The sequence below is a fragment of the Bactrocera dorsalis genome, chromosome 3, assembly GCF_023373825.1.
Source record: "Bactrocera dorsalis isolate Fly_Bdor chromosome 3, ASM2337382v1, whole genome shotgun sequence".
In the NCBI taxonomy this organism is placed as follows: domain Eukaryota; kingdom Metazoa; phylum Arthropoda; class Insecta; order Diptera; family Tephritidae; genus Bactrocera; species Bactrocera dorsalis.
In genome coordinates this window covers 10,012,614-10,253,956 of record NC_064305.1, presented here as the reverse complement: position 1 = coordinate 10,253,956, position 241,343 = coordinate 10,012,614, and the positions used below count along the sequence as shown (strand labels likewise).

At 35.1% G+C, this 241,343-nt stretch overlaps 18 protein-coding genes, 2 long non-coding RNA genes and 2 pseudogenes across 29 annotated transcripts; 5 read left to right on the top strand and 17 right to left on the bottom strand.

Moving 5' to 3' along the window:
• Window positions 1-1,982: 1,982 nt before the first annotated feature.
• LOC105233810 (probable cytochrome P450 6g2) lies at window positions 1,983-77,541 on the top strand. Of its 3 annotated transcripts, none has more exons than XM_049450648.1 (3): window positions 1,983-2,615; window positions 4,965-5,777; window positions 5,840-6,236. In XM_049450648.1, the coding sequence occupies exons 1-3, from the start codon at window positions 2,106-2,108 to the stop codon at window positions 6,122-6,124; spliced, it is 1,608 nt and encodes a 535-aa protein (XP_049306605.1). In that variant the 5' UTR covers window positions 1,983-2,105; the 3' UTR covers window positions 6,125-6,236.
• LOC125777724 (uncharacterized) lies at window positions 3,845-76,263 on the bottom strand. The gene is made up of 2 exons (XR_007422372.1): window positions 75,076-76,263; window positions 3,845-4,507 (listed from the first exon to the last, which is right to left on the bottom strand). It is a non-coding gene; the product is annotated as an uncharacterized LOC125777724 (long non-coding RNA).
• Window positions 8,040-10,483, bottom strand: LOC125777716 (probable cytochrome P450 6t3). Its single transcript, XM_049453026.1, has 3 exons — window positions 10,263-10,483; window positions 8,582-9,901; window positions 8,040-8,351 (listed from the first exon to the last, which is right to left on the bottom strand). Exons 2-3 carry the CDS (start codon window positions 9,884-9,886, stop codon window positions 8,073-8,075), a joined length of 1,584 nt encoding a protein of 527 aa, XP_049308983.1. The 5' UTR covers window positions 9,887-9,901; window positions 10,263-10,483; the 3' UTR covers window positions 8,040-8,072.
• Window positions 11,560-34,902, bottom strand: LOC105233823 (cytochrome P450 6g1-like). Of its 3 annotated transcripts, none has more exons than XM_049453007.1 (4): window positions 33,930-34,902; window positions 12,932-13,404; window positions 12,054-12,845; window positions 11,560-11,961 (listed from the first exon to the last, which is right to left on the bottom strand). In XM_049453007.1, the coding sequence occupies exons 1-4, from the start codon at window positions 34,153-34,155 to the stop codon at window positions 11,659-11,661; spliced, it is 1,794 nt and encodes a 597-aa protein (XP_049308964.1). In that variant the 5' UTR covers window positions 34,156-34,902; the 3' UTR covers window positions 11,560-11,658. The 3 variants fall into 3 exon arrangements, with proteins under 3 accessions (XP_049308964.1, XP_049308965.1, XP_049308966.1); XM_049453008.1 differs by lacking the exon at window positions 33,930-34,902 and adding an exon at window positions 17,141-17,267; XM_049453009.1 differs by lacking the exon at window positions 33,930-34,902 and adding an exon at window positions 17,141-17,259 and having other exon boundaries at window positions 12,932-13,407.
• Window positions 48,474-65,881, bottom strand: LOC125777722 (calmodulin-like). The gene is made up of 3 exons (XM_049453046.1): window positions 65,687-65,881; window positions 55,172-55,414; window positions 48,474-49,951 (listed from the first exon to the last, which is right to left on the bottom strand). Exons 1-3 carry the CDS (start codon window positions 65,754-65,756, stop codon window positions 49,923-49,925), a joined length of 342 nt encoding a protein of 113 aa, XP_049309003.1. The 5' UTR covers window positions 65,757-65,881; the 3' UTR covers window positions 48,474-49,922.
• A 1,453-nt stretch (window positions 77,542-78,994) lies between the features above and the next one.
• Window positions 78,995-81,514, bottom strand: LOC125777714 (probable cytochrome P450 6t3). The gene is made up of 3 exons (XM_049453025.1): window positions 81,231-81,514; window positions 79,621-80,949; window positions 78,995-79,394 (listed from the first exon to the last, which is right to left on the bottom strand). Exons 2-3 carry the CDS (start codon window positions 80,932-80,934, stop codon window positions 79,116-79,118), a joined length of 1,593 nt encoding a protein of 530 aa, XP_049308982.1. The 5' UTR covers window positions 80,935-80,949; window positions 81,231-81,514; the 3' UTR covers window positions 78,995-79,115.
• A 1,019-nt stretch (window positions 81,515-82,533) lies between these two features.
• LOC125777245 (uncharacterized) lies at window positions 82,534-95,406 on the bottom strand. The gene is made up of 7 exons (XM_049451523.1): window positions 95,289-95,406; window positions 92,282-92,772; window positions 91,409-92,200; window positions 91,017-91,316; window positions 83,906-84,373; window positions 83,028-83,819; window positions 82,534-82,935 (listed from the first exon to the last, which is right to left on the bottom strand). The coding sequence occupies exons 2-7, from the start codon at window positions 92,744-92,746 to the stop codon at window positions 82,633-82,635; spliced, it is 3,120 nt and encodes a 1,039-aa protein (XP_049307480.1). The 5' UTR covers window positions 92,747-92,772; window positions 95,289-95,406; the 3' UTR covers window positions 82,534-82,632.
• Window positions 95,407-101,531: 6,125 nt separating this feature from the next.
• On the bottom strand, window positions 101,532-119,533 carry LOC105231537 (cytochrome P450 6g1). 2 transcript variants are annotated; one of them, XM_049453032.1, is made up of 4 exons: window positions 119,416-119,533; window positions 102,864-103,330; window positions 102,002-102,793; window positions 101,532-101,909 (listed from the first exon to the last, which is right to left on the bottom strand). In XM_049453032.1, exons 2-4 carry the CDS (start codon window positions 103,320-103,322, stop codon window positions 101,607-101,609), a joined length of 1,554 nt encoding a protein of 517 aa, XP_049308989.1. In that variant the 5' UTR covers window positions 103,323-103,330; window positions 119,416-119,533; the 3' UTR covers window positions 101,532-101,606. The 2 variants fall into 2 exon arrangements, with proteins under 2 accessions (XP_049308989.1, XP_049308988.1); XM_049453031.1 differs by lacking the exon at window positions 119,416-119,533 and adding an exon at window positions 105,287-105,445.
• Window positions 105,013-119,496, top strand: LOC125777723 (uncharacterized). The gene is made up of 2 exons (XR_007422371.1): window positions 105,013-105,154; window positions 119,287-119,496. It is a non-coding gene; the product is annotated as an uncharacterized LOC125777723 (long non-coding RNA).
• LOC125777718 (cytochrome P450 6g1-like) lies at window positions 116,066-119,566 on the bottom strand. The gene is made up of 4 exons (XM_049453030.1): window positions 119,426-119,566; window positions 117,398-117,878; window positions 116,536-117,327; window positions 116,066-116,443 (listed from the first exon to the last, which is right to left on the bottom strand). The coding sequence occupies exons 2-4, from the start codon at window positions 117,854-117,856 to the stop codon at window positions 116,141-116,143; spliced, it is 1,554 nt and encodes a 517-aa protein (XP_049308987.1). The 5' UTR covers window positions 117,857-117,878; window positions 119,426-119,566; the 3' UTR covers window positions 116,066-116,140.
• A 3,193-nt stretch (window positions 119,567-122,759) lies between these two features.
• Window positions 122,760-138,385, bottom strand: LOC105222599 (uncharacterized). The gene is made up of 8 exons (XM_049451522.1): window positions 138,199-138,385; window positions 131,906-132,381; window positions 131,039-131,830; window positions 130,683-130,981; window positions 130,051-130,136; window positions 124,147-124,700; window positions 123,270-124,061; window positions 122,760-123,177 (listed from the first exon to the last, which is right to left on the bottom strand). Exons 1-8 carry the CDS (start codon window positions 138,368-138,370, stop codon window positions 122,866-122,868), a joined length of 3,483 nt encoding a protein of 1,160 aa, XP_049307479.1. The 5' UTR covers window positions 138,371-138,385; the 3' UTR covers window positions 122,760-122,865.
• A 49-nt stretch (window positions 138,386-138,434) lies between these two features.
• Window positions 138,435-146,390, bottom strand: LOC125777717 (cytochrome P450 6g1-like). The gene is made up of 4 exons (XM_049453027.1): window positions 146,199-146,390; window positions 139,762-140,234; window positions 138,899-139,690; window positions 138,435-138,835 (listed from the first exon to the last, which is right to left on the bottom strand). The coding sequence occupies exons 2-4, from the start codon at window positions 140,224-140,226 to the stop codon at window positions 138,533-138,535; spliced, it is 1,560 nt and encodes a 519-aa protein (XP_049308984.1). The 5' UTR covers window positions 140,227-140,234; window positions 146,199-146,390; the 3' UTR covers window positions 138,435-138,532.
• LOC125777720 (probable cytochrome P450 6t3) lies at window positions 140,955-143,402 on the bottom strand (annotated as a pseudogene).
• On the top strand, window positions 143,529-146,340 carry LOC105222597 (probable cytochrome P450 6g2). Its single transcript, XM_011199988.4, has 4 exons — window positions 143,529-144,677; window positions 144,742-144,889; window positions 145,179-145,985; window positions 146,047-146,340. Exons 1-4 carry the CDS (start codon window positions 144,364-144,366, stop codon window positions 146,338-146,340), a joined length of 1,563 nt encoding a protein of 520 aa, XP_011198290.2. The 5' UTR covers window positions 143,529-144,363.
• A 4,347-nt stretch (window positions 146,391-150,737) lies between the features above and the next one.
• LOC125777244 (cytochrome P450 6g1-like) lies at window positions 150,738-152,299 on the bottom strand (annotated as a pseudogene).
• Window positions 152,300-159,898: 7,599 nt separating this feature from the next.
• On the bottom strand, window positions 159,899-166,728 carry LOC105222603 (cytochrome P450 6g1-like). Its single transcript, XM_049453029.1, has 4 exons — window positions 166,369-166,728; window positions 161,298-161,770; window positions 160,428-161,219; window positions 159,899-160,334 (listed from the first exon to the last, which is right to left on the bottom strand). Exons 2-4 carry the CDS (start codon window positions 161,760-161,762, stop codon window positions 160,032-160,034), a joined length of 1,560 nt encoding a protein of 519 aa, XP_049308986.1. The 5' UTR covers window positions 161,763-161,770; window positions 166,369-166,728; the 3' UTR covers window positions 159,899-160,031.
• Window positions 166,729-166,874: 146 nt separating this feature from the next.
• On the bottom strand, window positions 166,875-168,696 carry LOC105222596 (probable methyltransferase-like protein 25). The gene is made up of 3 exons (XM_029548814.2): window positions 168,313-168,696; window positions 168,049-168,255; window positions 166,875-167,982 (listed from the first exon to the last, which is right to left on the bottom strand). The coding sequence occupies exons 1-3, from the start codon at window positions 168,694-168,696 to the stop codon at window positions 167,056-167,058; spliced, it is 1,518 nt and encodes a 505-aa protein (XP_029404674.2). The 3' UTR covers window positions 166,875-167,055.
• Window positions 168,697-168,716: 20 nt separating this feature from the next.
• Window positions 168,717-169,229, bottom strand: LOC125775266 (protein LTO1 homolog). The gene has a single exon (XM_049453045.1). It carries the CDS (start codon window positions 169,158-169,160, stop codon window positions 168,717-168,719), a length of 444 nt encoding a protein of 147 aa, XP_049309002.1. The 5' UTR covers window positions 169,161-169,229.
• Window positions 169,230-170,819: 1,590 nt separating this feature from the next.
• On the bottom strand, window positions 170,820-171,779 carry LOC105222595 (protein LTO1 homolog). The gene has a single exon (XM_011199986.4). It carries the CDS (start codon window positions 171,690-171,692, stop codon window positions 171,255-171,257), a length of 438 nt encoding a protein of 145 aa, XP_011198288.1. The 5' UTR covers window positions 171,693-171,779; the 3' UTR covers window positions 170,820-171,254.
• A 12,143-nt stretch (window positions 171,780-183,922) lies between these two features.
• On the top strand, window positions 183,923-219,323 carry LOC105222594 (glycine receptor subunit alpha-2). 5 transcript variants are annotated; one of them, XM_049451679.1, is made up of 10 exons: window positions 183,923-184,456; window positions 208,489-208,637; window positions 210,130-210,206; window positions 210,274-210,373; window positions 210,455-210,609; window positions 216,864-217,019; window positions 217,259-217,629; window positions 217,691-217,819; window positions 218,689-218,793; window positions 218,853-219,323. In XM_049451679.1, the coding sequence occupies exons 2-10, from the start codon at window positions 208,579-208,581 to the stop codon at window positions 219,051-219,053; spliced, it is 1,353 nt and encodes a 450-aa protein (XP_049307636.1). In that variant the 5' UTR covers window positions 183,923-184,456; window positions 208,489-208,578; the 3' UTR covers window positions 219,054-219,323. The 5 variants fall into 5 exon arrangements, with proteins under 5 accessions (XP_049307636.1, XP_049307632.1, XP_049307633.1 ...); XM_049451675.1 differs by lacking the exon at window positions 183,923-184,456 and adding an exon at window positions 206,199-206,371; XM_049451676.1 differs by lacking the exon at window positions 183,923-184,456 and adding an exon at window positions 206,199-206,371 and having other exon boundaries at window positions 208,345-208,637.
• Window positions 219,324-222,340: 3,017 nt separating this feature from the next.
• On the bottom strand, window positions 222,341-226,442 carry LOC105222593 (periodic tryptophan protein 2 homolog). The gene is made up of 11 exons (XM_011199984.2): window positions 226,285-226,442; window positions 226,114-226,226; window positions 225,036-226,054; window positions 224,726-224,978; window positions 224,320-224,659; window positions 223,756-223,901; window positions 223,548-223,695; window positions 223,253-223,487; window positions 223,022-223,183; window positions 222,747-222,963; window positions 222,341-222,667 (listed from the first exon to the last, which is right to left on the bottom strand). The coding sequence occupies exons 1-11, from the start codon at window positions 226,300-226,302 to the stop codon at window positions 222,445-222,447; spliced, it is 2,874 nt and encodes a 957-aa protein (XP_011198286.2). The 5' UTR covers window positions 226,303-226,442; the 3' UTR covers window positions 222,341-222,444.
• Window positions 226,443-231,713: 5,271 nt separating this feature from the next.
• Window positions 231,714-233,523, top strand: LOC125777328 (uncharacterized). The gene has a single exon (XM_049451878.1). The coding sequence runs from the start codon at window positions 231,841-231,843 to the stop codon at window positions 233,356-233,358; it is 1,518 nt and encodes a 505-aa protein (XP_049307835.1). The 5' UTR covers window positions 231,714-231,840; the 3' UTR covers window positions 233,359-233,523.
• Window positions 233,524-241,343: the final 7,820 nt, after the last annotated feature.

Here is a 241,343-nt window from a genome sequence, read left to right as displayed (position 1 = left end):
GTTTTATAGATTTTGTAGGGAATTGAATGTTCTGCAGGAATGAAAAAATCGTATATTGCCCTAAATTTTCAAATTGAACCGAGTAATAGTTTCGGAGATACAGCCTTGAGGACTTGTATGTTCGTTAGCTACATACATATGTATGTAGGCTAAGTCCACCGTCTTTCAAGGCGTTTTTCTCGCAACAGTGTTTTTGAAAGCGGTTGGCAAGATTTCTGGAAAACTACTCAAACGATCTTCATGAAATTTTACACAGGTCTACGAGATGCAATTTTTAAAGAATTTCATTCATTCATTCAAACTTCGTTTAACTAAAAAATTAAGTTTAGGGAAGTTGAAAAAAAGTTACAGCTGTTCAAAAATGAAGAAATTCGCTACATTTTGAAATTTTTGTATAAAAGAGAGAAGAATGTCATGCAAGCCTTGGTGGCTTTCTGAAATTTCTGAAGTTTACGGAGACGATGATGTATCAGTTCGTATAGCACAACAATGGTTCGTTCACTTCCGTTCTGGAAATATCGATGTGAAAGATGCAGCTCGCTCTGGTCGACCTATTTGCTGAAAAAGTCGATGAAAATATGGAAAAGGTTGACCAGAATCGTCACATAAGTAGCCATGACATCGCTAAGAAACTTAACATACATCATCAAACGGCTTGGAATCATTTAAAAAAGGCTGGCTACAAAAAGAAGCTCGATGTTCGGGTACCACATGAATTGTCTGTGAAAAATTTAATGGACCGAATTCACAACTGCGATTCTTTGCTGAAATGAAATAAAATCGAACCATTTTAGAAGCGAATGGAAGCAGGAGCCGAAAAGTGGATCAAATAGGAGAATAACATGCGAGATCATGATCATGGTCCAAGCCTGGTGAAGCTCAACAAATGGTCGCAAAGCAGGATTGACACCTCGAAAGGTTATGCTGAGTGTTTGGTCGGATTGGAAAGGAACATCCACTATGACTTGCTCCAGTCTGATCCAACGATTGATTCTACATTTTACTAACAGCAACCGATGAGATTGAAGCAAGCAATCGAAAAAAATGGCCAGAACTGATCAACAGAAACGGCTTCGTCCTTCTTCAGGACAACGCTAGACCTCACAAATCTTTGATGACTCTGCAAAAACTGGGAGACCTTGGCTGGGAAGTTTTGGTGCAACCACCATATAGTCCTGACCTTGTAACATCGGACTACTATTTGTTTCGGTGAATGCAGAACTCCACTATTGGGATGAAGTTGGCTTCAATAGAAGCCTGGGAACTAGAAAATTTTTACATTGATGGAATAATGGCTCTAGCGGAAAATAGCAAAAAGTGGTCTACCAAAATTGTACATATTCGGTTCATTAAAGTTCATTATTGGTATAAAAAAAATAAGTTAAAATCTGATTAGAAATACGAAAAAACTTTTTCGACTACCCAATATTTAACACCTGGACCGATATACAGCTCTTAAAGTTGTGACCACTGCCTCCGAATTTCGCTAGTAAATTTTAATAATTTCAACTCGTGGAAGGGAAATATCAAAAAAGCTAAAAAAATATGAAGTCGTTTGCTGTCCCTATCGGTTTACTTTTGCAGTGCCCTAGTGAAAAACTCTAACATAAATAATTATGTGAAGTTATCTAAGAAATCAAGCGATAATTTTTTGACCATGACCCTTACTATCTTGAGAACTTAAATACATATGTACGAAATTATTTGCAGAAGGCACATATAAAGGCGTTTTGTCAACATCCATCTACAGTTAATCATTAAGTAGAACAAATGATTTTACAAAGGGGGAAGACATAAGGCACCTATAATATACGTATAAATACTATGCATCAAAATAGAATGGCTTCCACAATTATAATAATACATATAATACATATAATAAGCGCAGTATTTGCATGGCTAACAAAATGGAAAGTAAGCGATAGATGTTTCGTTATCTACCATATGCGCGAAGTTGATGGTATAAAAGCGCTAAAGCAAGCGCCGCGACAACTCAGTCGGACAAATACGCCAATGCTGCGGGCAAATATTAATTTGTATACGAAATTGTTGTGTTGAAAAAAATTTATTGTAAATAGATAGAAAAAAAATCGGTGCGTTTCAAAATGTTTGTAACAAATGTGTTAATCGGCCTTGGCAGCGTGCTAATCGGCAATCTAACCGGGATCCTGGCCACATTGGCCTTCGTCTGCTTCGCGCTCTACATTTGGTTACAATATCAATATACATATTGGCGTCGTCACAGTATACCTTATATTGAACCGTCTATGTTTTTTGGCAATCTCAAAGGTATTATCAACTCCGAGACTGATCCTTGCACCTGGTTTCAGTATTTGTACAATCATGAGAAGGCCAAAAATCTCGCAGCTGTCGGTATCTATATATTTAATAAACCTTCACTGCTGATACGCGATCTGGAGTTGATCAAAGCTATTTTGATTAAGGATTTTAATTATTTCTCAAATCGCCATTCGTCTTCGGATCCACATTCCGATTCGTTGGGTTCGGATAATTTGTTCTTCGCTAAGAATCCGCGTTGGAAGGAGATACGCGTCAAGTTGACACCAGTTTTTACTAGTGGGAAAATGAAGCAAATGTTTCCACTCATTGAGGAGGTTAGTAAGAAAAATAAAAAACAAAATATAGAAATGTTTCAGAAATAAAAATAATTGAAATTGGAAAATATTATGAAAAAGCGAAGATTAAAAAAAAATATAAAAGTGATTTAATAAAAAAAAAATTAAAATATATAAAATAAAATAAATTAAAATAAAATAAAATAAAATAAAATAAAATAAAATAAAATAAAATAAAATAAAATAAAATTAAAATAAAATAAAATAAAATAAAATAAAATAAAATAAAATAAAATAAAATAAATTAAAACAAAATAAAATAAAATAAAATAAAATAAAATAAAATAAAATAAAATAAAATAAAATAAAATAAAATAAAATAAAATAAAATAAAATAAAATAAAATAAAATAAAATAAAATAAAATAAAATAAAATAAAATAAAATAAAATAAAATAAAATAAAATAAAATAAAATAAAATTAAATAAAATAAAATAAAGGAAAATAAAATAAAACAAAATAAAATAAAATTAAAATAAAATAAAGAAAAATAAAATTAAAACAAAATAAAATAAAATAAAATTAAAATAAAATAAAGAAAAATAAAATTAAAACAAAATAAAATAAAATAAATTAAAATAAAATAAAATAAAATTAAAACAAAATAAAATAAAATAAAATAAAGAAAAATTAAAAAATATTAAATAAAAAATTTAAAATAAAATTTTATTTTAAAATATTAAAAAACCCAAAATAAAAAAATTAAAAATTATAAAAAGCTGTTATTATAAAAACTCAGCAACAATAAAATAAATGTTAAAATTGTTTAAAGTGTAACTAAGTCAACAGTGTTGGAACTTAAATACGGTTTGAGAATATGATGTGGTGCGCAACTTGGATATTTGCCGTAAAAGTGGGTGTGTCATATACATACGTTTCTTTGCTGCTAATAATGGATTTTATTAAACATCACATCAAAGTGTTTGATAAAAAAAATATTATTGATAACTTATTATGTAAACATGAAATAATAATTCTAAAATATATTAGTGACTAAGTGATCAAAGAACTACACTTAAGGAGAGAATTTACTAATAAAGTGGTGAGAACACAATGAAAAGTCGCTGATTGTCCTCAACTTCTCTGAACACATTTAATCAAAACAAAGTATAAGTGTGACTACAACTCTTCTACAAAAAAAATTATAAAAAAATTATATTTATATTTTTAATAAAAAAAAAATTAAAAAAAAAGTCATATTTATATTAAAAAAAAAAAAATAAACGAGTAAAAAAGTAAACTTATAATAAAATAAATCAAATATAGAATACACTACTCAACAAATCTGAAAGAAAAATTTGCGACTGATGTGCTTAGTGGTCTGTGAAGTATTTGAGGTGTGCCGATTACGAATTTGAGTTCAAAAAATGTTTATCACTTAAGAGGTTACGTGGGTTTCCTCGGGTAAAAAAGAGCGTTTTTTCAACAATTTTTTTCTCATATAAAAAATGAAATATTTTATTAGAATTTTTTATTGTTACAAACATATACTATTAACAAAGAAATTCTGAAAATTTGAAAAAAAAAAAAATTTTAACTCGATCATTGCGACACCATTTCCGATGATCCCTCGAAAAAAACATGCACCCACGTTGGCAGGATAACTCCTTACAGTATCATCTAAAGTGAAAAAATACGTGTTTTAGTTAAAACCTTAACTTAGAAGTTGGACCTACGAAAAAAATTTAAAATTGGATTTTTGGCAGACATTTTTACAAAAAAATTAAAATTTCAGTGAAAATTTGCTACATTTTTTTTAACAGTTGTGGTCGAAAAAAATCCTTCGTCCAAGTGTTTAAGAATTGTATGTCAAAGAACTGCGTAAAATTTCATGAAGATCGGTTGAGTAGTTCTCGAGAAATCTTGGCAACCTACTGCAAAAACACAGTGTCGAGAAAAACGCTTTAAGGGGCTGTACCAGTGTGTTCTTGCTCGACTCTTCATGATAAAGCTGAGATTTTTTCAAAAAGTTCTAATGCCGCCTTTATGGAGAGCATTATAACTGCCGGTGAGACATGGGTCTATGACTTTGACATGCAAACAAGTCAATAATCATCGGAATGGAAAGAAAAAACGAGTCGAAGCTAAAAAAAAACACGCCGAAGTCGTTCCAAATTTAAAATCCCTTATACACCTGAAGTACTTTCCTGGCTTCAAAACTTTAAAGTTAAAAGAGTATGAAATGTGTGGTTATACCCGAACTTAGATCTTTCTAACTTGTTTTAATATTTTTTACTTTCATAAACAATCTTATTAATTACGAAATTTCTTCCAAAAACCATTTTCGAAAGAAAATATAATAACATAATTATCTAAACCTACCCACAGGTCGCACGTGAATACGACAAATATCTCTGCGCATTGAAGATGGATGCGAAAACCAACTCCACAATACTAGAAGTAAAGGAACCGAATGCGCTCTACACAACCGATGTGATATCGATCACGGCCTATGGCATACAAGCAAATAGTCTCAACGATCCGAACGGTATTTTCCGTAAAAGTGGCAAGAAAATCTTCACATTTACTTGGTTGCGTTCCATGGAGTTCAAGGCATTCTTTTTCATACCCATAATGGTTAAGCTTTTCGGCTTCAAAGTATTTTCCAAGCAGGCCACAATCTTTCTGCGCGACACAATCAATCATGTGATGGAGGAACGCATCAAAAGGGGTAATGTGCGCAATGATCTAATCGATATTTTGATTAAATTCAAACAGGAGGCCGAAGAAGAACTGAAAGAAGGTAAGAAACCGTTCATTTTGGAGAGAGACGCTTTGGCGGCGCAAGCGGCCATTTTCTTTTCGGCTGGCTTCGAAACGTCATCGGCCACAATGTCATTCGCTATGTTCGAAATGGCGCAAAATCCGGAAGTGCAACGACGTTTGCGTGAAGAATTACGCGTGGCATATAAGAGTAATGATGGCAAAATCACCTATGAGTTGATAATGGGTCTGAAGTATATGGATAATGTAGTGAAGGAGGTGTTACGTCACTATCCACCATTACCATTTCTCGATCGCGTATGCACACCGAAAGCTGATGAAAAAGGTTATTCCCTGCAAGCCTTTGGTTTGGACTTTACAGTACCAGACAATATGCCTGTCTACATACCGAGTCAGGCTTTACACATGGATCCTAAGGTTAGTTTATGCAACACACTTTGTTAACTTTGGTGTTCATTATTTCTTTTTCATTGCTGTAGTACTTTAAAGATCCCGAAACATTTAATCCTGATCGTTTTCTACCCGAAAATAAACACGAAAATAATATGAATGCCTATATGCCCTTCGGCATCGGACCTCATAACTGTATTGGTGAGCGCTTCGCGATGATCCAAACAAAGTTGGGGCTACTCTACTTTTATCGGAATCATTATGTAACGCCATGTGAAAAGACACCGAGGAAACTGCATTTGAATCCTCGTGCCATCATAATACAGTCTCTGGGTGGTATACAACTGAAAGTCGTGCGTGATCCATTGTTTTAGAGATTAAGTGGTCGATGAGAATGTTAATATAGCATTGTTTTTATTTTTTTAAGTACTTGTTTTATTTGTAGATCATATATATAATCAAAATAAAAAAATTATTATGTTGTTATTGTGATGGTTATCTAGTCACCGTTAGGGTGGTAAGGTACAGATAAGTTGTCATCGAGGTCATCCAACGGTTGGTCCAGGAAACGTGCTATTTCGACGGGATCGGACCATAGGGAGAAGGGTTTCAGATGTGCAGGGTTAGCAGGAACTCGTTGCAAGCTGAACATATGGTATTTCGTATTAGAACGAAGCTACGCAAGGGCCACCCGATTCTCGCGGCAACTTGAACTCGTCGTCTGCAATGGATGGTGGTTTAACTCAAGTACGACATTCACTGAGAGGGAGTCGGTGAAGGTGTTTATGCGCTACTGTGAATGGCGGTAAGTGCTTGTCTCAAGTTAGTTGCGTCCGAAGTCTGGTCGGCGTTTTGTCTTATATCGTCGACATAGTTAAGAAAGGACCTCTTGATGTTCCTAGGAGGCGGCTCCGCTCAAGCAGGTGACTGCAGGGATGATTGCTACGAAAACATGCCAGTAGAAACTTCTTAGCGAGGAGTTTCTCAACTGGGAGTCCGGAGTACTATGTTCTGAATTGTCTGAAGCTTCCTCGTTTGCATTTCACTATACCAAGCAACCATATTGTTGCGGCCGATTGCCTCGTATGTTGCCAACAACGTTGCTCCTCTTTTCCTCAGCCGGCTGGCGACTTGGGGGTTTCGTTGCGGCTCTGGACTTTGGCAATAATCGCGATCGTGTGAGGATTGAAGGAGCACACGCTTTCGAATGTCACAACTAAAATCTTAGGGTTATTGACGGGATAACAAGGATCACTTGGTGTAAAGTTTTGGTATTTAGAAAGGCAAGGTGTGTGATGGAACGGTTTTGTGGGGTGCTAGACTTCGAAATATTCCATTTATTGAGAAGAACTGAAGACATCTTCTTCAACTTTTTCTGCCAACCAAGTACTGAATTATTTGATAAATGGAGAGTAGATTCATGGCTTAACTAAGCTGAAAAAATATTAGAGCTCACCTTTTTCAGTCTAAAACACGGATGGACGTCTTCTAAATACCATGGATATATTTAGAGCACGATGAAGAAACTTCCAGTAGATAGTTTTTAAGCCTACCTTACAGTATGTTACTTCTCGTGATCTGGTTTGATTCTTACAAGTAAATTTTGAACTTTAAGTCTGACAGTAATGACGGGTGATCCAAGTAGAGGTACTTTTTTTAATAGCTGTGCCAAGCTGTTGTTATGTTTGTTCCGTTATGGTCAACATAATCGGCCTACTGAGCATACTATTCTCAACACCATTACCTATCTTGAGACTCATTCATTATTGGACAATATTCGACCGAATAGATCACGTCCAACATGCAGTGAAGAAAATATAGCAGCAGTAGCTGACAGCGTACACGAAGACCGTAGAGAATCGCCGTTTGCAACAACTCGTACTGACGTATGGAACGACTTGACACATTTTACCTCGAGATCTTAAATTGAAAGTGTACGAAATACAACTTGTGTAGCAACTAGAGCCGCTCGACCCGCCCAAGCCATATAGCTTCGTTCTATGGGCTCTTGAAAAGTTCCAAGAAGATGTGATATTTTGAAGCTAAGTTTTGTTCAGCGATGAGGTTCATTCATTTCTGGCTTAATGGGTATGTAAATAAGCAACATTTCCGCATTTGGAACGAAGAACAACCTGAAAAGATTCAAGAGCTGCCATTTCATCCAGAAAAAGCAACGGTTTGGTGTGATTTAAGGACCAGTGGAACCGTCAAAAACATTTTATCGATTTATTAAAATAATAGTAAATAGGACACAATCTCACCAATAAGCCTTTATAAATTTGCTTAGTCTTAAGATATTAAAAAAAGCATTTGCTATTTTATTTATTTATCTTGAACAAATGTCAAGTACAGTCCACCTTTAGCTTCTAGCATAAATCTTTTCGGATCAAATCGAATTTCCTTCGTTGTTTTCTCACACAATTCTACACGATGCCGCTTTAAGATATAGAGTAAACCGAGCTTGACTTGTAGCATACCAAGCCGGCTGCCAATACAACCATGTGGACCGGCGCCGAATGGTAAATAAGTCATCGGTTTAATGGTGTGCAGTTTCTCTTGCGAAAATCTTTGTGGATCGTAAAGTTGTGGATTGGGCCAGAACTGGAAAAAATATGAGAAGAATTATTGCGACTTCAATCCATCGTGTAAATCGGGTTTCTGGAGCAAAATATTCTTTAAGATATGCGAATGTACGGTACTATGTAGTTTCAAATTCTAATATGGGTACGGAAACGGGTACACATTCTTATATGTATATGTTATAGAAAAAGTTTCTTTACCGTATTTTGAGTTTTTGCGAACTTTTATAGTTTAATTTATACAATTCTTACCTTTGGATCACTATGTAAGCCCAAAATGGAGATATACGCCGGCACATTTCTGGGTATACTCAAATACTTCTTTCCCTTGTCAAACCACAACGTTTGCTGATCGCCATTCGGCAAACACTCACGATTGATGAAGGGTGCTGTTGGATAGAGACGCAATCCTTCGGCGACTACCATATGCATGTAAGACATATGCAATAACTGTTTGTAACTTACACTGCCATTGGGTGGATCTCGAAAACTAGCAGCTATTTCGGCTTTTAATTTTCGCTGAATTTCCGGTTGCTTTGCCAATTCGTATAAGATGAGCGCGATCAATGAAGAGGACGTCTCAAAGCCCGCCAATAGAAAAATACCTACTTGTGCGGCGATAAAGTCCGGATGGCGCAACCAAGCACCGTAAGTTTCTGAGTCACTCAAATGCTGTTGCATGCTGAACAACAAGTCGATAAGATCGCCGCCGTCAGGCTTACGCTCGGTCCCTTTCAAGCGTTCCTCCACCAAACGCCGTAAGTAGTCGGCGTATTTGCGTGTGAAAACTTTCGATTTAAGCTTACGCACCCATCGTGGTAGAAAGAATATTGCAAAGAAATCAATAATCTTACGCAGACTGGGTTGGAAGAGATCTTCACACTGTGTGCGCATCTCGCAGCCGTCATTGCGTAGACCTGCCACATCGATGCTATACAATAGCGCAGCTGTGACGTCAGTTGTGTAGAGCGCACACATTTCTTTCACCTCAATGACGGCAGCGACTCCAACACTGTGTTCGGACGCGTCTTGTTTTATCTTACGTGTGATATACTCTTCCAGTAGTTCGGCGTAGGTAATGAGTTTCGGATACATTACACTTTTGATATGTCCACTAGTGAAAAGTTTCGAAATCTCTCGTCGACTCTTACGCCATATCGCATATTTGGCTAAAGGTAGCGTTAAAGCGCCCATGGGATCACTATGTAGATCAGCAGCCTCATAGCGGTTGGGAAAACTAGTAAACTGTTTCGTGAGTAACTGTTCGATCAATTGCGGTTCGCGTATAAGCAGCGCGGGCGTTTGTAGTATAAAGAAACCAAAAAATGGCGCCGATTGGAAGTTTGGCTCTTGGTAGAGCCTGCGAAAGTAGTCACCGAAAGAAGTACGTAACAACAGTAGTGATTTTAAATTTCCCAAAAGCGGTGTGGGCTCGAGATATGGTATTTTACGACGATGCCAATAACTGTAACGGCATTGAAACCAAAGTTGTATTAAGGTCATTGTGACAAAGATGAGCGCTATTGTGATCAACAGTTGGTAGCCGTAGACCGACATGACTTTTGTTGAGCTCTGAAAAATCAATTAAAGCAGAATGTTAAATATTCCATGCGGTGATGCTAAACGCGTTGGTAGCTATGTTCAAATAACTACGATAAGTCTTAAATCTTGTTCAAAGTCCTGTTGACTGCTGGACTAGCCTAGTACTTAAAGTTTATAAGTCTTGTATATTAAATATTAAGAAATCTCATTTCAAATCTCTCACACTGACTTTGCTAACTCTCCTCACAGCACTACACTGAGTCGGCCAAATTCGATCCAGATCGTTTCGCACCACACGACAAAAAACAGTTGACACCTTAAACTTCGGACTGGATCCGCACGCTTGTATTGGGTAACGCTTCGCTATGCTACAAATAAAAATCGGACTTACCTATTTTCTATTACACCACAAAGTGACGACTTGTGCGCGCACCAAAACTCCCATGCAGCTGGATCGCAGGAACGGACTCGTAGTGATCCAGGTCGAAAGCTGTATTTATCTGAATATTGTGCACAGTTTACAGTATAATCAGATATAGTTTGTTGTTAGTTGCCGTCCAGTGATCTGCGTAGATCAGCGCGGACCGTGCGAAACGCACGAATGAGTGAAAGTTGTTTGGTGTCATATGATTTTAAGGGCACGTATCACTGCACAAGCTCGAATATCGATTAGTAAACTACACACATTTGCTTCTAAGAAAATATTTTTATTTTTTGCAATTTTAGACTTGGGTCAACAGCACTTTTGCGTGTTTTGGGTAATTTATAAGATTTTCTAATTTTCATTTTTATTGTGACGCATGACCTCAAGTTGTAGTATTGTCATACTAAATAAGCATGTTCACGAATTTGTAATTTAGTACATTGACACTCCGCATGCCACACGCGATCACGAAGGGATCTTATGCCAGCTACAATGAATATTAAAAACTTCAAAATCTGTCGTATGACGTTTAATTCAAAGATTTTGGGAATGTAGATTGGTACGAGGATAGTTTAAGAGTTCTGGCGAAAGAAATCTCTTTCGAGCTCTTCTCAACTTCAAACTCCCATATCGATAGAGACAATGCTATGATTACACATAGGATTAGTTATGCCAAGTTTTGAGTCTTATTTAATCCTAATTTATTCACATCAGACAAAATCATGCTTACATTGCAGAGAAAGTTTCCCGAACTTTCAAAGCTATTAGGATTTCGAACTGAAAGCCGAATTTTTTTTAAGTAGCTGTATCAAGCTTTCGTTCAAGTGATTCATATTAAGACCTCACAATCTTTGCCAACTAGTGTATCTTTACGCCTGGAAAATCAACAACTGACGAGATATTCACCACCACCTCTTCAACGATTTCAAAGCAGCCTTTATGCCGTGATGGCTGAATTTGGTATCTCCGAAAAACTAATGCTAATAATAATAAAACACCGTCAGGAACGCGTAGTATCTCCTTTCCGAGCCAAACGAGGTTTCAGAGCCTCGAAATCCAACGCAGAATAACTCTTGCCAACAGATGTCAGTTTGAACTTGAGAAGTAAAGTCCTCTTTCGACGTTCGGATGAGATACTGAAACTCATCTTTGCCTATATCGGTTCTCCAAAAATAAATTAAAGCATTTTCGAGAGTTACCAAAGGTCCAAAAAGACTGAGAATTGTGTTGGTCATAAACCTACCTTCAAAGGATCATTAATAAATTTCTTTTTCATTTTCCTAATAATTTTTATTAAAAAAAAGAGTTCTATAAATATTTAATTGTAGCGATACCTTTCGAAATTAGTTTGGATTTTGAACATTCACAGCCTTGCATTGCGCTCATAGCGTTTGTCATTGACAAATTTCAAGTAAATGCCTTCCTTATGGCCTAAGCCTAGGAACAGTGGATCAAAAGAAATTTCCGACGGTGTCTTCTCACATGTAGTGACATAATGATTCTTCAGTATATGCACCAAACCAAGTTTAGACTGCAGCAAACCGATGCGAGAACCAATACAGTTACGTGGTCCAGTACCGAAGGGAAGGTAGGACATAGGCTTATGGGTTTTCTTATTCTCGGCGTTGAAGCGTTCAGGATCGAAGGTGTTCGGGTTGGGCCAAAACTAGAATAAAAAAATTGTGATGGACATTAAAATTGCTTGAAACTTCAATTGATTCAGTAAGTACTCAGTTAACCGAAGCTAAACTAACTCACCTCTGGGTCACGTTGTATGCCGAAGATTGGTATATAAACAGGCATATCTACTGGCACTGTGTAATCGTAATATGGTTTAAGGTCGAATGGCTTTTCCCCCTCTTTCGGCAGATGCTCCCGACCGAGAAAAGGTAGTGATGGGTATAAACGCAATACTTCGTCAACTACCATACCTAAATATGGTAGATTATTGATAGTCTCATAAGACAATCTACCTTGCTCAGCTACGAAAGCTTCACAGATCTCCTTGCGCAGACGTTCTTGTAAATCAAGCCTTTTGGATAATTCGTATAGCGCAAATGTCATTGTCGAAGATGACGTCTCAAAACCAGCTACCATAAATACCACTGCTTGTGCTGTTAAGATATCCTGTAGCTGAGCATTATACTCGCCCTTCGCAACTGCCTCTTGTTTAAGGCTCACCAACACATCGATCAGATCGTTACGCGGCGCTTTGCTCTCTTCTCTTAACGCCATAACATGTTCGATGGTGCCACGTATAAAAGTTTCGAACTCCGGTACCAAAATTTTCACACGCAATGTTGTGGTCCATTTCGGATAGAAGAATGCGATAAGGAATTGAATAGCGCGACGGAATGTAATGGTTAGCTGTTTTCGGCCTAGCGCACGAAACTCGGCATTCGGATCTACAAGACTATTGGCTTTAATGCCAAAGGCGGTGGTGGCAATCACATCGGTGGTGAAGTTTGCACAAAGCTCTTTAACTTCAGTTACGAAAGCGTCGTCTGTTTTCGCAAACGAATTCAAATGGGCTTCCAACTCCGTGCCGATCTATTTGCGTGAAACGAGGGATACACATAGCAAAAAATATATAATATATTAATATTAAAGTTAGGTACAATTATTCGTGCACTTACCTCAGTCATTAGTGAATACATTTGTTTGATCTTTCCTGTTGTGAAAACCGGCGTTATTTTCGTTCTCAAATCCTTCCATTGTGGATTTCGTATGAAAAATAGATTATTCCAACCCAAAGCATCATTATGTGGATCACAGGTGGCTGACCGATTGGCGAATTTTGAGAATTCCTTGATGAGCACAGATTTTATAAGTTCCGGTTCACGTAACACTAACGCTGGCTTGTTGAGTATATAGATGCCGACTGCTGCAGCCTTTGACATTTTAGCATCCTTATAGACGTCAGATAGATACAGATAAAAACTATTGCTCATTTTAAACAAAACTTCCATATTGCCAATTAGTGGCAGCGGCGTCATATAGGGAATCTTATTGCGTTTCCAGTAGCCATATGTGTAGCGACACCAAACATAGACCAACCCCAAGAGAGCCGCCAAGAGGCAAGCAGTATTTACCGACAGCATTATGCGCACTGCTTTCGAAGAGCGTAGATGGTAAGAAGAGTAAAGAAAAATATTAATTATAAGTTGTTTTGCCGATTTGTGTGGTGGCCCTGAAAGCCACTTAAAATTATACAAAAAATATAAAAAAAATAAAAACAAGGGCCGTCTAAAAATATTAGCGGAAATAAAATTTGCACACTGTTTTTTTTTTTAAATAATTCTGAAGAATTTGTAACAGGCTTCAAATGTGTGTTTTATTGACGTAGAGTTCTACCTGCTCTTATTTCATTTTAACTAGTCCTTAAGAGAGTTCTTGAAGCTAAAGGAGGGATTTATTGGATTTTTTTGGGCTGGTTCAGTGGGTCTAAGGCATTTCACTTTCATCAACGGAGTATTTCGATGTTGTTTTCAGAATGTAATATCATATCGGTGGTCAGAAATATGAGTTGATAGAGTATAGAAAAGCGAAGCAAATTTTGTTGTTGTATCCAGAAGTACTTAAAGGGGTTCATGAGTTTGAAAAAATCAAGTTTTTTATTTTCTTCTTAAATTAATTACAACACCTCTAGCATATTTTCGTAAATTTTCAAGTTGTTCCGACAAAAGTTTCGGAGATACAGCCTTGCGAAATTGTGCGCTCGAGGCTAAGCAGGCCATCTTTAAGCCCATTTTTATCGAAACTATGTTTTTGAGGTCTGTTGGCAAGACTTCTCGAGAGCTATCGAATTGATCTTCATGAAATTTTACACAGGTATTTGAGATACAATTCTTAAAGACTTGGACGAAGAATTTTTTTTCGATTACAACTATTTGAAACAAAAATTCGAGAAATTTTCAGTAAAATTTTAATTTTTTTATAAAAATGTCTGCCGAAAATCCAATTTTCAGTTTTCTTTTCATTCGTCCAAGTTCCATGTTAAGGTTTCAACTAAAGGACGTATTTTTTCACTTTAGATGATCCTGTAGGGAGTTATCCTGTCAATGCGTGGGCAACTTTTTCCGAGGGGTCTCCGGAAATGGCGCCACAAAGACCGCATTTAAAATATTTTGATCCAAAAATTTCAGAATTTATTTGTTAATAGTGTATGTATGTTTCTAACAATAAAAATTCTAATAAAATATTTAATTTTTTCTGTGAGAAATTGTTGAAAAAGTGCTATTTGTTATTCGAGGAAACCCATAACCCCTTAATAACAGAGAAATAATTCGTGTTCCGTTGCTAAATTATTACCCCTACCCTTTAATAGAATAGTACTTGTAACCGAAGTAAGTTATTGAAGTTAAGAAAACCATCTACATTTCACTCTAGGATTTTCTATATAGCATTAAGGTTTATAAATTAGGGTCATAAATAATCTTCATTAAGTATTTTATTGCATAAGGCACTCGCCGATAATATTTATATAAACTTTTCTATTATTTATAAGCCTTTATGTAAGTTTGATTAAAAAGTGCAAGTCATCTCTCTAAAATCGTTTCATCTTCATGATAAGCAGTTGTCGACCAATGCAAAGCTCGTTAGGGTATGTTAGTACGAGTATGGGGTAGCGCAAGCTCTTCAAGTGTGCTGATAAGTATGCTTTGTTTGCCTAGGTGTCGCTAGTTTAATTAGTAATTATTAACTAATTTCTGCAAGTCATTCAATAAACAACAGTTACTATTGTCCTATTATATACACTATAAAACAAAAACAGGCAAGATAACACGCTTTCAAATATTTATTTTGGTAGAGGCACAACAAAAATGAAAAATGTACATATAAAAAGTACTTGTCACGTTGTTTGTCCGCGATGGACTCCTCAACTACTGAACCGATTTTAGTAAAATTTAGCACACTGTGTCCAGTTTGAACCAACTTAGAAGATAGGATAGTAAAAATATTTCAAAAATATAAAATACAGTGAAAGCTCTATTAAATTAAATTAACTGGACAGAAAAAAGGGTTTCACCTTTATTTGTAAATTTTACTGTATTGAATGGTGTTTGAACAAGTGTTAGGAGGGACAGACTTTCAATAAGGAGTTCTATTTGGCCGTACTGAGGCGTTTGCGTGAGAACATCCGTCGAAAGCGGCCGGAATTGTGGATGAACAATTCATGGATTTTACACGATGATAATGAACCATCACATTGAGACACGATTGTGACCAAATTTCAAGCGAAAAACGCATTGAATATCATCGTTCAACCACCATATTCACCAGATGTGGCTCCTTGTGTTTTTTTCTTGTTCCCCAAATTGAAATTGTCTCTTCGTATAACCCATTTTCAATCGATCGAAGAGATAAAACAAAATTCGCTGTAGGGGTGAAGGCCATCACAAAAAGTGCTTATAAAAAGTGTTTCGAGGACTCTGAATGGGAATCGCTACCGCTCAATGATAATTGAATATTTTTGACCTAAATTGGATGAAACGGATTTGGACAATATGTCGTTCTAACAGGATGGCGCTACAAGCAAATGTCACAATCGATTTATTGAAAACCACGTTTGATGAATGTGTTATCTCACAAAATGGCCCAGTCAATTGGACTATTTTCTGTGGGACTACGTCAACTCTATGGTCTATGCCAACAAGCCCGCGACGATTGATGAGCTTTGTACGAATATCAAACGTGAAATTGCTGAAGTATCGGCCGACTTATGCTCGAAAACCGTCGAAAACTGAGTTCAGCTTGCGTACGTCTGCAAGTGTGCCCGTGATGGCCATACAAAGAAATTGAATTCCATACATTGCAATGTAGTTTCACATGAATAAAGAATTTCATTGATATCCTAAACCGTTTTTTTACCTATAAAGTATTTATATAAATGATCAGTACGACGAGCTGAGTTGATTTAGCCATGTCCGTTTGTCTCTCTGTCCGTCTGTCTGTTTATATACGAACTAGTTCCTCAGTTTTTAAGATATCGTTTTGAAATTTTGAAAACGTCATTTTCTCTTCAAGAAGCTGCTCATCTGTCGGAACTGCCGATATCAGACCACTTTAACATATAGCTGCCATACAAACTGAACGATCGGAATCAAGTTCTTGTAAGGAAAACTTTCACATTTGACAAGATATATTCACGAAATTTGGTACAGATTATTTTTTAAGGAAACAATGTAATCTCCGAAGAAATTGTTCAGATCGGCTCACTATAGCATATAGCTGCCATACAAACTGAACACATAGTTACTAATAGAAATGCACCTGTGAAGGGTATTTAGCTTCGATGCAACCGAAGTTAACATTTTCTCTTATTTTTTTATTTGTTTTTACTAAAAATATATTTTTAAAGTTTTAAAATTTCTTTTTTTTTTAATTTTCCAATAGTTTTCAATTTATTTTATGGCTTTTGCACTAATAATTTTGATTAAAAAAACATTATTATTTTTATGTATTTTTATTATTATTTTTGTTTTTTTATTTATTTTTTTTTTTTATTTATTTTTTTTTTATTTATTTTATTTTTTGCTTTAAAATATCTCAGTTTGAGATTTATACCATTTTTAAGCACGTTAAAATAATTTAATAATTATATAATTTTTAATAGTACATCGACATTCCTTCTATTATTTCAAAAAAATGTTGTTATAATTTAATATAAATATTTTATTCTAATTTTTGTCAAGATTTAAAAATTTTTTATTTTTCTAAAATTTTAAATACAATAAATTAAAATTGTTTCTTTTCTTGTTGCAAAAGTTTATATAATTTATATAACACATCAACTTTTTTAAACTGAATATAAGTTGCTTAACTTATATGTATATGTAGTATACCTCAAGAAAAATATTATTTATAAAAGAAGTCTTAGTTTGTGCCGAACTTCTGTAACGCACTTCCAAAATAACACTAAGTATGCTAGTCCTACAAGCTGGATCTTTTATTTTCTATCTAAAACATACATACATAAGTACTTCTTAAAAGATTGTTAAATGTACATGAAGATGTTTATATGTGTATGTATGTTTATGTAAATATGTATCAGCCATACATATGTATAATTGTGTTATCAAAAACTTGGACATTCCGAAAATATAATTCAGAATTGCCAAATTCTTTATCTACGCACACATATATACATACATAAATAAGCCGCTATATATATTATTTATAAATAATCAAGTATAAGCGTGTTGTTACAAAAACACGAGTGAGCGCCTAATTTTACCGGTGCGCAATTGCGAAAACGTCAAGTCATGCGCCGGTAATGACTGCTAAGACGCGCATAAGCGTGTGCGGGCGTGAGTGTATGGGTGTTTCTTAAACAACTTATTTAAATGCTTTGCCACTTGCATGCTACTTAAAGTCGTAATGAATAAAACATTGCGAAGTTTTTTAACTATCAATCAAATTAGACGTAGAAATAAATAATAACAATTATTTGCATTCTATAATTGTGCACAGTAATGCAATAAAATTTTAAATAACTGTTAATAAGCGGATTTACTGCCGGCTTGGTGTTAATTACATAAACACATGCGTGTATGTGTGTGTGTGCCTCTAATAAAAGTCGTCGTCAAGCTCCGTTCCTCTTCTCTATCTCAGCGATAATGCCAAAACGTCTCACTGACATGACTCAGCGAATACTTTCCCCAAATAGCTCTCTCCATAACCTAACTCCTGCACAACAAACGATCCAGCTATATGGGAATTTCTGCAAATTAATTTAGATTACCTACCTTCATGTTCTTGATAAATGCATTGCGGTTAAGCGTTACCGACAGACGACGTTAGCCAACTTAAATTTTCCACTTACCTTTACAAACAACGGGTTTTTCAATAGGGACGTTACAAAAGTAGACCGATAGGACGCCATTATTTTCCCCACCTTTTTGACATATCTCTTCAGTAAGGTTTGCCTTTTTATCATAAAAAGATATACGATCCAACAACAAGTCGAAATTTTTAAACTTTGCTACCGAACCACTACGAAATTCGAAGTCAGTGGCTTCACCTTTAAGAGCGTTACGTCCAATTTATGGTCGCCATAATCGTCCTGTCAGATCAACAATTGAACGTCTAGTGGAAAAAATTAAAACCACAAGCACAGTAAAAAATGTTCCCGTGTCAGTGAGACAAAAAAGTGTACGAAGTGTCGAGAATATTGCTGCCGTTAGCGCATCAGTTAAGGAGAATACAGATTAGACTCTCACACGTCGTTTTCAAGTGGTGGGCATCTCCCTGACGGCGTTGTGATGAATTTTGCGAAAAGATCTTGGCCTACAACCTTACCAGATCAAATTGACACAAGCACTGAAGCCGCTTGACCACTTGAATGGGCTGAGCAACAACTTGATTATCTAGATTTTCATCGAAAAATCATCTTCAGCGAAGAGGCTCATTTCTGGCTGAATAACAAAAAAAAAAAAAACAATAAGTGCTCCATTGTTTCCTTGGTGACTTGCTCTAGTTATTTTCTTGTAGTCTGCTCGAGCTGTCAGCCGCATTCTGCAGGCGTGTGACGCCACCAGACTGCGGACAGTGAATACTTTAATCTCGTTCAAACAATCTCTTCTAACGAGCGCCAGTAAGTACCGTGTATATTTTCGATCTACCATTTCAGACATGACTTTTGTCGCTTTGCAACGAAATATATCGATCCATTACGTTCCGATTTTTCTTGTCATGCTCCTGTCCTGTTCGTGCATGAGTTTTTCAATGTTGATCACAATTTCGGATGGCAGCCGTACACTACTTATAGCAATCAAGTCCACTATCTTATTGCCCTCGTTGCCTTTGTGATGTGGCACTCAGTAGAGGGGTGTCGCCTGAATCAAATGCTTCGCTGCTTTCCAGGACTTTTCTCGCCGATATGCAAAACGAGATTAAGACCTTGAATGGTACTTGGAGCTGTATGGTTAAACTCCAAGGTAAGCCATATACTAGTATATACATTTATCGAATGAAGTTCTCGATAGGTCATGATATTTCGCATAACCTTATTATATGGAGAGAAAAAATTCTAAAATTCTAATAACAGATCTTAGGAATTTACCAAAACGGATTCCTTTCTTCAGAGAAAGTGTTTGTTAAATGTGTTTCGAATTTGAAAAACCTTTGGATCCCTCAAAATGAAGATATATGGCATCACATCTCCGGGTATGCTTAATAACTTTTTTCTCTTCTTATACCACAATAAGATGAGCGCGATCAGTGTAGAGGTCATAGTAAAGCCCGCCAATAGAAAACTACACACTTGGACGGTAGTCAAGTTCAGATGACGGAACTTCACACTGTGCGCGCATCTCACAGCCATCACTATGTAGGCATTCTTTCGCATTACTTTAAGGTTTCAGTAACAAATTTCCATTTTAAGTTATTTTAAATACTTTGTTTGATTTGTATCATCGAATATTGACCTCAAAAAAGAATTTGCAATTCCTGACCACTGGTGGGGGGAAATGAAACGTCTTTGTTTGAGTGAGAACTTTTTCATTCTAACTTTATTTTGATATTTGCCTTGCTTATATATAATTGTTAAAGCTAACTTAAATAATTAAATATATGAGTATGTGTATATGTTTGTATGTATTGCACACCACATGAGGTTTTTTTTAACTATGCAATTTAATACATGTGTGTGTGTGTGTGTCTTTAATGTTATCTGATCTATAACTTTATGACTTGTCTTTACCCATGCATTTTTACGATTATTTGATGCGCAATACATGTAAATGCATGAGTATATATATGTATGTATGTATATATTATATGTACATACATATGTATATTAATATATAAATAGATAATGATATTTGAACATATGTATTTTTTATTAAAAAAAATGTTAAGCCGTTTTTCACTGTACCGATTATTTTTCGAAATTAGTTCGAATTTCGAACATTCACTACTTAACATTGCGTTCATAGCGTTTGTCATTGATAAATTTCAAGTAAATGCCTCCTTTATAATGTAAAAATATGGACAATGGATCGAAAGTGATTTCGGACGGTGTCTTCTCACATGTGGTCACATAATGATTCTTCAAAATATGCACCAAACCGACTTTCGACTGCAGCAAACCGATACGGCCACCAATACAGTTACGTGGTCCAGTACCGAAGGGAAGGTACGACATAGGCTTATGGGTTTTCTTATTTTCAGCGTTGAAGCGTTCAGGATCGAAGGTGTTCGGGTTGGGCCAAAACTAGAAATGAGAGATTGTGATAGCGTTTGAAATTGTTTAAATCTTATATTCACTCACCTCGGGGTCACGTTGTATGCCAAAGATTGGTATGTAAACAGGCATACCTATTGGCATTGTGTAATCGTAAAACGGTTTAAGATCGAATGGCTTTTCCCCCTCTTTCGGCAGATGCTCGCGATCGAGATAGGGTAGTACTGGGTATAAACGCAACACTTCGTCCATTACCATACTCAGATATGGTAGATTATTGATAGTCTCATATGACATTTTACCCTGTTCAGCTACGAAAGCTTCACAGATCTCATTGCGCAGACGTTCTTGTAAATCAGGACGTTTGGATAATTCATATAGCGTAAATGTCATCGTCGAAGAAGGCCCCTCAAAACCAGCTGATAGAAATACGGCAGCTTGTGCTGTCAACATATCCTGCAACTGCGCATTATATTCGCCCTTCGCAACTGCCTCTTGTTTAAGGCTCAACAACACATCGATCAAATCGTTACGCGTTGCTTTGCTCTTCTCTCTTAAAGCCATAACATGTTCAATGGTGTCACGTAAAAAGGAACTGAACTCGGTTGTAAAAATTTTAACACGCAGTGTAGTGACCCACTTGGGAACGAAAAAGGCGATGAAGAAGTCAATGGCACGACGGAGTGTAAATGTTAACAGTTTTCGTCCTTGCGTGCGAAATTCGCCGTTTGGATTTACAAGACTATTGGCTTTCACACCAAAAGCGATGGTGGCAATCATGTCGGTGGTGAAGAGTGCACAAACCTCTTTAATTTCAGTTACGAAAGCATCACCATTCTTCGCATACGATTTCAAATGGTCTTCCAACTCCATGCCGATCTACGTTACGAGGTATACAAATAGTAAAAAATATATATCATGCAAAAGTTAGGTACTTTGATGCGTGTACTAAACTCAGTCATTAGTGGATACATTTGTTTGATCTTTCCCGTTGTGAAAACCGGCGTTATTTTCGTTCTCAAATCCTTCCATTGTGGATTGTTTACAAAAAATAGATTATTCGAACCCAAGGGATCATTGTGTGGATCACAGCCGGCTGACCGATTGGCGAACTTCAGAAACTCCTTTACTAGCACGGATTTTATAAGTTCCGGTTCACGTAACAGTAACGCTGGCCGATTGAGTATATAGATGCCGACTGCCGCAGCTTTTGACATTCTAGCGTCTTTATAAATGTCCGTTAGATATAGATAGAAACTATTGCTCATTGTAAACAAAACTTGCATATTGCCAATCAGTGGGAATGGCGTCATATAGGGAATCTTATTGCGTTTCCAGTAGCCATATGTGTAGCGACACCAAACGTAGGCGAGCGCCAAAAGAGCCGCCAAGAGGCAAGCAGTATTTATCGACAGCATTATGCGCGTTGCTTTCGAAGAGCGTAGATGGTAAGATGAGTAAAGAAAAATATTATTTATAAGTTATTTTGATGGAATATATAATGTTTTGATTAATTTCAGGATATATACATATATAGTATGCGCTACCGTCTATTTGTAGAACCAAAATGTATGTGCTGTACTTCCTTTATTATTTTAAAATCAATAAATTTATATAATATATAAGTTTGGTGAGAGCATTCTTATGTGGGCTGTAGTATCCTCCCAGCAGCTTTCACTAATTGAACCGCAGCTAGAACGACCTCTAAAGCTTATAAGTACCAAGTTTAGCCTTAAAATCTTTAAGGTAACCCTTTTCGCTGTTCGTGAAAAATGTTAAAGCTCACCAGTTCGAGAGCGATATCCGAGATAAGTGCGACTATATCGGATTGCAACCGTTTAAAATACATAAATAATTTTCATTAAATATTCAATTGCCTAAGGCGTTCGCCGATAATATTTATATAAACATTTTTAATGACTTATTTAAAAGCCTTCATGTATGTTTGATTAAAATGTGCAAGCGATCTCCCTAAAATCGTTTCAGCTTAGTGATAAGCAACTATCGCATAATGCTATGTTTATAAGGGTGTGTTAGTACGAGTATGGTGTAGCGCAAGCTCTTCAAGTGTGCTGATAACTGTGTTTATGCTTTGTTTGCCTAGGTGCCGGTTCATTAATTAGTAATTATTAACTGATTTCTGCAAGCCATTCAATAAACAACAGTGACTACTGTCCTAATATATGTATGTATATTCTATAAAATAAAAAAAGCCAAGATAACCCGGCTTCAAATATTTAATTTGGTAGAGACAAAACAAACATGCAAAAGATACATACACATAGAGATGTATATTTATGTATATATGTATGTATTTATGTATTTATATCAGGAACTTTGTACTTTAAAATTTTATAGTCAATAGTGATTTGGTTGCCATAGCTATAAGATCGGTTTTGGACACTTTTGTGCTCACCTTTCATGACACTATCAGGAATTTTGTAAGATTTGCTCTCGTTTATTTCAAAATCTTTATTTTTATTCATAAACTGGAAGGGTTTGGTGCTGGAAAATCGTCCGGTAAGTGTTAGAAAGATGGCAAGAGAGTTCGACATCTCTCGCGAATCCGTTCGAATGATTTTAGTGGGTATTTTAGATATGAAACGCGTTCTTGCTCGACTCGTCCTCATAAAGTCGATTGTTTTTTTTTTTTTTTCAAAAAGAGTACTGTAAACAGGTTTCCATCCCAAAAGAGCTTATGAAAAGTGTTTCGTGGACTGTATTACATCTAGTGGGGATAACTTAAAAGGCGACAAAATAAATACAAATTGATGAATAATTAAATATTTTGCATTTTATTTTCAATTTCCGGGGACTTTCTTGTCACTATAAACTGATAGCTTTCTTCCATCGCTTTTTTGCTTTGTAAAATGTTCCTGCTAATTTTTCGTACATTTTCGGTAAAACGAAGCCCTGTTAATGACTGGAAAACTAAATTTGTGGTACTAAGAAGTCGATAACCATCAAAATATTAAATATGCAATTATCTGTAAAAGGCAAAAGAACAGCTGGCACGATGAGATGTGCCCTGTCGCAGTGGAGGGAAAACAGACTGCCTACCTCGCAACGTTAGAATCGACCACTGCACGTTCAAGATCGGATAGGTACCGAAAAGAAAGAGGTACCGATAATAAGCATGCTTGAGTACGAAGAGCTGGATAAGTTGGCAGACAGGAGTATGGTTTGAAAATTGTGCGAAAAGATGCGGCGACTAACAAAAGGTTTCAAGACCGACGCGTGCTCTTGCATGTTGAAGACAGTGAAAGCATAACCTGGACCGGGCTACACTTGACGCCAAACAGTGCAAAGTAAAAACAACTGACGCGCTTGTAGCGAGGTTGCTACAGCTAAACCTTAATCACTGCGCTGCAGCACAAGATCTGCTAAAGCAAACAGTTCAAGAAGAGAATATAGATGTCGCCTTACTAAGCGAGCCATATAGACTGCGTTCGGAGAGCACTTGGTGTAAAGATAGAAGTGGAAAGGCAGCAATATGGGCCTGCAAAGGACAAGCTTTCTCATCCCGCTCCAAAGACATCCATAACGGCTTTACATGGGCGAAGATGCAAGGCATATATTTTGTAAGCTGCTATGCTCGTCCTAGCGCAACAATTAGAGAATTTGAAGATTTTCTCCTGGAGCTGTCTCTAGAGGCCAGAAACAAATCGCCAATAATAATAGCGGGTGACTTTAACGCATGGTCTACTGCTTGGGGTAGCAGAATGACAAATCACCGTCGTCGCCTCATTCTAGAATTTTTGAGTCAAACAAACCTCACGATTCTAAACAATGGCACAAAAAATACGTTTCAAAAGGGTAGTAAAGGTTCTATAATAGACCTAATGTTTGCTAACGACACGCTTAGCAGACATATCAAGTGGGAGGTATCAGATATTTACACAAATAGCGACCATATGGCTATACTCGCTGAAGTGTCGTTCTCCCAAGAAAGGGAACTGTCTCGCAGAAATCCCTCTCGAAAACGTAGTTGGCGTGAAAAGGAATTCGATACCGACGTCTTTGAGAGCGTCTGGAGTGCGGCAAAGGCAACAGGCGAAGACGCCACCCACTTAGTATCCGCTGTGCAGAAGGAACTAGTTGCAGCATGCGACGCAACTATGCGCAGGACGAGATACAATAACAACCGAAAGCCGGTATACTGGTGGAGCGACGAAATTGCCAAGCTGAGGAAGCTCTGTCACTCAGCTAGACGTCGCGCACAGCGAAACCAGGGGGGAGAAAACGAAATCCGCCTCAGAGAAGCATTTAAATGCCAAAAAAAGCTCCTGAAGTCAGCCATTATCCGTAGTAAGAGATCCTGTTTCGAAAAGCTATGTGAAGAAGCGAACATAGACCCCTGGGGATCGGCATACAAAATTTGTATGTCGAAATTTAAAAATAAGTCGCAGCAACCTAAGAACGCATCATTTATGAAAAAGGTTGTCGAAGCGTTATTCCCTACACATGCATCCATTTCCTATATTAAAAGAAACGAAGCTACGGAGCCACCCCTATTAGTCACAGAAGACGAACTATTGGCTATTGCGAAAAAAATCAAAAACTCTAAAGCGCCCGGAATAGATGGTATACCAAATAGAGCCCTTAAAGAAGCCATAACTCTTAGACCCAGTTTATTTATTAACATGTACAATGCGTGCATATTAGAAGAGGTGTTCCCCGATCCATGGAAGATTCAGCGCCTGGTTCTACTCCCAAAGCCAAAAAAGCCACCAGAAGAACCTTCATCATATCGACCCCTTTGCATGCTCGACACGATTGGGAAAGTGTACGAAAGCATTGTAAGAAACCGCTTGGAACTAGCAATCCAAAAAGCCGGCGGATTATCAGAGAGACAATACGGCTTCATAAAAAAGAGATCCACTATTGACGCACTACGAGAAGTCGTCGATATTGCGAAATGTGCAGTAAGTGGCAAAAGATGGAAAGGGGGCACAAAAAAGTATTGTGCGCTGATAACCCTGGATGTCAAAAATGCGTTCAACTCAGCAAAATGGGCAGAAATAATTAAAGCCCTGGATGGAATACGGGCCCCTGAATACCTCATAAACATAATAGCGAGCTATTTTAAAAACAGAAAGCTGATTTTTGAGACGGACGAAGGCACCAAGAGCTACTCTATCTCGAGTGGAGTACCACAAGGCTCAGTATTAGGCCCACTATTATGGAACCTTATGTATGACGGGGTGCTAAGAATACAGCAACCAACAGACGTGAAACTAGTAGCTTATGCGGACGACCTCATGGTGGTAGCAGTCGCCAAACAATTAGCCGACCTGAGAAATAAATGTAACGAGTGCTTAAATAGTCTACGTCAATGGTTCTCTGCTATGAGTCTGAAACTGGCGGAGGAAAAAACAGAAGTTTTACTGATAAGCACTAGGAAGATAGAAGACGAATAGAGCTCACCATTGGGGAATGCAAGATTACTTCGCAGCCGCAATTGAAGTATCTGGGAGTAATATTAGATTCTAAATTAAAGTTTAAAGAGCACTTGGAGTATTCTTCCGCCAAGGCAAACAAAATTTATAATGCCCTATCGAGAATGATGACCAATAGAGGCTGTGTGCGTTCCAGCCGGCGATTCTTAATAGCGAAGGCAATGAGCTCCGTAATACTGTATGCGGCACCAGTATGGATACAGGCAATGGATGTAAAAGCGTATGCTAAACAACTAATTGCAGTGCATAGACTTTCTGCAATCCGGGTAATAAGTGCTTTCCGGACTATATCAACCGATGCTGCTGAAGTGTTAGCCAGCATGCCGCCCATTGACATCCAGGGAGATGAACTCGAGCGTCTATATCAGCTATCAACGCCCAAAACAGAATCGGCAAGGATCGAGGAGAGAAACAAGAGCACTAAAATGTGGCAGGAGCGGTGGAATTCCTCATCCAAAGGGCGATGGACCCACCGACTCATACCAGATATCCACTCATGGATAGACAGACGACATGGGGACCTAGACTTTCATATGACCCAAATGCTTAGTGGACATGGATGCTTTAGAAGCTACCTTTTCAGATTCCACAACGACATCAGTCCGAATTGTCCGACATGCGCAGGGTATATAGAAGACTCTGAGCACGTATTATTTTATTGCCCTCGATTCACGAATACAAGGGAAAAGCTAAAAACCACACTTGGTGGTAGTTTCACGGTCGATAATTTAACGACACTCATGTGTCAGTCGACGGATAAATGGAAAGCTGTCAGCGAAGCGTCAGCATTCATAATGACCAAACTGAGATCTTTTCAACAGAATAGGCGTCCGTCAGTCCGCGCAATAGAGGAGACTTAAATGTCTTGTCCCTCCCACGAAGTAATACTTAATCGGTGGTTCCGTGGGAGAGTCTTGAGTTGGGAGTAGGTTAGGTTTAGCGGATTAAAGTTCCGCACTCCGGCTTTCGATGCTTCCCCCTACTATAAAAAAAAAAAAAAAAAAAAAAAAAAAAAAAAAAAAAAAAAAAATGTGTTTATATTGTGCTTAAATTATTGACAATACATTTTTTGTTTGTGACAGATAACAGTTTAATACAAAATAACATAAATAAACGCTTTTGTTGATATAATGTGTTTATGCATTTGTTGGTAAATATGCGTAGCGCATATATTTATAACTCTTCGAAACAATTGTTGTTGTTTTTCTATGAAAAAAATTTGAACAAATTGAAACAAATCTTTATGCCTGTGCACTTCGTTTTTTGTATTTTACGGCAATAAGATTGCATTTTTAACGCTGCTAAACAGTTGACCATAAATGTACGTACATATATGTACATTATGAGTAAATAAAAGTGTATACATATATAAGTATACACGCACATATGTATGTGCATATTTCTATGTGTGTAAGTACAATTTCATAAATCTTGTCAAATTTCGGTATATCGGAAGTAATATATTTCTTCCACAACTATAATTTTCTACCATATTGTTGTTTCATAAGGTTACTCATACGCCCCGTGAGACCCTTAATAACGCGTCTATGGTAATTTCTATGCAATATATTTATTGCTTTGAGAAATAAATAAAAAATTGGCTTTACAATTTTATAAGCTCTTTAGAAGTTAGTTTCAAAGACATACAATAATTTTTACTTTAAAATTTTGTGGCTAAATTGCTTTGCTATCTCAAAATTTGTAGTGTTAATTGCGAAAATTTCTTTATTGCGCAAATACTGACGGTTTTTGGATATGTGGATTTGTGATAAATATAAACATACTAAACATATAAACTCTTTTCAACTGTAACTAAATAAAATTTGAGAAAAGTTATAAATTATGAGTGTTTTACTTCTACAGGGTGGGTGAAAAGATCAAGTTTTTCTATTAAAAATCATGTTTTAAGGAAAAAACAAATCAATTAAGGATAAAAGTAAACGACTTTGTTTAAAATTATTTTTAATAGAGAATTATGAATTAAGAAAGTTTTACTTCAACAAATAATTTTGTTTTAGTATTATGTAAGATTTAGTTTAATAGAGTGGTTCAAAAAACATAACTTTTTTTTACAAAATATATATATTTTACACATATTTGCTCATGAAGAAAACATTAATAAAAATGCAGAAAAATATTATAAAATTAAATACTAAATAGTATCAAAAACTTCTTTTTAAATAACCAATTTTAAAATTATATTGTTTTCAGTATATACTAGATTTTAGTATTGTGAAAGTTTAAATTTTGGAGGGTGGTTCAAAAAAATTTTTTTTTCTAAAGCAAATAAAAGAAAAATCACATCGCTATTTTTACATCAAAAACCCTATTCTAAAAAAACAAAAAAAAAAAATTAGTAAAACAAGATTTAAAATTATAAAAATAATAATATAAATAATCATATTGAAAAAAATAATTTTTTCTAAAAAAAATAAAAAAAAACCACAGAGTTATTTTAAAATCAAAAAAAATATAAAAAAAAACTAATATAAAAAAACTAATTTTTTTATTCGAAGAATTTTAAAATCATTATTTTTTGACTATATATGTATTTTAGTACTATAAAAGTTTTACTTTTGTAGGGTGGTTCAAAAATTGTATTTCTTTCTACAAAAGATAAGAATTCAAATAATAATTTTTATAAAAAACATATTTTTAAATCTCAAAAATATTTTTTAATAAAAAATATAATAAAAAAAAATATTTTAAATTATTATTTTTATGCATATTATGTAATAATTAAAATTATGTAATAATATGTTTTCTAAAAAAAAAACTAAAAATGACAGAATTATTTTCAAATCAAGAAATATGGAAAAAAAACTCAAAAATTATTTTTTTTATAATTCGTGCTTAAATTTTATATTTTTCTAAAATACACGTAAACATAATTATTTGTATGACAAACACTTTATATTTTCAAAAAAAAAATTTTAATAAAAAAAGAATCAAGAATATTATTATTTCCAAAAAAAAAAACAAAAAATAAAAATCTTAAAATTTTTTTTCAAATGAAAAAGTATGAAAAAACGCAAAAATTGTTTGTTTTTTTAAATAATAATTTATTTGACTATACATATATTTTAATACTATGAAAGTTTTCTTTTAAAGCATGGCTTAAAAACATATTTTTTTTTTTTAAATAAAAAAAAACAAATCACATAATTATTTTTATTTTTATATCCAAAACCCAATTTTTAAAATATCGAAAATATTTTTTGTATATATTTTTAAAATTATTTTCAAATCAAAAAATGTTTAAAAATGTCTGAAACATAATTATTTAAAAAAAACAATTTAAATCAATATTTTTTCGAATTTTTGATGGTTTAGTGAAGTGACTATTCATCAATTATAGTTTTTTTTTTCTAAAAAAATAAAAAAAAACAAATCACATAATTAGTTTTACATCAAAAACCAATTTTTAAATATCGAAAATATTTTTTGTATATATTTTTGAAATTATTTTCAAATCAAAAGATATTTAAAAATGTCTCAAACATAGTTATTTAACAAAAAAAATTTAAATCAATGTTTCTTTCGGATTTTTGTTGGTTTAGTTAAGAAACTATTCATCAATACCATTCTTCTATTTTTATATTTTATATATATTTTTAGTAAGAATTTTACTCTTTTAGCGTGGTACAAAAATATTTTTTTTCTTCCATAAAACAAAATCAAAAATAACACAATTACATTCAAATCAATAAAAAAAAAAATAAAATTATATTTAATTTCTTTTCATAAAAATATGTAAAATTATCATTCATTTGTTTTTTTTTTAATATATTGGCTAGTTTAAAGCACTTCCCTGATTTCATTATTCTAACTATATAGCCTGGTTTAAAAAAGTAAATAATCACAGAATTATTTTCAAATCAAACAGTTTTTAAAAACCTCTCAAAATATATACTTTTTTTACGATTTTTTGTTGGTTTAGTGATGAAACACCTCACTAATTCCATTCTTATGACTTTATATTCTAACTCACAATTAGCTTACCCAATAAACTTTCTAAATAGCTGAATTTTTAATAAATATCAAACCGATTCTTTAGATCGCCGCCATAAAAAATTGTTGGAAATATAAAATATTTACTCTCATCAAGTCATTGTACAACCGAATCGACTAATGAACACTTTGAAAAATTATGACAGCTTTCAAAGTGCCCAGATCCCATTACTATATACCTGTATAACTATATTGTAGTACTACTTGGAAGAGCTGAAATTTTTAAGTTGAGAAACTTTTTAGGCGTTTCCATGCATAAATCACAATATCAGCGTTTGTTCTTTACAAATCGAACCTTAAGAAATCTTTTTTTAAACTGCCACCCGCTCTCATAAATCGAATTTATTGAATTTGCTACATTCCTCTTTCTTTAAAAGGCTTAACATTCGACTTTATATAAGACTAGCGTTGCACAAACCATAAGCATTTGAACACAGAATTCAACTTGCACTATTTCCTAGATATAAACTTGGTCAGAATCATGGACTTACGAGTTTTAAGGACGGTGTACGATATCAATAACTACAAGCTATGAGAGCTTCAACGATCACATCTAAATGATTTAGAGGAAATAGCAAATAAGTATATGTACATACCAGGAAAGTTTTATCCATGAATAAGGTTATGTTACTCTGAAATACAGCTCATGATTGTATGTCAGTTTAACCTTTTACTTAAATAAGTAATTTTCACTTTCCATAATATTTCATTATTTTTTTCTTTATCTCGTAAAGGCAGCTGAAACACTTAACTACGCATGGCGGCTAGCTAACCTAACTTGAAGGAAAAAGTTATGGCCATTATACGCTCGATTCGTGTGGCTTATGTGCTGCTAGAACGAATAAAACATAAATTTCATATGTTGCCTTATGGATTTTAATAACTTTCTGTAGCCTACAGCTTATGTTTTCAAAATTCCTTCACTACAGAAGACTATAAAACCTGGGCAGCAATACATACATACCAACAACTTAAAAAGTAAACATTTAACCCACATACGCGTATATGTGTAACCACAATTTTATCGTAAGCATTATATTTTTGTCTATCTAACCACGAACGCAAGGCTAAATACCTGTTGGCTCTTATGGCAAGGCACAGAAGAAAAAAAAGCCACACACACACACAAAAGGCGCATTTAAGTCTTTGGCCAAGATGCAACCTTTCCTGTGACCGCGTCGTAAACAATGGAAAATATGGCAAAACAAATCGCAGCACTGCCGCACTCCCCTCTGCACCGCCCAGCACATGCTACTTGAGGAAAATGTATGCACAGTTGCCAAATGAAGGGTAGCGAGTCGATGAGAATGCTGGTAAATGGGCACTTCATGGAGCTTTGACTTAATGCCTAGTGGTTTTGCTTTCTTTTATTTTCATTTTTATTTCAATTGTTTTTGTTTATTTTTTCTTTGCTGGCGCTTGCAATTTATTCGAACACTTTTTTTTTACTTTCACTTAGTTTGTTTTTATTTTCAACCATTTTATTGTGCGACATTGGAATTCATCTGTAAATGCAGCATTTTACCGCAATATGTGGCGTCAATGGTTTAGGCAAATGCGAAAAGGTTGAGTGGAAATCGTTGAAAGTAAATAATATAGAATGCCATTATTTATGTATAGAGAAAAAAATACATATAATATTATTTGAAGGCTTTAGGTCGGTAGGTTTTCCGCTTAAAACATATTTTTTTGTTGGTGAATAAAAGTTTAATTAAGCCGAAATAAGAAGAAGCATGAAAACTGAATTAGTCTAGAATTAGAAAAGTATGTTAACAAATCTTTAGTATGTTTCTATTCTATACCCTTAACTCTGAAACCACAACATACTAAGTGATGCCTGTATGAAGTCTAGAAATCCATTAATAGCTGATGCTATAAGAGGGTGGTCCATTTCGAGGTTCCCTACTTTTTTAAAGAATAACCACAGAAACTTCAAATTTAATGTGGAATGTGTTTATTATCATTCGAAAGATTATTCCTTAACAATTATTTTTTGAAGATTATATCTTTCAAATGTTGCCCACGGCTACGTCTATGGTCAATCCCTTGAGGCCTATTTTCAATGACTCGTTCGAGCATTTCGACTGGTAAGTGGCGAATGACACACGTGATGTTTCGCTCCAAAGCCTGAATCGAAGCGGGATTGTCCGCATAGTCTTTAGACTTAACATATTCTCACAGGAAAAAGTTTAACGTTGTGATATCAGACGATCTTGGTGGCCAATCGACAGACCCAAAACGTCAAATTATCTCTCACCAAAGAGTTCTCGAATGTACAATTCAATCAGAAATAGGCCTCATCGCTGAAAAAAATTGTCTCGAAAACATCAGATCTTCTTGGAACTTTTGAAGGCTGCACTTCTAACACAAGCTGTATTTCTCCACGGTCTTCGTGTACACTCTCAGCTACGACGTAACTTCTAAGTTGGCTTCTGATTGTTGGCTTGCTTCAAAATTAACTTTCGAAAGGATCGAAGCTCGGATGGAAGATTGGAGGCGGAGTTTTCTGTAAGAACCTTTTCTTACAAACTTAGGTTAGGCTACCGGATAACTCCGTTTATATTTCAGGCAGAAGCTGCTGGCATTAAGAAAGCTATAAATATATTGCTTCGAAGTACAGGCTCTTCCAAGAAGGGCAGCATTTATTCCGTCAGTAGACTGGAAATACTGGATCTGATTCCAATTCTGACAAGGTGAAGGTCATCAATATAAAAAATTATAATTGTGCAACCTTCGAGTCACCGTGAAGCAACCATCGAATAAAAGTTGCAATTATTTTACTACACAATAGTCTGTTCTTCTTCTATTTTTTGTCAGCTTATACAATAAGTAGTCATTGTATGGTGTTCCAAGTCTAATGACATGTCTGCCAATTAAACAGTGATCTGTTAGCACTTCTCTAAAGTGCTTGTATCATTACTTTTGAATTTTAATAGTCGGCTTTGACCAAGAAGAGAATATGTGTTCCATCGAGTCCACACGAGACCGCCAAACTCTTAATTCGGACCTGTATTGTGAACAATTGGACTGTCAGAAAGAAGAAATCGCTCTGAGGCGATCAGAAGCTTTGGCCAATCGGAGAGGAAATGTTTTCCATCGGGACTTAAAGGGGCCACACACACCTTCAGATAAGTCCGAAAGGGGACTACGATGGCTGAAAAGTTAGAACCTCCTACTTTATTATTATTATTATTAGTAAATATATCAACATCATCATTCTACTTCATTGTCTCACTCATTTGGGTGCCTGGCCGAAATCGCTGGAAACTGTAAAGCTGAATAGCTCGCAAGAGACGGAACCCTTCCCATCTTACTTCGGAGTGGAAACAAGTTGGATTTCTGTTGTCGACTAAAATGCCAACAATAAACCTATGTATGGAATTTGCGTGAGCCAGGTGACCAGCTGCTGTGCGAATGGGAAATACTTCTGGCCTGAGTAGATTGCCGGATTTCCAAAGAACTACTTGACCTTGATCTAGAAAAGTTTTAGGTATCATAACCTACGAAAGAGCAACATATATTTTTAATATCTAAAACTTTTCCACGGTAGCTTATCAAGGGTCTCAGTGTCTTATATATTTCAGAGATGATCGCAAGCGAGTTAAGTTTTGGATCAAGGATCGTTAAATTTTGGTATAAAATTTAAAGGAATATTATTAACTCAGAAAGAAAACTTCAAAATACGAAGTACTGTCATTCAAGTTTAATTCAATTCCAATAACCAGATGATGAAGCCTTAGCTACCTAAAGTATGTAGTAATACCTCTCCTAGCGCCATCTATAGTATCAGTAACTTCATTGGAACTTTAGATCACTAAAATACGTTCTGTTAAATATGGAACTCACAGTTCAGTTTATTCTTCACAAAAGCAATTAAATTTTACTATTCTACGATCTACTATGTTGCTACAAGTCCACACATTTGAAGTTAATATTCATTAACAACAACATTTCATTTGAGATGCCCTGGGTACTCACCTTTTGTGTTAGTCTGTATGGATGACATCGGTATGGCCACACAATTTGGCGGCCCCTTCGCTGCCGAGGTGCGCCGCTGCACCTGCAACGCTGCCTTCTCATCCGGCGGCTCCATGCGCGGGCACAGCGTATAGGCGACCTTACTGCCACGGCCCGGTGTTGGACTGATGCGCGAATGCCGTGCACCGACGGCCGTCGCCGCTGCTGCTGCTATGCGTTCACCCATCGCGATATACACACGCACACGCTCAAAACCTAACGCGCGTCTATTTTGGTCGACTCACAGTGGCGAATGAATTTATTTGTGTCCCGTATGCAATCGCGCGGATGCTGCGTGCTGCCCTAGCCATCGCAACACATGCGCGTACATCGATTTACTTATGCAGTTTACACTTTTCTATACACACTATATTACAGCACATTTTTAGGTGCATTCGCCCATAGCTTTGCAGTTAGTTAGACAGCGTTCTTTAATTACTAGGCTCAGGCCTCATTAACAAGTGTTCTCCGCAGCATTATGCGTTCAAATGTCCAGCTGGCATAATTGCAAAAATGAAATGTGTAGAGGGGAATGAGGGGTGCATGAAATGCAAATGGAAATGCCAGCAAGTTATTATTTAATGATTGTGTTAAATGCCAGCCAAGTCGCAGTGGCTGATTGCCTGTTGGCTGCTTGCCCAACGAGTCGCTAAAGTGATATCCGTTTTTATCGCGGTTGGCTTACAGTCTCTCTGCGCCTCCTTGGTTAGCAAAAAGAGGGCACAAGTTCAAAAAGAAATTGTTTTAAATGACTCTGCATAATTGGCTTAGTCAATTTTTTTTGACTACTTTAAACTTTGGGGGGCCATGAATGCTATTATAACTTGGTGGCTATTAGAACGCGAACTTATTGGCATAAATCTCGTCTGAAACTACGCTAAGTTTATGTAAGTTTGTTCAGAAAAATACTATAAAATGAGTAGAGAGGTAAGAGATCTGCTTGAGGTACTCTAACTTAAGTTTTCTGAGATAGCGGACCATAGCAGGGATGCATCTGGCCGTAAGATTAAGTTTAGTTTGATTAGTCTGGTCTGAGCCACGCATAGATCAGTGTTGGTTATTTGCAATACCAGAGGGAGTTCAGTTACTACGTCCATGACGAGTAGTTATCCTTTAGGATGACTGCACTTGAAGCAAATTTCAACAGAATCTGTGACCTCATTATCGATACCTTTTCCAGTGTACCAATGCGGGACAAGATGTTATATTGTTTCCCTGGTGTCATACTCTAAACACTTCCTGCAGTCTCTTCGATCTGTCAGTCCCATTCTGCGGGCCTGTGCTGCCACAAGATTAGTCTGCAAACTTATTATACAACACCTTTGAATCCCAAATTTATATTAAGTCCATTATCAGTGCCAAGAAATAAGGGTCTCAATGGAGCTTTCAGTGACTGTAACTGAGGGGATTGCACTCTATATTATAGCGTTTCTGAAGCAGAAAGTGCATAGATAAATCAGAATCCAACTTGTATAATCCGAAAGCTCTAGAAAGCACATAATTTTACACCCAGCTCCACTGCGAATCAATGGTAACACGACGAGTAGTTGTCCTTTATAAAACTTTGAGTAAGAAATGTGTAGGAAAATCGGGTTTTAACTTTTATAAACCGAATAGATAGCATATAATTTTAAACGACTTTGGCCAAGTATACTCCTGAGCTACACTGCGCGAAAGGTATTGGTTTTAGGGATATTTGAGGTCTAGTTTTTGAACATAAGTTCGAGCCGATGGCACTACAGTTGAATTTGATAGCTATCCCTCTAGGAAAGATATGATATATAGCCTCGACACTAGAACATATTAAGATTATGTCATAATTTGACATATGAACATCTCCGACAGTTTTGTAATTGATTGGTGAGTATATTGTAAGCACGAGTCAAAGATGGACACCTCTACACATTTCAGTAAATAGAAAATACTGAGAAACTGTATAATAGTTTATCTTCAATAAAGTCCAAATCTCCAAGGCAGGATTGACGGTCAGAAAAGCCTTAGTGAGATAAGCAGGAAATTTTCAACTATGAGCTGCTTCCCTGTGACTAAACTCTGAATACAGACCTTTATGGTGAACAACTGGACTGACAGAAAGAAGCATTCGCGAAAAAGTGGTCAGTTTTTACTAAAATTAGAGGAAATGTGTTTCTTCGTGACAACACCAGCCCATGCGCATCGATAACGCCTCGCCAGAAGCTCCAAGGGCAGGAAATTATCTGCTGTGAGCCGCTCTCCTTGATTCGAACTCTTATTTCCGACCTATACTGTGGAGAATATAACAGTCAGAGAGAAGCATTCGCCCAGAAGCGGCCAGCTTTGGCTAATAGGAGAGGAAGCGTATTATATAGGGACAACTCCAGCCCACACACATCGATAATGACTCGCTAGAAGCTGTGGAGCCAAGAAATTTTCCACTATGTGCTGCTCCACAACAGCCAAACTCTTGATTTACACTAGTATAGTGAACAATTAGACTGTCAGAAAGCAGCAATCCCCCAGAAGCAGCCAGGGTTAGCCGATATGAGAATAAATGTGTGCCATTGGGACAATGTTAGGCCAAGCATCCCGACAATGTTTCGCCAGAAGCTTGCTGGGAGGTTCCAGCGCTTCAAACTTCGAGTCCAAAATGGGACCATGTGATCACTAGCTGTTCCTTTCAATGGCGAATGATTTTGCTGGTGGAAAAATCGCTTCAAGATAAGTTGGTTTTGAAAGTTTTATGCATCCATCTTATATCTGATTCGGTCCTGATTTGGCACCAAGTGATTACTACTCGTTCTTTTCTATGGGGAATGATTTTGCTGCTGAAAAAATCGTCTGAAATGAAGCTTTTTGTGACAGTTTAGTTAACATTAGAGACTACTGTTTCTAGGTGAGTTGCATTGGAAATCCCTGAGCTAACTTGGCTTGGCTTATTTCAGCTTAACCAGGAACTAAGACATTTTAATTTGAAGCTTCAGTTGGATTCGTAATAAAAAGTTTCTATATTGTGTATTCATTTTAAGTTAGTTGGTCAAAACCCCAAAATTTGTCTCCCTTGAGACAGAATGAGATAGTTCTTAGGAAGGTGGCAAAAATTTTAAAAATTATCTGCCAGAGCCAGAGCCAGCGGTGTTTTGGAAATAATTCTGCAAAGCCAGATCAATCCATCATTACTATTACACTATTCTGCATAATCGGGTCAATCTATCTTTCTTTAATTCATATTTCAAATCTCGCTCTTTTTTCAAAAACTCCTGAACTTCACTCTTCAGCGAAATGGTAGTTCTGTGTCACTCGACTAGTTTTGATTGCAATTCATTTATCATTTTTCTCAGTCAATTTCGTTTATCTGCCTGACGCCTGACGACTACTTTAAGCCTGCATTAAATCGCGTGCAACTTTTTTCCACTGCGCCATATAACGGTTTCATATTTTTTCTACACAAAACGTGTCACATTTCCACTTCCCGACGATTTTTATACTTTTATTACAAATGTTTCTATTGTGACACGCACACTCGGGTACAAATCCGTATGCACGCGTTGTGTCTGTGGTGCGAAAACAGATGCGAGTGAAGCGTCAGCGTCAGCGTCGCAAGGACACACGTGCAAATTTGAAACACGTTTCACACGACCGACGAATGCGGCGTACATTTGTTGGCAATGCCAAGGCACGACACGACGTACGAACAGGCATTCAAACGGTAAACTACACACGAACACAATGTAATGGATTCGACGCGTCTGATTGTTTTATTAAAACACCATGAAAGGACTCGCCTATAGTCGCATAGTGATTTGCATCCTTTTGGCCGTGAAGCTTAAAATACACTAACACCATTAACTGCCGACACTTCACTTGGCCTTCCACAATGCAGCCATCTCGCAAAGCAAACACAAAAAAACAAAACCGAAAAAAATGTCGAAAGAAAGCGAGAGTTGTGAAAAAACAACACACACACAAATACTATAAATATTATATGACCCTTTATACTCGACGCTGCAGTTGTTGCCACTAGTATCCTCCGGTCGTACGTACGAACAAACAAACACACGCGTACAACGCGCCGTTACAACACGTAGAGCCACTTAACTGAACACACACGAAGCACTCAAAGCACACAGCTGCCCTCGGTGTCCTGTCACCAACTGCCGACAGCAGCCTCGCGAAATTTGCATTGAGTCCTGGTCGCTGAAGCGGCAGCGGCACTCGGCGTTTGGCGACACGAGCGCCAAAGCGGTAACGAACAGAGTAGCGTACACGTGCAAAGCCAAACGAGCGAAAAAAGTGCGCTTTAAAGTCAACGTAGAAGAGGAAGAACAAAGCAGCTAAGTCGTACCGCCTATATCCACCGAACTGCGAGGTGGGCTGTCTACGCGACAGCCGCCTGCAACTGCTTGATGCACTCAAAGCTCACTACGCTGCATGCCACAGAGCTTTCGTTGCCTGCAGTCATAGTTGTGTGCACTTACACATGCGCATACTATACACATATGTAAATAAACAAAAAAAACCGAGCAGGAGCAACAGCGTTCGGCTGCGGCTAGCACGTTGCACAGCCGAGCGGCAAGTTCATTGAGAAATTGCGGTTTATTGTGACAAGTGCTAGTACTAGTTTTTGTTGTAGTTATTTTCGGCGCAATACCGGCAAACTTAACGGTGCTTTCGCTATAAGTGCTTTACTTTGACTTGTCACTTAACAACACTGGCGGAGAGCTTTTAGTAACTTTTGTGGTTTCGACAGTTAAACTTAGAGCTTTGAAACTGACAAAGCACTACGGATGTTATAATTTCAGTTATCATCTCAATAAACAGTTATAAACGAAATAAACTTTTTCAAAGTATTTTAACGACAGAACAAACATTGATAAGTCCACTTTTCTGAATGTCCATGTCATCCTAGAACGGAAAAATGTGCAAGAAAACACAGTCCACAGTTCCACAGTCAGTGAGATTATGGAAAGAGCCTTGCGGCGATTACACCTATGTAACCTATGGAATTTTGCTAAACAACTGCGGGAGGATACAGAAAACGGCCATTTACCTAGACAGCCAGAGGGCACTACTAACTCTGTCGCAAAGATCAACTGCGTCTTAGTAAACAAAGGTGACGAAGGCTTAAAGCTCACTGGCAGGTTAACTCAACTTGCCCATAATTTGGGTTCTCGGCCACAGGAACATTTTTGGTTACGAAAAACGATCGTCTTTGACGATTCTCACAGGGCGAACATGAGCAGTGCCGCTCGCAAGTGGTACTTGAGGCACCTCCAGGACGTAGAGTCGCCAGAGGCAGCAGAAAGGCTGTCACTAAGTAGGAGCAAGGCAACCCTTCTCATGCCACTTAAAGACGCGCAGAGGCAAATCCGTGCCCGCTGCGGGACGCGGGAATCGAAGACGCGCCTGCTCAACGCAACCCCGTCGGGGAGGCGTGGTAGTGAAATTGGCTGCACATCCAGAGGCAGCGAAGCAGACCGCGGAGCGATAGAGCAGGCAGGTAACGCCTCAAGAACCTACGAGTTCCAAAAAGCTAAAGGGCTACCAGCCACAGGCGGTCGGAGGAGAACGCTCCGGTCCAAATCCGTCTTCGGTGGTGACAGACAGCACAAATACTCGGAGATCTGAAAAGGCATTAGGATGGCGGAGCTACCCTGCAACTACCCAACGGAGATTTTGGGGTCAGAAGACCTAACAACAACAAGTGTGCATCATGAATGAGATTTTCAGGGGGTGTGGATACACTGGCTCATTCCAAGGAGTCTATTTTAGGTTACGTCGGCACCTAGTCGACTGTAAGGGCGAGAAGACGGTCATCTGGCTAGCAGAGATTACTCCGAAGCAGGAAGGCAAAGTCCTATGCGCGAAGAGGGGTGAAGAGCAAAGCATAACCATATTTCTTTCCTGGAGCGTACGCAAACCCTATGATTTCGCGCTTGGTTTGATCAAAAACTAAAACAAAGGCATCAGTATCTTGGCTTAGATGGTAGTCGAGAGCAGCGTTGAGGACGCCGGATGGAGGCTCAACATCACCGTCGATAACGAGTCCTATAAATTCATCCGGTAGGAGTTCCGGCTGAGCTATCGATTCTATGCGGCCCTGGAAGCCCATAGCGGCGCAGAAGGTCAGCCAAAGGAAGCAATTGGACGAGGAACTGGCTCATCACAGCTGAGTAGGATGCGACTGCCCCCTTTGTGATTTTGTTAGCTACTACAGAAGTCTTTTTCAAAACCATCAGTCGATATTGCGCCGTCTTTATTGAGATCACACATAATAGTCAATGGAACAGAGGGAGAGAGAGGGGTTCTTCAAAATGTTGAACTGAGTAAGGAGTTAACTCTACATTCCATTCCATACTTAAATTTCCCTAAAAATCAACTAGCCATCCTCAATTTTCTAGTTCGCGTCTAAAGTACCCGCTCCGAAGCGCAGACGTCCGACTCACATATTTGTTTATCTATTATTGCTTATTGAAATCAATTTGCTACAAATTGTTGCTACTGTTGTTGTTGTTGTTTTACAACCACTCGTAGGTCTTCCCATCGACGCTTTCATCACATCATTTAAATTGTTGATTACACACATTAATCATCGATTATTGTAGCGAAAGCAATTAAATACAATTTTTTTCGACTGAACGCTTCATAAATTGCTTTCCGATGCCAACAAAGCTATCTCGGTATCGGCATACATATATACATATAGCTATATGTACGTACATGTGAACTAGTTTCTAGTGGCGCATTTGTCTGCCGCCACCCACGTGCCTCGGTCACCCGCCCACCAGATAATTTGCATTCTAGTTTCGCCAATTTGGTTTTGTAGTTGAGTTACATACATACATACAGATATATATACTCTAATGGGTGGCAGCAGATGTAATACATATATACATATATATTTATATTTATTTTGTATATATAATAATCTATTTAAGTGTACCTCACACCGTATAAAGCAAAGAAAAACAAATTACCATTTCATTGCTTTATTTTGTTTATTTTGGATTTGATTTCTGTACGCTCGTTCTTTGACACGCGAATCGCATTGAACTGAAGGTCTCGACGTCATCAGTTTATTTTTGAATTCGATAGACCGATGTGTACACTTAGCCTCTGTTGTGGTGTGGATGGACTTAAGTGACTTTGGAAATTGTGCAATAAAGTCGCAACTCACCCATTTCAGTCACTTTGTAAGTTAAGCAAAGTAGATTGTCGAAATTTTGCAGTTTTTAAAAATTGTAGCATACATTTCAGCGCAGAAGCGAAATTTGCATAATATTGCGCTACATAAAGTACTTTTATTTCATATTTTAGTACTTGTTTACGATATACACAGGTCTGTAATTATGTAGATCTAAAAATTTCGAACATGTAGGCCATTAAAACGTTGTTTGTGGAAATTTGAAGGTCACATTTCCCAAAATAAGCTAGTTTTGTGAGCTTAATATAGAAGTATGAGCTATAAAGGCAATGATAACAATATAAAAATCAATTTCGAAAATTCGAACATCAGTTTCGAACATGAAATATGACATCTTCAATTGCTAACATAATGTTTTTCAAAAACGTTGCATACATTTCGGCGCAAAAATGCATTCTGAAAAAATCCTACTTGGTACAAAGTGTTTTATTTGAGCTTTCCTTCTTTTTCTTTATTGGTCCAGCGGCTATAGCCGAGTTAATAACAGCGCGCCAGTCGTTTCTTCTTTTCGCAATGTGGCGCCAATTGGAGATTCCAAGCGAAGCCACGTCCTTCTCCACCTGATCTTTCCAACAAAGTGGAGGTCTTCCTCTTCCTTTGCTTACAGAGTGTTTCTGTTGAGCTTTTAGACTCGGTTAAAGACGTATGTACATAGTACATATGTACATATGTATACAATCTTAGTAGATGTTACATCCTTGTTTTACTGGTATGAAGGCCACATTTCATAGAATATGACAGTTTAGTGAGCTGAAAATCGTTTTTATGATGTAAACTCAATAATAAAAATTAAAAAGTTAAGTTCGAAAATTCGAAGATAAGTTTCGAACATCGATTTTTTTAACGAAAAAGTTAATTACACATCTTCAAGCATCAACAAATTTTTGGGCAAAAAACAAAAGTTTTGAACTTGAAATAAAAATGTTTCAAACACTCAACACTCACTGTTTTCAAAATTTTATAGTTGCTAAAAACATGTACATATAAACATTTACAAATTTCGAAGTTTCCTGTTAAGGTCTTAAAACTTTAGAAATTTATTTTCAAAAATTATATCGTTTATAAAAACTCATTTACACATTTCGAACATTCATGTTGAGGACTCAATATTCTTTTATAGAGTTCGAAAATTGGTTGTAAAATACCTATTTTTAACTAAAAATTTGGAAATATATTTTCAAAAACGCGATTTATAATTTCAAAAACTTTTTCGTTTCTAAAAACTAGAATAAACATTTACTAATTTCGTAATTTTATGTCGGCTGCAAAAATTATATTTTTATTCAGATACATTTTGATTCGAAATTAATTTTCAAAAATGCGAATTTTATTTTTAAAAATTTTATCGTTTCCAAAATCTCTTTTACAAATTTCGAAATTTTATATCAAAGACTCAATATTCTTTCAAAAAGTTCGAAAATTTATTGAAAACAGTAATTTTCATTTATAAACTCCAAAATTTTTTTCAAAGACGAGAATTTTCGAAATCAAAAATTTTATTACTTGTAAAAACTAAAAAAAAAAGTTTAAAAATTTTGAAATTTCAGGCCAAGGTTATTTTAAAAATCGAAAATTTTTTGAAAAAAGGAATTGGTTTCAAAAATTTTGAAATTTATGTTCAAAAAAAGTTTATTTAAAAATTCCAAAATGTATCGAAAAAAGGAATTTTCCGAAATTTTGAAATTAATTTTCAAAAACGCAAGTTTTTAATTAAAAAATTGTTTCATTTATAAAACGTAGGTGTTATATATAGAAATAATGAAAAAAAGTTTTACACAAAACTCCACATCACCTTTTAAAACCCTAAATAATAACAAATAGTTGTTGTTTTTTTTTCAGTTTTTAAATAACTGTTGGTGTATTTTAAAGAAAGTTTTGTTTTTTGCAAATTTTACAATATTTTTAATTATATATAAACTGTAATATGTGTTTTTGTGAGTGTAACTTGAAATTTTTGTCTCGAAATATTTTCTCTTTTGGTTTTACTTTAGGCGCCAACACAATATGCTCGAGTCGGTTGAAGAAATCCAGCTAAACGGAAGCCAGTATTGAGGAATTGAAGTATGTAAGTACATATAAGGTTTTGCATTATTTGCTTCTTCTTCTTCTTCTTATGCTTTTTGCGCTGTCACAGAGAGACACGCTTCATTACGCTTCAGCGCATCGTAAAATAGTTACAAAAACGAAATTTTACGGTACATATGTACATTTATGTATATAATTTTATATTTATGTACATAAATCGATTAAGAAGCAGCAGCAAGCCGAATGAAGCTCAATCTTAATTGTGCAATAAAATAAATAGCAACAGTGCGTTGTTACCAAACAAAAATAGAGATAGTTTATAATTTACGGTTTAATTTCGTGTAGTTTATTAAAATTTTGCAGCGCTATTTTGAAAGTGCAGCGTGATTTCGAAGATTTTGGTGAGTTTTTGAAATTTTGTTAGAATTTTTTTTTAATTTTTTTTATTTGGAATTGTTTTTTGAATTTTTTCCAAAAATTCAATTCGAACATTTTGAAATTTTTTCAAAAATATTTTTTGGAATTTTTTTTCAAAACTTTTTCTGTTTGGATTTTTTTTTTGAAATTTTTGAATTCTTTTTCCAAAAATTCAATTGTCGGACATTTTGAAATTTTTTCAAAAATATTTTTTGGAGTTTTTTTTCAAAAATTTTTTGTTTTGAATTTTTTTGAAATTTTTTAATTCTCTTTTGAAAAATTCAATTATCCAATTACCGATAATTTTTGAATTTGTTTTTGGAATTTTAAAATTTTTTTCGAATTTTTTTTCAATATTTAGGATTCCTTTTCTTGAAATTTTTTTTTTTCAAAACATTTTCTGATTGGATTTTTTTGAAATTTTTGAATTCTTTTACGAAAAATACAATTATCGAACATTTTGAAATTTTATCAAAAATATTTTTTTTTTTCAAACATTTTTTGTTTGGAATTTTTTTTGAAATTTTTGAATTCTTTTTCGAAAAATTCAATTATCAAATTATCGATGATTTTTGAATTTGTTTTTGGAATTTACAAATTTTTTTTCCATTTTTTTTAATTTTTTTTTTAATTTTTTTTTTTGGAATTTGTATTTTTCGAATTTTATTTCAATATTTAGCATTCCTTTTCTTGGAAATAATGTTTAGCTGCAGTTTCAGTCTACAACAAACAAAATTTTCGAACTACTTCAACTTAATATGTAATTTCGAATTTCGAAAACTGCTTATATGTGTTCGGTTGTCGTTATTGGCGAAATTCTTAAAGCTTTTAGGCATATTAGATTTATTTTCCACATGAAAAACCAGCGGAAAACCACAGCACGGCAATTATTTTGCTGCTTGCAACTTCAGTACACACTTAAGCGCTGCTGCCACAGCTGCATTTTTGAAAGTAGCAACTACAATGATTTTTTCTACAAACCTTTGACTACATTTAGTCACCTCTGCGACACTAACAAGCCATCATGTCATTCTAGTTTATTATTTCAAAGCAATCATTGTGATTCACTAAGCTGTCAGCAGCGCTTAAGTAGTAGCTGTGGTCGCTAGCAACAACTGCGTGTTTTTGTTGTATGCTGCAACTTCGTATGCACAAGCATAATTGCTCTAAGCGACTTAAGTTGCCTGCTAAGCGTTTAAGTCCGCTCAAAAACACACAACGGTTGCCGCTGCCTCACAAAAAATTGCGCTTAAAGTTGTTGTTGTTGTTTTATTAAAGCTATAGTTATGCATCAGCATTCTAGACGACATACGAGCGCTTACCGTTACGCGTGTAAGTGCCTCGGTTGTCTTGCTTAGCAAATTAAATTCCATTTTTTTCGCTGTCGAGGAAAAACTCAGCATTACAGAGTTGCTTAATAAATTTAATTGAATTTTATATATGTATATATGTGTTATTTATGCATGTATATGTATATACATATATATACGACTTTAAGTTAGCTTTACATCACATAGCACACTTTACTTCAAATGCATAATTAATTAATTTTTTATGTATGTATGTATGCATGTAGCAATTAAGTACAAATAGTCTTGACTTTCATCGATTTGAAATAATTTATCGTTTATCTAAAGAAACTATGCATTTTAATTTTAAGTATTATTAATGTATGTATATAAATAATAATAATAATAAAACGCTTAAGGACAATATATGCAATTAGACGCAAAGACAGACAGCTGTTGCTTGAGACTTTGTTTTTGTTGATTTTTTTTTTTAATTTATATATGTATATATATTTATAATTTTTACTTATAATTTTTTCATTTTTAATTTTTTGTAATTTTTTTATTTTTAATTTTTTATAATTTTTTTATTTTTAATTTTTGGTAATTTTTCTTTTAATTTTTTGTAATTTTTTATAATTTTTTATATTTTTTTCTTTTCATTTTTCATAATTTTTTCCATATTTTTGTTTCCGTTTCTGTCGACAGACTAAGACTGTAGTACTGAGACTGGCTGTCTAAAGCACACATTTGATTAAACTTTCTTGCATTTTCTTTTAATTTTTTTGTTTGGTTTTTTGTTGTTGTTTACTTTTTGCTGCTTTTATAATACATGCATAAGTGTTTCTTTGTATGTATGTATATATTACTTATTATATAGTGTAATTATTTGTTGTTGCTTTTTATAATATATGTAGGTACAATGGGAAATGTACATATTTTTTGTAGTTGTTGCTTTTTTTTAAATATGTTGTTGCACACGTCGTCGTCCAAGTCCGAGTCCGCGTCCAAAACATGCCACACGCACACAAACACACGCCGTCTAGGCTGTATGCAGAGCGCTGCGCAGACGCACGCGTTTGTTGATTGTGAATGCTTGGCGGTAATACTTTTCTTATTTTGCAGTTGTTCCAATGACAAAAAAATCAACGCCTTCACTTTGAAAGTTTGCCGGATTCGCTATAAATGAAAACAAAAATTATAATTTTTTAATGCAATTTCAATTTGAAAATAATACTTAAGTGCGTGGTCTACTTTTAGGCGCTACAACCGACAATCGTGCCGCTTTCGTTGACGCTGAAAATTTTGTGCCTGCAAAATAATTGAAACAGAACCAATTTTAATGCGCTGCACGCATGCGCAGCGATGAGTACGCCTTAAGTTATGCAACAGATTTAGCAACTTTCTACTAAATTGCTAAAGGTACACGCATTCACAGTCAAAAAAACATGCGCATGCGCTTTTCTATGAACGTGACTGCCTAGTGTCGTTTGCGAATGCAGTTCGTGTTGCGTCGACGTGTGCTTGTAAGTGTGAACTTACAAAAAAAAAACTGCTGTTGCTGCTATATTTCAGTCGCATAAATTCATGTTTTTATTAAAAATTTGAAAAATAAAAAAAATCGAAATTCAAAAAAAATTAAAAAAAAAAAATTTAAAAAAAAATTAAAAAAAAATTCAAAAAAATTCAAAAAATATTTAAAAAAAAAAAAAAATAATAAAAAAAAAAATAAAAAAAAATAAAAAAAATATAAAAAAAAAATAAAAAAAAAAATATAAAAAAAAAAATAAAAAAAAAATATAAAAAAAAAAAATAAAAAAAAAATATAAAAAAAAAAATATAAAAAAAAAATAAAAATAAAATAAAAATATAAAAAAATAAAAAAAAATAAAAATATAAAAAAATAAAAAAATAAAAATAAAAAAAAATAAAAAAAAATAAAAATATAAAAAAAATAAAAAGATGAAAAAAATAAAAACAAAATTATAAAAAAAAATTAAAAATTAATTAAAAAAAACAAAAAAAATATATTTGAAAATTTAAAAGAAAAATTAAAAAGTTAAAAAATATGAAAAAAATTTGTTTTAAATAAAAAAATTAATAGAATTAAAAAGAAATAATTAATTTAAAAAAATTTCAAATAAAAAAGTTAATTTATGGAAAAAATATTTTTAAATTAAAATCAAAATAAAGTAAAATTTTAAATAAAAATGAATTGCAAATGAAACAAATAAAAAATAGTTTTACATAAAATCCAGAGAATTTTAAATGAAAAATTCTAAATTAAACAAAAAAATTAGTTTTTAATTAAAAAAATAATAATTTTAAAATATAAAAAAGTCAAAATAATTTAATTTTAGAAAAAAATTAACTTTAAATGAAAAAAATATTTATGAATACAAATAAATTGATTTTATATAAGAAATAATAATTTTAAATTAAAAAATTAATTTAAATAAAAAAGCAAGTTAATTTCGAATTTAAAAAATTAAACTTGATTTTATATTACAAAAACAAAAATAATTTAACTTTAAGAAATAAAAATCACTTTTAAATAAATAATAATAATTTTAAACTAAACAAAAAATTAATTATGTATTAAAAAAATAAAATTTATCATTACATAGTATTATTTTTTTCTTTTATTTTAATTTTCATTCAATTAAAAAAGTTTAATTTAAATTTAAAAAAAAATTAACCAAAAATTAAATTAAGAAAAATATTTAAGTAAAAAAAAAAATCTTAAAAAAAGAATTTCATAAAATTTTTTGAAAAATAATTTTCTAAACAACTTCAATTAAAAGTTGTTCATTTTTTTTTAAAGAATTTTCTTCAAAAAAAAAAAAAATAAAAGAATTTTCTAAAAAAAGAATTAAAAGAATTTTCTAAAAAATAAATTAAAAAAATGTTCTAAAAAAATTAAAAAAATTTTCTAAAAAAAAATTAAAAAGAATTTTGTAAAAAAAATTAAAAAGAATTTTCTAAAAAAAATTAAAAAGAATTTTCTAAAAAATTAAAAAGAAATTTCCTAAAAAAAAGAAATTAAAAGAATTTTCTACAAAAAAATCAATCACTAAAACTTTATTGCAACCCTTGCAGTTGCTCTGTCCAAAACACCGCCTTAACGCAGCCTCACTGCTCACGGCCAATCAAATTGCTTTTGGTTTCACTTCTAGCTACTCAAATCCTTCTTTACCCACCCTAACGTCACACACTTTCACCCCACCTGCCACCCGCTCTATACATATGCTTACAGCTCGAATACTTAAAACGCTTTGTTTTTTGTTTTGTTTCGTTTTTTTACATATTTTATTAATATTTTTTCGATTTTAAATTTTCTGCTAGCCGCCGCTCTTCTTTAACTTGCATAGAAATGCCATTTTATAGCTACAATCTATAATTTGTGTGTTTGTGTTCATTTGCTTGCTTTTCAATTTTTTTACAACACGCTTTTTGCACTTTTTCTGCATCAAAGCGGCGCTTCTATTTCTGCTTTGCCGCTTTTTTGTTTGCCATGTTTTATTTTTTTTTTTAATTTTTATGTGTTTTTTGCTGTTGTTGTTTACACTTTATGCAGTTGGAAAGTTGGTATGCTTTTGTTTTTTTTTTTTTGTAATTGCTGTTGTTGTTATTTTTGCTCACAGTGTTTGCCTATATTTATGCCTATCTGCTCTGCGCTCACATACTTTAATGTTACCTAAACTGTCCTCCTGTCCTGTCCTCTCCTCTTTTCTGTCACAAACACCACGCAAAACTGTACTGCATTGCCTATTTGTTGTTTTTTTTTCATTTTTGCGTTTTTATTGGCTTGCCGTTTCTTCTCGCTTTCATTTAACTGCTTTTAATACAATTTAATAAGACTCTTTTGTTCAGGTGTGTGTGTGTGTTTATTATTGTTTTGTTTGTCTGTTTGTTGTTGTAAATTGATTTGTTTTTGTTGTTCTGCCTGTCATTGTTGCGGTTGATTGATCGATTTTACTGTTATTACTCTAGTCATCCATAGCGAATGTTAGTTTTTTTGTTGTAGTTTTTTTTGTTTTTGTAATTTAAATATGTACGTAACTGTCGCTTTGTTGCGTTTGTTGCTTACATACGCTTTCTAACTTACTTATACCTTTCGTTTTCGCCATAAATGTCTGTATGTATGCAAGTCAAAACGCTTTCCATTCGATTTACACGCTTTACAATCACTCAATGTGTGTCTATGTGTGGGTGTGTGTGTGTGTTTTCACAGCTAGTTGTTATGCTTGCCATTATTTGACTAATTAAATATTTCATAATATGTGTGTGTGGGTGTGTGTGTGTGGGTGTGTGTATGTGTAGAGTAAACATCAGCAAAAAGTTGTTTATTTTTCATTCAAATTTTATTTATTTCTTTATTCTTTTTTATTTGAATTTCTTCTAAACACAAGTTCATCAATTAGTACACGATTGCGGCATTGCTCTACGCGCATATTAAGAGGAGGACCCATTTGTTACAAATGGACCTTGCGCTTGATGCACACAATAAATATAGCTAATATATGTATGGTAAGTACTAAGTTGTTGTTTTTTGTTTTGTTTTGTTGTTGTTGTTGCTGTTGGTGTTATGTGTTCGTAATGCTTGTTAATATATAGGAAATGTACTGTTGCTTTTGCCAGAGCTTTTAGCATGTTTGCATGTGATTGTTGTTGTTGTTGTTGTGTAAGAGAATGTGAATAAATGGTTAAATGTTATGGTTGTGTGTATGTGTTGTGTGTGTGTGTATAGTATGTCTTTATCATCATTATTACATTGAGTTGTAAGTTTTATTTTTTATCTTTATTTTAAATATTAAAGTGTAATTTATTATAATGTATTCTGTTTTTTCTTCTTCTTCTTTTTCTTTTAATATTTATTTATATATTTAATTCTCCCTTTTGCTCAAGATTTATATATTTTTTTTATATTTCTTTTTCATGGTTTCCATAGCAACAGCGTCGCGCGATGTTGTTGCGCCCAGCTACAGTCTTCGTCAACATCTTAAAAACATAGAAAGGCTTAAAAACAAGTAATTTATCTGCTCACTTCGATGTCATCATAGTCACGAATTCTGCATGAGAGTAAAGAGAAAGAACGGGAATTAGTTTAATGATAACAAAAAATTTATTATAAAAACAATATTTTTGTCTAAAACATAAAATAACACATTTCATTTGGTGTGAGTCAATAAATTCTATAGAAAAAATATGGTTTCGGTACCGCTTCAATGAAGAAAAAATATTCGAGAGTAAATACACGAATGCGAGCCGGGCAACTAAAGCTTCGATACCAAAAAAAAAATATTTTAAAACCTTGGGGAGTAGCGAATCAAACAAACTGATATGTATATGTACATATGTATGTAAATTGCAAACTCGAATACATTGTTTACTGGTATAAACAAAAATGCGATAAGTGGCAAACTGGAATAAATTGTAAACTGGTATAAATTACAAAAATGCTATAAACGACTAATTTGTAAAAATGACAAAACTGGTATAAATGAAAAACTCGTATAAATGAAAAACTGGTATAAATTTTAAGCTAGCATAAACGACAACTTATAAATGAAAAAGTGGTACTAATAAAAAATTATAAATTATGACCAAACTGGTATAAACGGCAAACCAGTATAAATTGCGAACTGATATAAACTACAAAACAGATATAAATGTCAAACCGACATAAATTGTAAACTGGTATAAATTTTAAAACTGGCATAAATGCCAAACCGACAATTTATGTAAACTGGTATAAATTCAAAAACTGGTATAAAATACAAAACTGGTAGAAATGATAAACTAGTCTAACTACATAAATGACAAAACTTGTAAATGGAAAAAATTCGTAATAAAAAAGTAGAAATTAAGAACTGACGTAAATGAAAAAAACTGGTATACACGGCAAAACTTGTGTAAATGACAAAATTTTATGGAGGAAAATCTAGTACAAATTTTAGTTTCAGGCAACAAAATTTACATACTATACAATACACACATTTAACTATTAATATAGATTATAAGCCACAATACGCCTAAAAGTTTGCTTTAAATATACTTTAAATGCGTTAAAACGGGTTTTGTGGAAAAGTATTAAATTTCAACTGATATTCATATAGAGAATAAAGCTTCAAACTATAAAATAATGCATTATTCAAAATACAGTTGAACTTCCCGGACACGAATCACCATAATCTACGAAAAAAGTACGAGTTGGAGACTTCCGGGCTATGGCAGGTAATTTGTATAAAATTTGATTTATGGCCAATTCAAGAGTTCGAGTTATGAAAGTGCAAATGTAATCACTGCTACAAATTTTTTTTTTACTTATGACGAAAAAATCCCACAAAATGTTAGGTCAAACGAATACTCATAACATGAAGACTACATTTTTTTTGAAAACTTAACACTAAACCAAACAATTTGCAGTAAAGCCTTGAAGGACAACTCCATAAAATTCACTTAAATGCCTAGTAAAAGTCTAAGCGAAGCTCAATACTTAAGTATAAACGAAATAACTTCACTCTACACTTAATTGCCTTTCATAAAAATCAAAGCTACCACAACACACCCACTTATAATTTATATTCACCACAGTATTGTGTAACACTACTTAAAGCTTATTTAAAGTAGCACCCACCTCGAAACACGTTAAGGAAACGTAAAAAAATATAAATGGCATAAAAGGTATAAACATATGGAGAGAAATAGGTGCCACCTACACTGAAATATACAAAGGCAACTCATTCATAATAATATTTACAATTTGAAGAAAATATAAACTGACATTTCACGTGAGTCACAACGAGTAACAATTGGAAAGGAAAGGCAGAGAATATTGTGTTAATTGCAGTTTATTTTTTGAAGCAAAAATGGAGAAAACAATAATCGATTGTGCTTACGTAACACTGTGCCAAGTTATGAACGACAAGAAAATGACGAGTAGAAAATTGATGATATCATTATAAGTAGTTATTAAAGGCTGATGCATTTCTCGCATTAGAAATAAACTATTTTTAGCACCGAAAACGTGACTTAATTAGTTCGAAAAGCTGTGGTATAGAAATTTTGAAATGAGTCTTACTTTTGAATTTAGAATTTGATTGACAAAGCTGTTTAGCTCTTACGAAAATATAACAAATGTGGGAGAAATAGTAAGAAATAGTAAAAAAAAATAGGAAGAAACCCTTACAATTGAGGTTCGAAATAGAAAATTTGAAGTGAAAAACTTTTAATCAAATCTAGTACAATACTTAATAAATTCTTAAATAATGTTGAAATATTGAAAAAATTTGAATTTCGAATTTTCGAACTCACTTTGATTTTATATTTAAGTAAAAAAAATATGTCTCAAACACAGCATTGATTTGCAGAAAAAATATGAGTTAAATTTTAATTTCGAATTTTCGAACTTACTTTGAATTTCTATTCAAAACAAAATAAAATGATTTTTGTTCAATTTGGATTTGATTTCCAGCAAGATATGGAATAAATGTTAATTTCGAATTTTCGAATTTACTTCGAAAATCCTTTTATATAAAGTTAACAATTCTTGTTAAATATAGCTTCAATTTATGGCAAAATATGAAGTAACTTTTATTCTCGAACTTTCGAACATGCTTTGAATTTCTATTCAAAACAAAATAAAATGATTTATGTGCAATACATCATTTATCATACAATAAAAATCGCTCATTGAACGAAAATTATTGGAAAATACAAATGAAACGGCTACAAATCAACATTTTAAGGTTATGAGCAGTTAATAATTCCAAAGTGATAGATATTTTTTGCCGCTGTATTTTCCCGCAGTAATTTTTTAGTGTTTATGTGGCTATTTCCTGAACTAATTTACATTGAAATGCTATTAGAAAAAATCAAAACAATATAGTTACACATCAACCACACAACATGCCTCACTCAACACTATGACTCGTTAATTACAAGAAACCCATCAGCTGATTAAGTCGCTACTAATACCGCATGACGTGTGATCGCGCTAAAAAGGCATGTATGCAGCAGTGACTAAGAGCACAGAAGCGGAGATAAAGAAAACATGTGGAATGTACAAATGTATGTATGTGAAAGACACTAAGCAGAGACCGGCCGCAACAATCAGCTAAACAAACCGCAAAAAATTAGAGGGCAAATAAAAAGGCGAAATCAACTATTGGCGAAAGTGACCAATTAACATTGAATTTGTTTGCGTTCCTTGTGCAACTCCCCCCAACAACGGGAGCCGATAAGTAAATTAAGTGGAATTTTTTCGCAAATTCGCCAAAAAAACACACACTACACATACAACAATAAAATAGCACAAATTAAGCGACGCACAAGAAAAACCAAACAAACGATAAACATAAAAAAACAAGAAGTATTTGAAAGAAGGAACAAAGCAGAAACCTTCCACAGTTGGCGCAAAGCCAAAAAAAATACACTGAGGACCTAATAAAATGTGAAAACAAAGTGCAAACTCTGCATTTGTTTGTGCGTGTGTATACATTAATGTTTTTTTCATGCGAAACGGGATAATCTTTAGTCTTCTAACTTCTAAGTCAATTGAATTTATGGCAGCTAATAACCTACTACCCACAAGCTACCCACAACCACCCACCAACAATGCGGTTCACTCACTCGACGGCAGCTCTACGACTAACAACTAAGCACACGGCGTTAAATAAACATCTATATACATATTTATATTAAATTGATAGTATTTACAAACACATACATACATACACACAGATGTATATACATATAAATATATATTTTTTTGTGGTTATGTATATGCCTACTGCCTTCCGTGCCTTCAAATGACAACCATCAATTCTGCACTGCCAATACTCGTGGCGCACACTGCTACACAAACAAACAAAAACGCAGAAAATGAAGATGAAGGTTGATGGACGGACAGTGCTAATACAAACTAATCACTGCGCTGTGTGTTAATGCCGGCCAGCAGAGCTTGGGAGCCGCGCGCGGTTTGTGTTCTGTTTGCCCACACACCTGGTGAATGTAAATAAAAGTGTTGTGCACACACCCACAACAACAGCCAAAACAACTAGCACACATAAAAGGTCAACTAATATATCAAAAAAATGGCAGGTAGGTAACAGCAGGCGACTACCGGCCCATTAGTGCGGGCGGCAGGGTGTTGATAGATGGTGTTTGCGAAATGATTAGCTGGCGCACACGCAGTTGTATGTGTGTGTGGTGTGTTTGCTTAGCAAACCATTTATAAGTGATTTTTGTTTTGTTAGCAGCAAGGGATGGCGTGCGCATGCTGTTGGCAGCTGGTTGCGTGTCCGTGGCAGCATGATGTCCGTGCGCCTATTGGCGAAAGAGGCAAATAAATTGGCTAATAGACTGAAGAAGCGCCACTACAACGCTGTAATGTTGCGGCAAATAGTGGTAATGTTTACAAAGGCTTTATGCTGTGTACATACACGTGCGCCTAAATAAATAAGCGTGCGTTATGCAATGTGGCAGTAAGATGAATTGAGCGCAACTTGCTCCTACACAGGTGTGGTAACACGCACAAGTGCTTTTGTGTGGTAATTTTAGGAGAAAATATTTGTCTACGCCTTTCACTCATATTGACACTAGGCTAAATTTAGTTTTTTTTCTTATATGTAAGTTTATTAAATGCAAATCGTGTATGGTTTCGAGTTACGGTCTCGATACACTACTTCCCTACGCGTCATGAGCAAGATCTGCGCTCTCTTGTAACAAACAAATTTAATGTGTGAGCGAGAAAAACGTTCCTTGTGGGTTCTGGTTAGTATGTACCATTATAGTGCTATACTGTATCTGTATTTTCATTATACCAGTTTACTTAATCTTACGTTCCTTGTCATTTCCGGTAATTGGATAAGCATTAAAGGGATATAACCGTAATAATTTATCAGTATTATCATTATACCAGTTTTTTTAATTTATACCAGTTTTGTTTTTAATGGTTTATACCTATTGGTTTCTCGATTAACCACACTTACTTGCATTATACCAGTTTACCGAATTTATACCAGTTTAACTTTTAATGATTTATACCAATTGATTATACGATTCACCACACATTCTACTTTACTCTCATTTCACTTCTCTCTCTTCCAACAAACTAGTTGCTCTATACCAATTTCAATGATTTATACCAATTATTTCTGCTTTTCAGCACAAGCTCTACTTAAAAAAATCAGCACAAATAAGTTACACTCTTGGGGACTCTTCGCTCACCAAGTAAAATGTTTTATTTTTTAATAAATATTGTAATAAATATGTCAATGAACACTTACCTTCATAATTGACCTGACCGTCACCATCGATATCAGCCTCCCGGATCATTTCATCCACTTCTTCGTCTGTTAACTTTTCACCCAAGTTTGTCATGACGTGACGCAATTCAGCCGCTGAAATGAAGCCATTGCCGTCCTTGTCGAATACTCTAAAGGCTTCTCGGATCTCCTCTTCACTATCGGTATCCTTCATTTTACGTGCCATCATTGTCAAGAACTCGGGGAAGTCAATGGTGCCATTACCTTATTAAAGGAAAAGAAAAATGGGAATATTAATGATAAAATTTTTAGAAAAAAAAAATTAAAAATATTATTATTTTTAATATTTTTAATATTTTTCAATAGTTTATTGTTTTTTCTTATATATTATTACAACTTTATTAACTCGTTTTTAATTATTTTTATTTTTTTTAATAATTTATTTTTTTATAGCTATTTTATTAATTCTTTTTTTGTTTTTATATTATTTTTATTAATTTATTTTTGTTTTTATTTTTTTTACATATTTTATTTCTTTTGTTTACTTATTTTATTCACTTTTTTATTCTTTTTTGTTTTTTATATTTTTTTTTTTTCGTATTTTTTCTTTTTTTTATTTATTTAATTTTTTTATTTATCCTTCTCCTCCTCCTCTCCATTTACCGAGAAAAAATATTGTAAAAACTTTTTCTTTCTTAAAAAAATATTTTTATAAATCTCACTAAATATTTTACTTAAAAAAAATAATTAAAAAACATAAGTACATTTTTTGAATTTTTGTTTTTTTTTTATTTTCGCTTTTTTAATTTATTTTTATCGGTAAAAACAACTGTCTCTGCTGCAGCAGCAGTCATCACTTGTTTATAAATAAACTCAATCGCATTTTTGCTAATGTTAAATTTAGCGCCTTTTCATTTACAAAACTGCCATACTAATTTACAAAATAACAACAAAACAAATACCACAATTGGATGCTTGAATGACAGAAAATTAATAGAAGCGGTGGGGAACAAGGAAGTCTTGTGATCATAGTGGCGGCTTTCCCCAAAAGACATGCGACCTGCCACTTGACGACGCCAACTACAACATTTGCACATCAACACCAATAACAAAAAACCAAAAAACAACAAAAACAACAAAAACCAAAAACAGCAAACAAACAACAGCAATAAAACGGTCACACTGCACAGATATGCAATTCCAACACAGTGCAATTTTTCAAAACAACAACACTGCACTATGGTTTCATTTATATGTTTAATGCAATTGTGTGGAAAATATTTGATTTTGGAAATAAAAACAAGAAAAATTAGTAATACACCCACGCTTTATGCAGACGCAAAATTTTGTTGTCAATTATTGTTAAAAATTATTAAAATAATTTGTTGCTCAAATTACCGAAAAATAAAATGTTTTGTTGCGCGCAGCTTTTTGTCGTTCATTCCGCAACTTTGGCGCAAAATAATTTCTTTTATGAGTGAAATGCTATTTTCGCGGGTCATTGCCCCACTGTGCGGCAAAGCAGCGTGAAGCGCAACGCTGTGCCTGCAATTGCCAGCGTTGTTTTTGAATTAGCGAAATGTGTATATACATACATAAATGTGTATATAAATATGTATTATAGCACATAGAATGGCACACACAAATTTCGCTGGCGTGAGAATTGCAGTTGTTTGAAGTGAGTACGTCGCACGGCTATAAATAACACAAGAATAATGTGTGTTAAAATTAGACGGCAACACGGCGAATGCCGAATATTTAGGTAAAAATGCAAAAAGTAAAAAACGCGAAATATTATAAAAGCAATATTGAAGAGAAATGGCAAAATTAAAGGCGAATAAAAAATAATTAAAATTGAAATTTCGTAAAGCAATAACGGGCAAATGGAAAATAAAGCATGAAATTTAATAAGACAAGAATAAAAAATAAAAATTGTTTAAAATCTCAAAATGTAAAAAAAAAAACATATAAAAGTAAACTGGTAATAGAAAAAAAAATAAAAAAATTTGAAAAATATAAAAAAAAATTAAAAATAAAAATAAAAAAACCTAAAAAAATTTAAAAAATTAAAAATAAAAAACTAAAAATAAAAATAAAAAAATAAATATTAAAAAAATAAAATAAAATAAAAAATATAAAAAAAAATAAAATAAAAAATATTAAATAAAATAAAATAAGATTAAAAAAAATAAAATAAAAAAAAAAAATAAAAAATATTAAATAAAATAAAATAAGATAAAAAAAAAAATAAAAAAAAAATATTTAAAAAAATCGGCGGTTCTGACAAATGAAAAGCTTCTTGAAAAGAAAAGAACGTGTACAAAATTTCAGGCCGATATCGCACAAAATGAGGGACTTAGTTCGAGTATATACAGACGAAGAAACCGACATGGCTAAATCGATTCAGCTTTGTCATGCTGATCACTTACATACATATATGTATGTATATGGATACACATATATTTTAGAGGGTCTTCGATGTTTCCTTCTACGTGTTGCAAACTTCCTGCCAAACTTATACCCTGTTCAGGGTATTCAAAAAAGTTAAAAATTAAAAATATTAAAAAAAAATTTCAAAAAAATACAAAATATAAAAAAAATACAAAATATAAAAAAAATACAAATTTACACTACTTCTAAATAAAAAAAAAAATACAAAAACTATGTAGTACTAAACGTATATTTAGCAGCCACGTAGTAATTTTGCTTTGCTTGTCAAGCTATATTGGTCCACCGACAGCAACAGTCTAACGGCCGTCTGTGCTGCAAAATTTTGGCAATCGTCAACACCCCTCGTGCACGCCTACACACACACACATGCACGTCTCTAGAGCGGTTGCGGCAGCTAAAGCTTAGCATTAACAAATGTAGTGTGCAAAAAGGCGCCGCCATTAGCGCCACAATGAGCACGTAGCCGCCAACTATATACACATATCGACAAAATATGTGTACAAATTAGTGAAAAATCGATTTGCTGTCTATACAGCGGGAGCATGTATACATAACTGTACATAATTATGGTAAAAATCGAATTTTTTGTTGTGGGAAATCCTCATTTGCGCCGCCTGTCTGTCGATTTCAGCTAGCTTTCTCTGGCTTTTCTTGTGCTATAACGATTTTTTTTACATATAAGTTTAATATATAAGTACATATTTATGTTAGACAGACATAGCTACACTATATACCTATTTTGTTTAGAGAACATTCTTATATAAATACATAAATATGTACAAAAACATATTTTTGCATAAGAGTAAAATTATACCCTGATCAGGGGAGTATATTAAGTTTGTCACGATATAACTTTAAGGTATATGTATATTTGAAGATCAGTGGGATAAACTGAATTGATTTAGTCATACCCGTCTAACTCTCCGTCTGTATTTACGTGCACTAGTCTCTCAGCTTTTGAGATATAGACCTGAAATTTTGCACACGTCTTTTTCTCACCAAGAAACTGCTTATTTGTCGGAATCGCCGGAATCGGACAGCTATAGCATATAGCTGCCATACAAACTGAACGCTCGAAATCAAGTCCTAGTATGGAAAACTTTTTTATTGCACAAGGTAGCTTTACGAAATTTGGCATAAATCATTATCCAAAGCGAGGCTACAATCTGCGAAGAAATTGTTAAGATCGGACCGCTATAGCATATAGCTGCCATACAAACTGAACGCTCGAAATCAAGTCTTTGTATGGAAAACTTTTTTATTGCACAAGGTAGCTTTACGATATTTGGCATAAATTATTATCCAAAGCGAGGCTACAATCTCCGAAGAAATTATTACGATCGGACCACTATAGCATATAGCTGCCATACAAACTGTACGCTCGAAATCAAGTCCTTGTATGGAAAGAAAACATATTTACGAAATTTGGCATAAATTATTATCCAAAGCACGGCTACAATCTCCGAAGAAATTATTACGATCGGACCGCTATAGCATATAGCTGCCATACAAACTGAACGATAGAAATCAAGTCCTTGTATGGAAAACTTTTTTATTGCACAAGGTAGCTTTACGAAATTTGGCATAAATTATTATCCAAAGCGAGGCTACAATCTGCGAAAAAATTGTTAAGATCGGACCGCTGTAGCATTTAGCTGTCATACAAACTAACCGATCAAAATCAAGAAAAAATCTTTTTATATAGGGTATAATAGCTTCAGTGCAGCCGAACTTTGCATTTTTTTCTTCTTCCACATTTCTGCTACTCGTTTGTGCGTTTATGTGCGCAAAGAATGTGTAAATGCGCTCAGGTAAAAATTCAAAAATTAAATTGAATCAGCAAAGAAAATATTTAACAATCATTATTTTTGTACTAAACGTTTTATGAACTGCTTTAGCGAGCAATGTGCAAACAAACAGCTGCTCCATACACATTTACATGAGATATAATGCGTTAGCTTAGAATACCAACAAGTATATAGGAGCGCTATGTGCCTGTATCTACACTAATTTGCCCAAATCCGCCGCGCAGCGGTCACTCACTCTCCCACAACGCTCATTTACAGGTGGTCTGTAAGCATTTCAGCCGGCTTTTATTGAATTTGAGGCAATTGCTTTGCCATTCCACAACAGCATATGGAGGCAGTTTGCTACATGCCTTGTACATATTTACAGGCTATAAATATACTTACACGCATAGCTACATATGTTTGTAGGAGAGCTGTATAATTACTTTTCGCCGAAACAAAGCACAACACAACACATTAACGCACGTCTCATCACCTTTAAGGCCAGCGTACACGCCTTCAGCCTCTCCTCCACATACGCAGCTAGCTGCTAGCGGCTCCCGTACTCCTATTTTATTTTATTGTATTTGCTTTAGCTATTCCACGCTGTTGGGCAAATATTTATTTTGTTTCGAGCAAAAAAAAAAAAAACGTAAGCAAAAGTAGCAAAAGCGGCAGCAGCCATAAAAAGAAAAGTGAGCAGAACAGCAGGCAGATAGCGGCATGAGGTCATGGCCAATTTAATAGCCACCCGCAGGGCGTGTAATAACGGGTCGCGCGCTGCGACTAAAATGCCAATTTCCTTGGCGAAATTACATGCATATTTAAAAGTGTTGTAATGTCATTAAATAAAATGCGCGAATAAAACGAAATTAGCCAATTAAGAGTAAACGCCAATGGATATTACGTCTGGTGGCGCTGTGATCGCTGCTTAATTCAGCTGAAAGCGTTTTATGTTTATATTGATTTAAGTATATTATAGACATTGACATATGGTTGAAATATTAGAAGTGGCGGTAAAAATATAAACGGCTGTTCAGTTCAATTAATATAATTATAAAAACAAAAAAAAAATTAATTTTGTTTTTCGTCGTTTGGAGTGTATAAATATGCTAATATCAGGGAAATTAAATTAATTTAATTAATTAAAATTGTAACCAACGGAAAAAGTTTGTAAATTTTTCTATTTATGTTGTTTGGCATAAACTTCAAGTCTATCAGCTATATGCCATATATTGGTCCGATCTAAAAAAGAAAATGTTCAGAGATTGTAGCTTAGCCCTTAAACAATAATCCTCACCAAATTTTCTGAAGAAATCTCGTCAAATGAACAAGTTTTCCGTACAAGAACTTGATTTTGAGCTTTCAGTTTGTATGATAGCTATATGCTATAGTGATCAGATCTGAACAATTTATTCAGAGATTGTACCTTTGCTTTGGACAATAATCTGTACCAAATTTTGTGCAGATATCTTGTCAAATGAACAAGTTTTTCATACAAGAACTTGATTTTGAGCGTTCAGTTTGTATGGCAGCTATATGCTATAGTGGTGCGATTTGAAAAATTTGCTCGAAGATTGTAACGTTGCCTTAGAAAGTTATCCTTACCAAATTTGGTGAAGATATCTTGTAAAATAAAAAAGTTTCTCATACAATAACTTTATTCTGATCGTTCAGTTTGTATGGCAGCTATATACTATAGTGGTCCGATCGAAACAAATTTTTCGGAGATTATAGCGTGGCTTTGGATAATAATAAGTGCCAAATATTGTGAAGAAATTTTGTGAAATAAAAAAGTTTTCCATACAAGAACTTGATTTCGAGCGTACAGTTTGTATGGCAGCTATATGCTATAGTGGTCCGATCTGAACAATTTATTCGGAGATCGTACCTTTGCCTTGGACAATAATCTGTACCAAATTTTGTGCAGATATCTTGTCAAATGAACAAGTTTTCCATACAAGAACTTGATTTTGAGCGTTCAGTTTGTATGGCAGCTATATGCTATAGTGGTCCGATCGAAACAAATTTTTCGGAGATTATAGCGTTGCTTTGAAAAATAATAAGTGCTAAATTTCGTAAAGATATTGAGCTCTCTTCAAACCATTTTTGTTAAAGTGCCTAATTATATGCTACATTTTTAAGGTAATTGGCATATCCAACTTCAAACGTTGCCTACATTTAGGATTTCAATTAAAAAAGTAAGATGAAGAGATGCAAGAAACATGCTTAATTCAAGTAAAGGATTAAAATATAGACCAATACATTTTTTTGTTTTCAGACAAATTTCGAAAATATTATTAGGAATAGCAAAAAAGGTTATAGTCTTGGACCCTGATTGAAGTTGTCAACTCTTAACCTTTTAGTAATAAACTCTCAAAGCTTTTATGAATAATTGGGTTTAAAATTAAGTAATTTTTTATTAAAAGCGTATTCATGTCTGGGGTTCTAATGTGAAAATATTGAACAATTAAGATCGAAAATGTACTTCCTAAAATTTCAATTCCTCATACTATTAAAACAAATGTACATAAGTTCCCACAACTCTAAAAGCTGCCACCGTCACGAAGAATAACATCTTTTTCTGTGGCACTTAGAGCGAAAACCAACCAAGACCTGCCACTACCACAAGGACACATACATTGAAGGCAGCAAACAGCTTCTACTGACTAACTGCAGCAACACACAGACTCAAAAGGACTTTTATAACTTGTTCTACACAATTTTCGCCTTGTCATGCTGATGTTGCGACATCGCCGACGACAAGGTAATTTGGAGGAGCACGTCGCTGCGAATTTAATGAGCATGTAACAAGCAGAGCACATGGAATATGACTGCAGCGCTACTGCGCATGTGCTACTTCTGCACAACGCAGCAAAATCCCGGGTAATCCGACGACATGAAAGCGAGTGTAAAGAAGTGCAATTGACGAACAAATGTGTACAAGGTGGGAAGAAGAACGCGGCGCTAACTAAAAGAGACGACAATGAAAAACGAAAACGAATATGGAATAGAAAATGCGACAGTGGAAAGATTTATAAGCCACTGGGATGCTGTTGGGTACTAGCGTAGCAGGTGAAAAGCAAACGCTGCACAGGCACTGGTGCGACAAGCTGCAATGCGTCGCCGCCCAGCATAAAGCAATGTCGCAATGACCAGTGCAGGTGCGGCGACACAGTAACACAGGCACACACATATACACACAAGTGCAGCGTTAGTTGGCCGTGAGGTGTTGCTAAAGGGGCGCGGCTCTGCAGTGCAATTGTGAAATTCCCTTGGTCAAAAGGACACTCGGCATCGATCGCAACGCACACAAACACACACACGCACGTGCAGGGAGAATGGCAGTAACGGAGGAAAGCGGTAAAGTGGCGAGATAGCGGTAAAGTGGCGAGATAGCGGCAAAGTGGTGAGATAGCGGTAAAGTGCCGAGATAGCGGCAAAGTGGCGAGAAATTGCAAAATGGCAAAATTAAGTTGCTTAGCTGTATGGGATTTACTAGCTGCAGTTTGGATTACAAGCAGTTTGCTGCGCTCATTCGTCATTACATGCTCTTTGCGTGGCACGACACAGCTTCGTAATACGCCAAGTAAACATTTTATGGTTGAACTTGCGAATAATCTGGTGATTTTCCTCGACGTTTTTATCGCATTTTCAATGGGCCACTCTATATATTCATCGCTTGTTGCCACGTTCTATGCGCTCGTCGCCTTGCTTGTTTGCTCTCCCACTTCAGTTGCACGTATGTGTGTATTTTTATATTATATACATATGTATGTACGTGTGAGATATAACGTTAAGTTAAATTACCAGACATTTAGACAACTTGACAAACAACAAACACAACACAAAATATGTATAAGGGATAAAACAACAGGCAGCCAGGCAACGAAAGGCATGCCAAGCATGCGGCCAAGAGTAGCAATGGAGTGATATTTTATTTCATGATTAAAATTCTTATTAATATGCTATTCTTATCTTGGCTGTACGCCATACGAAAAATTCGTACACACACATACATACATACATACATAAACATATAGACACACATGCCTGCGCGCCTAGATCAGTGCAAAGCAAAGGTGCTGTGCTATGGCGCACTAATTCCAATGGCAAGCAAAATAGCAAAACAACACCGCCGCGCAGTAATGAATTGCCGGTGGACCGAAACAACGACGACGCCGCCACCGCCGCCCCGTGAGTGTGGTGGCAAACGGCTGGTTCTAAGGCCCGCTACCAGCGCTCGCTCGCTATATTGCCGTGTTGTGTATGGCAAAAGCCGGCAGACAAGTGTGAATTTTAGCGTTTTTCACTACAACACTACAAACATACACATAAACATCACTACACACATTTGTTTTATTTGAGTTTCTTAGTAATTCCTACTTTTTTTTGCTTTCTTTGTTATAGTTTTATCACTTTTTATTTTCTATATCTATATATTTTCGGATTATTTCGTTTTTTCTGTTAGCGTTCGCCTATATATTCCTTTTCATGTTTTATGTTCCGAATAATTTATAAAAGCGCGTGCTGTTTGTTACCTCCTCCGCAATTAATTTGCACACACTATCTTTCACTAGAATCCTTATTTATGCGCCATGAAGCCATAGGCATGTATTGATATTGTTGTTGTTGTTTTTTGTGAAATTGAAAAATATTCGTTAACATTGTGTGTATGGATGTCGGGTAAATTGGACCAATAATCGAGAAAATGTGGATTCGATTTAGGCTTAATAATGTGATTGCATATTTTATGAGTTTTTTGGCGTTGCCAAGTGTTTGATAGAAACATATGTGCACATTTCCATCACATTTTTTTGCCGCTTTTCTATTTTTGTTCGTTTGATTTAAATTGGTAATTCAATTAATTTTAAGCATTAATGGTTTAAAATAAATTGAATACAATTCAAAAACAAATTTTTTTGATTCAATTATTATTACTTTTCATTAGTGTTCATTAATATTCATCATTGCTTATTCATATTATTTTTTTTAACAGTAATTTCTGAATTTTTATTATTTTTAAATTTTTAGGCAGAATTTTGTGTATGTACTTTATTTGTAAAGTTTAATTATTTTTTTTTAAGTTTTTTTTTCAAATACATCTCAGTTGATTAAATAAAATTTTATTGATTTCATTTGCTTTTATTTTACCTTTTTTTCAGCATATAGTATTATTTCAGTGAATAATAGTGAATTCGGTTTTATTTATAATGCACTCATTTTTATGTTGATTTATAAATAACTTAATTTAATTTTTTTACTATTTTTGAAAATTTTTGAAATGTATTATTTTTTACATTTTTTAATTCTTTTTTACAATTTCACTTACATTATTTTATTATTATTATTAATTTTCTTATTTATTTTTTTAATAATTTATATATTTTTTAAGTAATATTTTAATTATCACGTTTTTTTAATTTTATTGAAGTTTATATTTCCCTAGATTTTATAAAAAATAATATACATACATATATAAATATGAAATATTTAAAAGTCTATACGAAATGTACTATTATTTCTTTTAATTTTTAGTTAACACGTTAGTTAATTATTTATTTATTTTTAAATTTTGTTTTATTATTTTTTTCACTTTTATTTTAAATTTGAAATATAGTACTTTCTTTATCTATCTATCTTTTTTGGTTATTCTTATGTTTTGCTTAATTTTATTGTTTTTACTATTTTTATTATTATTATTTTATATTATTTTTTATTTTTGTATTATTATTATTATTATACTTTTCTTTATTTTATTTTTATTGCTTTTATTTGTTTATGTTTCTTATTTTAATTTTTTATTAATTTTTATTTTATTCTTTTATAATTTTTTTTTATTTTTATTTTTTGATTTTATTTTTATTTTTTTTATTACTTTTTTATTTTTTATTATATTTATTTTTTATTTTATTTATTTATTTTTTTATTTAATATTTATTGTTTATATTTGCATTTTTTGTTTTTACTACTTTTTATTTTATAATTTTGTCTGCATTTATTTTTATTTTTTGATTTTAATTTTTTTTTTATTACTTTTTTATTTTTTTTATTACTTTTTATTTTTTTTATTTATTTTTTATTTTATTTTTTTTTTAATTTTTATTTTTTATTTTATTTTTTTTTTTAATTTTTATTTATTTTTTTTTATTTTTTTTTTGTTTTTTTTATTTTTTTTTATTTTTTTTTATTTATTTTTTTATTTTATATTTATTGCTTATATTTACATTTTTTATTTTTACTACTTTTTATTTAATAATTTTGTCTGCATTTCATTATATTTTCATTTATCACTTACCGTCAGCATCGACTTCATTTATCATGTCTTGCAGTTCGGCTTCTGTTGGATTTTGTCCCAGTGATCGCATCACTGTGCCCAATTCTTTTGTCGTGATGGTGCCATCACCATCTTTATCGAAGAGCGAGAATGCCTCTTTGAATTCAGCGATTTGTTCTTCTGTAAGTTGGTCAGCCTGAAAAGATGAAAGGAAAAATAATGATTAGCAAAAGAAAATAATGAAAATAATAATGCAAATGAATAACATTAGAAAACTAAAATTATTAAACACGAAGTTTCCCCAAAAATGGTATTTAAAACAGAAAAAACTATATAATTTTTAATATACATACATATATAAAAGGAAGCATGCACATTTTAAAATTAGCGGAAAATATGATTAATTCAAACAAAATAATTATGAAATTCCAATAATAGAAAATATATGTATATGTATAATAAAATATAACAATTGATTATAATTTTCTTCAAATTATTTCATCAATTTAAGTTACTATTCTATTTAAAACCACATTCATAGCAATAAAACGAGTTTGATGCACACGTAAACCCAGATTAGATGCATACTATATGAATAAATCATATATAATATAAATAACCTATAAATCACATTTCCAACCACATGACTTATAGATTAGAACTAAACTGGGAAACGTGTCAACTTTCACATACAAAAATTCGATTGAAACTAAAACATGTGATTACACAGCGCAGCCCCTATTTCATATACAATATATAGTATATTTAATCCAGGCCTAGAATACTGACCAAACAAGCATATTGTTTAAAAAACAGATGTACGTGTTGCGCTTTAACGTCAGCAAACGCTGGGCAGCATAATAAAATAGAGGTCAGCAACTTAATTCCTATGGCATAAACTACAAATTCAGAAAAACATTGCTGATAAGCATTAAGGAGCGTACTTGAGAAGTGACGAATTTCTTTAGTCATTAAAAAACACAACCACATGACTGACGCAACACTTAAATTGTATTTATTTCGTTTTATTGCCAGTTGATAGTGAATTTATTGTACCATGTAGTACCCTTGATGTTTAATTTGATTACAATAAAAACACGAAATAAAAACTCACCATTTTGTATTAAATAAAAAAATATATATTAATGTATTCCCACACTCAATAATATGTTTTCGAAATATAGAATTGTTGATTATTATTTTGTTGTTTTTTTATACGTATTTTAATCAAAATTATAATTATTTGTTCCGTTTTGCTGAAGTGCGGTTGAAACGGTACAAAAATGCCGCAATTAAATATAAATATATTTAGGCAATTATGCTCTAAGCAAATGGCAAATTGAAATTTTCGCGAAGCCTGATAATGTTAATGTAAATTGCTCTTAACTTGCTGCACTCTACAAGACACATGCAAAGAGTTCAAAGGGCTCTGCGGGGGCAAATTGTTATCTTGGAAGCACAATCTATATTTTATTTTGCAATAAATTGTTTATTTATTATTTTATCTTTCTTTCTGGCGCAGTTGTAGGTGGCTTTGCTTTTGTTTCTCTTTTATAATGCAATTTTTTTCGATTTAAAAAGTGCACTTGTATATATTTTTTTGCTGCTTTTCACGATTTTTTTAATGCCGTCTGACAACTGTGAAAAACTTTAGAAGTCGTCAAATTGTATGTTTGGCTCAAAGTGAACTGTGTTTGGCACTTTACTGGGAAAAATTAATATTACATATGGGAAAGGAATGCATGGAAAAATGAACAGAAATGGGCTGCGCACAAAAAATGAAGCTCTACAATAAAATAATTCTTAAGTTTATTAAAAAAAAATATTTTATGACACTGCAGATTAGATTTGCAGAATCGAATTTGAAAACAGCCAGCTTAATGCGCCGAGTAACGTCAAATAGCAAAGCAAGTGGAACGTCAAAAGTGTAAATAAATGCAGGTAAACAAATAAAAATAACTAATTAGAAAACAAAACAGTGTAAAAGATGTCAGCGGGCGAATAAATAAAACATGGATACGAAAAACTTAAATTCAATTTGAAACAGATATGTATCATTTGCTAAATATATGCGCAAAACCGTGTTGGATTTCCGCTTAATGCCTTTTAAAGCAACAACTCGAAATGGCAACTGACGTCAGCGGATGAGCCAACGGCGGTGGAGTTGTGCATACAAATGCGAAGCACACATACATATTTATGAACGCGCAAATGCATACATACATATGGTTATGTATATACATTTATATTATATACATTTGTATATTTGTATGTAGATGTGCAGAGCGAGTAACGAGTTGATTTTGCATGCCAACGAAATAACTTCTTTTTTGTACATATTTGAAAATAAAAAAACTGTCTTTCCGAATCGCGTGGGAAGTGCGAATGCACTAATCAATAAAAGAATTCAAAAAAAAATGTATCTATATTTATTTGTTGGTATTATTTAATAAAATTGTTTGAAATTTACTTTGTATTTACTAAACAAAATATCAAAAAAGACGTTAATCGAGAAGAAGTTATCGATTTTGTCATCGCTAAAACTTTACTTTAAATGAGTTCATATTTTCAAAGAGTATTTGCCAATTGGAAGGCTAAGTAACAATTGTGTCAAAATATAGTGAACACACTCTTAAAATACAGAAATTCTAACCTAAATACTAAAGTATATCCTCCTAACCTAAAACTTAATTAACAACCTTTTTTTCCATGAACCACGTTGTCTAAATTTTGCACTAAAGAAAAATTTGCAAATGTATGCGTGTATATAGTTTCCTGCTTTACCTGGAAATATACATTCAAAATTGGTTTATAAAAGCTTAAGCATATAAGCGTATTCATATAAACACACGCGCTAGTTTCTTAAATGTTGTCAAACAAGTAGATCTACAAAAAGCGCAAAATAAACTAGATAACAACAAAAGCAACCGGCAAAAATAAATGCTGCTGACTTCGCTGCCGCAAGTGATCGCGACATCGGAAGCCGACATTCATTCATGACTCATAAATATGTATGTAGTATATATTTACATTTGTAAGAAGCATTTGCTAGTTCATAAAACATACAAAAGCATGCATATATTGTACGTTAATGTGTGTATGCGCATACGTATGTTTTAGTAAATGGATAAAAGATTATTCATCAATTACATATGTACATATATTGTAAATATTTTGTGTTTAAGAATTGTATTACAGTATTTTTCAAATATTTGTTTTAGATGTATTAAAAAGTATATAAAAAATATTCAAAAATATATGTATATTAAAACAAATATATTAATTTTTTTTCTAAATTTTTTGATATATAAAAAAATGAATATAGTCAAAACAAAAATTATTAAAAATTATACTATATAAAATAAAAATATATATTAAGAACAAAAAAATAAAAAAAAATAAATTAAAAATTGCTTATAAAATTCTTAAAGCAACTGCCATCGTAATGTGCGTAAAATACATTTATGTGAGTCTGTAAATACATAAATGCATTTAGAAACTACCTAAAATACTTCTGTGGTTCAAATAACGCAGCTGTTGTTTTTTACAACAGCCCGATCATAGGCAGCAGCTGATTCTTGCTTGCACAATGCATTACATATTCATATGTACTAATGTAAGTATGTATGCACTATATACAGATAAACATACACACATGTAAGTATAAATAAAGGCGCAGACGACATGGCAACGCATACAATAACTTTGTGGCGGCTGCCTGTTGTGGCCGAATTTAGTTCTTCCAACAGTACATATTACGAAATTATAATTTATGAATATATAAAGTAATACATAATACTTTCATGTTATAATTGATAACGATTTACTGCCACAAATGGCAAAACACAATGCTTTTAAAATGTGTTCAATACTTCGATAACAGATAAAAAGATTATCAGTTAACAGCTGCCAAAAAATAGAGAAAAAAAAGCAAATTCGATTACGCCAATTAATACATGTAGGGACGTACTTTATTATTTTATTTTATCAGCACGTAAAATTAAAATAACCAACTTTCTTATCAGCAAAGAGCTATCAACTGATTTCGATTTGGGGCTTTTTGTTGTCCAAGCTTATGGCGTGTTTAGATAATTATAGGCAGGATTTACAAATTAGTGCTTGATAAATAATAACTAGAAGCTATAAGCATTTTTCTCTTTAATTTTTCGTTTAAACTAACATTTCTACCATCTATTAAATTGAATTGTAAGTACTTCCAGGAGCAATTACATGCTTAATTACAAACAGATAGAACTAATTGCAGCTTGCGAGAATAAAATACAGGTAAGTTAAAGCGCACGCAAGCTACCAACAACTATTTATTCAGTTAAAATGTAGATCGCCACGCCAACGAAATAGGCAATCAGCTGGTGACTTACATGCGCTTTCACCAGAAATGCACACACACATTAGCCAAGCCCCACGCCTTACTGTGGGTGTTTTGGCCACGTTCGTATGCATGCACAAATACGGTTAGGTATTTAGACAGGTTTGTGATTTCACATAACCAAATTTCTAGTAATATTGTAAATACATTTATCCATAATTCAACTTCGTACAAATTTCAAGAAAACCCCGAAATAAGCATGAGGAAACAACCAATGTTCTGATTCTTTAATTATTAGTAGCTAAATAATCGTATGCAAGGTAAATAGACAGGCCTTTAGTTGAAATCTATTTTATGAATGTTTCTAATTCTGGCTAATATTAACAACACGTGTGCGTAGAATTAATATGTTTACAAAAATTATCTATTCAAGGAAAATTTGAATTTCTATTGGAAATGTGTCAATAAAAATAATATGGCGTTAGCACTTATCAAATAAATTTGTTTCTTACTTAATTTTGAATTATTTAAAATATAGTTGAATAAAAATTATGTTTTAAGCAAGTTAATTTAAATATATAATGAAAACAATTAACTAATAATTAAGTGTTAAATAATTATAATTTTTTTATTAATATAAATTTTGGGTTTGCCAAAAATTTGCGTTTCAAGTGGTTGGCAATTCTAGAAAAATATTTATAAACAATGTGGCACAATATCGGCGCATTTAATTTTATTTACACACAAATGCTTGCAAATATGCGATTACATTTTCTATAAACTAATCGGAGATTAAAAAGTCTAGATTTACTGAATGCACACATATGTACATACATAAGTATTCTTTACAGTACTTGTATAATTTTCAGACGTAAAACGTTAAGATAACATTACCAGCTCAAAGCGGCTACCAAAGTGCAAAATATTATCAAGAGCAAACAGAACATAAACTTTAAATATTTATCATTGTACGTACACCCCTTATGTATAAAGGCATTTGTATAAACATATGCATGTGCGTGTGTATATAAAAAAAAAAGGTTCATGGGTTTTTCTACTGGCTTGTCGCTTTCAATTTGCCTATCGCTAATTTTGTAGCATACTTATCAAAACTCGTCATCTTTACCTTTTGTATGTATGTATGTACATATATTTTCTCCCAACATTTTCCCGTCACATTTTGAACTTAACCGTCGTTCGCCCATATCTGTTGACCCCCTTGCTTTGCTAGAACGCTTCTGGCATTTTTAGTGTTTTTTCGCTATTATTTCAGCAGTGAAAACAAACGACAAATCAACTACCCCTGCCCGCCGACGGTTTTGCGAACAATATACCGCACCCTTCCACTAACTGCTAACATTTCAGAAACCCCTCTCTCTCTCCTCTTTCTTTTCTCCTAATTTAGCTGATGATGAATAGCAACTACCTTGTGAAGTACAAAAACAACAGAAGAGGCGCAATGAAATTTGCTCGCCGGTACCAGTTTTCGACATAAAGCGAAAAACACTGAAATAGCCGCAGACGGCGATAACCGCAATGCGGCAAAATAGCGGTACGGAACGGTTCAAAAACGAACGAGGCGAATAAAACGAGACGAAAATACAGAACATGCGCATGGTTGGAAAGAAAATAAGAGAAAAAGTTTGGCGGGTGTAAAAACAGTTTATATAAAGGGTGATTTTTTAAGAGCTTGATAACTTTTTTTTAAAAAAAAACGCATAAAATTTGCAAAATCTCATCGGTTCTTTATTTGAAACGTTAGATTGGTTCATGACATTTACTTTTTGAAGATAATTTCATTTAAATGTTGACCGCGGCTGCGTCTTAGGTGGTCCATTAGGAAAGTCCAATTTTGGGCAACTTTTTCGAGCATTTCGGCCGGAATAGCCCGAATTTCTTCGGAAATGTTGTCTTCCAAAGCTGGAATAGTTGCTGGCTTATTTCTGTAGACTTTAGACTTGACGTAGCCCCACAAAAAATAGTCTAAAGGCGTTAAATCGCATGATCTTGGTGGCCAACTTACGGGTCCATTTCTTGAGATGAATTGTTGTCCGAAGTTTTCCCTCAAAATGGCCATAGAATCGCGAGCTGTGTGGCATGTAGCGCCATCTTGTTGAAACCACATGTCAACCAAGTTCAGTTCTTCCATTTTTGGCAACAAAAAGTTTGTTAGCATCGAACGATAGCGATCGCCATTCACCGTAACGTTGCGTCCAACAGCATCTTTGAAAAAATACGGTCCAATGATTCCACCAGCGTACAAACCACACCAAACAGTGCATTTTTCGGGATGCATGGGCAGTTCTTGAACGGCTTCTGGTTGCTCTTCACCCCAAATGCGGCAATTTTGCTTATTTACGTAGCCATTCAACCAGAAATGAGCCTCATCGCTGAACAAAATTTGTCGATAAAAAAGCGGATTACGGAACACTGATTTTGGTAATAAAATTCAATGATTTGCAAGCGTTGCTCGTTAGTAAGTCTATTCATGATGAAATGTCAAAGCATACTGAGCATCTTTCTCTTTGACACCATGTCTGAAATCCCACGTGATCTGTCAAATACTAATGCATGAAAATCCTAACCTCAAAAAAATCACCCGTTAGAATGGCTTCCACAATTATAATAATACATATAATATATAATAAGCGCAGTATTTGCATGGCTAACAAAATGGAAAGTAAGCGATAGATGTTTCGTTATCTACCATATGCGCGAAGTTGATGGTATAAAAGCGCTAAAGCAAGCGCCGCGACAACTCAGTCGGACAAATACGCCAATGCTGCGGGCAAATATTAATTTGTATACGAAATTGTTGAGTTGAAAAAAATTTATTGTAAATAGATAGAAAAAAAATCGGTGCGTTTCAAAATGTTTGTAACAAATGTGTTAATCGGCCTTGGCAGCGTGCTAATCGGCAATCTAACCGAGATCCTGGCCACATTGGCCTTCGTCTGCTTCGCGCTCTACATTTGGTTACAATATCAATACACATATTGGCGTCGTCACAGTATACCTTATATTGAACCGTCTATGTTTTTTGGCAATCTCAAAGGTATTATCAACTCCGAGACTGATCCTTGCACCTGGTTTCAGCATTTGTACAATCATGAGAAAGCCAAAAATCTCGCAGCTGTCGGTATCTATATATTTAATAAGCCTTCACTGCTGATACGCGATCTGGAGTTGATCAAAGCTATTTTGATTAAGGATTTTAATTATTTCTCAAATCGTCATTCGTCTTCGGATCCACATTCCGATTCGTTGGGTTCGGATAATTTGTTCTTCGCTAAGAATCCGCGTTGGAAGGAGATACGCGTCAAGTTGACGCCAGTTTTTACTAGTGGGAAAATGAAGCAAATGTTTCCACTCATTGAGGAGGTTAGTAAGAAACAAAAAAAAAAATATAGAAATGTTTCAGAAATAAAAATAATTGAAATTGGAAAATATTATGAAAAAGCGAAGATTAAAAAAAATATAAAAGTGATTTAATAAAAAAAAATATAAAAAAAATTAAAATATATAAAATAAAATAAAATAAAAGAAAATAAAATAAAGAAAAATAAAATAAAATAAAATAAAATAAAATAAAATAAAATAAAAATAAAATAAAATAAAATTAAATAAAATAAATTAAAATAAAATAAAATAAAATAAAATAAAATAAAATAAAATAAAATAAAATAAAATAAAATAAAATAAAAAAAAATAAAATAAAATAAATTAAAATAAAATAAAATAAAATAAATTAAAATAAAATAAAATAAAATAAAATAAAATAAAATAAAACAAAATAAATTAAAATAAAATAAAACAAAGAAAAATTAAAAAATATTAAATAAAAAATTTAAAATAAAATTTTATTTTAACATATTTAAAGACCCAAAATAAAAAAAAAATTAAAAATTATAAAAAGCTGTTATTATAAAAACTCAGCAACAATAAAATAAATGTTAAAATTGTTTAAAGTGTAACTAAGTCGGAAGCGGAACTTAAATACGGTTTGAGAATATGCTGTGGTGCGCAACTTGGATATTTGCCGTAAAAGTGGGTGTGTCATATACGTTTCGTTGCTGCTAATAATGGATTTTATTAAACATCACATCAAAGTGTTTGATAAAAAAAATAATATTGATAACTTATTATGTAAACATGAAATAATAATTCTAAAATATATTAGTGACTAAGTAACTGAAGAATTGCACAAATTTTCATTCTTAAAGAGAGCATTTACTAATAAAGTGGTGAGAACAGCATGAAAAGACGCCGTATGTCCTCAACTTCTCTGGACACATTTAATCAAAACAAAAGCCATAAGTGTAACTACAACTCTTCTACAAAAAAAAAAAATTATAAAAAAAGTCATATTTATATTTTTTACACAAAAAAAAAATTAAAAAAAAAAAATCACATTCATATTTTTTACAAAAAAAAATAAATGAGTAAAAAAAGTAAACTTATAATAAAATAAATCAAATATAGAATACACTACTCAACAAATTTGAAGGAAAAATTTGCGACTGATGTGCTTAGTGGTCTGTGAAGTATTTGAGATGTGCCGATTACGAATTTGAGTTCAAAAAAATGTTTATCACTTAAGAGGTTACATGGGTTTCCTCGGGTAAAAAAGAGCGTTTTTTTCAACAATTTTTTTCTCCTATAAAAAGTGAAATATTTTATTAGAATTTTTTATTGTTACAAACATATACTATTAACAAAGAAATTCTGAAAGTTTGAAAAAAAAAATATTTTAAACTCGACCATTGCGACACTATTTCCGATGATCCCTCGAAAAAAATCGTTGAGCGGATAACTCCTTACAGTATCATCTAAAGTGAAAAAATACGTGTTTTAGTTAAAACCTTAACTTAGAAGTTGGACCTAGGAAAAAAATTGAAATCTGGATTTTTGGCAAACATTTTTACAAAAAAATTAAAATTTCAGTGAAAATTTGCTACATTTTTTTTTTAAATAGTTGTGGTCGAAAAAAATCCTTCGTCCAAGTGTTTAAGAATTGTATGTCAAAGACCTGCGTAAAATTTCATGAAGATCGGTTGAGCAGGTCTCGAGAAGTCTTGCCAACCGGCTTTAAAAACACAGTGTCGAGAAACGCTTTAAGGGGCTATACCAGTGTGACACTTTAAAAAAAAAAAAAAAAAAAAAAAAAAAACATTTTTTTTTAAGAGGCGGCGCACTTAGCCTAGCTAGGTTGTATCTCCGAAAATATTACTCGTACTCGGTTCAACTGAAAATTTAAGACAATATTCTAGAGGTGTTGTAGAATTTAATAAGATAATAAAAAAATCGATTTTTTGAAATCCGTAAACCCATAAAAATAGAAAGGAAGGCCTCTCATTAAAGGCTAGTGATATTAATATTAACAAGTAAGGAATGGTTTAGTTTAGTGGATTAAAGCCGAGGTAATACCGTCAGATACATAAAGCTTGTTAGTTATAAGGGGTCTAGAGCTAGTTTTCAGCCGATTTTATTTAATCTCAGCACAAAGGTGCTCTTTTATTAGAAAAACACGCTCTCTCAATTTATAATATAATACGATTTCTATTTATAATATATATATAATAATTATAAATCAAATATTAACCGATTTATGCGGTATAGTCACCCGCAAGTTAGAAAATGTTTATATTAAGTGTATGAGGGCTAAGGGATGTTCCAAAGCTTTCAAACACGGTCGAGAGATCGTTGAAAACATCACGTTCTGGACGACCTTCGACCTTTTCAAAAGATAAAATATTAAAAAAGTGAAGAATGTGGTGCTTAAGAATCGTCAGTCAAGTGCTAGAAAGATGGCAAGAGCGCTCGACAACTCCCGCGAGTCTGTTTGAATAATTTTGATGGATATTTGAGTATGAAACGTGTTCTTGCTCAACTCTTCATGATAAAGCTGAAATTTTTTCAAAAGGTTCTAATGCCACCTTTATGGAGAGCATTATAACTACCGCTGAGACATGGGTCTATGACTTTGACATGCAAACAAGTCAACAATCGTCGGAATGCAAAGTAAAAACGAGTCGAAGCTAAAAAAACGACGCCGAAGTCGTTCCAAATTTAAAATTCCTTATATACCTTAAGTACTTTCCTGTCTTCAAAACTTTAAAGTTAAAAGAGTATGAAATGTGTGGTTATACCCGAACTTAGATCTTCCTTTTTTTAATATTTTTTACTTTCATAAACAATCATATTAATTACGAAATTTCTTCCAAAAACCATTTTCGAAAGAAAATATAATAACATCATTATCTAAACCTACCCACAGGTCGCACGTGAATACGACAAATATCTCTGCGCATTGAAGATGGATGCGAAAACCAACTCCACAATACTAGAAGTAAAGGAACCGAATGCGCTCTACACAACCGATGTGATATCGATCACGGCCTACGGCATACAAGCAAATAGTCTCAACGATCCGAATGGTATTTTCCGTAAAAGTGGCAAGAAAATCTTCACATTTACTTGGTTGCGTTCCATGGAGTTCAAGGCATTCTTTTTCATACCCATGATGGTTAAGCTTTTCGGGTTCAAAGTATTTTCCAAGCAGGCCACAATCTTTCTGCGCGACACAATCAATCATGTGATGGAGGAACGCATCAAAAGGGGTAATGTGCGCAACGATCTAATCGACATTTTGATTAAATTCAAACAGGAGGCTGAAGAAGAACTGAAAGAAGGTAAGAAACCGTTCATTTTGGAGAGAGACGCTTTGGCGGCGCAAGCGGCCATTTTCTTTTCGGCTGGCTTCGAAACGTCATCGGCCACAATGTCATTCGCTATGTTCGAAATGGCGCAAAATCCGGAAGTGCAACGACGTTTGCGTGAAGAATTACGCGAGGCATATAAGAGTAATGATGGCAAAATAACCTATGAGTTGATAATGGGTCTGAAGTATATGGATAATGTAGTGAAGGAGGTGTTACGTCATTATCCACCACTACCATTCCTCGATCGCGTATGCACACCGAAACCTGATGAAAAAGGTTATTCCTTGCAAGCCTTTGGTTTGGACTTTACAGTACCAGACAATATGCCTGTCTATATACCGAGTCAGGCTTTACACATGGATCCTAAGGTTAGTTTATGCAACACACTTTGTTAACTTTGGTGTTCATTATTCCTTTTTCATTGCTGTAGTACTTCAAAGATCCCGAAACATTTAATCCTGATCGTTTTCTACCCGAAAATAAACACGAAAATAATATGAATGCCTATATGCCCTTCGGCATCGGACCTCATAACTGTATTGGTGAGCGCTTCGCGATGATTCAAACAAAGTTGGGGCTACTCTACTTCTATCGGAATCATTATGTAACGCCATGTGAAAAGACTCCGAGGAAACTGCATTTGAATCCTCGTGCCATCATAATACAGTCTCTGGGTGGTATACAACTGAAAGTCGTGCGTGATCCATTGTTTTAGAGATTAAGTGGTCGATGAGAATGTTAATATAGCATTGTTTTTATTTTTTTAAGTACTTGTTTTATTTGTAGATCATATATATAATCAAAATAAAAAAATTATTACGTTGTTATTGTAATGGTTATCCAGTCACCGTTAGGGTGGTAAGGTACAGATAAGTTGTCATCGAGGTCATCCAACGGTTGGTCCAGGAAACGTGCTATTTCGACGGGATCGGACCATAGGGAGAAGGGTTTCAGATGTGCAGGGTTAGCAGGAACTCGTTGCAAGCTGAACATATGGTATTTCGTATTGGAACGAAGCTACGCAAGGGCCACCCGATTCTCGCGGCAACTTGAACTCATCGTCTGTAATGGGTGGTGGTTTGACTTCAGGTACGACATTCACTGAGAGGGAGTCGGTGAAGGTGTTTATGCGCTACTGTGAATGGCGGTAAGTGCTTGTCTCAATCATATTGTTGCGGCCGATTGCCTCGTATGTTGCCAACAACGTTGCTCCTCTTTTCCCCAGCCGGCTGGCGACTTGGGGGTTTCGTTGCGGCTCTGGACTTTGGCAATAATCGCGATCGTGTAAGGATTGAAGGAGCACACGCTTTCGAATGTCACAACTAAAATCTTAGGGTTATTGACGGGATAACAAGGATCACTTGGTGTAAGGATTTGGTATTCAGAAAGACAAGGAGTATGATGGAACGTTTTTGTGGGGTGCTAGACTTCGAAATATTCCATTTATTGAGGAGAACTGAACTTAGCAGATATCTTCTTCAACTTTTTCTGCCAACCAAGTACTGAATTCTTTGATAAATGGAGAGTAGTTTCATGGCTTAACTAAGCCGGAAAAAATATCACGCCTCAGCTTTTTCAGTCCAAAAACACGGATGGACATCTTCTAAGCACGATGAAGAAGCTTCCAGTAGATAGTTTTTAAGCCTACCTTACAGTATGTTACTTCTCGTGATCTGGTTTGATTCTTACAAGTAAATTTTGAACTTTAAGTCTGACAGTAATAACGGGTGATCCAAGTAGAGATACTTTTTTCAATAGCTGTGTCAAGCTGATGTTATGTTTGATCCGTTGTGGTCAACATAATAGGCATACTGAGCATTATATTCTCAACACCATCACCCATCTTGAGACTCATTCATTATTGGATAATATTCGACCGAATAGACCACGTCCAGCATGCAGTGAAGAAAATATAGCAGCAGTAGCTGACAGTGTACACGAAGACCGTAGAGAATCGATTCGGCGCCGTTTGCAGCAACTCGTACTGACGTTTGGAACGACTTGGCACATTTTACCTTGAGATCTTAAATTGAAAGTGTACGAAATACAACTTGTGTAGCAACTAGAGTCGCTCGACCCGCTCAAGGGACATAGCTTCATTCTATGGGTTCTTGAAAAGTTCCAAGAAGATGTGATATTTTGAAGCTAAATTTTGTTCAGCGATGAGGTTCATTCATTTTTGTCTTAATGGGTATGCAAACAAGTAACATTTCCGCATTTGGAACGAAGAGCAACCTGAAAAGATTCAAGAGCTACCATTTCATACAGAAAAAGCAACAGTTTGGTGTGATTTGTGGACCGGTGGAACCATCAATAACATTTTATCGATTTATTAAAATAATAGTAGCCTTTATAAATTTGCTTAGTCTGAAGATATTAAAAAAATCATTTGCTATTTTATTTATTTATCTTGAACAAATTTCAAGTACAGTCCACCTTTAGCTTCTAGCATAAATCTTTTCGAATCAAATCGAATTTTCTTCGTTGTTTTCTCACACAATTCCACACGATGCCGCTTTAAGATATAGAGTAAACCGAGCTTGACTTGTAGCATACCAAGCCGACTGCCAATACAACCATGTGGACCGGCGCCGAATGGTAAATAAGTCATCGGTTTAATGGTGGGCAGTTTCTCTTGCGAAAATCTTTGTGGATCGTAAAGTTGTGGATTGGGCCAGAACTGGAAAAAACATGAGAAGAATTATTGCGACTGGAATCCATCGTGCAAATCGAGTTTCTGGAGCAACATATTCTTTAAGATATGCGAATATTCGGTACTATGTAGTTTCAAATTCTAATATAGGTACGGAAACGGGTACACATTCTTATATATGTTATAGAAAAAGTTTCTTTACCGTATTTTGAGTTTTTGCTAACTTTTATAGTTTAATTTATACAATTCTTACCTTTGGATCACTATGTAAGCCCAAAATGGAGATATACGCCGGCACATTTCTAGGTATACTCAAATACTTCTTTCCCTTGTCAAACCACAACGTCTGCTGATCGCCATTCGGCAAACACTCACGATTGATGAAGGGTGCTGTTGGATAGAGACGCAGTCCTTCGGCGACTACCATATGCATGTACGGCATATGCATTAACTGTTTGTAACTTACACCGTCATTGGGTGCGCTCGGTGGATCTCGAAAACTAGCAGCTATTTCGGCTTTTAATTTTCGCTGAATTTCCGGTTGCTTTGCCAATTCGTATAAGATGAGCGCGATCAATGAAGAGGACGTCTCAAAGCCCGCCAATAGAAAAATACCTACTTGTGCGGCGATAAAGTCCGGATGACGCAGCCAAGCGCTGCAAGGTTCTGAGTCACTCAAATGCTGTTGCATGCTCAACAACAAGTCGATAAGATCGCCGCCGTCAGGCTTACGCTCGGTCCCTTTCAAGCGTTCCTCCACCAAACGCCGTAAGTAGTCGGCGTATTTGCGTGTGAAAACTTTCGATTTAAGCTTACGCACCCATCGTGGTAGAAAGAATATTGCAAAGAAATCAATAATCTTACGCAGACTGGGTTGGAAGAGATCTTCACATTGTGTGCGCATCTCGCAGCCATCATTGCGTAGACCTGCCACATCGATGCTATACAATAGCGCAGCAGTGACGTCAGTTGTGTAGAGCGCACACATTTCTTTCACCTCAATGATGGCAGCGACTCCAACATTGTGTTCGGACGCGTCTTGTTTTATCTTACGTGTGATATACTCTTCCAGTAGTTCGGCGTAGGTAATGAGTTTCGGATACATTACACTTTTGATATGTCCACTAGTGAAAAGTTTCGAAATCTCTCGTCGACTCTTGCGCCATATCGCATATTTGGCTAAAGGTAGCGTTAAAGCGCCCATGGGATCACTATGTAGATCAGCAGCCTCATAGCGGTTGGGAAAACTAGTAAACTGTTTCGTGAGTAACTGTTCGATCAATTGCGGTTCGCGTATAAGCAGCGCGGGCGTTTGTAGTATAAAGAAACCAAAAAATGGCGCCGATTGGAAGTTTGGCTCGTCGTAGAGCCTGCGAAAGTAGTCACCGAAAGAAGTACGTAACAACAGTAGTGATTTTAAATTTCCCAAAAGCGGTGTGGGCTTGAGATATGGTATTTTACGACGATGCCAATAACTGTAACGGCGTTGAAGCCAAAGTTGTATTAAGGTCATTGTGACAAGGATGAGCGCTATTGTGATCAACAGTTGGTAGCCGTAGACCGACATGACTTTTGTTGAGCTCTGAAAAATCAATTAAAGCAGAACGTTAAATATTCCATGCGGTGATGCCAAACTATGCTATGTTCGAGTAACTAAGATAAACCTTAAATTTTGTTCAAAGTCCTGTCGACTGCTGGACTAGCTCAACACTTAAAGGTTATAAGTCTTGTATATTAAATATTAAGAAATCTCATTTCAAAGCGCTCACACTGATTTTGCTAACTCTCCTCACAACACTACACTGAGTTGACCAAATTCGATCCAGAACGCTTCGCTATGCTACAAATAAAAATCGGACTTACCTATTTTCTACTTAACCACGAAGTGAGGACTTGTGCGCGCACCAAAATTCCCATGCAGCTGGATCGCAGGAACGGACTCGTGACGTGATCCAGGTCGAAGGCTGTATTTATCTGAATATTGTGCACAGTTCACAGTATAATCAGATATAGTGTGTTGTTAGTTGCCGTCCAGTGATCTGCGTAGATCAGCGCGGACCGTGCGAAACGCACGAATGAGTGAAAGTTGTTTGGTGTCATACGATTTTAAGGGCACGTATCACTGCACAAGCTCGAATATCGATTAGTAAACTACACACATTTGCTTCTAAAAAAATATTTTTATTTTTTGCAATTTTAGACTTGGGTCAACAGCACTTTTGCGTGTTTTGGGTAATTTATAAGATTTTCTAATTTTCATTTTCATTTTTATTGTGACGCATGACCTCAAGTTGTAGTACTATCATACTAAATAAGCATGTTCACGAATTTATAATTTACATTGACACTCCGCATGCCACACGCGATCACGAAGGGATCTTATGCCAGCTACAATGAATATTAAAAACTTCAAAATCTGTCGTATGACGTTTAATTCAAAAAAGATTTTGGGAATGTAGATTGGTACGAGTATGGTTTGAGAGTTCTGGCGAAGGAAATCTCTTTCGAGCTCTTCTCAACTTCAAACTCCCTTATTGATAGGGACAATGCTATGATTACACATATGATTAGTTATGAGAAGTTTTGAGTCTTATTTAATCCTAATTTATTCACATCAGAAAAAAACATGCTTACATTGCAGAGAAAGTTTCCCGAACTTTCAAAGCTATTAGGATTTCGAACTGAAAGCCGAATTTTTTTTAAGTAGCTGTATAAAGCTTTCGTTCAAGTGATTCATGTCAAGACCTCACAATCTTCGCCAACTAGTGGCTTTACGCCTGGAAAATCAACAACTGACGAGATATTCACCACCACCTCTTCAACGATTTCAAAGCTGCCTTTATGCCGCGATGTCTGAATTTGGTATCTCCGAAAAACTAATACTAATAATAATAAAACACCGTCAGGATCGCGAAGTATCTCCTTTCCGAGCCAAACGAGGTTTCAGAGCCTCGAAATCCAACGCAGAATAACTCTTGCCAACAGATGTCAGTTTGAACTTGAGAAGTAAAGTCCTCTTTCGACGTTCGGATGAGATACTGAAACTCATCTTTGCCTATATCGGTTCTCCAAAAATAAATTAAAGCATTTTCGAGAGTTACCAAAGGTCCAAAAAGACTGAGAATTGTGTTGGTCATAAACCTACCTTCAAAGGATCATTAATAAATTTCTTTTTCATTTTCCTAATAATTTTTATTAAAAAAAAGAGTTCTATAAATATTTAATTGTAGCGATACCTTTCGAAATTAGTTTGGATTTTGAACATTCACAGCCTTGCATTGCGCTCATAGCGTTTGTCATTGACAAATTTCAAGTAAATGCCTTCCTTATGGCCTAAGCCTAGGAACAGTGGATCAAAAGAAATTTCCGACGGTGTCTTCTCACATGTAGTGACATAATGATTCTTCAGTATATGCACCAAACCAAGTTTAGACTGCAGCAAACCGATGCGAGAACCAATACAGTTACGTGGTCCAGTACCGAAGGGAAGGTAGGACATAGGCTTATGGGTTTTCTTATTCTCGGCGTTGAAGCGTTCAGGATCGAAGGTGTTCGGGTTGGGCCAAAACTAGAATAAAAAAATTGTGATGGACATTAAAATTGCTTGAAACTTCAATTGATTCAGTAAGTACTCAGTTAACCGAAGCTAAACTAACTCACCTCTGGGTCACGTTGTATGCCGAAGATTGGTATATAAACAGGCATATCTACTGGCACTGTGTAATCGTAATATGGTTTAAGGTCGAATGGCTTTTCCCCCTCTTTCGGCAGATGCTCCCGACCGAGAAAAGGTAGTGATGGGTATAAACGCAATACTTCGTCAACTACCATACCTAAATATGGTAGATTATTGATAGTCTCATAAGACAATCTACCTTGCTCAGCTACGAAAGCTTCACAGATCTCCTTGCGCAGACGTTCTTGTAAATCAAGCCTTTTGGATAATTCGTATAGCGCAAATGTCATTGTCGAAGATGACGTCTCAAAACCAGCTACCATAAATACCACTGCTTGTGCTGTTAAGATATCCTGTAGCTGAGCATTATACTCGCCCTTCGCAACTGCCTCTTGTTTAAGGCTCACCAACACATCGATCAGATCGTTACGCGGCGCTTTGCTCTCTTCTCTTAACGCCATAACATGTTCGATGGTGCCACGTATAAAAGTTTCGAACTCCGGTACCAAAATTTTCACACGCAATGTTGTGGTCCATTTCGGATAGAAGAATGCGATAAGGAATTGAATAGCGCGACGGAATGTAATGGTTAGCTGTTTTCGGCCTAGCGCACGAAACTCGGCATTCGGATCTACAAGACTATTGGCTTTAATGCCAAAGGCGGTGGTGGCAATCACATCGGTGGTGAAGTTTGCACAAAGCTCTTTAACTTCAGTTACGAAAGCGTCGTCTGTTTTCGCAAACGAATTCAAATGGGCTTCCAACTCCGTGCCGATCTATTTGCGTGAAACGAGGGATACACATAGCAAAAAATATATAATATATTAATATTAAAGTTAGGTACAATTATTCGTGCACTTACCTCAGTCATTAGTGAATACATTTGTTTGATCTTTCCTGTTGTGAAAACCGGCGTTATTTTCGTTCTCAAATCCTTCCATTGTGGATTGCGTATAAAAAATAGATTGTACGCGCCCAAGGGATCATTGTGTGGATCAGAACCGCCTGCCCGATTGGCGAATTTTGAGAATTCCTTGATGAGCACAGATTTTATAAGTTCCGGTTCACGTAGCACTAATGCTGGTTTGAGGAGCATGTAAATGCCGACTGCAGCAGCCTTTGACATTTTAGCATCATTATAAATGTCAGATAGATATAGAGAGAAACTATTGGTCCTTTTAAACAAAACTTCCATATTGCCAATTAGTGGCAATGGCGTCATAAAGGGAATCTTATTGCGTTTCCAGTAGCCATATGTGTAGCGACACCAAACGTAGGCGAGCGCCAAAAGAGCCGCCAAGAGGCATACAGTACCTGCCGTCAGCATTACGAGTTAAACACTGTATTCGAGTGTGTGGAAAAGAAAGAGTGATAAGTGATTTTAAAAGCATGAGTTTTTACAAAAGTCGCTAATTGTGTTAGTAAGTTCATCGATTTTTGGGGTGGCTAGTTAGTAACCCTAAAATTCGTTTAAAATTACATACAGTAGAATTCCGATTATCCGGATCATATAAAACCAGGGGTATTCCGGATAATTGATTTCAAAACAAATCAAACAATATTTAAATTACATGTAATAAAGTTTTATTTTGTAATAAGTTTTACAAGTGTAGTTTAGATAATATGTACGATGTATAAAAACCGAGCTATAACGATAAATAATGTATTACATAATGCCTATGTAATTTAAAATTTTGGTTAGAAATAACTTGTTATTGGTCTTTGACGTAAAGAATCACATCGTTTCATTGCGGCCAAACCCCTCATGCGTTTCAGTTGTAACAGCTGAATGGGATCCGATTGACAATTAGAGCCGATACGAATGAGTCCGGATAATCGGATATTGGGATAATCGATGTTCGGATAATCGGGATTCTACTGTATGTATAATTTGGACTTTTGTTTCGTTTCTTTGCTTAGCTTAACTAAATTCAAAGTTACTGTATAATCTTTCTTGTAGCATACAAGATCAAATTGACACAAGAACCGTAGGCAATTGAACACCAGAATCGTTGTATGTTCGTGAATTGGGCTGAGCAACAACTTGAAATTGATCCGGATTTTCATCGAAAAATCATCTTCAGCGATGAGGCTCATTTCTGGTTGAATGGCTTCGTCTATAAGCAAAATATGCGTTATTGGTCAGGCAGCAATCCACACGTACTCCATGAGTTACCATTGTATGCTGAAAAAATAGCAGTTTGATGCGGGAGGACGGTGCCACAGATCACACAGCGAATGTCACAATCGATTTATTGAAAACCAAGGTCACCTCGGTCATGCGATTGGACGCCGTTAGACTATTCCCTGTGGGGCTACGACAGGTCTATGGTCTATGCCAATAAGCCAGCAACCGATTGATGAATTTCGTACGATTATTGAACGTGATATTGTAGCAGCATCGGCCGGTTTATGCTTGAAAACCGTCGAAAATTGGGTTCAGCGTCTGGACTACTGCAAGCATGGCCACCACACAAAAGAAATCGAGATCCATACATAAAGGCATCGAAAGTACTTTCACAGGAATAAAGAATTTCAGTGATATCTCCAACTGTGCAAGTCATCTCTCTTAAAAAGTTTCAGCTTTAACATAAGAAATTGTTGAGTAATGCCAAACCGGCATGTTTGTATGGTGTAGTCCAAGTTATTTAAGTGTGCTGATAAACTGTGTTTATGCTTTGTTTCTCTATTTCCCGGGAGTTTAATAAGTTATTAGCTAATTTCTGCAAGTCATTCAATAAACTCCAGTTCTAACTGATTTTGGAAGACCTTTTTGTTTTTTTAGGAAAGATTGGGAAATTCCACAATACGAGGTTTGACAATTAAGTAATGAGACTGATTTTATTGCCGCGCTTGTGGTAAACTTGTGACTTTGAAATTCCCTTTGTCTTTTTCCGGCATCTCTCCCTTCTTCATTGATATATGTACTATCGCTCTAGGTTGTTTAGTTCGCTTGCTGCGTCAAGTTGAGTAGACGTGTGTTTGTAGGGCTCGTCACGAAAATGGAAAAACGAAATCAAGAGCAACGCGTCGCGATAAAAAGCTCACAATGGTTGTCTCCGTTTTATAATTTATGCAATGCATAAAAGTTTATTATTTGTTAAAAAAAAATTTGCGAATTATCTCACATAATTTTGTGAATCACATCAAATATTTGATCTATTTCCAACCAAAAATTGATATTTCATTTAAAACTTCAAAGATTGTCCTATAGATTTTCATATAAAATTTCGAAGATTGTTCTATAGATCTTAATTTTACGATTTTTCATGATTTTTGTTTCAAAAATTTATCCGAATCATAAGTCATTTATTATCAAGTTTATTATTTACATTTTTTTATATTTTATTTAGAAAAATTTAGTTAATTACATAATTATTTATCATTTTTTGTTAGGTTTTTTTTTCTGTTGCAAAGGTCTACTTAATTTGCACAAATTAATTTATTCCCAAAAAGGAAAGCAGAAACTATTCACATACTTCACATCACCTTCCATTATTTTTATACATTTTTATTAAGAAAAAACACAGTTTCCAATTTATGATGTTTAACATTTTAAACTTTTTATAAAGGAGAAAACACACTCCTGCTTTTGGTTGATAAATGTACCTTACGACAAATTTCACTTATAAACAAGTTTTTAATTTCAGTCGACGTTTTGTAACGCGCCTCCAAAATAACACTAAGTATGCTAGTCTTAGCGATTTTGGCTTTTATTTTCAATCCAAAACTTATGCATGTATGTATGTGTGCGTGGATGTATCATTTATAGAATTTTGTTATCAATATAAAGGGTGTGCCAATATGCAAGATTTAAATTAACAACCAGGCTGTTTCAAAGTTAATCCAAGATTTCAATTTTCCGTCATTTTTATCTTGTAACCCCTAAAAAAATCGATAGCTGACAGTTTTGGCTTGGCTTACTAAAAATTACGCGTTACATGATACAACAACATGTCTTTCTTATTGAACTATATTTCAAGAAAAATGTAAGCTTGGCGGGCGCTGTTCGAAAATTCCATACAGAATATGGTCGGAGTAGTGTTTTAACTTCCCCAACTGTGAGGAATAACTGAAGTGGCAGCAAATTTAAATCTGGGGTTAATTTTGGCACACCCTGTAAAATTCAAATTGTCCATTGACGAAGACATATAAAAAGAAATAAACTTGTATACACAAAGTCTGTCAAGTAAGAGCGAGGGCCTAATACATATTGCGCAAAATTGAAAACACCAAGTCATGCTTGCGAGCTAAATTTACGCTGGTAGCGCTGTCTTTGTACACTAACTTAAGACCTTATCTTGATGTCACGTTTTACTGAGGTGTTTAAATAATTTGCTGTCTTCAATGCAACTGCTTACCTCCGTTATGCTTTTTGTAGATATACATTTAAGGTTTGGTATCTGATGGATTCCAAATGTGCGATGTTTGATTTGTTATAAAGCTGCGTAAGTAATTACAGAGAAAGTGAAAAACTGTTTACTTGCTTCCTTTGAGTTCACAGCTGCGGTACGTGCTATTGTGAGGGTTCCCATTTTAAATGCATGTTTTCCAAATGGCTCCAAATATACTTCCAAATGTACTGCTTTCCTGATCCTATGTAGTAAGTCCTTGGTTTTTGTTTTGTCGTAGTTTGGTCATATCTGTTTCGTTATTATATCCTTGGTTTTAGATCGCCATTTGTTCTGCGTTGTTTGTACAAATTGCGTATTGAGCTCCCTCTTCTTCGCTCCTAGCGGACACGCTATTGTCTCTGCCTCGGTTTGGTCTAGATCAGTGGTTCCCAAACTTATTTTGTCTACCGCCCACTTTGAGAATAAATATTTTTTTAGCGCCCCCATTTTTTCACCTATTTAAAAACCACTATAACTTCAAATTAATTATTGTGACCTATATATGTATGTACATATATTAACATAGAATTCTAAACGAAACTTTTACTATAACCAGCAACTTGAAACCTGGGCGCAGTAGGTAACATACAACGGCGCTTGGGTCTCAAGTTAACTCTTACGGGCTCCACCTGTCAATAAGATTGATTATTGAAACACAACTTTATAGTATTAAAACAGAGAATCTTTTATTAAAAATAAAACTAAAATAATCGATCCATATATAAAAACTAATGTGAAGGATGAATCTGATGCTGTTTAATAAGTTCGTTAATATCAGGTTCCAATTTACTCAAGAACAGTCGCAAGTCGCCACGTTCGGTAACAAGCAAACGATTTCTATTTTTAGTAAGCAGTGTTGTCACAGCACTAAATCCGCGTTCACACAAATATGACGATGGGAATGCTATCAAGAATCGTTGAACGATTGACCACAATCCAGGGTACAATTGCGAGATCGGTTTTTGTAGCCAAAATTCTTGGTAACCATTTTTGAACTTGATTTTTATTTTCTCATTTGTTGTCAATTCTATAAGTTCTTCTTCCAGCTAAGGTGACGTTGCTGTGTTGACATTTGAAAACGGATCCAATACCCAGTCTGGTATTTCCAAGTTCAAAATGTCCTGGTATCGTTCGGTGAAGTCAATGTGGAGGTTTTCCAAATGTTGGCAGTAGGAAAACAATTCGTCGTTACTACATGATACTGATAAATTCGGAAAATTGTGTAACTCACACCTGCCCAGATTCTTTTTGTGTATAAGCAGTTTGGCTGCGAAAGCAGCAACGACGTTTTTTGTTTTAATTAAATTTAGTTTATCGCCTTGCAGCTGGAGCTTCATGTCGTTGAACAATCTATACAGGTCTGTCATGTAAGCTATATCATTCTTTGATGTTATGAGCTTGTCTTGATATTCTGTATCTTTAGTTTCCAAGAGCTCTAGAACAGAGTCAAACAGGTTGTAGAATCGAGTCAGACAATTGCCTCTTGATAGCCAACGAACTTCAGTATGAAACAACAAACGACTGAAATCCTCGTCATTAGTAATACAAAGCTGATGAAATAAACTATCATTCAGAGAGCTGTTGCGGATTTTATTGACTGCTTTGATGACATATTGCAGTGATTGAAATAGTTTTTCACTTAAGTTTCTAGCAACTAAATGTTTTGCTACACTTGGCTGAGTATTATGCTTCTTCTCTAGGTCTTGAAAATATGCAACATTCTTGTCTCTCTTATCTGGATGCATTTTATTCAAATGATCTTGCAGTCTTGAAGGCTTCATTGCTTCATTCCAAAATATTTTTAGACATAGAAAACACAAAGGCGAGGATGTGGTATATGTATGAGCTACGCGGAGAGAAATATAGAACCGAGTTTGAGCAATCTTTTAATTCATATTAGTTGATGTTCACAAGTTGTTGTTGAGAGTCGAGAGCTCATGTAGTCGTTGTCTAAGAGGCCTCCTACCTAAATAAAATTACAAACAACCCTCCAGGCCTCTACACAACGCCCATATTTTCTTTCTGGGTCTCTTACCGCCCCCTTGACACCTGCAGCGCCCACAAGGGGGCGTTATCGCCCACTTTGGGAAACACTGGTCTAGATAAACTTCAGACTTAGCGTTGTCTCTCGTCGTTACCGAAAATGTTTCTATAACCCGGAATTCAAATTATGGTTAAGTCGAGTTGACCTACCAGTCATTTGCCATTGTCGTAGATGACGTCTCAAAACCAGCTGACAGCTGCATCTTGTGCTGTCAACATATTTTGCAACTGTTCATTAAATACGCCTTTCGCAACAGTCTCTTCTTTAAGACTCACCAACACATCGATGACGTTGTGCACGACGCTTTGCTATCACTCTATTGAAAAATAATCAGTTTTATCGGGGCGAGTCGAGCAAGAACGCGTTTCATACCCAAAATATCCACCAAAATAATGAGAGAGATGTCGAGCTCTCTTGCCATCTCTGTAAAATTAGCTTGAAGATGTTTCAGCTCCATATCCCTCACTTTTATAATATTTTCTTCAGTTGAAGAGGTCGAATGTCGTCCAGAATGAGGCAATGCTCCAACCATCTCTCGACTGTCTTTGAAGACTTTGTACAACTCGTAGTATTATGTTTTAGAATCACCGAAAAACCCTTTCCAACATTCGCAATGATTCCGCACACGAAATTTGGTAAGAAATACAAAATTTGAGACAAATTTTTTGGGGGATATTTTTACCCATTGTAAAACCCGCAAGCGGTGTCTACGCCAATTAAGAAGAAGAAAACCCGCAACATATTACGGATGTGTACCGACTTAAGCATTTCTGTAAGCAAACTGATTGACAGCAATCTTCAAAAAGCTCTCACATATCGAAAACGACAATTGTTCCGTAACCCTTATCGCAGCTCTTGAAAAAAGTGTTACAGCTGATCAGTTCAAGAGCTATATGTTTGAAATACATAAATTATTTTAATTAATTATTTAATTGCTTAAGGCACTCGCCGATAATGTGAGTATGCTATGGTGTGTCACAAGTAGTTCAAGTCTGCTGATAAACTCTAAGTTCCACTGTTACTGCTTTGTTTGTGGAGAACAGCGAAGTATAGCATGAAGGCTAGGTAATGTCGTCCGAATGGAAAAAAAACGATCCAGCTCTGAAAATATTCAACGCAATACCCGTCGGTGGAAATAGAGGAATAGGAAGACCTTCACTTCGTTGGAAAATCCAAGTAGAGAAGGTCTCTGGCTTCGCTTGGAATCTCCAATTGGCGCCAAGCAGAGAAATAGAAGAATAACTGGCGCTGTTGTAAACTCGGCTATAACCGCGAAGGCGATGTCAACGCCAATAAAGAAGAGTAATTTTAGTGTCTACAACTTTGAAGTGATATCCATTTTAATAATAATTTTCTTTTGTTTTTGAACATCCAGATGACATACTTAAAAGACATCTTTGTCATAAACCTACCTTTAAAGGATCATTAACAAATTTCTTTTTAATTTTCTTAATAATTTTTATTAAAAAAAGGAGTTCTATAAATATTTAATTGTAGCGATACCTTTCGAAATTAGTTTGGATTTTGAACATTCACAGCCTTGCATTGCGCTCATAGCGTTTGTCATTGACAAAGTTCAAGTAAATGCCTTCCTTATGGCTTAACACTAGGGACAGTGGATCAAAAGTCATTTCCGACGGTGTCTTCTCACATGTAGTGACATAATGATTCTTCAATATATGCACCAAACCAAGTTTAGACTGCAGCAAACCGATGCGAGAACCAATACAGTTACGTGGTCCAGTACCGAAGGGAAGGTAGGACATAGGCTTATGGGTTTTCTTATTCTCGGCGTTGAAGCGTTCAGGATCGAAGGTGTTCGGGTTGGGCCAAAACTAGAATAAAAAAATTGTGATTGTCATTAAAATTGCTTGAAACTTCAGTTGATTCAGTAAGTACTCAGTTAACCGAAGCTAAACTAACTCACCTCTGGGTCACGTTGTATGCCGAAGATTGGTATATAAACAGGCATATCTACTGGCACTGTGTAATCGTAATATGGTTTAAGGTCGAATGGCTTTTCCCCCTCTTTCGGCAGATGCTCCCGACCGAGAAAAGGTAGTGATGGGTATAAACGCAATACTTCGTCAACTACCATACCTAAATATGGTAGATTATTGATAGTCTCATAAGACAATCTACCTTGCTCAGCTACGAAAGCTTCACAGATCTCATTGCGCAGACGTTCTTGTAAATCGAGCCTTTTGGATAATTCGTATAGCGCAAATGTCATTGTCGAAGATGACGTCTCAAAACCAGCTACCATAAATACCGCTGCTTGTGCTGCTAAGATATCCTGTAACTGAGCATTATACTCGCCCTTCGCAACTGCCTCTTGTTTAAGGCTCACCAACACATCGATCAGATCGTTACGTGTCGCTTTGCTCTCTTCTCTTAACGCCATAACATGTTCGATGGTGCCACGTATAAAAGTATCGTACTCCGGTACCAAAATTTTCACACGCAATGCTGTGGTCCATTTCGGATAGAAGAATGCGATAAGGAATTGAATAGCGCGACCTAATGTAAAGTCTAGCTGTTTTCGGCCTAGCGCACGAAACTCGGCATTCGGATCTATAAGACTATTGGCTTTAATGCCAAAGGCGGTGGTGGCAATCACATCGGTGGTGAAGTTTGCACAAATCTCTTTAACTTCAGTTACGAAAGCGTCGTCTGTTTTCGCAAACGAATTCAAATGGGCTTCCAACTCCGTGCCGATCTATTTGCGTGAAACGAGGGATACACATGGTAAAAAATATATATTAATACAAAAGTTAGGTACAATTATTCGTGTACTAACCTCAGTCATTAATGAATACATTTGTTTGATCTTTCCTGATGTGAAAATCGGCGTTATTTTCGTTCTCAAATCCTTCCATTGTGGATTGCGTATAAAAAATAGATTGTACGCGCCCAAAGGATCATTGTGTGGATCAGAGCCGCCTGACCGATTGGCGAATTTCGGAAACTCCTTGATGAGCACAGATTTTATAAGTTCCGGTTCACGTAGCACTAACGCTGGTTTGTTGAGTATGTAAATGCCGACTGCAGCAGCATTTGACATTCTAGCATCCTTATATATGTCAGATAGATATAGAAAGAAACTATTGGTCCTTTTAAACAAAACTTCCATATTGCCAATTAGTGGCAATGGCGTCATAAAGGGAATCTTATGGCGTTTCCAGTAGCCATATGTGTAGCGACACCAAACGTAGGCGAGCGCCAAAAGAGCCGCCAAGAGGCAGACAGTACCTGCCGTCAGCATTACGAGTATAAACACTGTATTCAAGACTGTGGAAAAGAAAGAGTGATAAGTGATTTTAAAAGCAAGAGGTTTTACAAAAGTCGCTTTATTATGTTAGTCAGTTCATCGATTTGTGGGGTGGCTAGTTAGTAACCCTAAAAGTCGTTTGAAATTACATATGTATCAGCTGGACTTTTGTTTCGTTTCTTTGCATAGCTTAACTAAACTCAAAGATACTGTATTATCCTTCTTGTAGCTTCTAATGATCGAACCATAGCGAAAAACCCCTTCAAATCATATATCTATAAAGATTAGCCTAAAAATCTGTTAGCCATTAAGTATTTAATAATATATAAATATATTTACTGACATATTTAATAGCGCTACGTCCAATTTATGGTCGTCATAATCGTCCTGTCAGATCAACAATTGAGCGTTTATTTTAACGCAGTACATAAATATTTCCTTAGAAGTTCACTAAGTATTTTGTAAACACAATTTTAGCGAAATAAGTTTTAACTTTAAATAGGTAAATTATTATTAATTTTATTAAATACTAACAATTTTTTTTTTTTGTTTGTTATTTTTATTTTATGTAATAAACATTTTTCTAAGGAATACATTTTGCTTTTTTTTTTAACAATAAATGTTATTAATTTTTTCTTAATTTTTACATATTTATATGTATATATAAATCTTCAGTAGTTGTGTTTGTAATTGAACTGCTCCTAAACGGCTGGACCGATTTTGATGAAATGTTTTGTGTGTATTCAAGGGGGTTTGAGGATGGTTTAGATTCACAATTGGATTTGTTTTAACAATATTTTAACAATGAATTTATTTATTTATAAATTGTTGCTGATGTTAGAACATTTTACACATAATTCCGGCAGGCTGCGCTATAGCCGTGTCAGATATTGGAGTTTCAGTTGCACCTGGTAGATGGCGTTACTCATAAGTATAGTCTAAGCCATGAAGACTATAGACCATGTATATGGTGTATAGTTTCTAAACATTCATACTCTTATATGCTCTATATGATTCATACCTGGGTGAAGATTCATAACGGACAGTTCGGCTGGACACATTTGTTACTTTTTTACTTTCTTCTCAAAACTATTTATTTTGGAATTTGTTACTGTTAGGAAGTACATATTTACGTAATCCTTCATAAAGTTTTCCTAACCTACAAATATTTTTTTTTATTTATAGATTCATTGTAAATATTATTTCTACAAAAAAATACCACATCTTCGTGGAAGAGCAAAAAACATTGGTTGACTGTAAGTGACATCTGTCAACTATTAAAATACACAAGTTGTTAAGGGCACAGTTATTGAGGCAGCTGCACAACTACAGACACGCAGTCTGTCGCGTTCTATGTGTTCCGGACGTCAGTCGTCTGTACAACTGTGCACGCTCTAAATAGTAAACACCTCGATATAACGAATACCCAAGTTTTTACATTTTAACAATATGAATATAGTGCACAAGTTTTACAATAATAAAATCACTATATTCATGCACGACTGTATTATACATAAATCTATACATACCAGTATGTATAAAAGAAAGTTGTGTTAGTTAGTAGTGCAATATTTAAACGGGAACGATGAAGTATATGCGTACAAATAAAATGCTTAATATGAGAACCGTCTCATAATATGCAATTCCACTAGGCTGACTATCGATTGAACTCGGTTGATTTCACTGGGCTCAGCCCAAATTCAACAGTATTTTTCTCTCAAAAACCAATGCTTTATTAACACACGAAATGCTTTTTGATTAATTTTTTTTGTAAACTAACACAAGTTCACCAAAAATGCTATATCTCCTTAACTAATGGTTATAATCTAAATAATAGAAATCATATAAATGATATTAGTAGTACTGCCTATGTAACAGCCACAGTAAAACGTGAACGGGTCCTCTAGTTTTTTTATATTTTGTTTCAAATATATATTTTTATTAACATTTTTTTTTAATTTTTATAATTTTTTTATATTCTGTTTCGAATATTTATGCAATGCATAAAAGTTTATTATTTGTTAAAAAAAAATTGCGAATTATCTCACATAATTTTGTTAATCACATCAAATATTTGATCTATTTCCAACCAAAAATGGATATTTCATTTAAAACTTCAAAGATTGTTCTATAGATTTCCATATAAAATTTCGAAGATTGTTCTATAGATCTTAATTTTACGATTTTTCATGACTTTTTGTTTCAAAAATTTATCCGAATCATAAGTGCTTTATTATCAAGTTTATTATTTAAATTTTTTTTATATTTTATTTAGAAAAATTTTAGTTAATTACATAATTATTTATCATTTTTTGTTTAGGTTTTTCTTTCTGTTGCAAAGGTCTACTTAATTTGCACAAATTAATTTATTCCCAAAAATGAAAGCAGAAACCATTCACATACTTCACATCACCTTCCATTATTTTTATACATTTTTATTAAGAAAAAAAGACACAGTTTCCAATTTATTATGTTTAACATTTTAAACTTTTTATAGAGGAGAAAACACACGCCTGCTTTTGGTTGATAAATGTACCTTCGACAAATTTCACTTATAAAGAAGTTTTTAATTTCAGTCGACGTTTTGTAACGCGCCTCCAAAATAACACTAAGTATGCTAGTCTTAGCGATTTGGGCTTTTATTTTCAATCCAAAACTTATGGATGTATGTAAGTGTGCGTAGATGTATCATTTATGGAATTTTGTTATCAATATAAAGGGTGAGCCAATATGTAAGATTTAAATTAACAACAGGATGTTTCAAAATTAATCCAAGATTTAAATTTTCCGTCATTTATCTAGTAACCCCTAAAAAATCGACAGCTGACAGTTTCGGCTTGGCTTACTAAAAATGGCGCGTTACATGATACAACAAGAGACCAAGATTTAAATTTTCCGTCATTTATCTAGTAACCCCTAAAAAATCGACAGCTGACAGTTTCGGCTTGGCTTACTAAAAATGGCGCGTTACATGATACAACAACATGTCTTTTTTATTGAACTATATTTCAAGAAATATGTAAGCTTGGCGGGCGCTGTACGAAAATTCCATACAGAATATGGTCGGAGTAGTGTTCTAACTTCCCCAACTGTGTGGAATAACTGAAGTGGCAGCAAATTTAAATCTGGGGTTAATTTTGGCACACCCTGTAAAATTCAAATTGTCAATTGACGAAGACATATAAAAAGAAATAAACTTGTATACACACAGTCTGTCAAGTAAGAGCGAGGGCCTAATACATATTGCGCAAAACTGAAAACGCCAAGTCATGCTTGCGGGCTAAATTAACGCTGGTAGCGCTGTCTTTGTACACTAACTTAAGACTTTATCTTGATATCACGTTCTACTGAGGTGTTTAAGTAATTTGGTGTCTTCAATGCAACTGCTTACCTCCGTTATGCTTTTTGTAGATATACATTAAAGGTTTGGTATCTGATGGATTCCAAATGTGCGATGTTTGATTTATTATAAAGCTGCGTAAGTAATTACAGAGAAAGTGAAAAACTGTTTACTTGCTTCCTTTCAGTTCACTATTGTCAGGCTTTCCCATTTTAAACGCATGTTTTCCAAATGGCTCCAAATGTACTTCCAAATGTACTGTTTTCCTGATCATATGTAGTAAGCCCTTGGTTTTTGTTTTGTCATAGTTTGGCTCATATCTGTCTAATTATCCTGAGTTTGGTTGTAGATCGCCATTTATTCTGCGCTGTTTGTTCAAAATTGCGCTTTGAGCTTCATTTTGATCACTCCTGACGTACGCAGTATTGTCTCTGCCTCGGATTCGTCTAGAGAGGTTCGTGACTTAGCGTTATCTCTCGTCTACTTTTTTGTTGCCGAAAATGTTTCTACTCGTATAACCCGGAATCCAAAGTCGAGTTGACCTACCAGTCAGTTAAGCCAGTCAATGCCATTGTCGACGATGACGTCTCAAAACCAGCTGACAGAAATACGGCAGCTTGTGCTGCAACATATCCTGTAACTGAGCATTATACTCGCCTTTCGCAACAGCCTCTTCCTTAAGGCTCACCAACACATCGATCAGATCGTTACGCGTTGCTTTGCTCTCCTCTGTTAAAGCCATTACATGTTAGATGCGGAATGTAGAGGCCCACTTGGGGACGAAAAAGGCGATGAAGAAGTCAATGGCGCGTCGGAATGTAAAGGTGAACAATTTTCGTCCTTGCGTGCGAAATTCGCCGTTTGAATTTATAAGACATAGACAAGCCCCAAGAGAGCCGCCAGGAGGAAAGTAGTATTTATCGACAGCATTATGCGCACTGCTTTCGAAGAGCGTAGATGGTAAAGAGAGTAAAGAAAAATATTATTTATAAGATATTTTGATGGATAACATAATATTTAGGTTAATTTCTGGATTGAACTCGAGTCCTATGTACATATATAGTATGCGCTACCGTCTATTAGTAGAAGCAAAGTATCTGTGCTGTACATTACTGCAGTTTCTTTATTAATCTAAAATCAATAAATTTATATATAAGTTTAGTAAGAGCATTCTTATCAGGGCCGTATTATCCATCCAGTAGCTTTCACTGATCGAACCGTAGCTAGAACGACCTCTACTTATAGGGTACCAAGTTTCGCCCTAAATTCTTTAAGCCACGCGATATTCAAAAAGCGCCCTCATAACGGAAACGACGATTGTACGGTAACGGTTTTCGCTTTTCGTGAACATTTTCTACGGCTGAACAATTGTAGAACTAGATAAGTTCGCCTGTACCATTTGCAATACATAAATTTTATTAATTAAGTATTTAAAGACCTAAGGCTCTCTCCGCTAATATATCAATATACATATTTACTGACTTATTTATAAGCTTGTATGTATGTTTGACTAAAATAAGCAAGTCATCTCTCTAATATCGTTTCAGCTTAAAGATAAGCAATTGTCGAGTAATACTAAACTCGTCTATGCCCTAATGTGGTAGCGCAAGTTTTTCAAGTGTGCTGATAAACTGTGTTTATGCTTTGTTTCTCTATTTCCAGTAGTTTAGTAAGTCGTTATTAGTTTCTGCAAGTCATGCAATAAACAACAGGTTCTAACTGTTCTAATAGATATACTATACTATAAAAAAAGCCAAGATAACACAGCTCGAAATATTTAATTTAGTAGATACAAAACAAGTTATTCAATAAAGCCGAAATCTAACTGGTTTTTGAAGAACTTGCTTGTTTTTGCAAGAAAGGGAAATTCCGCATAAAAGTTCACTAAGGTCTTTGTAAACATAATTTCATTTCAATAAATTTTGATTTTAATATAATTGACATATTTAATTATATTTATTTTCATTATAAATTATGATGATTTCAAAGTCGGTGACCAACATCAATCTAAAAATGCTAAAACGTCTCAAATTTTAACACCAGCGTCTTAAATATATTTTGTTTTAGTAATAAATCGAATATTTTTCCTCACCGATAAAACTTTTTTTTTAAATAATTTAAGGCCGAAATTTTGGTCAAAAATTGATTTTTTTGAGATACCGCCATTATGTCAAACAATTTCATTTTACTTATTCCTTCGATTAATTAATAGACTTAACATTACTTAACGAAATCTGTTTTTAATTTCACAGGATCCAATTCAGCGATATATTATTGTCGATATATTGTCGCCGTAAAACAGCTTTTCTGAGAGAAGCTTCCGAAGATCAGCTGTAGTTCCTTTCCAAATAAATGTTTTTACAAAAACTAAGTTACAAAATACAGTTAAAAAATACCGCAATTTGTGTACAAATATTTACATCAATAAATTTAAAAGTTTTCGCAGAAAATAATCAGGATTTCATGGGTTTATTGTCTCATTAAAACCATAACATCTCTAAAATATTGTTCTAAATTTTCAAGTTGATCCGAGAATAGTTTCGGAGATACAGCCTTGCGAAATTGTGCGCTCGAGGCTAAGCGGGCCATCTTTCGATTCATTTTTATCGAAATTATGTTTTTGAGGTCGGTTGGCAAGAGTTCTCGAGAACTACTCAATTGATCTTCATGAATTTTTACAAAGGTCAAATTTGAGATACAATTCTTAAAGACTTCGACGAAGGATTTTTTTTCTTGTTGTGTAGACTTTAGTTTTACGATTTTTTCATGACTTTTTGTTTCAAAATTTTGTCCAAATCCTATCGCGCTTGTGATTTAAATTTTTTTTATTTTTTAAATTTTTTAAAAATATTTTTTCAATATTCTATTTAGAAAATTTTTAACTAATTTAAAATTCAATTCTCTCTCCTTTAAGTTTTCATTACACTTTATCATTTCTTTATTTCAGTTTTTTTGTAGCAAAAGTTTAATTGAAACGCACAAATTTTTTTCGGAAAAAATAAAGCTAGAATTCAATATATTCACATCCTTCACATCACCTTCCACACACTAAATCTGTTAGTCCTAGCGATTTGAGCTTTTATTTTCAATTCCAACAAACATAAGGATGCATGTGTGTGTGTATGTGTGAGCACGTAGATGTAGTAACATTTATAGAATTGTGTTATCAATGAATTCGAATTAAATACAGGATGACTCAAAATCAACGCATGATCTTAATTTGGCGCCATTTATGTAGTAAAGTGTTGATAATCCCCAAAAAACCGATAGCTGAGAATTTAGGCTTGGCTTACTTGTAGTAAAAGTGGCGCGTTACCCGATAGAACAACGTGTCTTCATTATTGAAGTATATGTATGTTCAAAAATAATGAAAGCTTGGCGGACGCAGTTCCGAAATTTCATACAAAATATGGTCGGCGTAATTGAAATGACGACAAATTTAAATCTTGCGTTAATTTTGAGACACCTTGTATACTTCAATTCTAATGTCAGTTGACAAAGGCATATAATTAATAAATAAACTTGTATACAAGTACATATATAACAACTATAAATAATCGTGTTGTTAACAATTGTTACAAAAAACGATCAAGGGCTTAATATTGCGCAAAACTGAAAATAACAACAAGTCATGTTCACTTAGGTAGGTAAGAGGGCTGCCTTTCGAGGTCAATTAGCGCTGGTAGCGACATTTTTATATACAAACGTGACCCCTTATCTTGATATCACGTTTCATTGGGGTGTGTAAACCCCATTTGGTACCCTCAATGCAACTACTTATCTCCGTTATGCTTTTTGTATATATATAGTACATTCAAGGTTTTGTATCCGATGGATTCTGAAAGTTCGATGTTTGATTTGTCATAAAGGACTTTCCCGCGTTGACCTACCAGTGAGCTTTGTTTACTACGCTTGAGTTGATCTTTGGCGATGACAATGCTTGTAGTGCCTTCTGTTGATTGTTGAACAATCGAACTTTACAGGACTTCTCTATGCCCAGTAAGATAAAGAGATATCAAGCCCTTCGGAGTATTTCCCTGTCCTTATACTGCATTTCATTTTGGACCAATCACCTCAATACTTATAGCAGAAAGTGTTGCCACTTTACGTATGAAAATGCCTAAAGGCATTTGGTATAGGAGCTTATTTAGCAGTCATTCGTGCATGACTTAGACGCGCCGGTAACACCACACAAGCTGCTCTTTGAACTCAATTTAAGTTCCTGGGGAACATTCGCGATCAGCTATTCAATTTCCGCCCGTTGAGCGTTCAGCCATTTCTCACATTGAGTAAATTATGAGGTATCCCTTTTGGCACGACTTGCAGTGGTATATATTTTATATATGCAAGCCGGTGCTTAACTTTTAAGATCGAAGGCATCGTCCACCATGAATTTCCAACTCCTGGACAAACCCTCAACGCCAAGTATTACATGGAAGACCTTAAGATACTCAAACGAAGCGTCAATCGGGTCCGACAAGACATGGCAGCCGATTGGAAGTTGCACCACGACAACGTCCCGTCTTTCTTGTGAACAGTTACCTAATCAAGACCGGCATCCCAACGCTTCCGCAGCCGCCCTACAGCCCAGATGTGACCCCACGTACTTTTTTTCGTTTCCTTGGACCAAAGTATCTACAGTTGACTTTTGATCGAATATATCGGTCTATACGTGAGTTATATAATTGAAATTCAGGGATAGTCTTTCTCTGATAATGGTATGTCTATATGTCAAAAAAGGTTTAAATCGGGCAAATACTTCTCCGAGTCGCCATATACCAAACATAAAGATTTTCGAACTTCCTGGTGACTTTGTGCCGCATATTATGGCCAATATTTGAGTTATCTTTGCGTCTAAAATAGATAAATTTGAGCGAAAACTTAATTTACCTTCAATATAACTAGGAACAGGATTTTCGAACATCCGCCTGACTTTACTGTATATGATTGGTTTACACCTTAAAGTATTTCCCTGGCTTTGATTCTTTTTCATTCTTAAAACGGTCCAAAAACGCTTCGGCGGTTGGTTTTCCTGACTTCTCAGAATTTACTGTTCTGCAATGTTACAGTGGTATGATTGCGATATGTCCAGTTATTCCAAAAAATCAAGCAACCAGACTGATGTTAACTTTAGGACTTAAACTCCTAAATCCACAAATTATCACCTGTCAATAGTTTCCGGAACATCAACTGGCTTTGGACGGCCTTCCCGAAATTCGTTTTGGAGTGATGTATGACTTCGATTGAATTAACTTTGCCATCACTAAACACTGGTACTTGATCGAGCTTCATCGTCAAAAATTTAATTAAGGTCATCTATGCACTCTTGATGAGTTAATACGTCAAAAATTGTAAAACGTAATCGCTCGAAAAAATTCCATTTTTGGTTGTTCCTGCACATCACCAATCAACGAAAGCGTGCAAAAAGTGAAACAATGGTTATGACAAGAAGTTTGGTTTTTATTTCAAAAAAATTAAAATTGATATTTCAAAATTCATTCGAATTTCGAACATTCACTGCTTGGCATTGCGTTCATAGCGTTTGTCATTGACAAGGCTCAAGTAAATTCCATTCTTATAACCTAGCGACATTAAAAATGGATCAAAAGTAATTTCCTTCGGTGTCTTCTCACATGTGGTCACATAATGATTCTTAAAAATATGCACCAAACCGACCTTCGCCTGCAACAAACCGATGCGAGAACCAATACAGCTACGTGGTCCACTGCCGAAAGGAAAATAGGTCATAGGCTTATGGGTTTTCTTATTCTCGGCGTTGAAGCGTTCAGGATCGAAAGTTTCCGGGTTGGGCCAAAACTAGAATTAAAATATTGTGATGATTATTAAAATTGCTTGAAACTTCAATTAATTGTCCAAGTACTGAGCTAGCCGTAGCTAAACTAACTCACCTTGGGGTCACGATGTACGCCTAGGATTGATATAAAAACAGGCATACCTACTGGCACTGTGTAATCGTAATATGGTTTAAGGTCGAATGGCTTTTCCCCCTCTTTCGGCAGATGTTCGCGATCAAGATAAGGTAGTAATGGGTATAAACGCAATACTTCGTCAAGTACTATACTCAGATATGGTAGATTATTGATAGTCTCATATGACAATGTACCCTGTTCAGCTACAAGAGCTTCACAAATCTCATTGCGCAGACGTTCTTGTAAATCGGGTCGTTTGGATAATTCGTATAGCGCAAATTGCATCAACGAAGATGACGACTCAAAACCAGCTGAGAAAAACACAGCAGCTTGTGCTGTCAAAACATCCTGTAGATGGGCATTATACTCGCCTTTCGCAACAGCCTCTCCTTTGAGGCTCACCAACATATCGATCAGATCGTTACGCGTTGCTTTGCTCTCCTCTCTTGACGCCATAACATGACTGATGGTGCCACGTAAAAAGGAACTGAACTCTGGTGTAAAAAGTTTAACACGCAATGTAGAGACCCACTTGGAAAAGAAAAAACCGATGAAGAAGTCATAGGCACGATGGAGTGTAGAGGTGAACAATTTTCGTCCTTGAGTGCGAAATTCGCCGTTTGGATTACTAAGACTGTTGGCTTTCACACCAAAAGCGATGGTGGCAATCATGTCGGTGGCGAAGAGTCCAGAAAGCTCTTTAACTTCAGTTACGAAAGCGTCGTTAGTCTTCGCAAACGAATTCAAATGGGCTTCCAACTCCGTACCGATCTGTTGGGTCGAAACGATGGATACACATAGTAAAAATATATATTCATGCAAAAGTAGGTATTTTACTAACCTCAGTCATTAGTGGATACATTTGTTTGATCTTTCCTGATGTGAAAACCGGCGATATTTTCGTTCTCAAATCCTTCCATAGTGGATTGTTTACGAAAAATAGATTATTCGAACCCAAGGGATCATTGTGTGGATCACAGGCGGCTGACCGATTTTCGAACTTTGCGAATTCCTTGACTAGCACAGTTTTAATAAGTTCCGGATCACGCAACACTAACGCTGGCTTGTTGAGTATGTAAATACCAACTGCCGCAGCTGTTGACATTTTAGCATCCTTATAAACATCAGCTAGATATAGGAAGAAACTATTGGTCCTTTTAATAAAAACTTCCATATTGCCAATCAGTGGCGACATATAGGGAATATTATTTCGTTTCCAATAACCAAAACTGTAGCGACACCAAACATAGACAAGCCCCAAGAGAGCCGCCAAGAGGAATGTAGTATTTATCGACAGCATTATGCGCGCTGCTTTCGAAGAGCGTAGATGATAAGTGGAGTAAAGAAAAATATATATTATTTATAAGTTAATTTGATGAATAACATAATATTTAGGTTAATTTCTGGATTGAACTCGAGTCCTATGTATATAGTATGCGCTACTGTCTATTAGTAGAAGCAAAGTGTCTGTGCTGTACATACTGGTTTCTTTATTAATCTAAAATCAATAAATTTATATGTAAGTTCGGTAAGAGCATTCTTATGAGGGCCGTATTATCCATCCAGTAGCTTTCACTGATCGAACCGTACTTATAGGGTACCAAGTTTCGCCCTAAATTCTTTAAGCCACGCGATATTCAAAAAGCTCCCTCATATCGGAAACGACGATTGTACGGTAACGGTTTTCGCTTTTCGTGAACATTTTCTACGGCTGAACAGTTGTAGAACTAGAAAAGTTCGCCTGTACCGTTTGAAATACATAAATTTTACTAATTAAGTATTTAATTGCCTAGGGCTCTCTCCGATAATATATAAATATATTTACTGACTTGTTTATAAGCTTGTATGTATGTTTGACTAAAATATGCAAGTCATCTCTCTAATATCGTTTCAGCTTAAAGATAAACAATTGTCGAGTAATACTAAACTCGTCTATGCCCTAATGTGGTAGCGTAAGGTCTTCAAGTGGGCTGATAAACTGTGTTTATGCTTTGCTTGTCTATTTCTCAGTAGTTTAATAAGCCATGATTCGCTATAAAGTCTAGATAACACGGTTTCAGTTACTTAATTTACTAAACTTGTTTTATTTTTCTATGAAAGATTGGGAGATTCCACAATAAATAAGTATATTTCTTTTAAATCATAACATCAATATTTTTCTAAATGTTTAAGACCTTTTTTAGCCAAATTTCAATGTTCGTTGAAGTTCAGAGATTGTTTTTACGGCGATACCAACGAATAATTGCCGGAAAAACCATAAAAACAAAGCTTTTCTTGAATGTTTGTTTCATAGTAACGCTTAGGCTAGAGAACGGCTGCACCAATCTTGATGAAATTTTCAGAGGTTGTTCGTTGTGGTTCGGGAAAGGTTTAGAAATAAAAAAACCTTTTACTTTTCATAAGGAAAAGTCGGAAAATTGGACAATTTCAAAAATTAACTTTTTTCCGCACACATTTTTTTTTAATTTGTTTTGTTTTGTTGAATATTTTTTTTTTGTAAATTATTTCGCGCCATCAACGTATGTTGTCACCTAAACCAGACGACAATGGCAGAGCATTTAACATTCAACTGTCCGAAGACGTTTTACATCGTATTCGCTAAGAATTGGAAATGGGCAAAATTCGCTTGATGCTTCCAGTCGTTTGATATCAATTCAATTCAACGAAAGATGAACTCATCACGAATGCTTATCCGAACATTGGCCAAATTATGGTAACTACGATTGCTTGAGTTCACGCGCAATTTTAGCTGCCAAAAATACCGATCTTAATGACTTAAACTGGAAGATTCAAAGCTAAATTCGGGGTGATTTGCGCGCATACAAATCGATCGATCGCCTTGACAAAGAAGACGAAGCCGTGAATTATCCAGTGAAATTTCTAAATTCTTTGGAAAGCCTTAATATGCCGCAGTATCATTTGCGTCTCAAAGTTGGTTTTGACACTATTATGTTTCGCAATCTTCATGCGCCGAAACTGTGTAATCGAACCCGAGTGATTGTGACCGAACTATCGAATATAAACTTGCAGAATAGTTGATTCTACGAATTCCTTTCAGTTCCAACGTTTTGCCATTTCAGTTCAAACTTTTTAATTAATACACACAAATTTATTTTTCCACAATAAAGGAAGGTAGAAGTTATTCACATTCCGTGCACATCCTTCACATCACTTTCCATTATTTCCATACAATTTTATAAAAAAATAAAAAAACACTTTTTATAAAGGATTAAGAGGTCTCAGGCTTTTAGTTGATATATGTACCTTAAGAAAAAATCTAGTATGAAAGGTATTAAATTCTGTCGACCTTTTGTAACGCGCTTTCACAATAACACTAAGTACACTAGCCCTAGCGGCTTGAGCTTTTATTTTCAAACCAAAACTTAAGGATGCATGTATGTGCATGTGAGTGTAGGTAAATATGTCACTTACACAATTGTCTTATCAATATAAAGAGTATGCAAATATGCAAGATTTGAATTAAATATAGGGTGAAACAAAATTAATGCAAGCTCTTAATTTGACGCCATTTATTTAGTAAAGTGTTGATAATTCCCAAAAAAATCGATAGCTGACAATTTAGGCTTGGCTTACTTATAGTAAAAGTGCCGCGTTACACGATAGAACAACGTGTCTTCATTATTGAACTATATGTTCAAAAGTAATGAAAGCTTGGCGGACGCAGTTCCGAAATTTCATACAAAATATGGTCGGAGTAGTTTTACTTTTTAACTTCCTCAACTGTGAGGATTAATTGAAATGACGACAAATTTAAATCTTGCGTTAATTTTGAGACACCTTGTATACTTCAATTCTAATTGTCAGTTGATGACGGCATATAATTAATAAATAAACTTGTATACAAGTACATATATAACATATATCTATAACAACTATAAATAAACGTGTTGTTGATAATTGTTACACAAAACGATCAAGGGCTTATGTAATTATTGCGCAAAACTGAAAATAACAACAAGTCATGTTCACTTAGGTAGGTAAGAGGGCTGCCTTTCGAGGTCAATTAGCGCTGGTAGCGACATTTTTATATACAAACGTGAGCCCTTATCTTGATATCACGTTTCATTGGGGTGTGTAAACCGCATTTGGTGCCCTCAATGCAACTACTTATCTCCGTTATGCTCTTTGTAGATATATTTGGTGGTGATGCGGTACTAGGAGGAATTGTTGTTCACACTTTGATCAGAGATAAAGTGATCCCCAACTCTCCTGTCACTGGAAATGTGAGAGCCGCTCACCTACCGAACTTTGACAGTTGACTGGATTGGGTAGGTGTTGACGTTTTGTAATTGGAATGACTGGAACGGCCAGATTGAAATTATACCAAAAATATATGTGAACGGAGGAATTTGTTGCCGCCATTCAAGATCGCTAATAAAAATTTAAAACAATGAAAATCAAAGAAAATGCGAAATCTATATGTATAAGTAAAAATGTTTGTTTATTAGTAACGCTGAGAGAATGACTGAACCAATCTTGATGAAATTTTCAGAGAATGTTCTGTGGGGAGGTCGGGGAAGGTTTAGAAATAAAAAAAACCTGTATGCTTTTTGTGAGGAAAAGTCATTGGACAATTCCAAAAAGTGAATTTTTTTTATACAAATTTTTTTTTCAATTTTTTTGTTTGTTTTTCAATTATTTGTAATTATCACCATTATTTTCAATTATTTGAAAAGAGTGTATTTCAACCCAGAGAACACATTACAGCCAGCGGAAACACAGCCAGCAACAAAATTGACTTTGACGATTATACATGGAATGCATCGTCGAAGACATTTTAAATGTGTCAACTCTGGTTCATACTTCCGTTGGTTTGATATCAATTCCATCTGCCGTTTATCGATTCACAAAAGATGAACTCATCTCGAATGTTTATCCGAACATTAGCCAAATTATCGTAACTACGACTCCTTGAGTGCACGCGCAATTTTAGCTGCTAAAAATACCGATATTGTTGACTTAAACTGGAAGATTCAAAGTCAAATTCCGGGAGACTTGCGCTCATACAAATCGATCGATCGTCTTGACAATGAAGACGATGCCGTGAATTATCCAGAGGAATTTCTAAATTATTTGGAGAGGCTTGGTATGCCACCGCATCATTTGCGTTTCAAAGTTGGAACTGTCCTTATTATGTTTCGCAATCTGCAAGCGCCGAAACTGTGTAATGGAACCCGATTGATTGTGACGCACCTATCGAATACAAGGGGGAAGAATGCTTGATTCTACGAATTCCTTTGAGTTCTATCGATTTGCATTTCAGTTCAAACGAATTCCGTTTCCAGTAAAAATTGCATTTGAGATGCCAATCATCAGGACACAAGGATAGTCGCTAGAAATGTGTGGCATAAATTTGGAACGGCTATGTTTTTCACATGGCCAAAAATACGTGGCGTGCTCAGGAGTTGGAAAACTATCTTCTCTGTATATTTACGCACCGGAACAAAAACCAAAAAATTTTGTTTATTAAGCTGCGTTACATTGAAAAAAAAGAAATGATAAATTTAGCATTCTCTTCATTTCAAAACACATAATTTCGCGCAGGACAACGGCTGCGGGGTCAGCTAGTTTAAATATATTTCATGAAACGTTTTGTAATTTCATGCATAATAGAATTAATTTTCTATTACAATTGATTAAAAACATTTATTAATTAGGAACTAACAGGCTTAATTAACCTTATTAAGTATTGAAAGATCGAAAGTCAATTGTTTTAAAATACCATAAAATCATAAAAAAGGAATTAAGTAGTTTCGCCATATATTAAAAGTCCAATATATAATAATTTGCAATCGTAAATAATGTTGGGTATTTTAATTTAAAATGCCCAAAAATTCTTATTTCGTTCAATCTGGCCATAATGGAAATTGTTATAAAAAACGCTTATTTTGAGGCGCTCTCACACTGGAATAAGTTGGGCATCCCATTATCCCTGATCCCTGCTTTGATGGTCGCTGACGAACTATATTTCAATTTAGTGCTTTTGATCTCACATTCTTACATTCGTTAAGTTTAAGGATAAATTACATAAAATGGCAAACTTAAGAAGTATAGTACGAATAAATATTATGTACAGTACAAATCAAAATTAGGAGTAATTATTATAACTAGTGTAGAGTGGTGATCTCCACATTACCCCCCTTCTAGATTTTTGTGAATTGACTTGCAATACATCTAGAGGGTCTGATGTTTGGTTAGAATTAACAGCTGGTTCTTCATCTGCTATATTGTAACTTGGCTTGAGGCGGTCGATTGAAATAACGATGTTTTTGCCTTTTGTTTCGATTGTAAAATTTTTGTCGTTTTTTGAAATAACTTTGTAGGGTCCATAGAAGGAGTTACTCGATCGTTGCGTACATATACGTGTGGTGATTGAAATAAATTCTTATTTACGAATGGTGTACTTGGAGAATGCCATGAAGTTTCGACGGGACGAATTTTTTGAAGATGATGTCGTAATTTTTCAACAAAAATTGAGTTCGGCTGCATATTTGGTTTTGTAGTGAAAAACTCGCCAGGTAATCGTGTTGCGGTTCCGAATAACATTTCGGCTGCGGAAGCCTTTAAGTCTCCCTTAATGGCATTTCGTAGTCCTAAAAGAGTAAGTCCTAAATTATCTACCCAAGATTCTTTTCCGGTGGCTAGTATGGCGTTTTTGAATGAACGGTGCCACCTTTCTATCAATCCATTCGTTTGTGGATGATACGGTGATGTACGTTCACGCTGAGTACCTAATGTTAGTAACATCTATTGAAACATTTTGGATTCAAATTGAGTTCCTTGGTCTGTGATTATCTTCTGAGTTGAGCCGTATCGTCCAACCCACTCGTTCAAGTAGGCTCTACATACTGTTTCTGCTTGAACGTCGACAAGAGGTATCGCTACAGGCCATCTCGTAAAGCGATCGATGAGTGTAAGACAATATTTGAATCCATGATTAAGAGGTAATGGTCCAATTATATCAACGTGAACAACTTGAAAGCGTTGGTCTGGCATTTCTAAACGTTGTAATGGAGACTTGATGTGGCGTAAAACTTTGCTGCGACTGCAACGGATGCAGGCACGAACAAATGCTTTGCAGTCCTTTCGCATATTTACCCAAACAAAATGTTGAGAAATCATCTTTAGAGTTGCGTTGGCTCCAACGTAAGCGAGGTCGTGAACATTGTGTAGAATCTGCTTACAAATCGTTTGCGGTACGATGGGTCTAACTTGGCTCATTGAGACATCGCAAAGTAATGTAGCGTTGCTGCCTTCCAATCTGAAATGTTTAAGTTGTAAGGACTGTTTTATCTTACCATTAACAAGTGCTTGAATGTTTGAGTCAGATTTTTGTTCGTTGGCCATATCAGTGTAGTTGATTGATGTTATTGTGTTGATACGCGACAATATATCTGCGGTTTGGTTTTTTGAACCCGGAATGTGACGGATGTCTGTTGTAAACTGACTAATATAGTCAAGTTGTCTAATCTGACGAGGTGAACATTCACATTTCGATGGATTAATTGTTAGACCAGTTGCGCGGAGTCGTTGGAATATCATGCGTATATGTTTCGCATGTTTGCTGAAGCTATGCATATGTCATCAACATAAGGAAAGGCGAAGTCAAGTCCTCGTAAGGCTTCATGCATGAGGCGTTGAAAAGTTTGTGCTGCATTTCGTAGACCAAACGTCATATGAGTAAACTTATATAGACCGAATGGTGTTATTATGGCTGTTTTCTTTATGTCTTCCGGTCGAACGGGTATTTGATGGAATGCTCTTTGTAGATCGATCTTGCCAAAAACTGTTTTTCCTCGTAGGATTGTTAAGCAGTCATGTATAAACGGAATAGGATAACGGTCTGGAACGGCGATTTTATTGAGCGCACGGTAATCTCCAAATGGCCGCCAATTGCCGTCTGCTTTGCGGACCATGTGAAGCGGACTAGCCCAATTGCTCTTCGAAGGGCGACACAAGCCTATTTGCATCAGATATTCGAATTCAGTGCGTGCGGCTTTAAGTTTTTTGTGGTCGAGCTTTCGAGCATGAGCTGTAACGGGTTGACCTTGAGTTTCAATTACATGACATACCTCAGTCTTTACAGGTTTTCGATCAAGATACATTTCTGTGAGGTCCTTAAATTCCTTGAGTAGCTTTGCGAATGGACGCTGTACGTCGAAAGCTTTTATCTGCATATTCAACTCTTTGTGAATAATGCATGGCGCTTCGAGGTTTGTCTTGTTGTCGATTAATTTGTTGCGTTTTAGATCGATGATCAAGTCGTAGTGACGAATAAAATCACTGCCAATGATTGATGTCATTCATGCTGGGTGTAGACATGGACTACGGCATCGGTTGGCGGAGTCTCCGAAAGTTTGATGGTACCAACATTCTTTCGTATTGCGTGAGGAAGATCTTCGCTCAATCGATTGACTATGTCGTCGAAGAAATCTGCGACTAGTGCGTGAGCGACTGCGTTCTCGTGTGCGCATATTATAAAATTTGCGTTGCAATTCGTTAATCGTATTTGATAGTTGAAAAATCGTGTCTTGTTGAGTCTGAGACGATGTACTGGCGGCGTGATCCGATGATGAACAAATTTGACGCTGGGTTAACGTTTCCATAATAGCGTCGGCAACTGCAATTTGGACATCTATCGTACCTTCGCGTGCGATTACAGATGCTCTTATTAATTCCGGTAAGCGTTGGATCCACATGGCTCTAAAAGTTTCTTCCGAAAAGGAATTTCCTGCCACTCGTCTCATGGCATTAAATAGTTGACTCGGACGTTGATCACCTAGTACCATCTCTTCCAATAATCGCTGTATTTTGCGTTGATAACTTTCACCAAAATATTTGAGAAGCTCAGTCTTGAGAAACTCATACATGCCAATGCCTAAGTTGGTAACACGTTGCGTATTTTCAGCGTTTTTACTGATTTGGCTAATGGTTGGTAGCGTAAGAGGATCTAAAGTAGCCATCACATGATAATAACGTTGAGCGTCGCTGTTCATGTTGCATGCCTTAAACCAATAGTCCACCGATGTAAACCATGCATCCATATCGTTTGGTGTTATGCGAGGCATCGGAATACGTGCATGTGCTTCAGGTGCAGTATACCGTTGAAGCGGTGCAAACTGTACACATTGATGATCTGGAAACGGGATCGCATTATTTTTTCGTTGCTGTGAAAACGGTACTATGTTCGGCTGATGTAAATTCCTGAACGGTACTTCGCTGCCCTCTGTCTGCGCTGGCTTTGTCTCACGCGCAGCTTCACTCGCTGCCTCTAAATGTATGACCGTATGACTTTGATTTTCAGGTTGAATGTCCAACTGCTTCGGTAGTGTCCAAATGCTTCTGGGACCACAGGCTGCCAGATATGGTTTCGCCTTCCACAGGTTGAAGGTGTTCGTCAATTTTGAGTAAGCGCGGGGCTTAGAAAAAAAATTAAAATTTTTTTCTTCTGACACCAATTTGGTGGTGATGTGGTACTAGGAGGAATTGTTGCTCACATTTTGATGGTCGCTGACGAACTATATTTCAATTTAGTGCTTTTGATCTCACATTCGTACATTCGTTAAGTTTAAGGATAAATTACATAAAATGGCATACTTAAGAAGTATAGTACGAATAAATATTATGTACAGTACAAATCAAAATTAGGAGTAATTATTATAACTAGTGTAGAGTGGTGATCTCCACATATACATACATTCATGCTTTGGTATCCGATGGATTCCGAAAGTTCGATGTTTGATTTGTCATAAAGGACTTTCTCATTTTTAACACATGTTCTCTAAATGGCCAGAATGGACTTCTTATGTTAGCTGTAGGCCTGGCCTGGCCTGGAAAAAGGGAAAGGGAATTTTAAAATCAGTCTCATTACTTAATTGTCAAACCTCGTAAAGCGAAAACGTTTTTATCGGTATATGAATCTAAAGGATTGTACTTGAGGTGTCATTATACTCTCGCAACAAAGTTGCTAAGGGGCCATCCATAAATTACGTCACACCTTGAAGGGGGGGAGGGTATCATTCGGAAGTGACATTATGTGACAAGGGGCAGGGGAGGTCAAAAGCTTTGTGACATCAAATTTCAAAAGACAACGACGCTAAGTTTGCTCCATTATTCCTATAGATATTATTAAATCTCCAAGCATCATCCCATCTGAAACAAGTTCCATATGATAGTTATTGCCCTAGTGTCGCGTCATACTTATTTAAAAGATCGTGTAGCATATGTGGCCTATATTTTTCTTCATATAAAGCTACCAATCAACACAAACAATCACATAAAAAACCAGAGCTATTACCTATCGCGAAAATTCGTTCTCAAAGAATTGCAGCTAGACGTGCCCGAGAGATTCTCTATTTAATGAATGATGACGATGCTTCATGGATGGAAGAAGACGATGTTGATACGAAAGATGTTCCTGACATCCGAATTCAGAACGAAAATGAAGTGACAACTTGTGACAAAGACGGGGGGAGGGGCTAAAAAGTCCTTAAAATCGTGTGACGTAATTGATGGATGGCCCCTAAGGAGAGTATTATAGTTTTGTTCACATAACGGTTGTTTGTATGTCCTAAAACTAAAAGAGTCAGATATAGGGTTATACATATATACCAAAGTGAGCAGGGTGACAAGTAGAGTTGAAATCCGGATGTCTGTCTGTCCGTCTGACCGTCCGTCCGTGCAAGCTGTAACTTGAGTAAAAATTGAGATATCATGATGAAACTTGGTACACGTATTTCTTGGCTCCATAAGAAGGTTAAGTTCGAAGAACGCCCACAAAATTGCGAAAACTGAAAACCTATAAAGTGTCATAACTAAGCCATATATAAAGATATTAAAGTGAAATTTGACAAAAAGGATCGCATTAGGGAGGGGAATATTTGGACGTAATTTTTTTGGAAAAGTGGGCGTGGCCCCGCCCCTACTAAGTTTTTTGTACATATACCGGAAACTACTATAGCTATGTCAACCAAACTCTATAGAGTCGTTTCCTTCAGGCATTTCCATATACAGTTCAAAAATGGAAGAAATCGGATAATAACCACGCCCACCTCCCATACAAAGGTCATGTTGAAAATCACTAAAAGTGCGTTAACCGACTAACAAAAAACGTCAGAAAAACTAAATTTTACGGAAGAAATGGCAGAAGGAAGCTGCACCCAGGCTGTTTTTAAAAATTGAAAATGGGCGTGGCGTCGCCCACTTATAGACCAAAAACCATATCTCAGGAACTACTAATCTAGTTAATTTTACAGCAAAATAAAAAAAATATGTAAATGGCGGATACGGAAATCTCGATTATCACTTTATCATGCGAGAGTATAAAATGTTCGGTAACACCCGAACTTAGCCCTTCCTTACTTGTTTTGAATATGTTCATATAAATAAATTTCATTGAAAAAATAACGAATTTAAAGCTGCTTTCTCAAAGTGTGTTTGCCAGCCGTCCTGTCCAGTTAATAGAGATTGCACTTAATAAACATCAACAAATTGTGGGACCGGCCAATGTTCATGGTTAATGGAGATGTGCGCTTAATAGAGTGTCCATTTAATAGAGCTTTCACTGTATTTTTAATTACCTAATTGGCCTTGAAACCTACATATGTACGAGTATATGTGTGGTACTGTCTATTTGTGGAAACAAAATATTTGTGCTGTATAAAACTATAACTTTTTTATTATTCTTAAATCAATAAAATTATATACAAGTTCAGTAAGTGCATTCCTACGAAGGCTGTAGTAGCCCTCCAGTAGCTTTCACTGATCGAATCGTAGCTAGAACGTCTTCGAAAATTTAGAGTCTAAATATTATATTTATCTTCAAAAAGCTCTCTCATATCGGAAACGACGATTGTTCCGTAATCCTTATCACTGTACGTGAAAAACTGTTACAGCGATAAGCCTTAAGCAATTAAATAATTAATTAAAATAATTTATATATTTCAAACGGTTGTAATTCGATACAATCGTACTTATCTCACTTATCTCTTGTTCATGAGATTAATTACTTAATTGCTTAAGGCAATCGCCGGTAATATGAATATATATAATAGTAAACTTATATTATTTTATTTTTACAATCGTTTCCTCTTAATGGTAAGAAATTATCAAGAGATACTAGGCGCTGACAGTCCCACCGGCTATGTTAGAATGATGTTAGAATGATGTGATAAAGTCTAAGTTTAGTTGCTAATGTTTTGTTTGTGTAGGACTGCGAAGTTTAATAAACCAAAGAAAGCTAATTTCTGCAAGTCATTCAATAAAGTTCGACCTGGTCTCTTCTAGTCATTTTTTATATTGTATAAAGTCAAGATAACGTAGCTGGAAATACCTTATTTGGTAGAGACAAAACAAAAGTCCAAAGGTACATACATTGTCTCTACCAAATAAGGTATTTTCAAACCGTGTGATCTTGACTTTATACAATATTTGTACAGGGTTTGTGCGGAAAGTAATAGGACTGATTTTCTTTCACCGCGTCTGTACTTCGGAGCGTAAGCGCACCGACTGGATTCGATAGAGTGCGTTCCTAGCTAACGAACGAGCCGCTGGTCAGTTTTTTCCAAGCACCTGGGGAGTCAAGATAAACATTTTCGAGCGTCGTGTTTCTGTCAGTGGTGCAAGCCGGTGCAAATGCAGCGTTCGATAGAGCAGTGGTACGCGATTAACTTTTTAAGATCGAAGGCATCGTCCACCATGAATTTCCAACTCCTGGACAAACCCTCAACGCCAAGTTTTACATGGAAGACCTCAAGAGACTCAAACGAATCGTCTACCGGCTCACACCGCCTTTCTTGTGAACAGCTACCAAACCAAGACCGACATGCCAACGCTTCCGCAGCCGCGGGTATAAGCCCAGATGTGACCCCTCGTACTTTTTTTGTTTCCTTGGACCAAAGTATCTACAGTGGACTTTTGATCGAATATATCGGTCTATAAGTGAGATATATAATTGAAATTCAGGGATAGTCTTTCTCTGATAATGGCATGTCTATATGTCAAAAAGAGTTTAAATCGGGCAAATACTTCTTCGAGTCGCCATATACCAAACATAAAGATTTTCGAAAATCCTGGTGACTTTGTGCCGCATATTATGGCCAATATTTGAGTTATCTTTGTGCCTAAAATAGATAAATTTGAGCGAAAACTTAATTTACCTTCAATATAACTAGGAACAGGATTTTCGAACATCCGCCTGACTTTACTGTATATGATTGGTTTACACCTTAAAGTATTTCCCTGGCTTTGATTCTTGCAAGTTGCAAGAGTATAAAATTTTCGGTTGCACCCGAACTTAGCTCTTCCTTACTTGTTGTAATACGATTTGTCCTTTGCTTCGAAATAAGCAGAAAATAGTCACTGAGGGTCAGATCTGGAGAATACAGTGGATGCGGAAGCAATTCGAAGCCCATTGCATGGATTTTTTCTATCGGTTTCATTGACTTGTGGCACGGTGCTTTGTCTTGAAGAAACAGCACACAATTTTTTTGCAAATGCGACTGTTTTTCGGTGATTTCATTCTTAAAACGGTCCAAAAACGCTTCGGCGGTTGGTTTTCCTGACTTCTCAGAATTTACTGTTCTGCAATGTTACAGTGGTATGATTGCGATATGTCCAGTTATTCCAAAAAATCAGGCAACTAGACTGATGTTAACTTACGGACTTATACTCGTAAATTCACAAATTATCACTTGTCACTATGTCATAGACGTGTTTCAGAGCACCCTTTTCGTATTTGGTTAACATATTTCAGTCTCACTAATGCCCATGTAGTTGACTCAATCCCACTATAGGCCACATGATGATCTTGCAATATCAGTTTGTGCACAACATAAATAGCTTCTGGAACATCAACTGGCTTTGGACGGTCTTCCCGAAATTCGTTTTGGAGTGATGTATGACTTCGATTGAATTCACTTTTCCTTTCCTGCACATCACCAACCAACGAAAGCGTGCAAAAAGTGAAACAATGGTTATGACAAGAAGTTTGGTTTTTATTTCAAAAAAAAAGTGAAACAATGGTTATGACAAGAAGTTTGGTTTTTATTTCAAAAAAATTAAAATTGATATTTCAAAATTCATTCGAATTTCGAACATTCACTGCTTGGCATTGCGTTCATAGCGTTTGTCATTGACAAAGTTCAAGTACATTCCACTCTTATAATTTAGCGCTACGCCCAGTGTATCGAAAATAATTTCGGACGGTGTCTTATCACATGTGGTCACATAATGATTCTTAAAAATATGCACCAAACCGACCTTCGCCTGCAACAAACCGATGCGAGAACCAATGCAGTTACGTGGTCCGCTGCCGAAAGGAAAGTAGGTCATAGGCTTATGGGTTTTCTTATTCTCGGCGTTGAAGCGTTCAGGATCGAAAGTGTACGGGTTGGGCCAAAACTAGAATTAAAATATTGTGATGGTGATTAAAATTGCTTGAAACTTCAATTAATTGTCTAAGTACAGAGCTAGCCGTAGCTAAACTAACTCACCTTAGGGTCACGATGTACGCCTAGGACTGATACTAAAAGAGTCATACCTACTGGCAGTGTGTAATCGTAATATGGTTTAAGGTCGAATGGCTTTTCCCCCTCTTTCGGCCGATGTTCGCGATCAAGGAAAGGTATTAATGGGTATAAACGCAATGCTTCGTCCACTACCATACCCAGATATGGTAGATTATTGATAGTCTCATATGACATTGTACCCTGTTCAGCTACGAAAGCTTCACAGATCTCATTGCGCAGACGCTCTTGTAAATCGGGTCGTTTGGATAATTCATATAGCGTAAATGTCATCAACGAAGATGACGACTCAAAACCAGCTGAGAAAAACACAGCAGCTTGTGCTGTCAAAACATCCTGTAGATGGGCATTATACTCGCCTTTCGCAACAGCCTCTCCTTTGAGGCTCACCAACACATCGATCAGATCGTTACGCGTTGCTTTGCTCTCCTCTCTTGACGCCATCACATGATTGATGGTGCCACGTAAAAAGGTACTGAACTCTGGTGTAAAAAGTGTAATACGCAATGTAGAGGCCCACTTGGAAAAGAAAAAACCGACGAAGAAGTCAATGGCACGACGGAATGTAGCGGTGAACAATTTTCGTCCTTGAGTGCGAAATTCGCCGTTTGGATTACTAAGACTGTTGGCTTTCACACCAAAAGCGATGGAGGCAATCATGTCGGTGGTGAAGCTAGCACAAATCTCTTTAACTTCAGTTACGAAAGCGTCGTTAGTCTTCGCAAACGAATTCAAATGGGCTTCCAAATCCGTACCGATCTATTGGGGCGAAACGAGGGATACACATAGTAAAAATATATATTCATGCAAAAGTAGGTATTTTACTAACCTCAGTCATTAGTGGATACATTTGTTTGAACTTTCCTGATGTGAAAATCGGCGTTATTTTCGTTCTCAAATCCTTCCATAGTGGATTGTTTACGAAAAATAGATTATTCGAACCCAAGGGATCATTGTGTGGATCACAGGCGGCTGATCGATTTTCGAACTTTGCGAATTCCTTGACTAGCACAGTTTTAATAAGTTCCGGTTCACGTAACACTAACGCTGGCTTGTTGAGTATGTAAATACCAACTGCCGCAGCTGTTGACATTTTAGCATCCTTATAAACATCAGCTAGATATAGGAAGAAACTATTGGTCCTTTTAATAAAAACTTCCGTATTGCCAATCAGTGGCGACATATAGGGAATATTAGTTCGTTTCCAATAACCAAAACTGTAGCGACACCAAACATAGACAAGCCCCAAGAGAGCCGCCAAGAGGAATGTAGTATTTATCGACAGCATTATGCGCACTGCTTTCGAAGCGCTTAGATGGTAAAGAGAGTAAAGAAAAATATTATTTATAAATTATTTTGATGGATAACATAATATTTAGGTTAATTTCTGGATTGAACTCGAGTCCTATTTGGAGAAGCAAAGTGTCTGTGCTGTACATACTGGTTTCTTTATTAATCTAAAATCAATAAATTTATGTGTAAGTTCAGTAAGAGCATTATTATGAGGGCCGTATTATCCATCCAGTAACTTTCACTAATCGAACCGTACTTATAGGGTACCAAGTTTCGCCCTAAATTCTTTAAGCCACGCGATATTCAAAAAGCTCCCTCATATCGGAAACGACGATTGTACGGTAACCGCTTTCGCTTTTCGTGAACATTTTCTACTCCTGAACAATTGTAGAACTAGATAAGTTCGCCTGTACCATTTGAAATACATAAATTTTATTAATTAAGTATTTAAAGACCTAAGGCTCTCTCCGCTAATATATCAATATACATATTTACTGACTTATTGATAAGCTTGTATGTACGTTTGACTAAATTATGCAAGTCATCTCTCTAATATCGTTTCGGCTTAAAGATAAGCAATTATCGAGTAATACTAAACCCGTTTATGCTCTAATGTGGTGTAGCCCAAGTTCTTCATTCGTGCTGATAAACTGAGTTTATGCTTTGTTTTTTTCTATTTCAATATTTCCCTAGATGTTCACGGAGACCTTTTTTAGCCAAATTTAAATGTTCGTTGAAGTTCGGAGATTGTTTTTACGGCGATACCATCGAATAATTGCCGGAGAAATCATAAAAACAGCCCTTTTCGTGAATGTTTGTTTCATAGTAACGCTAAGGCTAGAGAACGGCTGCACTAATCTTGATGAAATTTTCAGAGGTTGTTCGTTGTGGTTCGGGAAAGGTTTAGAAATAAAAAAACCTTTTACTTTTCATAAGGAAAAGTCGGAAAATTGGACAATTCCGAAAATTAACTTTTTTCCGCACACATTTTTTTTAATTTGTTTTGTTTTTTTTTTTAATAATTTTTATTAATTTCGATCGCTTGCTTTTTTATTCCGGCTATTCAGAATAAAAATTATTGAATATTATTCAGTGAAAACTTTATGTGTGTTTCACAAAGTGATCAATTACGGATTGAAATTTGTTACGAAACCAGGTTCGGGAGGTTGCGCTAATATCGTTCGGTGTTCTTTTTGCCATCAACGTATGGCAGCCCAAGGCACATGAACGAATACTCTTTCGGAAACACAAACTGGAAATGATGAATATCCATGTAATAGAATCCGACTGATTGTGATGGAACTATGGAATACAAAGGGGCAAAATAGTTGATTCTACGAATTCCTTTCAGTTCCAACGTTTTGCCATTTCAGTTCAAACTTTTTAATTAAAACACACAAATTTATTTTTTCACAATAAAGGAAGGTAGAAGTTAATCACATTCCGTGCACATCCTTCACATCACTTTCCGTTATTTCGATACAATTTTATTAAAAAATAAAAAAAAAACTTTTTATAAAGGATTAAGAGGTCTCAGGCTTTTAGTTGATATACTTGTATGTACCTTAAGAAAAAATCTAGTATGAAAGGTATTAAATTCTGTCGACCTTTTGTAACGCGCTTTCACAATAACACTAAGTACGCTAGCCCTAGCGGCTTGAGCTTTTATTTTCAATCCAAAACTTAAGGATGCATGCACGTGTATGTGAGTGTAGGTAAATGTGTCACTTACACAATTGTCTTATCAATATAAAGGGTATGCAAATATGCAAGATTTGAATTAAATATAGGGTGTAACAAAATTAATGCAAGATCTTAATTTGGCGCCATTTATGTAGTAAGTGTTGATAATTCCCAAAAAAATCGATAGCTGACAATTTAGGCTTGGCTTACTTGTAGTAAAAGAGCCGCGTTACACGATAGAACAACGTGTCTTCATTATTGAACTATATGTATGTTCAAAAATAATGAAAGCTTGGCGGACGCAGTTCCGAAATTTCATACAAAATATGGTCGGAGCAGTTTTACTTTTTAACTTCCTCAACTGTGAGGATTAATTGAAATGACGACAAATTTAAATCTTGCGTTAATTTTGAGACACCTTGTATACTTCAATTCTAATGTCAGTTGACGAAGGCATATAATTAATAAATAAACATATATAACAACTATAAATAAAGGTGTTGTTAACAATTGTTACACAAAACGATCAAGGGCTTAATATTACGCAAAACTGAAAATATAAACAAGTCATGTTCACTTAGGTAGGTAAGAGGGCTGCCTTTCGCGCTGGTAGCGACATTTAAATTCTGTATATATACAAACGTGAGCCCTTATCTTGATATCACGTTTCATTGGGGTGTGTAAACCCCATTTGGTACCCTCAATGCAACTACTTATCTCCGTTATGCTTTTTGTAGATATATGTACATTCATGGTTTATTATCTGATGGATGCCAAATGTTCGATGTTTGATTTGTCATAAAGGACTTTCCCGTGTTGACCGACCAGTGAACTTTGTTTACTACGCTTGAGTTGATTTTTGACGCCGACAAGGCTAGTAGTATCCCCTGGCTGCTTGTGTAAAAATAGTTGCCTTCTATACCCTCCCACAGTTGCACAATCGAACTTCACAAGACTTCTTTATGACCAGCACTTCCGCTTGGAAGAAGTTAGCTGAGTAAGGTAGACGTTAAGATAAAGAGATATCAAGCTCTTCGAAGTATACTCTTTGATTATGGATTATGGTATATAATGAGATAATATTGTCCTCTTCTACTAAAACTCTTCTCCATTCTCATCTATAGGGAATTCTCACCGGGAAGTCTTCTTAATTCTTATGGCATAAATTGTTGCCACTTTACGTATAAAAATGTCTGTGGACAGTAGGTGCAGCAGCTTATTTAGCACATCAGTTAATTATGACTGGCTCCGTAAGGATTCGTCTAACGACGGCCGTATACATCCACAGAACTATATTCGGTTTTACACCGTTTTTGCTGACTAACGGTTTGCACGCGTAATGCGTTTTTCAATATTTGCTTTCCAAGACAGTTTGATATCTACCTCGACACCCAATTACTTTGCTAAAAATGCATTTGCCCACCCCGTTGCCACGACATCTATTGACAAAATCGAGTTTGAGAAGCGTTTTGTCGATTTGAAGAAACGCTGAAATAATTGCATAATATCGAATTGTGCACATTTTAAGGCGACAACATTAAAGTAGACAACTGAGTAAATACTTTTACTCAAAAAACGAAAATTCCCGTTATTTTTAACATACCTCGTATGTATACTGTAGTAGTGTAGTAATTTTAGAGTTTCCAAATTTACAATAAGTTTGCTTTTTATTCCAAATTAATTAAAAATAATCTTCGTATTTCGAACATTCACTGCCTGCAGGCACGTAGCCAGGGGGAGGGCTAGAGGGCTGAAGCCCCCCCCGAAATAAGGAAATTTTTTAAATAAATCGCAAATAAAAAAGATTTATCACTGACTGAATCTTTTGAAACCCTTATACACAACTCAGCTCAAACCTATAACAGTCGTACGCAACTACACTAGACGGTGACTGAAAACTTATCAAAAGTCATACTTAAGCGTTGTACAGATCTCCATCTTGATATGGCGAAGTTGGTTGGACAGGGATATGACGGAGCAGCAAACATGTCAGGGCATTTAAGTGGAGTGCAAACCAGGATAAGACAACTGTATCCAAAAGCACGATATGTTCATTGCGCTAGTCACCGATTGAACCTTGCGCTTTCTAATACTATGTCATTACCTTTAATACGGAACTGCCTTGGTATTGTCAATGAAATAGAAAATTTATTTAGAAACCTTTCAAATGCAAACACAACTTTCCAGGACGTTATACAGAAGCACGCACCAGAAAGCAAAAAAATACGACTTGTTCGCCTTTGTGAAACAAGGTTTATAGAAAGGCATGAAAGCATTATAAGCTTTGTGGAGCTTTTCAAATTCATTGTACTAAGTTTGGAAATAATTTCGAGTAAGACATGGTCCATTTCGTCTAAAGCATCAGCCTTCTTAGCAGCGGTAGAGAAAAGCGATTTTTTGCTTAGTCTATTCGTCTGTGAGCAATTGTTCAGCTTAACGCTGCCACTGTCTGTGTAACTCCAAGAAAAATCTATGGATTTTGTATCAGCAATGAACCGAGCCAAAGAATTAATAAGAACTCTGCACCAGATAAGAGAAACAGCGGATGGTTTTTTCAACGATATTTTCCAAACAGCATCACAAATGTCTAAAGATCTTTATGACATAGATCTTGTAGTGCCTAGAGTGACTTCGCGTCAAACTACTAGTGCTAATCCACCTTGCACAACCCCTGAAAGCCACTTCAGAGTTACAATATTTATTCCATGCGTTGATGCTCTGATTCAAAACATGACAGAACGTTTATTAGTGAATGAGGATATACTCTCGTCATTTCAAATTCTACTCCCAGGTTTTGCTGCAATTGATAATGCCGATTAAAAAATTTAACTATTTACTTCGAGGAGCAAATATCAATGACAGCATTAAAATCAGAGTATCGATTGTGGTGTGCCAGCTTATCAACAATAGATCCAACCATAGAAGTGTTGAAATTACTGCAACATTGCGATGCAACGTATTTTAAAAATATTCACTACCTGCTTACAATTTTACCAACTCTTCCAGTGAGGACCGCTTCCTTCGAAAGAACTTCTTCAACCTTAAAAAGAATAAAAACTTTACCACGCAGTGTGATGGGCAATGAGCGGCTGAGTGCACTTGCTGTTATTGCAGTGCACTGGGATATTAAAATAGATCCAGATGAAGTAATTAATGATATGGCAAACAAGAAGAAAAGAAAAATATTACTTATTTAAGTTACAACTACCAAATAATTTAAGTAATACGTATATGAATTTATATTGTTTTTTTTTTTAATAAACAGAAAATTCGAAGTTTATATATGTTTTTACTTCAGCCCCCTCCGAAATGAAAAGCTGGCTACGGGCCTGACTGCCTGGCATTGCGTTCATAGCGTTTGTCATTGACAAAGTTCAAGTAAATTCCATCCTTATAACTTAGCACTATGGACAGTGGATCGAAAGTGATTTCGGACGGTGTCTTCTCACATGTAGTGACATAATGATTCTTCAATATATGCACCAAACCGGTTTTAGACTGCAGCAAACCGATGCGAGAACCAATACAGTTACGTGGTCCATTGCCGAAAGGAAGGTAGGACATAGGTTTATGGGTCTTCTTATTCTCGGCGTTGAAGCGTTCTGGATCGAAAGTGTCCGGGTTGGGCCAAAACTAGAATTAAAATATTGTGATGGTGATTAAAATTGCTTGAAACTTCAATTGATTCAGTAATTACTGAGTTAATCGTAGCTAAACTAACTCACCTCGGGGTCACGTTGTATGCCGAAGATTGGTACAAAAACAGGCATACCTACTGGCACTTTGTAATCGTAAAACGGTTTAAGATCGAATTGCTTTTCACCCTCTTTCGGCTGATACTCGCGATCGAGATAAGGTAGTACTGGATATAAACGCAACACTTCGTCCACTACCATACTCAGATATGGTAGATTATTGATAGTCTCATATGACATTTTACCCCGTTCAGCTACAAGAGCTTCACAAATCTCATTGCGCAGACGTTCTTGTAAATCGGGCCGTTTCGATAATTCGTATAGAGCAAATGTCATCGTCGATGATGACGTCTCAAAACCAGCTGACAGAAATACGGCAGCTTGTGCTGTCAACATATCCTGTAACTGAGGATTATACTCGCCTTTCGCAACTGCCTCTTGTTTAAGGCTCACCAATACATCGATCAGATCGTTACGCGTTGCTTTGCTCTCCTCTCTTGACGTCATAACATGTTCGATGGTGCCGCGTAAAAAGGAACTGAACTCTGTTGTAAAAAGTTTAATACGGAATGTAGAGACCCACTTGGGGACGAAAAAGGCGATGAAGAAGTCAATGGCACGACGGAGTGTAAAGGTGAACAATTTTCGTCCTTGAGTGCGAAATTCGCCGTTTGGATTTACAAGACTGTTGGCTTTTACACCAAAAGCGATGGTGGCAATCATGTCGGTGGTGAAGCTGGCACAAACCTCTTTAACTTCAGTTACGAAAGCGTCGTTAGTCTTCGCATACGAATTCAAATGGGCTTCCAACTCCGTGCCGATCTATTGGCGCGAAACGAGGGATACACATAGTAAAACATATATATGTATTTATACAAAAGTTAGGTACTTTTATGCGTGTACTAACCTCAGTCATTAGTGGATACATTTGTTTGATCTTTCCCGTTGTGAAAACCGGCGTTATTTTCGATCTCAAATCCTTCCATTGTGGATTTCGTATGAAAAATAGATTATTCCAACCCAAAGCATCATTATGTGGATCACAGGTGGCTGACCGATTGGCGAATTTTGAGAATTCCTTGATGAGCACAGATTTTATAAGTTCCGGTTCACGTAACACTAACGCTGGCTTGTTGAGTATATAGATGCCGACTGCTGCAGCCTTTGACATTTTAGCATCCTTATAGACGTCAGATAGATACAGATAAAAACTATTGCTCATTTTAAACAAAACTTCCATATTGCCAATTAGTGGCAGCGGCGTCATATAGGGAATCTTATTGCGTTTCCAGTAGCCATATGTGTAGCGACACCAAACATAGACCAACCCCAAGAGAGCCGCCAAGAGGCAAGCAGTATTTACCGACAGCATTATGCGCACTGCTTTCGAAGAGCGTAGATGATAAGAAGAGTAAAGAAAAATATTAATTATAAGTTGTTTTGCCGATTTGTGTGGTGGCCCTGAAAGCCACTTAAAATTATACAAAAAATATAAAAAAATAAAAACAAGAGCCGTTTAAAAATATTAGCCGAAACACAATTTGCACGCTAGTTTTTTTTTTTCAAAGTAATTCTGAAGAATTTGTATCAGGCTTCAAATGTGTATTATAGGGACATAGAGTTCCACCTGCTCTTATTTCATTTTAACTAGTCCTTTAGAGAGTTCTTGAAGCTAAAGGAGGGATTTATTGGATTTTTTTGGGCTGGTTCAGTGGGTCTAAGGCATTTCACTTTCATCAAAGGAGTATTTCGATGTTGGTTTCAGAATGTAATATCATATCGGTGGTAAGAAATATGAGTTGATAGAGTATAGAAAAGTGAAGCAAATTTTTTTGTTGTATCCAGAAGTACTTAAAACAAAAGTACTTAAAGTAAGTTAAGAAAACCATCTACATTTCACTCTAGGATTTTCTATATAGCATTAAGGTTTATAAATTAGGGTCATAAATAATCTTCATTAAGTATTTTATTGCATAAGGCACTCGCCGATAATATTTATATAAACTTTTCTATTATTTATAAGCCTTTATGTAAGTTTGATTAAAAAGTGCAAGTCATCTCTCTAAAATCGTTTCATCTTCATGATAAGCAGTTGTCGACCAATGCAAAGCTCGTTAGGGTATGTTAGTACGAGTATGGTGTAGCGCAAGCTCTTCAAGTGTGCTGATAACTATGCTTTGTTTGCCTAGGTTTCGCTAGTTTAATTAGTAATTATTAACTAATTTCTGCAAGTCATTCAATAAACAACAGTTACTATTGTCCTATTATACACACTATAAAACAAAAACAGGCAAGATAACACGCTTTCAAATATTTATTTTGGTAGAGGCAAAACAAAAATGAAAAATTTACATATAAAAAGTACTTGTCACGTTGTTTGTCCGCGATGGACTCCTCAACTACTGAACCGATTTTAGTAAAATTTAGCACACTGTGTCCAGTTTGAACCAACTTAGAAGATAGGATAGTAAAAATAATTCAAAAATATAAAATACAGTGTAAGCTCTATTAAATTAAATTAACTGGACAGAAAAAAGGTTTTCGCCTTTATTTTTAAATTTTACTGTATTGAATGGTGCTTGAACAAGTGTTAGGAGGGACAGACTTTCAATAAGGAGTTCTATTTGGCCGTACTGAGGCGTTTGCGTGAGAACATCCGTCGAAAGCGGCCGGAATTGTGGATGAACAATTCGAACAATTCATGGATTTTACACGATGATAATGAACCATCACATTGAGACACGAATGTGACCAAATTTCATGCGAAAAACGCAATGAATATCATCGTTAAACCACCGTATTCACCAGATGTGGCTCCTTGTGTTTTTTTCTTGTTCCCCAAATTGAAATTGTCTCTTCGTAGAACCCATTTTCAATCGATCGAAGAGATAAAACAAAATTCGCTGTAGGGGTGAAGGCCATCACAAAAAGTGCTTATAAAAAGTGTTTCGAGGACTCTGAATGGGAATCGTTACCGCTCAATGATAATCGAATATTTTTGACCCAAATTGGATGATACGGACTTGGATAATATGTGGTTCTAACAGAATGGCGCCACAAGCAAATGTCATAATCGATTTATTGAAAACCACGTTTGATGAATGTGTTATCTCAGGAAATGGCCCAGTCAATTGGACTATTTTCTGTGGGACTACGTCAACTCTATGGTCTATGCCAACAAGCCCGCGACGATTGATGAGCTTTGTACGAATATCAAACGTGAAATTGCTGAAGTATTGGCCGACTTTTGCTCGAAAACTGTCGAAAACTGAGTTCAGCGTGCGTACGTCTGCAAGTGTGCCCGTGATGGCCATACAAAAGAAATTGAATTCCATACATTGCAATGTAGTTTCACATGAATAAAGAATTTCATTGATATCCCAAACCGTTTTTTTTACCTATAAAGTATTTATATAAATGATCAGTACGACGAGCTGAGTTGATTTAGCCATGTCCGTTTGTCTCTCTGTCCGTCTGTCTGTATATATACGAACTAGTTCCTCAGTTTTTAGGATATCGTTTTGAAATTTTGCAAACGTCATTTTATCTTCAAGAAGCTGCTCATTTGTCGGAACTGCCGATATCAGACCACTAAAACATATAGCTGCCATACAAACCGAACGATCGGAATCAAGTGCTTGTATGGAAAACTTTCATATTTGACAAGATATATTCACGAAATTTGGTATAGATTATTTTTTAAGGCAACAATGTAATATCCGAAGAAATTGTTCAGATCGGCTAACTATAGCATATAGCTGCCATACAAACTGAACATAGTTACTAAGAGAAATGCACTTGTGAAGGGTATTTAGCTTCGATGCAACCGAAGTTAACATTTTCTCTTGTTTTTTTATTTGTTTTTACTAAAAAAAATATTTTAAAGTTTTAAAATTTCTTTTTTTTTTTAATTTTTCAATAATTTTCAATTTATTATATGGTTTTTGCACTAATAATTTTGATAAAATAAAAATATTATTATTTTTATGTATTTTTATTATTATTTTTGTTTTTTTATTTATTTTTTTTTTTATTTTTTTTTTTTTATTTATATTATTTTTTGCTTTAAAATATCTCAGTTTGAGATTTATACCATTTTTAAGCACGTTAAAATAATTTCTTCATTTTATTTTTAATAGTACATCGACATTCCTTCTATTATTTCAAAAAAAATGTTGTTATAATTTAATATAAATATTTTGTTCTAATTTTTGTCAAGATTTAAAAATTTTTTATTTTTCTAAAATTTTAAATACAATAAATTATAATTGTTTCTTTTCTTGTTGCAAAAGTTTATATAATTTATATAACACATCAACTTTTTTAAACTGAATATAAGTTGCTTAACTTATATAGTATACCTCAAGAAAAATATTATTTATAAAAGAAGTCTTAGTTTGTGCCGAACTTCTGTAACGCACTTCCAAAATAACACTAAGTATGCTAGTCCTACAAGCTGGATCTTTTATTTTCTATCTAAAACATACATACATACATAAGTACTTCTTAAAAGATTGTTAAATGTACATGAAGATGTTTATATGTGTATGTATGTTTATGTAAATATGTATCAGCCATACATATGTATAATTGTGTTATCAAAAACTTGGACATTCCGAAAATATAATTCAGAATTGCCAAATTCTTTATCTACGCACACATATATACATACATAAATAAGCCGCTATATATATTATTTATAAATAATCAAGTATAAGCGTGTTGTTACAAAAACACGAGTGAGCGCCTAATTTTACCGGTGCGCAATTGCGAAAACGTCAAGTCATGCGCCGGTAATGACTGCTAAGACGCGCATAAGCGTGTGCGGGCGTGAGTGTATGGGTGTTTCTTAAACAACTTATTTAAATGCTTTGCCACTTGCATGCTACTTAAAGTCGTAATGAATAAAACATTGCAAAGTTTTTTAACTATCAATCAAATTAGACGTAGAAATAAATAATAACAATTATTTGCATTCTATAATTGTGCACAGTAATGCAATAAATTTTTAAATAATAACTGTTAATAAGCGGATTTACTGCCGGCTTGGTGTTAATTACATAAACACATGCGTGTATGTGTGTGTGTGCCTCTAATAAAAGTCGTCGTCAAGCTCCGTTCCTCTTCTCTATCTCAGCGATAATGCCAAAACGTCTCACTCACATGACTCAGCGAATACTTTCCCCAAATAGCTCTCTCCATAACCTAACTCCTGCACAACAAACGATCCAGCTATATGGGAATTTCTGCAAATTAATTTAGATTACCTACCTTCATGTTCTTGATAAATGCATTGCGGTTAAGCGTTACCGACAGACGACGTCAGCCAACTTAAAATTTCCACTTACCTTTACAAATAACGGGTTTTTCAATGGGGACGTTACATAGGTAGGCCGATAGGGGCAGCAAACGACGCCATTATTTTCTCCACCTTTTTGACATATCTCTTCAGTAAGGTTTGCCTTTTTATCATAAAACAAGAAAAAACGTTAACTTCGGCTTCATCGAAGCTGATATACCCTTCACAAATGCATTTCTTTTAGTAACTATGTATTCAGTTTATAGGGAGCTATAGTAATTCGATCTGAACAATTTCTTCGGAGATTACAATGTTGCCTTAGAAAATAATCCATTCCAAATTTCGTGAATATATCTTTTCAAACGCGAAAGTTTTCAACACAAGCCCTTGATTCCGATCGTTTGGTTTGTATGGCAGCTATATGCTATAGTAAGCCGATATGAACCATTTCTCCATTGTTTCTACCCTCGTTGGTGGTTTTGAGAGGAAAACTTGACGACATCTATGTCCTAGGCCACTGAGAACTGGAAAGCTGTCAGCGAAGCGGCAGCCACAGTCATGACAAAACTGATACATATAGAGCAGAGTAATCGTCCATCAGTTCAGAGACTTAAATGTGTTATCACAACCACAAAGTAATACGTAATCAGGTGGCTCCGTGGCAGAGTTTGGAGTAGGTTGGGTGTTGCGGATTGAAGTTCCGCTTAACGGCTTTTCATGCTTCCCCCTACTTAAAAAAAAAAACAATAAGTGCTCCATTGTTTCCTTGGTGACTTGCTCTAGTCATTTCTTGTAGTCTGCTTCATTCTGCAGGCGTGTGCCGCCACCAGACTGAGGACAGTGAATACTTTAATCTCGTTCAAACAATCCCTTCTAACGAGCACCAGTAAGGATCCATTGCGTTCCGATTTTTCTTGTCATGCTCCTGTCCTGTTCGTGCATGAGTTTTTCAATGTTGATCACAATTTCGGATGGCAGCTGTACACTACTTATGGCAATCAAGTCCACTATCTCATTGCCCTCGTTGCCTTTGTGATTTGGCACTCAGTAGAGGAGTGTCGCCTGAATCAAATGCTGCCCTACTTTCCAGCACACTTCTTGCCGATATGCAAAACGAGATTAAGACCTTGAATGGTACTTGGAGCTGTATGGTTAAACTCCAAGGTAAGGCGTGTACTAGTACATACATTTATCGAATGAAGTTCTCGATAGGTCATGATATTTCGCATAACCTTATTATATGGAGAGAGAAAATTCTAAAATTCTAATAACAGTTCTTAGGAATTTGCCAAAATGGATTCCTTTCTTCAGAGAAAGTGTCTGTTAAATGTGTTTCGAATTTTGAAAAACTATTCGAGTCAGAAGTCTTACCTTTGGATCCCTCAAAATGAAGATATATGGCATCTTATCTCCGGGTATGCTTAATAACTTTTTTATATTCGTATACCACAATAAGATGAGCGCGATCAGTGTAGAGGTCATAGTAAAGCCCGCCAATAGAAGACTACACACTTGGACGGTAGTCAAGTTCAGATGACGGATCTTCACAGTGTGAGCGCATCTCACAGCCATCACTATGTAGGCATTCTTTCGCATTACTTTAAGGTTTCAGTACCAAATTTCCATTTTAAGTTATTTTAAATACTTTGTTTGATTTGTATCATCGAGTATTGACCTCAAAAAAGAATTTGCAATTCCTGACCACTGGTGGGGGGAAATGAAACGTCTTTGTTTGAGTGAGAACTTTTTCATTCTAACTTTATTTTGATATTTGCCTTGCTTATATATAATTGTTAAAGCTAACTTAAAAAATTAAATATATGAGTATGTGTATATGTTTGTATGTATTGCACACCACATGGGGTTTTTTTAACTATGCAATTTAATACATGTGTGTGTGTGTGTGTCTTTAATGTTATCTGATCTGAAACTTTATGACTTGTCTTTACCCATGCATTTTTACTATTATTTGATGCGCATTACATGTGATGCATATGTTTATGTACATATGTATGTATGCATGTATAATAATATATAAATAGATAATGATATTTGAACATATGTATTTTTTATTAAAAAAAATGTTAAGCCAATTTTCACTGTACGGATTATTTTTCGAAATTAGTTCGAATTTCGAACATCACTAATTAATATTGCGTTCATAGCGTTTGTCATTGATAAATTTCAAGTAAATGCCTCCTTTATAATGTAAAAATATGGACAATGGATCGAAAGTGATTTCGGACGGTGTCTTCTCACATGTGGTCACATAATGATTCTTCAAAATATGCACCAAACCGACTTTCGACTGCAGCAAACCGATGCGGCCACCAATACAGTTACGTGGTCCAGTACCGAAGGGAAGGTATGACATAGGCTTATGGGTTTTCTTATTTTCAGCGTTGAAGCGTTCAGGATCGAAGGTGTTCGGGTTGGGCCAAAACTAGAAATGAGAGATTGTGATAGCGTTTGAAATTGTTTAAATCTTATATTCACTCACCTCGGGGTCACGTTGTATGCCAAAGATTGGTATGTAAACAGGCATACCTACTGGCATTGTGTAATCGTAAAACGGTTTAAGATCGAATTGCTTTTCCCCCTCTTTCGGCAGATGCTCGCGATCGAGATAGGGTAGTACTGGGTATAAACGCAACACTTCGTCCATTACCATACTCAGATATGGTAGATTATTGATAGTCTCATATGACATTTTACCCTGTTCAGCTACGAAAGCCTCACAGATCTCATTGCGCAGACGTTCTTGTAAATCAGGACGTTTGGATAATTCATATAGCGTAAATGTCATCGTCGAAGAAGGCCCCTCAAAACCAGCTGATAGAAATACGGCAGCTTGTGCTGTCAACATATCCTGCAACTGCGCATTATATTCGCCCTTCGCAACTGCCTCTTCTTTAAGGCTCACCAACACATCGATTAGATCGTTACGCGTCGCTTTGCTCTGCTCTCTTAAAGCCATAACATGTTCGATGGTGTCACGTAAAAAGGAACTGAACTCGGTTGTAAAAATTTTAACACGCAGTGTAGTGACCCACTTGGGAACGAAAAAGGCTACGAAGAAGTCCTTAGCGCGGCTGAGTGTAAATGTTAACAGTTTTCGTCCTTGCGTGCGAAATTCGCCGTTTGGATTTACAAGACTATTGGCTTTCACACCAAAAGCGATGGTGGCAATCATGTCGGTGGTGAAGAGTGCACAAACCTCTTTAATTTCAGTTACGAAAGCATCACCATTCTTCGCATACGATTTCAAATGGTCTTCCAACTCCATGCCGATCTACGTTACGAGGTATACAAATAGTAAAAAATATATATTAATACAAAAGTTAGGTACCTTGATGCGTGTACTAACCTCAGTCATTAGTGGATACATTTGTTTGATCTTTCCCGTTGTGAAAACCGGCGTTATTTTCGTTCTCAAATCCTTCCATTGTGGATTGTTTACAAAAAATAGATTATTCGAACCCAAGGGATCATTGTGTGGATCACAGCCGGCTGACCGATTGGCGAACTTCAGGAACTCCTTTACTAGCACGGATTTTATAAGTTCCGGTTCACGTAACACTAACGCTGGCCGATTGAGTATATAGATGCCGACTGCCGCAGCTTTTGACATTCTAGCGTCTTTATAAATATCCGTTAGATATAGATAGAAACTATTGCTCATTGTAAACAAAACTTGCATATTGCCAATCAGTGGGAATGGCGTCATATAGGGAATCTTATTGCGTTTCCAGTAGCCATATGTGTAGCGACACCAAACGTAGGCGAGCGCCAAGAGAGCCGCCAAGAGGCAAGCAGTATTTATCGACAGCATTATGCGCACTGCTTTCGAAGAGCGTAGATGGTAAGATGAGTAAAGAAAAATATTATTTATAAGTTATTTTGATGGAATATATAATATGTATTTTGATTAATTTCACTACCGTTTATTTATAGAACCAAATTGTATGTGCTGTACTTTCTTTATTATTTTAAAATCAATAAATTTATATATAAGCTTAGTAAGAGCATTCTTATGAGGGCTATAGTATCTTCCCAGCAGCTTTCACTGATTGAACCGCAGCTAGAACGACCTCTAAAGCCTATAAGTACCATTGTTAACCCTAAAATCTTTAAGGTAACCCTTTTCGCTGTTCGTGAAAAATGTTAAAGCTCACCAGTTCGAGAGCGATATCCGATATAAATGCGACTGTGCCGGATTGCAACCGTTTAAAATACATAAATAATTTTCATTAAATATTTAATTGCCTAAGGCGCTCGCCGATAATATTTATATAAACTTTTTTATAGACTTATTTAAAAGCCTTCATGTATGTTTGATTAAAATGTGCAAGTGATCTCCCTAAAATCGTTTCAGCTTAGTGATAAGCAATTATCGCATAATGCTATGTTTATAAGGGTGTGTTAGTACGAGTATGGTGTAGCGCAAGCTCTTCAAGTGTGCTGATAACTATGCTTTGTTTGCCTAGGTGCCGGTTCATTAATTAGTAATTATTAACTGATTTCTGCAAGCCATTCAATAAACAACAGTGACTACTGTCCTAATATATGTATTAGTATATTCTATAAAATAAAAAAAGCCAAGATAACACGGCTTCAAATATTTAATTTGGTAGAGACAAAACAAACATGCAAAAGATACATACACATAGATATGTATATTTATGTATACACGTATGTATTTATGTTTTTATATCAGGAACTTTGTACTTTAAAATTTTATAGTCAATAGTGATTTAGTTGCCATAGCTATAATATCGGTTTTGGACACTTTTGTGCTCACCATTCATAACACTATCAATGATTTTGTAAGATTTGCTTTCGTTTATTACAAAATCTTTGTTTTTATTTATAAACTGGAAGAGTTTGGTGCTGGAAAATCGTCCGGTAAGTGTTAGAAAGATTGCAAGAGAGTTCGACATCTCTCGCGAATTCGTTCGAATGATTTTAGTGGGTTTTTTAGATATGAAACGCGTTCTTGCTTGACTCGTCCCGATAAAGTCGATTGTTTTTCTTTTTTTTTCAAAAAGAGTACTGTAAACAGGTTTCCATGTTTCCATCCCAAAAAGAGCTTATGAAAAGTGTTTCGAGGACTGTGTTACATCTAGTGGGGATAACTTAAAAGGCGACAAAATAAATACAAATTGATGAATAATTAAATTTTTTGCGTTTTATTTTCAATTTCCGGGTACTCTCTTGTCACTATAAACTGATAGCTTTCTTCCAACGCTTTTTGCTTAGTAAAATGTTCCTGCTAATTTTTCGTACATTTTCGGTAAAACGAAGCCCTGTTAATGACTGGAAAACTAAATTTGTGGTACTAACAAGTCGTTAACTATCAAAATATTAAATATGCAATTATCTGTAAAAAAGGAAAAAGAACAGCTGGTACGATGAGAAGTGCCCTGCCGCAGTGGAGGGAAAACAGACTGCTTACCTCGCAACGTTAGAATCGACCACTGCACGTGCAGGATGGGATAGGTACCGAAAAGAAAGAAGTACCGCTAATAAGCATGCTTGAGTATGAAGAGCTGGATAAGTTGGCAGACAGGAGTATGATTTGAAAATTGTGCGAAAGAATGCGGCGACTAACAACAGGTTTCAAGACCGACGCGTGCTCTTGCATGTTGAAGACAGTGAAAGCATAACCAGGACCGGGCTACACTTGACGCCAAGCAGTGCAAAGAAAAAACAATTGACGCCCTTAAAACAATATTTGCAATAATGTGCTCATAAGCTGGACACTTGAAAGCATCAAAATTTGTTAAGAGTTCCAGGGCGTTTTTATTTTTAAATTTATTTTTACAAAAAAAAAAGTTTTTTAATTTGTAAATATTGCTTTGTATAATATTTTAAATTTTTTAATGTTTTTTTAATTTTAAAATTTTATTTGAAAATTTTTTGAAAAGCAAAAAAGCTATTATTAATCAAATAAATTAACGTATAAGCGCAAATTATTTTCGCAACCGCATTGAATAGTTGATAATTTATTTTTTTGGAAATTTTCGAACAATTTAAATTATATGTTATCACTAAAAATATTTTTAAAATTTGTTTTGAGTTTTTTTTTATTTTTGAGTTTCTATTGATTTTGCGTTTCGAAATGCTAAATTTTTCAGGTTTTTTTTTTTTAATTTTTCTTGTATCAGAAAAAGTTTTTTTTTTGAAGCGAATAAATTTCGAAGTATTTTTTATTTTCAGCAGCAGTTGCAATAAATTTTCTTACACTAATATATATAATTTAAAATAAAAAAATATTTATTTTTCAATACTTTAATTTAATTTTATTTTAATTTTTATTTTTTTTATTTAATTTATTTTTTTTTTAAATAATTTATTCAAAGCATAATAATTGAACTTATAAGCTCAAATTATTAATTAATTTTTTATGTTTAACGGAAAATAAATATATAAATTTTTTTCAAACGTTGCGCTATAAATTAAAAATACTGCTATATTTTTTTATTTTTGTTTGCACTAAATTATATTTGTAAAGTATAAAACTTATCTTTTTCTAAATTTTCAAATAGTATTACATTTTTTTTTATAGTTTTATATATTTTAACCAAAAGTTTCAATAAATTTTCAGATACTAAATTTTATAATTTAAAACAAAAAACTATTTTCTTCTAAATTTTTATTTTATTTTATAATTTTTTTATTTCAGTAATTTATTCAAAGTATATTAAACGAACTTGTAAGCTCAAATTGTTTTATGAAGCGCTTTAAATTATTATTTTTTATGTTTAACCAAAAAATTAAAAAAAAAAAATTTTGAGCTTTTAAGATTTTTTAGTGAAAATAAATATGATATAATAATAAAAAAGCATTATATTTGTTATAACTAAAAATATGCTAAAAGCATAGAACTTATTAATTTTTTTTTTTAATTTTTCGGCAAAACATTATAATAATTTTTTTTTATCTGTTTTCACTAAAAAAATATTTAAAAAGCATAGAACTTATTTTGTTTTGTAAATTTTCAAGTAGTTTCAAATTTATTTTATGGTCTTTGCCATAATAATTTTGCTAAAAAATATTTTTTTATATTTCTTTTTGTTTTTTTTTTATCTTTCTTTTGTTTTTTAATTTTTTTTTTTGCTTTAAAGGATTTAAGCTTGAGATCTATACGATTTTTAAGCATATTGAAATACTTTTTTTTGTTATTTTTTCACAGAAATCGACATTCCTTCTATTATTTCAAAAAAATGCACTTTATATATTAATAAATTTTACACCAACATTTTCCGTAAGACATAAAAATTTATTGTTCTTCTAACTTTTTAAACAAAATAAATTAAATTGTTTATTTTTTTGTTGCAAATGTTTAAATAAAACGCAAAAAATATATATTTTATGTAACACATCAACTTTAAATACTTCGATAAAATTATTATATAATTAAAAAAAGTGTCCACTTTATTTTAGATTATTTTTTTTTTTAATTTCTTAATTAATTTTATTTTTAACACTTTAAATTTTATTTTTAAGAATTAAGCTTAATCATGGTCTTGGTTGATAGTTATAAGGGGGTATTCTCATGTAATCACTTCGAAAAATCGATTCTTTTTTGTTTTATATTTTGACAGTAAAACCTATTGAAAACATGCTGTGAAAATTTCAGACCGAAATTCATAGTATTTGACAAGTTACAGCTCTTAGTCGCCGACGTGTCGTAAGCGACTGTCTACCTCTCTTGAAACTTTAAACGCTTTTTTCGCGAATCATTATTTTCTGAAACTGTCATGGTCCTAAAAAAAAGTATTCAACCGATTGTTTTAAAACATATGTTTTTTACATATGTATGTTCTTCATCTCATTTATAGTTATCGTGCCTAACAGAATTGTTTATTTTCGAAAATATTTTCATATTTTTTTTTAAACGATTTTTAACGAAAAAACAAGATTTTCGTAACTTTTTTTTGAAGTTCGACATTTTTTTTAAATGAAATCGATTATATTTCGCAAGGACAATAGCCGCAGATTTACTGAATAATAATCCATTCGAGTTTTTTATTTCAGACAACATGAACAGCCGCTATCAGCATGACCAGTGAACTACTTTTTTTGTTGGAGACTACTTTGATTAAAAAAAAAAAAAATATTAAAAAAGTAAAAAACAAAAAAAAAAAAAATTTTGTACATTTCAAAATACAAGAAAAAATATATTAAACATTTAAAATGATTGAATTTTGTTGTCGCATAAAAAAAATTTCCTAAAAATTGGTAAAATGTATGCGTTCACATGAGAGTACCCACATAAGTTACGATATGATCACACGATACAAAGTAATACAATATGACACTAAAATATGACAAACAAATCGCTGAAGCTGCGACACGTGCAGTACAAAACTGTGGGCAGCGCAAGAGGTTAGCGAATCTCAACCCATAATAATAACTCACAATCTCATAATTAATTGTAACTTTTCTTTCTAATTCGGAATTCAATAAAGCCGCATAGCACGCGAAAAAATTTTGTATACAATATATTATAAAAAAAAAAAATTTATATAAAAAACAAATAATAAAATTTTTGTAACTCACATAGTATACCTTAAGAAAAATATTATTTATACAAGAAGTTTTAATTTCTGCCGAACTTCTGCAACGCGCTTCCAAAATAACACTGAGTATGCTAGTCCTACAAGCTGGAGCTTTTATTTTCTAACTGCATGTTGCAGAACTCTTAAGAGTTTGTTAAAAGTACTTCAGCATGTTTCTATGTGTGTTTATGCATGTAGCAGACATATGTATATATGAAGAATTACTCGTACGTTATCAAAAACTTGGTCATTCCGAAATTATAAGTCAAATTGCAATTATTTATCTTTTATGTATAAACATACGCATTTATACAAACATAGTTAAATAAACCGCTATATATTTACATATATTATTTATAAATAAAGTGAGCGCCTAATTTTACCGAACGTCGAATTATACTCGTGAGTGTATGGTTGTTTCTTAAACAATCAGTTATTTGCATTCTATAAATATGCACTGTGATGCAATAGAATTTGAAATAATACTGTTAATAAGCGGTTTCACTGCCGGCTTGGTGTTAATTAAATATGTAAGCAAAAGCGTGTATGTGCTTGATAAAAGTTATCGTCTAGCCGGCTCTCTCTTCTCTATTTCAGCGATAATGGCAAAACGTCTTGGCGACATTACGCAGCGAACACTTTCACTAAAAGCTCTCTCCATGATCTAACTTCTTAAAGTACAACAAATGAACCAGCTATATGAGAATTTCTACAATTTCATTTAGATCACTTGACTTCATGTTCTTGTTAAATGCAATTTTTGTGAACACCGACTGCTACGTCTGAGATTAGAATAGGTTCGTCTGGTGGAACAATGAACCAGTCCGCTTAGACCAGTTTTGTTCATTTGCAATACTAGATAGATTAAACTACAAAGTAAGGCATATACTCGTACATACATGCACTGAATGAAGTTCTCAATAGGTCTTGACATTTCGCATAACCTTACTATATGGCGGGAGATAGTTCTAAAATTGTAATAACAGTCCTTAGGAATTTACCAAAAAGGATGGCTTTCGTCAGAGAATATATTTGTTTAATGTGTTTCGAGTTTTGAAAAACTATTCGAGTTTAAGTTTATATATTTAAATTTTACCTTTGGACACCCACGTAAGCACGAAATGCAGATATATGACGCCACATCTCTGGTTATGCTCAATTACTTCTTCCTCTTCCTGCGGAGCACGCCGCAAAGTCCGCCAAATAGAAAAATACCCACTTGGACGGTAGGCAAGTTCAGATGACGGATATTCACACTGTGAGCGCATCTCACAGCCATCACTACGAAGGCATTCTTTCGCATTACTTTAAGGTTTCAGTAACAAATTTCCATTTTAAAGTTATTTTAAATAATTTTTATTAAAGCAAAAATGTTAAACCATTTTTAATTGTACCGATTATTTTTCGAAATTAGTTCGAATTTCGAACATTCACTGCTTAACATTGCGTGCATAGCGTTTGTCGTTGATAAATTTCAAGTAAATGCCTTCTTTATAACTTAAAACTATGGACAGTGGATCGAAAGTGATTTCGGACGGTGTCTTCTCACATGTGGTCACATAATGATTCTTCAAAATATGCACCAAACCCAGCTTAGACTGCAACAAACCGATGCGACTACCAATACAGTTACGTGGTCCAGTACCGAAGGGAAGGTAGGACATAGGCTTATGGGTTTTCTTATTTTCAGCGTTGAAGCGTTCAGGATCGAAGGTGTTCGGGTTGGGCCAAAACTAGAGTTAAGAGATTGTAAGGGCGATTAAATTTGCTTAAATCTTACGAGTAAATTAACTCACCTCGGGGTCACGCTGTATGCCGAAGATTGGTATGTAAACAGGCATACCTACTGGCACTGTGTAATCGTAAAACGGTTTAAGATCGAATTGCCTTTCCCCCTCTTTCGGCAGATGCTCGCGATCGAGATAAGGTAGTACTGGGTATAAACGCAATACTTCGTCCACTACCATACCCAGATATGGTAGATTATTGATAGTCTCATATGACATTTTACCCTGTTCAGCTACGAAAGCTTCACAGATCTCATTGCGTAGACGTTCTTGTAAATCAGGTCGTTTCGATAATTCGTATAGCGTAAATGTCATCGTCGAAGATGACGTCTCAAAACCAGCTGACAGAAATACGGCAGCTTGTGCTGTCAACATATCCTGTAACTGAGCATTATACTCGCCTTTCGCAACTGCCTCTTCCTTAAGGCTCACCAACACATCGATGAGGTCGTTGCGCGTCGCTTTGCTCTTTTCTCTTAACTCCATAACATGACTGATGGTGCCACGTAAAAAGGAACTGAACTCTGTTGTAAAAATTTTAATACGCAGCGTAGAGACCCACTTGGGAACGAAAAAGGCGATGAAGAAGTCAATGGCACGACGGAGTGTAAAGGTGAGCAATTTTCGTCCTTGAGTGCGAAATTCGCCGTTTGGATTTACAAGACTGTTGGCTTTCACACCAAAAGCGATGGTGGCAATCATATCGGTGGTGAAGAGTGCACACACCTCTTTAACTTCAGTTACGAAAGCGTCGTTAGTCTTTGCATACGAATTTAAATGGGCTTCCAATTCCGTGCCGATCTATTGGAGCGAAACGAGGGATATACATAGTAAAAACATATATTCACGGAAAAGTTAGGTATTTTACTAACCTCAGACATTAGTGGATACATTTGTTTGATCTTTCCCGTTGTGAAAACCGGCGTTATTTTCGTTCTCAAATCCTTCCATTGTGGATTGCGTATAAAAAATAGATTATTCCAACCCATGGGATCATTGTGTGGATCACAGCCGGCTGACCGATTGGCGAACTTCAGGAACTCCTTTATTAGCACGGATTTTATAAGTTCTGGTTCACGTAACACTAACGCTGGCCGATTAAGTATATAGATGCCGACTGCCGCAGCCTTTGACATTTTAACGTCCTTATAAACGTCAGATAGATATAGATAAAAGCTATTCTTCATTGTAAACATTACACCCATATTGCCAATTAGTGGCAGTGGCGTCATATAGGGTATCTTATTGCGTTTCCAGTAGCCATATGTGTAGCGACACCAAATGTAGATTAGTACCAAGAGAGCCGCCAAGAGGTAAGTAGCAGCTATCGGCAACATTATACGCACTGCATTCGAGTATTGTGGGGAGAGCAGAGAGAATATTTGGAGGAGAAGTGAGAGAGCGTGATAATATAAATATTTTTAAAATAAGAAGTTATTATAAAAGCCGTTAATTAATTAAACGTTAATCCGATTTGTGCATTGAGCAAGGTTAGCAGCTCTGAAACTTCAGATCATAGTTGCAATGTTGGCAGTTTTCTCGTATACTGCGTCGATTTATACATATCCATCTGTATATACGCGAACTAGTCTGTCGGGTTTTGAGATAACAATCTGAAATTTCCCAGACGTCATTTTCTCTCTAAGAAGCTGCTCATCGTTGATATATATTCTGTCAAACCACTATAGCATATAGCTGTTGTACAAACTGAACAATCAGAATCAGTTTCGTGCTTAGAACTATGTTTATTATTTTTAACTTTGTATATACCTTAAGAAAAATTTTATTTATAAATGAAGTGTTTTTAATTTTTGTCGACCTGTTGTAACGCGCTTCCACAATAACTCTAAGTATGCCAGTCCTAACGGCTTGAGCTTTTATTTTCTGACTAAAACGTACTGTATGTATAAAAGGATGTTTGCATGTCATTAAAAACTGAACTGACAATTGTTCATTATCTGTACGGAATAATGACTAGTATTACCCGCATATGCATTATTGAATGTGTGTGTGTGTGCGTGAAATTAAACAAATAATTAAAATGCCATTCCGCTTACACTCGTAATAAATAAAACATTGCCATTTATTTGCATTATTAATACTGCCGTAGAAGTAAAATACGTATTTGCACTGTATAAATATACATATGTATGTATATAACACAACAACGTCATAAAATGTGATATAATATACGACTAATTGTCAATAAGCGGTTTAACATGGGGATTATAATAATTACGTGATTACTGTAAACGCATGCTGGTAAGTATGTTGTAATAAATCAAGGTCGTCAGCTGGCCGCGATTTTCAGAGCGATGGTGACATAAACTGCAGAGTTCTGAGAGTACAGGTATCTCCTTCTTCTTTATTGGCGTAGACACCGCTTACGCGCTTAGAGCCGTTTTTACAACAGCGCGCCAGTCGATTTTCATTTTCGCTGTTTGGCGCCTATTGGAGATTCCAAGTGAAGTCAGGTCCTTCTCCACCTGGCCTGTGTTGAATGCTCAGAGCTGGAGCGTCTTCATTCGGAAGACATGACCTAACCAGCGTAGCCGCTATCTCTTAATTCGCTGAACTACGTCTATGTCGTCGTATATCTAATCCAGCTCATCGTTCCATCGACTGCGGTATTCGACGTTGCCAATGCGAAGAGGACCATAAATTTTCCACAGAAACTTTCTCTCAAAAACTTGTAACGTCAACTCATCAGATGTTTACTTCGTCCTATCTCTGCACCATACAGCAAGACGGAAGTAATGAGTTTGGTATTTGTTCGTCGAAAGTGGACTTTGCTTCTCAATAGCCTACTCAGTCCGAAGTAGCACCTGTTGGCAAGAGTAATCCTGCGTTGGATTTCCAGGCTGACATTGTTGCTGGTGTTAATGCTGGTTCCTAAATAGACGAAATTATCTACAACTTCAAAGTTATGACTGTCAACAGTGACGTGGGAGCCAAGTCGCGAGTGCGACGACTGTTTGTTTGATGACAGGAGATATTTCGTCTTGCCCTCGTTCACTGCCAGACCCATTTGCGTTGCTTCCTTGTTCAGTCTGGTGAAAGCAGAACTAACGTCGCGGTTGTTGAGGCCAATGATGTGAATATCATCAGCATAAGCCAGCAGCTGTACACTCTTATTGTACCTTTTCGGATTAGTTCTGCAGCTCGAATTATTTTCTCCAGAAGAAGGTTCAACCTTAAATGCGATGTTGAGGAGGCTTATACTACGTTAGTTGGCGCAGATTGTGGGGTCTCTACTTTTGTGGATTAGGCAGAGCACATTTAAACTGCAATCGTTGGGCATACTTTCTTCCGATAATGTTCTACAAAGAAGCAAATGCATGCTCCTTATCAGTTCTTCGCCGCCGTGTTTGAATATCGGACGGGTAATTGCTATTCGAATTTCTTCTTAGGCGATGAAGTTAGTAAATAGGAAAAAAGCGTTTATTTCAGCTTTAAGAAGCTCAAAAGTTACACCACTACGGGTAGAAGGTCTGATTTTCTTTTTGTCTTTCGAGTAGAAATGGCAAAGAAAACGTTTCTTTGACATATGTATTTTGAGTTTCGGAGAACTTTTAAAGATGTATTTATACAAATCTTACCTTTGAATCACTATGTAAGCCCAAAATGAAGATATGCATATGTCGGCACATCTCAGGGTAAGCTTAAATACTTCTTTCCGTTATCATACCACAATGTGTGCTGCTCGTCATTCGGCAACACTCACAATAGATGACGGGCGTTGTCGGACAGAGCCGCAGTCCTTCGAGGATCATCAAGTACATGTAAGACATATGCAAAAAGTGGTTGTAACTTACACTGCCATTGGGTGGCTCTCAAAAACAAGTAGCTTTGCTGGTTATAGAAAAATGCCCACCTGTGCGGAAATAAAGTTCGGATGACGCAGCCAAGCGCTGTAAGGTTCTGAGTCGCTCAAATGCATGTTCAACAACAAGTCGATAAGATCGCCGCCAGCAGATATACGCTCGCTCACTTTCAAGCATTCCTCCACCAAACGCCTTAAGTAGCTGGCGTATTTGCGTGTGAAAACTTTTAATTTAAACGAACGCACCCATTTTGTGAGAAATAATATTGCAAAGAAATCAATAATTCAACTGGGTTGGCAGAGATATTCACACTGTGTGCGCGTCTCGCAGCCATCATTGCTCAGACCTGCCGCATCGATGCTAAACAATAGCGCAGCTGTGACGTCTATTGTGTACTGCGAACACATTTCTTTGACCTTAGTGATCGCAGCAACGCCGACACTTTGTTGGGACACATTTGGTTTTATCTTACGTGTTATATACCCTTTCATTACGCTTTAGATATATTTTTTGAAATCTCTCGTCCACGCTTACGCCATATCGCATATCTGGTCAAAGGTAGCGTTACAGAGATCTTCGGATCCCTATGTATCTTAGTAGTTTCATAGCGGTTGGGAAAACTAGTCAACAGTTTCGTGAATAACCATGGTATCACTGTGTGCATCAGCAAATTCTATAAGCGGTGGTATCAAATTGACGATAAATACAACTTCTGTGATTCCCAGAGTGTTGAGTGTTGAGTGCTTAGAGAGAATAGTTAAGAGTCCAAAGAAATGCTGCGCTGGTGGTGATCACAGTAGAGTAGGTCTGGGAAATGTGGTGACAGCGGCACCATTCTTGCGTGAGCGGTGTCATGGTGCAAAAGTCAATTTTTGTTCCTCCAAAAATCCGGGCTTTTCTGGCGGATTTCTTTGCGCCAATTGCGCATAACTTGCAGGCAATATTCTTTATTGACCGTACGGACTCTTAGCAACAACTCATGATGCATTTCGCCCCTGCAATCAAAGACTGTTAACAAAACCTTCACATTCGACTAAACTTGACGCGCTTTTTTCAGTCGCGACCAATGCGGCAGCTTGGGATTGTCGAGCTCACGTATTCAAGTTATAAGCATAAACCCATGATTCGTCAACAGTTATAATCCTCTGAAACAAATCTGGATCGTCCAACCTTAAGTCGATACTTTTTGTAGAAACCTCATATTTTCGCCTTTACTTCGGACACTTCTTAGTGGCTTAAAGTATTGAATCGCTTAAAAAATACCTCTCGAGGTATTCAGCCTCTGATGAGTTTCTCTAGCTCTTCTGTTGTGAGGGGTATATATTTTGTTTTCTTACTATCTTCCCTTCAGCAAATAAACATAATTAATGCAGAGTCTTCCCATTCATCTCAGATGCATACATAATTTTTAGAGAACACAGCCGCAACGTAAAGAGCCAAGTGCAGTTTGAATCCGAGCGTTTCCTCATTATAAATTCAATACTTGACGAAATTAGTAGACATTTCCCAAAATACAACTCAACCAGTCAAGGTCAGGTCAAATAGTTCACTGATTACATATCCGGCCGCTACTTTTCAATGTCATAAAATGAGGCACTCAGCGCACTTAAAACTACAGTCTTCGTTTGGTGCTGCTGACACCAAGACGCAATGTGGTTTGAAAGTTTATTGCTCTTACTACTCCTTATTGGATTGGCTTACGCTTGGTTGTGTTATCGGTATGATTATTGGAAGCGCCATCAGGTGCCATATTTGACGCCCACTTACGGCGTGGGCAATTTGGGTGGCCTCTTTTCAATGCAACGCAGTCCAGCAGAGTTTGTGCAGAGTCTTTACGAGCATCCAGAAGGTCGGAGCGAACCGTTCGTTGGCGTACATGTCTTCACACAACCGGCCATTTTATTACGTGATCCTGAACTTGTGAAACGCATTTTGGTGAAGGACTTTTCCAAGTTTTGCGATAGGTGAATGGCTGGAAACAGCATGCGTTTGCATACAAAACTTAGTGCTCATTTTCTGCGTTTATAGATTTTCCAATTCTGATTACAAAGGCGATCCGTTGGGTTCTTTAAATATATTTTTTCTGCGTAATCCCGCCTGGAAGGAGGTACGCTTCAAGTTATCACCGTTTTTTTCCAGTGGAAAGCTGAAGCATATGTTTCCTTTGGTGGAAGAGGTAGGTTGTCAGTAGGTTTTGCAAAACATTTTACTCTCACTATTAGGTTTCACGGATAAACTTGAATTCTCGGAATTAAGTGCGTTAAGGAATCTTTATGTCTTCTTCCTCTTTAACTTTATACGGAATATATATAAATCTTGGAAAGCAAGTCAATAAAATCGATTTACGAATGCAAACAAACCGCTGATGACCATAATGTGATAAAGTGCACGATTTTGGTTCCCTTCAGCCTGCTAATCTTTACTCTACATCAGCTCTATATTAAAATTTTAACTTTTCTCCGCAGGTCGGTCGCGAGCTCGACAAATATTTGCTCTCTCAAACCGTTGACTGCAACGAAACTCAAACTTTCATGATGGAAATGAAAGAGCTGTGCGCTCTCTACACAACAGACGTGATAGCGACTGTCGCTTACGGCGTTCAAGCAAACTGTTTCAAACAACCGAATGGCGAATTTCGGCGACATGGTCGCGCTGTGTTCAAGTTCAGTGTGCGGCGTTCACTAGAATTTATGGTTGTCTTCTTCATGCCACACTTAGTACCCTATCTAGGTTTCAAAGTTGTGCCACCGACTTCTACCGAGTTCCTGCGTGCCACAATCAACTATGTGATGGAACAACGTGAGTTGTCGGGCAAAAAACGTAACGATCTAATTGATATACTTATTGAATTTAAAAATTCGACCAAAAATAAAAAATCCGCCAGTGGACTCATCTATGAGGGTGACATTTTGGTGGCACAAGCGGCGCTTTTCTTTACAGCCGGCTTTGAGTCATCCTCGGCGACAATGTCCTTTGCACTGTATGAGCTTGCGAAACGTCCCGATTTGCAGCAGCGTGTACGTGATGAAATTGCCGCGGGTCTAGAACTCACTGGCGGCAAAGTGACATACGAATTTATAGAATCATTAGCGTATATGCAAATGGTAATCGATGAGGTATTGCGCCTCTATCCACCGCTACCGTTTCTAGATCGACAATGCACCGCGCCGGTGGCGGAAGACGGTTACTCGTTGGAACCATTTCACAAATATCGTTTGCCACACGGCATGCCAGTTTACATACCAGTTTATGGCCTGCATATGGATCCGCAGGTAAATATTTATTTTATTGTTACAATTATGATACACTCACTTTTGCTAACTCTACTTACAGTACTACCCTGAACCGTCGAAATTCGATCCAGAGCGTTTTGCACCACACAACAAGAAACAGTTGACACCTTACACTTATATGCCATTTGGACTGGGTCCGCACGCTTGCATTGGCGAACGCTTCGCTATGCTACAAACCAAAATCGGACTCACCTATTTTCTACTTAACCACAAAGTGACGACTTGTGCTCGCACCAAGATTCCCATGCAGCTGGATCGCAAGGCGGTAGTGATACAGGCCGAAGGCGGTATTTATCTGAATGTTGTGCGCAGTCCGCTATCTGAGCGTATGTAGTGTGTTGTTAGTTGCCGTCTACAGATCTGCTAAGAGCAGCACTGACCGTACGAAACGCGCGAATGAGTGAAAAGTATTTGTTGGCATATGATTTTAAGGGCCCTTCAAGGTCCATTGCACAAGCTCAAACACGAATCAGTTAAATACATGCATTTTATTCTAAGAAAAATATATTTTTCTGTATCTCTAGAATTGGGTCAATAACATTTTTCGCGTGTTAATGTTCATTCTCATTAATTTCTTGTGAGGCGTGACTTCTAGTTGTAGTACTATACTAATAAATAAGTCTGCCCACTGCAATTTTGCAATTTGCTGTTTATAATGACATTCCACTTGACACACGCGATCACGAGAGATCGCATGCTAGTGGCATTAAAAAAAAAATTAATAATTTGTCATGTACTTTCTTAAAAAAAAGAGTTTAGGAACGTAGATTGGTACGAGGGTAATTTGAGAGTTCTGACTAAAGAAATTTCGCTTGAGCTCCTCTCACCTTCAGTGTGCCACATCGATGTAACAGGTCATTTAAAAGTCCCCAGCCAATAATAACGGGTGATTTTTTTGAGGTTAGGATTTTCATGCATTAGTATTTGGCAGATCACGTGGGATTTCAGACATGGTGTCAAAGAGAAAGATGCTCAGTATGCTTTGACATTTCATCATGAATAGACTTACTAACGAGCAACGCTTGCAAATCATTGAATTTTATTACCAAAATCAGTGTTCGGTTCGAAATGTGAAAATCCGCTTTTTTATCGACAAATTTTGTTCAGCGATGAGGCTCATTTCTGGTTGAATGGCTACGTAAATAAGCAAAATTGCCGCATTTGGGGTGAAGAGCAACCAGAAGCCGTTCAAGAACTGCCCATGCATCCCGAAAAATGCACTGTTTGGTGTGGTTTGTACGCTGGTGGAATCATTGGACCGTATTTTTTCAAAGATGCTGTTGGACGCAACGTTACGGTGAATGGCGATCGCTATCGTTCGATGCTAACAAACTTTTTGTTGCCAAAAATGGAAGAACTGAACTTGGTTGACATGTGGTTTCAACAAGATGGCGCTACATGCCACACAGCTCGCGATTCTATGGCCATTTTGAGGGAAAACTTCGGACAACAATTCATCTCAAGAAATGGACCCGTAAGTTGGCCACCAAGATCATGCGATTTAACGCCTTTAGACTATTTTTTGTGGGGCTACGTCAAGTCTAAAGTCTACAGAAATAAGCCAGCAACTATTCCAGCTTTGGAAGACAACATTTCCGAAGAAATTCGGGCTATTCCGGCCGAAATGCTCGAAAAAGTTGCCCAAAATTGGACTTTCCGAATGGACCACCTAAGACGCAGCCGCGGTCAACATTTAAATGAAATTATCTTCAAAAAGTAAATGTCATGAACCAATCTAACGTTTCAAATAAAGAACCGATGAGATTTTGCAAATTTTATGCGTTTTTTTTTTTAAAAAAGTTATCAAGCTCTTAAAAAATCACCCTTTATAAAAACACATTTTTTGACAAAATTCGTGGAAAATGGAGCCATGTGTGGAGGTTCACGCAAGTGAGTTGAATGAAAGTGCTCTGAGCGCCATTCACTTGGGAGTACCCAGAAACAATCATGCATACGGCTTAAGCAGCTCACGACTTCGGATCTTAGACCAAGTATCCTCTGGGTAGCCAAAGAACATTCGTTTGAGTGCGAGCTAAAGTGAAAAGGCGAACTATACCTAACCAGGGTTGTGCACTGGGTTTGGGACCCGCCACATAAAAAACGACTAAAACGACAAGGCGGCTTTAATTGCGCCAAATCTAATAAATAAGTTTCCCTCAAGGGTGGTACACTGATTATAGCAGCTCTCCAACTTTTCGAAATCATTTTTGTTGTACGACTACTTCAAAATAGACCTCAGTTTCGGCGATCACCTGTTCACTCGATGAAAATTTCTTCCCAGTGAGCATACTTTTGATATTTGAGAACAGAAAATAATCGTTGGATGCCCTACAACACCTACTTTTTCTTCAAATGCGACCGTTTTTAGCGATTCCGTTCTTTAAACGGTCCAATAACGTTATTTAATAGTCGCTGTTAATGGTCCTTCGTTTTTCAAGGTAGTCAATAAAAGTAATTTCATGCGTATCCCAAAATTTAGAAGCCATAACCTTGCCAATGGATTTTTGCGTTTTTCCATGCTTTGGAGCGGGTTCGTCGTGTGCCGTCCACTCGGATGATTGTCGATTGAACTTCGCATTGAAATGATGGAGCCAGGCCCGTAGCCAGCTTTTCATTTCGGGGGGGGGCTGAAGTAAAAACATATATAAACTTTAAATTTTCTGTTTATTAAAAAAAACAATATAAATTCATATACATATTACTTAAATGATTTGGTAGTTGTAACTTAAATAAGTAATATTTTTCTTTTCTTCCTGTTTACCATATCATTAATTACTTCATCTGGATCTATTTTAATATCCCAGTGCACTGCAATAACAGCAAGTGCACTCAGCCGCTTATTGCCCATCACACTGCGTGGTAAAGTTTTTATTCTTTTTAAGGTTGAAAAAGTTCTTTCAACGGAAGCGGTCGTCACTGGAAGAGTTGCTAAAATTGTAAGCAGGTAGTGAATATTTTTAAAATACGTTGCATCTCAATGTTGCAGTAATTTCAACACTTCTATGGTTGGATCTATTATTGATAAGCTGGCACATCACAATCGATACTATGATTTTAATGCTGTCATTGATATTTGCTCCTCGAAGTAAATAGTTAAATTTTTTAATTCTTCGGCATTATCAATTGCAGCAAAACCTGGGAGTAGAATTTGAAATGACGAGAGTATATGCTCATTCACTAATAAACGTTCTGTCATGTTTTGAATCAGAGCATCAACGCATGGAATAAATATTGTAACTCTGAAGTGGCTTTCAGGGGTTGTGCAAGGTGGATTAGCACGAGTAGTTTGACGCGAAGTGTCAAAAAGATCTTTAGACATTTGTGATGCAGTTTGGAAAATATCGTTGAAAAAATCATCCGCTGTTTCTCTTATCTGGTGCAGAGTTCTTATTAATTCTTTGGCTCGGTTCATTGCTGATACAAAATCCATAGATTTTTCGTGGAGTTGCACAGACAGTGGCAGCGTTAAGCTGAACAATTGCTCACAGACGAATAGACTAAGCAAAAAATCGCTTTTCTCTACCGCTGCTAAGAAGGCTGATGCTTTAGACGAAATGGGCCATGTCTTACTCGAAATTATTTCCAAACTTAGTACAATGAATTTGAAAAGCTCCACAAAGCTTATAATGCTTTCATGCCTTTCTATAAACCTTGTTTCACAAAGGCGAACAAGTCGTATTTTTTTGCTTTCTGGTGCGTGCTTCTGTATAACGTCCTGGAAAGTTGTGTTTGCATTTGAAAGGTTTCTAAATAAATTTTCTATTTCATTGACAATACCAAGGCAGTTCCGTATTAAAGGTAATGACATAGTATTAGAAAGCGCAAGGTTCAATCGGTGACTAGCGCAATGAACATATCGTGCTTTTGGATACAGTTGTCTTATCCTGGTTTGCACTCCACTTAAATGCCCTGACATGTTTGCTGCTCCGTCATATCCCTGTCCAACCAACTTCGCCATATCAAGATGGAGATCTGTACAACGCTTAAGTATGACTTTTGATAAGTTTTCAGTCACCGTCTAGTGTAGTTGCGTACGACTGTTATAGGTTTGAGCTGAGTTGTGTATAAGAGTTTCAAAAGATTCAGTCAGTGATAAATCTTTTTTATTTGCGATTTATTTAAAAAATTTCCTTATTTTGGGGGGGGCTTCAGCCCTCAAGCCCCCCCCCCCCCCCTGGCTACGTGCCTGGATGGAGCCCTGTTTCATCTATTGTCACATGCCGACGCAAAAAATCGGCTTTATTACGCTTCAACAGCTCCAAACACTGCTTCGAATCATCAACTTGTTATTGTTTTTAGTGGAAAGTGAGCACATCCACTTTGTACAGAGGCTTCCCATCCCCAAATATTCGTGAATGATATAATGTAGACGTTCAGTTGACATCTTGAGAACGCCTGCTCTCTCGAACAACTTCACATTACGATCATACAAAATTATTTTGTGGACTTTTTTTTTGATGTTTTCTTCGGTAACAAATTCTTACGGGCAACCACTGCATTCAGCGTCTTCGGTGCTCATTTCACCACGTCTAGACTTTCCTGGGGGGTATTGGGAAATTCCTCATTCAGACATCGGCTCCGCTCAATCTCACTATTGCTTCCGCTTTAAACTTGGATTCCGGACATACAGGTTTGGAGGAACAGAGTAACCGATTTCTCTTTTATTTTTAGTTTAAACACTTTTCTCTTAATTTTTTTTTTATTAAAAAAGCCAAATTATTTTAAAATATTATTTTAATTGTATCTATTTTTTTTTAAATTATTTCGCACATTCACTGCTCCGCAATGCGCTCATAACGTTTGTCATTGACAAATTTCAAGTAAATGCCTTTATAACTTAAAACAATGGACAGAGGATCGAATGTGATTTCAGACGGTGTCTTCTCACATGTAGTGACATAATGATTCTTCAAAATATGCACCAAACCCAGCTTAGACTGCAGCATACCGATGCGACCACCAATACAGTTACGTGGTCCACTACCGAAGGGAAGGTAGGTCATAGGCTTATGGGTTTTCTTATTCTCGATGCTGAAGCGTTCAGGATCGAAGGTGTTCGGGTTGGGCCAAAACTAGAATTAAAGGATTATGATAACCATAAAAATTGCTTGAAACTTCAATCGACGCAGTAAGTACTGAGTTTATTCGTAGCTAAACTAACTCACCTCGGGGTCACGTTGTATGGCGAAGACTGGTACATAAAGTGCCATACCTACTGGCGTGTGTAATCGTAATATTTAAGATCGGATTGCTTTTCTCCTTCCTTCGGCGAATGTTGTCGATCGAGAAAAGGTAGTACAGGATATAAACGCAACACTTCGTCGACTACCATACTCAGATATGGTAGATTATTGATAGTCTCATATGACATTGTACCCTGTCCAGCTACGAAAGCTTCACAGATCTCATTGCGCAGACGTTCTTGTAAGTCGAGTCGTTTAGATAATTCGTAGAGCGCAAATGTCATCGTCGAAGATGACGTCTCAAAATCAGCTGAGAAAAACACAGCAGCTTGTGCTGTCAAAACATCCTGTAAATCCTGCAACGCTAAAGCCAACTTAAATTACAATTGTAATTTTGATAATATTTTGTGTTTAGCAAAGTAAAGCAAATTTTGTTGTTTTTTCCATAAGTACTTAATAATTAAAAATTATTGTTGTTGTTCGATAATCTTCAAGTAAAAGTATACATAGGTATGAAAACAAATAAGGAAAGTAGCATTTGGTCACTATCTTTTGATAGATAAGAAGTACTACTTGCCGCCCTTTCTATAAATAGGCTTTAAATAGAAGCGATTTTAATTACCGTTAGATAAAAAACAGTCCACAATCATAAAAAATAAATGCTTCAGAGAAAGACCATCCACTCAGATAGCAAGGCGGCGATACTAGCCTTGAACCCATTAACAGTGCGTTAAGGGTTGGGCAAGAAGTACTTAACGTCGCTATCTATGCGTTGTGTGTCTTTGGGTTAAGAGTGGTATAAGTGCCAGGCTATAGCGGAGTCGCATTAAATTGTATAACTGATGGCTGGCAAGGAAAGGCACCTTAGAACCGACATGTGTAGAATGGGAGAGGTTTGGTGCTCCTGTATCCTCTTGTGTTCCACCACCAGAAAGCTAGGCTTCACCAGAGCTTGGTCCGCGCTGGGCTACAATCAGTACAGGCACTGTGGCAAATGACTTTTGGCCCAAAATCGATCGCAAAAGAACTAGGGATCCCTTTGCCCTCAGTAAGGCTAACATCTCCCTAGTTGTGGGGCTTTTAACAGACCATTACCCTATTGGCGTCCATGCGGTAAGGAATCTTGGAATCTTAACAGACAACATCTGCTGAAGCTGTATGGAAGAAGATGAGGTGAAAACAACTCAACACTCCCTTCTTGACTGTTCCAGCTTTTGGGAGGTCAAACACTTGGAAGGCCACACTTTCAGACATCCCACCGAACTGGTGGGGATGGAAATTAAACGCCTGTGCAAATTTTTAATGGGTACTAAGTGTTTTGCTAATTTATAAGTTCGAACACAGAAGTATTATTTTCTATGGCTTCACAAAGCACTACATATAACAGTTCACGTGCGATCTCTCTGGTTCAGCCAGCTAACCTAGCAGGACTAACATTCCGTCCGTTCATTTGTCTGAATATACGTGAATTTGTAATTCAGTTTTAGAGATATCATTCTGAAATTTCGCAGACGTCCTTTTCTCCCCAAGAAGCTGTTCATTGGTCGGAATCGCAGATATCAGATCACTATAGTACACTGTCATACAAATTGAAGGATCCAAATCATGCTTTTATATAGAAAACCTTTTTATTTGACAAGATATCGCCACGAAATTTGGCATAGTTTATTGCTCAAAGCAACGGTATATTCTCCGAAGAAATTGTTCAAATCGGGCCACTATAGTATACAGCTGTCATACAAAACGATCATTCAAAATCAAGTTCTTGTATGGAATCCTTTGTATTTGTGATACCAGATTTGCCATACCGGGTTCCCAAAGCCCTCTCCAATAGAGGAAGCGACTATTAACTTTCTAATCGAAACAAAATACTATACTATACTATATAAGGGTATTTTTAGAAAATTAAGAGGTGATTTTTAGTTATAAAGTTTAACTTGGGTAGCTCTGTCATATCAAGAATTGGAACTGTCAATTGTGGTCATGTGATTTATTTGCGTTAGACTGCTTTTTGTGAGAAACGTCAGACCAAAGGCGTATAATCATAAAACCGAAGCAAAAACGCAGCGACAGAATGAACTTTATAAGACAAACAGCCTATAATTGGCTCGCAATTAAAATGTAAGATACATACAGACATATGTACACATCAAACGCGTTTCAAATAAATTAATTTAATTTAGTTATTAATTGCCTAAGGCACGCGTCGGTAATACAGGTATACGAGTACAATAAAAACAAATGTACATTTTAATTTATGTGCCATCTAACCTAACCTAACCTAACCTAGGTACGCCTGACTACAAAGCCCAACATCTAAGATCTTTACCGGCTATTGATAAGAAATTGAAAATTAAATATTTGTATTAAGTAAGGTCAAGTGCCGTTAGCCCCACATGATGTCGCGTTTGCTCCACTGGTTGACTGATAAACTGCAAGTCGGAGTAGTTAGACTTTATTTGGCTAGAACTGTTTTGTTAAATAAACAATGATAAGCTAAATGCTGTAAAACGTTCGACAAACAATGCAAGGTTATTCCAAAGTAAATAGGACTTTGAAAACGAAAACAGAACATGTGGGTTTTTCGGCAAAATCAACTTATTTTATTAAAAATAGGCTCCTTGTGCTTCAATACGAGGGCTGCTATATATATTTCTGGCCTAGGCAACACTAAGTGTTGCCAGGTACAATCTGACATTTCCATTGGAAAGTTTGACATTTTTTAGCATAGCATCACTCAGAACGTTTTGTCATTTAATCGTGAATTGTTTTATTTACAGGGAATTAAAAAATTCATCTCGGCCAAAAAATGGAATTAACTCGTGAACATTTCCGTGCGATCATTTTTCACAACTTTCAACGTGGATTATCACGACAAGAGTGCATCGATGAACTAAAATCCTTGTATGGCTATGAAACACCATCCTATAGCACTGTGAAAAACTGGTACAACGAATTCAATCGTGGCCGACGCTCGCTCAAAGACGAATTCCGTGAAGGTCGTCCAAAAACAGCCGTTGTGCCAGAAAACATCGATGCCGTACGTGAACTGATATGCAAGATCGTCATGTAACATACCTTCAGATAGAGGCATGCCTATGAATTTCTCCCACCAGCATACATTCGATATTGCATGAACACCTGGCCGTAAAAAAGGTTTGTGTGGATTGGTGTAAAGAAATGCTGAAAAAATACGATCGCGGTGCTTCAAAAGACGTTTATAAGATCGTCACAGGTGACGAATCATGGATCTATGCGTATGAGCCCGAAACAAAACAGCAATCGACCGTGTGGGTCTTCCAAGACGAGCCAAGTCTAACGAAAGTTGTTCGTGGAAGAAGCACTTTGAAGCAAATGGTCGCCTGTTTCTTCGGAAAACTGGTCATACGGCGACTGTTCCGCTTGAGCAACGTAGGACGGTCAATTCTGAGTCTTACACCACCATTTGTTTGCCTGAAGTCTTCGGAGAAATTCGAAAAACGAACAAGAGAAGACGAATCATTGTGCACCATGACAATGCGAGCTCTCACACATCGGCTCAAACCAACGCCTTTTTGACCGGCCAAAACGTCGAATTGATCATCCGCCGTACAGCCCTGACTTGGCACCCAATGATTTCTTTTTATTCCCACACATCAAGAAAATAATGCGTGGTCAACGATTTTCGTCGCCTGAAGATGCTGTTGAAGCATTCAAAAACCATGTTTTGGAGGTGGCTCAATCGGAGTGGAAAAAGTGCTTCGAAAATTGGTTTGAGCGCATGCAAAAGTGTATAAATCTTGATGGAGAATATTTTGAAAAACAATAAAACCATTTTCGTTGATAAATATTCCTATTTTGATTATTAGGCCAGAAATATATATATTGCAGCCCTCGTAGTATTGCCACATAATCGGTTGTCTTTATAGTCCGCCGTATCCTATGCAGCGACCCCAGACCATTGTATGAAAACGATCCCCAAATCATAATGTTTTCGCCAACATGTTTAACGGTCTTTATCGTATACTTAGGGTTATAGGCAACATATAGGGTGATTTTTTAAGAGCTTGATAACTTTTTAAAAAAAAAAAACGCATAAAATTTGCAAAATCTCATCGGTTCTTTATTTGAAACGTTTGATTGGTTCATGACATTTACTTTTTGAAGATAATTTCATTTAAATGTTGACCGCGGCTGCGTCTTAGGTGGTCCATTCGGAAAGTCCAATTTTGGGCAACTTTTTCGAGCATTTCGGCCGGAATAGCCCGAATTTCTTCGGAAATGTTGTCTTCCAAAGCTGGAATAGTTGCTGGCTTATTTCTGTAGACTTTAGACTTGACGTAGCCCCACAAAAAATAGTCTAAAGGCGTTAAATCGCATGATCTTGGTGGCCAACTTACGGGTCCATTTCTTGAGATGAATTGTTGTCCGAAGTTTTCCCTCAAAATGGCCATAGAATCGCGAGCTGTGTGGCATGTAGCGCCATCTTGTTGAAACCACATGTCAACCAAGTTCAGTTCTTCCATTTTTGGCAACAAAAAGTTTGTTAGCATCGAACGATAGCGATCGCCATTCACCGTAACGTTGCGTCCAACAGCATCTTTGAAAAAATACGGTCCAATGATTCCACCAGCGTACAAACCACACCAAACAGTGCATTTTTCGGGATGCATGGGCAGTTCTTGAACGGCTTCTGGTTGCTCTTCACCCCAAATGCGGCAATTTTGCTTATTTACGTAGCCATTCAACCAGAAATGAGCCTCATCGCTGAACAAAACACGCGCGCGAAACACATTTCGAACCGAACACTGATTTTGGTAATAAAATTCAATGATTTGCAAGCGTTGCTCGTTAGTAAGTCTATTCATGATGAAATGTCAAAGCATACTGAGCATCTTTCTCTTTGACACCATGTCTGAAATCCCACGTGATCTGTCAAATACTAATGCATGAAAATCCTAACCTCAAAAAAATCACCCGTTATATACGGTCTTTTTGCATAATGAATACCTCGATCAGAATTAAATAAGTTGACTTTTGTTTCGTCAAACCAGAAAAGGTTACGTCATTTTTCTTTAGGCCAAAGAACATGTCCTTCGGCAAACTTAAGCTTTTGTTGCACGTTCTTTTTTGACAACATAGGCCCAGCTTCAGCTCTTCAGATTTTCCTTCATGAATACTTTGCGGTTAGTTGATGGATCAACATCAATATTCAAATCACATTTTATAAGTTTTGACGAAATTAATTGGTTTTTCTTAACATGGCAAACTATATTTTCTTGACAAACAACGCTATTTTTGACTTCTTGGCGCTTGTTTCAACCTGGGAAACCAATTTTAGTGCTTGTTCAAATAGTGTTTTGGAAGCAGTCAGTATAGTCGCTACTTTTCTGTACGAATTTCCTTGTTTCACGAAATATTTAATATGTTCTGGAGTTTTCGGATCGCAGTAGTCCTCCTTTCCCATATCGATACAATAAAAAGAAAAACCAGGCTTAAATTGATTGATATTAAAACCAAAAGTATTATTTTTGCCTTATCTATGCAAAAAACCACGTTTTAGTAAAAATTTTCGTGATTGCTTTTAAATAGCACGCTGTCCTCATTAAATCGCACAACTGCTTGCGGACTTTGTTAAGAACAAAATGGCTTTTTACGAAATGTGTGCAAACTTTGCATTTGTCAAACGGTATCTGTTTTTATAAATAAGAAGTGATAAAAAAAATGCCGTTAACTAGCGTACATTTTCATGACTTAGTACAATTTTATTCTTATTTTATTTTTTATGCATCCCTGTCCTTATTATTTTTCACATAACTCTAAGTGCAACGTTATAGAGTCAAAGAGAAAATTGATATTTACACTATTTTGTATACAATACGCTATAAATTATGATTTTTTTTACTAAAAAAAGTTTTAAAGGTATGAAATTTAAGGTTTTTACACTAAAAATTTTTCCAAAAAATATTTTTTTTGTTTTCAAAAAGTTGAGGTTTAATTAATTTTTTTACTATACAAATCTTTAAGCAATAAAAATTAATTTTTTGTTTTAGAATCCAATCAGTACGAAATATATTTTAAGTTTTTAATAAAATTAAAATAAGAAATAAGAAAAAGATATATTTTTTTGGTGTTACAAAAATATTTCAAATTTTAAAAATATATTCTTCTTTTTAAAATCCAATCAATACATTTTTTGCTCTAAATTTTTTTCCAAAGAATAAATATATTTGTTTGTTTCCAAAAACTTGAAGGTCGAGGGTTAAAGAATTCTTTTCTTTACACAAATCCAATCAGTACGAAATATATTTAATTTTTTTGCACTAAAAATTTTTCGAAAGATTAAAAACATTTTTTTTTTTGTTTTTTTTTTAAGTTAAAAAGTTGAAGATTGAGGTTTAAATATTTATTTTTCACCACAAAAATGTTTTAAAGTTCTGGAAATTAATTTTGCTTTTTAAAATCCAAACAGTACATAATATATTTCACGTTTGTTGCACACACGTTTTTTTAAAGGACATACAATTTTTTTGCGGCGAAAAGCTTGAAAGTCGAAGTTTACATTTTTTTAATGTTCAAAAAAAAATTTTATGTATATAATTTTTAATCGAAAATTATAATTTTTCCTTAATTTTCGAACAATGCACTTATTTTTTTGAGGTGTTGTTTACGTTTTTTTTTAAGTTTTTAAATTTAAATTTAAAATTATAAATTATTTATTTTTTTATTGTAAAAGTTTAATTTAATTGCCTTCCGTTTGTAAAAACAAATTTAGGTAATAGTTATTCACAATTTTAAACTTTTTATTTTTTAAGAAAATTATATCTTATATTTTTTTTATAAGTCATGTATATCGGCGTTTCCATTTTATTATTTCCCAGAACACTTGCTTGCTAATTTAGAATTAAACACACTAATGTTGTTAGAAGATACCTTTATTATTAATATTATTTATAAATGCGATTTAAATTTCTGGCGACCTTTTGTAACGCGCTTCTACCACATTACTAAGTTTACGAGTCTCACAGATTTGCGCTTTTATTCTGTGCCGGCAAAATTACAATAATTTTAATATATACATACTAACTCCCCTATTCTGTGCATTTGACAAATTAATAAAATATTGAAAATTAATTCAAATATTTATCAAGTAATATCCGTGACAGACATGTAGTAACTATATCATATTTGGTACAAATTCCATATGTGTGTCACCAAATACTATCAAAATACCATATGAGCATTGTAGTATTTTGCTGGTAACAATACTATAATGTTTCATTGTTTCATTGTGGTATTTCCATAAACAAAAAAAAGGTAACAAACTTTGCTAAAAGCTTTTACACAAAAGCTCCTCGAAATATTTCGTCAAAATGACTTAGAAAATTAATAAATATGAAATGGAAAACAAAATATTTTCACAATTTTTTTTCCGGAAAAGCAAGAATTGTCTTATTTTACGAGGTTTGACAATTAAGTAATGAGACTGATTTTATTGCCGCGCTTGTGGTAAACCTGTGACCTTGAAATTACCTTTATCTTTTTTCGGCATCTCTCCCCTCTCTACTGATATATGTACCATCGCTTTAGCTTGTTTAGTTCGCCTGCTGCGTCAAGTTGTGTAGACGTGTGTTTGTAGAGCTCGTCACGAAAATAGAAAAACGAAATCAAGAGTCGCGATAAAATTTTGTGCCAGATTGGGCGCCGATTGCCAAGTACTCGAAAGATTGCGAAAACGAGTCAACAGCGTGCGCCCAGACATCGCTCGTAACTGGATCCTTCATCACGACACGCGCCGTGCCACACTGCCCTCAGCGTGTCCCAGTATTTGGCCTCTAAAGAGATCGCCGTGTTGCAACTGCCGCCTTATTAGCCCGACATGTCACTCTGTGACTTTTTTTGTTTCCTAAAACAAAATCGGTGGTCAAAGGATTCCATTTTGAGTCGATTACGGACATCCAGGCGGCCGTGACGAGTGTACTCGCGGACATCCCAGCCGAAGCGTTCCAGAAATGTTACGGAGCGTGGAAAACGCGCTGGAATCGCTGTATAGCTGCCCAAAGGGACTACTTCGAAGGGGATGGCAGAGTTGTGGAATAATTTTCAAATATACGGTTTTTATGGAATCAGTCTCATTACTTAATTGTCAAAATTTGAAATTTATTAAGCATTTCGTATTCTGTGTCTGAAATAAAAAGCTCTTCTCTTTATAAGTTGTTAAGATGTCAAATGCTCTGGACAGTGCTCGTTATGAATTAAATATCTGATTGTGCATCTTGTTGTGATAATGGAAGATACTTTACTTTTGTTATTATTGTTAAACGAAGATGAAAATTGTACAACGCCAGGAGAAGGCGAACCCGATTCCCCAATCGATGGCGATGGAGCAGACGTTCCATTTATGGTTGTTTACGCGTTGTCCGCGGCGAATATCGCATTCGATGAAAAGATGAGCTGTATGAGTTACACGTCGACATTGACATAGTTCAACGCTGGCTAGGTCATGTCGTCCGAATGGACGGAAACACTCCAGTTCTGAAAGTATTCGACGCAGTACCCGCCGTGGGAAACAGAGGAAGACCTCCACTTCATTGGAAGGACCAAGTGGAGAAGGACCTCGCTTCGCTTTGAATCTGCAATTGGCGCCACCTTGCGAAAAGAAGAAACGACTGGTGGTCTAAGGATCTCACTATTGCTTCTGCTTTAAACTAGGATTTCAAACCTAGGGGGTTAGAGGGATAGAGCAACAAATTTGCACTTTATTTTTAATTGCAACACTTTTGTGTTTACTTTTTTATTAAAAAAAAATATTTTAAAACATTAATTTAATTGCATCGATATATTTTGAAATTATTTCGCACATTCATTGCCTCGCAATGCGCTCATATCGTTTGTCATTGACAAATTTCAAGTAAATGCCTTCTTTGTAACTTAAAACAATGGACAGTGGGTCGAAAGTGATTTCAGACGGTGTCTTCTCACATGTAGTGACATAATGATTCTTCAAAATATGCACCAAACCCAGCTTAGACTGCAGCAAACCGATGCGACCACCAATACAGTTACGTGGTCCACTACCGAAGGGAAGGTAGGTCATAGGCTTATGGGTTTTCTTATTCTCTGTGCTGAAGCGCTCAGGATCGAAAGTGTTCGGGTTGGGCCAAAACTAGAATTAAAAAATTGTGATAACCATAAAAATTGCTTTAAACTTCAATCGACACAGTAAATACTGAGTTTATCCGTAGCTAAACTAACTCACCTCGGGGTCACGTTGTATGCCGAATATTGGTATATAGACAGCCATACCGTCGGGTATTGTGTAATCGTAATACGGTTTAAGATCGGATTGCTTTTCTCCTTCCTTCGGCGAATGTTGTCGATCGAGAAAAGGTAGTACAGGATATAAACGCAACACTTCGTCCACTACCATACTCAGATATGGGAGATTATTGATAGTCTCATATGACATTGTACCCTGTTCAGCTACGAAAGCTTCACAGATCTCATTGCGCAGACGTTCTTGTAAGTCGAGTCGTTTAGATAATTCGTAGAGCGCAAATGTCATCGTCGAAGATGACGTCTCAAAACCAGCTGAGAAAAACACAGCAGCTTGTGCTGTCAAAACATCCTGTAGATGGGCATTATATTCACCTTTCGCAACAGCCTCTTCTTTGAGGCTCACCAACACATCGATCAGATCGTTACGCGTTGCTTTGCTCTCCTCTCTTAACGCCATCACTTGACCGATGGTGCCACGTATAAATGCGCTGAACTCCGCTGGAAAAAATTTAGCACGAAATGTAGCGGCCCACTTTGGAAAGAAAAAATTGACAAAGAAGTCCTTAGCGCGGCTGAGTGTAAAGATGAACATTTTTCGTCCTATCACACGAAACTCGGCATTGGGATTTACAAGACTGTTGGCTTTCACACCATAAGCGATGGTGGCAATCATATCGGTGGTGAAGCTAGCACAAACCTCTTTAACTTCAGTTACGAAAGCGTCGTCCGTTTTCGCATACGAATTCAAATGGGCTTCCAACTCCGTACCGATCTATTAGGGCGAAACGAGGGATACATACAAGTATAGTAAAAATATATATTAATACAAGAGTTAGGTACTTATACTAACCTCAGTCATTAGTGGATACATTTGTTTGATCTTTCCCGTTGTGAAAACCGGCGTTATTTTTGATCTCAAATCCTTCCATGGTTGATCTTGTATGAAAAATAGATTATTCGAGCCCAAGGGATCATCGTGTGGATCACAGCCACCTGACCGATTGACGAACTTCGGAAACTCCTTGATTAGCACATTTTTAATAAGTTCCGGTTCACGTAGCACTAACGCTGGCCGATTAAGTATGTAAATGCCGACTGCCGCAGCCTTTGACATTCTAGCGTCTTTATAAATTTCCGATAGATATAGATAGAAACTATTGCTCATTGTAAACAAAACTTGCATATTGCCAATCAATGGGAATGGCGTCATATAGGGAATCTTATTGCGTTTCCAGTAGCCATATGTATAGCGACACCAAATGTAGACCAACCCCAAGAGAGCCGCCAAGAGGCAAGCAGTATTTACCGACAGCATTATACGCTCTACATTCGCAGAAAATAGGGAAAAGATTGAGAAGATAGAGGAAAAGAGAGAGAGAGTGATTATTAATATAAACAGTAAATTATAACGGGTGATTTTTTTGAGGTTAGGATTTTCATGCATTAGTATTTGACAGATCACGTGGGATTTCAGACATGGTGTCAAAGAGAAAGATGCTCAGTATGCTTTGACATTTCATCATGAATAGACTTACTAACGAGCAACGCTTGCAAATCATTGAATTTTATTACCAAAATCAGTGTTCGGTTCGAAATGTGTTTCGCGCGCGTGTTTTGTTCAGCGATGAGGCTCATTTCTGGTTGAATGGCTACGTAAATAAGCAAAATTGCCGCATTTGGGGTGAAGAGCAACCAGAAGCCGTTCAAGAACTGCCCATGCATCCCGAAAAATGCACTGTTTGGTGTGGTTTGTACGCTGGTGGAATCATTGGACCGTATTTTTTCAAAGATGCTGTTGGACGCAACGTTACGGTGAATGGCGATCGCTATCGTTCGATGCTAACAAACTTTTTGTTGCCAAAAATGGAAGAACTGAACTTGGTTGACATGTGGTTACAGAAATGGAAGACAACATTTCCGAAGAAATTCGGGCTATTCCGGCCGAAATGCTCGAAAAAGTTGCCCAAAATTGGACTTTCCGAATGGACCACCTAAGACGCAGCCGCGGTCAACATTTAAATGAAATTATCTTCAAAAAGTAAATGTCATGAACCAATCTAACGTTTCAAATAAAGAACCGATGAGATTTTGCAAATTTTATGCGTTTTTTTTTTAAAAAAAGTTATCAAGCTCTTAAAAAATCACTCTTTATAAGCAGTTCACCGACTCGTACGAAGGTAAGTTGGCAACACTGAAGCCAACTTAAATTATAATTGTAATTTTGATAATATTTTGTGTTTAAAAAAGTAAAGATATTTTTGTTGTTTTTTTCCATAAGTACTTAATAATTAAAAATTATTGTTGTTGTTCGATAAGCTTCAAGTAAAAGTATACATAGGTATGAAAACAAATAAGCCAAGTAGCATTTGGTCACTATCTTTTGATAGATAAGAAGTACTACTTGCCGCCTTCTCTATAAATAGACCTAAAATAGAAGCGACTTTGGTCACCGTTAGTTAAAAAAAACAGTCTACAATCATAAAAACTCTGCATGGAATTTTTGGGATTAATTTGGGCAGTGCGCTCCAGACTTGACCTCTCCGTTGAGCCTTAAAACCTGTGCTCCACAAAATAACATAAAGTTCAGTATAAGCATTCTCTGGGAGGTTCTTATGGGAATTGTTACTATCTGCAGCGAAAATATCTCTAACTGTAAGATCTACATAATATATCTATGCTTCTATTAATCTACGACTTTCACTTGTCGACCCCTAGCTAAAGTTATCTCTTAATCTAATATTTATATTAACAAATTAGCTGCATTTTTTCGCAAAAATTGCATTTTTTTCGAAGTGTTTCATAATGAAAAATGAGGGTTTCAAATAAAAATTTGAAATTTCGAAAAATCCTCACGGCGTTGCCAGGAAAAAAAAACTATTTTCTAACGAATGCCTTTCACACTTTGACTGCATACCGGATCAATTGGATGATGGAGTCGCTAAACCGAACTCTAGCGTCTCCTTTGCTGCCCATATACCGGCAAGGAAGTTATGGTTGGGAAGAATCCGTTGGAAGAGAGGAGCAGTGAGGATGGGTTATATATGGATCAATACTTGGGGGGAGGGGGGTGGAGGGGCTTACTGTCAGGAGCTCTCTATTGACTCCAGCTTCAGACTTACTGACTATTACAGTGTTTTTCAGAGCGAGGTTGCAGCCATTAAGGTAGCAGTAGATTTACTGCCACGGAGTGTTGCCTCCTTCAGAGAAGTGTCATCCACTCAGATAGCAGGATGGCGATACTAGTCTTGAACTCATTAACAGTGCTTCAGCGTTGGTCAAGGAGTGTGCTTTGCTCCTCAAGAAGCTGCTCATTTGTCGAAACCGCCGATATCGGACCACTATAGCATATAGCTGCCATAAAAATTGCATTGAAAATCGATAATTGCTTCGTAATTAGAATGCAAGATACATATGTACATACTAAACTCGTTTGAAAAAAATTTAATTAATTTAGTTATCATTTGCGCAAGACACTCGTCGATAATAGAGGAACGAGTACAACATAAACATATTTACAGATTTATTTACGTGCCTTTAAGCATGCTTGACTATAAAGTGCAATCTTTAAGATCTTTACCGGCTAATGATAAGAAGTTGAAAATTAAATACTTATATTAAGTACGGTCAAGTGCCGTTAGCCCCACATGTCGTGTTTGCTCCACGGTCTGACTGATAAACTGTAAGTTGGAGTAGTTAGACTTTATTTAGCCAGAACTGTTTTGTTTTATAAACAATGATAAGCTAAATGCGTTCAACAAATGATAGTTACTCGCATTATGTAAAATATGTATACAAAGAGAGGTAAAATAAAAGCTTAAAAATACATGTATACAAATGAGAGTAAGACAGCGGCATTTTGAGAGTTTACGATCGTCATTTAGAAACCTTGTACATTTTACATGTTTTTATTTACAGAAAAACATTTTTGCGTTTTTTTTTTTGTAAAAAAGGTGCGAAAATTGCACATGAAAAGTATATATTCTAACCTCAAACAAAAATATTTATCATTGAATTTTACTAAAACCTTGTTTAACAATATTATAGCTAATAAAATTAGTTGGCAAACGCCGTAAAAGTTAATTGTGTTGCACTGTAAGTTTATTTTCTTATTAATTTTCAATATAATAGAAAAAATTTATTGGGCATAATTATTATAGTATTTTTTAGGTTGTTTGTGGTTACATTTTTATATATTCTATTTTTTTTTTTTTAATTTTATATGAAGACTCGTTGATTTTCATTACACATGTATGTATGTATGTATATACTCCCTGAACAAATGCCACGAAGTTTTCAATACCCATATTGTAATTTAACTAATGATCGGAGTGTCGAGCTAAGTCGAATTTGTATATATGATAAATAATCCCTAAGATTTTTCAATAAAATACAATAGTGCTTTTTAATTTATTAAACAATAGTAATGTTATTTATTTGCTTTTATGTTAAAAAGGTTTTTCAAAGCAAGAAAAAAGAGAAGAAAATATTTTCTCCTCATTTTTTTATAATATTCATTTTTTGGTTGTCATAAATATTTTTGCAAGGCATAAAAATTATTTTTTTTGTAATTAATTAATATAGAAGCGCAACTTTTCTTTTGAAGCACGTTAAATTATTGTTTTTGTTTAACAGAAATTTTTCGAAGGAAGAGATATATTTTTTGGTGTTACAAAAATGTTTCAAATTATAGAAATAAATTTCTTTTTAATATCCAATCAATACATTCTTAGCACTAAAAATTTTTTTCAAAGAATAAAAGTATATTTTTTGTTTACAAAAAGTAGAAGGTCGAAGTTTAAAGAATTCTTTTCATTACACAAATCCAATTAGTACGAAATATATTTCTGTTTTTTGCACTTAAAATTTTTCAAACGAAAAAAATAATATTTTTTGTTTTCAAAAAGTTGAACGTTTAGGTTCAAATTATTTTTTGCACTACAAAAATGTTTCAAGGGTATGGATTTTAATTTTTCCTTTTAGAACGCAATCAGTACGAAATATATTTTACTTTTTTTTGCACTAAAATTTTGTCCAAAGAACAAAAATATTTTTTTTTCTTTTCAAAAAGTTGAAGATCGAGTTTTAAATAATTTTTTTTAACAATAAAAATGTTTCAGAGACATGGCAATTAATTTTCATTTTTAAAATCTAATTAGTACAAACATGCTTCAAAGTTATGGAAATTAAGTTTCTTTTTAAAAATTTTTTTTTTTATCAAATCAATGCATATTATATTTCACGTTTGTTGCAGAAAGATTTTTCGAAAGAAAAATTTTATAATAAATTTTTTTCATTACACAAATTTTGCAAAGTTATGAAAATTAATTTTTCTTTTTAAACTTCTTGCACTAAAAATTTCTCCCAAGAATTAAAAAAATTTGGGTCGAAAGACTTGAAAGTGAATGTTTAAAAAAATTGTTTAAAACGTTTTAAAATATTTTTATATTAGTTATTTTTAACCGAAAATTTGTATTGTTGCTTAATTTTCTAACAATGTACTTATGTATGAATGTAGATATAATAATTTTTTTCACTCTAAAAACTTGCACAAGGTATACAAATTTATTGTTTTTACACAAGGCGCAATTTACAGTTTTTTCTAAAGTTTTTAAAATTCAATTTAACATTATTATTTATTTTTTTATTGCAAAAACTTAATTTAATTATTTATTTTTAATTTTTATTTTTGTACAAAAAATTAGTTAATAGTTATTCACAGATTTTAACAAAAAATATTATTTTTTTTTTTAAATTTTTTAAAAAATCATATTTTATATTTTTTAATAAATCATATTTTATATTTTTTAATAAATCATGTCTTAAATTTTTATAATAAATTAGCGTTCCCACTTCACTATTTCACACAACACTTGCTTTCTTATTTAGAATTAAAAATACTAATGTTATTGGTAGACAAGTACCTTTAGTAAAATAATTTTTACAAATGCGTTTTAAATTTCTGACGACGTTTTGTAACGTGCTTCCACCGCATTACTAAGTTTACGAGTCGCACAGATTTGCGCTTTTATTCTGTGCCGGCAAAATTGTAATAATGATTTTAAAATATACGTACTAAGTTAGTGTTAAATACTCATAAGGAAGTATGTAAGCATGTGTATGTATGTGTTATCAAATGTGCAAACAAAACAAAATAGGCATAGATATACAAACATATGTGCATAGTGCATCCATATACACACATTTTCATAGCACATGCTTATATACATACATAGTTTATTTATTTATTGAGATGTGAATACTTATTAATTAGCATTTTGCTGTAAATACGCGACTGCGGTTCTAATTTCACCGGCGCGCAATCGAAAAAACATTCTCCCGTAATGACTACACCACTAGGCGCCTATAAGCGTGCATGGTTGCGTGTGTGGGTGCAAGTTGTTAAACAAATAATTTACATATACGCTACTTGAACACTTCCACTATCAATCAAATTGTCGTAGATGTAATAAGAATTTATTTGCATGTGCATATATGTACATACTTATAAAACAACGCAATAAAATATGATGTCACATACGGTTAACTATCAATAAAAGATAATAAAATAATTATATAAACAAATGTAAACATAGAGTAAATCAAGGTCGTCAGCTAGTTGCATTTTTCAAAGCGATAATGCCAAAACGTCTTGGCGATATTACTGCATCGAACACTGCCACCAAATAGCTCTCTGCATAACCTAACTCTTTCAAGTACAACAAACGATCCAGCAATATGAGGCTTTCTATCACCTGAGCAAAACACATACGTAACAAATAGTATAAATGCATGTAATGAGCATCGTCTGCGTATTGTTTTTGTACACTATCCAACACAGTTGCGTCCCAGTGTAAGTTACAATTTTGTGACGCGAACTTTTTACAACAAAGCGCCACATACTCATTAAAATTGGCAAATTTTCGCACTTTGCCGACTTGCAATTTCTGACGCATTTCTTTCGCGCTATCGCAAATCAAGACTTCGAGTAGCGCACGATAGTAGAGTGTAATGTTCATGGCGGTGCGTTCGCTGGTGACGCGTTCGAACGATTGTGTGGCCAACATGCGTGCATTGCGGCCGAGCGTTAAACGTTTGTCGCGCAAAAACTGACTCATTGGGAAACCCGACGTTGTTTGACGTGCGTTAATCGTTGCGTTTTCAAAATACTCCGGTAGAGCGAATTCCTCTTGCAGCAGGTGGTAGCAGCAGCCGATATTACAAATAAGTTTGCATTGTGGTTGTTCGTGAAAGAGACGCAGACAGGTGGTGGCTAAATTGCCACAGGTGTGCAGGCCGGTTAAACAGATGGCGCATGTATCGGTGGCTTGCGGAAATTGCTGTTGCAAGAGTTGTACTACATTTAAGTCCGGTGTGATAAATGCAGCTGTGGTTTTATAGCGCATCTCCTTTTCGTTCGCATTTGAAATTGTTTCAGGCGTTGGCGTAGCTGTTTTTTGCACATTTTTGCCGCGTCGTTTAGGCGTTATGCCTTGTTGTTGTAACTCTGCGCGCTTCACTAAGCCATTCCAAACGCGCTGTTATGAAAATAAAAATAATAATTTTGAACACTTGCGTTTTAAAAACAAAAAACCTCTCCTTGCCTCTAACTTGCGATTGCGTTCCAAAGCATTTTCGGTGTTCAATTCTTGAAAGTCAATACCTAGCACACGATGCTTATATTGTAAGGCAAGACGTGATGATAAGTAGCCCTTGCCATCCCCCGCATCCACAATGTATACTTCGTTGTTGCTTGTGCAGCTCGATGCATAATGTATTAAGCGATCAACTAGCGCGGCTGTTATCTCTACCTTTAATATAAATATAAAATATATTATTGTTTTTACAAATTTGTTAAGCCAACAAACCTCGTGCCGTTTCTTCTCGCTCATAAACTCTTTAATTGTCAAATTTTCCGTCTCATCGTCAACCAAACCTAACGCTTTGTTCAACTGCTCCATTGGTGTTAGTATATTAACGCATTTATCTAAATAATATTTTCTACAATTAGCCACAAACTGCTTAACACCACTGAATTTGTTGTCTTTATCATTATTTTGCCAAAATACTGTTTCAATGCAGTTTTGTACGCTCTCCACATCTGGTACTTCATGCTTTATCTCTGCGGGCACATAAGTCTGCCAATGTTGATCTGTCAAATAGCTAACCATATGACAGTTGACAAACTCCCAATGTGGTTGCATGAAGTGTAAAATCTCCTCCAAGCACAAGCGTATTTGACTGCTACTCATTTCATTAGATTTTCCAATTTTTAAAAAGAAAAATCTTTGGCTCCCTCTGTCGCACCACCACTACTGCTGTTGTTTTCTACTTTTTTAGTTGTGTTTCCAACCTTGCCTGCCGTCAACACACGCACTCGTCTGTATTGATTGCGTATATCCTCAACCATGCCAATTATATCAGCTTCGGCATTATTATCACGTGGAAACTGATCTATGCTCGTACGTAATTGTTGTAATGCTCGTTGCACCTTTTCAGTGTGTTTGTGTTGTTGTTGTGCCACAACAATGCTGTAAATTTCACCTAATTCCTTGCCAAGCTGTAGCCCTTGCTCGTAGCCCAGCTCATAACCTTCTTTCTCCCCACGTGCACGACCCACTTCTAAGCCTTCCTGGTAACCCTCTTGCACTATATTCTCTTCTGTTAAAAGTATATTGTCCAGCAAATCATTGAAATCCTGTTCCGCAGCAGCCATTACAAAAAAAGTAAAAATTGAAAACGCGTCTAAAATAAAAATGATTTGTTGGCGAACAAATTATAAATTACTTACAGCTGATTTTGATGTGTGCTGCTTCTTCAGCTAGCGTACTGCTCATTCACAATGATAAAATGCGAGCACAGGTTGGTGTGTGTTATTGTGAATAACATTCTAGCTTTTGAGTATGTGCAAACACCGGTTTGTCGAATAAAAAAAAAAAAAAAAAAAGTTGAAAACGGAAGAGAGAGGTTTGTTTCCCAAAAACGCTGTCAGAGATTTACATATGTTAAAGTTTCTTTGGGCCTATTGTCAACTTTAACCGAAACCTTTATAATCATTACCGTTCCTCTCTTTGTCAAGCAAAGGCCATATGAGTTGCAAAGTGTCAATGGGTTAGGTTCGGGCATAAGGCCTTCAATATATTGGTATTTTGGTAGCTGGGGCAGTTGACACTAGTTAATCAGTTGTATCGATGAGATGAGCATAGATGTCAGATTATTAAGCTTTAGAGTCATACAAGACATATATTTACTATGTTTAAAAGGCATAACGAGTTTATAACCTTCAAAGGGAGTTTGTGGCCTGTGTCCAGTTGTCTCTCTGCAAATGTTTTTGAGTTAAAAGTCTTTGAGCAAAGACAAATTTTGGTCCGTTCTGTTACTTAGACCCGACTCCCTCAGCAATAGTTATTAATATTGCTGGGATGCGCTTCTGAGATAATAAAGTGTCTTCAGAGGATTTTTCTTCGATACATGCGCATGTATGTATATTTTTCGTGAGTATTCGGCTGTGTTCCTTAAGGTTAGCATCCAGCTCTCAAGTAATTGCTCAAGAAAAAAAAAAATACATTATTTCGCAAGTAAATTTGACAGCTGGTTACACATTATGAATGGTCTACATCAGAAGAGCAAGAGAGGATAAACAAAGAAAATAAACTTTGTGCATATTATTTACATATGTATGTATGTGTTTAGTAACATAAATATTTTCATTGAGATTTGAGGAATGTTGTTGATGATTGGTAAGTTTTATACAACATTTCAAAATGAAATATACTTCATAATATTGATTTTAACTAATTTATGATGATTTTAACGGTTTAAGGTTGGTACGCAGCTCTCAAGTAATTGCTCAAGAACAAAAATACATTATTTCTGAAGTAATTTTGACAGCTGGTTACGCATCGTGAATGATCCACATTAGAAGAGCAAGAGAGAATAAACAAAGTAAACAAACTTTGTGCGTATGTATGTATGTATGCATGTGTATGGTAACACAAATATTTTCATTTAGATTTAAGGAATGTTGTTGACGATTGGTTGGTTTTATACAACATTTCAAAATGGAACATACTTTATAATAATGATTTCAACTAATTTAGGATGATTTTGACGATTACTTCGAATTTCCTGCAAGAAACAATTGTTGATTTGATGTTTCTTCGCAAAACCAGGTTTGCCATATTCACATTTTATTGAAACAAAGTATTAAAAATTAGTACTAGCTTTCTTAAGAGCTGCGTACTAGCACAAGTAACTCTATCGCAGGAATGTTTCTGGACCGTTTCTTAAGCGTTTTTTTATATGAAGTTTTTACGTTTCTTGAGAGCTGCGTACTAAGCTTTACTTTGAATTTCCTTCAAGAAATAATTGTTGATTTCATGTTTCTTCACAAAACCAGGTTTGCCATATTCGCATTTTATTGAAAAAAAATATTAAAAATTAGTACTAGATTTCTTGAGAGCTGCGTACTAGCACAAGTAAATTTATCGCAGGAAAGTTTCTTGACCGTTTCTTAAGCGTTTTTTTATATGAAGTTTTTACGTTTCTTGAGAGCTGCGTACTAAGCTTTAAATACATCCACATTTTTCACTTTTTGTGGGGTTTTTACCTAAGAAATCTTTATTTTAAAAATTACTTTTTACACTCGTAGTGAGCATCATTTATGCGCTAACAATTATGAGGAAATGGAGCGCTGCCATATTATAATAAGCAAATATGAGCAATTCGCTATCAGCAATCTTTCCATGCATATGGACTTTTACCCCTCCGCCCAAGTAATCGGAATCGTGTCCATTAGTTTTTATAATTTTTAAAAGGAAAAATCTTTGGCTTTCTCTGTCGCACCACTACTACTGCTGTTGTTTTCTACTTTTTTAGTTGTCTTTCCAACCTTGCCTGCCGTCAACACACGCACACGTTTGTATTGATTGCGTATATCCTCCACCATGCCAATTATATCAGCTTCGGCATTATTATCACGTGGAAACTGATCTATACTCGTACGTAATTGTTGTAACGCATGTTGAACGTTTTCAGTGTGTTTTTGTTGTGCCACAACACTGCTGTAAATTTCACCTAATTCCTTGCCAAGTCGTAATCCTTTCTTGTAGCCCAGCTCATAACCTTCTTTCTCCCCACGTGCACGACCCACTTCTAAGCCTTCCTGGTAACTCTCTTTCACTATATTGTCTTCTGCTAAAAATATGTTGTCCAGCAAATCATTGAAATCTTGTTCCACAGCAGCCATTACAGAAAAAAGTAAAAATTGAATACGCGTCTAAAAAAAATGTTTTGTTGTCGAACAAATTATAAATTACTTACAGCTGATTCTGATGTATGCTTCTTCTTCAGCTAGCGTACTTCTCATTTACAATGATAAATTGCGAGCACAGGTTGGTGTGTGTTATTGTGAATAAAATTTTAGCTTTTGTGTATGTGCAAACAACGGTTTGTCGAATAAAAAATAATAAAAATATTAGACTCCACAAGAGTTTCCGCCATACTAACGGTTAAGTAATCGGTTAGTTTCCCCACATCGCTATACGAGATTTTTGTGAGTTTTTATGAGTTCCTTTAGGTCCAATTGGCAATTTTAACCGAGACCTTTATGTTCGTTATCGCTCCTCTATTTGTCAAGCAAAGGCCTTATGGGTTGCATAGTGCCTATGAGTTAGGTTCGGGCATAATGCCTTCAAAATATTGGTGTTTGGCCGTGACTTGCTGCAGCAGTTGCAAAAGGGAGTTTTGTGGCCTGTCTCCAGTTGTCTCTTTGTAAATGAGTTTGAATTAAAAGTCCTTGAGCAAAGACAAATTTTGGTCCTACTTAGACCCGACTCCCTCAGCAATAGTTATTAATATTGCTGGTGTGCGCTTCTGAGACAATAATGTGTCTTCAGAGGATTTTTCTTCGATACATGCACATGTATATTTTTGGTGAGTATTCGGCTGTGTTCCTTAAATGGAAAATTATGTGCAGTGTTCAGAAAGACTTGAAGCTGATTTATGTTGTTGTTGTAGCTGCAGAAATCATCCATGAAGAAATTTCGAGGAATGTTGCCGAGTTAATGGTCCTTAGTAGGATAAAAATCCGCGTCTGTTCCGGTTACGTGGACCCAGAACGGTTAGCTGCTTTATCTGCATCCCAAGCGACCAAACCGGTGTTGTGTAAATTGGAACTGAATCGTGAACCGACAGCTAAATTCTTGTTATTTCACCTCTCAGTTTCAGGACTTTATGTCAATCGACCCTATATACATACTTACATACATACATACATATACTTATAGCTAAGGAATGTCACCTGATAGGGTCTATACTTCTTCATCCCGTCGGTGAAAATGATTCCTGTTCACTTCTTTGAGAGACTTAGCTTTATACTGGCAACAGCTGACTGAAAATGTTTAACCAATTTTTTTGTTTACCGTTACTTACATAATTGAAAACTTGACCTTATCTACCGAGGCGTGACTTCTGCTTTCCGGAGAAACTTTCCCTCGTATAATTTGGGTTTTTCTAAAGGTCATGTCACCGGCTTCTAATCGTACAATCAGTCTATTTCCTTTGGCGGTCGGTCAGCTGCTCAGTAAGGCAATTCTATATACTTATACATACATACTCGTATATACTCCAATTTATATCGCTGCGATGTCTACCAATATGCGTGACATTGAAAAATTTACTCACCGCTTCACATGCAACACCTTCGCATATTAAACACAACAAAAGCAAGCAGCAAAACGAACACCCTCACGACTCCAGCAAAAAAATGTGTAAAAAAGTTAACAACGGAAGTGGTAAGCAGAGAAGGCCACAGTTAGCGCACACACAGCGCCAGAAGCTATAAACTAGCCAGGGGACTTTGACTAGAATTTATACATATACCGAAGTACTTACGAATGTACGAGTATTTAACCATAAGCTCTTATGTTTTTCCATATCAAGTTTAAGGATTTTCTTAAATTGTTGTTGCACACAAGCAAGTGAAAATCGAATTTTTGAAGTCAGCAGTGGGACAATGCCTTGAAAGACTGTAGATTAAAGGTTGACTCAGAATTTTTTCTTTCTAAATGAGGGGTTTTATTGTTGCTGTTATAACGGCAGAATAATTTCCGAAATAATTTTGAGAAAGGTTGGCGGGTGACAGTCCTTGACCGGGTAAAAATATTGGATAGTCCCAGTTACGTAAACCCAACTGTCGTTGGTGTTCGGTAGTGATACCTACCCGTTCCTAAAATTTGATTTATTTGAGGTTCTATGATTTCTCTAAAGCATTACTAATATACCCTATATATGATTTAAAATATGCTCATTAAAGGACTTTTAGGTTCAAATTAGTACGAGAAGGTTAGAGCCTGTTTTTCAATTTCTGGTTAGCAGTCCTCTGTCACTTAAGTTTAAAAAGTAAAGAAACCATTGGGCCTGGCCAATGCAAAAATGACTCTCTCGCTGTGATATGATGTGATTTAGAAGTCACAAGACGGCTTGAAGGGAAGCTGGCTGCCTGCTGGCTCTAAATAATTGAAGCAGCCGTCGAGCCTGGCCAGTGTCAAAGTGACTCTTAAGCCCTGTTGTGATGTGATTTGGAAGTCATAAGGTGCGTTCAGTGCAAGCTGGCTCTATATAAGTAAAGCAGCCATCGGGTCTGTCCAATAATAAGGTTACTCTCACGCCGTGATATGATGTGATTGGGCAGTCACAAGTTGACTTTAAGGAAAGCTGGTTGCCTGCTGGGTCTAAATAAGTAAAGCAGTTATCGGGCCTGGTCAGTGCTAAGGTGACTCTCACGTCAAGTTCCGATGTGATTTGGAAGTCACGAGGTGACTACAGGGCAAGCTGGCTCAATATAAGTGAAATAGCCATCGGACCTGACCAATGCAAAAATGACTCTCTCGCTGTGATATGATGTGATTGGGAAGTCACAAGTTGACTTTAAGGAAAGCTGGCTGCCTGCTGGCTCTAAATAAGTGAAGCAGTTATCGGGCCTGGCCAGTGCTAAGGTGACTCTCACATCATGTTTCGATGTGATTTGGAAGTCTCAAGGTGACTACAGGGCAAGCTGGCTCTATATAAGTGAAATAGCCATCGGACCTGACCAATGCAAAAATGACTCTCTCGCTGTGATATGATGTGATTGGGAAGTCACAAGTTGACTTTAAGGAAAGCTGGCTGCCTGCTGGCTCTAAATAAGTGAAGCAGTTATCGGGCCTGGCCAGTGCTAAGGTGACTCTCACATCAAGTTCCGATGTGATTTGGAAGTCACGAGGTGACTACAGGGCAAGCTGGCTCAATATAAGTGAAATAGCCATCGGACCTGACCAATGCAAAAATGACTCTCTCGCTGTGATATGATGTGATTGGGAAGTCATAAGTTGACTTTAAGGAAAGCTGGCTGCCTGCTGGCTCTAAATAAGTGAAGCAGTTATCGGGCCTGGCCAGTGCTAAGGTGACTCTCACATCAAGTTCCGATGTGATTTGGAAGTCACGAGGTGACTACAGGGCAAGCTGGCTCAATATAAGTGAAATAGCCATCGGACCTGACCAATGCAAAAATGACTCTCTCGCTGTGATATGATGTGATTGGGAAGTCACAAGTTGACTTTAAGGAAAGCTGGCTGCCTGCTGGCTCTAAATAAGTGAAGCAGTTATCGGGCCTGGCCAGTGCTAAGGTGACTCTCACATCATGTTTCGATGTGATTTGGAAGTCTCAAGGTGACTACAGGGCAAGCTGGCTCTATATAAGTGAAATAGCCATCGGACCTGACCAATGCAAAAATGACTCTCTCGCTGTGATATGATGTGATTGGGAAGTCACAAGTTGACTTTAAGGAAAGCTGGCTGCCTGCTGGCTCTAAATAAGTGAAGCAGTTATCGGGCCTGGCCAGTGCTAAGGTGACTCTCACATCAAGTTCCGATGTGATTTGGAAGTCACGAGGTGACTACAGGGCAAGCTGGCTCAATATAAGTGAAATAGCCATCGGACCTGACCAATGCAAAAATGACTCTCTCGCTGTGATATGATGTGATTGGGAAGTCACAAGTTGACTTTAAGGGAAGCTGCCTGCTGGCTCTATATAAGTAAAGCAGCCATCGGGCCTGACCAATAATAAGGTTACTCTTACGCCGTGATATGATGTGATTGGGCAGTCACAAGTTGACTTTAAGGAAAGCTGGTTGCCTGCTGGGTCTAAATAAGTAAAGCAGTTATCGGGCCTGGTCAGTGCTAAGGTGACTCTCACGTCAAGTTCCGATGTGATTTGGAAGTCACGAGGTGACTACAGGGCAAGCTGGCTCAATATAAGTGAAATAGCCATCGGACCTGACCAATGCAAAAATGACTCTCTCGCTGTGATATGATGTGATTGGGAAGTCACAAGTTGACTTTAAGGAAAGCTGGCTGCCTGCTGGCTCTAAATAAGTGAAGCAGTTATCGGGCCTGGCCAGTGCTAAGGTGACTCTCACATCATGTTTCGATGTGATTTGGAAGTCTCAAGGTGACTACAGGGCAAGTTGGCTCTATATAAGTAAAGTAGTCATCGGGCCTGACCAATGGTAAGGTAACTCTCACGCCGTGATATGATGTGATTGAAAAATCGCAAGGTGACTTTAAGGGAAGCTGGCTGCTTGCTGGCTCCATATAAGTGAAGTAGTTATCGGGCCTGGTCAGTTCCAAAGTGACTCTTACGCTCTGTTGTCATGTGATTTGGAAGTCACAAAGTGACCTTACGGCCCTTGGGCTGTTGTCGAAGTCAATAAACATACACTCAGAGTTCTGTCATTCTGTCAAATTTTTTCTGATTTTGGCACATGCTGCTTGATTCGCAGCGGCATACAAAGTACTGAAGTCTACGCAGCCAAATTGTTGACATTTTCATTTTCGAAATTCAAATATAGCTAATAAAAATATTGCTTAAACTTTTAAAGAAAATTGTATACGAGAGAAACATATGATACGGTCCTGGTAATACAGGATTCCCAATGATCTACTTCTCTACTCACTTTCACTCTCTTTTTTTCTTTTTTTCTCTTCTTTTCTATCTCACACTCATTAAATTGCTAATGTGACGTCACACAAAATATTTTCTCCTACACTCTTATGCCTTCTCGATGTCGATCGAGTAACTATCAAACAGTCAAACAAATAGTATAATAGTTTAGTTTTATTTTATTATTGTCTGACAAACACATACACATGTGTATATATGTATGTAGTAAAAATAAGTTATTTTAACCACACATATGTTTGTTGACGTATATAAGTATATCCGTATCATCGCGACCACGTGGCGGAAATTCCTTATGTGCCATAGTGAAAGTGAATTAAACACATAAATTAACACATATACATCGTTACTTATGTATGTGTAGATGTACATATGTATGTCAGCATATCTGTGCAGTTATGCGTTTCGCCATTCGCGTGCATGTCTGCCATTTTTATAATAGTTGAATACCGTCAAATTACAGACATGTCTGCTGCTGCTCAACACTGCTGCTGATAAATATACATATGTGAGTTTTATACCCTGAACAGGGTATATTAAGCTTGCCACGAAGTTTGTAATACCCAGAAAGAAAAGTTGGATGAGTGAGTTGATTTAGCCATGTGCCTCTGCCTGTCTGGCTATACATATATACGGGAACTAGTAGTCCCTCATTTTTTGATGTATCAATCTGAAATTTCGCACACGTCATTTTCTCCCTAAAAAAGAGCTCATCTGTCGGCATCAGCGATATTGGCCTACTATAGCATATAGCTGTCATACAAACTGGCCAATCAAAATTAAGTACTTGTAAAAACAACTTTTTTATTTGAAAAGATGTCCACACGAAATTCGCTGCGAGTTAATATTCAAGGCATCTCTATAATCTCCGAAGAAATGTTTCAAATCGGACCACTATAGCATATAGCTGCCATACAAACTGACCAATCAAAATCAAGTTCTAGTATGAAAAACTTTTTCATTTGAAGAGATATGTTCACAAAATTTGGCATAGACTATTTTTCAAGATAAACCTAAAATCTCTAAACATATTGTTCAGATCGAACCACTATAGCATATAGCTGTCATATAAACTGAGCGCACAAAATGAAGTTCTGGTATAGCAAACTTTTTTATTTGGCAAGATATCACCCTTTAATTTGACACGGATTATTTTTCAATATAGGACTACAATATCTGAACAAATAATCTAGATCGGACCACTATAGCATATAGCTGTCATACAAACAGTGCGAAAAAAATCAAGTTCTAGTATGAAAAACTTTTTCATTTGAAGAGATATGTTCACGAAATTTGGCAAAGGCTATTTTTCAAGGTAAACCTACAATCTCTAAAGATATTGTTCAGATCGAACCACTATAGCATATAGCTGCCATACAAACTGAGCGAAACAAATCAAGTTAAATATCATTTTATACCATTTTATGCTATAAGAAATGCAGCTGTGAAGGGTATCAAAGCTACGGTGCCGCCAAAGTTAACATATTCTTTTGTTTTACATACATACGTACATACTATACATACAAACATTTGCGCTTAAATATAGTGGCCAGCGCAATGTTAACCCTTTTCTTTTTCAAATATTTCATTTGATTTGCTGATTTTTGGTTTCTTTTGGTTTTTGTATTTAACACGGCTTGTTGTTGCCAACAAACACACATATCTACATACATACAAATGCCACACGGCGCCATAAAAGGCGTACGCCATTATATTTATTCAATGCTGACACTGAAGTCTAACTTTTATAGTAAATAATGCCTACACACAATCTCACATACATATACGTATAAATATGTATGTAAGTAAGTAGCTGTATGTGAATACAACATGAAGTGGTTAATAATAAATAGCTTGTCTGATTATTGCATACAATTTGAGTTGACCGGGCGGTCACACTCCGAGTGTCAGGACATTCATTAAATGCCTACATGCTTCGCTGAAGGTTTGTATATATCTATATATGTTTATAAATAGACAGATAGACATTGAATGTATATACATATGTACATATAGAATATTATTTCGCCAGCAATCAGTCAGAAGAAAATATATGTATTTTTTAACTGGCTTGGCCGCGTTGGCTCTCTGAAGCTCATTGTACAATTTTTCTTTGCTAATTCGTAAACGCCTTTGCGAAGTTCTTACTTTTGAACAGCTGATGTTAGTGTTGGTGTTGTTCGAATCTTCGTTTCTTGTCTGATTTTTTAAAAAAACTTAGACAAGTCTTCATACCTCTTTTCTTAACGTCAGAGTTGCACTCATTTTCATGAAGGTCCGTTTCCTCGGTTCAAATCTTATACAGCAGAACAGAAAATCTGAATAGACTATCTACTTTGTATAGATCCAGTTCTTTAGGATTGTATGACAACAAATTAGGCTAGACTCACTGGGAGTTCTTACCAAAAACTCGGACAAGTTCTCATCGCTTTTTTCTTACCAATGGAGTAGTAGTTTCATATATGACGGTTCATTGCCTCATTTCAATTCTGCTATCATAGATTCAAATCTTTAGCGTTGTAGGATAGAAAATCAGGCAAAACCCAGCGAGTTTTTACAACAATCTAATCCATCTCATATCTTCTTTATATCGAAGGAGTTTCCCTTGTTTTTATGACTGTCCCTTAGGTTAGTTTAGGTTAGGTAAATTGGCTGATTAGTCGTGAGGTTACGAATCTCACTTGAACTGCTAGCGACGCTTGTCCATTATTATGCACAGAACTTTTAGGTATGCTTGAAAAAGGCCGTCGTATGGTATATCGACAAAACCTCTAAAGCCTGAAAATATCAATTCCAGCCAATTCGCTGGGTTCGTAAAAAGCATAGCAACCGAGATGCTTCAACTTTAGTCTGACTGGATAGTAGAGAAGAAAGTATCTAGATACTTCCGCCTCATTGCAACTTTGACATAATGGGGACTTCCTTTGACAAAGCCTTTATAATTTTTGAAGTCTCCGGTGATAGAAGATGTTGAAACTGAGTTAAATCTAGCGGCAATGTTGGATGAGTGTGATTTACTACTTGTTGTAAAAGTAGCATCGGTAGTATATTAAATTCAGGCTTATGCCTAAAAATCGTGTAGTTTTCGTGGGTTGGGATTTGCTTGTTTCGGAGTGGTTAGGTTGGAGCCATTCATAAAATAAATACGACTGCAGATCCGAATAACCGTGCAAATGTCTTTTCAAGCTCGAAGTGCTTCATGAAATATTGTATAACCTGGTGGTAATTGTATTATTCTCAAGTTAACCCCATGCAATCGGACCTTGTCTAAAGTAAAATGGTTTTTATCGATGATTTTTAACTGCGTGAAATATTTTGTGCTAAATGCCTTCATAGCTTCATGAAGATTTTGGCGATTTTCCAGTTAACCGATATTGTTTCACGACAAGGGAGTATTAACTCAATTCGACGAGTACAAAATGGATTGTATCTACCGTGGTATTGTAAAAAGCAACGGGAAAGCTAAGAAATGGTCTAGGCTTAAGCATGGTTTAAAAAATACTCATAAAAACTACATATCGGGGGCTTAACCTCAGGTTACATTCTTTTTATGAAAACAACTACTGTCGTGGGATTAATCAAAAGCCTCGGAAAAGACATTTGGTTTTTTATTTGGACATGAGAAGCGCTTTAAGGCTTGCAATTTTCTGCACGCTGCTGTAAATTACTCACACGCTCATAGATAAAATCACAAATGGCTGCTTTGGTCAGCAAAATCTGAGGATGTAAATGAAGCCCTAAACTTCAGTTATAATTTACTAAATATATAAATATGTCAATTATCGAAATTATTTTTATTTTGGCTTCATTACGCCATTATTAATTAACCGTGTACGCGTCCGTTTCGGTATGTTGCACGAACATATGGTATCATTCTATAAGTGTCATCGCCCTCCATGGTTCCACCTATGTAAGCAAGCTCAGTAAACTTGTACCTAGATATTACTTATAACTGTCATAGCAACCTGTGAGTCCCATTATGTTTAACGGTAGTTTTCGTGGGTTTTGTAGATCTATATGTGTACAAATGTTATAATCTGCGAGTATGACAAGGTAAGTTAAGCAAATAGAGAGAAGAGTCACTCATACAACTGACAGCTAATTTAACTTGAAAAAAAAAAAACATTATTGTTATTGTATACAGTACACGGTCAAAAAATTGTGAACCAAAGTTATGCTATGTTGGATTGAAGTAGTTAAAGTTTCGGTTAGTGTGTCTGTCATATTCAAATATTGTGGGGCATATGTCACTTCAGCTCAGTAAATCGGAAACTTATGGAGTTCTTAGCAAAATTAAGTTTCAAGCTCTTGTTTCGCTGAAGTTTTTTTTTATCAAGATAAATACTTCTGAAAATTTTAACAAATCCGTAAAGACTTTAAGAAGATCGTGATCAAATCGTGATCCGGGTTTGTCCGGAAAGTAATAAGACCGATTTTGTTTCGCTGCGACTGTACTTCGAAGCATGCGCACATCGACTGGATTCGATAGAGTGCGTTCCTAGCTAACGATCGAGTGGCTGGTCAGTTGTCGCCGAGCACCTGGAGAGTCCGGACAAACTCCTTCGCGCGACGTATTTCTTTTTCTGTGTAAGCCGAAAAAAGCAGCGTTCGTTAGAGCAGAGGTGCGTGTTTAAATTCTGTATGAAACTCGGTAAATCTGCGACAGTGACGTTTGATATGATTAAGTAGGCTTACCCAGATATTGCTTTAGCAAGAAGTGGTGTGTTTCGGTGACATCAGGGCTTTTTGTCGGGCCGGGAAGAGGTCGCTGATGAAGACCGTGCTGAGAGAACTGCGACTTCGACAAAAATATCAAAGGCATCGTCCACCACGCATATGTTCCTTATGGACGAACCGCCAACGCCAAGTTTTAAGTGGAAGAAGGCGCACTCAAACGAAGGATCAATCGCGTCCGACAAGACATTGCAGCCGATTTGAAGTTGCACCACGACAACGCCCCGGCTTAAACCGCCTTTCTTGTGAACAGCTACCTAAGTATTCCAAAGCTTCCACAGCCGCTCTACAACCGATATGTGGCCCACCGGACTTTTTTGTTTCCTTGCCTGAAAAGGCCGATGATAGGGGATCCAAGCATCATGCACCTCGGCTCTCAAAGCTATTCCGTAGAAGGCCTGGCTGCATCGACACAGGAGGAGTCTATTTTGAAAGTTTTTAAAGAATTATAACAATTAGTTCAATATTTTTTTAAAATCGACTCAGTCCTATTACTTTCCATACAAATATTGTATGTCAAAAAACTGCTATAATCAAATTCCTCTTGTTCTGTATCTTCTTTATTGACGTAGACACAGTTAACGGGATTATAGCCGAGTTTCCAACAGCGTAACAGCCGTTCTTCCTTCTCGCTGCTTGGTGCCAATCCGAGATTCCAAGTGTAGTCAGGTTCTTCTCCACCTAGTCTTTTCAACAGAGCGGAGGTCTTCCTCTTTCTTTGTTTCTTCCGGCGGGTACTGCATTCACTACTTTCAGAGCTGGAGTGTTTCCATCTATTCGGACAACATGACCTAGCCAGTATAGCCGCTGTCTTCTAATTTGCTGTACTGTGTCAATGCCGTCATATATCTCGGTCAGCACCGTTGCTAATGCGCAAAGGATCATAAATCTTCCTCAGAACCCTTCTCTAGAAAACTCAGAACACTGATTCATCAGCTGTTGTCATCGTCCATGCCTCTGTACCGTGTAGCAGGACGGGGATAATAAGTGACTTCTAGAGTTTGGTCTTTGTTCGTCGAAAGAGGACTTTACTTCTCAATTGCCTACTCAGTCGCTGTTGTTGGTGTCAATGCTGGTTCCAAGACAGACGAAATTATCAACGATTTCGAAGTTATGACTGTCAACAGTAACGTCGGTGCCTTAAAGCGAGTGTGACGACTGTTTGTTTGATGACAGGAGATATTTCGTCATGCCCTCGTTAGAGTCGTGTAGAAGTTCACGCAAGTGAGGAAAGTCTGATCGCCATACACTTGGTAGTGGCCACAAACGATTATTTTACATATTGCTCAAGCAGCTTACGACTTCCGGCATTAGACCAAGAAGCCTCTCGGTAGCCAAAGAACCTCCGTTTGAAGGCGACACAAAGTGAGAAGGCGAAGTATCCCTACTTAGAGTTGTGCATTGGGTTTGCGACCCACGTAAAAAACCTCGGTTGAGAGACTCCCCTTTCGATGACGATCTCTAATCCACTAAAACTATAATAATCAAATTCGGTTGGGACAAATCCTATAAAGACATCTACCGAGAGTGTGGAAGTGGGTAAATTAGGATTATAACTTCGCCAATTCTTCATATCAGGGTTTTGGCAGCGCTCATATTTAAGTGAAATCACATATCTTGGGACCCGTCCGATCGGTTTCAACCAAATTCAGTAAGTACAAGTTCACAGAAAAAAACCCGTTGACTTGCAGGTGGAGCGCTTAAAAAAGTTGATTCGCTACATCGAGGGCACACTGTAGCCTCAACGAAAATATCACCAAATAATTGACAAAATTTAACGGAACCTCAAACCTTAACACATTTTTGAAATAAGTACACGACATTTATGGCATTAACATACTTCCGTAATTTAGCGAAAACTCCTCAATGACTCTACCTTCAACAGCAATGACAAATCCAAATGGCATCATTTACCCACCTAACCAACAACAAACAAAACAAGCAACAATGGAAAGTAGAAGTTTTTTTTTATTATTTTTTAGAGGTTTCCAAGTCGTCATTTTCGTCATTTCGATCGGAATTAAATCATGGCATGTGAGTTCCATAAATTCTCCATATTGTTATTGTTGTTGCAGGGGACTAGTAAAACCTTCAGCATATGCAGACTGGCACGCGATATAGGCGGCAAGCAGCTATAATCATATTCTAGTTCACAACAAAAAGTGAAAGCAAATATATATTTACATGCATATATGCATATATGCATATATATACATATGTACATATATATTGTATATACTATATATGTATGTACATTCATATATACATATATTATTTGTAACAGCTGCTGGAACGGCACAGAAGGTTAACAGGAAGGTCCACGCTCCTGCACTCATACTCCAAGGAATTGCATACACTTCACACATACACACACACACACGCGCGTTTGCAATAACAATAGTATTCCGCATGCGATATATACTAAGTAGAGGTTTGTTAGCAATACTTAGGTCTATGGAGTAATGGACACCATGCCACCAGACAGCTGGAGCGATGGGCGACTCCGCCGGTCGCGCCGGCATAATTCCGCTACATACAATATCAACACACTCATAAAAAACAACTCAAGCAACTATTTACATATACATATAGACGCATACACACACAAATTTAGACGCTTATGAAGTTCAGCCGTCGTGACAACGCTTCTGGTTGATTTTGTTTGATGCTCGTCGGTTGGGGAAAAAACAATCGCTCACTCGCCGCTTCATTCAGTCCTTTGATGGCGGCGAAAGGACTTTGACGCGCGCAAAGTCCTTTCACGACTTTAACAACACACACAGCACAAATTAGAGACAAGCGAACGCAATAAAAAAAAAACAACAACAACAACGACAAAAAGGCCGAGCAAACACGTCGTGCATTGTAGTACGAGCGCGAGCACGAGTCATCGATGCGCAGTTGGTTGTGCGGTCGCTAGCGAAACGCAGCGTCGCAAAGTCGGCTAAAGTTGGCTAAAGTCAGCAAGGCGCTTAAGCTTAGTGTATAGTTGGCTAGAATACTAGCACAGTGTTGCATAGTGTATAGTGGCGCAGAGCAGCGTGTTTGCCAGCGGTCGTTGGTGTTTGTTAGTGACGTCGGTCAAAGTACTGCTGCACTTACGTTGAGCTCGAAGTAATGCTAACGGTGCTGAATTGACGTAATTAGTATTAGCGCAAGAAAAATAAAATAGAATTGTCGCGAAAATTGGCAAAAATAAGAATAATATGTGAAATATAAATGGAAAAAGTTGTGTTTATTTGAAAAAGTGTTAACCATAACGTGAGGGAGGAAATACGTAAGTTTGTTTCGGCAGTAAAAAGTAATCATATTTGGAAAAAAGTAGTAAAAATCGGAAAAAGCACTTAAAAAGTAATTAAAATCGGAAAAAAGTCCTTAAAAAGTAATAAAATAATTAAAGAAAAAATAAAAGTATAAACAAAAGTGTGTATATTGTAGAATATATACAAAAAATGTATGTATTTTTACATATAACGTAAAAAATAAATTGGCAACGCGTTTCTTGCGTGTTTTGTGACGGATTCAGTGAGTCTTAAACTTTATGGCACTAAAATTGTTATTATTGTTTCCGCATATGTGCAAGTTGAACGGATTTGAAAGCTGTTCTAACAACAAAGAGATTAAAAAATAAAAATATAAAAAATTAGAATGAATAAACAAAAAAAATTAATAAAATTAATTACAAAAATTAATAAATTTAATTAAAAACTTAATTACAAATATTTAAAAAACTTTTAAATTACTAATGAAAATTACCAACATTTAATTAACTAAAAAAATAATAATATTAATTAAAGAAATCATTAATTTTAATTAAAAATTTTAAGTAACTTATTTACAAATATTAAAAAAAATATTTAAATAAATAAAATTGATTACAAACATTTAATTAACTTTAATCATAATAGAACTAATTACAAAATGTATTTAATTAAATTAAATATTTTAAGAAGCTTAATTACAAATAATAAAAAAATATATTTCAACTAATAATAGTTACAAACATATGTATAATTAACCATAAAAATAAAAAAGAAATTATTATCAAAATTAATAAAATTTATTACATAAATAAATTTAACTGTACAAAAATAATAAATTAATTACTAAAATTAATCCTTATGGGACTAAAATCAGAACTATGGCTTCCGGGTTGAAAGAAACATAATAATAAAAAACTAACTATAATAAAATTAAAATAAACAAAAGAAAAAAATTAATATATGTACATATAATAAAAATTATTTCCAAAAATTAATTACAAAAATTGAAAAAAGGAATAAATTAAATTACTTTAAAAAAATGTACAGAATTAACTACAAAAGTTACAAAAAAAAATAACTATAAAAATTATTTAATTAATTTTAATTAGAAAAATTAGTAAAAATTAAGTACAAAAAATGTTAAAATAAATCAAAGAAATTGAATTTAGTATTATATAAAACATATATAAATTATAATTATAAAACATATACATATAAATTATAAAAAATAATAAAATATTTATATTAAAAAATTAATTAATGTAATCAAAATAAAAAAAATAATCTAAATTAAAACATATATAAATTATAATTAAAAAAACATATATAAATTATAAAAAAAAAATAAAATATTTATATTAAAAAATTAATTAATGTAATCAAAATTAAAAAAAATAATCTAAATTAAACATTTTAATAAAAAAAAAACTTAAACTTAAATTGTTTTAATTAGAAAAATTAATAAAAATTAAGCATACAAAATTTTCAAATAAATTAAAGAAATTTAATTAGGTATTTGTTGGAGAGAACGAAGCAATTTAATTGCAACCCTGCGAAGAATCCATAGCACTGTAACTTAAGTTAAGCTGTCATATAATATCTGTAACCAACATAACTCACTTCCATTAAATTGATTGAAATAAACACATGTAAAACAACAGGTTATGGGCCCAGGGCATACATTTTTAAATTAAAGTCATATTTTATCATCTGTATTAAATAAAAAGATTCGTACATCATCAATTGCATCATATATGGTGATAGTGGTATAAATGGCGAGCTCAACAGTGAGGATTGATCCGCTAAACGCGGATAACTACGATACGTGGAAGTTGCACATGCGTGCAATTCTTGTGAAAGCTGATTTATGGAGCTACGCATCTGGAGCTATACCTTGTCCAAACGACAACAACGCAGCGAAGTGGATACATTTCGATCAGAAGACCTGTGCTGATATAATGCTTTCAATTACACCATCAGAATTGGGTCTGATAACTGAATGCGAAACATCACACGAAATGTGGAAAAAGTTGGAGTCTACGTTCCAGTCAAAGGGTCCTGCGCGAAAAGCTACCCTACTGAAACGTATTGCACTCGCCCGCATGAAGGAGGGTGATAACGTTCGCGAACATTTAAACGAATTTTTCCATGCTGTCAACAAATTGAAGGAAATAAATGTTACTGTTGGGGATGATTTATTAACTATATTGCTTCTTTATAGTTTACCCGATTCGTTTGAGACGTTCCGATGTGCGCTGGAAACTCGAGATGAACTCCCTAAGCCAGACATTTTAAGAGTAAAGATACTGGAAGAAGAACAATCCAGACAAGCAAAAGAAGCAGCAGCAGAGCATAATGTGTTAATTGCTCAACGAAGAACAAACGTCAGAAATACAAGTGATGGTAAGTCTTCTAACAATCACAACAAAAAGTCAACAAAAGAAAAGCAAGATAAACGAACTTGCTACAAGTGCGGCGAAGTTGGTCACATATCGCCAAATTGTCCATCAAGACAAAGGGTAAAAAACTACAACGCAACTACTGGAACGAAAAAGGAGAACTTCGAAAAATCCATGTTTTTCGAATCAGCACGTACAATAACCAATTCCGGCGAATATTGGTGCTTAGACAGCGGCTGTTCATCACATATGAGTGCAAAAAAGAGCGAATTCAATAACTTTAGAGAGATTAGCAAGACTCTCAGCCTAGCAAACAACAACACAGCTGAAATCACGGGTATAGGCAACGTTAAAGTTATTATCAACGAAAATAAGAGCGAAGAGCGAATTAATTTCGAAAATGTATTGTATGTTAAAGATTTAAGAACGAATTTGCTATCTGTTTCAAAAATTGCGAATAAGGGGTATGAAGTAATTTTTCGGCGAAATGAAGCTGTCATTTCAAAGAATGGGGAAACTATTCTGACAGCGATAAGAATCGGTGACTTGTACTACGTTAAAGGTTTTGATCAATCTGCGAGATTTTCGCAAATGAAGTCAAATAGCATAAACACATGGCACGTACGAATGGGCCATCTAAACGAAAAAGACTTAAAACGCGCAATTGGTATGGTACACGGTATAAATTTTAATACAAATGAAAAACTGCAAACTTGCGAAATTTGTTTAAGCGAAAAACAAACACGAGAAAGATTTTCAAAGCAGAGGGACCAACGTACAACCGAGTTACTGGAGATTGTACACAGCGACGTTTGCGGTCCAATGAAGGTTTGCTCACATTCGGGTGCAAAGTACTTTGTGACATTCACTGACGATTTTTCGAGATTTTCCGAGGTTTATTTCATGAAAAATAAGTCAGAAGTCTTAGAAAAATTTAAAATATTTAAGAATATGGCGGAAACGTATACAGGGAAGAAAGTTAAAATACTACAGACAGACAACGGGTTGGAGTATATGAGTAACGAATTTCAAAACTATTTAAATGAATGTGGAATTAAGCGGCGTTTGACCGCTCCTTATACACCACAGCAGAATGGCATAGCTGAAAGAAAAAATAGAACTCTTTTAGAAATGTCTAGATGCATGTTAACACAAGCAAGATTAAAAACAATATTTTGGGCAGAGGCTGTAAACACAGCGAACTATATTCGAAATAGGTGTCCCACAAAAGTCCTAGAAGATGAAGTGCCTATCAAGATGTGGTCAGGTAAAACTCCCACAGTCATTCACTTCAGACCATTTGGTTTAAAATGTTACGTTTTAATAAAAGATAAGTCAAATGGAAAATTTGATTCCAGGTCTGAAGAGTGTATACTAGTAGGTTATTCGAATGAAGCTAAAGCGTATCGATTGTGGTCTCCTGAAAAGAAGAGGATTCTAGTCAGTCGAGATGTGAAATTTTTAGATGAAACATTTGATAGAAATGATTATAAGTACTGTGAAGATGGATCTGTGGAGATAGATTTCGATACACGAAAAGATGAAAGCATAGTTGAATCTGAGAAAATAATTGAGGGGTCTTCAAGCGAAAGTGAAAATGAAGACATAAATACTGAATTAATCGTTCCGAAAAGGGGCAAAGGTAGACCAAAGCTAATTCGAACTGGAACGCGCGGACGGCCCAAGAAGTCATTTCAAGAAGTCAAAACTAAGAAAAACGATACTGAATCTGAATCTAGTGTAGATTTTGAAGAATGCGAATATGCAAATATATCAGTAGAAAATGATCCAACTAGTTTTCAAGAAGCTATAAACAGTGAAGAATGTAATATGTGGCTGCGTGCCGTTGAAAATGAATATATGGCTCAAATTTCAAACAAAACATGGGACATAGTAGATCGACCTGTAGGACGAAAAGTTATTGGGAATCGTTTTGTGTTTCGTACAAAAGAAGGCAATGTTAAAAAAGCACGCCTAGTAGCAAAAGGGTGCTCGCAACGTCCAGGGGAGGATTTCAATATCACTTATTCCCCAGTTACAAGATTGACATCGATCAGAATGATGGCTGCAATTGCAACCCAAAAGAATCTTCAAATACATCAAATGGATGTTATGACTGCTTACTTGAACGGTGACCTAGACGAAGCAGTATATATGGAAATACCTGAATATTTAGATGTAATCCTTAAAAAGGTAGCAGCAGGATATCCGACACACATAAAAAAGGCTAAAGCTGAAGAAATACGACGTACAGCAGAAAATTGGCAGAAGTCAATATCGAAAATCAAAGATCCGGTATGTAGACTACACAAATCGTTATATGGGTTACGACAGTCTGGTTTTCAATGGTATCAAAAATTAACGAATAAACTAAGACAAATAGGATTTAATGCATCTAAATGCGATCCATGTTTATTTATATTGAAACAAAAATCTAAGATAATGTTAATTACAGTGTATGTAGATGATTTGCTCATTGCTACGAATGATCATGAATGGTTAAAAGAAGTCAAGAAATCTCTTTCGGAAAGTTTTGAAATGAAAGATTTAGGACCAGTTAAAATATGTCTGGGTATTGAATTTAAACAAGATTTGAAGAATCATACACTATTTTTAAATCAACGAGATTACGCTATTAATGTTTTAAAACGTTTTAAAATGGAAGACTGTAAACCAGTCAAGACACCCCTCGAATACAATTGCAAACTTGAAAAACCAGTTATGTCAGACAACAAAGAAATACAGAATATTCCATATCAGAGTTTAATTGGTGCTCTATTGTATTTGGCTGTAACAACACGACCTGATTTAGCATTCGCAGTTAATTTTCTAAGCCAATTCAATTCTAATTATAGTTTCGAGCATTGGAAAGCGGCCAAAAGAGTACTGAGGTATTTAAAAGGAACTTTAAATTATGGCTTACTATATGAGCAGACAGATGAAGATATGTATGCAGTCGTCGATGCTGATTGGGGTGGTAATCTAACCGATAGACGTTCATATTCCGGTTACGCTTTTATATTGGCTGGAGCCGCAATATCCTGGGAAGCCCGTAAGCAGAAGACAGTATCACTTTCAAGCACCGAATCCGAATACATGGCTTTGAGTGAAGCTACAAAAGAGGCTATGTACTTACGAGAAATGGTGAATGAGATCGGTTTTAAGCACGAAAGTATAACGATTTACAACGACAGCCAAAGTGCACAGAAGTTAGTGCAGAGCATGGCATTCCATTCACGTACTAAGCACATAGACGTACGTCATCACTTCATACGCGAGAAGCATCAAAGCGGCGATATCAACTTGAATTATATGCCTACAGAAGATATGCCAGCTGATGTCCTTACCAAAGGATTGCCTGTGGAAAAACACTACAAATGCATCGAAAATATGGGCATGACGAATAAATGTTCATAAATTATAATGCAATCAAAATTCTTCGAGGGGAGGTGTTGGAGAGAACGAAGCAATTTAATTGCAACCCTGCGAAGAATCCATAGCACTGTAACTTAAGTTAAGCTGTCATATAATATCTGTAACCAACATAACTCACTTCCATTAAATTGATTGAAATAAACACATGTAAAACAACAGTATTATATATAATATTAATTAAAAAATTAAAAACACGCATTCATTACAAAATTAAATAATATGATTAAATTTTTAATTAATCTTAAATAAAATATTAATAAAATTAATTACAAAAATTAAATTAATTATAAATTATTAAAGAAATTAAGTGCAAAATTAAATTAACGGTTATTTATTAATGAAATGAAAATGAATAAGTAAAATTAAAACAATTAAATTAATTAATTAATGATTTAATTTCGGTATTTTTTTATAGTAAAAAATAAAAATGAAATATAAAAAAATTATTTATATAATTAAATTAATAGTAAAAAAAATATAAAAAAGTATTTATCAAATTTATTGAAAAAATCAATACTCGTATATATTTAACATAATTAAGCTCAAAATTAAATGAAAGGTAAATAATTAATAATATTATTTACAAAATTAATAAATCTTATTTAATTTTTTTCTAATGAAAATAAAACATGGAAAAATTAATTTATATAACTAAAAAAGTAGTTAATCTAAAAAATGTTTATCGAATTAATTAAAAAATCAATATATAATTAACATAATTAAGTTCAAAATTAAATTAACGGTAAATAATTAATAAAATTATTTACAAAATTACTAAAATAAATTAAGAAAAATTAAATGAATTAAAAAAAATTAATGCAAGCGGTACATAATTTAATTTAATTTCTTTCTAATAAAAATAACAGAAAAAAAATAATAAATATTATTAAATTAATGGTTAATCTAAAATAAAGTTTTAATTAATAAAAAAAATTAAATAAAGTATTAATGATGAACAGAATTGAGTTCAAAATTAAATTAAAGGTAAATAATTAATAGAGTTATTTACAAATCTTAGTAAAATAAGTCCACAAAAATTAAATTAATTAAAAAAAATTAATAAAAGTTTAATCATTAGTTAATAATTTTTCTATAATAAAAATAAAAAGTGAAAAAAGTAGTTAATATAATTAAATAAAATAAAATTTTAATAGAAGTAATTAAAAAAAATTAAATTAATTAAAAATTAATTAAATAATTGAGTTCAAAATTAATAAAATTATTGACAAAATTAATAAAATAAATCCACAAAAATTAAATCCAATTAATTAAATTAATTAAAAGAAAAATTAATAAAAGTTGTGCATAGCTTAATTTCAGTTTTTAGTAGTTATTACTAGGATTCGTCTATTGTTTTGAGTGATTTGGTTGAAATTACAAAAAATATAATAAAATAAAAAAAAAAATTTAAACAATGAATTAAAAAAATTAAAAACAGAAATAAAAATTAATTAATATTATTTATATACAGAAAAAAGGCATATATTTATTTATGCCCATCCAAATGATTTTTTCATTCTTAAAAACATTATGACATAAAAAAATTAAAAAATATATTTTTTTTAAGAAATGAAATAAAATACTGATATTGAAAATAAGATTAAATACCTCGCAAATTTAAATAAAAAAATCCAAATGCAAAACAAATAATTAATTAAATAAGTGCTTTAGTGTTCACATGCATTCTTGTTACGAAACATATGTCGCCTTAAAAAACTGTGAGAAAAGAAAATAAAACAGTTATCATGACCGTTATTATTATTATCAATGTGTATGTATGTGTGTGTGTGTGTGAAATTCAATCTTTGCGTATGCGCAATCAACCAAGTAGTTGTATTGGTTGTTTGATTGTGGCCGTGTTTGCATTGCGCCACAGCTAGTTACATACAGTGCCGGTTGGAAATATTGTGTCAGTCAAAATACAAAACATATGCAGAGGTTTAAGTTAATGGACCAAATTGAAATAAAAGTGTGAATAATGTGCGTCGGAACTTAAACATTTCATGAGCTTCCTCTCCAAATATTTCCATTAGTCTTTATAAACTAAATTATATACCCTTCACACAGTAGATGGGTTTTAAGGGCAAGTTATCGGGAATATAACTTCGAATAAACAACCCGTAATCTTACTTTAACTACTCTTTATTTGAAGAGGTAATATCGAGACTCGAGATTAGGAATGGAACAATTCCCAAAGTAATCTTAGCTTGATGAACTTCATCTTCGCCTTCAAACGGATGTTTTTTGGCTGCATGTGCCTTATGTAAGATAATAGTTTTTCCAAGTGAATGGTGCTCAGAGAACTTACTTTACTTGCGTGAACTTCTAAATATGACTCCATCCTCCTATGAATTTGAGAGCTTTAATAAGGATAAAGCTGGGAATTCACCAGAATAGTCTTATTCTTCTCTACTGGCGTAGACACCGCTTACGCAATTATAGCCGAGTCAACAACAGCGCGCCAGTCGTTTCTTCTCTTCGCTGCGTGGCGCCAATTGGATTTCCACTTGGTCCTTCCAACGGAGTGGAGATCTTCCTCTTGCTCTCCTTCCCGCGGCGGGTACTGCGTCGAATACTTTCAGAGCTGGAGTGTTTTTGTCCATCCGGACAACATGACCTAGCCAGCGCAGCCGCTGTCTTTTAATTCGCTGAACTATGTCAATGTCGTCGTATATCTCGTACAGCTCATCGTTCCATCGAATGCGATATTCGCCGTGTCATCGTCCAAGCCTCTGCACCATATAGCAGGACGGGAATTATGAGCGACTTATAGAGTTTGGCTTTTGTTCGTCGAGAGAGGACTTTACTTTTCAATTGCCTACTCAGTCCTAAGTAGCACCTGTTTGCAAGAGTAATCCTGCGTTGGATTTCCAGGCTGAAATTGTTGGTGGGGTTAATGCTAGTTCCTAAATAGATGAAATTATCTATAACTTCAAAGTTATGACTGTCAACAGTGACGTGAGAGCCAAGTCGCGAGTGCGACGACTGTTTGTTTGATGACAGGAGATATTTCGTCTTGCCCTCGTTCACCGCCAGGCCCATTTGCGTTGCTTCCTTGTTCAATCTGGAGAAAGCAGAACTAACGGCGCGGGTGTTGTGGCCGATGATATTAATATCATCAGCATACGCCAGCAGTTGTACACTGCTCGATTAAGTTCTGCAGTTCGAATAATTTTCTCCAGCAGCAGATTGAAGAAGTCACACGATAGGGAGTCGCCTTGTCTGAAACCTCGTTTGGTATCGAACGGCTCGGAGAGGTCCTTCCCGATCTTGACCAGAATAGTCACGTAATGATTTTTAGACTATATTCTGTTGTTAACAGTTATTGTAACGTCTTGACAGTCAAACAATGGTCGTAGTAATATGGTTCCATATGCCAAGCCCAGTCAAAGCCTTCGGAAAGAATATACACTCCATTGTTCTGAAAGTGGCGAACGAGTTGCTTTCCTTTGGTTTTGAAAAAACCAAGTATAGAAGCACTCACTTTCGCGACAGTATAAACGAAGACAAAAGCAAGAAACAATGAACATTTAAGTATTGAAGTCTCGGCCACTATCGCGCTTAATAGTTTCACGCCACTGATTTCCACACTTTCTACACGCATGTGACGTATTTGAAGACGATAGTGACTTGCAATAAATCAACGTCACTTGACGCATTCACTGCCGCATTGCATTGATTTGTGCGTTCGGCCTCATCACGTGCCGCTTCGGCACTTTGCAATGCTAATTAAGTCGCGGAGTTGCGAACCGGCCTTCTCAAAGCGGTTGCCACACAAATCCTTGCTTGATATTCACTGCTTCATTGCTTACAGTTAGCAATTTAAAGGCTAGCAAGGTTTGCAAATACAGCCTACCTTAGACCTTGTTGATGCAGCGCTGCAATAGGCGGCATTTAAGTAGCGCAACGGCGTAAATTGAATGTCTAATAAGCGAGCGAGAGAGCGAGAGGTAAAAAGGGAGAGAGAGTAAGTGAAAGTGAGCGGTAGCGCGCGAGAAGTTGAAGGGCCCCCGACAGTGCCATACCGTGATGCAAAATTTTAAATATAGCAGTGTGCTATTGATTTTGTATACTGTGTGGAAGGTTGCAGCGGAACTATCGGAATGACGACTCTGCCAGTTGGTTGAGAAAGTAATAATAACGGCGAAGTAAGGCTAAGTAGTACCAAGGAGAGTTTTTTTTTGTTTATCAAGGATAATGTGTGAGATACTAGTTAATTTTGGCATGCCAACGATAAATATCTATGCTAATATGACTGGCTAGAGGCGAAATATTGCAGAAATGTCGTGATTTTGTGAGTGCTTGAAGGCGCTTTGGAGCGTTTGTGACTGTCTTTTTGGTTGTATGTATTAAAAATGCTAATCAAAGAAAGACGATTCAGAGAAGGCAGTTTTAGTGCAGGAAAAGGAAGAAATATGTGTCTATTAAGTAGGTTAATAAGTGAGTTGAAGAATCTACTGACGTCAACAAGGCAGTTCATGGCGATTTCAGTGACATTTTGTGTTACAAGCTGCTAAACGGCAAATTGTGTGGACTACAGAGCTGGTGGAACACTCAAATAGTGAATTTGGAGCCAACTCCTTACATCCTTTTCGATAAAAAACACCAGCCGATCTCATGGCAATCGAGCTTTTGTAAACAGGCTCAGATTTATTTTCAGCCAAAATCTGTCTACTTAACTGGTCTCTGGCTGAGAGAACCTATGCAACCGCCATCTCCTTACATCCTTTTCGATAAGAAAACCAAAGGCCAAACTGTTGACAATCGACCTTTTATAAGCGGGATAAGATTTACAATCAGCCAAGGTCTATTCGCTTAACCAGTATCGGCTGGGAGTATTCTGACGCCATCTTCACATCCTTTTCGATTAAAAAATCAGCAGTCCATCTCTCGACAATCGAACTTTTATAAAGCGGCCGAGATTTACATTCAGATAAGATCTGTTTACTTAACCAGTCTCTGGATGGGAGTATTCTGATGCCATTCTCACGGCGATCGAACCTATGTAACCCCCATCTCCTTACATCCTTTCCGATTGAAAGACAGCGGCCGATCTCACAACAATTGGATTTTTGTAGTCAGGCTCATATTTATATTTAGCCAAGGTCTCTTCGCTTAACTAGGTCTGGCTAAGAGTATCTGACGCCATCCTCACGATGATCGATTCCATGCAACCACCATCTCCTTACATCCTTTCCGGTAAAACAAAAACAGCAACCGATCTCACGACAATAGAGCTTTTACAAACAGGCTCAGATTTACATTCAGCTAAAGTCTGTCCACTTAACCGGTCTCTGGCTGGGAGTTTTCTGACGACGTCATCACGACAAATCGAATATACGCAACCGAAGCGTTTGTGGACTACCATTCAGTTCAGGTCTGTGCGCTTAACCACATTTTTCAACACAAAGCTCATTAATTTTATGGTCCGAACGGGAGTCTTTTCCCGCAGTCCTCACCATAATCGAACATATTTAACCGAAACGATTTGGGATAGACTCAGTAATGACTTGTCTGCTTACGCAACACTAGCGTCAAGTTTTTTTGTGGATCCCGCGCTCCTAGCTGCGTACAAACTTTATCTACTCCTATCTATTCTCTATCTAACGCCCTCGAACATTAGTTTTGCAGAGAATTCTTCCGAACCATCTAACTTTGGAAACACGGTTGTAAACTGTGAAGTCTTTCACGGACTTAGCGATGGCTTTCCAGTCGGATGCTCATTAAAGACGATAAAGTTTTTCTCAACCAGTCTCAATCGCAGTTCCAGATTGTTTTTCATACTTTGCTAGATAGAGTTATCTGTAGTAACTGTACTCCGTTTCTATAGATTATTAAGAAATTCTCTTATTATTTTTGTGACCTGTCAGTCAAGAAATAATACACTGTGCGCTTTAGCTCTACGACACTCAATGATTTTACTTAGTTGCTACGGCAGTCCTCGCTTAATCGTTTCTAAATTGAATTCTCAAGAGATTAAGTAAACGAAAAACTATAATTTGTCAGAATTAAAACAAAGATTTGTCAACCGTAAATAATATTAATGCATGCGCACGATTTACTGAGTATGAGTATATGCTCAGCGGTAAATCTCAATGACCTTGGAGTTGAGTAATTGCATTGTATAAATATTTTAATAATTAAAGATTCCCCTTCTGCCACCACGCTGGGTCAATGAATTCTAAACACCTTCAACATAACTACATATGTATATGCATATTTATATTAATTCACGAGCGCATTTCTTCGCTGGCCGAACACTTTGATAACACTTGTACATCGATTTGTTTCGTTTTAACTTAACATACGGAGCGCTGTCGTACTGACAATAGTTGTATAAATACATGAGGGATGAAAGATTCAAATAATAGTAATTAAGTAATACAGCTTTGGATGAAGACCTATCTACACATCGGACACAGCGATATTGTACCTCTGGAAGTACCAAAAAGGAGTTTTAACCTTAAAGTTTATAGATAGAGCTTTTTAGGCCGAGGGGATTTATGGTGTAGACCCATTAAAGCTAAACGTGAAGAAATTCAAAAAGTTGGGTTCAGACTAAAACATAGAACCGATCGCTCTTCTTCTACCTTCTTCTCTGAGGGAAACTATTTCATAATTGACTAGATCTAATATGAATAATGGACTCAGAACTATCAGTGAAAAGCTGCTGATAAACAGCACGAGTTTACTATTTTTGTTGGAGATCTCAAGCGGCCTTAAAATAGCGAAAACTATATTTGCAGAGATGTATCTTGCCTTTTTGACAACACGGAACACGGATTTATACAATGAAAAATATATTTCTATGAAACAATAATTACCGAAAGGTTTCAATATCAAGGCGATCACTTGGTGCTGTGATTACTGTGGATAAAGTATTGAGAATTTGAAGTTGAAGAATCTTAATGAACCTCAGGGTTCTCAGTAGGGTCACAAAAAATTGTCAAATAATTTTTTCAATCAAGTCAGCAAAAAGGAATCGGTCTTGAAATGAATCTCAAAAGCTAGAGCTTTCTTTTCGGTAAGATGAGGATAGCTTAAGTAAAGAGAGTAGAGATACAGGTATTGCTCTAACTCAGAGCTGCCTCAAACTGGATAAAAAATTCTTCCAAGAACCTGATCATAAGAGATTCAATCCAATCCTTTATTCATTCCAGCAAACTTTTGCAGATTTCTAAATAAGTCGAAAAAAACATATGTTTCTGGGAGTTATTTAACAATGGAACTTCTTCTTTTCCAACATTATGACTCATCATATATTCTTCGCTCAAGATTAGTAGTTTCACAGCATCAAGCTTCCTTTGTGTAATCCAGAAGGTTCAATATGGTAGTACCAAGCAATGCATTGTAAATAAAATTTCATGTAGACCTACATAATTCATTGCGATCTCTTTACAAAAAGGTTGCTTTGTCTCGCTTTTTGCTTGAAAGATCTAAGCTATGTCTTGTAACTCAGAAGAGCTGACAAATATCCAATCAAAAAAATGTTGGAGTACTTGGTTGGAGTTCGAGTAATTGCTTGTATTCTTTGAGTTTTCAAACTCATATAATCCGAGGTTTCTAACACATTCTTAACTTTGTGGAGCTAGGACAGCTGGACCGCGGATTCGCACAAATTCATTCCTCGTATATAAACCGTCTGGATCTAAAATGTTCGACCCGCTCCTTTCTCACTTCCCCTACCGCCACCCCTCTTAAGCCGCCACTGTCTGAGATATATACGACAACATTTTGGCGGTCCCGCTTTTATTTATTAAAACTGTTGATCTGCTACAACAACAAGCCCCAGCTATCTCAAATAAACACGTATGTACATACAATGTTTATACTATATCAAAGTGCTTACGGCGCACGCTTGAGCCGGATGCTGTTAAATATGCGCGATGCCAACGGTATTTTAGTATTTTATCTGCTTCTTCTTCTACTTCTGCTTCTCGTTCTTCGCTCAATTCCTTATGTAAATTGGAATTGATAAAACGTTTTTGATGTGAGTATGCGATAGCCGAAGTGTCATTGTCAGTGTCGTACGCCGGCTGTCGCATAACAATAATAACAACACTAGCAGCGGTGATGAGTGTTGATCTATGGCAATTTATTTGTATGTGGCCACATGTTGAGCTTGGACTTGAATGTGTGGGAAAAAAAGACAATTTTTTTAATAAAAGGAAAAATATAAAAAAAATGTATCACAAAATATAAAATGTGAAAAAATAAAAATAATTGAAAAAAGTAAAAAAAATTAAAAGTAGAAAAATTAAAAGTAAAAAAATTAAAAAATAAAAAAATAAAATTAAAAATTAAAAAAAAAATAAAAATTAAAAAAAAAATTAAAAAATTAAAAATGTGTGAAAAAATTAAAAATGACGTAATCAGTTATTTAAAAAAGAGCGAGAGCGCGAAAAACCCAACAACAATAAACACATCAATGTGCTATCAACATATCCGCCACACAGTCTATGCCACAGATCCGCTCCACACCAGTAATTCATATTTGTCTAATTACAGTATTTTACTTTGTGGTAGTTTTTCGCTGCTTCTTGCTTTTTTTCTGCGCCACATTAATTCTTCCGCGCTGTGCCTTTTAATAATTATGCGAATGCAAATGTGGGTTGTCTGGATGTGTGCGTTTGTGTGTGTATTAGATTGCATTATATCGAATATCATGCGGTGTCATGCCGTGGCATTCCATAGAGAGGTGTAATACGAGGCGTGCGGCATAATTCGACATACATATGTACATATATGCACACATCAAAGAGTGAAAGGCCAATTTAGCGGGCGGAGTTATTGCAAGCGTATTTCATGCTATCCGCTGGAGTCGAATAACAATGGAAAATCCCAACGCAAAACATTTTAGCAAATCTTCGTTATTTATTCTTGTGTATTATATATGTATGTATGTCATTTTGTATATTATATACATACAAGTATGTATTGTAGTGTATAAGTAAAGGACATATTTTTGCAATGTAAGCCTGCATTTTCCCGCTCATTATTGTTGTGCTGAGATTGCGCGATTTCAGCACTTTGAATACGTGTGTGTGTGTGTTAGTGAGTTTTCATGCAAATTCATAATGAAAGTGTTTGGCTTTAATGGTAAATATAAGTATGTATACAGATAGTCATAACCTTTATTTACATTAGCAACCGGGCGCTGATATTAACCCATTTAATCGCTGTTGTTTAAATATTTTTAAAAAAATTTAATCAATAGTTATAGTTTAGAGGCTTGATAGTATGAGCATACCTAGCTACAACGAAAGTAAAATTTGTAGAAATTGGATTTTTTTAATGTTTTTTATTCGGAATACATTTTTCCTTTATATTCACCTTAAATGAAAACAAAAAAACAAAAACTAGAAAAACCTTTACACCGAAACCTTGATTTTTATGGGTCAGTTTGTATGACAGCCATATGCTATAGTGACCCGATCTGAACATGTTTTTCGCAGATTCCGTTATTATCTTTAACAGTGATTCATATCAAATTTCGTGAAGATATCTCGACAAATGAAAAAGTTTTGCATACAAGCACTTGATTCCGATCAGTCAGTTTGTATGGCAGCCATAAGCTATAGTGATCCGATCTGAACAAGTTCTTCGCAGATTCCGTTATTGTCTTTGACAGTGATTCATTTCAAATTTCGTGAAGATATCTCGACAAATGAAAAAGTTTTGCATACAAGCACTTTATTCCGATCAGTCAGTTTGTATGACAGCCATATGCTATAGTGACCCGATCTGAACAAGTTCTTCGCAGATTCCGTTATTGTCTTTGACAGTGATTTGTATCAAATTTCGTGAAGATATCTCAACAAATGAAAAAGTTTTCCATACAAGCACTTGATTCCAATCAGTCAGTTTGTATGACAGCTATATGATCTAGCGGTCCGATAGCGGCGGTTTCAACAAATGAGCAGCTCCTCTCAGAGAAAATAACTTGTGCTCTCTCTCGCCATTACCACCCCTCTCTCACTCTCTTACTGACTAACAACACATACAAATCATATTCAAAAACTCTTTTTCCGATTCGATCTCCAGAGCACAGAAAGTCGATTATTTTTTCTCCCCTAACTTGACAGCTAAAGATCTTAGAACTCAAATCGACAAAGAAAAGTTATTTCAAAGCCCAAACAAATGATGAATCTGATATATTTTTCTCATAATCCATTCTTTTACAATGGCAACAAGCGGTAACCAGAACCAGGTAAGCCTATGTGTGATTCTTGGCGGTTCGTCGTTCGAGTCGCGTTGGCAGTATTCTCAATAGTTTCTGGGGTTGTTTTGTAAAGCTCCAACGATATTGATTCATAGACAACTAAAGGGTGATCCATTTCGAGGTTCTGTACTTTTTCTTTAAAGAAAAAACAAATTTAATGGGGAATATTTGATATCATGCGAAAGATCATTCTTTGCCATTTCTTTTTTGAAGGTTATCTCTTTCAAATGTTGATAGCGACTATGTCTTAGATGGTCCATTCGTTGAGTTCAATTTGCGATGACCTGTTCGAGCATTTCGATTGGTAACTGACAAATGACACGCGTGATGTTTTGCTCCAAGACCTGAATCGAGATCGAAGCGAGATTGTATACATAGACTTTAGACTTTAAATATCCCCACAGGAAAAAAGTCTAGCGGTGTGACATCACAGGATCTTGATGGCCAATCAACTTGCCCAAAATGTTAAAATATCTGCTCAGCGAAGTGCTCTATCAATAAATCCATAGATTCATGAGATGTCTAGAAAGTGGCGCCGTCTTTTGGAAACCAAATGTCGCCGAGATCACGAGCTTCAATTTCAGGCATCAAGTAGTCGGTGATCATGGCACGATATCGGTCGCCGTTGACGGTTACGTTCTCGCCGTCATCATTTTTGAAGAACATATAATTTCGATCGACCGATAATTTCATCGAATTTCTTCAGATCGAATATTGAAAACTGACGCATATTTGACTTGAGATAAATCAATGCGCTGCCGTAATCGGAGGCTATGTGATTCGGAGTATGTAGGGATAGAGAGAGAGAGAGAGAGAGAGAGAGAGTGGAGAGGGTTAGAAAGTGATGTAAAAATAGTTGAAATATTGGTGAAGGTAAATAAAAATTTTCAGGCTGAGGTGCACTGCTTTAGGGACCTACTGCAATTTGCTCTTTGAATAAACAATTTTGATTTTTGTTTCATTACATCTATTTCCCCTGTGTGTTCGTTAATAATTATTCATTGTAATCATAATCAAATCGTAAAACTGTCAGCACAACAAGAAATAATATCCTGACAAAACAACAACCATGCAAAAGTATGTGTGTGTTTGTATGTACATATGTATGTAAACTTACGTAAATGACTCATTCACACGCTCGACGTTAGACAGAACACATACGAGTAAAACGAGCGTTTGCGTATTGAACTTCACATTTTGGAGTTAACCGTTTTTACTGAATTTTTGTGCTTGCTTCAAAGCCATTAGTTAGGTTATGTAACAACTTTAATGCCTAGACTAATGCTTTTGGCACAGCCTATGGTCAATGTCATGGCCATGAAATGCTTTTAGTCAATATTTAGTATAAACAAATTGGGGGTGAGCGTATATAGGTGTTAGTGGCTGGGTGTGTGCTTTGTTGGTGTGAGTTTTGTTGGTGTGACCTGTGTTGATGGTAGCAAATTCAGCAACAAATTTGATTGACTTGTTAATGATTAAAGGTTATTATTTGTATTGCATGATGACTGTACGAATTTTTTTGTATAAGAATTTCAATACTCTCACAGTGCAACAACAAAAAATCGATGCATTTATTGCTACAATAAGATCACACAATTATATGCATAAATGTAAGTATGTATGTATGTATGTGCGCTTAAATTACTTCCTGATTGACCTAATTTCCTATAAATTATATTTGTTAATGTAAAAAAGAAAAAGTAAACCTAAAAATATAACTAAAATAAAAAAATATAAAAATATAAAAAAATTTAAATTAAGTTAAAAGATCTAAAAAGATATAAAATTTTTTTAAATTAATTTTTGAAAAAAATTCTATAATTTAAAAAAATTTAATTAATTTTTTGAAAAAAGTTTTATAATTAAAAAAAATTTAAAAAATTATAAAAAAATATAACAAAAATAAATAAATATAAAAAAATTTAAATTAAGTTAAAAGATCTAAAAAAATATAAAATTTTTTTAAATTAATTTTTGAAAAAAAATCTATAATTAAAAAAAATTTAAATAATTTTTTGAAAAAAGTTTTATAATTAAAAAAAAAATTAAGAAAGTTATAAAAAATATAACAAAAGTAAATAAATATAAAAAAATTTAAATTAAGTTAAAAACTCTAAAAAGATATCAAATTTTTTAAAATAATTTTTGAAAAAAAAAATTTATAATTAAAAAAAATTAAATTAAATTTATTTATTAATTAAATTAAATTTATTTTTTTTTAATTAAATTAAATTTATTTTTTTTTTAATTTTATAATTAAAAAAATTGTAAAAATTATAAAAAAATACAACAAAAATAAAAAAATATAAAAAAATTTAAATTAAATTTAAAAAAATCTAAACAGATATTACATTTTTTTAAATTAATTTAAAAAACAAAACTTTATAATTTAAAAAAAAAATTTAATTAATTTTTTGAAACAAATTTTATAATTAAAAAAAAAAATTAAATTATAAAAAAATATTCTTAAATATATGTATAACAAAATTAAAAAAAAAAATGATTTTAAAATTTTTTGAATTGTTTTTTTTTAATATATTATAATTATTTTAAAATTTTATTCAAAAAAGTATAAAAATCGAAAAAAATAAATATCAGATAAATAATAATAAACAACTCTTTCAAGGCATTCAACTAGTAATTTCCACCACAAAGCAGTTTCATCCAGCCACAATGCTTTATGAAAGTCACTTATCACTTATATGACTGATGTGTATCTTAGCGTGTTAGTGTCTTATAGAAAACCGAAACGAGCGCATAATTGCACTTGAATATTTGCGCGCACATCCAGCTGTCAATATATACATATATACATATGTACATACTTACATAAAACTATATATCTTCATATAATTTTCTCTAGCCACTTAGTTGGTTACAAATTGTGGTTATATGCGGAATCGATATCGGATGTTTGAAAATCAATTGAGTATTTCAATTCAATTTATGAGAATGCATTTACGTAACACTATATGTGCTCTATATACATACAGACGGTAGCGGGAGTGCATTAGGGTGGAACTTAGGCAACAGAATAATAAAAAAAAAAAATTAAAAATTATCAACAATAAAATTTTAAATGTTATATTAATAATTTTTAATAATTTTGTATGTACATTTTTTAAAATTTTGCTTAACTTTCGCATTACAAATAACTTTAGGCTGGAACTTGAATGTTATTTCTCATTTTTATTGCATACATTCAAGGTTACTCATACGCCATGTTGCGCTTTAAATTATGGTATAGCCTGACAAGGTGATATAAAATGTGCCACGTTGTTTGTAACACTCAAAGGGAAACGTTAGAGACTCTATAAAGTATATATGTATAATATCAACATGACAAGTTAAGTTAATTTAGCCATGTCTGTTTGTTCGTCAGCTAGCATCAAGACAGTTCTGTTTGTTCGTCGGCCTGTGCGTCTATAAGATCTGAAACTTTGTACACGTCTTTTTCTCAGTAAGAAGCTGCTCATTTGTAAGAACAGACGATTTCGGATCACTATAGCATATAGCTGCCATACAAACTGAGCGGTCGGAATCAAGTGCTTGTAGGGAAAAATTTTTCATTTGAGGAGATATCTTAATCAAATTTGACAAGGGTTCTTATCAAAAATAACGGTACAATCTCCCAAGAAATTGTTCAGATCGGGACACTACAGCTTATAGCTGCCATACAAACTGAACGATCGAACAAAGTTCTTGTAAGAAATACCTTATATTTGTGAAGCGTATTGTAGCTTAGGTCAACTGAAGTTACTTTTTTGTTGTTATTTTCTATTTTGTTATCCATCTGCACTTAATATTTTTAACTAGGTATCTATGTGGGAAAATAATTTTTATATCACTGTTTTATTGAGAAAATTCGAGGTTACTCATACGCAGTGGAGGTATTTTGATATGTTAGTTTTTATTGTTTTCTGGATATTCCGGTTAAGCAACCTCAATTGTAGGAAAAGGTGGAAGTATTGGCGCGCTGCTGTAAACTCGGCTATAATCGCGTAAGCGGTGTCTACGCCAAATAAAAAGAAGAAGCACCTCAGTTGTATAACTTCAGAGAATAATATCTATTAATATATCCAAGTATGGGCTCAAGAGGTTCATTATAGTGCAGTTCTATCAGAAAAGCATGCTCATTTTCCCTATTTCATAACCGTGTCTTCATTCCGGTCTATGCCTCTTCCTCTCCCTCTCGATCTCACACTCTCCTCTTATCACTAACACTCCTGAGTGTCTAACTTGTTGTACAGCTGAAAATATCAGCTCCTATATAACGAAAACGGAGATATCAAGGAATTATATATCATTATTGAGAAATCGATAAAAAAAAATCGAGACTAGCTGGCGCTTGGAGAAAAAACATGTTGTGAGTAATATAATTTAGGGTGAGCTCCTAAATTTCCATAATATGTTTCACAATTTTAAAACTTTGTTCTTAGTAGAGGAAGCTGAAAACCAAAATAACAAGAAACGCGGAAAAGGGATAGTCAAACCTACTTCTATATACCGTTATTTTACTTATAAAAGCGTATCAGGGATTAATAAGACTTTTTACAAATTTTCAAAGTTTTTTTGTTTATAAGAAGACTTTCTTTGTAGTAGATATATAATATATATAAGTAGATATATATGTTTATATAATATATGAGCTAAGTACTTTGTCACATTTAGATCGCATAATCATTCCGGGAAATGTCTAATATAACAATGGAATACCGCTAATTACCTTGAGGGTGCTCATTTACCTTGCCAATAAATTTATTTGTATGTAAAGCTTTATTTATAGCATTTTTCTATGGGCAAAATGACCAACTGACGAAATGAGCGGCGGAAAAAGTCGATAAAAAGGCACATGTATATATATAGCGACGAAAAAAGAGAGAAAACAAATAAAATTAGATTATAATAACAAACGATTTTGTATGTAAATGCAATAAGAAATTATATATTTACAAAATTGAACCGTTATATATATATATATATGCATTTGTGTCAAAAAAGGTGTGAATCTCTGATTTTAACTATGGAAAATTGCCCACTAAGTATTGCAATTGTTGTTGTCTTTGCCGGCGAATTGTTTTAAGGTAGCGTATACACACACAAACATAACCACTTTAGGACAAACTGAAGGTTAGTCATTCATTTTATGAAATATATAGTATATATGTTCACATATGTATATCCATAAAAATGTTTTAATGTGTATATGTGTGTGATAGCATTTTACTAGATCCATAGGAAATAAATACCAGTGATAGGCTTAAACGAAAATGGCACGCGACACGCTATGCTCATAACACTGGTTAACATAAAATTTTTGCTCCGCATTGTTGTTGTGACATTTTTTGTGAAAATTTTATTCTTCCATTAAAAGTTAAATACTTTTGTTGACCAGTGTAAGCGCACAGCCTCCTCATTCCTTGATTATTCGCCGTTTTATTAGCGTATATGCGAAAATATGGAGATGAGCAGGTAGATAGCCGATGGGCAGAGTGTCCGTGTGTGCTGCTAAGGCGTTGATGGCAATTGGAATTTATTCATAAACAAACACACATACATGCAAACTCATGTACATATACATACATATATATACGTACTAATGTACCTTTTTATATACATATGTATATGTATGTACATGCTTCTATTTAGTAAAGTCTGAAGCGCTCACTTAGTTTTAGCGCATAGCTAATGATCAGCGACTTGGCAGCTCGCTCGTTTATCTTAAAGTCAGTGAATCGCGTTTATTCTGTAATTGATCGCAGGCCTAGCTGGTTGACAAATCGGTTTGTGTCGCTAATACGAACTATGAAAAGGACGTAGCGTCATCAGGCAATAAACCGTTTATTTTTTACAGTGTGTCGGTAAATACATATGTGAGTGTGTGTGTGTAGATATGTGTCTGTTATCCTTACAATTGTGATAAAGGGTGCAATTTGTGGGGGAATAAAAAATATAATTAAGAAAATAAAAAAAAAAATATTTTAACATGTTAAAGTTTTTAAGAAATTGTAATTATTATTAAAAAAATACATAAATTTATTATACAGATATTTGAAAAAAAAAATTATCGCGTTAAAAAAAAAAAATAATAATCAATATTATGTACAAAGATTAATAAAAAATAAATTATAAAAATATTCATATTAAATACAAAAGTCCTTATGAAGCCCTTGATCTTAAATTTAAACGTATTTTATGAGCTTCTTCTTAATGAGAATAAAAAAATATATATTACTTAAAATAAACAATTATATAAAAATATTAAAAAAAATTTAAAATTTTTAACAAGTTTTTACGAATAAATTTTTACAAGCATTTATAAACTTTTCTCCCATTTTAAATATGAAAAATCATGTTTTTTTTTAAATAAACACAAAAATAAAATTTAAAATATTATAATAAAACATAACGGACTTTTGAGAAATTGAAGTCTTTAAATTGCTTATTTCTTTTAAAATGGAGTAAAAAAAAATTTAAAAAAAAATAAAAAAAAAAAAATTAAAAAAAAATTAAAAGAAATTATTAAAAAACATCATAAAAATTCTATGGAATCATAAAAAATAATTAAAAAAAATATAGAAAAAATATAGACTAAAAATTTTAATATTATTTAAAATTAATTTATGATTAAACGTAATTTTTTTAAGTTTAAAATATTATAATAAATTACATAGAAATTTAGAGAAATTGAATTCTTTAAATTGCTTTTGTCTCATACAATAAAGTGAAAGAATATCAAAAAAAAAAATAATAAAAAACATTAAAAATTATTAAAAGAAAATTATAAACAATTTAAAAAAAATATAAAAAGGCAGTATTGTAATGTTTTAATTAAAAAATAACAAATATATAAAAAAAGTGCTGGTGTTTATGAAAAAATTTATTTAAATACAAAGTTTAAAAAAATATAAAGAAATATCGAAATTTCGAAAATGGATATATCTAAATGACTCTTTTTCATATAAAACATATAAAAGTTATAAAAAACATAAATAAAAGAAAAAATAGAAATTATAAATATTAAAATCAGATGAAACTGTAAAAAGTTATATAAAAAAATTACAAATATAATATATAAAAAACTAATAAAAACATCAAAAAATCTAAAAATCTAAAAAAATATAAATTAATAATAAAAAATTTAATAAAATAAAACAAAATAAATACTAAAATTTTAAACATTAAAAAATAAATAAATATTTTCGTTTTTTAGTAAATAAAAAAATTTTATTAAATATTTTGGTGTAATAAAATAATAAAAATATGAGTTTGAAAAAATCATTAACAAATCGGAATTATAAAATTAAAAAAAAAAATAAAATGTGAAAAAAATTAAAAAAAAATAAAATTTAAAATTTAAGATAAAAATAAAAAAAATAAATGAAATAAAATGTTATAAATATCACAAAAAACTTATGTAGCAAAGTATAATAATAAAAAAATACATAATACAATATAATAATTGTTTAATTTATATTTAATAAGTAATTAATTAACATTAATAAAAAGCAAGTATAAAATAATAAGAAAAATATGCAAACATGGTCGATTAAAATATTTAAATAATAAAATAATATGTATGTATATACATATAAAATTTTAAATATTTTTTCCCATAAAAATTCTAAAAAAGTGGAAAAACCTAGATAAAAAAATAAATGTTATAGCTTAAAAATAATAAAAAGTTAAGGTTTATTTTCAAATCAAAAAATTCAAAAAAATTAAAATAAATTTATAAAATTAAAATTAGTAAAAAAAATAAATATTTTATTTTCCAAAAAACAAAATATTACAAAATGTTTAAAACTCGTTTTCAATTATTTATATTTAATTAATATTAATTTAGAAATAATAAAACTAGCAAAAAAAAAATTACGAAATATCTGTGCTCCTTTGAATGGACTAATTTAACGCTCATTAGCGCCTAGTTGTGGAACGCTGCTAAAATAATAGAATAATTGCTTTCATTTACCGTTAATTTGCCTTGCAGTGCATACGCCAGCGAACTATGACAATCTCACAGCGATACCAAGTGAGATGAGTTGAAACATTTTTTTTATTATCCACTGTGATTATCATAATGCTGGATAAATACATAAATCTACTATTGCCATGCAGTCTGGGATTGATATGGATTTGGTAAGTGAGCTCATGCATTATATTTTGTTTACATATTCCATTCATACAGTTGACAACACACTGCATAAGGTGACCGGATAACAGTCGTGGCGAAAAATATGAATGTGTGTAAATATTATGATGAAAAATAGTCGTTAAACTAATGCGAGTTTAATTGAGACCGATAACGCTTATATTTACTTTATGAGCTATATGATAGCGGCGCTGGTTCTAAGGAAAGACGTGCACTAATCTGCTGCTGATCTGATATATTCAGGGAAAACGTGTTTACCTCTGAGGCCTTAGCAACTGAAGTAGTGTTTTATGCATGATCTATGTTAAAATTTATAAAACCTTGGACTATGGCCTAGTAAACTGCCCAGTCTTAATTATGAAATGCGTCAGAAAAGATCGGTCGCTGACTATTTGATAAACGAACCGCTTACAATAGAAATACTGACTGTTTTAGGGCTCTGCAGGCTCTTCGATTCTTTTTTAGCACTTTAAGCAAGGGTCAGTGTGCGCCGAGAACACGAAACTTAGCCGACTTTCTTTATTCTTTGCGTAGTCATGCCGGTTGCATATTAAAAGAAGCGAGGGCGCTCTTGCTCCATAGTCCACCCTTGGGTCACGAAACGAAGCAGCTTTTCATTGAATTATCGTCTTCCATGAGTGAGACATGGCCTAACCAGCGCATTCTTTAGAGACTTAAGAGCTTAACCATGTAACCTAGAGATTATAAAGTTTGAGGTCTTTTTCGGTACTCATCACCCACTCGGGTAGTTTCAAAGACCTCTCGGAGAACAGTTCTCCCGAATGCTCCAAGTTCTTGCTCGTCTTGATTTGTCATCGTGTATGTTTTTATCTTGCTGAAAGACAGGAGCTTACAGAAGCTCTTCTCCCAAGTCAACGAAAGGCGCAGCCATCTGGCAGTATACCGTAAGCAGATAGCGAATTTTCGATTGAGGCTGATAGCTCACACTTCAGGAAAGATATTGAATATACTCTGCATTTGGAATCTATTATTTTTTAGAAACCCACAGACCCTGCTCAAGTTATTTTAAAGGTCTTCTTCGCTAACGATTCCTTCCTGAAAGAAAGAGTTTCTCAGAAACTCTTATACGTCAAGTTAACAGAGAGCCTAGTCGTCCGGCATTCTACCGTATTAAGATAACTAAATTCCGACTTGTTCCCAGTCCCTTCTGAGTACCTGATGATACTAAGACAAGATCGCTAATTCTTCAGAATAGACTTTGAAGCTTATAAATTCGCGCAGTGTCGAAATTCGATCATATTTATTGAAGGTCTGAAGAAAGCAGAATTGTTAAAAGAAACTAAGTAGGGTTTATTCGGTCTTTATAGATTCAAAGTGAATTCGAACCGGAAACTTGCACCCGTCATACACATAAAACATCCATAAAAAGCAATAAATCTTTTGGTGTCGCCACTAATACAACAGAATACAGAAATCCATTACAGTATAGTATATAAATATGTATATGTATTTCCACAGGCTGACTGATTCAACGGATGCCTTAATGAACTACACGGCCAAACCTCGCGTAGTCCTTCCACCTAATTATGTCAAGGGTGAGCACTTGAATACAACAAAGTTTTTAACCAACCTTTTCTATTTACGAATATTTGCATTCAACAGAAATGAGACCACCTTCCAAGAAAGGCTCTCCAGTGATAGTAGACTTTAGCATATTTGTTGTAGATATTAACTCAATCAATGTAGAGGATATGGACTTTAGGTAAGTAGACACTAAAAAGCACTAATGCAACCACATTTACGGCAACAATAACAATAACCCTATTTTGCTTAACATTTGCAGGGTAGACATGTTTATACACCAACGTTGGAACGAATCGAGGCTCGAGGTCTCCGATGATATATTCGAGGAAGGCGATGATTATGTGACACTACTTCCAGAATTCTTCGATAATCTCTGGCAACCGGATCCATATTTTTTGAATTCGAAAATTGCCGGTGAGTGTGAGCCTTGCATGCCATTTGTTTTGCATTTTTTGTAGTGATGTTCATGTTTGCGCGCGTGTGTGTGTACGTTGTTTTGTGACACACTGTTTTCTGTATGTAGATTTGATATATTGCTAAGAGTTTCATTGCTAACACATACTCAAATACATATTATTTCTTTTACATAACTAAACTCTATTTACATATGCATATATGCTATTTTACCATACATTAGGGTGGTACATTTTTTTTATAAGAAGAGAAATTGAGCTAACGATTTTTTAGGTTGTTTTGAGCTATAGTTTAATTTGGTCTCAAATATTAAGATCGACGCAGGACTAGACCCTAATTTGTTCTAAGTTGTAAGTAGTTTTGTAAAAGTCTATGGATTAAAGAATTGACCAAATTATGAAAATAGAATAGAACGACTTCGAAACCAGGAAAACATCCAATATAAAAAAAGTGCTACTAAACTTAGTCATATACCAATCTACTACGTCCACGTCATGTTAACCTATGCTGTATTTGTTCTTAGTAGGAGGAAGCATCGAAAGCCGGAGTGCGGAACTTTAATCCGCTAAACATAACCTAACCAATTCCCAACTCATATCTCTCCCACGGAACCACCGGATTAGGTATTACTTCAAGGGCGAGAGAGACTTTAAGTTTCATCTATTATACGGACTGACTGACGTCTAACTTTATGTGCATGCCTTAGTGTTGTCATAATTAGAGCAGACGCATCGCTGACAGCTTTCCATTTACCAGAGGACTGACACATGAGTGATGTCATATTATCCACCGAAAAACTGCCGCCAAGTGAAGTATTTAACTTTTCCCATAAATTTAAAAAACGAGGGCATAGAAAAAATACGCGCTTGAAACTCTCTATGCAATCTGTACTCGTCGGATAGTGCGGACTAAGATCGTGATGGAACCTGAAGAGATAGTTTCAAAAGCATACTGTCCACTTAATATTTGGGTTAAGTGGGAGTCTAAGCCTCTATGTTGTCTATCTGTGCACGAATAGATGTTCGGGATTAGTCTGTAGGTCCAACGTCTTTTGGTTGAGGTTTGCCCCATCAGATTGTGATGACTTTGGTTTTCTCAACTTTTTTTACACCTACACGGCTCTGATAGCTGATCCAATCACGCGAATGCGTCTCCCTGGATGTCAATGAACGGCATAATAGCTAGAACGTCAGCAGTGTCGCTGGATAATGTCAGTAGAACTCTTATTGGTTATCTTAGCATGGCACAGAGCCTTGATTGTCACATATATGGGTATTTTAAACTAAAATGCGACAAAGATGTCCCAGAGACCTTTTTTTGAGTACTGTTCTATGTTTTGCAAGTGGGTTTCAACCAAAAAATCTAGATTAAAATTAATTTAAACTGCAGAAGCTTCCTAAAGAATGTTCAAAAGTAACCGTTTTGTCACTTTTGCGACAGATTCCCGAACAGAAACATACGCATTTCCTAGATCCCTAAGCCTACACCTCAAGAAGCTACTCATTTATCGAACAAAAGTGCTGAGATGTTTTCACCTCGTTTTCTATACAACTTCTACAGCTGGCGTACGGTTAGATTTTCAATTCTACAGCATGGACATCGATACGTCTGTTAGAACACCCACAACTGGCGAGAGGATAGCCTTAAGCCTAAGGCAAAAAAGCTCACTGGATCACTTGCGATCAATCTTGAATCGAAAGGATCTTGCGAAGGCGCTTAAATCATTTGTAGTTCAGCGCTGACCAAGTTCCCGCGGAATCCAGTATACAGTAGTAGAGCACATGAGGAGATGGCAGCACTAATACATTCCCTGCCCTGGGTACCCTTTTTTGCAAGCTCATCGCAGATTCTCTGAGTCTGATAGCAACTTTCGCGGCCAACCACCGACGATATCTATGGGAGCTATGTGAAAAATTAAGTGCCATAATTGAAGTGTTCTTAGGGTATGCTAGGTTTTGCTAGTGAGCGCTTCTCATTGGACGCTCTCGAATACCACACACGCTGATGAGTGCCCCTCGTTGGACGCTCTCGAACTTTCTTGAGAGTGTGCTCATTTTTAAGGCCCTCCAACACATAAAGTCCTCATAGTAAATATATAAATGACTTGACTAAGGTGTTGTAGATTCAGAAGACTATGTTCAGTGCAAGCGACCACTTTTTTCCAATGCTGCAGGGAAGCAGTACAAGGCAATCGATGCCTTCTTTGGTCTCATCTCGATATTAGGCTTCCTTGAAAGCCTCCGATCTAGGACGAACACTAAATACTTTATTGTATCCGAAGGCGGATGCTAAAAATCCAAGCTAACGCTATAATCTTCGAATATATTGTTCAAATTCGACTTCTATAACATATAGTTGCCATATAAACTGTTCGATCAAAGTCCAGTTCTTGTACGGGAAACTTAGTGAACGGTATTATACGAGCCTAACTGGAACCGAAGTTAACGTTTTTTCGAGATTTTTTTTTTCTTTTCTTTCTTTCGGACCACCCTAATGTGCATACTTAATTTTGATTTCATATACTTCTGTGTGCGCATAGTGCATTTATTTGAGTGATATGTGCGCACGTGTTTTATAGTTTTTGTTTTTGTTACTCTTTTACATCGCTTCTCTGTCAGTTTGTCAAATTAGTGCTGTTTGTAGCTGTGTCAGCCAGTCTCACGTGGGTGGGTGGGCGTTTTCAGGTTAAGTTCACTTCAAGTTCAAAACATTTTGTTTGTGCTGTTCTGTTTGTTTTTATTGGAATTTGCATAATCATCAGCGTTTTCACGTCATTCTCGCCTTGACAGGTGAACAAATCAAACATGGCAAAAAAAAAAACAACAACAAATCGCCGCTTCTAATGGTTTTCGAGTATGCGCAGTAGACGTGGCAAAGTTTGCGGTGTTTTTGTTGAAAAAATGAAACAAAAACAAAACATTGTGTGTTTTTGAAAAACACTAATGCAGACATATATCTCCCTACGCGCTTATTGGAAAACCCTTTATTTATTATTAATTATGCAAATTTTTTCTTCTCAGTTATTAATTGAATTTTTCGTCATCTTTATTACTCGTATTTTATCGATTTTGTATTAACCACGTGCTTCGTACGCTAGGATTCGGCAGCCCTTATATAACTTCTGGCTCTCTACTGCGCGACAAGGATCAAAGAGAGACGAAAAACTTTCATATCAATAAAACATTAAGTATACAAAATAAAAAAATAATGAAATTCCCCCAATGATGTGTTTTTTGTTTTTGTTTTGTTTGTGTGATTTAAACTGCAAGCACACACCCACCTACACACATACATCAGCATTCAAATACATATCTACATACATAATTGCATAGTAAGCAACACAAATGTACTGTCCGGGCTGCAAAGCGATGAGGAGAGAGCTCAGCGTTATCATTAGGGTGGACGCAAATTTTATTATTTGTTCATTTTAGTAATTTTAGTGTATGATAGTCGCCTAAAGTGGTTTAATGAGCGTCTTAAAGGAAGTGTTAGTTGTTTTATGTTATTTGCCTTTTTTTAACATCAATATATTGCTGTTGTTGTTGTGCACTTTTAATATTTAGTTTTTAGTCTCGTTGCTGCTTGCGTTTAATAAATATTTTTATTATATTTCTTATTAGCATTTTGTGTAGACATTAAATACTTTTTTGCAAATTTAAGGACCACCCTAGTAAAATAGTAAAAAAAATTTCTAGGGAGAACCATCCTAATAAAATTGAAAAATAAATTTTTTCAACAAATAATTTTTACAATTAATAGTTTTTTTGCAAATTTTAAGGACTACCATAATAAAATTGTAAAAAAAACCTTCAAGAAATAATTTACACAATTTTTTTTGCAATTTTGAAGGACCATCCTAATAAAATCGAATCTTCACTCTGCTGTGATACAGTGGTTTTTAAAAGTACTTCTACTTATATATTTTACATTTGCCATACTGTTAACAAACTACTGAAAAGGCTGTTCGAAAAATGTCTGCTATGCCTAAGCTAGGTCCGCTTATTTCTTCAACTGCACCCCTGAAAACATGGACCATAGCTTCATACGTACTATACCTCGACCGCGATATGTAGACGGCGGAAGGTCGCCATAGAAAACGCTCACCGGGAGATTTTTTACGGTTGGGTCAAGAGGACAAGTGTTCTGTAAGGAGCTCTTCGTCATACATAATTTTATGCTACAGGATCACTGTAATATTTTCCCGACAGAAATGCTACTAGGTAGCGGTAAACGCAATGCTCCGAAGTGCAACCAGTTTTAGGTAGGTTAGTATCCACCCCGACAGCAGTGTGGCAGCACTGGCAATAAACTCATGCACTGCGTTTTTAACGTTAGTTAAGGAGTGTCTTTTAATAGCATCAGTCTACTCATTGTCAGACTCATTTGTGTGCCTGGCCATAGCAGAATCGCTGGAAACTGTAAAGCCGACGAGCTGGCAAGATGCGGCAACTACTTACATCGAAGTAAGAACGTGTTGGATACCCTTTTGCGTTCTAGCACTGTACTTGTACCCGTACACCTTGTGTGAGCTTAGCGTGCTTTGGTCTATAATAAGTTCCGGTCCGACTGTGAAGTCACTTTGGATCTACTTTCAGTTCCATTGTCCAACTTTTGGAAGACTGAAATTAAAACTTCTCAGTCGCCACAAGCCGAAGAGTTAGCAAAACAGGGAACCCGTCTTGTCGGAATGGGAAAATGTCAAGTCTTTTTGCGCTCTAGCACTGGACCTATACGGACCTGGCGTGCGCTTAGAATGCGTTAGTCGATGACTAGTTCCTGTGCCACTAGCAAAGTTATCTTGGAGCTCCTACTGGACATTGTCCAATAGGCATTGAGGCTAAAAATCCACTGGGACGACAATTATCTAAGTTGTATAGAGAAAGGTGAGGTAGAACCATGCAGTCATTTGCTCTTCCATTGTCCACGTTTTGCATATTGAGGTTGAAACATATCGGCAGTAAAACTCTCCACGAACCAGGAGAAATAGTCGGAACTGACATTAGCTACATCAGCAAATTGGTGGCTCTAAACACTTCACCTATTTATGACGATCGTTTGATAAAGATCTAGAAATTTTAGTTATCATAACTGGACTGGCGTTCCAAGCTGTCCAAGCGAGATTCCGACGTTTAATCTAACCTAACTTCAGCTAGGTCTCACACGTTATGAACGGGTGATAATTATGTTTGGTCTTACATGGAATTAAGAAATATATTATGTAAAAAATGATCGTTAAAGAAAATCTCAAACCTTGACTATGTTAGAAAAATTCGTAATCGGTCTCCGTACTCTGAACGCGATCACCACAACAAACAATTCTCAACTGTCTCAGCATACGACAGTTTCAGGTAGACTCTTCGTTGTAAGCGTTGTAGATATCAGGCTTCAAAACTTAGACTTAAGACAGTTCAAAAAACAGAGCTTCTTTAATTTCAAGCGGGGTTAAGTCCGTTTTGATGGAAATATGAGCATGGTAAGCAAGGTTTGACTGTTACTTGATTTACTTAAAGACATGGAGTTAGGACTCACTGAAAAAGCTACATGAAAATGAAAGGAACAGTCCAATGTCGGAACAAGGGATTCTATATGAGTGTGAGACTGAGCTTTGAGTACAAAGATAAACGAGAGTATATAGATATAAGAGATCAGGCTCTAAGTATATCAGCTTAAGCATTCAAAAGCTCAAAAATCTAGCATTGCAAGTATGGATTTAGGATCACTACTTTTTTTCTGTACTGAAAATCCAATTTCGAAGACTTTTTAATCTAGAATCGGAACTATTTATGATTATTTTTCCGCTTAAATCACGGCTTTGTCTTAGCAAGTAGAGTTTTTACTATAAATTATATATTTTTATCAATTAAAATAGAAAAGACATTCGCACATATTCTTTTCTCAGTATCTTTTGCAAAAACGATTTGACATAAGCTTAGCGCTCCAGCTTGGCTTAACAAATTGGCGCTTACTTGTTAGATTTCCAGCCACTACAAGTAGTGACTGTGGTTTCAGCAACGTAGAATATTAATTAAGTTAGAAGTTTGGTTGTGAGCTGTTTTCCTTTGCCTTCCAACTGTCCACGTCTTAGCCGCACGCCTACTCATATCATGCATCCCATCCACCTCCTGCCCACAATTCCCACGAATTTGAGTTCAAAATACTTCCGTTCAAATGTATATCAATGTGTTAATAAATTCAAGATTATATAGTTGCAACACGATTTGGTTTTCTCTCTCTCTTCTATGCTCTCTTTGCAGAGATAGCAACACTAACGCACAAATTCACCTCAGTGACTTTATATAAAAATAAAACGGTACGCTATGCGGCGCGAATGCATGCGATCATCGCCTGTCAAATGGAATTCCAACTCTATCCGATGGACATACAGGTGTGCCCCATATATATAGAAAGCTGTAAGTGACACTAAGTATTGCTTATGGAGTAGCTAAATAATAATTTCTCTATACATTCTCTACCTCTCTTCCACATCTATTATCTATGGAATATGGATGCTATCTACCGCATTCTCCATCTCTTCCTCTTGACCTCTCTCACTGTCTCTTTCCTTCCTGTCCACTACCTCTCCCTGCGTACTTTTTCTCTCTTACTCTCGCTACCTCAATCCTTCTTCTACTCCTTTCTGCATACACAGTCTCATCGAATAATCAAAAAGTGAAATTACGTTGGTCCGACTCTGGCGTCACTTTGAATCCCGAGCTCAAATTGCTGCAATACAACCTTGGCCAACCGCTCGAGCTGGAGGAGAGTGACGGCTATATGCCCGAGAAGGTTGGCAATTTTTCACGTCTCACAGTGTATTTCCGATTTGAGCGGCAAATCGGACATCATCTCATACAGACGTTCGCGCCTTCATCGCTCGTTGTAATGTTGTCCTGGTTTAGTTTTTGGTTGGGACTCGATGCCATACCGGGTCGTGTGACGTTGTTGGTCACATGCATGTTAACTTTGGTCACCATGTTCACCGGTCTTAGAGCGGATATACCGCCAGTTGCCTATGTGAAGGTGAGTCTTTCGTGGAAATTTAATTTTTCCCTTTCAACAGCTTGACTTTTGTTATTTTTAGGCTCTCGACCTTTGGATGGCCGGTTGTATGGTGTCTGTATTTGCAGCTTTAGCGGAATTTGTCGTTGTGAAGGTGTTGGATGTACAATACCAGTATCAAGTGAATAAGATACCGAAAGTCTTGCCGATGGTAAGTAATATTATTTAGAAGAACGGATATTATAAAAGATTCCTTAGGAGAAAAGTGGAGTTGAAGAAATCATATTCGTAATTTATTCATAACACCCATTTGGTTTGATACTTCGGAATTTACTGCTCAATTTCCTCTCCGAAATAAAAATTCCAGAAAACTTCATTCCGGATATTGAAGACCAGACTTTTTTACCTTAAAATATTAAGTTAGTTCTAAAAACCCTCTTTGAAAAAAAAAATTTGGAAAACTTTATGAAATTTCCTCCGAGGGATATTTTTAAGACCTTACTTTTTTGACCTCAAAATATTAAGTTACATACTTCCAAAATTCCTCTTTGAAAAAAATAATCCGGAAAACTTTATGAAATTTCCTCTGTGGGATATTTTTACATTAAATAATTGCTCTTCAAAGCGGTTATTGCTTACTTTTTGGGACCTCAAAACTTTAAGATAGTTCTAAAATTCCGGAAAACTTTACGAAATTTCCTTTGAGGGATATTTTAAGGCATTACTTTTTTGACCTCAAAATATTGAGTTACTTCTAAAATTTCTCTTTTAAAAAAATATCCGGAAAACTTTACAAAATTTCCTCAGAAGGATATTTTTATAATACATTAAATAATTGTGCTTCAATGGGGTTATTTAAGACCTGAATTTCTGAAATAAAAATCTCGGAAAACTTTAAAAAATTTCCTCCGAGGGATATTTTAACAATTGCTCTTTATTCCGTGTACTGAAGACCTGGACCCATAGAGCTACCGGTTTCGGAAAATTTTGGTCAGAAAGCTTATCTTAACTGACGTTCAAATCTATAACAGAAAATTTTGGACGGCATTTATTATTAACGGGTTTTCTCAACTTTTCCAGCGCATAAGCAACATGGAAAAGGGTCAATGTGCAACGGTGGCCAGCTGGGAAGGCGGCGCAGTGCGTTCACGCAAATCCACACAAACACCAACAACGCCTGGACAGGTATACATAGAAAAAAATTATTTTCCGGAATATGCAACTAAATTTCACACTATTTACAGACTTCGTTGCAGGGCAACGGCGGCCCACCGAAGCCGGCGCGTCGACAAAGTCTACTATCGGTGGCCTGGACCGACACCGACACCGGTGTGGAGAAGATAATGTGGCGCGAAATCGATAAAGTATCACGTGCCGTATTTCCCATATTATTTTTCGTCTTCGTACTACTCTATTGGCCCATATTGCTTATGAAGTCATCCTAGGATTTACGGAGTTCCAGAATACCGAATTCTGGACTCCGCTGAAACAATAATGCCCACAGATATACACTTGTATGTATTGCGTCGGCGCACATAAACAAAGCAAAATATTTACTTACATACATACGTACAAAGATTTGTATGTATTTGTATTTAGTACGAGATTATGAAACAACAAACACATGCTCGCATATGCAAAATTGTAGTTAGTGTATAAATGCTACAAATAAGTAATGAGTTTTTAGCTGAATTAACAAATATATTTTAAATTAATATATTTTACTTGAAAACTCTTTTTAAAGAAGTACCGTTAATGTTTGAATTGAAAATGTGGCTGCTTTTAGCGCTGCATTTGGAGTAAAATTATATACGAAATAAAAATAAATAAATATGTTGCATAATGTAGACGCGATTTACTCTTTTTTACATATGTATGTATGCTGATGTAAGAAATTGTATTAAAATTAAGAAAATATGTAGAAAACCATGTAATAACAGCGCTTTTAAATATGTACGTATATGAATTTTCAGTCGTCAGCATTAAGTTCAGCAGTAAGTACGCAGGATTATAAGAAAAATATATAAAAATGTAGCTTTAAAGTAGGTATATACTCCTCGTTAGGGTTGTTCTAATATTTGCGAAAATGTTAAAATAATAAAATATATATTTATTTTTAAAAAATATATATATTTAAACACACGTATTATATATATTTGTCGAGAAAATATTGATTTTCAAATTTAGTATTTGTTTTCATCAAATATTTTAGAAGAGCAAAATTATATTTTTTTTTAGTAGGAGGTCACATTTGTACAATTACTGATACGCTCGTTAAATCACAAATATTTAGTTTGATTTTTATTTCAAAAAACCACGTTTATTAAAAGAATTCCACATATTTTATTATTTCTTTGAGATAATTTTCAAAAAAAAAACTTTGCCAATGAATTTTTACAAGTAGCAGTTTAAATAGTTTAATACACATACATGTGTATGACCGACAGCGCATATATAATAAAAAAATTTAGTTTTACACACATATCCAGTTTTTTTAAATAAAAAAAAAATAAAAATTTTCACTATAAAATTTATGAGGCACGCGCGCATGCTTCAACACATACATATTATATACAAACATACATATTTTCGGTAATATTTGTGTTAATATTCATAAAAATATCTGGTGCTTTCAGTAAGGATAATAAAAAAAAGTTCCCACAATACAAAAAACAATCATGGTTACAACAAATTATGCAACAATTACAAACGCACACACACACAATTTTGCTACTACAACTTTTTATATAGATTCATACATATGTAGATAGTTTATGTATATTCATATGCTCCTAAGTGCAACTTAAGGTTCACCATGCAGGCTATTTATTAAAATAAGTGCGCTCAAAAGATAAACACTGAGCTTTAAATAAATCTAAAAAAATATAAATTTATATGTATTTACAAGCATAAACACAATTGTTGGTATTTACACGCATTTGCATACATATTAAATGCAATTATTTTAACATACATATGTAACGATTTTAATTTTTTCTAGTAAAACGCATATTTCGGCTGTGCCGAACTGTATACAAATTATTAATTATAAATAAATTAAATACTACAAAATTTACAATATGAAGCAATTTATAATTATTTTACCTTGATTAGTAGAACATTGTGCGTTAAGAGTGTAAAATGTGGAATTTTCCATCGAGAATTGTTGGATCAAGGATATTCTATATCCTTCCGGGACATGGTTTTCTCTCTATGACCATGTGTAGGTATATGGTATATTGTATATATATAAAAGCCTGTAAATATGGATGTTTATAAAAGTAAAAAAAAAAATATACACATATATATATTCATATACAAGTAATTTGTATTTCCGACCTTTCCACTTTTGTTAAAAATCCAAAATACTAGTAATAAACTAACCACACTTGTATTGCAGGCCTTAAACCAATTTTACGCACCCAAGCGTTCATATTATATAAATTAAAATATTCATTGCCCGACACCATAGCACTCCAACTTGCACTTGCTTATTCACTTTTTCAGTTTGCACTTAAAAAAAACTTTTCCACACCATTGAAACACAATTTTCAATAGAAAACTATACACGGGTCGTCTTTAATACATAATTATGCTGTTTTCAAATAATTTTCTTAAAATTTAAAACTTTTTCTCAATTTTCTGATTAGCAGCACAATTTTACACTTTTTCAAGTTTGAATGGCGGTTTGCACTGGAAATGAACAGGAATGCATTGGAGGTGCTTTCCTGTGTAGGGATCTTTATGGAGTGTTTACACAAGTTAAGGCTGGCGAAAATGTAATCGACGTTAATAAAATAAAAAAATAGTAAATTTTTTTGAGGATAATAAAATAAAAAAACGAATTTTTTTCTTAAAAATTTACTTCCTATAAAAAACTATTTTTAGAATATAAAAATCGTCTTTCGAAAATTGCAAATAAGTATACACAAACTTAGCGAGTTCATATAAAAGTCATTAATTTTTGCTCAAATTGCTTGTTTTAACTGTTATAACAACAACAACAACAACAACGTGTATGTAATTTATTTTACAATGACACATAATTACACAAATATATTTTTTATTAATTTATTTCACATAATTATAAAAATCATTTATGTTCACTATTTCATGCTGGCAACACCGAAATTCGCTTAGTTACTTTCGCATACATCCGCCATCTTAACAGTTGCCTTCCAGTTCCGATTTCGTGCTTTGAACTGTGTTTGCTTTCACGTCAACTTTTATATTTTGCATTAATTTATCAGTAAATTTCATAAATTGTGCATAAATATGTAATGCTTGGTGCTTACCCTTTGTTGCAGTTAAAAGAGAAGTGATTTTCGTGTTTTTGAAGTGCCGATTTTCTGATTTCAAATTCTGTGCTTTGTTCGGATGCCCAAACGAGTGTATTCGTGTGTGCAGATAAGTAGTTACTTCGCAAAAAAAACGCTTTTGGGCAAAAAAAAGATGTGCAGCCCGGCTTATATCCTTAAGGTAAGTCAAATTGGAAATTAATATTCAAAAAATAGGTATACTTGTTTCTGAGAATACCGGAGCTCATTTTTATAGTCTCTTATTTTTTATTGTGTTGATCATAAATAGTTTTAAGTGTAAGAACAACTGGTAGTATTCTGAAGTAAGATAAAGCTAAAGTTAAACAAATTATACGCTCTTCATCGTCTCTGCATAATCCCCAGTAAAATACCCGCAAAACATCCACTTACAATATGCATTAAAACACAGTTCATTACAAGTCAATATTTCTAATACAATTAGTTTGTATTTTATTTTTTACATTTTCATAACAAACTTAGTCATATTTTAGAAAACTACACTATGCTGACTGATTTCTCATTCCGTACTGCTTTCACTATCACTTTCGTTCTCTTCTTCGAACTCCGCTACTTCATCGTCGCTTTTCGCTTTAATTAAAAACATATCATCATCATCCGCATTCTCGTAATCGTCTACGTTAACACCATTCGATTTCTTTTGTGTCGAATATACGCCTTGTTTTCTGCGCTCCTTGGCAGCATTCAATAAAACACGCATGGTGTATTTATTGAAATCGCAACTAAAATAGTTAATAATAATATTAATATTTATATAAATGTCTGATAATGAACGTTAAACATTCAAACATCTCAACTTACATGCGATTTAGTGACTCATATTTCTGTGATAAGCTCTCCTGTAGCGAAAGTAGCGCATGATGCTGCAACAAGTCGCTCTTATTGCCGTGCGTAGCTAGCAGGGAGGTGCACCATTCCAAGTAAAATTCTAAATGTGTGCTAGTCTGTAAGCCACGCGCTAATATTTGCAGTAAGGCAGGTGCGAACGTCTCCGGCAACGTTGAACAAATCAGTTTTACTGCAAATTAATAGAAATAAAATTATTCTAAAATACAATGCAAAGAGTTTCAACTTACTATCGTTACGCGGTATTTTCTCTAAAACCATGTAAATGAGGTGTGGCTCATTAAGTTTAAGTGACATTAAAAGCGCCTGCGAATAGTCTTGTTTGTCGACCGACTCATGTATGGCTTTTGGTGTCACCTCCAACGATAGGTGGAATGGATCGAAGACAACACCTGTAAAACAGAATAACATTATTAATGGCAGCCAAAATTTCAAATGATTTAAAATTCACTTTAACATACCTTTATCCAACGAGTATAAACACAATCCCTCTGTGGTGGCCACTGCATACGCTTGACCGGTCGGCATGAAACGCACAGCGAATACTTTGATTTTTGGCTTGAAGTTTCTGCTCGCCATATCACCTTTCTGTACGCCAGGCAAACCAATTGCCACATTGCCGCCCTCCAACTCCTCGCGTGTCTCAACAAGCGCCATATTGCCGAATTCTGTCAGATTGCGACGATTTATATACTCCTGCAATTGGTTTGGAAATTTTAGTAAAATATTAATGCTATTTACTAATTAGACACGCACATTCAAACCATCTAAACTATGATTTTGTGTAATTTCGAATTTCTTCAGTAACACCGCTTCACGTGCGTGATAGATGCATATGTATTGGGAATTGCCACCGGCTAAAATGCATTCGCCGTCAACAGAATACTCAATGGAAGTGAAATATCTTAAATATAAGTTAAAAATGTAGTGACTGCTGTGTTACAGTGAAAATGAGCGGACATACTTGCCCTCCAGATTCTTCTTGCCCGTTATGATATCAGCTTCATACCGACCGCCAGCTAAGTCGTTGCGTCCTTCTATCGAACTTATTTGTGTCGCGGTTTTCACATCGAAAATTGTTATATGACCATTCAGAGTGGCAACTGCAACCTATAAATAAAAAAAAAATCTAATTTATTAAAAACAATTATTTTAAAAATTACTATAACAAAAATTTATACAAAAATTATAAAAAAAAATTATAAAAAAAATTTATAAAAAAAAAATGTTGTAAAAATATTATTTCAAATATTATTAATTAATTAAACATATTTTATATATTATTAAAATATTAATTAAAGAAATATTAGTTTAGAAAATTAAATTTTAAAAAATATTTTAAAATATTTTGATTTAAAAATACATATAATTCATTTCTCAAAAGAAAAATTTTAAATATTTGTTTAAAAACTTTTAAATAAATATATTAATTCTAATTATTTATAATAAATTTTTTCTTAAAAATTACAATTATTCTTCGGAAAAATAATCAAATATTTCAGTTTGAACTAAATATTTTTGCACTCACATTCTCCCCACTCGGACTGAATGTCACACATGTTGCATCGGCGAGCACATCAATTGTCTCATGTTCACTATTGCTCTCCAAACAATTCCAAACTTTTATGGTTTTATCCCATGAACCCGATACCAGTGTTGTCATGGTGGCTACCGGTGAGAATGACACCGAGCAAACTGGTCCTTCATGCCCACTTATCACTTCCAGTAATTTACCTAATTTCACCGACCACAAATACATTTCGAAAACATCCTGACAACCGGCCACCACAAATTCACTGGAGTGATCAATGGCCACACAGGAGAACTGTACGCGTTCGGGCGCGCTGAAGGTACGGAAATTACGGTATCTGCAATTATAAATATGTGAAAAAATATATAAATATTTATACAGTGATTCAATTTCATCAAACTACCTATTGACATCGAAGGCACGCACTGTGCCGTCTAGCGAGGCGCTAACCAAGAAATTTTTACTACGACTGAATTGTACGCCAGTGATGCCGCTACTGTGCTCACTGAATGTGACAAAGCAGAAACCACTTTGTGTATTCCACAGTTTAACTTTGGAATCTTCACCGCCAGTGGCAATATATTGGCCATCGGCTGAATAGCTTATGCAAGTCATTTCACTGCTGTGCCCCTGCTGCTTCATAATGTATTGCTCACCTGCAAAGTAAAACAAATCAATTGTTTATACAAAAAATCACAATGGTGTGTACTCACTTTGCCACTCCCACACAAGCAACTGGCCGAGTTCGCGTGAGGCCAACGCCACCCAATCACCGGTGCCGTTAAAAAGCGCCACCGATATGGCATAGTCCGAAATGCTTAGCGAGTGTATCATATTGACATCGGGAAGCTCATATAAATAGAATGTGCCGATATTGAAAGCGACCACCAAAATCTTGTTACGATTATTATAATTGGCGGCTGTTACATAAGCATGATAATCGGTTTTACGCGGTTCATCGGCCAAATAGTGTCGGCCCAATTTTTTGTATACAAAAGGATGTCCTTTACTAACATTTTCATCTTTCACCTCATTTTCATCTACCGCTTCAGTAATGGGGGTATTATCATCCTTCTCTTTTTCCTTATCATCCACATCATCCTCAGACTCTTCTTCTTCCGTTTTGGCTACTTTCTTCTTTTTTACTGTATATTTTGATTTTTCACGCTGCTCTGGTGTAACTTCCTCAATATCTGAGGGATTACAACTACATTCCCATAAACAAAGCTGCCCATTACGTCCAAGCGTATTGACATGCATGCTATTGCGCTCAAAGAAACTAGCAATAATTCCATCAGAGTGTCCAGCCAATATGTATGTGCGGAAATTTGTCATCAAACGCATGCCAACAATTTTGGTTGTGCCATCACGACAGCCAACAGCGAGAAAACGTGAGTCACTTGACCAATCCAGCCAAGTGACATCATCGAAGCCACCTAAAAAGCGTCGTTTCAGTAGAAATGGACTGTATTCACCAGTTAATTCACCGGGTGCTGAAAACACCAAAACAATATTATCCATGGCTACAGCAAAATATGCGCCATCCGGACTGAAAACTACACATTGTGGTTTGTTTTGCAATTTGTGTCGATGTATAATCGTACATGAGATCAAGCTAATTAGTTGTGCTTCACCCACTTCGTTCACAGCGATTAGCAGACTGCCATCGGGTGACAAGGCAATGCAAACGTAATTGTAGCGCGACTCCAACGATAACGTGCGTGATTTGTGACTAAAAATTAATGTATTTATTTTAATTTTTTTTCTTCTAAATTAGTTAAGTAAACTCACTTGCGTAAATCATAGATTGATAGCCGATTACCAACCGGACTGATTATGCTATTGCCATCGGGTGTAAATTGCAGGTTTCCATTCCGATAAATTGCACCCAGCAAATTGGAGAACTGTGCAATGCAAATGTCATGAATATAAAATATTATAATCAAATAATATCAGAATTACCTTATATGAGAACTTCATGCCAAATTGTTTATATGTTTTTAGTTAAATTTAAATAATAACACACGCGTGAAACAGTCGCAACCTGCATTGACTAAACGTAAACAAATCACACGTGTTTGTCATAACAGCATTGCTGCGGCATTTGGAACGCATTGGGAAAGAAACAGTGGGCAAAATTATTGTTTGTTTTTGGTTATATATTTGATAATTTAGCAACACTTATTCATAATGGACGATATTTTTGAATATTTAAAATTTTTGTTTTAAAACTAAAATTTATTGCTATGTTGACTAATTTCTTAATAACAATATATTTGGAGAGCAGAGTGGCTTACTGGACAGTTTCAAAGGGACATTCACGCGGCAAGGTTAAAAATCTTGTTGGACGATAGTTGTCAAAGTTGGATAAAGGAGTGTGAAGAGAAAACGTCCAATCACTTTCTTCTCCAATGTTCAGACCTGCTAACTGCCTAAAATTCTGTTTATCGCGGTATTGGTTTGTGTGTCCAAAAACTTCGGACACCGCAGGCAACCGAAGCAACCACAAAGCAGTTCAAACGCGCGACAGTAGAAATTTCTTTAGCGCCACAGTTATGATGGCACTGTACAACAACAACAGCAAAGAAGACAACAAAAATATATCGTATTTTCACTCGGTTTTCCAATTTGCACCAAAAACTTCGATTTTATTTTCATTTCGATTTTGAAATGTTGTTGTTGTCCAACGAGATTTGTTCACCTCAATTACTGGAAATTGTATAGTTTACGTTTGCTTTGCTAGTATGGCGCTCAACGTTGCAATCTTTGTGGTCACCATTGCAGCTGTTGTTGCCACTGGCGGCCTCATGGAAATTTATGCAGCGCTTTCGATGGACTTGCCGAACTTTTGCCTTTTGCTGCGAGTTGCTAGCGACGGTCATTCAATATTTTCTACTCGCGCTGTTTTTAGGGGCGAATGTGCCACAAAATGTGGCAGTTTCAGGCGTTAATGCTATATTTCTTTCAATGTTATTGTTTTGTTGAGGCACAAACATGAATTGCTGGCATTAAGGAGTATAATGAGTGGCTCTAAATCGGCGTTTTGGGGTGTAAAGAAAGCCATTGCTTTATATATGTATGTGCATATGTATATGTACATGTAAACATACATATACATATGTACATATGCATATATTTATCTATATGAGTCGCTTTAATTGCAGCAGAATTTATGTGAAGGCACCAGCTTCACCAAAAGCCCACAATATCCCTCTGTACTTAAGCCAAATGCAGTTCGGGTGGTCATAAACCTTATGCCACTTGGTTCACAGACACTTTGCGCTGGATAAACGCTTTGTAATTGCCGCATGCCACATGTGGCACCTTGATATGCCGTTTTATAGTAAACCTAAAAGCCGTGTGACAACAGTTGTTGAGCGTCAAATGAATTGCTTAATTACTTCGAATTTGGATTGTTTACACCTGAGTCAGTGTCATTGGCTGGACAGTGGCTTAGCTGTGACGTCAGCTACATAGCGTTTGGTCATTGGCGTGACACATGTTTAACGGAGTTTAGATATACATACATACATATTTATGCACTTTAGAAGATGTTAGCTCTCAAACTTTCACTCGGGTATGAGTTTATATAGTTTCTGGTAGATGAAGAATTGCAAGCGAGGTCCAATTATCGGGTTATTAACCAAGCTGGAAAAGATATAGGCAAGACCAGACGAATTTACTCTGAAAATTTAAGATTAACTGTTCTTTAAGTATTACATACATACACATATACATATGACATAAAAATATGAAATAATCGATTCATAATTAAATGAATAAAAAAATAATCGATAAAACTATAAATTTCTTACAGAGAAACTTTGAATTTTTGAATTTCGTTTACTAATTTAAAAAATATAAAACCTTTCGATTTAAAGAAATTATCGATTATGAGTTATCGAATATTATCGAGAAAATGTTATCAAATTTACGCAGTACTTGACTCTGAATTTTTAAATTTTTGGCCACCAATTTCCAAAAATATAACAGATTTCGATGAAAATGAAAATATCGATTATGAATTATCGAATATTATCGACAAAATGCTAACAAATTTGTGGAATTAATTTGAAAAACATAAAATCTTATCAATATAAATAAAAATATCGATTATAAGTTATCGAATATTAACTACAAACTGCTATCATATGTGCTTAGTATTTGACACTTGACATCACTTTGTACATATGTATGTACATATGTGAGGTATTAAATGTCGATAAAATGTAATCGATGTTAAAAATTTTAAACAACGTTAAAAAAATATCGGTTACTAATTATAAAAATATAAAGAAATTTCAATAAAAAATATCGATTATGAGTTATCGATTATTAACGATAAATGCGTAAATAATTTCAAAAACGTAAAACTTTATCGATATATATTAAAATATCGATTATTAAACTTCGAATGTTATAAAATTTGCGTATTATTTGACATTTGACCTCAATATACACGAGTATTAATAGCCGATAAAATGTAATCGATATTTTAACATTTCAACTAACGTTGAATCTGCAAAAAACTAAATTACAATGTAGTACTGACGAAAAAATTTGCGACTAAAGCGGGTAGATTGGTATGAACAATTGCTATCGAAGTATTATCGATATGTTAAAAAACGATTAGCGTTATCGATTTTATCAACATTTCAAATGTAATTAAACCACAAAAAGTTAAAATATAACAGAATACTAATGAAAATGTTTATAGTTAAAGATTTTTTATGAATAAATGTTATCGATAAATTATCGATATGTTAAACAATTATTTTTCGGAGCACTTTTTGTTTCAAGGATTTGTTAAACAATGAACTATAATGCAATAATTCAATTAAAGACCTGATGACAAAATTTTCATATGTATGTCGATCAATAACGCAAAAAAATAATCGAAAAAAAATTTATTGAACTTTTGAAAACTATCAATATTTTTATATTATTGAAGGTACAAAAACTAAAAATTGAGAAGAAAAAAATTTAATACATACTGACATCTCTTATTGCGAAAATTGCAAAAAAATATCGATAATATATCGTACACATATTTACAAAATTATCGAAGATTTATGTTCTAGATTCTACATTCTGATACAACTAAAAAAATACGTCTATATTATTGTATATAAAATTATCGATATTTTTTTATCGAAACTATAAAAGCTATAAAATTATAAAAAAAAATTAAATACGATCGTATTTTGCTGATTGCTAACTTCTAAAATTGCAAAAATAATAAAAATTATGTATCGATAAAGTTAAATATAAAATTATCGATACTTTTTATCGAATGTATAAAAAAATACAAAATTATCAAGAATAAATTATAAATGAAAGCTAATTTCCATAATTAAAAAAATAATAGAAATTATATATCGATTTAAATATTTTAAAAATTATCGATTATTTTTTTTTATCGATAGTTCAAAAACAACTTCGAAGGCCAATTGATACCTGTATTTAATTTTTTTTAAAGTTCGATAATATATGCATATTAAAAAAAATCGATAATTTATTATAGAAATTTTGTAAAAAATAAAAACAAATCAAAGGATTTCATAATAATTTCAACAATTTCTTAATAAATAAAGTCTCAGAGAAAGCCAATTGCCTTAAATATCATTCACACACACAAATACTCATACTAACACACACACACATACATACAGAATTCTACATGCAAGCAATCCGAAAGCAATATGCGATCGCACGGCGACCACTTAGGGGGGCCATTAAATTTTAATGATACAACAGCAGCGTCACCGCAACAAGCAGACATAAATGCAACAACAACAACAAAACTAGTGCATACAAAAGTTAAGTAAAATGAGAAGCAGCTGCATAACTGTTTTAAGCTTTTGCTGCCAATGATGGCCATTCGATAGTAACGGGATTATAGGCATACTCGTGCACATCATTACACACACATATACATACATATGTATATTTAGGCTCATGAATATGTTCATGCGTGTATAATTACATATATAAGGGAAAATGCTTTGCACGCAAGCTAATGGATGCTTTGAACAGGAGACGAGGCATTCCGGGAAGAGGATGGGTGTGGCATGGTGGCTGCGTGTAGAGTAGTTACCACTATTGCCTACTCGTATTGATTATATTCAAGGAAAAGCTGATAGCGAGGTTGGCAAGTAGAAGTAGTTGAGTGTTAGACACTACGTCTGTTGGAAGCTTCCAGAAAGCTCCCTGGCAGCCGCAGCTACGATTACACATGCAAATAGTTTAACAAAAACCACAAGAAGTATATATGTAAGTACATATGTATAACGTAAGTGTGCCCAATTACGGCCTAATACCTAATCCCGTGCTATTTCGTTTACAAGTTTTTTAAATAAACAAAATAAGTCAACGCTACCCATCATTCAAAGGACAGTTATTTTAAATTGTCAAAAATATATTCAACTTTACATTTGAAAAATGTCAAACCATAAATCATTTTATTTCATATTAAATTCACATATGTTAATTGGCTGGAAGCAGTTGCCTAGCGCGGTGGTGATAATTAACAAGTTTTGTTGTGAAAAGTGTTAAGAGTTGTGTAAAAATTGTTTAAGACTGATATTATAATTGGGTAAGTGCATATATATATATATACTAAAATATTTGTACATTATAGCATTTTTTACCGAAATATATGCTTTAATATGAATTTTATATAATAAACTCATAAAAATATTAAATGCAAAATTAGAACGGAATTTGGTACATTGAAATTTCACCTGTACCGATCTACGTGCTATGAAACGGAATTAGGAACATATATCATATTTCGTTTTACTTTGTTTTGGGGTTGAAAATTGAGTTTTAATATATATTTAAATTCTTAGCTTAAAGTAAACTCAATAAATTGTTTAAAGATCAATTTCCGTCCTATCGTTTTTTGAGGAAAAAGCTTATTTTTTGCGTATGAAATTTCATAAATAAGCTTAAAATAAGTAAACACAATTCAGAGGCTTACTTTTTCTAAAGCTATGTTATTGGATTAACAAGACTTTATTTGCGATGATTCTTCATTGGTGGAATTTAAATTAGTTACAAAACAGTTTACATCAAATATTTCGGGAACTCCCTGCTTAATATTTATAAAAACATGTAGCACGAAAATAGGCTTCAGTTTTTAATTTTGTGCCTAATTCCGTTCTATAGGCCGCAGTTGGGAACGGTGTGTTTCTAATTACGTTTCAATTCATTTTAACAGAAATTTGAGTGCCGCCATCATGCCAAAATTTACACAGGAATCATTAAATTTAGCTCTTGAAGCAATAAAAAGCAATCGGATGACATGTTACAAGGCTTCAAAGGTATATCCTGTTCCGAAGCAAACTCTACTGGACAAAATTAAATATGTACAAGTATTCAAAAGGCTGCCCAGGAGCTTCAGCTGTGCTAACGACAGAAGAAGAAAGTTTTATTGTCAAATGGGTTTGTTATCTGGCGGAAATAGGCTTTCCAGTAACAAAATATCAACTTGTAAACTGCGTTACTAACTTGGTTATGGAACTAAATCGGCCGAATTCTTTTAAAAATAATATACCAGACAGAAAGTGGTTGCAAGGGTTTTTGAAAAGAAATCCCACAGTGAGTCAACGTGTTTCGCAATCCTTAACAGTTTCTCGTGCATCGGTAACAGAATCTTCCATAAGAAGTTGGTTTAAAAGAGTATATCAATACTTGGAAAATAACAATTGTCTCGATGTTTTAGAAGATTCAACACGAATCTTCAACTGTGATGAGTCCGCGTTTTTTCTTTGTCCAAAAGGTCAAGCAGTTTTGACAAAACGCGGTTCAAAGCATGTATACTTCAGATCTGGCAATGATGATAAAGAATGTTTTACATTATGCATAGGAGCTTCCGCTTCCGGTAAAATGATGCCAACTTTTGCTCTCTTTCCATACAAAAGACTTCCAACCAACATACTTTCCAAATTTCCTTCTGATTTGGCTATTGGAAAGTCGGATTCAGGCTGGATGACCTGTGAAACATTTTATGAATATATAACAAATGTCTTTTATCCCTTCATCCTGAAAGAAAATATACAACTCCCAATCGTACTATTTTTGGATGGGCACACGTCACATTTGTCGCTGCATCTTATTGAGTTTTGCAAGAAGCAAGGAATCATACTTATAGCGCTTCTTCCAAACTCGACACACTTGCTGCAATCAATGGATGTTGCAGTATTTCATAGTTTAAAAAATGACTGGAGAAAGCAAATACAAAATTGGAGAATGCTAAATAATGGACAAAGAATAAAACGGGAAGATTTCGGACCTATTGTTCAGAAATACATACAATCTACAATCACTTCTGATATACTACAAAACGGTTTTAAGGCTTGTGGCATATTTCCGTTTAATGAAGATGCAGTGGCTTACAATAAAATTTTAAAACCTGACATCAGAGACACATCCAATATAATCAGAGTACCAAACATGAATATCGCAGAAATTTCAGAGAACTATGAAGCAACAAAAACACTTGAAACTAATTCCGAAGAATTTTTACAAAGTTTTGAGAAAAGGTTGCCGGCTGAAAAGCTTAAACTGTTTATTGAGTGCAGCGGAACTTGGAAAGGTGATGTTAAGGACGAAAACTTATTTTACTTTTTGAGAAGTGTTAAGAATGAGCAAACAAGCAGCTGCATTGCAAGTATTTCTAATTCCGATCTTAATATTACGAGTATTTTAGCTAACAACGACTGTTTATTGGATATCGAAAACATGAGTATTGATTTCATAGATTTCAATGAAGAATTAGTTAACAAACATAATTTGAGCAGTTCAACTTCATCTTGTGCCGTGAAGTCCAAGCAGCGTAAAGTAGTACATATATTGGACAGTGTACCTTGCCCAGTAGCTCAAGCCATTAACTTCGAAGATATCCCAACAACTGTCAACCATCCACCAAGACCTCAGTTGCCCCCTAGGGAGGCGAATGGCAATGTAGACGTGGTTAATATTAATTCGAGAACTCCACCAAAAAGCAAAGTTAATGCAATAGAAATAAAATAATCTGAATTTCCAACGCCTTTCAAAAATGCTCTTTTCTGGCCAGAGCCCCAACCAGTGAACCCGAACAAAAAATTTGTCAAGAAAAAATTAACCCCAACTGTCGCCACTGCTTCTGAATACATTGAGTATCAGCGACGCTTGGATGAAGAAAAAAAGATTAAGAAAGGAAAGATAATTTTAAAAAAGAAAGAAAAGCAAGGTTCAAAGGTGAAAGTAAAACGGAACATTAATAATAGTTTTAATCCAGGAGACTATGTTGTAGTAAGGTATGAAGGCGACAAATTTCTTGGGCTGGTGTTAAAAATTACTAATGGGAATCCAGAAAAATTTCAAATGAAAACCATGACAATGAGTGGATCTAACTGGCGTTGGCCAGAAAAAGAAGATATTTTAGAATACGACGCCGATGAAGTAGTTAAAAAAATTAATTTACCTCAGCCTATAAATAAGAGAGGAATATTTTCAATACCTGATATGTAATAAACTAAAATTTAATATTGAACTGACTTTATGTATATTAATGTAATTGAAATTATTTTATTTCACGTACAAGTAATTGAATGTATACAGTTTTACTAACTAAATACTTATTATTTTATGTGTATATATCGCATCAAATGCATAGCTGACAAATAATGTCATTAAAATATTTGAAGTTATTTTATTTATGTGAATAAAAATGTTTCCTTGTGTTCCACGTATAAACTGTGTAAGTTTTACTTACAAATTGCTAGGAATAGTTGAAATAAGAACTTTTTCTAATGTAGCACGGAATAAGGATCACTTTAGCACGGAATTAGGATTTTGACAAAATTTTAGCACGGAATTGGGGCCAATTGAGTGTTTCAGAAAAGCATTAATAACAAAAAAACGGTACCAAAATTCTATCATTTGAAAAGTGAATATGAAAAATAAAAGCTTTATTTACAATTTGTTAATAATTCTTCATTCCGTCTAACTTTTGATTCACTGTAATATGCGTATATTCATCAATCTACCTTAATATGCCGTAATTAGGAGCATTTACCTTATTCATACTTCCATAAAAAATAAGAAATAGAAGCAAATAGATTGAGCAATCTAAGGAAGGTAATGAAATGATCGGAAACAAGCAGCGACAAGGGGCACAGCTGTCACAGTTGCATATCGCAGTAAGCGCTTGCAAATTGTTCTACTTAAATGCAACCTGAGGTTAGAAAATGGCTTGCTGCTGCTTTAGCAAAGCGTTCCTCATATGTCCATTGGCTGGTTCATACCCTGTAGGAAATATATTTAGTTGGCGGTGGGGAGTTGTAGGTTATTTTCAATATTTTTGTCCCACTGATATCTCGGCATATGCATTGCACTGCTTTCACAGTCCCAAAGTAATTTTGAGGAATGGCGCTGAGTTTCTGTTCCCACGACAGTTGGGTTTAAGTAATCGAAATGTATTCGATTTTTTCTTTCGGTATTTTTTATTTTTGGCTTTTTTTATCTACCGCTTCGAAGTTATGACTGTCAGCAGTGACATGGGTGCCAAGTCGCGAGTACGACGACTGTTTGTTTGATGACAGGAGATATTTCCTCTTTTCCTCGTTCACCACCAGAGCTATACGCTTCCTTATCCAGTCTGGAGCAAGCAGAACTAATGACGCGGATGTTGAGGCCAATGTACGCCAGCAGCTGTACACTATTATAGCAGATTGTACCTTCTCTATTCAGCTCCGCATTTCGAATTATTTTCTCCAGGCATAGATTAAAAAAGTCGCACGACGGAGTAGTCGCCTTCTCTGAAACCTCGTTTGGTATCGAATGGATCTAAGAAGTCCTTTCCGATCCTGATGGAGCTTTTGTTATTGCTCAACGTCAGTTTTCACAGCCGTATTAGTTTTGTAGAGATACCAAATTCAGACTTAGCGGCATAAAGACAGCTCTTTTTCGTACTGTCGAAAGCGGCGAAGAGGTGCTGTGTGTCGATCTTCATTTCAAGGGTATTTTCCAAGATTTACTTTACTTTACTCACTTGCGTGTACTTCTACATATGACTCCATACTCAACAACAAGTCAAAGACTGTCAAACCAACGGAATCGGTCTGTCACCAATATTCTGAGGTGAGGTTTTAGGTTCAGGGCTACTATCTTCCTGGATTTCGAAGTTTTAAGGTTATAGAAACTGAGTTTTTATTTGCAGAGGTTCTACCTTCTAAAGTTTTGAGGTTGTAAGGTTATAAAAATGGGTCTTTGTGGGATCAGCGGAGGTTTGGAATACAGAATGACGATTTCTTTCGTCCACAAAACCCACATATCACTACATACATTGCCATTAGCAGAAATCAAAATCTTAAAGATCTTATGTGCACTTATACCTAAAGAATTCAGAAACGGTTTTTGACTTCCAATAGGCTACTTATTGTTTTTTATTGCATGTAGTAGTATGCCGCCAACCGTTTGCGCTTTGTCGCCTACCTTACTAAGCCTTCAGCTGATACTTGCAGCTTCTTCGTCAGATCAATATGCTTTCTTTGCAAGTTTTGTCTTTCTTGTTCTTTTCCTGTTGTTTATTATTTTATTTTTTATCTCTTCTTTCCTGTAATTTGCATATTGCCATTATATGCCTGAGCAGCTCTTTCAATTTGCGTTAACAAAGGCACCAACAAAAGGCATACTTTTCTCGATACTTTTATGTACTGCTGGCGTCAGCGTTGATGAAATTGTTTGCGGGAAGTCTCGCAGATATTTCGTTACAAGAAAATTATGGCAATTTCTTCGATCAGCCTGTTGACTGTGTGGCTGGCGGAGCCACGGGCTATGGTAAACCACATATTATATAATTATAGAGCTTCTCAAACTGGTGGTAAGCCACAATGACTTTGGTAAAGGAATTTATATTGTCAAAGAGACGGAGTTTGAAAACGTATGTAGGTAAGCTTTGCCGAAGCGCAATATGCAAGCTATTAAGTGCACTCAGTGTGATCAATATGCAGTATTTATAAGTTTTAGTGAAGCATTTTTATACTACAAGGTGCTTTACAAAGTAAACAGGACTTAAAAAAAAACAGAACAAATAGTTTTTTCGGCAAAATCAATTCAAATCCAGTCGACATATAGATGGCGCCACCAGGGGGCGCTAGATTCAAAAAGTCCTGTTTACTTTGGAACACACCTTGTAGACGCTTATATGTGCTTAGATCGATAGAGTTCTTCCCTCAGCTTGGACGACAACTCTCGGCTGTTCACGCAAGGCTTCATTTTTGGCGATCTGACTATTACGGCGCCTTACACAAGGCTGTCGACTTCGTGCATTTGGCTTGATCTCATTATGGTCGGTTCTGTAGACAGCTGATAGCTCCTAGGTAACACAAAATAGAGTCATATGTCTTTTTGATTGGTAAAAATTATTCATAAAGGGTCGAGAACTCGTTGACTACGTGCTTTTAGAAAGTTACATAGTCAATAATAATAGTATAATCATACACACACCCATACAAAGGCACGTCTTCACACACACACACACACACTCTCACACACGCCGAGATAGCGCATTGTTATTAATTTGTTTGTGACATGACATTAGTTTAATTGAAACGTCATCAAACTTCTTGCGTGGGCAATTTGGGGTTTTGCCATGCCCTAACGCCTGTAGTTATGCTATAAATCAATGATATATTAATTCCATTCGCCAGCGCATACAAAGCGCGTCCACGAAAGAATGCCAGCACACACGTGCGCTTTCGTATCTTACTTAATATGTGTATATGTGTGTGTGTGTGCGTGCTTAGGAGACACATACATTCACACCGACGGCTGATAAAGCTAATAAACACGTAATTAAAATGTCATTTCCATTATGCGATAAGCACTCGCCACCGTTACACACACTCGCACACACAAACACATGCAGTTACAGTTAGTTGGCCACAAGTCAGACAAAATCGTTGCGGCTGCGGTCGGTCAAAAGAGCAGTTGTTGTAGCGGTGTGGGAGGCGGACCCTACTTGATATCACATTCATGACTTATTTTATTATTATTACTTGCCTCTAACGGTGTTTCACTGACCGTTAAGTGGTCGTCTGAGGAAATGTGTAATTTATTAGAATTTATTGCCATCACAGTAGTGAGCGAGCAGGAAATTGATAATCACTTGCCATTTGAATGTGTCCGCTTTCATAACAGTGGCATTCAAACGGGCTGCTGTCAGTGCTCTGCAGAGGCTACAGCGCGATAAGCAAGCTGCTTCGTGCGTATAAACAATTAATAGTAAATTAGTATGAGTTCTTCATCGATACTCAGCGCTTTTGGGTAGTTTTGCGGTGTTCTCGGTAGTAATGTCTTTATACAACTTTCGAAAAGCGTTCTCGGAAATGTAGCAGTTGGCAGATAATAAGGATGTATCTCGGAAACTATGCTATATGCTATAGCGGTCCGATCTGAACAATTTCTTCTGGAATTAGAGCATTATCTTGGCAAGTAATCCACGCCAAATTTTGTCAAGATATCTGGTCAAAAAAAAAGTTTTCCATACAATGAGATAATTTTGATCGTTCAATTTGTATGACAGCTATATGCTATAGGGGTCCGATATCGGTCGTATCGACAAACTAGCGTCTTCTTGAGCAGAAAAGACTGTGTGCAAAAATTCAGATCGATATCTCACAAAACTGAGGCATTAATTCGCATTTATACAGACAAGGGTATGGCTAAGTCGACTCAATTCGACACGCTGAGTGATACATAGTTAGCAGTTGATATTCTCAAGACTATAAATAATGATCCTTTCAATTCGAGGAAACCTTTTACAGCTCCTTTTGATATTGTTCGGTCATTAATGGCAGTGATTTATATATTCTCAATGCACAAGCAGTCATATATCTGCTAGATGCTCGGTCACTATTTCCCTTCTAGCTTCGAAAATATATTCGAATTCCCATCTATAACTTTGGGGACATGTTCTTAGATTATTTTTAAAGAGATTTAAGAAAAAAGATTGATTTTTTGAAGCTTCGAACTTCCCCCTTAATAACCCCCTGAAAATCTTCATTCAGTCATTAATATTAGTAATTTTTATATTATCAAAGAAGTTCATACGCTCAAGAATTTTACCAACTTAAGTCATGATCCCAAATTTGACTAGAAATTCATTGTTATCATCTCGAAATATTGTAATTTGTAGAAGAATATATCGCTCATTTGCTGCAAGACCGGCATAAGTCAAAAAAATCGATTTTCCAGAAAACGCGCTTAAAGTTTTTAACTGACTACAACCTTACACGGTGACTCCAACCTTACACCTCTTCTCAAGCGGAGCGTATAAGAGGTATTCATATGAATTTTTCACTCAACATGAAGTATGATATAACGAACAATTCTGCAGCGTTAACTCAAAAATCACGTTTTTTGATTTATGCCGGTCTTGCAGCAAGTGAGCAATATTTAATAACTAATTGTGTTCCACGGAAAGGCCGATCAGAACCATTTTTTGTGAGCAGTGGGAGACCTAGATTCAAGTTCTAGATCGCCGGACCTATACTTATTTGATTGTTCCTGACTTAATTCGGTTTATATCTCCATCTTCTTCAACAAATGTGGCGTAATACAGTTTTTGAGACACAGAAATTCGCGATACAGAAATTTACTTCGAATAAAAGTTAAAGCCATACGCAGTGGCACACTCTTGCGGTGTAGCGACAGGGTTTCGCATGCATTTCATGGTTCATATATCTCTATAGAATATTGTACCAGCTCGATTAAGCTCGAATTATTTTCTCTAAGAGCAGATTGAAGAAATCGCCTTTTCTGCAACCTCTTTTGGTATCGAACGGCTTGGAGAGGACCTTATCGATCTTAATGGAGCTTTTGGTATTGCTCAACGGCAGATTTCACAGTCCTACTGATTTGCGGGTATACCAGATTCAAGCATTTTGGTAGTTCCTTTTCGTGCTGTTGAAGGTGACTTCAAAATCGGTGAAGAGATCGTGTGTGTCGATCTTCTTTTCACGTGTCTTTCGAAGATTTTGCAAATGGTGAATATCTTTTCCGTTGATATTCTCCAGGCCTGAAGTGAACTTGAATGGTGCAATCAGTTTGTTGACGGTGGGTTTTAATCTTTGGCACAGTACGCTCGATAGAATATTAAATGCGATGCTGAGCAGGCTTATCTTACGCAGTTTGTGTAGTCTGCCTTTTTGTGGATTGGGCAGGGCAGCTTAAATTCAAATCTATTCTTCAAAAAAGCTTATGCATGGCTCCTTATCAGGCTCAGTTCTTCGTCGCCTTATTTGAATTGCTCATTTGCCCCGCCGTTTCTCATCGATTGGGGTTCATCATCTCCAGATGCTACACTTACACTGCCGATTAGGAGGCTGAAGAAATGTTCCCTCCATAACTTCAGTATGCTCTGGGAATCAGTCACTGGATCACCATTTGGGTCCTACAAGTGTATGCTCCGATCCTGAAATCTTCCGTTAGCCCGAAAATCATGTTTCTTTATGGCATATTTTGTATTTGCGAAGTTTATTATAGCTTCCTTTCATACAGGGTGCCTGCCACTTGTGCGCATATGTGGGTATGTGTAGGTAAATGAAAAGCGTATGAGGTTTTCCAACTTGTGGCCGCTTTTTCTGGTCATACGTTGATGTTTTGAGGGCGAATTTGGTTAGTTATTCGGCTTTAATAGTTTTATTTGCGTGGCATTTTGCGCTGCGTGTGTGTGTAAAGTTACAAATTTACGTAAATACGTAAACATGTGTTGGTGAGTTTTTAATATGCATTTATTTACTTTATAAAATAATTTCAAATGTTCATTGTTGTTTTTAGTTTTGGTTTAGGTTTTTTCCACTTTCGTGTTTACTGGTAAATTAATAACAAATAATGCCGGCGACTAATTTAAATTACCGTAAAACGACATGGTTTTTATGCGTGATTTTCGTGACTTTTGGCGCCACGCTGGCATATATGGCGCATGTGGCAAGTGTGGTTGGTGCTTGCAACAGCTGGCGAAATATTTACATAAATACTGACGAGCTGTTGTTGTTCGTGGATAGAGCGGTGTGTGTTTTAGGGATTTGTTTCGCAGAATTTTGTTTACATTGGAATTTTTTCGTGATTATTTCTAATAAAAATATATTTTTTTCTTATAATTTCGTTTTTAAATTATTTTTAGTTGAATTTAGCGCCATTATATAAATATTTTTCGACCGAAATTCCAGTAATTAATTGATGTGCTGCTGAATGTGATGGCAGATTAGCGCCCAAGTTCAAAACTAGATTAAAACGTCAAAGAATTTTGTGAAGCGTTAAAAATTTTTAACGAATTTTTCATTATTTCATTATTTTTCATTATTCAAAATTATTGTGAATATGTGAGTGGTTTGGAATTTCTAGTATCAGTAAATTCCGCTCCAAACCCAGCGGACAACCGTGGAAAGGCATGTTTCGCTTTCTCACTTTAGCTCACCTTCAAACGAATGCTAACAAAAACGCTGCCTACAATTAGGCGCAATAACTATTGAGAATGACGGAAAAGTATCATCTTCTTTACTGATTGTAAGTACTTTAGCTGTTTCTTTTGCATATTTTATAATCGCTTTCACACCAGAAACAGAGCATAACGAAAAACTGTTGATTTTAAACATTGTCTATAATTAGGCGCAATAATTTTTGGAATAAGAAATGTAGCAGCATGTGCCAAAAAGAATACTTATAGGTTAGTAAAACCGAAATGTTGCCTAAAATCCAAAAACTACATTATAAGTATACTAAAATAAAGAAAATAACATATTATGCCCAAAAATTGAAAAAAAACGATAGTTAGAAGTACCCTTTGTAGTCTTAATGAAATATATTTTTCAAGTTTCTAAGGGTATTTTTTCATATGTAGCATGATAGTATGCGTCAAAACAAATATAAACCCTATCAACGAGCTCTAAATTAAACATTGCCTACAATTAGGCGCTATAACTATTGGGGACTACGGAAAAGCTGCATCTTCTTTACTGATCTTGGGTACT

Coding starts and splice junctions, on each gene's coding strand:
- LOC105231537 (XM_049453032.1), bottom strand. CDS start 103,322: ATGCTGTCGATAAATACTACATTCCTCTTGGCGGCTCTCTTGGGGCTT. Junction 102,794..102,863: donor TGTATCCACTAATGACTGAG/GTTAGTAAAATA, acceptor TCGACCCAACAG/ATCGGTACGGAGTTGGAAGC. Junction 101,910..102,001: donor GCGTACATCGTGACCCCAAG/GTGAGTTAGTTT, acceptor TTTTAATTCTAG/TTTTGGCCCAACCCGGAAAC.
- LOC125777328 (XM_049451878.1), top strand. CDS start 231,841: ATGGAACTAAATCGGCCGAATTCTTTTAAAAATAATATACCAGACAGA.
- LOC105222596 (XM_029548814.2), bottom strand. CDS start 168,696: ATGAGTAGCAGTCAAATACGCTTGTGCTTGGAGGAGATTTTACACTTC. Junction 168,256..168,312: donor GCGAGAAGAAACGGCACGAG/GTTTGTTGGCTT, acceptor TTTATATTAAAG/GTAGAGATAACAGCCGCGCT. Junction 167,983..168,048: donor AACGCAATCGCAAGTTAGAG/GCAAGGAGAGGT, acceptor TTTTCATAACAG/CGCGTTTGGAATGGCTTAGT.
- LOC105222597 (XM_011199988.4), top strand. CDS start 144,364: ATGTGGTTTGAAAGTTTATTGCTCTTACTACTCCTTATTGGATTGGCT. Junction 144,678..144,741: donor TTTTCCAAGTTTTGCGATAG/GTGAATGGCTGG, acceptor CTGCGTTTATAG/ATTTTCCAATTCTGATTACA. Junction 145,986..146,046: donor GCCTGCATATGGATCCGCAG/GTAAATATTTAT, acceptor CTCTACTTACAG/TACTACCCTGAACCGTCGAA.
- LOC105222595 (XM_011199986.4), bottom strand. CDS start 171,692: ATGGCTGCTGTGGAACAAGATTTCAATGATTTGCTGGACAACATATTT.
- LOC125775266 (XM_049453045.1), bottom strand. CDS start 169,160: ATGGCTGCTGCGGAACAGGATTTCAATGATTTGCTGGACAATATACTT.
- LOC105222603 (XM_049453029.1), bottom strand. CDS start 161,762: ATGCTGTCGGTAAATACTGCTTGCCTCTTGGCGGCTCTCTTGGGGTTG. Junction 161,220..161,297: donor TGTATCCACTAATGACTGAG/GTTAGTATAAGT, acceptor TCGCCCTAATAG/ATCGGTACGGAGTTGGAAGC. Junction 160,335..160,427: donor GCATACAACGTGACCCCGAG/GTGAGTTAGTTT, acceptor TTTTAATTCTAG/TTTTGGCCCAACCCGAACAC.
- LOC125777714 (XM_049453025.1), bottom strand. CDS start 80,934: ATGTCGGTCTACGGCTACCAACTGTTGATCACAATAGCGCTCATCCTT. Junction 79,395..79,620: donor GCTTACATAGTGATCCAAAG/GTAAGAATTGTA, acceptor TGTTTTTTCCAG/TTCTGGCCCAATCCACAACT.
- LOC105222599 (XM_049451522.1), bottom strand. CDS start 138,370: ATGCGCTCACAGTGTGAATATCCGTCATCTGAACTTGCCTACCGTCCA. Junction 130,982..131,038: donor GCATACAACGTGACCCCGAG/GTGAGTGAATAT, acceptor TCTCATTTCTAG/TTTTGGCCCAACCCGAACAC. Junction 124,701..130,050: donor TGAACTTGACTACCGTCCAA/GTGTGTAGTCTT, acceptor AGTGGCTTTCAG/GGCCACCACACAAATCGGCA.
- LOC125777716 (XM_049453026.1), bottom strand. CDS start 9,886: ATGTCGGTCTACGGCTACCAACTGTTGATCACAATAGCGCTCATCTTT. Junction 8,352..8,581: donor GCTTACATAGTGATCCAAAG/GTAAGAATTGTA, acceptor TATTTTTTCCAG/TTCTGGCCCAATCCACAACT.
- LOC105222593 (XM_011199984.2), bottom strand. Junction 223,488..223,547: donor ATAGTTTAGATGGTTTGAAT/GTGCGTGTCTAA, acceptor AACCAATTGCAG/GAGTATATAAATCGTCGCAA. Junction 222,668..222,746: donor TATGAGTCACTAAATCGCAT/GTAAGTTGAGAT, acceptor TAACTATTTTAG/TTGCGATTTCAATAAATACA.
- LOC125777722 (XM_049453046.1), bottom strand. CDS start 65,756: ATGCGATCACTGGGACAAAATCCAACAGAAGCCGAACTGCAAGACATG. Junction 55,415..65,686: donor AAATGAAGTCGATGCTGACG/GTAAGTGATAAA, acceptor TCCTTTAATAAG/GTAATGGCACCATTGACTTC. Junction 49,952..55,171: donor CGGTCAGGTCAATTATGAAG/GTAAGTGTTCAT, acceptor ACTCTCATGCAG/AATTCGTGACTATGATGACA.
- LOC105233823 (XM_049453007.1), bottom strand. CDS start 34,155: ATGGGTGAACGCATAGCAGCAGCAGCGGCGACGGCCGTCGGTGCACGG. Junction 12,846..12,931: donor TGTATTCACTAATGACTGAG/GTAAGTGCACGA, acceptor TCACGCAAATAG/ATCGGCACGGAGTTGGAAGC. Junction 11,962..12,053: donor GCATACAACGTGACCCAGAG/GTGAGTTAGTTT, acceptor TTTTTATTCTAG/TTTTGGCCCAACCCGAACAC.
- LOC125777245 (XM_049451523.1), bottom strand. CDS start 92,746: ATGCTGACGGCAGGTACTGTCTGCCTCTTGGCGGCTCTTTTGGCGCTC. Junction 91,317..91,408: donor GCATACAACGTGACCCAGAG/GTGAGTTAGTTT, acceptor TTTTTATTCTAG/TTTTGGCCCAACCCGAACAC. Junction 84,374..91,016: donor ATGAGCGCAATGCAAGGCTG/TGAATGTTCAAA, acceptor AGTGTTTAACTC/GTAATGCTGACGGCAGGTAC.
- LOC125777717 (XM_049453027.1), bottom strand. CDS start 140,226: ATGTTGCCGATAGCTGCTACTTACCTCTTGGCGGCTCTCTTGGTACTA. Junction 139,691..139,761: donor TGTATCCACTAATGTCTGAG/GTTAGTAAAATA, acceptor TCGCTCCAATAG/ATCGGCACGGAATTGGAAGC. Junction 138,836..138,898: donor GCATACAGCGTGACCCCGAG/GTGAGTTAATTT, acceptor TCTTAACTCTAG/TTTTGGCCCAACCCGAACAC.
- LOC105222594 (XM_049451679.1), top strand. CDS start 208,579: ATGCTGGATAAATACATAAATCTACTATTGCCATGCAGTCTGGGATTG. Junction 210,610..216,863: donor TTTGAATTCGAAAATTGCCG/GTGAGTGTGAGC, acceptor CTCTCTTTGCAG/AGATAGCAACACTAACGCAC. Junction 217,820..218,688: donor TACCGAAAGTCTTGCCGATG/GTAAGTAATATT, acceptor CAACTTTTCCAG/CGCATAAGCAACATGGAAAA.
- LOC125777718 (XM_049453030.1), bottom strand. CDS start 117,856: ATGCTGTCGATAAATACTACATTCCTCTTGGCGGCTCTCTTGGGGCTT. Junction 117,328..117,397: donor TGTATCCACTAATGACTGAG/GTTAGTAAAATA, acceptor TCGCCCCAATAG/ATCGGTACGGATTTGGAAGC. Junction 116,444..116,535: donor GCGTACATCGTGACCCTAAG/GTGAGTTAGTTT, acceptor TTTTAATTCTAG/TTTTGGCCCAACCCGTACAC.
- LOC105233810 (XM_049450647.1), top strand. CDS start 2,106: ATGTTTGTAACAAATGTGTTAATCGGCCTTGGCAGCGTGCTAATCGGC. Junction 2,616..76,269: donor TGTTTCCACTCATTGAGGAG/GTTAGTAAGAAA, acceptor ACCTACCCACAG/GTCGCACGTGAATACGACAA. Junction 77,083..77,144: donor CTTTACACATGGATCCTAAG/GTTAGTTTATGC, acceptor TCATTGCTGTAG/TACTTCAAAGATCCCGAAAC.